The 243,793-nt window shown below is 42.7% G+C and overlaps 3 protein-coding genes and 1 long non-coding RNA gene across 4 annotated transcripts; all 4 read left to right on the forward strand.

Annotated features, from left to right (window-relative positions):
• The first annotated feature begins 29,836 nt into the window (after nt 1–29,836).
• On the forward strand, nt 29,837–55,723 carry BMS1 (BMS1 ribosome biogenesis factor). The gene is made up of 22 exons (XM_033148736.1): nt 29,837–30,053; nt 30,619–30,809; nt 31,490–31,569; nt 32,045–32,233; nt 33,144–33,286; nt 33,398–33,519; nt 34,695–34,891; nt 35,120–35,256; nt 35,887–36,638; nt 37,054–37,155; nt 39,443–39,597; nt 40,838–40,919; nt 41,621–41,697; nt 42,369–42,554; nt 43,003–43,191; nt 45,533–45,713; nt 46,566–46,624; nt 47,371–47,493; nt 51,394–51,541; nt 52,416–52,591; nt 53,784–53,945; nt 55,376–55,723. The coding sequence occupies exons 1-22, from the start codon at nt 29,878–29,880 to the stop codon at nt 55,604–55,606; spliced, it is 3,858 nt and encodes a 1,285-aa protein (XP_033004627.1). The 5' UTR covers nt 29,837–29,877; the 3' UTR covers nt 55,607–55,723.
• A 2,464-nt stretch (nt 55,724–58,187) lies between these two features.
• Nucleotides 58,188–60,696, forward strand: LOC117046291. Its single transcript, XR_004426554.1, has 3 exons — nt 58,188–58,237; nt 58,939–59,033; nt 60,643–60,696. It is a non-coding gene; the product is annotated as an uncharacterized LOC117046291 (long non-coding RNA).
• A 34,580-nt stretch (nt 60,697–95,276) lies between these two features.
• Nucleotides 95,277–165,155, forward strand: LOC117046615 (heparan-alpha-glucosaminide N-acetyltransferase-like). The gene is made up of 5 exons (XM_033148738.1): nt 95,277–95,368; nt 98,365–98,434; nt 100,401–100,455; nt 118,840–118,922; nt 164,604–165,155. Exons 2-5 carry the CDS (start codon nt 98,388–98,390, stop codon nt 164,773–164,775), a joined length of 357 nt encoding a protein of 118 aa, XP_033004629.1. The 5' UTR covers nt 95,277–95,368; nt 98,365–98,387; the 3' UTR covers nt 164,776–165,155.
• A 1,019-nt stretch (nt 165,156–166,174) lies between these two features.
• LOC117046614 (heparan-alpha-glucosaminide N-acetyltransferase-like) lies at nt 166,175–233,718 on the forward strand (the record flags this gene model as incomplete). Its single annotated transcript, XM_033148737.1, has 10 exons — nt 166,175–166,227; nt 169,406–169,566; nt 176,452–176,564; nt 182,559–182,683; nt 187,372–187,498; nt 191,493–191,579; nt 213,169–213,246; nt 228,266–228,336; nt 231,215–231,327; nt 233,443–233,718. Coding segments are annotated over 10 exons (1,110 nt in total), but the record flags the coding sequence as incomplete, so codon positions are not given.
• Nucleotides 233,719–243,793: the final 10,075 nt, after the last annotated feature.

The following is a 243,793-nucleotide window of genomic DNA, read 5'->3' on the forward strand; positions in this document are numbered from 1 at the left end:
AGTCCACATTCTAAAACATTTTTATTCACACCAGTGACTTTGACACGTGTGACCACCCAGAACAGAAATTCTAATCAACATCTGATTTTTTAAATGTGGGGATCTGTCATGGAACAACGCCATTGAAGACGACAACAGTGGTTACCCAGAACTCATTGATAGTTGTGAAGGTGCCCCTAGAACAGCTCAAGCTTCAGGGGCCCCAAAATGTAGGTCTATCTATCACTGCTTGGGAATGATGTTGGGAGAACTCTAATACTGTAGAGTCATCTGTTGCTGGGTTTTAAAATAGCAAACGAGGGGAGGGGAGGGGAGTTGAGATTTAGAACTATTTGTGGTGCTGGGGAAGAAGTGTAAATGCCATGCTATTTTACACATCCAAGTTGCCCACTCAGAACTAGTATTTGCCCAGTAAGAGGAATTGGAAATCATAGACACAATGCAGCAAGAGATTTGCTTCCCTCACTTTAACTAGAACCAAGGATCCAGCAATAAAGAGCGTAGCACAACAGTCATACACTTAGAATACAAGAATTATGAGCCCAGGAATTTGTTTTGAGAATCAGAATGAATGGGAGCTCACAGGCTTTCCACACATAAATCCATTCCTGGTTAACTCAAGTATTCTTCATCTCAGCAGTATAATGTAGAGGGGGAGGGGGATTACTTTGCTGTTATCTATAAACACGGGGAGGTGAGGTCAGCAATCCTTTCTGATCTACTGCAAAACACCCAGCGTTTACACCACTGCCAGGCAAAGGATATAGCAAATTAGAGAGCAATTAGGACTGGAGTGGGAGAGTGGGAAAGGGATTGGTTCCGCCGCCCATTCCACCCTATGCATACAAGCATGTGATGCGTTATCACAGATCTCCAGTTCAGATAAACCAGCAAAGGGCAACCAGAGTGATTAAGTGAATGCAACAATGAGGAAAGGTTGGAGCATTGGGGATTTTATGGTTTAGAGAAAAGTTGAACAAGAGGTGGCACGACAGAAATTAAATAAATTTTGCATTGAATGGAGAAAGTGGATAGAGAAAAATTTCTCTCCCACTAAACTACACTTTTAAAAGCTACAATCCTAAAATCGTTCAACTTCCCCCCCCATGCAGTTTGCCTTTGCTGTTTTATTACAATTTTAATGAATGCTTTTGTTTTGATATATTGATGTAAACCACTTTGTGAGGTTCATTTCAAAAGCAGTACATAAGAAAAGGAAATGGTAGGGATTGAGAGGGAGGTATTTCTGACTAAATGGATTTGTGTTGATTTATAATAAAATAAAAGAGAACAAATTTTTTTTTTTGCAACTTATATGGATGGCATCACACAGCATAAAACACCCAAGCTTCAATAAACAATTTCCAGGAAAACTGTGCAGGTTAAATGACCTAATTTCTTTGACCTTGCATGTGGTGGGCAACTCCCCAAAACTCTCCTCATGCAGATAATGAACATAGTGGTTTTCTGAGATCAACGGACCTAGGTTTTGTGCCAGTCCCCAATGCAGGAGGGCCCCTCTTTTCCAGCATCCTGTTCTCAGAGTGACCAACTCTCTCCCTGATAGACACACACTTTCTGCTTCAAATATTAAAATTATTATACTACTCAAATAAGTCCAGTTTGACTGTGGACAATGTATTATGCCTGCAGATATCAGAAAAACTGTACTTGTGTCTTCACATTTCCTTCAAAAGCTCAATGTATATTTTTAAAGAGCAATCTTTAAATATCCATCTAAACTCTTTAAATACTCATATCTCTTCCATGCATTAAGTTTGCCAAAACATTCTTTTCAAGCTCTGAAATCATACTTCATTGTGAATGCTCTTTGGAACCATCTGTAATTAATTTGTGTGTGTGTGTCCTAATGTGCAGGTTGTTATACAGTAACTTTGTGGTTTCTGAAGTCCATTGTGAATAAGTTGTTTTTCAGAAAGTGTAGCCTTGTTGAAGAAAAGTTTAGTGGTAATTTGATTAAGCAAAAGAGTGCTGGAGCAGAGACCTAGCAGACACACCATTCTTTGAAGGGCTTTATAACCTAGTAGCAGTTTTGAATTAATTAACTGGATCACAGCTCAGTTGATTTTGCTTTTAAAGTTGCCTTATGGCATTTATTTATTTATTTAACAAAATGTATGCACCACTTTGATTGTAAAACAAAAAACCTCAAGGTGGTTTACTAAGAGATAAAATAATAAAATTGAAGGGGGAAACGCAACCATACTGCAAAACATACCTTATTACCTTAATATTACCTTAAATTAGCACAGACACATTGAATGATAACGATGTCCTCGTTTTCGACAGTGCTGTGTAAAAACCCTTACTCTCACCTAAGGGAATCTTAAAAGGAGCCGGTAGATCGTTTATTCCCAGGCATGTGCAGAGTGCTCACCCCTCAGTATTTGGCAAGCGCCCAGGGAATGGTAGTGTGAGGGCTGTCGGGGCTTTCTTTATGGAGGAGGGAGAAAAACACAAGGCGAATTCTCTGAGGGCAGGCTCAGGAAAGAAGGAGGCAAAGATGAAAAAGCGGGCAGAGGCTCAAGGGGGAAATCCTCCCTGGGATTTTCAAGCCCTACCTGGAGATGCCAGGGAGGGAATCTGGGATTTTCATGGATGCAAATTACAAACTCCTCCAGAAGAAATCTCTTTTCCCATCCACATCTCTAGGGGTTGGGGTTGAGCAAAGGAGACAGGAATGACTGCAGACGGTTGGGGAAGAGATAGCAAAATCTGAATAAAAGGAGGTGAGGTTGTCTGGAGCCTACCTCTGCAGCTTTGGAATACTTTATGTGGGTGGGGGGAGTGAGATAATTATGTCCGTATTGTCTCTTCCCTCCCAAAAGATAAGAAAATAGTCCTATCTACTCAGTTCCCATATTCTCTTCCCCCCTGCACCCCTTTCTGGTGCTTTTGTTCTGCAGCAAAATAGGACCGACCAACTACTCTCCCAAAACCTTGCCTATCTTTTGCCTTTTTGCTTGAGCTGTTAGTAAGTGCCCCAATATGAAGACCCCTACCGCTAGCCCCTCCCACCCCCAATGTGTCTCTCGCACCCCCAATGTGAGCCCTCCTTTTTTCAGGGATAATCTTTCCTGGGACAGTACTGATACGTATACTGAGGTTTCCACATCTTTCTGTAACACCCCCAACGTTCACAGAAGCTTTTTTTCAGTAGTTCTGAGTCATCATACGTATGATTAGGGTTCGTAGGGAGGGCCCCTTGTGTTAATTTTCTTATGCAAAAATTACAAAGGGTTTAGCAACAGAGAACCATTATTGATTAACAAACTGCCAGGGTCTGGGAATCTTCGGAGGCAACTATCTTGCCCCGGGTGCAGGGTGGAGCGGGAGGCTTTTGGGATGCCGCAGGTCCCTGAAAGGCAGACGAATATGGCCACGTGAAAGTTGTGGGGACAGAAAGACACAAAGAGAAATAGTTGAAGCGAAAAAGAAAGGGAGCGCCAGCAACGTTCGAAACAAGCTCAGGGAAGGGAAAGCTCACTTTCGCTCAGAACTGAACCCCGTTGCAGTTACAAGCGATAGTGCATTGAGACTGTGTAGATTCAGGATTTGGTTGCGACGTCTATCCGGGGCTTAATACTCCGAGCATCTAACATCAACTGCTTTGGCTTGAAAATACTCCTGACTGCTTGGCAAGGGGAGTTCTTACTCGGGAGAAATTTTCCTTGCCGATTCCCTTTATTTGCAATGGTATCACTCACATTCTCGCCTTAGCAACGTTTTTGCACCGCCTAACCGTAACGAAAACTTCTAAACGGCTTATGATAGCATGAACATTATGGATAAAAGTCAAAGTGGAAAACATGCAAAATGCAATTACAGTTACGCTAAAACCACAGATTAAAAGGCAAAGCAACTATTTGCAGGTAGGTTTGCCTAAAGGAAACGAAGTTTATAACAGGCGGCGAAAAGGGTGCAGTGAAGGCGCATTTGTTTTTGCTGTTGAGTCATTCAGTCGTGTCCGACTCTTCGTGACCCCATGGACCAGATCACGCCAGGCACCCCTATCCTCCACTGCCTCCCGCAGTTTGGCCAAACTCATGATGGTCGCTTGAGAACACTGTCCAACCATCTCATCCTCTGTCGTCCCCTTCTCCTTGTGCCCTCCATCTTTCCCAACATCAGGGTCTTTTCCAGGGAGTCTTCTCTTCTCAAGAGGTGGCCAAAGGCGCCTACTTCATCTCAAAAGGCAGGGGGTTGCAGCATATAGGCTTTTTTATTTTTCTGTTTATTATTTTTAAATAAACCTCAGTTCTGTTTGGCTCTCTCTCTCTCCCTTACCCGTCCTCTCAAATCCCTTCTCTTCAACTGTGAGCACTAACTCTCCAAGCCTATACAGGTGAAGCTCGAAAAATTAGAATATTGTGGAAAGGTTAATTTCTTGACATACAAAGCGAGATATGTCAAGCCTCTATTTGTTATAATTGTGATGATCATGGCTTACAGCTGATGAGAACCCCAAATTCACAATCTCAACTTCGGGGTTTTCATCAGCTGAACGCCAAAATCATCACAATTATAACAAATAAAGGCTTGACATATCTCGCTTTGCATGTCATGAGTCTATCTCATACATTAAACTCCAGTAGCTAATGAAAACAATTGCTTACATAAATGGATTTTTCCACGATATTCTAATTTTTCGAGTTTCACCTGTAGGTCTATTTTATTTATACCTGTAGGTATTTTTATTAAAGATTTCTTGATTTACAAAGTATGTACAACGTGTCTCTCTCTCGTATTTTTTCCATTTATCATGTTTACCTATTTTCAAATATGGGTCTATTTTCAAATTTTGCTAAGGGGTGGTGCTAAAGGAAGGGTGCGCTCCAGCCAATATAGATTGGTCAAGCAGCGCTTGAAAAGTGAATTTGAAACTCCCTCCTCCCCAAAAGCCGCATCCCCATTGGAGCGCTTCTTATCGAAGGAAAACGCGCCGGCCAATTGGCAGCCAGGAGGGGCTAGAAAGGTGCTGAACACCTGAAAAATACCTTGAAGTGCAAGGGTAGCCTACTTCTTGCAAGCAAAAACCAGCTTTGTTGGAAGAGAGAGACGCAGCGCTTTTGCAAGATGAAAACTACCAGCCGAGGTAAGAATTAAGGATTTTTTTTAGTTCACTTGTCTTAAAAAAAAAATATTGCTTAAATGATTGATATAAATTCAGGGTTCCATAAACGGACGGTTTTTATAAATGAAGGTTGTTTCTGTTTCGGGGTCGGGATCAGGATGTAGGGAAGGCTTTCAAAGACCCATTTGTGGGAGCCGGGGAGGGATTACAGGGGCGCTCATACATTTCGCGAGATTGGTTTGCAAATCTTTACTTGTAAGCATGAAGTTTTTACTACTTTTTATTGCATGAAGCATTTACATACACACTTTCTGAATGTTAAATGCCTTTCAAATAAACGGGATTAAATTTCCCAATAAACGTGGTTAGGATCAGTTGCGACAAAGGATTGCAGGCGTAGAAATAAGAGCTAAATTCTTACGCTATGGCTTGTTTTCATTCAAGCCTTGTTCACAGCAACGGGTGGTTTATTTAAAGGTCACAAAGTGCGTGTTTTCTATGCCCGGTACAAAAGCCTTCCTGTAAAAAGCGACGGGCTTGCCCTTCTGCGCTCATCCGGGTGGGTTTCCAGCTAGGCGGTTCTAAGAATTGGCACTGAAGCGTTTGGAACCGGTGGTCGTTTTACGCAGTGTAAACTAAGAGAACTCGGGGAAATTCCAAGTTGGTAGCCGTGTTGGTCTGCCGTAGTCGAAACAAAATAAAAAAACAAAAATAAATTCGCCGGCACTTCCCCTGGACTACAACAACAAAAAATCCTTTCAGTAGCACCTTATAGACCAACCAAGTTGGTTATTGGTATGAGCTTTCGTGGGCATGTGTGCATAGTTGGTCTCTAAGGTGCTATGGGAAAGTATTTTTTTATTTTTTATTTTGTTACGGGGAAGGGCAGCCGATGCAGCCCTGAGCTTTCCACGTCGGGAGGAAAATGCTAATGGAAAATATTTTTTTATTTCGTTTCGGGAGGAAGATCAGCAGCCGTCGCTTCAGTTTAAGCTGAGCGCTTCCTTCAGATTTGCCTCTATTTCCTTTTCCAGGTGGAAGCTACCCCAAAGTCGGTGGAGAAAGAAGAAAAAGGACGGTTTTTAGTCCATCTCACGTCGAGCTTCTAAAAAAATCCTTTGAAGAAAACCCGTACCCGGGATATGAGGCTAGGGAGGCGTTGGCAAGGCGCATCGGGATCGAAGAGGATCGAGTGCACGTAAGAATCGGGATGGAGGGGGCTCCTAGGGCTTCCCTAAACCGCACAAACCGGGGGGCGGGGTGTATCGTGGATGTAAAGGCTTTTTGTAAAGGGTAGGTGGGTTGTGCTCCCTCCATTTCAAATTTAGGAAGAAACTGAGCCCATACTAGTTCAGAAATCATTTCATTTTCCTTCCCAGTAAATTCATGCACAGCACACATTCATTTGCAACATTTGATGCAGATTCTGGGTTTAAATCATAATTGCCATTTATTAAATGTAATTCTCTCTGTTGGATCCAAAATACATATTCATGGTAACAATTTCTTGTATATTCACTGAACATAATGCCTATATGCCTTTCACACAACACAAAACAAGTTAACATAGGTTCTCCCACTGTCGCACAGTAATCTTTGCTTGGTTGTTGTACCGACCAAGTGAAATCACAGCCTACCAATTTGGAAATAATGGGCATTTGGTTCTCTCCTTCTCTTCTGTTCAGGTCTGGTTTCAAAATAGAAGAGCCAGAACACCAAAGAGGATTGGTACCAAGATTAGGATCGGGAACCCTGCTGCAGCTCCTTGTAGCCGCAGTGAGAGAACCAGTGCAAGAAGCAGCTTGGACAGCAGCCCAAGAAGCAGTCCAGGAAGCTGCCAAAATATTCACATGCAACAATATTACCAGCCACAGAACTTTAATTATTCCGAAACCTATAGAGGAGGAGGCTTCTGGCAGAACAACACTCAAATAGGGGAGCACCTCTATGCCCTGCAACAGCAGAGTTCCCAGGGACTGAACCCGGTTCATCATCAGCAAGCTGCCATTGGTGGGACTGGCTGTTTCGAAACTTCGCAGGCAAGCAACTGCCCAGTTCCATATTATGGTGCAGAGATGGTGAGGCAGCCTCCACCCGAATCGGCTGCTAACTTCTCCATTTCATCAAGCAGTTATACTCCCTGGTCTGCAATGGGGAGCAATCCAGCTGCCAATCCTGTACAAATGCAGGATGTTTATGGAAGTGTATCGGGCTCTCAGTTCTTCCCTTTAAGTCAGGTTTTGGAACAAAACAGCCAGACTGCCCAAGAGAATTGGTTTCAGGGCAAAGATTTAGGATGAGAACCTGTAGCATTAATGTTTATGCAACAAAATAAGCTGCCCAGGAGTAATGCTGCTTGAAAAATACCAAAAATAGACACCAAAGAAATCCTTTTCCAGATTAGCACCCCAACTCCTTCCCTGCTATCTGGTACTGTACATATTTTACAAGCTCCCTCTTTTAATGCCTTTTAATGTATTACTTGAATGTTTTGAATAAAGTTTGTTCTTTTAATAGCTTGTCTGGAGTCTTCATTTAACTTTCAATTTACTGAAGCATTCACTTTCCTGTGTGCTAGCATATAAACATGGGCTTAATTTTTCCATAGAAAAAAGTCAGTTGTACTGCACATATGGTTCTAGAGATAAAAGGTCAGGTCTTCTAATGGCTGAATATTCCTGAGACACATTTTAATGTACCAATGGCTTTCTGTCCCTTTCCTTTCCTTTTTAAGTCTCTGTATCTGAGGCTAGAGTAGGTGGCAATTTGCTGTGTTTACTTTGTATGCAAAAGTATATTTGTAGTTCCTGGTATAAGTAGATTTAGTAGCACTTTTCTGTGTTAATAAGTTTGGTTTCCATTATTTAGTCTTCCATTTTCAAAAAACCCGTAGGACAACTAATTTAGAAGTCCCACTGAACTTACTAATACAGTGTTTTTCAACCTTTTTTGGGCAAGGGCACACTTGTTTTATGAAAAAAATCACGAGGCACACCACCATTAGAAAATGTTAAAAAATTTAACTCTGTGCCTATATTGACAATATATAAAGTAATTCTCTTGAATAGGAATCAAATAAACACAATTTTTCCCACGGCACACCAGGCAACATCTAGTGTGCCGCGGAACAGTGGTAGAAAAACACTGTACTAATACACAACCAAACCCAGCAATTTCCACATCAATTGCAAGTTCTAAAATAAAAATACAAAAAACCCAAAAGCAACAACAGCTGCAACATCCTACCCACCCAAAACCCTGAAACAACTGAGCCCAAGAGTAAAAATCTATGCAAGCCTAAGACATCTCCAAATGGTTTTTTCAGGGTTTTTTTTTTTTTTTTTTTTTTTTACAAATATTGCTACATTATTGGTATATCATTATGTTCCCTGTTCATTTGATTAAACATTCAGATCTAAATGGTTCTGCAAATGGGTCAGTGGAAAGTTTGAACAGCAGTGGAGATAGAGGACATCTCTGTTGAGTGCTCCATTGTAAATAAGCTCATTAAAAGCAAAAGTAGCCATGCTTGGCCATTAGTAAACAACAATAACTCCACAATCCACAGTAGGGTAATGTGTTTAGTGACACCAAGAAGAATGCCACAAAAGTATGGCAAGCTGTCCAGAACTCTTCACCAGACAAGGTGTTTCACAAAGCAGTGGTTGAGGGAGATCAGGGTTTCTTTCTTATTTAAGCACAAAAAGATGCTGTAGTCATGAGATGTCATTCATTTGAGGCAGTGGAATCTAGCACAGAATTAGTACCCAATTCAAAATGACTTTTTCAGATTACCATGTCAATCCCTAAGCAATCATTGTAAAATTGGTGCAGGGGGAATCTTTTCAATTCTGCAAAACCAGCAGAAGAGTCTTGTAGCACCTGAAAGATTAACCATTTTATTATGACACACACAATATAATTCACTTCATTGGATGCATAAAGTATTGTCCTGAGTTGCAGGGACACAACCGGTGGGGAGCTTGTAAAAAGAGTTCAGAGGGAAACTAAATGCTGAAATATACAGTGGAGGATAATTACCTTTTTAAGTGTAATGATGCACCAAAAACTGTAGTTGATAACACAGACATCCTTGCAGTGGTAACCCAGTTTTTAGCACATCTCGTGTGATTTTAAAAAACGTAAACCCAACACCTATTGTATGGATTCCATCTGCAAATAATAGCACTTGTGCATTGTAATACAATGGTCTCATGGTTTGAGGTCACGTCATTCAATAATGAACACCTTAAGGTCAGTGACAGCATTCTGAGAAGCTGAAATGTTCCCTCATTGGCTTTTCTATAGTGCCATTTCAGATTGGTGCCCATTCATTCTTTTGCATAGACCGGCTAGGTCACTGTTGGCAACCAATGGCATATGCAGGTATTACTTTGGAAGATGAGTAGGTGAATTAGCCCCTCAGGTTGTACTGACATTATTAGCTCCTGTAATAATTATGTTAAACTAGATATGGGAATAAAGTTGGGATCTGGCTCTGCCACAGCGCCTGGTCCCTCTTGTCCACATATCTGTTATATGGCCTGTTACTCATGAAGAGGTGTTTTTAGGTTAATGGGCAGTGAGGAAAGTGTCACCAATGCATCTCAGATAGACGAGAGTCTCTCAGTTCTGTAGTCACTCTTGTTTTATAACAGATTGAACTAAGTAGGTAATAGACCTGATGTGATCAATACTCTCTTCAGAACAGGTTAACCAAAATTGGATGATTACCAAAGTCTCAGAGCTGTTTGCAGAGTATCAGAAAAGGATAAAATACAACTGAATAAAATAGGCATTCACAGCCACAATTTAAGACTACACAAATTAAGAGCACAATCCTAAACACACTATGGAGTTAAATCCCATTTAATTCAGTGTATTTTATTTCTGTGGCACGCTTATTTATCTATGAGAAGGTGAAGGTACACAGGGGTTTTTTAAACCATATTGTGAGAAAATCCCTTTGTAAAATATGGGAGAAGATATAACGGAATACTAGAACCTAAGACTCCCTGGTGGACCTCACCGACAGAAGCCATGGCAGTAAAAAAGAAAAATATGAAAGGAGAGTGGCCAATGTATAGAATGATATTAGAAGAAAACAATAACAAATTGACACTGAGGAAGTTTGAAGAAATTAGGTTGTACCAGATGGATTGGTTACATATTTTCAATTAAATGAAAGATTAAGTATACATTAAACAAGGACTCCTGGCCGATATTGAGTGACTCTTGTAATATAAAGGTGATAAACAATAGAACTTTTGATAAGATTCTGGAAAACAATAACAATAACACCCTGTGTGATAAGCAACAAAATGAGAAATAGTGCAATGAGAATAATTGGAAGTATACTTTAATTATTTTAAATTTTTATCTTTACCTTTTCTTTATTTTCCTTTCCCCTCTTACTTTGTAATGTAGAATATCATGGTGTTATGACCATTAATCAATTATTACCTTTGTTTCCAAGTTCTTATTTAAAACAGTTATGACACAGGAAGTCCAAGGTTCAATTCCCATGTCTGCTAAAAGCTCACCAATGTCACAATCCTATGCACACACTGCCCTCAGAGTACATTAGAATAGATTGTGGGAAGTGTCATGCATACACTAGCGATGGGAATGCTGTTGAGCCACAGTATATGGTAATGTGTACACAGAGCCAAAGATAAGTCTGGGGTGTAAGCTGTAGGTGGCCTTGAGCAACACCCCCTGCCCCCCTGACCTTTGCAACTGAGATAACGCTGGTGTACCTTGCAGGGTTGTTTAAGGATTACAGAAAGGTATTTTTGCTCAAATGCATTACATTAGAATCTTCATAATCATAACTTGATCAAAATCAGCCTCCTGATGTGACTCCTTGCAGTGTCCACAACTTGTCAAGGTTAAAAAGTGACAACTTTACATTTTAGAAGAGCTTGTACATCAGATTTTAAAACAAAAACCAACTTCTTATCATTGCAACAGTAGAAGTTGGCCTTCTCCCAAGCTGGTGCCCTTCAAATGGAGTACAACAGGTTTGAGGGCTGCAGCTCATGTGAGCTGCAGTCCAAAACATACGGAGGGTTTGCCCCATCTATTTAAGGACTCGAGCAGCCTTGTTCAATTATTTAAAACTCCCAGCGGCGAGATCGATTGGGATAGGACGGTCCCTATGCAGCTGCAAATAAAATGTTTTAAATGTGTTGTAAATTGCAATATACAAATGTGACACTAGATGGTGGTGGTGAGCTATGGGAAATTCAATATATTTTCCCAAAATGTTTATTTAAAAAGCATTTGCAGAGTGCTGTTATGTGTAGATTCCATCCAGGGCAGCCGATAACGCTGCAGTCTTCCCTCATCCACACCAGATGACACACCACCTAGTACCTTTCCTTTTATTAAGATTTAGCAGTATCTCCTGCATAATGATGCCCTCTGTTCTCCACCACTCTTTCCCTCATTCAGAGAGATGGATGTGGGGAAATAAATCCCCCCTCCCACTGCCAGAGAGGCTTGCCTGGCATCACTTTTATGTTTTTGTATGTGTCAGGTGAAGACATTTAGATCTAGTTGCAGCTAGTTGTTCTTATTGCAGGTTTTATCCTCTTATCTTAGCTTTTTGATCTCAGTTGGGAGTTGTTTTAATATTGCCTTTTATCTATTGCATTACATTTATCTATCTCTCCAGAGCTGTTCTAGCATCTAGATTCTGGCATTTTGCCTATGTTATACACAGAGCAGCTTGGAATCAGGGGCAGATCTCCGATGAAACCAATGAATTTTTTGATTCGGGGCCCCTAACATGAGAGGGATTTTGTCCACATTCTAAAACATTTTTATTCACACCAGTGACTTTGACACGTGTGAAAACCCAGATCAGATATTCTAATCAAAATCTGATTTTTTAAATGTGGCGATCTGTCATGGAACAACGCCATTGAGAATCACAACAGTGGTTAGCCAGAACTCACTGCTAGTTGTGAAGGGGCCCCTAGAACAGCTCAAGCTTCAGGGCCCCCAAAATGTAGGTCTATCACTGCTTGGGACTGATGTTGGGAGAACTCTAATACTGTAGAGTCATCTGTTGTTGGGTTTTAAAATAGCAAACGAGGGGAGGGGAGGGGAGTTGAGATTCAGAACTATTTGTGGTGCTGGGGAAGAAGTGTAATTACCAAGCTATTTTGCCCATCCAAGTTGCCCACTCAGAACTAGTATTTGCCCAGTAAGAGGAATTGGAAATCACAGACACAATGCAGCAAGAGATTTGCTTCCCTCACTTTAACTAGAACCAAGGATCCAGCAGTAAAGAGCGTAGTACAACAGTCATACACTTAGAATACAAGAATTATGAGCCCAGGAATTTATTTTGAGAATCAGAATGAATGGGAGCTCACAGACTTTCCACACATAAATCCATTCCTGGTTAACTCAAGTTTTCTTCATCCCAGCAGTATAATGTAGAGGGGGAGAGGGATTATTTTGCTGTTATCTATAAACACGGGGAGGTGAGGTCAGCAATCCTTTATGATCTACTGCAAAACACCCAGCGTTTACACCACTGCCAGGCAAAGGAAATAGCAAATTAGAGAGCAATTAGGACTGGAGTGGGAGAGTGGGAAAGGGATTGGTTCCGCCCCCCATTCCACCCTATGCATACAAGCATGTGATGCGTTATCACAGATCTCCAGTTCAGATAAATCAGGAAAGGGCAACCAGAGGGATTAAGTGGATGCAACAATGAGGAAAGGTTGGAGCATTCGGGATTTTATAGTTTAGAGAAAAATTGAACAAGAGGTGGCATGACAGAAATTAAATAAATTTTGCATTGCATGGAGAAACTAGAAAGAGAAAAATTTCTCTCCCACTAAACTACACTTTTAAAAGCTACAATCCTAAAATCGTTCAACTTCCCCCCCCCCATGCAGTTTGCCTTTGCTGTTTTATTACAATTTTAATGGATGCTTTTGTTTTGATATATTGATGTAAACCACTTTGTGAGGTTCATTTCAAAAGCAGTACATATGTAAAGGAAATGGTAGGGATTGAGAGGGAGGTATATATAAAATAAAAGAGAACAAAATTTTTTTTTTGCAACTTATATGGATGGCATCACACAGCATAAAACACCCAAGCTTTAATAAACAATTTCCAGGAAAACTGTGCAGGTGAAATGACCTAATTTCTTTGACCTTGCATGTGGTGGGCAACTCCCCAAAACTCTCCTCCTGCAGATAGTGGTTTTCTGAGATCAACTGACCTAGGTTTTGTGCCAGTCCCCAATGCAGGAGGGCCCCTCTTTTCCAGCATCCTGTTCTCAGAGTGACCAACTCTCTCCCTGATAGACACACACTTTCTGCTTCAAATATTAAAATTATTATACTACTCAAATAAGTCCAGTTTGACTGTGGACAATGTGTTATGCCAGCAGATATCAGAAAAACTGTACTTGTGTCTTCACATTTCCTTCAAAAGCTCAATGTATATTTTTAAAGAGCAATCTTTAAATATCCATCTAAACTCTTTAAATACCCATATCTCTTCCATGCATTAAGTTTGCCAAAACATTCTTTTCAAGCTCTGAAATCATACTTCATTGTGAATGCTCTTTGGAACCATCTGTAATTAATTTGTGTGTGTGTGTCCTAATGTGCAGGTTGTTATACAGTAACTTTGTGGTTTCTGAAGTCCATTGTGAATAAGTTGTTTTTCAGAAAGTGTAGCCTTGTTGAAGAAAAGTTTAGTGGTAATTTGATTAAGCAAAAGAGTGCTGGAACAGAGACCTAGCAGACACACCATTCTTTGAAGGGCTTTATAACCTAGTTGCAGTTTTGAATTAATTAACTGGATCACAGCTCAGTTGATTTTGCTTTTAACGTTGCCTTATGGCATTTATTTATTTATTTATTTATTTATTTATTTATTTATTTATTTATTTATTTAACAAAATGTATGCACCACTTTGATTGTAAAACAAAAAACCTCAAGGTGGTTTACTAAGAGATAAAATAATAAAATTGAAGGGGAAAACGCAACCATACTGCAAAACATACCTTATTACCTTAATATTAACTTAAATTAGCACAGACACATTGAATGATAACGATGTCCTCGTTTTCGACAGTGCTGTGTAAAAACCCTTACTCTCACCTAAGGGAATCTATCAGGAGCCAGTAGATCGTTTACTCCCAGGCATGTGCAGAGTGCTCACCCCTCAGCATTTGGCAACGGCCCAGGGAATGGTAGTGTGAGGGCTGTCAGGGCTTTCTTTATGGAGGAGGGAGAAAAACACAAGGCGAATTCTCAGAGGGCAGTCTCAGGAAAGAAGGAGGCAAAGATCAAAAAGCGGGCAGAGGCTCAAGGGGGGAATCCTCCCTGGGATTTTCAAGCCCTATCTGGAGATGCCAGGGAGGGAATCTGGGATTTTCATGGATGCAAATTACAAACTCCTCCAGAAGAAATCTCTTTTCCCATCCACATCTCTAGGGGTTGAGGTTGAGCGGTGGAGAAATGGAGATAGGGATGACTGCAGACGGTTGGGGAAGAGATAGCAAAATCTGAATAAAAGGAGGCGAGGTTGTCTGGAGCCTACCTCTGCAGCTTTGGAATCCTTTATGTGGGTGGGGGGAGTGAGATGATTATGTCCGTATTGTCTCTTCCCTCCCAAAAGTACAGACAATAGTCCTACCTACTCTTTTCCCCATATTCTCTTCCCCCCCGCACCCCTTTCTGGTGCTTTTGTTCTGCAGCAAAATAGGACCGACCACTCTCCCAAAACTTTGCCTATCTTTTGCCTTTTTGCTTGAGCTGTTAGTAAGTGCCCCAATATGAAGACCCCTACCGCTAGCCCCTCCCACCCCCAATGTGTCTCTCGCACCCCCAATGTGAGCCCTCCTTTTTTCAGGGATAATCTTTCCTGGGACAGTACTGATACGTATACTGAGGTTTCCACATCTTTCTGTAACACCCCCAACGTTCACAGAAGCTTTTTTTTCACTAGTTCTGAGTCATCATACCTATGATTAGGGTTTGTAGGGAGGGCCCCTTGTGTAAATTTTCTTATGCAAAAATTACAAAGGGTTTAGCAACAGAGAACCATTATTGATTAACAAACTGCCAGGGTCTGGGAATCTTCGGAGGCAACTATCTTGCCCCGGGTGCAGGGTGGAGCGGGAGGCTTTGGGGATGCCGCAGGTCCCTGAAAGGCAGACGAATATGGCCACGTGAAAGTTGTGGGGACAGAAAGACACAAAGAGAAATAGTTGAAGCGAAAAAGAAAGGGAGCGCCAGCAACGTTCGAAACAAGCACAGGGAAGGGAAAGCTCACTTTCGCTCAGAATTGAACCCCGTTGCAGTTACAAGCGATAGTGCATTGAGACTGTGTAGATTCAGGATTTGGTTGCGACGTCTATCCGGGGCTTAATACTCCGAGCATCTAACATCAACTGCTTTGGCTTGAAAATACTCCTGACTTCTTGGCAAGAGGAGTTCTTACTCGGGAGAAATTTTCCTTGCCGATTCCCTTTATTTGCAATGGTATCACTCACATTCTCGCCTTAGCAACGTTTTTGCACCGCCTAACCGTAACGAAAACTTCTAAACGGCTTATGATAGCATGAACATTATGGATAAAAGTCAAAGTGGAAAACATGCAAAATGCAATTACAGTTACGCTAAAACCACAGATTAAAAGGCAAAGCAACTATTTGCAGGTAGGTTTGCCTAAAGGAAACGAAGTTTATAACAGGCGGCGAAAAGGGTGCAGTGAAGGCGCATTTGTTTTTGCTGTTGAGTCGTTCAGTCGTGTCCGACTCTTCGTGACCCCATGGACCAGATCACGCCAGGCACCCCTATCCTCCACTGCCTCCCGCAGTTTGGCCAAACTCATGATGGTCGCTTGAGAACACTGTCCAACCATCTCATCCTCTGTCGTCCCCTTCTCCTTGTGCCCTCCATCTTTCCCAACATCAGGGTCTTTTCCAGGGAGTCTTCTCTTCTCATGAGGTGGCCAAAGGCGCCTACTGCATCTCAAAAGGCAGGGGGTTGCAGCATATAGGCTTTTTTATTTTTCTGTTTATTATTTTTAAATAAACCACAGTTCTGTTTGGCTCTCTCTCTCTCCCTTACCCGTCCTCTCAAATCCCTTCTCTTCAACTGTGAGCACTAACTCTCCAAGCCTATACAGGTGAAGCTCGAAAAATTAGAATATTGTGGAAAGGTTAATTTCTTGACATACAAAGCGAGATATGTCAAGCCTCTATTTGTTATAATTGTGATGATCATGGCTTACAGCTGATGAGAACCCCAAATTCACAATTTCAACTTCGGGGTTTTCATCAGCTGAACGCCAAAATCATCACAATTATAACAAATAAAGGCTTGACATATCTCGCTTTGCATGTCATGAGTCTATCTCATACATTAAACTCCAGTAGCTAATGAAAACAATTGCTTACATAAATGGATTTTTCCACGATATTCTAATTTTTCGAGTTTCACCTGTAGGTCTATTTTATTTATACCTGTAGATTATTTTATTTATACCTGTAGATTATTTTATTTATGCCTGTAGATTATTTTATTTAATAATCTTTTTATTAAAGATTTCTTGATTTACAAAGTATGTACAACGTGTCTCTCTCTCGTATTTTTTCCATTTATCATGTTTACCTATTTTCAAATATGGGTCTATTTTCAAATTTTGCTAAGGGGTGGTGCTAAAGGAAGGGTGCGCTCCAGCCAATATAGATTGGTCAAGCAGCGCTTGAAAAGTGAATTTGAAACTCCCTCCTCCCCAAAAGCCGCATCCCCATTGGAGCGCTTCTTATCGAAGGGAAACGCGCCGGCCAATTGGCAGCCAGGAGGGGCTAGAAAGGTGCTGAACACCTGAAAAATACCTTGAAGTGCAAGGGTAGCCTACTTCTTGGAAGCAAAAAACAGCTTTGTTGGAAGAGAGAGACGCAGCGCTTTTGCAAGATGAAAACTACCAGCCGAGGTAAGAATTAAGGATTTTTTTTAGTTCACTTGTCTTAAAAAAAATATTGCTTAAATGATTGATATAAATTCAGGGTTACATAAACGGACGGTTTTTATAAATGAAGGTTGTTTCTGTTTCTGGGTCAGGATCAGGATGTGGGGAAGGCTTTCAAAGACCCATTTGTGGGAGCCGGGGAGGGATTACAGGGGCGCTCATACATTTCGCGAGATTGGTTTGCACATCTTTACTTCTAAGCATGAAGTATTTACTACTTTTTATTGCATGAAGCAGCTACGTACACACTTTCTGAATGTTAAATGCCTTTCAAATAAACGGGATTAAATTTCCCAATAAACGTGGTTAGGATCAGTTGCGACAAAGGATGGCAGGCGTCGAAATAAGAGCTAAATTTTTACTCTTTGGCTTGTTTTCATTCAAGCCTTGTTCACAGCAACGGGAGGTTTATTTAAAGGTCACAAAGTGCGTGTTTTCTATGCCCGGTACAAAAGCCTTCCTGTAAAAAGCGACGGGCTTGCCCTTCTGCGCTCATCCGGGTGGGTTTCCAGCTAGGCGGTTGTAAGAATTGGCACTGAAGCGTTTGGAACCGGTGGTCGTTTTACGCAGTGTAAACTAAGAGAAGTCGGGGAAGTGACAAGTTGGTAGCCGTGTTGGTCTGCCGTAGTCGAAACAAAATAAAAAAACAAAAATAAATTCGCCGGCACTTCCCCTGGACTACAACAACAAAAAATCCTTCCAGTAGCACCTTATAGACCAACCAGGTTGGTTATTGGTATGAGCTTTCGTGGGCATGTGTGCATAGTTGATCTCTAAGGTGCTATGGGAAAGTATTTTTTTATTTTTTATTTTGTTACGGGGAAGGGCAGCCGATGCAGCCCTGAGCTTTCCACGTCGGGAGGAAAATGCTAATGGAAAATATTTTTTTATTTCGTTACGGGAGGAAGATCAGCAGCCGTCGCTTCAGTTTAAGATGAGCGCTTCCTTCAGATTTGCCTCTATTTCCTTTTCCAGGTGGAAGCTACCCCAAAGTCGGTGGAGAAAGAAGAAAAAGGACGGTTTTTAGTCCATCTCACGTCGAGCTTCTAAAAAAATCCTTTGAAGAAAACCCGTACCCGGGATATGAGGCTAGGGAGGCGTTGGCAAGGCGCATCGGGATCGAAGAGGATCGAGTGCACGTAAGAATCGGGATGGATTAGGGCTTCCCTAAACCGCACATACTGGGGGACGGGGTGTATCGTGGATGTAAAGGCTTTTTGTGAAGGGTAGGTGGGTTGTGCTCCCTCCATTTCAAATTTAGGAAGAAACTGTGCCCATACTTGTTCAGAAATCATTTCATTTTCCTTCCCAGTAAATTCATGCACAGCACACATTCATTTGCAACATTTGATGCAGATTCTGGGTTTTAATCATAATTGCCATTTATTAAATGTAATTCTCTCTGTTGGATCCAAAATACATATTCATGGTAACAATTTCTTCTATATTCACTGAACATAATGCCTATATGCCTTTCACACAACACAAAACAAGTTAACGTAGTTTCTCCCACTGTCATACAGTAATCTTTGCTTGGTTGTTGTACCGACCAAGTGAAATCACAGCCTACCAATTTGGAAATAATGGGCATTTGGTTCTCTCCTTCTCTTCTGTTCAGGTCTGGTTTCAAAATAGAAGAGCCAGAACACCAAAGAGGATTGGTACCAAGATTAGGATCGGGAACCCTGCTGCAGCTCCTTGTAGCCGCAGTGAGAGAACCAGTGCAAGAAGCAGCTTGGACAGCAGCCCAAGAAGCAGTCCAGGAAGCTGCCAAAATATTCACATGCAACAATATTACCAGCCACAGAACTTTAATTATTCCGAAACCTATAGAGGAGGAGGCTTCTGGCAGAACAACACTCAAATAGGGGAGCACCTCTATGCCCTGCAGCAGCAGAGTTCCCAGGGACTGGACCCGGTTCATCATCAGCAAGCTGCCATTGGTGGGACTGGCTGTTTCGAAACTTCGCAGGCAAGCAACTGCCCAGTTCCATATTATAGTGCAGAGATGGTGAGGCAGCCTCCACCCGAATCGGCTGCTAACTTCTCCATTGCATCAAGTAGTTATACACACTGGTCTGCAATGGGGAGCAATCCAGCTGCCAATCCTGTACAAATGCAGGATGTTTATGGAAGTGTATCGGGCTCTCAGTTCTTCTCTTTAAGTCAGGTTTCGGAACAAAACAGCCAGACTGCCCAAGAGAATTGGTTTCAGGGCAAAGATTTAGGATGAGAACCTGTAGCATTAAAGTTTATGCAACAAAATAAGCTGCCCAGGAGTCTTACTCCATCCTATGCAAATGCTGCTTGAAAAATACCAAAAATAGACATCAAAGAAATCCATTTCCAGATTAGCATCCCAACTCCTTCCTTGCTATCTGGTACTGTACATATTTTACAAGCTCCCTCTTTTAATGCCTTTTAATGTATTACTTGAATGTTTTGAATAAAGTTTGTTCTTTTAATAGCTTGTCTGGAGTCTTCATTTAACTTTCAATTTACTGAAGCATTCACTTTCCTGTGTGCTAGCATATAAACATGGGCTTAATTTTTCCATAGAAAAAAGTCAGTTGTACTGCACATATGGTTCTAGAGATAAAAGGTCAGGTCTTCTAATGGCTGAATATTCCTGAGACACATTTTAATGTACCAATGGCTTTCTGTCCCTTTCCTTTCCTTTTTAAGTCTCTGTATCTGAGGCTAGAGTAGGTGGCAATTTGCTGTGTTTACTTTGTATGCAAAAGTATATTTGTAGTTCCTGGTATAAGTAGATTTAGTAGCACTTTTCTGTGTTAATAAGTTTGGTTTCCATTAATGAGTCTTCCATTTTTTAAAAAACGGAAGTTTGAGATGGAGATACAAGGTTTAATTGGTTTTTCTACCATGAGTGTGTTAAGTTGCTCTCCAAAGCTTTAAAGACATATAAGTTTAACTTGTGTGTGTTTTAGCCTGCAACATGGGGGGGGATATTTTGAACACTTTATTTCATTTTCTTGCTTTTAAACCCCCCCCCCCCGTTTGTGCTCTACTGCCTTCAATGAAGCCTTTATAGGAGGGTTTCCTTTGAACTAGATTGTGCCTAATACAAAAAAAAACCCCAAAAGCAACAACAGCTGCAATATGCACCCCAGCAAAAACGCTGAAACAACTGAGCCCAAGAGTAAAAAAATCTACGAAATGGTTTTTTCAAGGGTTTTCACAAATAATGCTACATTATTGGTATATCATTATGTTCCCTGTTCATTTGATTATACATTCAGATCTAAATGGTTCTGCTAATGGGTCAGTGGAAAGTGTGAACAGCAGTGGAGACAGAGGACATCTCTGTTGAGTACCTCTACATAATCTGAATGAGTCTGAATTTACTCCATTCACCAAGATATAGGCTTTAGGGTTGGAATATATTACAAATCCATGCCATAAAACCTCACTTGCCCAGTCCCATTATATTTCTGCACTATGGAATTTAATGGGGCTGGGCACTAGATTTGGCAGATCAAACTGAATCTAGTGGATTTGTCCTACCCTGTCCTACCACATTAGTCCTAACCTGATATATGGCCAGATCTGGGTTGGGTGTGACCTAGGTTGGGATAGGGCTGATCTAGGTTCATACCTTAGTGTTTGTGTGTGTGTGCAAGCACAGCCCTGGAATGATTGTCACAAGATGTGATTACGGCTGCCAACCTAGATGGCTTTCTCAAGAGATTAGGCAAATTCATGAATGCTAAGACTATCAGTGGATGCTAATCGGTATGGATATATGCTATCAGAGGCATATCAATTGCTGGGAAAGAGCAGGGGGAAAGGCTACTCACCTGACCTGTGTTCTGCTTTTGGTATTGCATAGTGATATGCTTGGCCACTGAGTGAAGCAGGATGCTTGGAAAACCTGGCATTTCTTGGGAAACCTGGCATTATCCTAAACAGACCTCATATACAGAAAGGTGGTCACATATGCACAAATTAGATGTGATATGAGAGATGTGTGAATAAAATAGCTACAAGTAGTTCTTTAGTTGCCAACTACCAGATCTTCTTCCAGAATCATTTGGAGTTAAAGAAATAAAAACAAGCATCTAATGCATGCAATTAAAAAACCAACCATATCCTTGCCTTCAGAAGATGCACTCAGTCTATAATGATTCTGTATGTCCCTCATCCCTTAAAAAAAAAAAGCAAGCTGCTTTCTCTCTTGGAGGGGAAGAGTACTCTATCCATTGTTAATAAGCTCATTAAAAGCAAAAGTAGCCATGCTGGGCCATTAGAAAACAACAATAACTCCACAATCCACAGTAGGGTAATGTGTTTATTGACACCAAGAAGAATGACACACAAGTATGCAAGCTCTCTAGAACTCTTCACCAGACAAGGTGTTTCACAAAGCAGGGGGTGAGGGAGACCAGGGTTTCTTTTTTATTTAAGCACAAAAAGATGCTGTAGCCTGTAGTCATGAAATGCCATTCATATGAGGCTGTAACATCTAGGACAGAAGTTAGTACCCAATTCACAATGACTTCTTCAGATTACCATTTCAATCCATAAGCAATCATTGTAAAATTGGTGCAGGGGGAATCTTTTCAATTCTGAAAAACCAGCACAAGTCTTGTAGCACCTGAAAGATTAACCATTTTATTATGACACACGCAATATAATTCACTTCATTGGATGCACAAAGTATTGTCCTGAGTTGCAGGGACACAATTGGTGGGGAGCTTGTAAAAAGAGATCAGGGGGAAACTAAATGCTGAAATATACAGTTGAGGATAATGACCTTTTTAACTGTAATGGTGCACCAAAAACAGTAGTTGATAACACAGACATCCTTGCACTGGTAAGCCAGTTTTTAGCACATCTCGTGTGATTTTAAAAAACGTAAACCCAACATCTATTGTATGGATTCCACCAGCAAATAATAGAACTTGTGCATTGTAATACAATGGTCTCATGGTTTGAGGTCACTTCATTCAATAATGAACACCTTAAGGTCAGTGACAGAGCATTCTGAGAAGCTGAAATGTTCCCTCATTGGCTTTTCTATAGTGCCATTTCATATTTGTGCCCATTCGTTCTTTTGCATAGACCGGCTAGGTCACTGTTGGCAATTGATGGCATATACAGGTATTACTTTAGAAGATGAGTAGGTGAATTAGCCCCTCATGTTGTACTGACATTATTAGCTCCTGTAATAATTATGTTAAACTAGATATGGGAATAAAGTTGGGATCTGGCTCTGCCACAGCGCCTGGTCCCTCTTGTCCACATATCTGTTATATGGCCTGTTACTCATGAGAAGGTGTTTTTAGGTTAATGGGCAGTGAGAGGAAAGTGTCACCAATGCATCACAGATAGAAGAGAGGCTTTTAGTTTTGTAGTCACTCTTGTTTTATAACAGATTGAACTAAGTAGGTAATTGACCTGATGTGATCAATCCTCTCCTCTCAACAGGTTAACCAAAATTGGATGATTACCAAAGTCTCAGAGCTGTTTGGAGAGTATCAGAAAAGGATAAAATACAACTGAATAAAATACGCATTCACAGCCACAACTGCAAGGAAAGCTTTTTTTTTATTTCATTTTTTAAAATTTAGACTACAATCCTAAGCACACTGTGGAGTAAGTCCCATTTAATTCAGTGGATTTTATTTCTGTGGCACGCATATTTAGTCTATGAAAAGGTGAAGGTACACAGGTTTTTTCATAGTGAGAAAGTCCCTTTATAAAATATGGGAGAAAATATAAAGGAATACTAGAACCTAAGACCACCTGGTGGACCTCACCGGCAGAAGCCATGGCAGTAAAAAAGAAAAATATGAAAGGAGACTGGCCAACATATAGAATATTAGAAGAAAACAATAACAAATTGACGCTGAAAAAGTTTGAAGGTAGGTAGGTAGGTAGGTTTATTTCGGCCATGTGGCCCATATCACATCATAAAACACATTCATCATAATACACACAGAGTAAAACAGTTTAACAAACTTAAACAATACAGTACGAAAACAATTTTAAAACAACCCATTTGCACCCTTCCATCTAAATCACACTGAGATCTGAGTAGTCCAACTGAACTAGTTTTTTAAAATTAAAATAAAAATAAAAATCTGTTAAAAATTAATTTATCAGCTATTTTATCGCCCCAATAATAGGTCTTAATTATTTTCTGCATTGTCATAAATCTGAAGAGAACCATTCCTCTTCTTTGTAAATAGCACGTTAGTCAAAAACCTAGCAACCATATGGGTTCTATTTGGTTCCTCATCATTTAATAAGTAGATTAATTTAGCATCCTGAGTTCCATCTTGGGTTTTCTTCAAAAGTGGAACCAAAAATTTGGACCGAGCTGCCGAATGAAATGGACAGCAAAAAAATATATGCTGTAAGGATTCTATGGAACCAGTATTACAGTCGCAAAGGAGGGAGATTTGACCATTGGAAAGTCTATTGCTCAAAACATTTGATGGGAAAACATTAAATCTGGCTTTTAAGAAGGCATACCTATACCTCACAACAGAGAGATTGCTTAAGTAGTGTGGTAGTTTCTTTGGTGGTAATAGGCCTAAGTTAGATGGTGAGCAAGTTCCGTGACTTGTCAGAGAGGTAAGCTGAAAATCAGTCTCCTCTAACTTTTGAGAAAAAGCTCTTTTGGCTGAGACTAAGTCCAGTTCCAGGAGATCGGATGGGGATAACCCAATGTCCACAAGTTTATTATGTATAGCTTTCAACCAAGGACTAGAGAAGCCATCTCTCCAAAGACATTGGATCAGGTGGAGATTAGGAAGTCTATGCCACAATGATAGCCAGTAGCTTAAAATACGTTTCCATAAAATGGTTCCTAGTGATGGTACATTTAATTCTAGTCGTATAGCTGAATTGCTTACGCATCTGGGTAATTTTAACAACCTTCTCAAAAACTGATTTTGGATTGTTTCCAGAAGGGTTAGGTTAACAAAGGGTCCCCATAGAGGAATCGCGTACGCCAATGTTGCAATCACTTTAGCATTGAAAACCTTTAGCGCAGATGGAACGTGGAATGCCCCATCTAAAAAGAAAAAGCGGAGAAGCGCAAAGGCAGAGGCCTTGGCTCTGTTTGATGTATAAGTAACATGTGTTTTCCAGCCCATATTATACTGTAAATAAACACCCAAATACTGAAATTTAAAAACCTGCTCAATGGTTATCCCATCTATTTTCCAATTATATGTTCTTCGGCTATTTGAGAAAATTAGAACTTTAGATTTAACATGGTTTATTGTAAGGGAATTAGACTTACAATATAGACCAAAAATCTTTAGAGCTCTCCTTAAACCAATTCTTGAAAAGGATAAAATCATTTGAAGAAATTAGGTTGTATCTGATGCATTGGTTATTTTCAATTAAATGAAAGATTAAGTATAGATAAAAAAGGACTTGAAAATAAGATTTCAGGTTTGGAAAAAGAACTAATCAAATCCAAAGGAAAGTATATTTCAAAAATGTACAATCTACTTCTTGAGTGGGAGGTAAAAGAAGAAAAAGTGAAAGGGGTTGGGCCCAAGACCTTGGATATAATATTCACATGAACCAGTGGGAGAAATTATGGAAGGTGGACATTAAGTTTACAGCGTGCTATAATCTTAGAGAAAACATCATGAAAATGAAATACTGTACAGATGGCACCTTACCCCGGCCAAATTGGCCAAACTGTATAAAAATAGATCAGAAGTGTGCTGGAGATGCAAAAAAGGTAAAGGTTCGTATATGCATATGTGGTGGGAAGAGGGTTTTGGGACATCATACAGTATAATGAATTAAAGAAGATACTAAAATTCCCATTTACAAAGAGACCAGAAGCCTTCCTATTACAAATAAAGTCAACAGAAATTTAAAAAATAGCAGACCACTCTTCATGTATGCAACAACAGCAGCCAGGATCCTGGTGGCGAAGAAATGGAAAAGTAAAAAGACCCCCACAAAAATCGAATGGCAGATTAAAATGGTAGAATACTTACAATTGGCAAGGATGACAGGGCGTTAGAGGATGCCCGATGCAGAAGATCAATAAAGAATGGGTAGTATTTAAAGAATATTTGAAAAATTATTGTGATAACAAAACCTCGTGGCAGATCTTGAGTGACTCTTGTAATATAAAGGTGATAAACAATATAAATTTTTGATAAGATTTTGGAAGACAGAACAACAATAAGGCACTGTGGGATAAATAACAAAATGAGAAATAGTACAATGAGAATACAGTAATTGGAAGTATATTTTAATTACTCTTAATTTTTTTTATCTTTTCCTTTTTCTTTATTTTCCTTTTCCCTCTTTCTTTGTAACGCAGTTGTAGATTGTAAGGATGTAGTGTGTGATGTAAATATTGTATTGTTGTGTACTGTTATGTAAGTTAATGTTGATTGTTTAATAAAGAGTTAATAATAATAAGGATTGCACTGTAAATTTTAATGATAGGGTTGTCACCTGTTCTTGATTTTTATGGGTTGCTCATATTTTGAGACCACAAGGAAATAATATTACAGAGTTTGTTGTTTGTTTGGTTTATGATTCTTGTTGCGTCCCAACATTCTTCAATTAGTGTGTTTTCAGGAAATGGTTTCTGATGGTAGGGTCTTTTTAAACTACCCATTTGTTGTTTGTAGAAAAACAATAGTATTCTAGCATTGCAGGGGGTTGGAAGAGATGGCTCTCATGGTACCTTCAAACTTCTATGATTCTATAATACCTGCATTATTTTGTCAGACCTACTTTGAAAAGAAAATTGCTGTGAAGAATATCATGGTATGACCATTAATCAATTATTACCTTTGTTTCCAAGTTCTTATTTAAAACAGCTATGACACAGGAAGTCCACGGTTCAATTCTCATGTCTGCTAAAAGCTCACTAATGTCACACTGAGTAAACCCCATAAGACACAGGCTATGTAGATATTAGTGGATTAAAACACATTGAGGTCACCCCCCCCCCATTGCTGTGTTTCACATCATTTTAGCACATTATTGTACAAACCAGATAAGGGTTTGGGATGTCTTCATCTGATGTGAATTACCTGTTTGGTCTTCCCTTGCCTGCAACTCCTATCCACAAAGCTGTCATCTGCTCAAGTGCAACAACTGTCTCAAATGTACACACCTCAGCTTAACTGACGAGTGAATGTGGAGCCACAGTAAATGGTAATGTGTACACAGCCAAAGATAAGACTGGGGTGTAAGCTGTAGGTGGCCTTGAGCAAGACCCCCTGCCCCCCTGCCCTTTGCAACTGAGATAACGTTGATATACCTTGCAGGTTGTTTAAGGATTGCAGAAGGGTATTTTTGCTCAAATGCATTAAATTAGAATCTTCATAATCATAACTTGATCAAAACCAGCCTCCTGATGTGACTCCTTGGCATGTCCACAACTTGTCAAGGTTAAAAAGTGACAACTTTACATTTTAGAAAAGCCTGTACACCAGATTTTAAAACAAAAACCAGCTTCTTATAATTGGCCTTCTCCCAAGCTGGTGCCCTTCAAATGGACTACAACAGGTTTGCGGGCTGCGGCTGATGTGAGCTGCAGTCCAAAACATATGGAGGGCACCAGCTTGGGAAAGACTGAGACAAGTAGTGACTGCCAACAGAAAGTTGTGGTGTTCCTGTTCAGGGCTCCAGTGAACCTTAATTAGGAACCACATAGTGGTCTTTGGAGTGCACAGGAGTACAGGGTGGCAGGGTGCACCTGTACCCTCCACTCTTTGAAATTACTATTATTTATTGCATTTATATTCCACCAAAGCATTGTCCCACAAGTGTCAGTTCCTAGCTTTCAAGGCTTCACCGCCCTGCGGCTCCAGTCAATGCATTTTGCCATAGTTGAAGGACACTGTTGTGGGATCCCACGAGCAGAGGCACATGTGGTGTGTCTGGGGGCTTACCCCTCTACAGTGCCAGCTCACCCATGAAGTGAGGCAACTGCCAGGTGACAGGATACACCGCCTTATTCCTGATGTAAATCTTCCTGGGGGGGGGGAGGTGCCATTTTGGTGTCTGCCTCAGGTGCGAAAATGTCTTGGACTGGCCCTGCCCCACTCTTGCTGGTTTGCCCCATCTATTTGAGGACTCGAGCAGCCTTGTTCAATTATTTAAAACTCCCAGTGGGGAGATCGATTGGGTATTCCAATAACTTGCCCTCCCGGACACCTCTGAAAAATTGGCCTGTTTTGCCAAAGAGCAGCAACTTTGAGGAGAAACGACTGTGGAGACGGCAAGTTACATTCTCCTGGGAAGCAAACAGAATGTCTGGTTTCAATGATTATTTTATCCCCATAACGCATTTTATTCCGTCTTGATTTTGTCTTCTGCGTTTTATCTTTTGTAATGGCTTTGGGCTGACAAAATTAATAAGTGATGAATAACAACAACAACGTAGTCTTTTGTCCCTGTTCTGACAGGGAAAAGTGGTGCTGGGACGTTTGTTGAGACCCTAAGCTACTGAAGGTAATGGGGCCCTTTGTATGTCCAGCTTTGTCAACAACAAATTGTCTCTGTTTTTTTCTGTTGAATATATGCTATATGGTAATTTGTGGACCCAATAGGTATCTAAATCCATTTGCACATAACAAAATATGCTAGAATGTAGGCACCCTATATAAATGAGCAAACCAGTGATATTTTAGGGAGCAGGCTAGCAGGCGGGGCCCATTACTTACATCGTAGAAGCCTACACAACACAAAACACTGTTGCTGTGTGTAGGTTTTTTATTTTATTTGTTTTTTTTATCTTACATTTCGGGAATGTACATCCAGTTTTTTTCTCTTTAATTTTTTGGGGGCCCCGCAAGAGAGTGGGGCCCTAAGCTGTAGCTTGTTTACCTTAAACGTAAATCCGGCACTGACCCACCCTATAGCTGCGTCTGAAATGCTTTCTATTTGCTTAGGGAAGGGCTGAGGCTGGTTTGGACTCCTAACACCAAAAAATCCCTTGTACATAACACCATAGCTGTAAACTTTTCCCTTTTCTTGCGAGGAATCCTATTTGGAATAAGGGAATTTCCCTTTAAAAAAGGGAAAAGTTGACAGCTATGCATAACACTCCTCGGGGGTAACCTGAGCACCAACCGCCGACCCGCTTCAAATATCCCGGCTGCTATAGTTTCCGCCGCCCCCCTCCTCCGGTGCCTCAGGCATTGTCTTCCTTCCCTCTCTCTCCCAGCTCCCCGTCACGCCGGAACAAATGGTCGCGCGCCGTTGTTTCCTGGAGGAGCCGGGAGAAGTGAGCACCGGCAACCGCACGCTGCTTCCGTCTGGGCTGCCTATGAGGAGGAAGGAGCCGTCTGGTAAGCCGAGCTCGGTGTTTTCTGTCCCGGGAGTTAGTGCGGTTGTCCGGGAGATCCTTCTACCCCCCCCCCTCGCGGTAGAAGCGATTTCTCCGAACCATAAGCCGTAAGATAGGCGCTTCCTAGGAATGGTAGGAGAAGTACTTCTTAGGCAGATTATTCAAAATCGCGGATCATATCCGGGATGGCGAGCAAAGCGTCCATCCACGTGTTAGGCTAAGAAAACCATTGCCGCTCCCGAACGGAGCACCTCTTCAGAGGCTTGCGAGTTTCTGGCCTCTTGCTTCCCCGCACTGTTCATTAAATAAAAGTACTGCTGCCCCTATTTTGTCTTCCGGGAAGAGGTGTTGAATCGATGCTGGCTAGAAATCTGAGCTGCGTGGTGCTGCTAGATTTGCCATCCTTCAGGTTTCATCTCCGCTTTCCAGCTGGCAAAAGAGTAGCTGTCAGTGGGGAATGTTTCTTGAGCACATGGGGTTCTGTTTACCTGCGATTGTTCATTATGCTGTTTAATACACACAATCCCTGGTTTATATAAGATGCTTTAACCAAGATATAAGTACTATCCCAAGATTATTATTTTTTAAATTAAAAACATTGTAGTAAAACTTGATAATCTCGGTTACAGGTGGGTAGCCGTGTTGGTCTGCCATAGTCGAAACAAAATAGAAAATTCTTTTCAGTAGCACCTTAGAGACCAACTGTGTTTGTTCTTGGTATGAGCTTTCGTGTGCATGCACACGAAAGCTCATACCAAGAACAAACACAGTTGGTCTCTAAGGTGCTACTGAAAAGAATTTTCTATTTTGTTTTGATAATCTCGGGGACTCTTGCATAAAAAGGTACGGTTTGCAGAGGTTTCTTAAGTCCTGTTTCCCCTTCCCTAATTGCATTTGGGAGGGTGTTCCAGAGGGAGGCTGTCCCTACCCAGAAGGCTTCCTAGATATTATAAAGTGGCAGACCACTGATTGTAGTACAGCTAGCAATGCTGCTTCCTGAAGAACTTAATGATTGGTTGGAAGCACATAAGGGGGGGGGCAATATAAGGGGAAGCAGACTACTTGGCTCAAGTTATGGTTTTATATGGCAGTAGCAAGGCCTTGAACATGGGTTTGGAGCTAACCTCCCCTGATGAGTGCAGTGGGATTTAATTCCAAGTAAACATGGGTAGTGGTGTTTAGACCACACTTAGTGTGGAAGCTAGTATTTTACTAGCCAAAGTGAGCAAACATTCTCCACTTTTATTCCACCCAAGTGGATATACAAAGGGAAAACTGTGTCAGTCGCCAGCTACTGAAGGTTGGGAATAAGGTCAGTTGTTGAAGCACCTTCACTTCTTACCCACTGAATGATGCATATTATATATAGTACATTTGTTTGTTTATCTTAACATTACGTTGGTAAAAACAGGTATTTTGCCCTGAGTGATAGTTTGAACACCAAGAAAAGCGATGGAGGAAAACGATAAGAAACATCACCGCAAGAGACACAGTGGGCCAAAGGCTGGCAAGAAAAAGAAGCGTCATTTGAAAGATTTAGGGCTTGAAGATGAGGAGGATGCCCGGAAAAGAAACCCAAAGGCCTTTGCAGTCCAATCTGCAGTCAAGATGGCCAGAACTTTCCACAGGTATGGAACTGCTAGACTTTGTTAGCATACTGGTTTGCTCCTACCTGTTAGAATGCTTTATTCTTACATTTAGCGTTTTCAGCTTCAGGTTGTGTTCTTCAGCTTAGAATTTGTAACTGTATAACACTCTGAGCTGTCTTCATATATACTCACATGATAGAGCTCTCTCCATTTTGGTATGATGCGGTTTTTCTTAATCTATATCCTGTTCTTTAGGGAAATCAGTTTTTTAGCCTCACAATAATATTATGAGAATGATTACGCTGAGTAACTAGCTGATAACTGTCCACATCTAGGTCCATGAGTTGCAGCCGATGTTTTAGTTCTCATTTCCATGTAATTTTATGAGACTCAATGCAATTCTGATGTGAATGGATGTAACTAGATGGCATGAGATAATTTCCTTGGATTCTAGGCTGTTGTGGTACATGCAGCATGGGGGGAGGAATTTGAGGGTGGGTGAATCTTTGGTCTGAACAACTGGTGTTATTCTTGTTTTTCTGTGTGGAAGGGCACTTGTCCTGTCTACTTTGTAGCTTACAGTAAACATTATTCTTAAAAACAGGACCCAGGATTTGAAGATGAAAAAACATCACATTCCAGTGGTTGACCGCACTCCATTAGAACCTCCTCCTGTGGTTGTGGTTGTGGTTGGCCCTCCAAAAGTTGGAAAGAGCACCTTGATAAAATGTCTTATTAAGAATTTCACCAGGCAGAAGTTAGTTGAAATCCGGGGCCCTGTAACAATTGTGTCAGGTAAGAACTGATCCACATAAACAAAAGCTTATGTACATGTGTGTGTTTGGTTTATGTTTAAAACAATCCTCAGTTCAGACCTACTAACAGTTGGATGTTTTTAAGTACTGTTGATTTTCATGGAAGAAAATGGAAGTGCTTACTGAGTTCTGTTTTGAAATAATTGTGGCTTTAAAGTACATTACTTTGACTGAACCGTACCATACATAAAAAATCTATACTGTAGTTAGAAGCTTGAGAGAATGGTACAGCTTTTATCTAGTGCCTGAAAGATAGACTAGTTGAGTGTTCTTGGGGAGTGTTCACAAATGAGGTGCCACCACAGAGAAGGCCCCATTGGCCCTTTGCCTCATGCTGCATTTTGGATGGGAAGAAGTACTTGGAGCCAGGGCATCCAATGATCATGGATGGACAGGTGGTCCATATTTGTCTGAAAAGCAAGGACATAATTAGAGGAGTATAGTGTGCTGTACATGATCATATGTGCTATAAGAATATTTGAATAAACTAAAATCAGCCAAAATCACTTTAATTTCCCTGCTAGCCTATCTGATTTTGACAGGAAACCATCACATGGTAGTGTGATCTGATGTTCTCAATCAATGAGCTGAAAAGTATTGTTACGCTTTTAATGGTAGTACTAAAATCTGTCATGTTTTGCTCTTCACCTTTGTTTACAGGTAAAAAGCGTAGGCTTACCATAATTGAGTGTGGATGTGATATTAATACAATGATTGATCTAGCTAAAGTTGCCGATCTGGTGAGTTGTATCAGTATATGACAAGCTTTTCTTGTTATAAAACAACATATGCTAATTATAAACTTGGGAAAACATCATACACTAATTACAAGATGGATATAAGTCAAACTGTATATTTCTCCAGAGCTGTGCTCTATAAACAATAGTTATACACTGCAATTCTATGTGTGTGCTTAGAAAAAAGTCCTATTTAGTGAATAAATTGGACTGATATACTGGATTAAGCATATTTTCTTTGAAAGAGGAAAATGTTGTTGTTTACTATGCAACATGCACTTTATTTGATTCAGGTGACCCATTATTGATAGTTGGATCATCACAAATTCTTCTCTATTAAATTCTCAATATATGCTGGTAATATTCTGGGGGGAGGGGGAAGTCAATTGAGAATCTAATTTATACTGAGCATTAACATTTTCCAGCTCATTGCTGATCCACATGTTTCCCCCCTGACAGTTTTCTTTCTATTTCTCAGGTTTTAATGCTCATTGATGCCAGCTTCGGATTTGAAATGGAAACATTTGAATTTTTAAACATTTGCCAGGTACATGGCTTCCCCAAAATTATGGGTGTTCTTACGCACTTGGATACCTTCAAGAATAACAAACAGCTCAAGAAGACTAAAAAGAGATTGAAACACAGATTCTGGACAGAGGTTTATCAGGTATGATATTGCATCAATGGATCAACCTGTGAATTGAATGTAAAACATTTAGAGTTGTAGGCAGTGAAACTAGAAGGCTGCATTATACCTCTTTAGTGTGTTTCTGTTACAATTTCCTTTGGATCCTTCCTGAAAATTTTCCCTTTATTTTGTTCCATATCCACTCATGGTTAAAGTCACAGATTTGGATTTGGATTTTAGTCTGGAAGAGAATATCTACATTGTTGTGTAATGAGCTTTCCACAGTTCAAATGAGTTTTCAAACCCAGTACAGATTTTGGTACTTGTATGACTTCGCTGTAGGTGCACTCTTTGTATAGCATTTTAGTCTTACCAGTAATACAGGATTGCAGTGCACCGAAAAACATGGCAAGATAACTGTTTGCTGCAGTTTGTATGAATTGTGCTTTCCAGAGAGTGGAGGCCAAATGTATGGAGCACAGGTGGGGAAACACACAATGTAGTGATGTCCGGAAACATTATGGGGGTAAGGAGATTGCAATTCAACTTGGGGATGCAGTTTTGTTGGCAATCCTGCTGGTTATAATGCCCATAGGTTAGCATAACATGCTTGATATGCAGTTGGGCTTCTCTTTCTCCTCCTGGGGGACTTCAGAAGTGTATTTTTTTGCTTTAGTTGGCCATTGTTCATCTGGTCATCTGGCATGACAAATTGTCATCTGGCATGACAGACTGTGGCCAATACATAGCTCTCCCTGAAGTTCTCAGGAAGCTGAATTCCGCCGTCAATATACTTGAGCTGCTTTTTCTTCTTATTATGCAAAACTGTATCATGTACACAACTCTGTGTTTATTTTCAGAGGAAATCACGCTCATGCTGGAGAAACAGTAAAGTGTAGTGTGTTGCTTTAGTTGTTCTGTGAATTATTCTCTTAATTTGTCAATTTAGGGTGCCAAATTGTTCTATCTCTCTGGGATGGTACATGGAGAATATCAGAAACAGGAAATCCACAACCTGGGGCGCTTTATTTCCGTAATGAAATTCCGTCCCCTTATGTGGCAGACATCTCATCCTTACGTCCTAGCAGACAGGTAATTCCATACAACACACCCCTCATTTCCCCTGTTACCCTCCTAACACTCCGCAGTGTTGGTAAATGACTTTTTATTTATTTACTGTGGCTCTTTCCTTATATTCTATAGGATGGAAGACTTGACAAACCCAGAAGATATCAGAGTTAATCCAAAGTGTGACAGGAAGGTTTCACTTTATGGTTACTTAAGAGGAACACACTTGAAAAACAAAAGTCAAATACATATGCCAGGTTGGATACCACCACTTCTTATTTTTTAGTTCTTGCTGCACTGTGTCTGGTTGACAAAGGACAGCCTTGTATTAAGAATAATACAATTTGCACATGCATTGTTCCAATGAAGTGTACATGGAGCCCTTTTTAAAAGACTATGTTCCTGCAAATAGCTGTCTTCCAATCAGCAATATTTTAGGGCTTAAACTTTGCCCCCATATTGCAGATTGGAAGGCTGAGGCTATAATCCTGTACACACTTTGCTGGGAATACCTGTTGAACCGGAAGTCAGGCATTTAGTGTTGCCAGTCCATTGCTGTGAAACTCGCCTCCAGAAGAGATTTGGCACGCATCCTTGCTTTTGACTTTCAGGTGTTTCTTGAAGACTTTTTTATGCTTACAGGCCTATGCAGTTGTTTACATTTTTTACTGAGCAGCCTGTTACTTTAATTAATATTCTATATCACATGTAAAGTTGTATTGCAACTTGCTATTTAAGTAAATATAGAAAATACAGAAAAAGTAAAATACAAATATGGGAGATAAATACTTAAAAATTGGGGTTTGTTCATAAATGGCCTCGGTCCTGTATACCTGAAGGAGCGTCTCCACCCCCATCATTCAGCCCGGACACTGAGATCCAGCGCCGAGGGCCTTCTGGCGGTTCCCTCACTGCGAGAAGCAAAGCTACAGGGAACCAGGCAGGGGGCCTTCTCGGTAGTGGCGCCCGCCCTGTGGAACGCCCTCCCATCAGGGGTCAGAGAGATAAACAACTACCTGTCATTTAGAAAATACCTGAAGGCAGCCCTGTTTAGGGAAGTTTTTAATTTGTGACTTTGTATTGTATTTTGGTATTTGTTGGAGGCCGCCCAGAGTGGCTGGGGAGACCCGGCCAGATGGGCGGGGTATAAATAACAAATTATTATTATTATTATTATTATTATTATTATTATTATTATTATTATTATTATTGGCATTTGCCAGCTAGGCTCATTTTGCCAGTTCATGAGATTCCTGTACCTTACCAATAAATAAAAAATGTGGTAGGAAGTCTCATCCATACTGTACTTCATTGACATAAGACCATTAACACAGTGAAATCACTGTGGTCATTTCGCCGCATGCGTGGTTAATTTTTAGCAATTCCTACTTGGACACTGTTTTGATTTTCTTCTGTGCTTCTTCTCACCCAGGCGTTGGGGATTTCACAGTGAGTGATGTCAGTTTCCTGCCAGATCCATGTGCGCTCCCTGAACACCAGAAGAAGCGTTCCTTAAATGAGAAGGAGAAGCTGATTTATGCACCACTGTCAGGTGTTGGGGGCTTAGTTTATGATAAAGATGCGGTTTATATCGACCTTGGAGGAAGTCACACACATAAAGAAGAAGAGGTGAGGGTCCACGCTCCTGGCTTGATTCTTTAGCAGTTGGTAATGTAGTGTTAATTCTTGTGCAGTACTGAAGTCAGTTGTATGTACCCCTGGCAGACTTCTCTCGCCAGCCTGCTTGATGGGGTGTAATCTCTTGGCACAAGTACCACTATGGTCTCAGCTAACTTACGCAAACAGCAAAATAAGTATATTTAGAAAACAGTTGCTAACAGAATTTTGGATTGTCAGGAGGAAGCAAGACCAAACCATGAACTAGTCCAGAGCCTCATCTCTACACACTCCACTATTGATGCCAAAATGGCGTCAAGCAAAGTGTCTCTCTTCATGGATTCCCAACCACTAGAGACTGACATTGACAACCAAGGGTAAGTTGATAACCCTTGATTACCAAGGGGGCAGTTGAGAGAGTATTTCACTTATTACTGTTGGCTATTTTAGTCATCGTAGCAAGCAGATTTTGATGAGTCCAAAAAGGTTTGTTTTTTTTTTTGCGGGGTGGGGTGGGGGGACGACCGTTTACGGCTCCGGAAGCAATATCAAAATCCTTTGTATGGGACCCCCATGTGTAAGAACCGCAGCACAAGGGTATTGGCAGCCCTTTGTTTCGGAAGTCTCCCCCTATTTCTCCTTTCCACCCCGATGCTGGAGGTGGAGAAACGCCATTTGGGAAGTTTTCAAAGAGCAGCATTGGGAGGGAGAAAGGGTTTCCCTTCCTTGTGCAAGGTGCATTCTTAGTGCCCACCAGCTGATGGGTGATTGGGGCATTTCCTTGCTCCAGTGGAGAAACAATCAGGAACTTGATGTTAAGCTCCCAATTGTTCCTTTGAAGCCCCATCCTTACCTGTGCCACCCCCGACAGAGCGGGTGAGTGTGGCTTTCCAAAAACAGCCTCACAAACCAAATTTGACTGATGGCCTGGAAGCTCCCCAAATATTCTCTGCAGTATGTTTGTTTTCGAATGGTTCGTAGTACTTGATTTTTGCTTCTTTTGGAAGTCTGTTTGAGATGCCTAAAGAAGAGAAGGAAACTGACCCACATACTGGGAGGGTACGTCGGAAGGCACTATTTGAAGATGAGGAAAAAGAAGATGGCGGTAGTGATGAGGAGGAAGATGAAGAAATGTCTGAGAGTGGTAGTGACGGTGATGACGAGGATGGGGACGGGCAACAAAGTGATGAAGATTTTCCAGATCAGGAGCTGGCCTTGAGATCTTCCAAGCGTTTTAAAAAAGAACCCAAACAAGGAACCCTAACAGAACTTCCAGCATTTGCCGATAGCGATGACGATCTTGAGATAAGTTCAGGTGAGGAAGAAGAAATGGGCCTTGATGGGGACGGGGAAGATGGAGAAGGAGATGGACAAGGAAGCGAGGAGGAGAGAGTTGCGTATTCTGAATCTACAGCCAGAAACACAGATTTATTGAATAGGTCTGCAGGTGGTGAAATGGACAAAGAGGAGAGAAATAGTAGAAATCTGTGTAGAAAAGTGGCTGCTGCTACAGATTCTGGAAATGGGACAGCAGAAGAAGCATCAGCATCTGAGATGGAAGAATCATCTGAGGAGGACAAAGGAGAATCAATGGAAGATTCTGATACGGAAGAATCTGACGGGGAAGATTCCCAGCCGCAGTGTTCTGGAGTTAAAACACAGGAATCAAAGTCTGACAAAAGCGAGGATGATGTTGAAGGTCTGTTGAAAGAAGAAGAGGAGTATAAAGAAGCATCTGACTTTTCTCTAGATACAGTTGGTATGTACACACTGCTCTTTTGGCATGTTTGGCATTACATTCATGTCTTCTGAGTAGACATGGTTGGGTTTGTGCTGTTAAGTCTCAGTGATCACAATGTGTAGTCTCAATGATCACAATGTGAACTGTGGGCAACTAATTTACATACCTACTTAGTCTAAGTCCTATTGAAGTCAACAAGGCTAACTCCCCGCTAAGTGTAGTTAGGATTGAAGCCTCAGTTTGGATCCAGCCCCATGCATGTGAGATGTGATTAAGAAAAAGTGAACTCAGATAGGAACTGGAGAAAGTAAATAATCTTTTGGAGATTAATGACAGCAGGGACTATTTATATTAGTGGTAGAATGGACAGTTGCGAATCTGAGTGAGCATTGAATCTGCTCAGTTAAAGAAACCATGTTGTCCCCCCCCCCAGGTGCGCTTAAGTGGAAAGAAGGCATTACTCAAAAGGCAGCTGAAGCATTTCTGAGGCAACAACAATCGGCTCCCAATCTTCGCAAACTTATTTATGGAACAGGTATAATAAATACACTGCATTTATACAGTTTAAGAAAAGGGACTAACAGAATGGGTTGTGGAAGGAGAGAAAAAAATAATAACATGTTAATCATTTGTGGTACATTGGCTGCATGAAAGAAGAAAAGTTCCAGCTCTTTCCCAGCTTATGAAAGCTGCTCTGGTTGGTCCCAGAATATTTATTTGCAACCAGGCAACCAAGCGTGGTCCCTGATAGGCTTTCTGGTTTCTAATCTGTGTCCTTCAACACAATTGACCAGCTTCCCAGCAGTTGGCTCGGCCCAAAATCAGATTGTTGGAATCAAGTTGGAACTTCTTAAAAGGTTATTGGCTATTTTGTAGCATATCAACCACGCTGATGATTAAGGGCAGGTTACTTTTTCAGCAAACAATAACACATATTGGAATTATGAAGCTTGGTAAGCTATACAGTGGCACCTTGGGTTACAAACACCTCGGGTTACAAACACCTCGGGTTACAGACTCTGCTAACCTGGAAGTAGTACCTTGGGTTAAGAACTTTACCTCAGGATGACAACAGAAATTGAGGCGCGGCTGCAGCGGGAGGCCCCTTTAGGTAAAGTGGCACCTCAGGTTAAGAATGGTTTCATGTTAAGACCGGACCTCCGGAATGAATTAAGTTCGTAACCAGAGGTACCACTGTAGTTGGAAAAGACAGAAGATAATTCCAGTGAGGTGGATAAACTTAATAACAAAAGCAAGAAGAGCAACTAAGATGACATTATTAAGTGTTGATTATTGTCAGGGAACTGTCCCCGGCCCAGCGCAGGGTGGTGGAAGGGCTCTCGGGATGCTACAGAGAGCCTCAGCCCCACCTGACCAGTAGCACCTCCTCCTCCAGCGGAGGGAGCAGCGATGTCTCCAGTGGGGAGGGGCAGGCAGCTCAGGAGCTGGAGAGCCGAGGCTCTGGGGATGTTGGAGAGACCCTGCACTCCTCTCGCTCAGCGGGCAAGGAGGGAGACATGCTATTTCCATTGCTCTAAGTGCGCAGAGGGATGAAACGAAAAGAGGGGAGGTGGAGATTTCGTATACCAAAACTCTTATGTTGGGGTCAGAACCGGAAGGGGCCACTCCCGGATTCTGCAGATGGTTGATACAGACATGAACTTTTTAGCTCTGCACTGTACACAGTATGCACAATAAAACTACTAAAGAAACGGCTGGAGTTTGCCTGGTTTCTCATGAGCAACCATCCTAGGACCTTACAATTATGATATAATATTGCTATATTTAGAGGAGAAGAGACTTGGAATTTAAAGAATAAGTGTCAAGATCGTTATCATACATTTTGTAATAGTTAAGAGGATACTTGTTTTTCACCGTGCAAAAACAAAACCTGCCTTTTTCTCAAGCTCTCTGGCATATGCAGAGGACTGGAAGAGCAGTGGGGCTGTTTCTGAGTTGTGCAGACATTTTCACTATGCATCCTAAACCACTGGACAAGTGAGTGTTTGGGTGGGTGAGGGGGAATTTATGTCAGTGAACATTCTTCTCACCAGAAGACAAGACCCATTCAGTCCTGGGGAATGGATTTGCGGATGCTTGCTCCTGAATACCGTACTTTTCGCTCCATAAGACACACTGTTTTCCTCCTAAAAGTAAGGGGAAATATCTGTGCATCTTATGGAGCGAATGGTGGTCCCTGGAGCTGAATTGCCCAGGGTCCAAAACCAGATCATGCTTTTTATTTTACAAAGAGAAAAGGGAGTGTTGAAAGGACCCCGCTCAGCAGCTGATCAGCAAGAGATTGGGAGAGAGATAAAAGTCCTGGCTCCCTTTTGCCCCGTCCCCTTGCCCAGGCCTCCATTGTTGAATGTGCTGCAGAGGGAGGTTGTTTGTTTCCCCAGTGACATGTGATTGGCTGATAAGATTATCTGTCTGGAACTGTAGAAATGGCTCCCTTTCCTTAAGATTTTTCAGAAATGTGAGTAGAACCCCTTAAAAACAGGGCTTTTCCTCTTTGCTTTTCCCCCTTTGCAAAAAAAGCTGCAAAACTTTTAGCTGATCCTCAAAAAACAGCTTTTCCCTTTCCAAAAAAGCTGCAAAACTTTTAGCTGATCCTTAAAAAAACCAGGGCTTTTAGAGGAGGAAAACCAGAAAAATATTTTTTTTCTTGTTTCCTCCTCTAAAAACAAGGTCCGGTGCGCCCTATGGAGCAAAAAATATGGTACTTAAGCCTGCACCCTAGTAATGAAATATTACAAGATGCAACATTCCCAGGCCTTCCTTTCAAAGTATAACTGTGAAGCACTTCTATTTTTATTCAGTGGCTGAGGATGAGGGGGAGGAAGATGAAGAAAACAATGAGCTTGGAGGCTTGTTCCGCATCAGCCGTCCCAACGAAGAATCGAAGCGAAAAGCCGATGCCCTTGACTGCTCCAAATTCCCTGTGGAAACCCCACAAGATTGGGACTTAGACGAGGTGCTTCTACTTGAGATTCAGTGCTTACTGTATTCTTAGAGCAGTATGATGGAGGGATGGTCAGTTGGTGTGCACGTCACACAGTCCGAGCTGTTCAAGACATTTAATAGAGGGAGGATTAAGATAAGCAGCTTCTAGATGGCAGATGCACAGGGAGGACTTATTTGCTAGATTTATATCCCAGATACTGTATTCATAATAAGACAGTGCACACGGTATATGCTCACTTGCTGGTGGTATCAGTGGAGGTTGGGAGGAGTAGAAGTGGTGGTGATGGTAGAAACATAATTTACCACTCCCACAAATTTGAAGATTTTTGAGAATTGTGGATTAGACTTGCAAAAAAGAGGAGCTGGAGTTTGGAAAGGAAAAGAAGCAACAAGCAGGAGGGTGGAGATCAGTAGGGAACTAAACTGGCAATGTCTGGGGAGGATGGTTAAGAAGGAGTGGCGGTATTTGAATTGTGCAGGCCTTTTTTTGGTTTATGTTTGTCTACAGGTGAAACTCAAAAAATTAGAATACCGTGGAAAAGTCCATTTATGTAAGCAATTGTTTTCATTTGCTACTGGAGTTTAATATATGATATAGACTCATGACATGCAAAGCGAGATATGTCAAGTCTTTATTTGTTATAATTGTGATGATTATGGCGTACAACTGATGAAAACCCCAAAGTTGAAATTGTTAATATGGGGTTCTCATTAGCTGTAAGCCATAATCATAACAATTATAACAAATAAAGGCTTGACATATCTCGCTTTGCATGTCATGAGTCTATCTCGTATATTAGTTTCACCTTTTAAGTTGAATTACTGAAAGAAATGAACCTTTCCACGATATTCTAATTTTTCGAGTTTCACCTGTATGCTGGTCATATGGAAGGATAGTTTTTAGGGCAGGTAGTCGTTTCTGTGTGGAAGGGTGCATAGACTAAGAAAGCCACTTCAAGGCATGATACTGTAGATAATTTGATGCCTCACGAGTATCCAGTTTTGCTGTACCTGATAGCTCTTTGTTCTTGAAAACACAGTGGCCAGATCTTAACTTTCATGGCTTCCTTGAGAAATGTGTGCGTTGACTGTGTTCAGCAAACAACAATAGATTAGAAATATTCTAAAAAATGTTTTTGTATGGGCGGCTCAGATTGTTGCAACTGGTAAAATAATTGCTGCTACAGTGGGTCAGTTCTAGAATTAAGGTGTGTTTGCAGCAGAAAACAAGTTTGCTACTCTGCCTGCAGGTTATGGACAGTATCAGAGACTGTTTTGTGACTGGAAACTGGGAAGCCGATAAAGATGCTGCTAAACTGTTGAAGGAGGATGGTAAGTTGGAGCCTTTTCCTTTGCTAGTTGTTCTCTTAATAGCTGGAAGGAAAGGTCTGAGCAGCTATGGGTGAACCTGCTTCAGGGCCAGCTTTAGTGGGTAAGGGCTGATGAAAATATGGGTTTCAGTGGGTGGTGGAGTTCTGCATGTGGAGACAATGCTGAGAACTGTCGGGAGGGACACATTATTATTATTATTATTATTATTATTATTATTATTATTATTATTGAAAACTAGTATCTGGGTTTGGGAGATCTGTGGAGCAGGAATGGGCTCTGGAAATGGCTGATTACCTTTATTGGAAGATTTGAGTGCCAGTGCACTCATCTCCTTGTTTTGATGGAAGACTTCATATAGACACTGAATGTATGCACACAGAAGACAGAGTACAAAAAAGCCCATACATTTATGTAGTGTTGTAACTCAAGTCTGATTTTATCAGGAAGGGCAGATAATCAATCCATGTAAATATACCACCTCCCACCTGCCAGTTTTTCATGTTTTATGAAAATATCACAAATGAAGGGACCATGGGGGCTTGGTGTGTGTGTGTGTGTGTGTGTGTGTGTTTGAGTGTGTTTGAATGAAAACATTCAGATGCATGCATAAAATTTATCGATGAACAAGCTGAAAGATTGATTGTATAGGAGAAACTAAGGCAGAAAATATTAATGATTTTTCTGATGTCTACTTTTTATAGAAGAATTATACGGCGATTTTGAAGATCTTGAGACAGGAATTGTACACAAAGGCAAAGCAGCTGATCAAGGAGATGAGGTAGGTCTGAGAGAATTAACTGTGATTCATTTGTTGAACAGGTGTTCAAAGCTAGGAAGTTACAGATTCTCTTGTCAAAGGAGACCCAAATTCTTCAGCAAATAAATGATGCAGATCGTGGGAATTTGAAAATATTCAGCATATTTTTCCTCAGTGTTAGCAGATGTGTATTTGTTCTTTGTTTGCAGTTTACGAGTGTCATTGCATTTCTTCTGGGTGGGACTCATAATTACCTTTGAACTGTTCAGAGCCTAAAACTTTTCCCCTACAACTTTCCCCTTACTTTGTAGGATTTCATCATTTACTAGAGTGCTATGCAGCAACATGTAGCTCATCTCCAGCTCTTGTCAGAACTGCTTAAATTCTCACATAATGGGATTACAGTGGCATTTTTTTTAAGGTTTCACAGACACTATAAACCCAATAATGCTTATCTGTTAATGATGCACAGATTGAGTTTGAACATTTTTTTTTTTTGCCGTTTTGACTCCTTGCTCTCGATGATCACTAGTTAATTACATGAATGGACAAGCCATAAATTTTGATCTTTCTTAGGCCTTAGGTCAGTTGAAAACAAAAAGCTGCAGTATTAAAATGACTTGTAATTTTGTTCCCTGAGGACAAAACAAACACATAGAATAAAGCCCTCTTCCTCCCTCCTTCCCCATTAGGCATCAAGCGAAGAAGAGAAAGAGAATAACAATGGGAAAGATGACAAATCTGGTGAAGAGGAAGAGGAAAAGAAGAAGCGCATGGATAAGAAACGCAAGCTGAAGAGGATGTTTGATGCTGTGTATGACGAAGGAGATGCCACCTACTTTGATGACCTAAAAGGGGAAATGCAGAAACAGGCACAGGTATAAATTTCATACCTGATAGGGAGCTTCTGTGGCTTAGTGGCTAGAACTGCAAGACTGAATTAGATCGGACTTACTTCTGAGTAGACATGGTTAAAAGGTTGAAATACGGTTCGGGGTATCTCTGGTTTGAATTTCCCCCTTCTTCCACAACTCACTAGGTAATCCCTGCATGTCAGCTTCAGCCCTTCTTTATCATAAGAAAAATAACACCATGTATGTGAAATGGTTTGAGCTCTCTAACAAGTGCGCTCCAGCTGCAAGGCACCAAGTATTATACAGCTTGATAGCAATGTTTTATAATTTGAAAAGAATGTGTGCATTTTCCTTAATTCATTAACCTGTACCAGGAGGCTCATAATGTAAATGTTCATTATTACCATTATTGGTTTCCAAGTATTTTTTTTCTGTCAGTTTAACGGATCTCCGAACTGCTTCTGTCGCACAGCTTAACCGGGCTGAATTCGAAGATCAAGACGACGAGACCAGAGTTCAGTATGAGGGATTCCGGCCCGGAATGTATGTACGGATAGAACTGGAGAACGTCCCATGTGAGCTGGTTCTGCATTTTGACCCACACTATCCAATTATCCTGGGTGGCCTGGGAAACACCGAAGGAAATGTCGGATATGTGCAGGTATGCAGTCACAACACTACACTCTCCTCTATGGTGCAGAATTCTTTTGTGTCACAGTTCATCACCTTTTGTGTGACCATATTTCCCCACTCCCATATTTCTGGCTTAGGGTTGCAGCACTTGCTTATCCCACTTTTCATATAATTATTCTCCCGCAATGCAGCTTACCTCAAGGAGAGAGGGATGCCGTGCCATCAGGCTTGCCAGCTAGAAAGGCAATATTTGCAAGGGAAAGTGGGTGGAGGGAAGGTTGAGGGGGGGGGGAGATTCATCCATCAGGTCCAGAACAAAGCATTTATTCCCATTTGGGGCTGGGCTGATCTTTCCTTGCTCGCTTATGCACTGCTGGAGCAACTGAGCTGAGTGTGGAAGAAGCTCTCGTAAAGTGATTATTTGAGCAGTGCTGCTCTTATTACCTCCAGGGAATCATATCCAGCCATTTTTTTCACATGAATGGCATTCCAGTTTGCTGCTACATAAAAATCCTTCATTTTTTGCCATCCTAGATGGCTTTCGGTGTGCCTCCAGATTCCTTGCCTGCATCTCCCTTCTGCCGACCCTTGTCTAAGCTAGAACATAAAAGGCTGCCCTTCCTTGTGTGGAATGTCTCTTCTGCTCACAGAAGGGCTATTTTTCACCTCATGTTAAAGATCTTCGTGAGAGATTACCGTATATACTAGCGCATAAGCCGACTTTTTCAGCCCATTTTTTGGGGCTGAAAAAGTCGCCCTCGGCTTATGCGCAAGTGAGGCGGGCGGTGGGGAAGGAAAAGCAGAGAGAAAGAGCTTCTTTCCGCTTCCCTCTCCCTCCCCCCACCCCACCGGGAAATGTGCAGGACGGGGGCATCTTCTCCAATCCCGTCCTGTATGTTTGCAGCTGTCTGCGAGGTGGTTGGGTAGGAAAAGCAGAGAGAAAGAGTTTCTCTCCGCTTCCCCACCCCCCCACCCCACCAGGAAATGCACAGGATGGAGATCTGAGACGCCTCTTCTCCCGATCCCTCCGGTCCCGCAGGATCCCATCCCGTGCGTTTGCAGCTGTCTGCGAGGTCCTAGCGCCTCCAGACACAAGCTGGAAGGGTAAAGACGCCTCTGCCTCCACTCACCAGCAGAAAGGCACAGAATGGAGGATCGGAGAAGCACTGCACAATGCTTCCCCCTCTGTCAGTTGGGGGGGGGGGAGAGAAGTGGAGAGAAGCTCTTTCCTGCAAAAGGCACAGGACAGGATCAGAGAAGCTGGGGGCACTGGCTTGCCAAGGGTTAAAAAGGATTGAGTGGGATTCCTAGAGAGGTCAGGAAATACCAAGCCCACCTACAAAAGGAGGAGGGGGCCTTTGTCTCTCTCTTCTGCATGTGCTTCATCCCTGGCGCCTCCTGAATCCAGTGAGTCTCTGCTCATCTTGCAAAGGGTCCATTGGGGAGAAGAGGGGGTCCCTGGGATGAAGGGGAGGGTGCAGGGAGGACCCCCAAGTCAAGGAACAGAGGCTCTTGCCCCCCTCCTCTCTGCAAAGCCCAGGAGGAGGCAAGGTCACAGGAGCTCTGCAACTCTTATCTTCCTTTGGATCCATTCACAGCTTGGCTGTTTGGGAAGGGAGGGTTCTTTGGGGAGGGAAGAAAAGGGCCTGAAAATAAACCCCCTCACACTCAGGAATCAGTCCCATTTATTGATAGAGGTTGTAGGGGGATGGAAATATTGGACATAAAATACACCAAAGAAATAAAAAGGAAAGCCTAACTGTTGGAAGAGGGGAGGGGGCAAATAAAAGAAAACGCTTATTCCTGTGGTGCAGAGTCAAGCCTATGGAACTCCTTGCCCCTGTTTTTCTTTGAAATAAATATTCAAAAACATTTAATCTACTGATGTCTCAATTAATGTAATTTTATTTATTTTTATTTTTGAAATTTACCAGTAGTTGCTGCATTTCCCACCCTCGGCTTATGCGCAAGTCAATAAGTTTTCCCAGTTTTTTGTGGTCAAATTAGGTGCCTCGGCTTATATTTGCGTCGGCTTATACTCGCGTATATACGGTATTCACAGCTCACGGCTAGTTCTTAGGCAAGACTTTGTAGAACAGTGGTAACAAGATACTTTCCTTCCACTCAGTGGTCCTTTGTATCAGGCTCTTTGAGGGTGAAAGTTGCGAAATATTCTATGTGTTTCCTTGATCCCTGTTATCATTTTCTGTTTCCAAGCGTTCTCGAAACAGCAAGCACTGAACCACTTAACTGCATTTTATATAGTGCACGGTGGCCTCAGTACTAAGACAGGATAAGGGACTGCTGAGATAATTATTGGCATAAATGTAGGAGTTTGCTTTTGATGAAGCACCCTTGGTTTTCCTCAGATGCGCTTGAAGAAGCATCGTTGGTACAAGAAAATACTCAAGACTCGCGATCCTCTCATTTTCTCATTGGGCTGGAGGAGATTTCAGACGATCCCTATGTACTACATCGAAGACCATAATGGCCGTCACAGGCTACTCAAGTATACACCACAGCATATGCACTGTGGGACAACTTTTTGGGGTAAGAGCAAGCTCTAAAGCAAACTCTGCAACTTCCCAGCCTCAGGAACAGCACTGGTAAAGCCACCTTATGATGAAGATTAATTGTTTGAAACTTTATGTAAGAGCAGCGGTGGAATTAGAGGGGGAAATGCAAAACCCGCACCTCTGCCTCGTTTATAAAATTTGCAGGGATAGAATGAGATGGACTGAGCCACAGTCAGGAAAAAGGGTTTGCTGTTTCAAGATGTGGATTATGTCTTGTTTACCTAGCCTGGGTGTAGGATAAGAAATCATCCCTGGTTCACACAATGGTCAGCCAAGATAAGGGAAACTTGATAAAAAAAACTGAGATAAGTAGATACTGGCAGCCATGCAGGGGGAGCGTGTGAGTCATCGAGCTTTGAGCCAACAACAAATTTAATTCATAATAATAGTGCTAAGCCATGGCTTAGCATGGTTTTTTTTCCAGTCTTGGATCCCTGTATATTGTTGGGCTGTAATTCACATCATCTGCAGCCAGCATCGCCAATGATCAGGGCTGATGGGAGCCAGGATTCCAGCATTATATGCAAACCCAAAGTTGAGGAAGGCTGGTTTAGTGCTACCGGTACATGTGAACCTGGCCATTGTGTTAAGAGCCAGGTCCAAGAAAGCTTCATATTTCTTTACCTTAAATCATGCTCCCTTGATTATTACTTGTGCCAGGGGGTTTATATATTAAGAGCATGACCTCAGTTTTGAAAGGAGGCATTTTGTAGTTGCTTTTAACTCCCTAGTTTACCCTGGGTTTTACTTCTCTCACTAGTTTTTTAAGAGAAGATATTGGCCGCTAAACCATACACTGAAGTTTTGGGTCAATCTTGTTTGTTAGGTCCTATCACGCCACAAGGAGCAGGATGTCTGGCAATCCAATCAGTGAGCGGAGCAACAGTAAGTGTTTACCACGAACGGTGTATAGTTGGCCTAGGGTGCATTGCAGGGGGCTGGACTAGATGACCCTCGGGATCCCTTCCAATTCTATGATTCTGTTGGTGGATTTATTTGTGAAGTGTGCAGGAGGGGCAATATCTATCCGCGCCAAACCCAGAAGTACCAGAACGGGTTACTTCCGGGTTTCGGCACTCGTGCATGTGCAGAAATGCTAAATCGCACTTTGCACATGTGCAGAAGTGCCAAATTGTGACCCGCGCATGCGCCGCTGCGGGTTGCGGATGCTGTGGGTTGCAAACGTGCCCCCTGCACGGATCGCGTTCGCAACCAGAGCGTCCACTGTACTCGGCTTCTGCTTGCTAGGGCAAGTTCCTTGGTGAAATGTTTCCATTAGTCAAGGGAGGGGAAAGAGGGGAGGAGTTTCTCCTGTTGCATTGCTGCGTTTTAGACTAAGCAGAAGCAATGTGAGAGTCTCACTGTTTCTGTATGTCGTGTGAAGCCAAGTGCGATGTGAGAGGCCCATCTCTCCTCCAGCTTCTCTGGTATGCATACACACGCAGTAAGCCAAAGCAAAATTTATAGACCCATGAGCAAAATAAATGAGAACTGGAGATAAGCATCCTGAAACCTGCACTTTCTGATGCATGTGCATGCCCCACCCTGTCTGCCCGCATGTGTGTTCGTACATGCGCACACCTGGATATCGTATAACAAGTACAAGCAAGTTTCTGTGCTTTATATTTCAGCCTGATTTTCGGATAGCTGCCACTGGAGTTGTGCTTGACTTAGATAAGTCCATAAGAGTTGTGAAGAAATTAAAGTTGACCGGTTTCCCATTCAAAATTTTCAAGAATACAGCATTTATCAAGGTATGTGTTTGAGCAGCAGGAATGTTGAGGACCCTCTTGGGTGTTAAGATCAGCAGAGGGGTCCCCCTTTGTAGTTCCACCGCCTTCAGAATTTTGGTGTGTGTGTGTGGATCCCACCACCACCACCAAAAAGCTGCATTTTCTGTGGCAGCCCTTGAATTGTGGAATTTCCTACCTATAGAAGTGCATCTGGCACGACTAATAAGCAGTTTTTGGCAAATGCAGAAGATGTCAACCTTTGCTTGTTGACACCTGAGATGCGTGTTCTCAGGACTTGCCCTATTCCTGCAGCTTTAATTTGTTGTAGCTGTTTTTAAATTATAACCCACCCTGGGAGTTGCTAGTGAAGGGTGGGCAGTACATTTAATTACTGCTGCTGTTATTATTAATTTCCAGGCAGCATACCTCTTAATGCCATTACCTAGGCTGCCAGCAATGGTGATAAACTATGGCCCTGTTTCGGCTGCCCTTAAAACACCTGTCTGGCTTCTGTTGTGCACAGGGTGTTATGGATCCTTGGCATGATCCAGCAAAGCTGTACCTACCAAAAATGGTAGCCAGGATCCTGAATCTTTGTCCCTAACCTTTCCCTACAGCCCTCAACTCTGTTGAAAGTATAGCATCATGTGTCGGGCGACACCCTATGATCTTGGATGCGAAATGGATATTTTAAATAGTAAAATGCCCAATGCATGTTTCTAAAAGCCTTATGCAATTTTCCAATTAAGGCAACATCTCCTGTGTTGCCTCCTTGTGCCTCCGAATAAGGACCGAATAAGAAATGTGTTGGTCATTATAAAATGTGTTTTCCAGGGCCATTTTGAAGTTGCTCCCCCCCCTCTGCCCACCTTTTAAAAACTTCTTTGTGTTTTGTCTTTGGGAAGGAGCCATTTTTATCTTTTTTATCTTTATTTTTATCTGTTATGCTCCATTTTGAACTTGGAACTCCCTATCTTGGAAGTCAGTTGGGTAATTCCTGGGTGCTATGACTCATTCAGTGGCTCCATTCTTTGCTGTTATCTGTCTTAGGCGGAGGCAGTTTGGAACAGGCAGCTCCCACAAAGGCAGTATCTTTCCTTTTTGAAATTCAAAGTCTTCACCTAGCTTCCTTTTGTGATGCAAGTGTCTCTTTTCAGTATGTTCATAGAAGACAAAGAAGAAATCTAGTATGGTTGTTTTTCTGTGCAGGTAGTCATTCCATATCAAGTGATCCCCCCCTTTTTTTTTACATTGTATCTTCCAATTTTCTTAATATTTTGATACGGAATGACCCTACTGTGTGAACTTCAAAATCAATTAGGGCCAATAAACTGGGTTTGAACTCCGTAGGTAAGTGGCTGCTGCAGAGTGTTTGAAATTCAGGTATATAATCTAATCACCAGATGGCGGCTTAAACCTAGACTGTGGTCACCACAATGGAATGTTTAGGTGCCACCCCCCACCCGCCCCCCGATGGGATTTTATTAGTATTAGTACCCATTCCATTACTATATCGTTTTATATTTTAAAGAACAAATCTCAAAGCGGTTTACAACACATTTAAACAAACCGGAATAAAACTAGTTCAAGTTTAAAGGGAAATATTTCAGATCCTCCTCTAAGTGACATTTTGTTCCCCGCAGTTGCCAACCTGGTGTCCAGAGATCTCCATGTGATTGCAATTGGACCCGCACCAGTTACAAAACACACCTGGCGCCTGGCTAATTTTGAGCACTGCTCTTGCGTCAAGAGGATAGGCCAGCAGCCTGTTCTGGACAAGGTTGCATGCCCTCCAAAGGAGTAGATCAGGCATCCCCAACCTGCGGCCCTCTAGATGCTTTGGCCTACAACTTGCATGATCCCTAGCTAACAGGACCAGTGGTCAAGGATGATGGGAATTGTAGTCCAAAACATCTGGAGGGCTGAAGGTTGGGAGTAGATCCATAGTTTGGGGGTACTTCTGCATACATATTTCATAGAATCATAGAGTTGGAAGAGACCACAAGGGCCAGTCCAACCCTCTGCCAAGCAGGAAACACCATCAAAGCATTCCTGACAGATGGCTGTCAAGCCTCTGCTTAAAGACCTCCAAAGAAGGAGACTCCCATCACACTCTTTGGCAGCAAATTCCACTGTCGAACAGCTCTTACTGTCAGGAAGTTCTTCCTAATGTTTAGGTGAAATCTTCTTTCTTGTAGTTTGAATCCATTGCCCCGTGTCCACTTCTCTGGAGCAGCAGAAAACAACCTTTCTCCCTCCTCTATATGACATCCTTTTATATATTTGAACATGGCTATCATATCTTAACCTTCTCTTCTCCAGGCTAAACATACCCAGCTCCCTAAGCCGTTCCTCATAAGGCATTGTTTCCAGGCCTTTGACCATCTTTTATTTGTCATTAGAGGCACAAATGACATATGTGGCTAGGAGTTTCTTTGGGACATAGGAAGCTGCCTTATACCACGTCCATTGGCCCATATTGTTCAGTACGGTCCACAATGATTGGCAGCAGCTCTCCAGAGTTTTAGACATGGAGTTTCTCCCAGCCCTACCTGGAGATGTTGGGGGTTGAACCCAGGAACTCCTTCAGGCAAAGCACTCCCCCTTTTACAAGCTTTGTCTGGTGTGCCAGCTATGACCATATCTGGACTGGGATAACTTGGGCATTGTAGCCCATGGCTTTGTAACATCAAGGCTGGATTACTGCAGTTCGCTCTCCGTAGGGCTGCTCCTCATGCAGAAGCTCCAGCTGGCACAGAACGCAGCAGATAATGGGGGCAACACGCTGTACCTCTTTTTAACCACCTGCATTGGCTGCCCACTTGCTCCTAGGCCAGGTCCAAGGCTCTTTCGTCAGTATACAAAGCCCTGGAACACCTTGGGTACAGGATATCTTAAGGCCCGCGCGAGCCCTTTTATCTCTGCTCAGTCACTGGGTGAGCGCTGTAAGTTGTGGCTTGTCTTACAGAGGCCTTGCTGTGTTAAAGAGCTCACTGCTTGTCCTATGTGCAGTAGAGCACTGTCCCAGCAGAGATTCGGCAGGCATCCTCACTTTTGATTTTCAAGCGTCTCTTTCAAGCAGGCCTTTGCAGCTGTTGAATTTTTGTGATAAGCCAGTCACTAATGGTGGTAATGGTTCTAAATCAAAGCTTTGCAAACTTTTCATGTTGGTGACACACTTTTTAAACGTGCGTCATTTCATGACACGGTAATTCAGTCTTACTATTAAACCAGAGGTTAAACTAACCCCCTTGCAGCCCCGGAAGGAGCACAGGAAGTACCGGGTATTCACACTGCAGCTGGCACACTAACACAGGGGTCCCCAGACTTACCGGACCTTGGGCTGCTTCCTCCAGTGCCGACCGCGCGATGGGCCGGAGGGCGGGGGAGCGCGCGCCCACACGCTATTTCCGGCGCACTTTCGGGTCGACGGAGCACCGGAAATAGCTTGTGCATGTGCACACGGGCCTCCACAGACCTGGAAGTGCACTGGAAATGACACTTGCGCATGCACACAAGGTATTTCTGGTGCTGCGCTGACCCAAAAGTGGGCAGCCGTGCCGGTAAGAGCGGGCAGTGGTAGCGGGCGGCAGGGGTTGCTGGGGGCCAGATAAATGAGCCCCTCAGGACGCATCTAGGCCCATGGGCCATAGTCTGGGGACCCCTGCACTAACATGTCACGACACACAGTTTGGAAAGTTCTGTTCTGAGTGGTGCTTCACGTTTTAATGTTGCACACTGCCCCAATATGATATTGTAGTATAGAAATAATTCTATTAATAAATCAGTAAAGCATACAGGGCTGTCCTCCTCTGTTCCCAAGGCCTCGCAGAAGCCTACACAGCTTTGGTATAGAAGGGTGCTTTTGGTGATGTTGCAATATTAAGCTCAGTATTACTACTTTGTTTCACGTCAACATAGGGGATGTTTAACTCTGTACTGGAAGTGGCCAAGTTTGAAGGCGCAGCCATTCGTACTGTGAGCGGCATCCGAGGTCAGATTAAAAAAGCCCTGCGGACACCCGAGGGTGCCTTCCGAGCCACCTTTGAAGATAAGTTGCTAATGAGCGGTAAGTGGCACCTTCCAGTTGCTTTGCAGGGCGATTCTTTCAGGATCGTTTCCTTTCAGGAATTGCCAAAGGTGAGGTTGCACTCCTGTCATATCTGTGGAATGAATTTCGCAGTCATTTCTGAGAGGGCAGGTTTCTCAAACTCGGCTTTGCCTCCTTTAATGTAAAAAAAAGCTCTGCCCTCTAGTGGTGATCAGTGAAGTTGCCACACCAGGCTGGTATTTCTGATCACAGTTTCAGTGCATCCTCCCACCGCCCCTATAAAAAAGTATTGGTAGCAAGGGGTCAGTTTCAGAGATGCTACATGTGTTCCCTAATTGCAATAGTTGTAACAATACTGTTCTGATTTTTACATTTATAGTAAGAGGCAAACTCAATAAAGCTATGTTTCTGCTTTGTGCTCTGGATTGCTGTCATCTTCATGACTGTCTCAGATATTCCTGTGGTGGCAGTTGGCGTGTTCAGCTTCTGTACAGGGCTACAGTTTTGTATTTTACTGTGTGACAGCAGGACCGGGGTCTTACACATAACAGCAGAGTGAGGTGGTAGAATGGGCTATGCCACCTTCTGCTGGGAAAACCTCTGTGTAAGTAGAAAACTGGTGGTACAGGGTGAAAGTTGAGCCAGAACCTGATGTGCTGGTTTTGTATTGTGTTCTACTTTCACATAAGGGAGATTCAGAAATGACATTCTCCTGCCACTCTTCTCATCTCAGGACTCCGTTGTCTCACTCTGCTTGCAGGTCTAGGAGGGGAACCGCTTGAGATGCAAAGCTGTCGTCCAGATATGTGGACTTGGGGGTTCACCTGCAGTTCTGCAAAGCTTGCCTCCTTAAAACAGTTTTAAAAGCTTAACCATTTTCTTCCCATTCTAGATATTGTTTTCTTGCGGACTTGGTATCCTGTCTCTACCCCAGCCTTCTATAACCCAGTGACTTCCTTGCTAAAGGCTGTGGGTGAAAAAGACTCCTGGGCAGGAATGAAGACAACAGGCCAGCTAAGGCATGAGAAGGGCATCAGACTAAAACAAAACAAAGATTCTCTCTACAAGGTAGGGGGTGCATGTTGTTTGGTGTCAAAATATGCATAGAATTTATATTAAATTGCCTTTGATCAGCAGCACAATAGCAACACTATTAGTGAAATAGTGGAGGCTCTGATAACATACTGAGTGTGCAGTGGCACAGAGAACTGAGCATGGTCCGACTTTGAAAGCGTCCCCAGTCCACCATCTTTCTTCTTGATTCCCACCTCTGTCATCTTCTCACTCTTTCATTGAAAGACTAAATAGGACAACTCTGCTTTCCCATCTCAAAGTGGGGAGGAAAAGCCCTATTGTGTGCCTCTTTCCTTAGTAGTATAACTTCCAGATTCATGAGTTTGTAGAGTAGGTGATTCTCATAGAATCAGTGTTGAAAGGGACCCTGAGGATCATTAGTCCAGCCCCTGCAATGCAGGAATATGCAGCTGTCGCCTATGGGGATCGAACCTGCAACCTTGGCATCGTCAGCACCATGCTCTAACCAGCTGAGTTATCCACCTGGTGATTTTGTGCCTGAGATTCAGGATAACCCTGGTTGAGGACCTAATATGATTTCACAGGCCTATGTAAAGCGGGGTTGGGGGGACATGTGCCCCTTATTCCAGATGAGGTTGAACTACAACTCTTCATCAGCCCCAGCCATTAGCCCTGCTGGCTGGGTCTGATGAGAGCTGGAGTCCCAACATGTTGAAGTGGTAGGCACAATTTCCCCACTTCCGATTAGTAAAGTATTCCAGCTTTCAATTTATAAAATGGCCTTCAGCCCCCTTGCTAGATATGCGGCAGTACGTAGAACAGGATTCTGTCTGTCTGCAACAGTTGTGACATCATTTGATATGTAAAATGATAATGAAGTCTGTTAATGAGACCCTATTTTTGAATTGCGTTTATGCTAAGGGAGCCACTGCAATGCAGTTCCCTCCTGCCTTGCTCAGATAACAAAAATAGAGCTCACCCAGTGACTCTTGCTCTTGTCAGTATACCGGTAAGCCAGATGTTGTCACAGGGAAAAATGACAACATGAACTCCTCCTACATGGCCAAGGATTCAGATATTACATTTCGGTTGGGAAGGAGCTGTGAACATAAGCCAAGAGATTTTATTTGCCCATTTCCCTCATTATAATGCAGAATGTAACGGTTAAGTTAGAAAGCAACATGAATGTTGCTGTTCAATTTACATACACTCTTTTTTATTTTAGCCTGTAATCCGAGAAAAGAAACATTTCAATAAACTGCATATTCCAAAAGCGCTTCAGAAGGCTTTGCCATTTAAAAGCAAACCTAAGCTTCAGGAAGGAAAAGGAAAAGTCACAAAGGACAAGTGGAGACCAGCTGTTATCAGGGAGCCTCATGAAAAGAAGGTAAGTTGTTCCAGGTTTTGTAATCATCCTTTATTGGGTGCAAGAACCACTTAAAAATAGCAAGTTAGGAGTTCTTTCTGATTGCTGACCAATATTGGTGTTTTTAGTCCTCATTATTTTTGCTGTAATTTACAAGGATTACAAGTTATTCACAACCTGTAACACAGATTTCTATTAAACGTCAACGATTCCTTCCCATTAAAATCAACAGATTTGTCAGGAATTTCCATGAGATGTGGATTGCATCTTAAACTTGGACTAGAGTGTTGCACTAGGACAGTGTTTCTCAAAACTTGGGTTTGCAGCTGTTGTTGGACTAGAACATCATGCCTGGCCACTGATCCTGCTAGCTTGAGATGATGGGAATTGTAGTACAACAACAGCTGGAGACCTAAGTTTGAGAAATACTGGACTAGGATCTGGGATTTCAACTCCACACTGAGCCATGCAGCTCGCTGAATGACTTTGTCCTGTCCCTCATCCTAACCTACCTCAGGATAAAATGGAGCGGGTGGGGTGGCCATGTAAGTTGCCTTTTAAGAAAAATCCACCCATCCAAAATTTCTCAGGCAAACGGGCAGCTGTGGTTGTCTTGCATCCATTTCTATGGCAAAGGGAGTTAAGGGACTTCCAATTTGTTGTAGTCCTCCAACGTAAGGCAACTTGACTTGTAGCTTTCAGGATAGTAAACAAATAAAAATGTACCAACTGGTATATGACTGCCATGAATCTTAAAGGCCTGCTTTATGTAGCAAAGTGCTTCTCAAACTTTTTTTTCTCTGGGCCACACTTCCAGAATAAAAAATTGTGGCTCGCACCACACCAGTTTTTGTTATTGATAAGAAATACACTGAGAAACAAAATGAAACAGCTCCTTGATTTATAACACAGAACACAGCTACATTCTAAGTTGATCATGGGACACCCACAAAGTACAATACAATGCAGCTGCATGAGAACATGAATCATTACCACAATATAATATTGGCTGTCCTGGAATCTTTCCACCGAACTGGCCATCCTCTCCTGCCACATCCTTTGAGAACTACTGGTGTAGTGCGTTTGATCCAAGAAACAGTGGCTACAATTATCAAGATACAAATTGTGTTTAATTATCCTAGAGGGAGATGGGTGTGATAAATGGAAAACAACCAACAGCTCTGATTGATATAAGAATCTGTTCGATATGAGAGGGGGATGTTCCTGCTTATGTCATTGCTAAGATTTTGATCTTCCTCCCAGAAGTGCATGTGCTGATTTGCATTGCTGCAGCTCAGTGCTAGTGAGTAGCGTTTTAGTGCTGGATCTCCCTTTCTAACTGTAATTAAATCCTGGGAAATCAGCCCGGTAATTTGCCAGTTCTTGCTCCCATTTGTCAGCCCTAAAGTTCGATATGTACATTTCACACGTTGTTCATTGTTCTTGTTAAGATTGCAGCACTTCTGTCTGCTTTGGGTACGGTACACAGTTACAAGCTGAAGAAAGCCAAGGCGAAACATCGGCAGCAGCTTAAAGAACATCTCAAAGGGAGGCAGAAGGAGGAGGAAGGGAAAATAAAGAGGCAGAAAGAAGCAAAGAAGAAGCTCTTTCGCATTATTGGACAAAGGGAGAAAAAGCGGCAGAAATCAAGCCTGAGAGGAACTGCTGAAAGGGAGAAGTGAGTTTTCAGCAGCCACCTGAAGGAAGTGAGAAGACATTTTACCCTGGAGTGCCCAGTTAAGAGCAAGACCCAAAAATACTGTTAATAATGTTCTGGACTCCAATGAACTTGCCTTGGAGGAGAAAAAACAATCACATTAGTTGTCATTTGAAAACATCAGCATCAGATGTAAATTATGATTTATGGTGTTTACTGCAGCATGCTTCAGAAAGAAGTGAAGGTGTCGCACACTGCATAGTCTCTGAACATTCATTAAAGTATTTTACATGTGATTGTTTGGATGGGATTCATTTATGATCTTGAGATTACTCAAAATAATTTTGTTTGCTGTTATTAAAAAATGGATCGTGCAGTTTGTACATGGTTTTAATACTAATGTTTGAATGAGATAAAAAAAATGGGCAGCCCAAGTTGAATCTGTTTATGAGTTATTTCTTACACATTGAAATATAGTGCATTTCTCTAGGAAAGGCCATGCTTCCTAAGAAATGTGAAAGCAAATCTTTCTGCCAAGTAGCTGAACTTTGATCCAGCAAAATTTGTAGTGCACCTTCTGACTACATTTCATCTGTGGAGAGTGTTTATGTATTATGCAGTTACTTGATAGGTCTTTGCATCATTGCCAAAAGAGAATAATTGACAACTGGTGGGGTATCATTTGACCTACTTGAATCTTGACAAATCCTACACCGATCTCATTTCTGAGGGTGAAACTATGTGTTGTGTTTTATTTATAAAATTGTTATCCTTTCTTTCTGAGGCTTGTACCTCACTCAAGGCAGCTTACATACATAAAAATCACATTCACAAATACAACTTATTAATAAAATACAAAAAGATGGGTGGGACATAACAAACAGTCATCAACACAGAACTGCCACCAAAAATGCTAGCTCAGTGTCAAGGGTTGTATTTACCCAGGCCCTATTTGGAGGAGACCCATTAAAATTAATGAATTTAAGTTAGTCATGGTCATTAATTCAGTGAGTCTATTCTGAGTTACCCACTGTCTTGCAGGACATCATCGGGAGAAAAAAAGGCTACACAAATCTGAATGGAGTGCCTAAGGCAGTTTGATGACACCTTGTAATAATAATAATAATAATAATAATAATAATAATAATAATAATAATAATTTATTTGTACCCCGCCCATCTGGCACTCTGGGCGGCTTCCACCAAACATTAAAATACATTTAAAATATCACAGTTTAAAAACTTCCCTAAACAGGGCTGCCTTCAGGTATTTTCTGAATGTCAGGTAGTTGTTTATTCCCTTGACTTCTGATGGGAGGGCGTTCCACAGGGCGGGCGCCACTACCGAGAAGGCCCTCTGCCTGGTTCCCTGTAGTTTTGCTTCTCGCAGTGAGGGAACCGACAGAAGGCCCTCGGCGCTGGATCTCAGTGTCCGGGCTGAATGATGGGGGTGGAGACGCTCCTTCAGGTATACAGGACCGAGGCCATTTAGGGCTTTAAAGGTCAGCACCAACACTTTGAATTGTGCTCGGAAACGTACTGGGAGCCAATGTAGATCTCTCAGGACCGGTGTATAGCTTTCAGCAACTGCATCCAAGTTGTTGCCAAACGTATTGCTCTGCTTTCCTTTGGACCACATTAGTGAGGCTAAGATGGGGGGGGGGGTCTTGTCATCTGTGAAGTCCAGGACCTCCATACATGCTGCCAGGCTTGTGCCCTGGAGAATTCACTTAGGTGCTGCTAATGCAGCAAAAACAATGTGGGAGGCAGTAGTTTTAGAGCATGGGTAGGCAAACTAAGGCCCCGGGGGCCAGATCCGGCCCAATCACCTAAATCTGGCCCGCGGTCGGTCCGGGAATCGGTGTTTTTACTTGAGTAGAATGTGTCCTTTTATTTAAAATTCATCTCTGGGTTATTTGTGGGGCATAGGTATTCGTTCATTCGCCCCCTCCCCCCCCCAAATAGTCTGGCCTCCCACAAGGTCTGAGGGACAGTGGACTGGCCCACCTGCTGAAAAAGTTTACTGACCCCTGAGTTAGTTACCAGTCTCTGCAGCCACTGGCAGGCGCGGTGAATCTCCAGTGGTTTGACTTCACTCCCAGAGGCGAACTCTGTGGTCTCTCGAGACAGACGGATGCTAACAGCAACTATTCTGAGTAGACAACTGTTGAACCAGGTTTTCTCCCCACCCCATATGTAGTACAGCTGCCTTAGTTTCTTGATGTCACAATGATAGTTTCTTGATGTCACTATGATGTTCCCCTATCAATGGCAGTCATTTGAGGGTGAGTTGTGTGTACAGTATGTTACAGAAGTGGCAGAGTTTGTGGTGACCTGTTAGGCATAGTATGTCCTGCTCTAACATAAAATAAATAAATCAATTTATAAATAAATAAATATGGGAACAGACTCCGTATGTGTAATTTGCATTTGCTGAGTTACCAGCTGATACCTTGACTACAAATTCCTTTGTTGTTTATCTCATATATATACTGTATATATGAAAGTAATAAAGCAATTAAGGACCTCTGATCCTTGTGACCTCTGATCCTTATGCACTGAAGCGCATACAGGTTCGCATAAGAAAATGGCGACAAATGCAAAGGCTGTCCTTTTGCTTTTCTTAGGAATGAGCTTTGTGCAAAACAGCAATTCAGGTAAGAGAACGTGAAATTATGGAAGCCTAATGTTTTTCCAAAAGGTGGCTTACATTTTTTTTTGGCTGTTTGGTTTTATAGATTGTAATTGGTTTTGTTTACAAAGGGCAAACACATTACAATCCAAACATTCCTGTCTGTGTTGCAAATATATGTTAAAATGTATTAAAATTATAACAGCATGATTGCTAGATAATTCACCTGTTCAGTTCTGTATGTCAGGGAGGATATTCCTTAAGAGAGAGTTTTGCATGGAGTCTCTTAGCAAGGTCCCCCCCCCCAATGAATCAGTTAAGGCAGGGAATTGGCCCTCATTATTAGTGGATTATTTATTTCAACAATATTTGGGACATCCAATGTATATCTCTCCCCCGTACATGTTTAGCTCTTTAACAATGTAATCTAGTATAATATATGCAACATGTTAGCAGCGCATAATAATCCCCAAGTTGATAATATATTCTTTATCATATATTGATAATCAAAATTCTGAAAAGTATATATAAAGTCTTATATAAAGTCTATATATAAAAGCCACAAAGACTTTTAACCTGACAAGTCTGAAAACAGTCTTACAGATGTTAAACACAGTCTTTAGATTTCCTTTAGATACCTGAAGATGTCAACAAAGGTAAATTCACTGAGATTTCCAATAATGTGAGGAGTAGGCCTAAACTCAGATTTTCCTTGTGTGAAATTAGATAATGAACTGAAGCTTGACCAGGCCCTGCTCTCTGTCAACAATTACCTCCCTGAACGAATTGTTGCTTTCTATGTCTCTGAAGCCTGCTACAAAGTAAGTAAAAAAAAAAAAAACCACGACATCACTGAGAAAATAAGGGCTGTGCCATCTGTAATAATGTGTGGGGAATCAGCTGAGTTTAGGGAGGGTGAGGGTTGGTGGTACTGCAGAATTTGATAGCTGCTTGATCACAGAGCATCTAGTGTTTCTGTGAAGAACTACAAATAACCACAGGCTTGCAGCCCACAGATCAGGCTAGTTATGTCAAATCAATATGGAATTTCTTAACTCCTCACCAGATAGTATAAGAACATAATAACGACCTTCCTGGATTCAGTTAATGGCTCATTAGCATACCATTTTTCACCTTTTTAAAAGCAAAACACACACAAGGTAATAAGCTAACATTTAGCCAATGTCTAAGGAGGGTGGGAAAAGTTTCCTTACAATAAATAATATTTTTTATTTAAAAACAACAACAACAGATTCCCAGTAGGCAGTTAGTTCTTCTAGCTCCAGAATTTACCCAGCGCTCCCCAAAAGTCAGCACACTTCTGCTATGCATTAAGGACAAATGGATATATTTTCCTCCCTCCTCTTTCCACTTCTAATGCGGGTTAGCTGAACCTGGCAGTTTTTTTGTTTGCCTCCTGTACCAGCAATAGCTTGAAGATATCCATTAAGGAGTTTGAATAGACTTTACTAGGAACTGGATTTGCATACGCTGGCCTTTACACAGTCTGAATCTGAGATGAGGCCAGTATCAGGCTTGTGCTAAAGTCATGCAAGATTTATCATGATGGAATGTTATTTTAAAGTTATGCCAATGATCTACAGAGATAAACCATAGCATAAGATCAGAGTCACACACGTCTGCTCGCAAATTGCCTTGAAACTTGAATAAACATATATAAAAGGCAATTCATAAATTAATTAAAATGATAGTAGCGGGGCTTATTTTTCAGCTGCGAACTTTCCGGAACTCACTTCTGGCACATCTCAGGTGGGCTCCATTGCCATTATAAGAGAACAGCACCTTTTTTTCAATAGAAAAATTGTACTGGATAGTAGTACATAATAAAAATGGAGGAAGGAGAGGAAAAATGGAGGAAGGAGGAGGATATTAGGGTTAGCAGGATGCGTATTAAAAGGTTAAAAAGCCACAAACATCTCCCTGCTTTAGGCAGGAAGACCTCAGGCGAGAGGAAGGAGACCACATTTTTCTCTTTCTCACCCAGAACTGGTTGCAATAAAGTTATCCAGTTTAGGCCTGCCTGCCTGACATCCCTGAAATAAAGTCCTTCAGTATATATATATTCTCTCTCTCTCTCTCTCTCTCTCTCTCTCTCTCTCTCTCTGTGTGTGTGTGTGTTTGTTTGTTTGTTTCAGGAATGTTGGGAAAGACAAATGTGTCTATCTTATTGTGCCAAACTAGTTGGAGCGGAGCCCTGAACACCTGTTAAGGCCTGCTGATACACTGTGACAGTTGTCCTTGTTTTGATAATAAAATAAGAGTTCCTCAGATCCACTCTATTCTAGATAGTTTGCTGGCATTCAGATTAATATCCCATCAGCACAGCCTGCTTCCCCTCAGCTAGATTACTTTCCCCATCGGGGTCTTAAATCATAAAAGACACGTCTGTTTATTCCCTTGTTTCTGTAGTGTCTGCCGCAGCCTCTCCTCACGGTTTCACCGACTTCCATGGGAGCGCCTTCAAACGCAAGCGTGGCGGTTAGTTCTGGCTTTGCTCTCACAGTCACAATGTTTGCAGAAGCAGATGCGGCTGCCCCTGTTTGCAGGTAAATCGTGCTCAGATGCATTTCAGGGGAGCGGTTCTGAGAGAAAATGGTGGGAACTAAAGGCCGCTTCACACACTCAGGGGAATCATGAGGTGAATTTTTTCCTGCACTGTATAATTTCAATGTTACTCAAAATGATACTTCATGGCAAAAACCTTACACCCACAATGATAGCATATCGGGGACAAGCTATTTATGGGCTTCTGTGAGTCTCCCTGAGAGGATTACCGTACCTTTCCTTGTAAAAGACTAGGGTGTTGTTGTTTTTTTACTTAAAAATTATGTGAAAAATGTGGGTTGTCTTATACATGGATAGTGAATGGTGGGGGTTTCTTAAATTGGAGTCCCTAAAAATAGGGTGCATCTTATACATGGGGGTGTGTTATACACGGAAAAATATAGTATATGTTCTCTGCTGCTGAGTATACAGAAAAGGGTGTTTTACTTGTTCCTAAGGCAGGCCTGGGAGAACTTTTGGAATTTGCTTATCTAAAGTCTGGATATAAAATTCTGCTGGGGGTACAACTTGGAAACAGATTGGGTGTTTAGTGGCCATATCTACAGTGCAGAGGTGATTAGACAATCCCTTCAGATTCTTATAGTTTTTCTCAGTTGCAGGCCTCTTTTCTTGTCTGTTACTTAGAGATAAGCAGTTGATTGCATGAATAGGGCCTTTTTGGATTGCAAAAGTCTCTCACACCCCCCCAACCTCCCTTGGCCTATTGTTCCCCATTCTATGATAATATGGCATCCAGCCAGGTGAGGTGAGAAAAGGCTCACCCATTTGTCTTTATGGCAACAGGAGATCAACAGTACTTAACTGGCCAGCTAAGGCTATTACCCTACAAATAAACTGGCTGGTTGATTCAGGGGGCTTCTTCTGCTACATTCTAAATTCCACTGGATGCAGAATTACAGGCCTGGAAGAAACTCATCCAGACGGACCCCCAACAAAATATATATATATATTTAACAGTAAAAGGTAAAGGGACCCCTGACCATTAGGTCTAGTCGTGGCCAACTCTGGGGTTGCGGCGCTCATCTCGCATTACTGGCCAAGGGAGCCGGCATACAGCTTCCGGGTCGTGTGGCCAGCATGACAAAGCTGTTTCTGGCGAACCAGAGCAGTGCACGGAAACGCTGTTTACCTTCCCACTGGATCGGTACCTATTTATCTACTTGCACTTTGACATGCTTTCGAACTGCTAGGTGGGCAGGAGCTGGGACCGAGCAACGGGAGCTCACCCCGTCATGGGAATTCAAACCGCCGACCTTCTGATCAGCAAGCCCTAGGCTCTGTGGTTTAACCCACAGTGCCACCCACATCCCATATATTTAACAGTACATTACCTTTATTTTCCTACTGGCAGCCTCTAATCCTGCCTTAACACTTATACAACTAACACCACACCTGACATGCTAGTGTTTTAATTAATATATCAGAGAGAGAGAGAGAGAGAGAGAGAGAGAGAGAGAGAGAGAGAGAGAGAAATCGGAAATCTGCTTATACACAATATAGACAAACAGAAATACAAAGGCTAAAACATTCATAAGGCTCAGTGCCAAAGTTCCAAAACAAGTGTGTTGATGTTTTGGAATTCGCTCTCTGCTCAAGAGAGTGAATTAGGGCTTCATGGTTCAAAACCTTGCTCAAGAAGGTAATTTTTATGGTATTTTTCGCTCCATAGGGTGCACCTCGTTTTTAGAGGAGGAAACAAGAAAAAAATTATTTTTCTGGTTTTCCTCCTCTAAAAGCCCTGTTTTTTTTGAGGATCAGCTAAAAATTTTGCAGCTTTTTTTTGCAAAGGGAAAAGCTATGGTTTTGTTTTTTTTGAGGATCAGCTAAAAGTTTTGCAGCTTTTTTGCAAAGGGAAAAGCCCTGTCTTTTTGAGGATCAGCTAAAAGTTTTGCAGCTTTTTTTGCAAAGGGGGAAAAGCAAAGCTCCTTTTGCAAAGGGTGAAAAGCAAAGAAGAATAGCCCATTTTTTATGGGGTTGAACCCACATTTCTGAAAAAATCTTAAGGAAAGGGAGCCATTTCTAGTTTCCAGACAGATAATCTAATCAGCCAGTCACATGTCGCTGGGGAAACAAACAACCTCCCTCTGCAGCACATTCAACAAAGGAGGCCTGGGCAAGCGGGTGGGGCAAAAGGGACTCTTATCTCTCTCCCGATCTCTTGCTGATCAGCTGCTGAGCGGTTCCTTTCAACACCCCCTTTTCTCTTTGTAAAAAAAAAAAAGCAAAATCTGCTTTTGGCCCCTGGGCAATTTGGCTCCAGGGATCACCATTCGCTCCATAAAATGCACAGATATTTCCCCTTACTTTTTAGGAGTAAAAAGTGCCTCTTATGGAGCGAAAAATACAGGTAAATGGTCTCTAGAAGCATTAGCTTTTTCTTGCCAGGGATCTCATGTGATTTTAAGAGCAATGTATCATCTCCAAAATCAATGGTAAAATCCTTTTCTCAACCCAAGGAACAATTTTAAAGCAAAAGTCCTCTTAGATCTGATCGCATTACCGTATACTGTATTTTTCTGTGTATAAGACTACTGGTATATTTCCCCCCAAAAAATTAAAGTTTAAAATTGAGGGTCGTCTTATACATGGAATGTTGCGATTAATTATTTCTTAATTTTGGGCTCAAAAAATATGGGCCATCTTATACATGGGAGTGTCTTATACATGGAAAAATACGGCATATCTTTTCATAGTACAGTGGTACCTCGCTAGACGAATGCCTCGCTAGACGAAAAACTCGCTAGATGAAAGGCATTCGCTAGCGAAAGGCTGTCTCGCAAGACGAATTTTCCAATGGGCTTGCCTCGCAAGACGAAAAATTTCCGCGAATTTCCCCCTCCCCCCGTCAAACCGCTCTTCCCCTGTTGGTGCTTCGCAAGACGAAACTTTCGCTAGACGACAGCACTCGCAGAACGAATTAATTTCGTCTTGCAAGGCACCACTGTAATCAGTCAGGCCAAATTCAGATTGAGAAATGAAAGGCAACTAGGGTAGAGTTTCTGCGGTATAATACTTTTGCAGTAAGAAATAATAAATTGGTTAGCCTTTTAAAAGTGCTACAAGACTAACATAGCTATCTCTCTGGAAGATTTTGCAGCATCAAGGACTTGGTACTCCTTAGAGCTAAGCAAAAGCGGTGAACAGGGATTGACAGGATTTTGTTGCAGCCTCCTTCCACAACTCCTTTTTTCACTGGGCCTACTGTGAATGGAACCAACTTTGGCTACAATCTGAAGAATAAATTCTGGGGCTAAAGCCATAGGATTTGGTGTTCAGTCCGGCTCCTCCTTTCTGCTTGAATATGGCATAGTCCCAAAAACTACCATGGTCTTCTATAACCAGTACTATAGTTAGCAGTATCAGGGGGTCAGTTCAGTGTCAAAAGATGGGAAGAAAAATTGAAGCTGACCCTAGTGTGAAAAATGAAGATTGATATTGGTATCGTGACCTCTGGCATTGCATAATAGGACTTTTATCCCTCCACCTTCTCCCTTCCCCCCCCTTGCTTGAATGAACTGGGATGATTTACTGATGCTGTCTTAAAATGGGACAGTAGTACTGAGGAAGAAGCTGAATCTCCCCCGCCCTCATCTGAAAACCACTGCCCTCCCCGTACCCTTTGGCTGTTCCTTGGTTGAACTTCAGTGCTGTGAGTGTAGCGACTGGCAGATGGTTCCTAATTTAAAATGTGCTGCCTGACGTCAGCTCCAAATTTGCGTCGCTGTCAGATTTTTTATGTTCCCTCAAGTTTGTCCTTTCATGTACTTGACTTCCTCCTTGATAAACAAGACAATGCATTTCCTGTCCTTTCTGCTATTCTCATATTTTAGTGAATTATATTAATTTTGATCCATTTCTCTTTGGCTTTTCTCTCTCTTTGCTGCACACCATTCTATTTTCAATAATCTGCAAGGTAGATTTGAATCTTCTCTCTCTTTATACATGCATTTAAGTGTGGGGTGTTTTTTTAAGCCAACAGAAATGTACTTGGGGTTCTTTGATGCTTGAACTTGAGCCTGCAAAAATAGTTTAAGATAAGAAAATATATATTTGTGTGTCCTGTTTCCACAGTATTGTGTTTAAGGTTTTTCAGGAGAAATATGTGAGAAGTAAAAGAGCCAGCAGATGTATCACTGAAATGTCATTGGTTTAAAAATATTTTGAATTGTATATACACATATGTTTTAAGGCTACAATTTGTCCCTTTGGGAATACAATTTCAATAAGGTGTTGTTACAGGTAGGTAGCCGTGTTGGTCTGCCACAGTCAAAACAAAATAAAAAATAGAAAAAATCCTTCCAGTAGCACCTTAGAGACCAACTAAGTTTGTTCTTGGTATGAGCTTTCGTGTATCTGAAGAAGTGTGCATGCACACGAAAGCTCATACCAAGAACAAACTTAGTTGGTCTCTAAGGTGCTACTGGAATGATTTTTATTTTTATTTTGTTTCAATAAGGTGTGTTACAGTAGGCCCTCATCAAATTGTATTTCCCAGGTATTATCTGGGATATCAACTGTTGAGGCCTACACCTCACAAAGGGTACTGTAAAGCTGGAAAAGGTGCAGAAGAGGGGCAAACAAAATAATCAAGGTGCTGGAACAACTCTCCTTTATGGAAATGTTTCAAGATTTGGTCCTTTTTAGTTTAGGAAAAAGGCTATCCATCAATGGCCTCTAGCCATCATGGCTATGTTCAAACTCCACCATTAAAGGCAGTGTATGCCTCTGAATAACAGTTGCTGCCCATTTATTCTTTCTGTTTTGTGCATTTTCGTTTAGTTGGAGAGTATTATATGGAGAACAAGGCCGGTACTTGCTAACTGTCAAGCCCATCAAGAATACAACTGAAGTCTCTTGTACATTAAGTGTGGAGAAAGATCCTGAGAATGGTTACATACGTAAGTATCCAAAAACATTGTTAAATCACTGTGCACAGGGAAGGGACTGATGTGTTACAAATATAAGAGTTTAAATTGATGTGTATTTCAGTGAAAAGTTCATCCGGGTGGGCCTACTGAGCTTCCAAGAGTTTGTTTCAAGTTGTTTTATTCATGTGCTGTAATAGTTCATGTCCTGTGTTTCATTATGAGTCTAAGGCATCTAACAATTTCAAATGAAGTATCAGAGGCAGTTATTTTTGGTTAGATGTCTGTTCCATGATCTTGGCATGCTGACTTTGGGTTGCATTGGAATTTATAGAGGGTTTTGGTGGTGCTTAATGGAAGGTTGTGAACCATCTGAGCTGTAGCTCAGATCACTTTTGTGGACATCAAACACAATGACCTAACAGCGCAGGGCATGAGTCCACACCTCTCTTGTGCTTTGCTGATTGTCAGCCCAGCATGGCTCAGAACAAGTGAGGCACCATCTTTGCTACAATTGGCTATTGTTAGCATCTCTTGGGTGCAGTCTGTCAAACTAGATTTACTGAAGAGGAACATAATGTCGGTGCTGGATGCTGCCCTCACTTTGCCACCCCTTGTTCGTTCTTCATCTGGCACTCTCTCTCATCATCGGAGACTTCTTGTAATGCAAGGCAAGATACCCTAAAGTACTACAAGGCAATCCGTTTCCAGCGTCTTGTCACTGACAGATGCAGTTGTCATTTTCCTGCTGCAGGAAAATCTTTCTTTCCAAACCCATTATTTTGGAAGTGATTGCAGAAAGTTACCAATGTTCCTATCATTCACAGGATTAGAAACATAAGAACTAAAACCAGGTGACCCCCCCCCTGCAATTGAGGAAGTAAGATAATGTATCTTTCCTAAGAGATTTGGGAGTAACAAACCAGTCTTGAGAATGTTTCAGTATGTTTCCAGGTAGTGACTCAATACTGCTTGAAAAACCTCTCTAAATTCTGTTAAGACAAAATATGGTGATTTATGATTGGAAGCAGCATACGGGAAAATTTGCAAAAACCATTTAAATATACTAATGCAAAGCTCAGCGTAGCTGATTTGATTGCATAAAAAGAAAACTTACCGGTAAGTCCTTAAGGGCAAGGTTATACACAGAGAAATGTTTCATGGTGCCATTCTGATGGCCTAAAGCAGGGGTCAGCAAACTATTTCAGCAGGGGGCCAGTCCACTGTCCCTCAGACCTTGTGGGGGGGGCCGCGGCGGACTATATTTTGGAGGGGGGGGGAATGAACGAATTCCTATGCCCCACAAATAACCCAGAGATGCATTTTAAATAAAACACACATTCTATTCATGTAAAAACATGTTGATTCCCGGACCGTCCGCAGGCCGAATTTAGAAGGTGATTGGGCCACTTCCGGCCCCCGGGCCTTAGTTTGCCTACCCATGGCCTAAAGTCAAGAGTTATTGGTGGCGGAATAACCACAGGGATGGTGGATTGAATGCATCCTTGTTGACAGGAGGAGCAACTAATAATGATGATGTTTCTTAAAATATGTAACCCCTTATGCTTTTAATTAGGGTCACAACATAGACTGCAATCCTAATCCCACTTACCTGGAAAATAAGTCCCAGTGAATTCAGTAGAATTTCCTCCTTTTTAAATAATATATTTTAATGATTTTCAAAAAAAACATGGAAAAGTACAAACAGGAAAAATAAAAGGAACATGCAGAGAATAATACCCCCAAAGTAGTCCCTCCCCCCATCCCGCTTTCCTGGAACAACATAGATTATAAAAAGACAAGGAGTTGCCAAAATGTTTTCACTCTAGAATACTGTTCAAAAAAATTAAAATTGACCAGATATTAGAATTTACTCCTGAGTAGACATGGTTTAGGATTACCGTATTTACTCAAGTATAATGTTGTGCCATAAAATCTAATGTGCACCTCAGTTTTCAAAACCTTGAAACCAGAAAAAGAATTTGCTGGCAAATGTAAATGTGCCATCGAGTTTAATGTGCACCTTAATTTTTGCAATGTGCTTTGGCCAAAAAAGTTGAGCATTAAATTTGAGTAAATGCGGTATATGATGATTTAAAAATGGGGCTGTACAACTGTATTGCATGTTAGAAGAAATCCAATAACAATATCCAGTCCTTTCACAGACCTACAATTCAAGGGATATCTTAGTGGGCAGGGGGACAGATAAACCATGGCAGATTAAACTGGCTTTAAACTTTAGGTATGCAATGGAAATATGGTTGTGTTATAAACTTCCCACACATGATACTAAATTGCCAATTTGCACCTGTGAAAACTGAGAACAGGAACTAATTAAAGGCTAACTGAGGGGCAATTTATCCATATTGTTATGACCATTTTAAATAGAAGGAGGAGGCTTCTAATTAAAGACCCAATACCCCTGGCCTGGCTGGCAATAGTGATTTAAGTGAGGGGAAATCACTACATTTGAGGTCCGAAAAAAGGAGTGTGGCATAGGGTTACGGTCAGTGCTTTCCCCCTAGAAAAATAGGGTCCGGTACTCACTGTGAAGGTGTTACACTAAGTGCCACACTTTTTAACAACAACAAAAAAGAGGTGCCAGTAATATATGACTTGAGTACCCCCTGAAAAAAAGCAATGGTTACAATTGCTTAACAATGACAATGTCTGAATTTACTGTAAAAGTGTCCTGCTTTTTTTCTCTTTTCTCTTCATTTTCCTGAACTGTCAGTCAGCATTATTTGCCAACTGAGCATGTTAAATTCTCATTGCGCTGCTGCTGCTGTTTTGTTCTTCCCTTAGGATTCCCCCTCCCCATTTGTTTTGTGCTACTCGGATTCTCCCAAGCCTACTGTGCATGGATAGCATTGTTTTGCTATATAAGGTCCAGTACCCTTTGAGAATTCAGTTTACTGTTAACTGAATTTTATATTTTTTTATATCATGTGTCAGGAACCTTTGGTCCTCCAGGTGTTGCCATCAGCCCCAGCAATCATGGGAGTTGTTGTTTAGCAACATCTGGAGGGCCAAAATTTCCCCACACATGATTTGTATTATTTAGATCAGAGTTTCTCAAACTTGGGTCTCCAGCTGTTTTTGGACTGACTACAACTCTCAGCATCCCTAGCTAGCTGGACCAGTGGTCAGGGATGATGGGAATTGTAGTCCAAAAAGAGCTGGAGACCCACGTTTGGGAAACCCTGATTTAGACAGTCACAAGGACATTCCCCACTTATTTTAATTCAGTAAGTAAATATAGGGTTTTGTGCCTATTCATCAATTAACTTCCCTGGAGATATTACAAAAAATTAAACAGCAATGTGTTGTTTTGAATATTTGGGTACTGATAAGGTGACTTCCTGAAAAATGTATGGGTACAAAAATTTCCTTCCTTCCTTCCTTTATAAAGAACATTCCCAATGAACTTCCAAATCAGCCCTCAAATTCTTTCAAGTTTACTTCTTGCTACCTATGCCTCCCAGTAGAGGGAGCCACACACCTCCAAAAACCAACATGCAGCTCTGGGGAAAGTATTTGCGGACACACGCATGAAACCCTGTCTGTGGTGCCTACCCCTTCCCCAAAGAACAAGGCAAGAGACCAGAGTATGGGTTCAAATTGGCCACAACTTTATTGAGCTTCAGAAGTGGGAAACTTGGCATAGGCCTTGGCAGGCAACCCTCTCAGCCCGTGTGGCTGAGGCTATGCAGGTTGAAGAGGTACAGTGGGAGGGGACTGTAAAGTGCAAACCTACACAGCATGCCCTCCCACTAACCTCGGTCCGGGAGTTTGACCTACATGCCGCCACTCTAGGGCCAGGGACTCCCGGTTTGCCCTTTAACGGGCCCTGCAAGTGCCGCTGCATGAGAAGGGAGCATGAAAGCAACCCCCCCCCCCCAATCTGATGATAGACTAAAGGCTGCCTTGCCAAGGCCTAAAACCGCCACCCGAGGCCCCCAAGGGCCTCACCGCCAAGAGTCCCACAACCGAGGAACCATCACCAGGGGCGTAGCAAGGGGGGGCGTAGGGGACGGGTCGCCCCATTTTCCATAATGGAGGGGGTGACAAATTATCAAGGAACAATTACTGCCCTACTAGGGTGTTTCATAAAAAACTTTTTTTAAAAAAATGCCTGCTCCAAAGGTCTTATCTTTCTATGCTATGGATTATATAGCTATATATGAAATTTCATTCATATTGGTTAATATCTTGACCCTCCTCCACCAAAATAGCTGTTTACTTGGCTGTTTTCCTATGTCGTGAAGGCTGAAATTTCAGTTCAGTGGGGCACTTACTGTTCCCAACCCTAACCCTGTGGAAAGCTATCTAATTAGAGTTTAATTTGATTTTGAGATGTTTTTAGGAGGCAATTTAATTATTGTTTGATTTTATACCAATGTTATGTATCTGATGATAGCCACTCTGAGCCCAACTTTGGCTGGGGAGAGCGGGATATAAATAAAAGTTTTTTTTTTTTATTACTTGTTATTATTCCTTTGTAAGAAAATATGAAATAATGTAAAATCATTTTTTGCAGGGGTGGGGAAATCAATGGGGGGGTGTGACAAGAAATTTTCCACACCGGGTACCACCTGACCTTCCTATGCCTCTGACCATCACCCATACTCTGTCATCAAACCCTGCTGTCTACCCAGTCCATGAGTACCTGTCGCAAGTCGCTCAACCAGAGGTCATTAACAAACAGTGTCAGATGCACCCCACCCACCCTGAATATGTCTGCCATATCTGCCAAATTATCCCTCAAATTCTTTCAGGTTTACAGTGGTACCTCGGGTTACGTACTCAATTCATTCTGGGTCGCTGTATGTAACCCAAAATTTATGTAACCCGAAAAACGCGCTTTGTGCATGCGCAGACCGCGCAGACTGCTTCTGCGCATGCGCAGATTGCGCGCGGGACGGGAAACACTTCCGGATTACGGGAGTTTGTAACCCGAAAAGTACGCAACCCGAAGCGTATGTAACCCAAGGTACGACTGTACTTCTTGCTACCTATGCCTTCCAGTAGAGGGAGCCACACACCTCCAAAAACGGCATGCAGCTCTAGGAAAAGTATCTGTCTTCGGCTGTTGTCCTCTGTGTGCTCCTCACTGCTAAAAGCAGAACTGGGGGAGTTAAAATGGCATTCTTCCTAGCATGCTGATACAGTTTGGGTGAAGAATAGGAGAGAGAATGAATCATGGTGCAAAAGAGTAATAATTTATATAATGCCTCAGAATGTTTAAAAGCAGGGGTTTCAGGCTTGTCAGATTTGCTAGAACCTAAAGATCTACCAACTTCAGGTGCAAAAGACTTACAGGTACAATTAATGAAGTACCCTTGAGCATATTCTGAGTCTAGGATTCCACTCCGCTGCCTCGACCAGTACTGAACATACCGTATTTCCCCCTGTATAACACGCCCCAGTGTATAAGACTTGGGGGACTCAAATTAAGAAAAATGGGGGGAGGTGGTCCAGAGTTGTTGATCTTTTTTGGGGGAGGATTTCCAAAAGTTGTTGAGCTCTCTTTTTTTTGGGGGGGGGTTGTTCAAGGCTGTTGAGCTTTTTTTTTTTGGGGGGGTGCAGAAATTCCCTAACCAGAATGACAGATGCTGACAGTCACTCACATCATGGAAGCCAACAAGCGTCCGTCTGTCCACTCACCAACAGCAGCTGGCAATTGTGCGGCTGCAACCAATCACCAGTCTCCCCTATGCACTATCCATGTATAAGACGCCCCCCCGTTTTTTAAACATTATTTTATAGTTTAAAAAAAAACACCTCGCCTTATACATGGAAAAGTACGGTCGTTTATTAGTCCTTTCACATGTAAGTCCATTGCTGGTTGGCTTTCTTGATTTTAACAGCCTTGTTTAGGTCAAAAAAAGCTGTTTTGTATTGTTTAAACTACTGGGATTCAGAAACCCTTGCTGATTTCCTGCAAATCACCAGAGATCTTTCAGTGGATTCCAATAAACCTGGAACTAACCCCACCCATTATATATTTTATTCCATCTTTCCTCCTCGCTGGACTCCTTTCCTTGCTGGACTCATAAAATAGGTATATTACAAAGGAGGAAAGCAGGTTTATATTTGATACAGAATTTTTGCATTGTGGTTGGTTCAAGGCAACGGCAGATGTATTGTCTCCTTTGTGGAGATGTAAACTTAGCACAGAGACATGAAAAACATTTCCATTCTGGCAGCTGTAACAGGCATGAGTTCTCAGGCCATTTTCTTTGTGAACAAGATTATGTGTCATAAAGCTGTCAGGAGCCGGTTCTAATTTGACAGTTTGTTGGCTCTGGAGGCTGCAAGACGATGCACATTGGAGATAGGGATATCTTACAGATGCCACAATATCTTTGCGGATGGCACTGATAAAAGGCGGGTGAATTTTATGGGCAAGTGAAATTGTCCTGGCAAAGAAATAAAGCTGTTTTCTGTGCTTGTATGTCACCCGACACACTTTGGGGGGCATCAAAGCTGCCTCAGGGTTCAGAGCAGTCTTAATTTCATGTTGGAATCAAGCCATAGTTTGTCAGTTCATCAGTTCTTTCTGAAAATTAGGGTTGTAAATTTAACCATTAGATAATAACATGCAGTCCAGCATTTCAGGTGAAAACATGGTTTCTCTGTTGTGTAACACCCATGCTATCTCACCAAGAAATGTGGCTTGAACCCTCTTCTCTGCCTGTTCTGCAATGGTCATTCCTGAGCTGGTTTCTGAGAGCCAAACTAGTCATGACAAGGGAGATTTGCCACTCAAAAGCAGCTACACCTCCAATCTCTAGTTTGGATTGAGGTTACAGCACTGGTTTATGGATTCTAATTTCTGCCCCATCCCCTGCCCAATATTTTCCCAACTGTAAATCTCCTTCTCTCAGAACTGATATTAGCTACTGGGGCAAAAGATGCGAGGAGAGGACAGAGAAAGGATTCCATATTGAAGCGGTCTTTTTACCTCCATAGCAACTTCTGGGAGGAATTGTGGAAATGGTGGAAGTGAAAGGTTTAACAGTGCCACAGCCTCAATCCAAATCTCTCTCTCTCTCTCTCTCTTTGTGTGTACATACTTCCGGTTGAAGAAGTCATAAGATCTGCCCAAGATCTCTTACGTTGTGTGTTGTTCAGCCCTGTGGGCTTAATATACTGTCCATAGTGCCAAGGAAATTTAAATTTCACAATTCAATGCAATTTGATTTATTTCCGACTCTATCCCATGGGCTCAAAGTAGCTTACAGCAGTTTTCTTTCCTGGATGTAAATTGTTCTGTGCGAAAGGGCCTCACAATCTAAGCAAATCAAGTTGTTGGGGGATAAAAGAGGCCAATTTTTTAAAAAAGAACATTGTAAGCTTAAAATCACATGCTGTAATTTGGCAGCATTTCATATACTGATATGCAGTTATGAGAAAATAGAATAGAAAAAGCAAATAGTATACATTTCTTGTTCATGTGCATGTCTATTGTCAAGATGCATATCCCCTTCAGATTTTACAGACTCTGGGACTGAAATTTGAAGAATGTCAAGTGTAAAAACTCTCACTAGTGTTTTTTGTTTTAATTAAAAAACCAGCTACTGTCCTAAAGGAAATAGAATGACAAAATTTTGGATAGGGTACTTTACTATGGATAGGTACTTAAAAATCATGGATAATCACTGGGGAACCAGGAATATATTGTATTAGTCAACTAAAGCTTTAGTTGACTGATTGGCGAGTGCACATTTTAATCAGCAGGGTTAAAAGTTAGCAGCATGCTCGTTTTGAAGTTATTTTGGTTCTGGTCTGTTACTGTAATAGGGAGTGATAAAAGTATTAAAGATGGTGGTCTAATAGTGAGTGGCAGCTTTTGTTTATTACATTGTGTTGGGCATTTTGCCAATGCAAGAACCAATTTAATGAATCCATATATTGGTTAAAATCCACTAAATTGATGATCAATGACATATTTGAAATTCAATTTATTTAGACGATTATTCATAGTATCATGCTTCACTCTGTTCTGGCTGAGTTGCCTCCTCCCTTTATTTGTAATCTCAGATGAATACAGAATAAGAGGGGTAGTCAGAGCAGCCTTTTCCTGCAGAGGGCAGGCTGACCATATGAGTCTCCAGGCAGTTGCTAACCTAGAAAAGGCAACATGTACATGCAAACTCTCTTAATTTGGCTCAGAACCGCTTGGGTTAGGCTTCATGTTCCATGTAAAATAGAGCTGGGGAGCCTGTGGCACCCCAAAGGTGGAAGGACTACACCTCCCATCACCCCTGACCATTAGCTAGGCTTCCTGGGCTGATGGGATATGGAATTCAAAAACATCTGGAGGGCCACAGGTCCCCCACCCCTGATGTGTACAGTATAAACAGAGAACAGCTGAGAAGTGGGCCCTTGGCTGGTCTTGCAGTCCTGGCAGGTGCCCAGCCTGCCATCCTCTGGAACTGGTCCTGATGTTAGGAGCCAACATGTCCAGGTTTTAACTGAAGGTGGGAGCTGCTTGCCTGCTTGGGGGTGTAAACAGTTCTCCCAGTATTAAAACCACATAACTCTTAGGCTGAGGGAAATGAGTGCAGGGACAAGATGTTTTCTGTTTTTTTCAGGGTAGCTGCCAGTAGTTGGAACCAGCCTATTCTTGTTCTGCCTCCTAAATGATTACATACCCTCCAACATTTCTCTGATGAAGATGACAACAACAACAACAACAACAACAACAATGTAATTATTTATACCTTGTCCATCTTACTGGGTTGCCCCAGCCACTCTGGGCAGCTGCCAACATATATAAAAACATAAGGAAACATTGAACATTAAAAGACTTCCCTATACACGGCTGCCTTCAGATGCCTTGTAAAGGTTGTATAGTTACTTTTCTCCTTGGCTTGGGGGTCGCATAACTCGTTACCCCCCAACATTTCTCCAATGAAAATAGGGACATCCTAAGGAGAAGCAGGACGGTTCTGGGATCAAATCAGAAACTGGGATGGCTTCTGTAAACCTGGGACTGTCCCTGGAAAATAGGGACATTTGGAGGGTTTGCGATTAACTCCAATGTTATTTGTGCAATGGTCAGGCCAATCTGTTCCTCAAGTCAGGAGACTGCCACTGCTCTCTTTCCTTGCAACAATACAGATAAACACTGTGCTCTGAGCTGCACAGAAGTATTAAAGGCACCTAGCTAAGAAAGCAGGAGAATCTTTTCTCTCCATATAAATCCCTTTAAACTATGAATTCTGATGCCATAGTAGAGACCTCTTTGACCCAGTGCCCTGCTTATCACATCTACTGGGTAGCTCAGCTGAGCCCTCCTCCCTTTATGAGAACACTTTAACCCTTATCCATGGAGGTTAACTTAGGTGTCTGCAAGGGGGAGGGGGAGGGAATGTCCATTTATTTAATTATACTTGGCCCATGTGAGGCAACTGGGGTAAGGCGAGTTCATGGCCTTGCTTTGCAGAGGAGTTCATTTTGTTCTCACAACAAGTTTATACTATTAAGCTGGCACATCCGGTCAATATCTAATTTAGCGCAGCAGGCAAAGCTCGCTGACAAGCCTGATGACAAATGTGGTCCTTGCAGGCAAGTAGCAAAAAGAGACAAAAGGCAACAGGGCTGCCAAAGGATTAACTGCTTAAAACCCCATTTGTTTTTTTCCTTGAATATTTGTTCAGCTGGTTGACTTGAAAGATAAGCCAACTTTAAGGTTATACTGCAATAAAAAAAAAGTCTAGTAACCACCTGTTACCAACAGTGTGGCATATGTAATGCCATCTCGGACAGAGTAAAATTCAGAGAGATAATAATAAAGGGAGCATTTGAAACTAAGCAAAAAGTACATACCAGCCATTGATTTCACTGCTTAACTGACTCTCCATAAGAAGATTCCCCACCCACCCAAATTTAATGTTGAAGGTACCAGTTGCAGCATTTTGAGCAATTGCATGAGGTCTTTCATCTGCAAAGCCAGGATCACACAGCACAACAGCAAATCAAAAATTGGCTTGGCAAGTGAGCCCTATCCTTTCCCTTAAGCGTCAGCCAGCTTAGGCACATAACAGTTCTAGTATATTTATCCCCACAGTGCTCCAGAATGAACTACATTGTGCCAAGTTGGAAACAACAATTTGTAATAAGGAGGATAGGCTGCCTCCCCTCTGCACCAGACAATGGCCATCTGCATCTTTTACAATAAGTGTGTAATGTAACATATTTTTCAGCTTAGGAACTCAAAAGGGCTTTACACTTTGGAATGAGGGAGAAAGTTAGGGATGACCTACATTACAGACCTTCCAAGCATCCCTATTTTCCAGGGACAGTCCCAGATTTACAGAAGCCACCCCGGTTTCTGATTTGACCCTGGAATGTCCCGCTTTTCCTTAGGACGTCCCTGTTTTCACCGGAGAAATGTTGGAGGGTATGGAGTTATCCAACCAACCCCTGAGTCATCTGAAGGCAGTCCTGTTTTTAAATGTTTAGCCTTTATTATGTTTTTAATATATGTTGGAAGCTGCCCAGAATGGCTGGGGCAACCCAGTCAGATGGGCAGGGTATAAATAATTATAATTATGGAACAGGACCTTCCTATTTTAATTGGAGAAATGTTGGAAGGTATGTCATTATCATGTTCTAGTTATGTGGTTTTGAGGCTGAGTGTAGGGCTGGAGCAATCAAAGTGTTTTTTGGGGGGAAATTGTTCTGAAAATGTAACGTGTGCCTTTTAAGCATATTCATTCCTTCACAGAATTATGGGAGCTGTTGTTTACCTCTCACAGACATACAACTCCCAGCAACCCTTAAGAAACTCCGGTATCCAGAATTCCTTGGGGGTGTGTATGTGTGGAAATGTGTTTCCCAATATGCTTTAAAGGTATTGTGTGTGCAGCCTGTGTCTACAATTTTTGGATGGGCTTGCTTTCGAACAAATTTGAAAACGCTTCATTTTAACAGAATCTTTTAAAGTAAACAAAAATGGCATCGTCAGTGCTACTACTGGCACAATGGCAAAAAAAAAAGCTTGATTGCTATCTGCTAGTGGGAAAATCTGAAGCTCAAACCATACAGGAAGAAGTTGCAGGCAAGTAGCACACAGCTTACTGGTAAATGTTTGCTTATTTTGCAGCACCTCCAAGGTCCAAAGTGGGGAAATCAAGGCTTGGAATAAACCTGTTCATAAGCCGGTTGCACCATAGTAACTGGCTTTGAAATATTCCTCGTCAAAAATGGCCCATTGTTTGGTTATTCAAGTGTCAGGAACATACGAATGGAAATATAAGGCTGTCAATGACTCATTTTTGAAGAACCGAGTGTGTGGGGGTTGTATTTTGTATGTAAAGAGTGGATGACTCAGGGCTGCTAATCAATGATATTTTGCTATAAGCAGAATTGTGATTGACCAGCCACACTTGGGCCAGGTGGGGCACAGCAATTTTTAAGTGTGTGCCTCTTGCTATGTTCTCTCCACACAACGCATGTGACATAACCATGTGGGCAGTGTTGTCTCCACCCTTTCCCTGATTCTGTGTTTCCACACACAGCAACATTTTGAAGAAAGTGGAGTGAGGGCAGCTCAAACCCCGATGGCTCAGTAGTTAAGGGTTTGGAAAGGGATGTCCCAATCACTTCAGGCCTTCTTCAGCACAATGCTAGAAGGATCAACCATGTAGACGTGCTCTCCTCCTTTCCCTGAGAGTTTTGCTGGGGAGTTCAAGGTGGGGTACATAATTCTCCCCCTCTCAATGTTATCCTCACAACAACCCTGTGAGGTAAGTTAGACTGAGAGTGGCCCAAGGTGAGTTTCATGGGTAAGGCCCCCACCCCCCCCCTCTCTGTGTGTATAGAGCAATAAACCTTGGTGACTAATGCCTTTGGCAACAGTTCACCCTCTCCCTGGCCAAGATGTCAAGACTTCTCAAAACTGCTCCTGGGAGCTTCCTATTTTTTATTTTTTAACTAATGATTAGTTGCGCTATTAGGGATGCGGGTGGCACTGTGGTGCAAACCACTGAGCCTAGGGCTTGCTGATCAGAAGGTCAGCGGTTCAAATCCCCACGATGGGGTGAGCTCTTGTTGCTTGTTACCAGCTCCTCCCAACCTAGCAGTTCGAAAGCACGTCAAAGTGCAAATAGATAAATAGGTACCTCTCTGGCGGGAAGGTAAACGGCGTTTCCGTGTGCTGCTCTGGTTTGAACAGAAGCGGCTTAGTCATGCTGGCCACATGACCTGGAAAATCTGTCTGTGGACAAAAGTTGGCTCCCTTGGCCAGTAAAGTGAGATTAGCACCGCAACCCAGAGTCGTTCGCGACTGGACTTAACTTTCAGGGGTCCTTTACCTTTACCTAGTTGCACTGTGGTGCAACTGCAAAAAAATAAAAATAAAAAATGTGTGGGAATGAAAGTCTTGCAGACATGCAGGCCTGCACGCGTACCACTCTGAGGTAAACTTCATGTTGTAGAAGAATGGAAGACAGGCAGCTTAAGAGAAATCTGCTCAGAAACTCAGGATCTTGCCACCAAATATCTGAAGAGAGGATCCCCCCACCTTTTCTTTTCTTTGGGATGAGGTAGTAAGCAAAGCATGGAGACCTCTTTTATGCCTCAGGCTTCTCAGCTTAGCTAATGAATACTGCCTGATTGATGAGCTGTATCTCTATTTCTTTTCTTATTCATTACAAGCATGAGAAATCAGGGAGGAGGAGGCTTAGTTCCCATCCACAGCCTTCCTCAGAACACAGATATCACCCAGACCCACCCACACAGAGATATGACCTTTGTGTGTGTGGAAGGGAATTGCTCACTGTGGAGACGGCCCAATCTGCTGTCTGGTGTAGGATGGGGAGTAAACAGATAGTAAACCTCTCCTCCCTGCACAGTGGTCTGATTAAAAAAAAAAAGTTGTGGGGGGTGGGGCATAGGGGAGAGTACTTCTGAGCATCCTGCATTTTTCTTGTGTGAAATAGACATTTTGTGCTGCTTGTAATGCATTTTCTCAGATTTCAGAATGTGCACTCAGTCCCCAGAACTTTGGAGACCACTGCTTTAATATGGGGCACAGTTTTTGGGTGAGGGCCTGCTCTTGTAGTTCTCCTTGTGCCTCAGTCAGATTGCTTTCCCCCAAAGAATCTTGGGCACTATAGTTTAGCCCCCACAGAGCTAAAATTCCCAGCACAATGTGGATGTCACCTATGGACTATGCCAGTGGTTTTCAGCCAGTGTGCTGTAGCACCCTGGGGTGCTTTGAAGGATGGTCAGTGGTGCTACAGGCAACACTGGCCTCCATCCCTTTCCCCTTCCTTCCCTCCCTCTGATGCCCTCTTTTGTCTCTGTCTCCCAAAGGCTTGCACAGCTGTTTGTTGCAGCCACCGCTGGTGAATGATATCTCTGGAGCTGGCTAGGGGGTGCTGGTTGCCAGGAGCTGAGGCACCCTTAGAGTGTCTGCCAGCCCTTCCTGTTGGGAATGGATAGATGAGTCCCAGGCCCCCGTGGGGCAGTGTGAGGAGGCACCTCTCTTTGGGGCAGTGGGGGCAGCTCAGAGACCAGAGGACTCCCAAAAAGAGGGGAGAGGAGAGGAGGCTGAGGGAAGACTTCACAAGGGAGGGTGTTTGAAAAAGCATGAGAGGCTGACAGCTCTGCAGGCAAGGGATGTGACATAACTGGGCTCCTGAGCCCCACGGGGTGCTGCAGAAATAATGTGGTTGGTCAAGGGAGCCATGGACTCAAAAAGGTTGAAAACCTCTGGACTATGCATTTATTCCAATGGGAAGTGCTAAGTAGCAGCTCCAAGCAAATACATGCAATTAATAATGATAATAGTAATAATGACATAGCTGTATCTCCTCTAATTAAAGAGCTAATTGAAGTGTGAGGATTGAGGAGGTCTAGTTCCAGCCTTCCAGGAAGTATCAAATTAATTGAAAGCCGGTACTGGAGCTGTTTTAGATCAAGAGAAAGGACCGGAAATGCAGGACAAGCAATTAAGAAAGGAGGGGCAACCCCAAACTGTCACCCACCATCTCTAGGGATGACAACTCTCACTGTTCCCCAACCACGCATTTTCCTATTCACACCTGTAAAATTATTGTTCTACTGTACCTCTCTCTCTCCTCCTTAGTAGATTTTTCTGTAGTATGAAAGAAGACAGATGCAACTGTTTAGTGATTTTCAAACTTTGTGCCAAAGCAGAGGCAGAAGTGTGTATTTTAAACCCAAGCCATAATTTTGGATGCATCCATCAGTATGCCTGCCACACTGGGGAGCCCCCATGCAGTATGGATTCCTAGCCTCAATGGCACTTTCCTGAGGATTTACTAAATTCCTGGGGTTTACTAATACAACTGATCAGGGGGTGTCAACTTGAATAACGTATTGGGGGGGCAGGTAATCCCCTCCTCGCATAATCAATCACATGACAGGGCGCACCCACACCATTTGAATGGCAATGCGCATCAACTTGGGGGTCACCCCCCTCAAATATTTTATTGGGGGGCCTGAATGGACCTCGGCCCCTAGGAGTTGGCTTCTGTGCAACTGATGGTGATGAAGGAAATCCCAGAAGTATTGACATAGACCAGCAGCCGGCACAGAAGGTGTTGCTAAGCGGAGCCTGCCTCGGTTCATGTGATGGTCATGTGAAAATATCTAAGTTGTGTTTTGTTACTGAAACAAAATGCAGTCCGTGCTGAACATTTTGATTTGGAGTACACCTTGCTATTTTCGTGGCTTTCAAACGGCAATTGTGAACCAATGGTTTCATGCTTGGCCTCAATGCTTCGCTCTGCTGCCTTTGGTCTCATTTGCCTCCTATATGAGCTAAATGGGCACAAATGCATTTAAGGCTGTTTTGATGCTGTCCTAAAATACAATATTTACTATCCATGTCGTTATGGGAAGTTTTACTTATTGAATATATATGATGTGTAACTTTTTGGAACTTGTATGTCTGCTATAACGGTATGAGTTGCAGTTTTATGGGCTTTTGTTGTTGTTCAGTCGTTCAGTTGTGTCCGACTCTTCGTGACCCCATGGACCAGAGCACGCCAGGCACGCCTATCCTTCACTGCCTCTCGCAGTTTGGCCAAACTCATGTTAGTAGCTTCGAGAACACTGTCCAACCATCTCATCCTCTGTCATCCCCTTCTCCTTGTGCCCTCCATCTTTCCCAACATCAGGGTCTTTTCAAGGGAGTCTTCTCTTCTCATGAGGTGGCCAAAGTACTGGAGCCTCAACTTCAGGATCTGTCCTTCTAGTGAGCACTCAGGGCTGATTTCTTTGAGCATGGATAGGTTTGATCTTTTTGCAGTCCATGGGACTCTCAAGAGTCTCCTCCAGCACCATAATTCAAAAGCATCAATTCTTCGGCGATCAGCCTTCTTGATGGGCTTTATCATCTTTTAAAAATACTTTTTAAAAATTAATTTGTAATAAAACATGTAAACATAACAGAGGCACCACAGGAGCAACAGTTAATAAACATACAAGCCGTTAAAAGGAATAAAAGGTGATTCTCATTCATGACTGGGTAAGATAAGATAACATCTCTGGTGTGAGGCATAGGTATATATATTTTTTGTATACAAGAATATCCTTAAAAAACAAAAACAAAAACTTGTGTACATATTTAAATGCGTGTTTATAGAGAGCAGTTTCTCTGGGCCCTTTGCTATCTTCTTTTATCATGTAATCTCAGTAAGCAAACTCAAAGCAGACAAATCTCTGCACTTAAGCCCACAGATTCCGGTCATTTGTGGCAAGATTTGCAGCAGGGTATTAAAGATTTCTTCATAAGCTGTGAAGAATCAGATCATCCAAGTTCACTGTGTTCTCTCCACTCCGTTATTAATCCCCTTTTCCCATTACGTGCGTGTCTGTTTACTTTTGCAGAGGCGCTTTATGTATTCTGAAGGACGGGCTTCCCATATCCTACGTAAAACACACCACAGTCTTTCCTGTGACCTTTTCTAAAGGCATTTGTAAAGCTGGGTCCTTTCCCTTAAGAGCAGAGCAAAATCTGCATGCTCTGTGATGCGGTGAAAATAAATGGCTCTGTTTAATAGAAAGTACCGCTTGGAGCTGTTAATTTAGCTTTTGGCAGAGTTGCACAAAATGATCCTATGCTGCAATATATATTCAATCTGGGGGGAGGGTGGGGGAATAGAGAATACTTCATATGGTGATGCCTATATTGGAAAAACAAGGGTGAGTGCATGTGCTGTCATTGTTGTTGTTTAGTCATTTAGTCGTGTCCGACTCTCCGTGACCCCATGGACCAGAGCACGACAGGCACTCCTGTCTTCCACTGCCTCCCGCAGTTTGGTCAGACTCATGTTGGTAGCTTCGAGAACACTGTCCAACCATCTCGTCCTCTGTCACCCCCTTCTCCTTGTGCCCTCAATCTTTCCCAACATCAGGGTCTTTTCCAGGGAGTCATTAAACTGCTGCAAAATAATATTTGCCTGTGACATCACTGGTGGCAAGAGGCACAACTCCTCTCTTGCATGTGTCTTCCTACTGATGGGGCTTGTCAATCTGGAAAGGAAGTCCATCTGAAAGAAGGGAAATTCTGGTCCTAAACCTCTGCTGCCTTGTGGGATATCTTCAGGAGAAGAAAAGGCTAAGGAGTAAACCCTACACAATTCTGGAGTTGGAGTGCTTAAGGTGGTTGGGTGGCACCTTGTATGACTCCTCCTGGCAAGTCCTGCAGCCAAGCTGGTGCCAAATGTATTGCTTTCCTTTCCTTTGGACCACATTAACGAAGCCGAGGGGGGGGGGTCTTGTCGTCTGGGCATCCCAGGACCTCCATACATGCTGCCCAGGTTTGCATCCTGAGGAGATCACTTCAGTGCTGCTAATGCAGCCGTTTGGCTTCAGTAACTTTGTAATGTATATTCATTTTGAATAGCAGCTGCATGGTCCTTATAAAGTTGTGAATCTTGATTTCCTTTCCATTTTCAACAAGAGGAACGAGGGCCAAAATTCATGCTGTTCCTGGGCTGGTGAGTAGAGTGGCCATATGCCCTGCTTTGCAAAGGTGAAGTTGCCTATCAATAGTTAGTACCTGGACAACAAACTGATCAGGCATACCAGCCATCCAGTCACAGTCTTTAATGCTGTACATTAGAAACAGGAATCATGTAAATTCAGCCCATCTTCATTTTAACTCCAGAGGGAGCCATGCCAATAAACTTTTCTACATAACTTTGTATGCAAGTTGGCACTCAGGAGGCCGTTTGAGTGCTCACTTTTTATGCTAATGACAGATTTAGTTCTGAAAATCCATTCCATGTTCATTGCTAGTTTATAGCCAAGAACAAACTATATCAATCTCTCAAATGGTATACGAGACTCTTTTAAAAGCGTTCTTTTTCTGGTGCCAAGGACATGAGGTAAAGGACACTCACAATTTCACAAACATGTGCATCATTGCTTATTTGTTGCTTAGGATCAATGCGTCTTCCATCAAGATGCACTCAAACTGCCATATACTGTTGCTGGGTAAATGTCTTCCTTCCCCAGTTAGTGGGCCTGTCTGGAATGTGATGGTGTGACTGCCCCATGTATACAGACCCTCCAAGTGTCCCTATTTTCAAGGGACACTCCCGGATTTACAGAAGCCATCCCGGTTTCTGATTTGATCCCAGAATGGCCCACTTTTCCTTAGGGCGTCCCTATTTTCATCAGAGATACGTTGGAGGGTATGAAGTTTTGTGACCCCGAGCCAAGGAGATAACTAACTATACAATCTTTAGAAGACATTCGATGGTAGTCCTGTACAGAGAAGTTTTTTTTTAAAAAAATGTTTAATGCTTTATTGTTTCTATATACAGTCATACTCTGGGTTGCGCACACCCCGGGTTGCGGACGTTCAAATTAAGAACGCCCGTAACCCGGAAGCATTTCCGGAGTGCGTGTGACCCCCGGATGCGCAGAACGCTTCTGTGCACTTCACGCATGCGCAGAAGCACTCAAATATGCTACTTCCGGGTTTTCAGGGGTTTTTGGGGGGGCGTTCGAGTTAAGCATGCCCGTGTTACGTAGCGCGATCCGAAATGGATCGTGTGCGTAACACGGGGTACCACTGTATGTTGGAAGTAAAGCCAGTCAGATGGGTGGGGTATAAATAATAAGATTATGATGATGATGAAATAGGACGTCCCTATTTTCATTGGAGAAATGTTGAAGGGTATGTGTATCTGCCTGCATACCAAAATAAGAGGGGGGGGGAAGGTCCCTCTAACTGGGAGGGAGCATCTAAGGTTCTACCAAAAAAAAAATGTTACTTTTTACTTTCGGATTAGAGTGTGTTGAAGTACTCTTGACCTGTTTCTTGTCTGACAAAGCAGAAAGTGGTTTAGAAACATATGCAGGAGTACATTTGGATCTGTGGGCTGCTGGAGGTCACCGGAGAAGCCTAGAAGTTTAGGTCTCTGGGCCAGCAGTTCCTTATCTCTTAACATCATCGACAAATACTATAGGGAGTATTATCATATTAGGCAGGGCTGTGAGGTTGACTGATTGCCTAGCTTGCTCATGGCTGAAGTAAATTGGAACCTGGGAACTCTTAGACCACTGTATTGCACCAGAGAGCCAGTGTGGTGTAGTGGTTAAGAGCGGTAGACTCGTAATCTGGGGAACCGGGTTCGTGTCTCCGCTCCTCCACATGCAGCTGCTGGGTGACCTTGGGCTAGTCACACTTCTTTGAAGTCTCTCAGCCCCACTCACCTCACAGAGTGTTTGTTGTGGGGGAGGAAGGGAAAGGAGAATGTTAGCCACTTTGAGACTCCTTCGGGTAGTGAAAAGCGGGATATCAAACCCAAACTCCTCCTCCTCCTCCTCCTCTTCTTCTTCTTCTTCTTCTTCTTCTTCTTCTTCTTCTTCTTCTTCTTCTTCTTCTTCAAAACTTATTCTTTTTTAATCACATTTATTTGAGAACCACATGACTGCAATTACCTATCTGATAAGCCATTAAAAAAAAAATCTTCTTTCCTCCTTGCCCCATATAAACTACTGTATGGAAGGAAACACAAGGCATAACATGCTGTATAAGAAGATAAAACATGAAGCAATCCTTCTGTTCAATTTCATGCAGTCTTCTCTGTCAGGCAGTGCTTTCAGGCTACATTAATTCTGAACACAATTGAATGGTATCATCTCTGTGTCGTTCCGTTGGAGGGACGTTCTGTGAAAAATAGGGAAGTGTTTAGTTTATAGACTTGGGAGGACAAGGGGATTTTTTTTTATTAAAAAAAATAGAGTTAATAATAGCTCATCCTTCATTTCAACAATATGAGTGAACTAATGGGCAGTGGGTAAAATAATGGCGTTTCTTCATACCTATTCATTGACTTTTGTATGTTGTAGGATCATATATGACAATATGACACGGGCAATTACACAAACTTGTTATCTCTCTGGGCACATCTACTTTGGTTTAATAGTAATTTCTTCTCCTATGCAGAACCTGTGGAACTGTAGTGTGTTGTAGTGGACAGAGTGTTGGACTTAAAGCAGGAAGACCTGAGTTTGAACCCTCCTCTATCATCATGACTCCTAAAGAGCACTGGATTAGCATAGATCAGCTACCAACTGATCTCAGCCTAACCCATCTTGCAGGGCTATTTTAAATATAAAATAGGGAGGAAGAACACAACCATATACAACAACTTGAAAACAAGTTGTATTTAGAAAGTGCATTTCTGAGGGAGGCTTAGGATATCTCAGCACCCTTAGCAAGATGCATTTTCCAGGAGCCATTTGAAAGGTACCAGGTTGGGGAAGGCCGTCACAGATAATACAAGCAACAAACTAGCCATGGAACGCAGTAACATCAAAACACCCTGCCTCCCACACTGTGGAATGAAAACATACACCGTCATGTGATAGACAACAATCCCATGACTGCAAACACGGAGCAAGAATCTAACAGATTGTGCTTTGGGGTATTTTATCTGTCATGTGCAAGTCAATTCAGACATGGAAGCCATTGCTTAATATTGTCGTCCTCAAGCGGCAAGCATGTAGGCATGGACTAGTCCCCAGTTCGAAGAGGAGGTTGTCCCATTTGGACTTCCTTCATTGCCATTTTCCTTTCATGCTGAATGTGGTGACCCTGTTGCTGCTTTGTAAAAATATCCAGCACTGAAAGTACTTGGAGTGTAGTCAAATTTTATTTCTTTTGAAGAAAGCTCATCAAGATTAAATAATGCATGGCACATAAAATTTACTTGGCTTGTTTAAGGCAGTGCACGTTAATTAAGCTAACAGGAGTCAAGAGCAGCCAGAATACATGGCAAACCAGCGAGTGATTTCTAAAAATAAATATAGCATTATTACACATCCTCTAATGTAATAACGCTATAATATGTCGGTGACGTTTCCAGTGTGTGGAGTGATTTGCACCCCAGAACATGTTGATCCAACATTGTAAGACAGAGCCTGTCATGCCTTAGAACTGTGTGGTGGAGAAAGGTGGGTGCTGAACAACCAACACCCCAATCTCTGAGCGGTGTGAGATTCCAGGAGTTCCAGGCGCTTACTCAGTGTCGGTGTTTCCTTTTGGAAATGAGGCACAATGGAAGCCATGGTGTCTTCATGATATATGATTTATTTATTCATATATACAACCTGAGCCTACGATGGAGGGGTTCAAAGCATTAGCGCCCCAAAATGGTCGTGTTTCTCCCATAGCTTGAGCCTTGGATTCAAATGGAAATGAACCAGTGCTCTGCCTTTCTGCCTTTCCAGCTTGCTGCTTTGCTTCTCCATCACACCACATTCCCGTCCCCACTGCCCAATCTATGGTTACCTAGAATTGCACTCATTTGCTCTAGTTCAGTGATCAGCACAGTGATGGATAAAGCTATCTGTGGACACCTGGTGTGTTTTAAAGGGGCCAGATCCAGCATGTGGACCGCCAGTTTTTCACCCTTGATTTACTTCATTCTAGGTTTCTACTAGAAAACTACTTGTCAGCTTTTATGTGGGTAATGTTCTGGCCTCATCAACACACACTAGCCAGCTAAGCTCACATCCAATCCACATTTCCATTTAAACCCATCATCATCTTTATTAATGGCTTGAAATCAATTTTAACAGCAAATAATTTGCAAATGCAGATGACCAGGCTGCAACTCAGTGTGGCAGAGAAGGCCAGAGGCAATCAGTTTTAACCAGGTCTAAACAGGATTAGATAACCTACACAAGAGCAACCAACTGAAGATACTGGATACTGTACTAAGGATTGACCAGATGCTAACAGGGTTGCAGAAGGAATATTGAAACAGTTCTAAATGCATACACTAGGGGGCAATATAACAAACAACACAATAACCACTTGGGGGCAGAACACATAATAAAAAATTAATTTGAGAGCCAGGACGGTGTAGCAACTAGAGTCTGGAGAAGTTCATGTTTAAATCCTCACATACCTTACTGAGTGAGCTTGGACCACTCCCTGTCTCTACCTCACAGAGTTGTTGTAAGGGATAAAGGAAAGGAGAGGGGAACATTGTATACACTATCCATTCCTGAGCTCTTTGGAGAAAGGGTGAGATAAATTGAATGTAGTAATAATGGTATTGATTTGGATGTGCTTTTTAATGCCCCCCCGTTTGCATGATTAAAGGCTACTTCACATATGATGTATGTGTGTGTTTTATAAACAGATCTACATGCATCAGGGAGCCTCTCTGATGTGTGCATGGTTCCCCCCCTACAAGCATACACAGCTTTCAAATCATGCATTTTTTCTCTGCCGTTGGGCTGCATTTCTAAATGACCATAGACTAAGCAGGGGAAGTGCATGCACCAAGTTGGGTCATGTTTTGGAATTTTCCACTGCACGCTGTTGCCCAACAGAAAGGGCAAGGTGTTTTCCTATATGAAAGTGGATGACTGAGCAGTAAAAAAACCAACCACAAAGCAATAGGAGAATCTGTGCACAAAGATTAGCTGGGCATAGGCAGGCTATGTACTGTGAGCAAGCCTGAGTTTTTTTTGCTCTGTCTGTGCGGATTTAAGATTCTGCCGATATACTGAAAGTCAGACACTGGATAAGGCAGTAATTAAAATACTGTGTTACGATATCAAGAGCAGGAGTCTGTTTTTGTAATCAATAAAAGGTGTCAGACAGCCAAATAGCTGGAAGTTACAATTCCCCAAACTCGCATGCGGTGCTATTACACTGCAGCTTCATAGTTAATCAATTGCCTAACATCTGCGAAATGTCTCTTTGGTAAGATGTGGAGAGCTCATCCCCTCCTCTCCATGACCCTAACTAAATTCTGGAATAACAATAAATGCTGTTAACTTCATAGACACGTTGAAAAGAGGCCAATGAAAACTGTTTCTCATACCTAATAGAAACTGGTGCTAACCAAATGACTGTATGTGGAAAGTTTCCTTTTAATTTTTCCCCCCCTGAAGGAGCAGAACCATCCATTTCATTACTGGAAATGACCCAACACCTTTTCCCCCCTCCCAGAGTGGGCAGGGGGAGGGCAGTGGCTATTTCTTCTAGAGTTTTAAAATTAATTGCCAAATGAAAGCACACTTTGTTCCTCAGAACGTTGTGGTAGGCAGAATGTTCATTCTCATTGGCTTAAAATATTCCTCCAGGTTGCTGAAAGATTGGGAAGGGTGGCTGCTTCTTTGTTATATAGTATTTCAAGTGTTTCACGCACAGTGACCATGTTTGGACATAACACTGAACCACAGATTAATACTGCATGAATGAGCTAAACCTCTTTCTGGGCTCCTCTTCCCCTCTCTTTATTCTGCACTGCTTGAAGGATGAATTCAGAATTGCTTACCGGTAGTTTTAAGTAAGCCATGCCTTCCTGAGTCATCTGAACTGAGATTTGTGGTTACCACTAACTATGGTGAGTTTCAAAACAAACTAGCTTAATAAACTGCGGTTTGAAGCTGGCTTCTTTCAAAACGGACTACGGTCAGTGCTAAACCACAGTACCGAGTTCAGCTGGGATAATAATGTGAAAAAAGAATGGAAAAGCAGAAAGCAGTGGCAGCAAAAGGTGAATGCTTTAGTTACAAATTTCTGTACTAGCAGACCGAACAATTTGGGGCAGGTGGTGTGATGTGGCAGCTGCTGCCTGCATTCTTGTTGACACAGATTAATTAGATTCCTTCCAATCTGGAAACAACTGGTTTGAACAGAACCAATAAATGATTAACAAGTTGCTTATAGAATCACAGAATTGTAGAGTGGGAGAGGAACCATGAGGGTCATCTAGTCCAACCCCCTGCAATGCAGGATTTTTTTGCCCAATGTAGAGCTTGAACCCACAACCCTGAGATTTAAGACCCTCATGCTCTACTTACAGAGCTACCCTGGAGTCTAATTCGTCTTAATAATAACATGCTAGTTTGCGAATTCCAACTGTTCCTGACTAATTTGTAAAATTTGAGGTTTCTTCTACCATAATCACTTCCTGTGCCAGGAAGTGACCCACAGTTTGTATGTTATGATAAGCATGTGGAAGCAGCAGTGGCTAGCAGGGTATGATCCTGCTTCCCCATGTGGTTTGTCTATGCACTTTGGTGAACTTGTGCATAACTTCTCTCAGTGTGGCTGAAGCTCTTTGCAATTTCTTGTTGACACAGGGCTTACCTTACTTATAACAAACTGGAGTTAGGATTATGGAATCATTTAGCAGGTGACCAGGACTATAACTTTTAACCCACTAATGTCACCTTTGGCATTAAATAGCAAGCTCCTTTTGCTTAGGATGCATATTGCTAGAACTGGTGGAAGACACAATTCCATCTGCTTTTATGGAAACAAACTGGGGGGAATGGTCCAGCTGTGTTCAGAAAAGGAAACACAATCAGTAGTGGCATCCTTCAAAATCTGATGCTCTTATGGTAAAAATTTGCAGGAATTTGTAAGCAATTGCTTTGTTTGTAGGAAATGGTTTTAAGAGAATGAAACCTAATTTTTCATTTTTTCTGTTACATGTGTCCAGCAACTTTTAACAACTGTAGCAGCTATATCTGATATAAACATGAGCTTGCAAAACCTTAATTCTGTTTCTTTTTTAACCATGGGGGCGGCGGGACGGGTGTGGTGGTTATTCAAGATCAGCAGCACCGAGAGGCAAAAGTGAGTCTGTCCAAAGCAATATTTATGAATGGGCTTTCATCTGCCTCTAATTGAAATTAGCATTGAGTCATTCCCCCCCCCCCACCAGTAACTTTCCAAGGAGACAAATTTAACTTGACAGAGGAATAAAAGGTCTGAACTCGAGCTCTCCAAAAGAGTACAAAATGTGGCCAAGCTCGTAAATCACACCGCTAAATTGTAATGTGTATGCTAATTGGTCTCAAGTTCCATTTTTAACCTTTCCTTTAGCATCATAAGGACAAGAAGGATATTTTAGCATGCAGCAGACGAGAGAGAGAGAGAGAGAGAGAGAGAGAGACAGAGAGAGAGAGAGAGCGAGAGCTTAAAGCAGACTGAGGAAATGGACATTCTGAAGGGCTGCATGGCTCTGCCCAGATCTCCTTCATGCTGGACCAAGTAGCTTAGATGGCTAAAATGAAACCTCTGTTTCAGAGACAGCATAATTCCTGAGTATCAGGTATTGGGAAAAAGCAGCAGAAGAGAGCCATTAGCCTTCATCCTTTGCTTGTGAGCTTCCCAGAGGGATCTAGCAGGCAGCTGCTGGAATCAGAATGCTAGGCTAGATGACCCCTTGGTCTGATCCAGCAAGCTAATGCTTGATTTCTGTCTTTAATGTTTTTATTTTATTTTAAAAATTCAAGTATTAATTTCAAGTAAGGTCTACAGAGCTTAGGAGTTGTACAGAAAAGAAAGAAAAATAACAGCTGATTATTGTAGCAATGAGGCCATTCTTATGATCTCCAAAGAACTGTAGAATCTAGTCAGGTAGGAATTAGAGATGAAATAATTCTCTTTTTTGCCATATCTCAGAATTAATTATTCAAATGGTGAATGGAATAATTTGAAATTTGAAATTCAAATTCTAAAGTAAAAATTTACCTCAGGATTTGCAGCGCAAGGATTTGCTCACCCTCTTGGTGCGGCGGCGTTGTGGGACAGTGAGGGCTCTCCTCAGGCCCTGACGAGGGAATCACAGCATCAGTGTCCCATCTGGATAGGTGGTGTGGGCGTAAACCTGTGCCACCTATCAGGAGCTGGATACTAGCCTGCACCCGGGTTTGGCAAATGGTGCAGGCTTGGGCATGGGCTGGGCCAGGGGTGGGCAGAGCCAATGGAGCAGGAAGGCTTCCCTTGGGTCCACACCTTGGCCATTTAAACAGGCTGCACCTGGGGCCCTACCTGCTTTTCCTTCATCGGGAAAAGTGCTTTGATCTTGTTGGTGCCTTCTCTTGGTTGTTTTGATGGGAAGAGACCAAATATATAACGTTCTTCACTTTGAAATGATACAAAATACCTTTGCAAGCAAACCATCAAATGCTATCCAATATTAAATAGGGGGTAATGTTGAGCATCCTAATACTCAAATATTTAAATAATATCCAATGCTTTGTTGTTTAGTTGTTTAGTCGTGTCCGACTCTTTGTGACCCCATGGATCAGAGCACGCCAGGCACTCCTGTCTTCCACTGCCTCCCGCAGTTTAGTCAGACTCAATATCCAATGCATTTGGCATCAAAATCTGAGCAGAATTTTTGGGCAAAAGTGAATTTCAGTTCCAGAATTCATTCGTTCTTTTCTGTGCACAGGCATATTTCATTAAAAATAATAATAATAACTAGTCGTGATGCATCTCTCTACCCTCTCAGAAAAGCATGTGACAAATGAGACTCAAGCACATATTATTGACTCTGAATTTCTGCCCTGTCTCCCTTAATGGGCATAGCACAAGGAAAGAATATCTGCTTTGTGTGCAGAAGATTCCATATTCAGATTCTGGCATCTCCAGGTATAGCTGGGAGAGACCTTAGTTTATAATCCTGGAAAGTCAATGCCAGTCAGGGCAGACAATACTGAGCTGGATCGACCAATGGACTGATTCGGTATAAGCCAGCGTTCATGTTAGTCTCCGTTGCAGAACACTAGCTTCCAACTGCCAAAAAAGCAACTGTCTGGTGCAAACTTGCACTACTGGAATGTGGCCAATACTGAATACAGTCCATCAAGTAGGATAAAAGTAGTGCACATTCCCATTATATTAGCCACAGCAAAATGTATTGTGACACCTTAAATGCTAACAAAATTATTATGGCATAAAGGGTTCATGGGCTAAAGTCTACTTCATCATCAGCATTGCATTAAGTTATATTCACACCTTTCAAAATTAGTTCCAGCTGCGTTGCATCAGAAAGCCAGGCATGAGCTGGCTGTTTGTTCAACAAGCAAACCTACCCAACTCCACCATTGCCAAATTGCCATCTTGCTTTCTGTTTCAGCATGCCACAACACCAGATTCAAGAGCTTTCTTGGTGGGCCAATCTGTTACTGATTGTGCTAACCTGCAGAGTTCCCCAGAGTCACATCGGTTTCCTGTTTTGAGAAATTGCTTCTGCATGACTTCAGAGGCCAGCTTGGTATCTGGGAGCTCTACCAGCAATTCCATCAGCACTGATACATAACAGCCCACATTTCACCGGCTTGATCCCCATTCTAGCCATTGACTTGTTTGCCTTATTATTGCCCGAGAAGCAAAGACATGGTTAATTGTTTCATATGGACCATGAATTCTAGCGTCTTAAATGAACCGTGACTGCAAGTGAGGCTATGGCTCTTCCAGAACCGATGAACAATTGCTCTCATGTGGTGAGGAACTGACTTGTCTTAACAGGCTGTCATCCAAAAGCTATGTACTGTATTCAAAATGTGGCTTGGAAACTGGCTGGTTTCAATGGATTACTGCAGTCTACTGAGTTCAGGATTCCTGCTTAAGCTGGGGTTAAACTGGGAGGTTAGCATCACACTAGACTTTTTTCTTATCAAGCAAAATCATTTCAAGATGTTTAGCTGTAGAAAAAGTATTACCCCCCCCCCAAAAAAAAACTAACCAAAAGATTGCAGACTCTTTTAACTGCAGGGTTGTTTTGTGCCCAGAGGTATTTTAGGCAACAAAGAGTTGCTTACCAAGAAAGAGGACCTTAGTCGTGCCTCACAGTCACACCTACTGAAATCAGTGTACCTAGTGCAGGTGGCGCTGTGGTCTAAACCCCTGAGCCTCTTGGGTTTGCAGATCATAAGGTCAGCAGTTTGAATCCGTGTAACAGGGTGAGCTCCTGTTGCTTTGTGCCAGCTCCTGCCAACCTAGCAGTTCAAAAGCATACCAGCACGAGTAGATACCTAAATAGGTACTGCTGCAGTGTGAAGGTAAATGGCATTTTTGTGCGCTCTGGCTTCCTTCACAGTGTCCCATTGCGCCAGAAGTGGTTTAGTCATGCTGGCCACATGACTTGCAAAGCTGTCTGCAGACAAACATTGGCTCCCTCGGCCTGAAAGCGGAGCTGAGCACCTCACCCCATAGTTGACTGGGCTTAACCCTCCAGTGGTCCTTTACTTTTACTTTTACCTTTACCTAAGTATATTATTTATTTCAAGTATTTATAGATAGCTTTTTTATCAGAAAAGATCACATAGCAGTTTAAGGACAGCATGGATTGAACCTGGTGACTTTCTGCATGGACATCATGTGCTCTGTCTCTGAGTTTCTTGCCCTTCCCTTTCCCCACGCCCAGCCATGTGGCCAGTGTGTTCTTTGTAAAACAGAAATTTGTCTGGAATCATCTAGAAAGTACAATTCACATGATATGAACTGTAGGCAAGTTTTTAGAAATTAAAGTTTTATGAACTTTAGAAAATATCATAAACAGAATCTGTTAAGCAATCCAGTAATCTGAATTCATGCAAGTAATCATGGTTTGCTGGAGTGTTGGTCTGGGGAACCATGGTACACTTTCACTTACCTGCGTGAGCAGTGAAAGGAAGGAGAAATCTACCTTCTTGTGTCAGGTTAGAACCTTGCCTCATTCTCCCTTGCCTCTCTTGTAGTCTTGGCCGAATGACTTAACTCTCTTCCTTCTTATTCACTGTTTATTGAATGATGTGGAAGCAACTGGCAATAATGAGTTTTACCACTTGGAGGTGCTACTTTACAGATATATAGAACAAAAGGGCACCAACTGTGATGCCTTGTTTCTAGTGAAACTGCTAATTTCGGACTGTGTTATTTTACCTTCTCACCTTCCTCACTGCCACTTTTCTCCTTGTTGTTATTTCTCTTGCGGTTCAAATTGTGACTAACTTCAATGTTCAAAGGTTATGATTCTCAGCATGCTTGCTGGGCAATGAATTGCGATGAAATCAGGGGGACTTGTGTCCAAGTAATATGCATTGTGTTGTGCTGCACAACTAGCTTACCTTTGGAGTACACTAATTAAAACTTTCCAGAAAATTAAGAGGTAGCATTTCTCATCTTGACACTGTGGACCAGAATTGATAAGCAGTTACCCATCCTTTCTTGCTAGATGTGAATGGACCATAGCTGAATAGTAGAGCTCATGCTTTGTGTGTGGAATGTCATAGCTTCAATTCCTGGCTTCTCCTGGCAGGGCTGTAAAGGCTCTCTAGCTGAAACCATGAAGAGCTGCTGCCAGTCAGTGTAGGCACTATTGAGCTAGGTAGATTAATGGTCGGACTTGATATAAGGCAGCTTCCTGTGTTTCTTTTGCTATGTAGTTCTGACTTCTTAATCAATGTTCTGCTTTCAGAGGGTTTTGGTGTACATTTCCCTTTTTTTGCATTTTACTGACTGGAATTAATTTGTATTGTCTGTGATCTCAGTTGAGATAAAATGAACGAGAATTCCATGAGAATGATTGTACTTGTAGGTGTCAAGTATCATGGGGATTTGGCATTTTTGCACAATTTGCTATAGCTATTCATGGTGCTGCTTGGTCTGCAGATAGAGAGCAGTTGATGAACTTTTAAAAAAGCTTACAGCTCTCTATCACATTCACAGCAACTCCCCCCCCCCCAAAACACCCCTAATACAGAAACATCCATATTTCATTGGTGAATTTTGAAAATCATTATTTGGGTCTGAAAACCATGCTGTGTCTTCTTCTTCTTCTTCTTCTTCTTCTTCTTCTTCTTCTTCTTCTTCTTCTTCTTCTTCTTCTTCTTTTCAATCTGTTTTCTCCGAGCATTCAAATATTTTGTTATGTGCAGCAGACATTTTGATGCTGGCTTGGACCAACTGCCAGAAAGAAGGCGCTTGATGAGGCGCTTGGCTTCTAGAAGTCACTGTTGCTGGGGTAACAATATCAACAGAAGGAGGGGATCACTGGGGAGGATAGGGCTGCCGGGGAAAGGAGGCAGAGCCTGGTGGGCTTCTCCAACCCTGCTTAGGAAGTCGCAGCTGGTTCAACTCTCTTAGAATAAATGTAATGTGGTTTGAAGGAGCGCAGCCAGCCAACAGCCTTGCTCCCACATTTTGCAGCAACTGCAGCCTCTAAACCATCCCTCAAGAGCAGCTGTACACAGAGCGCATCACAACAGTCCAGTTGTGAGGTAACCAGTACAGGAGTCAAAGCAGCTAGGCTACCCCTGTCTAGCCTTAGCATCATTGGGCACCTGCCAAGGCAAACTTCCACTGACATTCTCTGGAGACTTTTGGTCCTGTTCTCATCCTCTTGGCTATTGCTGCCTGTGTTTGCCCGCTGTCTCTGAGCATTCAAGCAAAGTCAAAAGTAAGTTCCAGCAGCACCTTCCACCCGCTTTGGGTCTGGGCTTGGAGCAGCCAGCCCAGGCATTCTTAACTGGTTGGTTTACATGGTGGAAAGAAAAGGGTGGTGGAAAGAGTTTGGTAGCCCTTCCTTCCAAGGTGAGGGGGAGTGGCCTAAGCATGGACTTAACACCTCCATGTATTAACGTATTTTTCTGCCATATTTTTCTGTGTATAAGACGCCCCCTACTTTTGGGGACCCCAAATTTAGAAGATGAACATGTGCACTATCCATGTATAAGACGCTCCCAGATTTTTCACTTTATTTTAAAGTAAAAAAACAAACCCTAGTCTTATACACAAAAAAGTACGGTAATTAGAGTTAAACATGTTGGTTATATGAGGCTGATTTATATGTGTTATATTGCCACGCCTAGCCATAAATACATATTGACACCCATGTATCAGGCAGCCAGAAAGACAAAGGGCTTAAATAGAGGAAACAAAAGAATCGAAGGTACCCCAATCAATGTTCAGATTTTTTTAAAAATGGGATATTTTAATGGGCTATGGGGAGGGTGACCCATGTTACTAATTAATACTGAGAGACAGTTCTTGGGCATTGGTTTGATGTCATTACGATGCATAGTGCAGACAGATATAGTTATTGAAGTGTTATAATTCCCCTGTCTGAGAAATACGTATGAAAATTCACTCTGGCTGTTGGATGGATGAATATTTAAGAATCTAAATCCATGGGAAATAATTCTGGGATGAGGCATCTTAGCCTTAGACACACTGGCTAACGAAGTATTCGATTTGTATTATTAGCTCTGCTGGAAATAGTCCAGTAGCATTTTATTTGATTGGGCTTGTATCTTCCATTGTACGCTTGATGAATAGATATTGCTTGCTGGCGGGATTATAAATCCAGTCAGATTTGTCATCAGTTTGCAGTTACAGGAAATAAGTTACATATGGTTTTATAAAGCAGTGGGGGGAAATAGAACCTTCCAGTTAAAAATGAGCAAAGTCTGTGGCATCCACAAACTGAAGCTGAATTTGTCATGTAGTAAAAAAATTCCTTGACTCCATGACTTGAGACTCTGGGGGTGAGATGGAGAGAGCGCCTCTCCATAGAACAACCCCTCTGCCCTAGAAAACTAGAAATCAGAGAGGACAAGTATAGCCTGTTCTGACAAGTTTATTCCTTTTCTGCATGCTGGCATTTTGTTTCTCAGTGGAGTATTCAATTATTTATTCAACTATTTATTTATTAAATTTTTATATAGCTCTTCACTCAAGGCTCACAGGGCAGTTTACAATATCTGACACACACACACCAATTCACAGTCTAGTGGTACAGTCCAATTTTACAATGTAATCTGGTAGTCTAAATTTGGTTTCAGTCCCACTTCTGTTTTTAGATTTGTGGTGTGGGAGCTGCTAAAACGTGGAACTGTGAACTGAGCTGAACGTTCCACAGATCCAGTTAATTTGTTCAAAAGTACAGTAGTGATCTTTGAGAGGGCCAAAAGCTTCCCCTCTCCAGTTAATTCTAGTTATATACTGATAATTTTTTTTTAATTATAATTGTTCACATCCATTTCCTCTTTGCTGCCATACTGAGCACCCATCCATTTTATTCCTCTTCAAGTGACCAGAGATTATCACATAGCAAATTTAGGTACTGGGTGACATAATTAGGGGCAAATGAAGCTCATTTACAATGAGAACAATGCTTCCCAGGAAGGCCACATGGGGGGCAGCATTCCTCAGGATAGAAACTATTTGTGTGAGGGGGCTCCTTGCCTTAGTAAATGCCACCTTGATTTACCTGTGCTGGGCTTGAAACGAGCTTTTGCACCTTAAGTGAAAACCAAGACGATCACAGTGCCAAGCTAGAGACTGTCCTGTGCTTCTGTGGGAAATATAGGTGCTTTGACCCTATAGGTGAGAAAGTGGAGCCCCAACTGAAACAAACAAACAAATCAAAACAATTCATCTTGTGCAACTTTGCCCCAGGGCACAAAGATCTCTGTGGATCTGCCCTAATTGTTTCCAGTCATACGCTGCAGGTACCGCGATTTCTCCTTCCAATTACAGCTCTTTCGAGGACAGAGTGCCACTCAAGGGCAGTGGGGCACTTGGGTGATGTAATGGACTTACAGGAGGCCTGTGTGTGCCCCCTAGACTTACTGGTCTTAACCACCCCCCCGCCATGCTATTACCCTCCAGCAGTCCTCAGAAAACAGGGACATTCTATTCTACATCAGTATCAATGCTAGTTAGTAGTATTTATTGATTTGCCCCCCCCCCGAGCTTCCCTAAATGCAATACATAAATTCCAAGATTTCTGTGCTTTAAAGTACGGTAGTTTTGTGTGTTTCCTCTAATAACTTTTGTACACTTGACCAGGAGGAAATGCTCAAGCAGTAATACTGGCGTAGAACAGAATGTCCCTGTTTTCAGAGGAATGTTGGAGTTATTACGTTCACTTAACTCAGAAGGTAGCCCTGCTGTGTTTGGGGGACTCCTCCTGCTCATTCTTCTGATGTACATCTGCCCCAAAGTCTTGTCCTGGCGGCACCATATTTCTGACACTTGCAAGTGTCTCCTCAGAGGCATTGGGTGACACAATATGAAGACCCAAGGGCAGGTGTGGAGGCTAGAAAGTGGGCCACATATATGATATATGAGCGGATTTGTCAGAAACATTTTTTTGATAATTCCACTGTAGTCAAGAAAAGCAGTTCTTTTAAATGTCTGAATTATTTTCTTTATTAAAAGAATCCATGACTGATCACCCCAACACAATGATTTCTTATCTGCAGCTAGAGGCAGTCATTTTTCTTAATGGGGTGCTTTTTTTTGCAGAATGAAATTGTGAAATTATAGATAAAATATTTAGCATGGCGTTTGCTAATGGTATGTAATGAAAGGATGTGGGGTGGAGTGGCGGGGAGAAAGAGAATCTTGTAACTCAACCACAAGTAACTAAATTGCTATTTTTCTCTTCAGCTTTGTTGGTTGCTTTTGCCAGCATGATTGCCGTGGCCCTCCTGTATTTTCTTGGACTTTATGTCTCCAAGTAAGTCTGTGTAAGTGATATGTGGATATGTGGTATATGTTTTTGTGCTATGTTTTAAATCTGCAAGTTATCATTGAATTATTTATTTTTGCATTTATTTATTTTAAAGTATAGACACATAAAGAATTAGAATAAACAGTAATAGTTTTAGTCCATTTTTATGGGTGTGGACCTTTAACTAGGTGACAGGAGTGGCCATTTTCCATGTACAGGTGAAACTCGAAAAATTAGAATATTGTGGAAAGGTTCATTTCTTTCAGTAATTCAACTTAAAAGGTGAAACTAATATATGAGATAGACTCATGACATGCAAAGCGAGATATGTCAAGCCTTTATTTGTTGTAATTGTGATGATTATGGCGTACAGCTGATGAGAACACCAAATTAACAACTTTGGGGTTTCCACGATATTCTAATTTTTCAAGTTTCACCTGTATGGGGCTGATAAAAACACATTTATGGAGGTATATTGTCAGTCACAAAGTTCAGCTGTGTTCCGTTGACCTGGTTCTTGAATGTATTTTTGTGTGTTCAGACCTTTTAACCTCACCCAAATAAATCAGACAAGACTTAAATTTTGGTTTGGTTTTTGGCAGAATTTAGGCCACAACTTTATTGATTACAGAAAGTGAGTGGTTGCATAGGCTCTGGTTCAACTAGCTCCCTGCTCTGCAGGTAGTGCTGACCCAGGGTTCCAGCATAGGTCAGCCAAGGGTGAACACCTGGATAAGCGGAAAGCCGGGAACATGCTCTCTCCACCACCCAAATGTCCCCCTGAACTCAGGCATGGGCACAGTAGGGTTGACCAAACCATTGAGTCCCTGGATTCCTTTAACAGAATACCCTTCACATAGGGATGGCGAGAGCATTCTCTTCACATAGGGATGGCGAGAGCGTTCTCCCATCCCTATCACCTGAGCCTATCCACAACCTTACAAGTTGTGACGATTTGCTACGCGGCAGGCGAAACCCAAATGGCAACAGCCAATCAGCCAAGTGGGGAAAATTCCTGCCGTGCCCCTATCCCAATGACAGGCGACACAAGACGGCATAGCAAGGTCAAGCACACAAGCCCTAAAAGTAGGGAGAGGTGGGCGGGTGTTTCGATGTACGCATCAAAAGAGGAAGCTCTGGGTCACGTGCATGGGTATTTATAGGTCCCTTGATCCGTTTAGCCTGCGTCCCATTGACCTGATTCAACCCTGCAACAAGGGACCTACCAATTGGGTGTTGTGGCTATCCAACCTTACCCACCCACAACACAGGGTTTGGTTGCCAGGTCTCACCGCAATACGTGCTCTCTTTAAGGGAGGACCCGATTTAAAGATATCTACAAGGAGCTGCATCCATCCAGGACCACCAGTTGTTGCTCATGGCAAGTACGCCCATGCCTAGAAATGGATTTTGGCCTATATCTGTGTGAGATCGTCATACAGGCATCAAATGGCCAATTTCTAACACTTTTAATCTATTGTGTGATTACTCTTGATATTTTTGATTCAGTAAAACTAGATGCACATATGCACCACCAGTGTTTGCAGTTTTCTCTGCAGCCACTGTTGTGGCCACTTCAGTGCAAAATGTGGCTTGCTTCTTTAACAGAACAAGAAGCCACAGTGCAACGTCAAAGAAACCTCAGGCAACATATGTGGGGAGTGCTTTGTTGGATCATGGCATTGGCTTTCCTGGTCTTTATTTCCTACAAATTTGAATAAACTTAAGTTACAGTGTATTGTGAGCTTCTTCATTGTACATAGGGAATTCAGGAACCCACACCGTCTTTTGAAAGTTAGTGGGTAACCTTCTGCACCTAAAATTTCTTCGGTGTTTTTAAGGAGTTTTGTCAATCTATTAAGTTTCAGGAGACAAACTCCTCCTTAAACTGTTACTTATTTTCAGGTTTTCTAATTCTAGGTAACATTCAAGCCATAGATTTATAGACAGGTTACTTTTTGAATTCTTGCAGACTTCACTGTACCCGGGTACACTGCCATTGCCTTCAACACAAACCTACTTCCATTGTAAGTATATGTACCGCTTCACATTCTTTAAACATTTATGGGGGTATTCAACTAAGTTTTACTCACAGTAGATGCATTGAAATGAATAACTCTTGACTAAATTAGGCAAATTAATTTAAACAGGTCTACTCTGACTAAAACTTAATTGAACCACCCTTAATTGTGAAATATGCACGTCTCGTACAGTGGTACCTCGGTTTAAGAACAGCCCTGTTTACGAACTATTCGGTTTACGAACTCCCCAAAACCGGAAGTAGTGTCCCGGTTTGCGAACTTTACGTCAGTCTAAGAACAGAAGCTGAATGGTGGAAGGACACTGGCGGTGGGAGGCCTCATTAGGGAAAGCGCGCCTCGGTTTAAGAACAGTATCGGTTTAAGAACAGACTTCTGGAACGGATTAAGTTCGTAAACCGAGGTTCCACTGTATATGTTTCTAATGCGCATAAATTTCTGCAAATACCTCCTTTCCCCACCTGTTCATGTTTTAAAGAGCGATCCCTGCTGGAGTGGTGGATTCAGTAATTAAGAGTGCTTATTCTTGAGTTTTGAGTGATAGGCATAAAAGCACCCTCCTTTTTATTAAAGAGAGTGCCTTGACCTGTGCAATGTACTATGTTTCAGCTTTCTATTTGTTGTGGAATGATCTTTTACCATTTTGATGTCGTCCCCCGTCTCCCCGAGCAAGTGAGTTGTGTCCAACGCAGCTTGCACTTTTCCACACTGATATGTTCCTGGTTGCCACTGCAAAGCCACCTCTCAAAATCTGGTGATGCTTCCAGGGTGTAAAGGGGGAATATCTGCACACCTCCGATCCAAGTATACGCTGATGTTCTTTTTTGCAGTGTAGTTTGCCCCTAAGTATGCTGCTTAGAAGAAAGTTCCTTCCTTCTGGCCTTTTTAGGCTGCTTCCAGACCACCTGATTACTGAGCATTAATCACGATCTGTTTGTACCAAGTTTGCAGGCATGCTAGATGACACCAGCTCTTTACTAAGCATTCATTCTGATCTCTTTGCAAGTTCAAACAGCATTACATCAACCAGTGTCGTTTTACGCTTTACATTTCCACATCACTTTCCTTATCTCAAAATGTTTGATTTAGGGGAGAAGGTGGTTTGTTGCGCAAGAGCTCTGCATCAAATTTAATTGTGCAACTTGAATTTGCCAGCATGTGATTGAATTTGCCAATCTGTGATACCACCCCAAAACAGCGATAGCCTGGAAGCACCCTTAGAAGACTGTGTGTTCATCTCTGATAGCAACCCTACTAAGCAGATAAAATGCTGTGGGGCTCTTGTTTGTGTCCCTGTCTTGCTCAATAGTGCTTGCTGTCAGACAAGATGCTGGGTGATGTACCTTTTTTTTTGCTTAATGTGGCAGCTAACTTGACAGTAATGAGAGAATGCCACTGCTGGAGATAGATTTGAACTGTTGTCAAGAGCAGTCAGAGTAGATGGAGGTGTTTAAAAATGTACGTGGCAGGTTTGTAGAAGAACCTCATGGTGTATTCTTCTACAGCAAGTGTTTTTAAGTCTGTCTTTCTTTTTTTGCTAGCCTCTGCTTGAGATATTCAGGCTACGAATGGGCACTGTGCTTTGTTAGTGGGCTGTGGCCATATGAGGAACAAGCTCTGGAATGTGTGTATCAAAACTCAAGATCCATGTAGTCAGGGGCTGGCGCCGGAGCTTCAGCTAGCTGACACCTTCATTGTTGACCAGGCAAAGTTAATAGGCCAGACAACTAGTACAAACACACAGAGGCCTCATTCTATTTGCCCATCACAGTGGCTGATATAATGCCCCTTTCCTCCGGGCTTAAAGTAACGCTGCTCCCCACTTCTACCAAGGCACCTCTCCCAGAAGTTGTTAGCCCTCATACAATGCCCTTTTAGAGTTTGAAAAAACTTGTACAAACTGAATGAGACTTCCTGATTTAATACTGATTGCTTGTCCACTGGCATTAGCAGTAAATTTGTTTGCAGGAAATAGGCAAATGTTTGTACCCTAGAGCAACTTGTAATCCATCATAGGTACTCAGAAAATCCTGAGTATGAGACCAGCAGGGATAAGAATGTTCTGCTGGTTTCTTTTTTTTAGGTGGTACAGCTTGTGTGTAGTTCATAAAGTATTTCTCATCCTTCTAAAAGAAAAATGGATCGCAATTATGAGTTGGTTCGGAATGGGCCTCAGTTGGCTAGGTGGATATAATGATATAAACCGGAAATAAAGTAGGTGATGCCATCTATCAAGCAAGGAAAAATTGAGTTTGGAGAGATGCAATCTGGCCTCTAGCTCAGGCTTTTAATCTTGAAGGGCATTTTTTAACATGATGTGATTGCTAATAATGCTTCACAGCAGGTTTTAGGAAATTAACATTTTTAAAGAGAAAAAGAAGCACGCACACACCAATGACTGGAACATACGATTCCAGAATCTAAAATTCCCAGACGACTAGATTTTGGCTTGGTGTTAGACTTTTAAGGACAACCTATTAATTAATTTAAAACAAATTGTGCCCAAATATTTTTAAACAAATATAAAAATGAATTAAGGATACATCCCTCACAATGATCTACTGATGTTTGCTTTTCACTTATTTTTGCTTTATAAGTTGCTTTTAACTTTTTATGATTTCATTGCTTGGTTTTACATTTTTATATTGCCGTAAACTGATGTGATATATATATATATATATATATATATATATAGAGAGAGAGAGAGAGAGAGAGAGAGAGAGTATATCAGTATTTTTACAAAAATAATAAAATAAAAAATAAATTAAAACAGCTAAAATATTACCAGTGTTAAAATTCAGCCTCTTCAAAGTTAATGCTGTGTCCACCCCACTCCAGGCAGAAGTAGCTGGAACATACCTGGCGAAGAAATGTCTAGCTTTTCCTTAGATATTCTAATTTGTTGAGCAGATTGTTGCTCAGCTACTAGCTGTGGTGGTAGTGTTCTGAATGCCACTTGCTGGAAACTGCAGAAGATGAGAGTGCTCTTGTATAGTGGTACCTCAGGTTGCATATGCTTCAGGTTACATACGCTTCAGGTTACAGACTCCGCTAACCCAGAAATAACGCTTCAGGTTAGGAACTTTGCTTCAGGGTAAGAACAGAAATCGTGCTTTGGCGACGCAGCGGCAGCGGGAGGTCCCATTAGCTAAAGTGGTGCTTCAGGTTAAGAACAGTTTCAGGTTAAGAACGGACCTCTGGAACGAATTAAATACTTAAGCAGAGGTACCACTGTACTTGGGCCTTGCTTGCAGGTTTCCCACAGGCATCTGGTTGGACACTGTAAGAACAAGATGCTGGACATAATGGACCATTGGCTTGGTTCTTCATATGTACTTATAACATATAAGAAAAAGAATCAGTCTTGGCATCTGTTCACCTGCTGTTTGTCAGAGGGGAGGACCCTCCACACTGGTGCATTTTGTAACACGTCCTTGACATGTGTGTGTGTGTGTGTGTGTGTGTTGGCATCTATCTGTCTTGGGAGACAATGGAAGAGTGCACCTGCACATTAGTGCTAGATTTATTCTGTCTTGATTTGTTCTGTAATATTTTCCCCAATGCTTTGTTGTTGTTCAGTCGTTCAGTCGTGTCCGACTCTTCGTGACCCCATGGACCAGAGCACGCCAGGCATGCCTATCCTCCACTGCCTCCCGCAGTTTGGCCAAACTCATGCTAGTCGCTTCGAGAACACTGTCCAACCATCTCATCCTCTGCCGTCCCCTTCTCCTTGTGTCCTCCATCTTTCCCAACATCAGGGTCTTTTCCAGGGAGTCTTCTCTTCTCATGAGGTGGCCAAAGTACTGGAGCCTCAACTTCAGGATCTGCCCTTCCAGTGAGCACTCAGGGCTGATTTCTTTAAGGATGGATATGTTTGATCTTTTTGCAGTCCAAGAGTCTCCTCCAGCACCAACAATGCTACTACATTATTGTTATTTTAAATCTGCCCTTCACCCTAAGGTCCTGGGGCAGCTTGGAACAAACCTCTCTTTCCAACAATATGCACTAAATGGAAAGGAAGCACTATGAGTGGTTTATTTAACTACTCTACATTAGCATGCTGAATGTAAAAACTTGCCTTTAGTGGAGAAAGGGAAGTCCCTTGCCTTGGCACCTACTACAGGCACAACAGCTGGAGAATACTTTTAAACATGTTTGCACACCCTGGAGCTCCTGGCAAGAAGAGCTACCCAGCTGTTCTTCACTTACCATGCACTGGCTCATATTCTTCCCCAATCTGGTAGTGACTGCTTCTCCCCACCCCCCACAACCCACCAAATTTATCCTCACCAACAGCTTGCCACAAGCTGTCAGGAAGAGGAAAGTCTTGCTCCCCCATTTGCTTATGGCAGAGTTTTTCAAGCTTTTTGGGTCCACAGCTTCCATGACCAACTACATTCTTTCTGTGGCACCCTTGTGGGGCTCAAGAGTCCAGTTATGTCACCCCTTGCCTGCCGAGCTGGCAGTCCCTCACTCCTTTTCGAACACCTTCCCTTGAGTGTTCCCTCAGCCACCTCTCTTCTCCCCTCTTCTTGGGAGTCTGCTGAGCAGCCGCAGCTGCCACCCCTGGTCTCTGAGCTGCCCCCCCTGCCCTAAAGAGAGTTGCCTCCTCATACTGCCCCACAAGGGCCTGGGAGGCACCCCCTGGCCAGCCCCAGAGGCATCATTTGCCTAGGGAGCTTGTAGCCAGGGCTGCTGCAACAAACAACTCTGCAAGCCTTTGGAGGCAGAGAATAAGTGCACATTGGAGGACGGAGGGAAGGGAAGGGAAGGGAAGGGAAGGGAAGGGAAGGGAAGGGAAGGGAAGGGAAGGAAAGGAAAGGAAAGGAAAGGAAAGGAAGGAAGAAAGGAAGAAAGGAAGAAAGAAAGAAAGGAAGGAAGAGGGACACAGGCCAGTGTTGCCCGTGGCACCCCTGACCATCATTCAAGGCACCCCAGGTGCCACGGCCCACTGGTTGAAAACCACTGGCTTAGGGGAAAGCCTCCATCACCAGAATGAGGTATATTTGGAGAGCAGGCTACTTGTTGTGGATTTAATTGAGCTGTACTGGCAGCGACTGAAATAACTTGCAGTTGCACTGTACAGAATGACAGAAAGATGAGCATGCTTGGAAGTATTCTCCAGCTGCTTCAGCGGCCATTGGTGGAAAATTGCCCGCTGCCTTCTTTCAGAAGCTAATACAGGCACAGGGTGGCTTTGTTACATTGCACCCTTTAATTAAGATAATTGCATGTGAATTGGCTCATAGGAAGGGGAGGAGGTAGATTTTTAGGAATGGCGGGGCCAAGCATTGCATCCAGAAAGACATCTGCTTCTGAGATGTAGAGAATGGAAAACAACTCTGCACTGTGTTCTCTGCTTCCTGAGCTAAGACCAGGAGGAGTCCATATGAATAAGATGTATACTGGGGCCCAAACACAGGATTTGACAACTTCTCTCTTGGAGATCGCTTAAAAAAACCAAACCAAACCTGAGGACTGATTGACGTCACCACATGATTTACCTGTTGATTCCCTGGAAAACCTTAACCATGATCAAATCCTAGAAAATGTCCTGTTATATAGAACTCTTGTCCCAAACAGTGTGAGAATAGTACATTTAAGACTGTGTGCAGTTCCCATTCAAGCCACCCCAACTTTCCTGCATCTGCACTTAGAAGCCTTTCTGTGATAAGGAAACTACGTCACAGCACAAATCACATGACAGACTTCTCCCCCATATCAATAACTTCATGTGGAAAGCTGAATGTGAGGAGAAGGCTTCCAGCTTTTTTCTTTCTTTCTAAACGCATAAAAATTTCCCAGGACACATACTAGCTTTCAACAGGGATTTTGTAAGCAGTGGTATTCAATCATGTGATTCCCCTCCATGTACAGTTAGAGGTGGTTTAATCCAGGAACGTTTTTTTTTTTTTTAAAAAAAATACACGATGCTGCTGGTTTTATATATCAGAACACAGGTATGAGCCAAAAGTTGAGCTCAATATACTTTCCAGACAAGAGAGTAAAAATGTGCCGTAGCTTCCAGTTATTGCTTACAAATACAAAAGCCTAGATGAGGCAGCAATTTACTTAAGGAACCATTTCCATTATCAGTGAATCATCTCTCTTTATTAGATGAGAAAGGCAGGAATGCCAAGTCTTTGGGCACAAAATCATAAGTCAAAATGTCTCACAGGAACCTGTACTTTTCCATGGTTATTTCTTGGCTGATTAGATTATCTCTGCCCCTTGCCCCTTATTTTTGTGTGTGTTTCTTTAGAAATTGATCTGACCCACCCCAAAGGCCCAGAATGGGTAACAGCAGTAGAAAAAAAGACAAAAGATCCACCTAGGCTTCTAACCATTCTAATTTGGGGAGATGCCTTCCCAGTGTTTTGCAGAGCCAAGTATGGAAATAATAGATATAGATAAGTATCCAACCTTTTTTACTTTGTGAACAGAAGGAGCTTCCATTCAAAGAATGAGAGAAGAACACTTCTTCCATTTACAGAAGAAGAACACTGGATTCTACGCACAGTGTTGGACTTGGATGGAGGCATCTGGATTTCAAATAACTCATTTTTTACTCCACAGTGGTCTCCTTAAACAGTGAAGGATAGGCGTGCCTGGCGTGCTCTGGTCCATGGGGTCACGAAGAGTCGGACACGACTGAACGACTGAACAACAACAAAGGTCTCCTTAAAACAACATACCCTCCAACATTTCTCCGGTGGAAATAGGGATGTCCTATTCCATAATAATAATAATAATAATAATAATAATAATAATAATAATAATAATTTTATTTATACCCTGCCCATCTGATTGGTGTGCCCTAGCCACTCTGGGTGGCTTCCAACATATGCAAAAACACAACAAAACATCAAACATTTAAAACTTCCCTATACAGGGCTGCCTTCCTTGGCTCAGGGGTCCATACCCTCCAACATTTATCTGACGAAAATAGGGACGCCCTAAGGAAAAGTGCCTGTTGTTTTTGTGCATGGAGTTTTCTTGGCAGGGATACTGGAGTGACTTGCCGGTTCTTGCTCCAGGTGGATCACATTTAGTCAAAACTCTCCACTATGACCCGTCCGTGTTGGGTGGCCCTGCACGGCATAGCTCATAGTTACAGGTGGGTAGCCGTGTTGGTCTGCCATAGTCGAAACAAAATAGAAAATTCTTTTCAGTAGCACCTTAGAGACCAACTGTGTGTGTTCTTGGTATGAGCTTTCGTGTGCCAAGAACAAACACAGTTGGTCTCTAAGGTGCTACTGAAAAGAATTTTCTATTTTGTTTTGGCATAGCTCATAGCTTCTCTGAGTTATTCAAGCCCCTTCACCACGACAAGGCAGTGATCCATGAAGGATCAGTGAGAGGCAGTGAGAGATTTTACTTTCTTGGGCTCCATGATCACTGCAGATGGTGACAGCAGTCACGAAATTAAAAGAGAGTGAGAGCTGGACCATAAAGAAGGGTGATCACCGAAGAATTGATGCTTTTGAATTATGGTGCTGGAGGAGACTCTTGAGCAAACTAAGGCCCGGGGGTCAGATCCGGCCCAATCACCTTTAAATCCAGCCTGCGGACGGCCCGGGAATCAGCATGTTTCTACAAGAGCAGCATGTGTCCTTTTATTTAAAATGCATCTCTGGGTTATTTGTAGGGCATAGGAATTTGTTCATTTTTTTTCAAAATATAGTCCGCCCGCCCCCCACAAAGTCTGAGGGACAATGGATCAGCCCCTTGCTGAAAAAGTTTGCTGACCCCTGATCTTGAGAGTCCCATGGACTGCAAGAAGATCAAACCTATCCATTCTGAAGGAAATCAGCCCTGAGTGCTCACTGGAAGGACAGATCCTGAAACTGAGGCTCCAATACTTTGGCAACCTCATGAGAAGAGAAGACTCCCTGGAAAAGACCCTGATGTTGGGAAAGATTGAGGGCACAAGGAGAAGGGGAAGAACAGAGGACGAGATAGTTGGACAGTGTTCTCGAAGCTACTACCATGAGTTTGACCAAACTGTGGGAGGCAGTGGAAGACAGGAGTGCCTGGCGTGCTCTGGTCCATGGGGTCACAAAGAGTTGGACACGACTAAACACACACACACACAAAAGGAAAAGTGGGCCATTCTGGGATCAAATCAGAAATAGGGATGGCTTCTGTAAATCTGGGACTCTCCCTGGAAAATAGAGACACTTGGAGGGTTTGAACCAGGGTTGAGGAACCTCAGACCCAGGGTCCAAATGCAGGCCTCTTTATCTGACACACAGAACTCTCTCCAGGCCACACCTCCTCTCCTTAAGCCACACCCCTCACTGGCTCCGCTTCACACCTGAAACTTTTTGCCTGACTAGAATGTGCCCACAAGTTTTGAGGATGCCTCTTACTTGCCTTGATGGAGGACAGAGAGTGGTGTGTGCGAGTGTGTGTAGAAACTAGCTGTCATGTTGCTCAGAAGAGAATGTAGTCATCAGGGTGAAAATGCATCCCCACCACTGCCTTAGAGGAAGGGTGGGGGTGCCTGTTGGCATCTTTCTGTCTTGGGAGACAATGGAGTGTGCCTTTGGGGGTGAAGTCAAACTGTTGGATGGTTACAGCGCCTGCTGTGGCTGTAGAGACTGATATGGGAGAGAGATGTTTTGCTGCAGGTGAGACCAGATGAAGGTGTCCAGTTGTGCTGGTGCAGCTGCACCATGGCATTTCCTCTCTCTGTGTTCCTCCCAGTGGTCATTCCTCCTCTGGTCACTGCAAAGGATGCACAACCTGTCTCCAGGCACTGTGGTTATCTGCAAGGGATTCCCACACAGTGGGGTTGGTGTTTCCAGTCTTCATGTCATGCCTGCAGATATCTTTTTATCGCAAAGTTGGTCTGCCGACGAGCCTGGTGCCTAATTCCAGCTCCCCGCAGAGCACATTCTTGGGGATGCTGACATCTTCCATTCTTTGTTCATGAGCAAGCCAACATAGGTGGGATAAAAGGTAAAGGGACCCCTGACCATTAGTTCCAGTCGTGTCCGACTCTGGGGTTGCGGCGCTCATCTCGCGTGGGATGCTAATGTGATAAATCAATCAATGCTGCTTTCATTAACTGTGAAAGGAATTGTTAAGTTCCTTGGGAGGGAAGCATTGACATAGCAAGATGCTACATTTCTCTTGGAAATCTTGCTTAGCACATGCTCTTTAGTGTTCCGTGACTGCATTACTTTTTCTTTATACTGCTATCCAAGTGGGAGCCCCACCGATGAGACCATACCTGGCCTGGCTCCAGAATATTTTATGTTTTGTTTAGATACTGTACTTTCAACTTGTTATGTTTGGAATATCAGAAGCGTTTGGCATTGTTTCTTTGGAGTCTAGGAATCTCCCAAATGCAATTGCAATCCCTTCTCAAAATAGGAGAGCACTGACTCCAATTTAATTTTCTGGGAAATGCTGAGTTGATTATCGATTTGCTTGACATCCTTGGCTTGGGAGAGGCTCAAAACATCTCCAGTGTGATCTCCAAATCAGTGTCTGCTAAAAGTCTGCTCTGCACTGACACTTTCATTTAAGTTTTGTTTTTCACTATTCTAGCACAAATATTTTCATTTCCTCCAGCATTAGTCCCTGCATGCTGGCACTGCAGGCTCACCCATCTTTGAATCACACCCATACACCTGCAATTATATTTCTGCAGTCCCATAGAAAAGAGGGACACTTTGAAAATGGATGGTCAATTAGTCCAGTTTAGTTACTGATAAAACAATTTAGCAGAAACAAATCAATAAGGTGTCCAGGAAGAGAAGACAGAACAGGATATTTCCAGTGTTGAAAGTGTGATAATACTAAATACTTGGGGGTGCCAAATTTTGGCTTCCTTCAGGGCACAATGTTACCAAAGTCAAAGGTTCCCTGAATGTGCAATTGAAGCCTTTGTGTGTAAAGTCTTACAGACACTGGGTGAGATCCATTTTTAGTCATACTTAGAGTAGACCTATTGAAATAAATGGGTCTAAGTAACTTCTGCTTATTGTTTTCAGTGGGTCTAATCTAAGTATGAGTTAATTTGACGAACAAATATGCATACACACATATAGGATGAATGTCTGAATTACGCTTTTGCTGCTCTCTTCATGTGAATATCAGCAGCAGGGAAAAGTGTCAGCCCAAATATACCTTAAGTTGTAAATGAAGTATTGACTTAATTTAAAGATGCTGGTGTGTTAGGGCTACAACATGCAACAGTGTAATTTATACATTACTCCTAGGCAAGTGGATTGTAGCCATAATTGATTAGTTTATCAGAAGTTTTTAAAATCAATTAATGTAAAAAGACATCATAGTTAATTAGGCAGCAGTTTCGCTTTCATAAATACCGGTAATTTTTTGATGCAAGTAATTATGAAAATTGCAGTTGGCGACACCATGTTAGAAAGGGCATTGCCCATTTTCCTTCAAGAAGGAGGGAATAAATCTTCTTTTTGATATTTGATTAAAAGTTGATTAAGAACACACATAAAAAGGTTTTTTTTGGAAACCACTCTGATATTTTTCATGAATAGTGATAGATAAATATTTTTAATAAATAAATGAGACTAAGAAGTTACGTTTATCTCACAACAACCCTGTAGACAACCTGCAAGAGAGGCTCTTTAAACAAGATAAAGCCAATGGAGGAAGATGAAGAATAAAATATCATAAGGGACTGACATAAACACCCTATAGTTCTTCCATTTGTAAAGTCTTGCAAGAAACAAGATTCCCCATGCAGAGCACCAACAAAGCAACCTTTTAAACCTGCTGTGACATTTGTCTGGATATGAAAACAATTCGTTAGAAATAAACTACCCATTTGTTTTTTTTTCTAGCTCTAGTCTAAACAATCAATGCACAGTAAAAATTAGCATTCAGGCTTCTTTCTGCTCAAGACTTTCTGTGATAAATGATGATTCTCTTTCTTGGCCTCTCAACTGTGGTGCAAAGTAGTTAGCATAATGAATAATTTCCTGACCGATAAAAGCACCTCTGTCTTTAAGAACAATGTTTTAGAGATTGTAACACTATTTTATTTAGTAGTGCTTTTCAAGAAGATTAGAAATGAAATTAATCCCACAGGGACCTCTTTTTTTTCATATGTTGCTCGGTAAAGTATCAACTTCACTGATGATATATAATGAATTTTTGTCCAACTGTGGATCCTTATGATCCTTATCTTGCCAAAATGACACCATTCACATGGAAGAGGCAGGCTTGGACAAACCTCACTGTTTGCTGAAGTACAAAAAAACTTTAGAGGAAAAAAGCCTAAGGGGAAACCTTAAAAACAGACCAGTGAAAACTGAGCATGCTTACTGAGCATGGAATACTAACTTACTGGCTGACTTCTGGAAGACAAAAAATGGAAACCAGAAAAATGAGGAGGGAGAGTGGAATGTTATATTCTGGAATGCACACAGCTGGCTGGAACCCTGAGTAGAAGCACTCCATATGGCAACATTTTCCTGCAGGTCCCGCTTGCAATGAGAGAGGTGCAGACCCAGAGTAAGAGTTTTATATTCCAAGCAAAGCTAGTTATGTTGTTTTAATTTCTAAGTCCTTCTACATCTCTAATCAAGCAGCCATTTTCCAACTGGAGCAGAACATCCTGGACTGAAATACGGTTGGGTGGTCTAATGTACACTAGATCAGGCCGTTGGTTCATCAAGAAGACCAAGTCTGTTCCTCTTTCTAAAGCTCCTTTCCCAGCTGGCAGCAAAGCTGGTTGGCTGAACTCCTCCCCTCTCGCCAACTGGTTGAGAGGTGAGGCATTCTGCAGAGCTTTGCCCACTGGTCCCTCTCTGTCCCTAGAGGCAGGGAAGAAATAAAGCAGCTGGGCAGTGGGGTGCTGTGCTGCTTCATTGCCACCATAGCCTCCCTTATCTGGGTTGCTTCCTTGGCAGTGGTGGGGTGGAGCACTTCTAGGAGTGCCACCTCTTCTGTTTCCTCTGCCTGAGGCAGCTGCTTCACTCCATGTCAAAGTGGGCTGGCTCAGTGGAGAAGACATTTCCATGTGTTACATGCACACCAAACAGAAACAGATGTCCTAGTTTGCAAACAAGCAGCCCAATCCCATACAGATCTGTTCACACAAAGATTTCTAACAATGAGGCCCAAGCGCTTGTTTCTTTCTGCCAGCAAGAAAATAAAAATATCATGTATTTAGCTTTCAGTATCTCTACTGCTACTTTAACTACAGATGGTAACTGGTTTAACCAAAGAAGTAGAGTTTGTTCTGTGGAATAATTAATGGCCTGGCAACTTACGTAGTGCTGTATCGTGGGTTTGTGACCTTCTGGTGAAGATTTGTTGACCTTGCTTGCTGTCAGAAGAGTTGGATTAACTAAAAATAGATGAGACTAAATGAAGTTCTCTCTTAGGAACATTTCTTCCAACCAAAGACATAAAACCATTTTGAAGTGACCCCAGTGTAAGGCACTAGAAAGGTCAGGTGCCCATTAATATCCACAGTTGTGACAGACCCATTATAGTTTGCAGTAACAGAACAGCAAATTCTCCGTGTCCAAAGGTGAAAAATGACTTTGAGAGGCCAGTTTTAGCAGAACTTTTGGAATTCACAAGTTGGTTTTTTAAAAAAATGTTATCTAAAATATTCACTTATTATTATTAATTGCTTAATGAATGCCATTCACTCATTTAATTCTGCCATTCAATATATATTGTCTTCTCACAGTAGCTTGCAACATATAAACACAAAAGACATATAAAAATAAAACAGTGCACCAATAATAATTGCAGTGGTGAAACATTTTACACTAACCCAATTCTGCCAGCCTCATAAAAAAGCAAAGCAAAGACCCCTTGGTAAGCCAGTCATGAATACAAATATTTTTCAGGGTTCAAATGTATTGCTTCACTCTAGGTCATCACATCATAGAATAAAATGGTGCAGGTGTGTGGGGGGGGATAAATACAAGAGCCGTAAGTTATCACACCATAAAATGAGAGGATGGATCTAACAGAACAAATGAGATGAAAAAGTTAAATACAATCAAAAATGAAAATGTTTTTAGAGCCCATTTAAATGAGAACAAAGAGGTGGCTGATTGTATCTCTAGAGAGGGAGTTTCACATTCATGGGACCACCCACATAGAGCCACCATCGCTCATGCCCAGTAGCATAAACCTTCTCCGTGGCAGGCAAAGGAGTAGAATCTCTGTCATGGATCTTAAATCTCTTGCAGGTTTGTTTGGGCACAGGCCATTAAGTATGGAATTATCCATATTGTACCTAAGAACCAAATTTTTTCTCTTTCTTTCTACACCAAGTTTTGGAAAGAGCAGGGGAAAGGTAAATGAGGTTAAGCCCAGAGGTTTCCTTGCTCATAATCTCCCTCACTTCAATATTAAATTTGTGCAGAGCTTGAATGAACTATTAAAGGATTTAGACATCATCATCTGTTTCTCCCTTAGCCAACCTGTTTTTTTTCTTCCCCAGGAATATATCCTGCCATACAGAAATGTATATTTCAGCTGTGTGTTCTCTCTCCTTACTAATTACTAATCTATGCTAATTTGTTTCATGTTGGGGGTTGTGGCATGGAGAAGCTCTGTTCTTAAACCCCAGCCCCACATCCCACCACATCAGTTTGTCACTGAGCTAGGTAGATCAATGGTATGACTTGGTATCAGGCAACTTTCTGTGCTCCTAAACATTGTTGTGTTTCGCATTTATATCTATTTCTCTGGCCAAACAAACCTGAAAAACGTGTTTGATCAGAGGCACTAGTTAAAGAAGAAATTAGGGCCATCTTTGTTAAGGGCATGGTGGCACCAATGCATTCCCTTCAGTTCATAAAAACTTAAACCTGTTTATAACCTACAGAGAACATCTGTATGTATGTATTGACCGAGAACTCCCAGAAGTGCAAGCTGGATTTCGAAAGGGCAGAGGAACCAGAGACCAAATTGCAAACATGCGCTGGATTATGGAGAAAGCTAGAGAGTTCCAGAAAAACATCTACTTCTGCTTCATTGACTACGCAAAAGCATTTGACTGTGTTGACCAAAGCAAACTATGGCAAGTTCTTAAAGAAATGGGAGAGCCGGATCACCTCATTTGTCTCCTGAGAAATCTCTATGTGGGACAAGAAGCTACAGTTAGAACTGGATATGGAACAGCTGATTGGTTCAAAATTGGGAAAGGAGTATGACAAGGCTGTATATTGTCTCCCTGCTTATTTAATTTATATGCAGAATTCATCATGCGAAAGGCTGGACTGGATGAATCCCAAGCTGGAATTAAGATTGCCAGAAGAAATATCAACAACCTCAGATATGCTGATGACACAACCTTGATGGCAGAAAGTGAGGAGGAATTAAAGAACCTTTTAATGAGGGTGAAAGAGGAAAGCGCAAAATATGGTCTGAAGCTCAACATCAAAAAAACTAAGATCATGGCCACTGGTCCCATCACCTCCTGGCAAATAGAAGGGGAAGAAATGGAGGCAGTGAGAGATTTTACTTTCTTGGGCTCCATGATCACTGCAGATGGGTGACAGCACTCACGAAATTAGAAGACTCCTGCTTCTTGGGAGGAAAGCAATGACAAACCTAGACAGCATCTTAAAAAGCAAAGACATCACCTTGCCGACAAAGGTCCGTATAGTTAAAGCTATGGTTTTCCCAGTAGTAATGTATGGAAGTGAGAGCTGGACCATAAAGAAGACTGATCGCTGAAGAATTGATGCTTTTGAATTATGGTGCTGGAGGAGACGCTTGAGAATCCCATGGACTGCAAAAAGATGAAAATTACCCATCCTTAAAGAAATCAGCCCTGAGTGCTCACTGGAAGGGCAGATCCTGAAGTTGAGGCTCCAGTACTTTGGCCACCTCATGAGAAGAGAAGACTCCCTGGAAAAGACCCTTATGTTGGGAAAGATGGAGGGCACAAGGAGAAGGGGACGGCAGAGGATGAGATGGTTGGACAATGTTCTCGAAGCGACTGGCATGAGTTTGGCCGAACTGCGGGAGGCAGTGGAGGATAGGGGTGCCTGGCATGCTTTGGTCCATGGGGTCACGAAAAGTCGGACACGACTGAACGACTGAACAACAACAATTGACAATGGGATGTCACATTAGCACCCAAAGCTGTTGCTGCTGATCCAGCTTGTCCAGTTTAGTTAATCCTAGAAGCAACTTGCTAGAAAATGGGTTGCCATAATTTTTGGAGAAACTGCAGCAATTATTTTACAGCAAGCTAGCAGTCTCTGTGCATATGTTGGGTTACATTAGCGCTTGCTCCTGATAGCCTAGAGCTCTAAAGCACCATTCTTTGCCAAGGAGGAGGCGGCTATCTCCAATCTGGCATCTGAAAATGACAAAGTGATCTATCAAACAGAATTAGGCAGGCAGATCCTTCCTGTTCTGTTTAGCGTTGTAATTCAATATGGCCAAGCCAGAGGCCTAACCACGAGAGAATCGTCCCTTCAAATCTAATGAAGCACGGCTCGCCTTTTGCATCCCACAAGCATTAGCATGTAAGCTTCCTCTATTTTTAAATGGAGAAGGGCATACTGTACATGTCAAGCAGAATTTATCAAGGTATTTTGGAGACAATCTACACTGGGCAATAGTTCAGTGGTAAAAACACACTGTGTAATATCAGTTGTTGACTTCTGGATCCTTTGAAAAGAGTGTTTGGTGCATGTTTGCCCACTTAGGTTTTGATGCATTATTTCCTGTTCTGAGAAATATGGGCAGTGCCACACTGACATCCAGGTCTTAAAATGGGCAAAAATGTGATTGTAAAAGAGCAGCACACAAATCTCTATCCGTGAGAAGCTGTACGTAAGGCAAGGTTCCAGAAACCATTTTAAAATTAATGTTTTTTTAAAAAAATCATCTGTTTAAAAGGAATGTGTTGCTACAATGCTTCCCAACATAGTGCATTCCCAACATAGTGCATCCCCTAAATGTAGATGGGGTGCAGAATTCAGTATACCATCAAACTCAGCTTTCTATTAAAATAAGTTAGGGAAAAGCCAACGACTAGATCATATGGCTGCAAAGATTGGATGGAAAATGCAGGGACAACCTCATGATACCTCAGAAGTGTGGATATATAAGGTGGGAAAACCCTGTTTGGAACACCACCTTCTGAGCAATACAAAAGAGCCATATTCACAACTCACAGAGAAACAGATTGGAATGATGTAAATTGTAAAACACCCAGAGAAACCACATTTGGGTTCTTGCTTTGGACCATAAATGGTATTCTGGAAAAAAGTACCTGGAATGGCAACTTGTGAGCTAGACAAACCAACCAAATTCCTGAGTAATAATAACTGCTAACAAACTGCTTCAATTGTCCATTTAACAGTAATGGAGTAAGGCACTGAAGAGACATACAGCTTCAGTTTGCACCTTCACAATCCCTGAGGCCGAATCTCACCTCTTTTACACAGAATCTGCCTCTGCTAGGATGAGTGCCAGATGAGGTGTGTGACCTTGAGAAGTTATAGGGGATAGCTCGATGAAGATTTTGACCCAGTGTGTGGCAGCTGTGAAAAAAGGAGAATTCCATGTTAGGGATCATTAGGCAGTGCTGAAAATAAAACCGAAACAAGAGGTTTCCCCACCACTCACATCACAATGCCAGAACCTGGGGCATCCATTGAATGAAGCTGAATGTTTATGACTTGGATAAGGACAAACCATAGAAACTTCACACAACACATAATTAAAATATGGAATTTACTGACTGGGATGATTTTTTTTTAAAAAGGTTAAATGAGTTCATAGAGGTTAAGGCTTCCAAGATCTGATGACTGTGTTTTACTTCCACGGTGAGAGGCTGTATGGCACTGGATACCATTAGCTGGGAATACCAAGTGGAGTGACTACTGTTGTACTTGGGTCCCACCCGCTTGTGAGCTTCCCCTAGGGCCTAGGCATCTGGTTTGCCACTGTGAGAATCAGGTGCTGTACTAGATGTACCTTTGGTCCGCTGCAACAGGACTCTTCTTACGTTCTAATGTGTGAATTAGAGTGCTTTGCCTGGCTTGCAAACAGATGTTGCAGCCCATACCCAGTCACATGTCACTGGTGAATTTAGTTAGTTTGGCTGGCTCAGAAGGAGGCATTCTGTGCTGTTTACACAATAAATGGTTTATATCCTGCAATGCGTATTGAAATATGGTGTCTGTAGAGGTTTTGTGGCTTACTTCATTGTGCCCATTGGATCCAATGTGTCATTAATTTGGCTGGCTCTGCTGGCTCAGAACATGGCATTCCAGTTTTTGGAGTAGCTCTTGATGCTTGTAATGAGTATTGGGGCATGGTTTCTGTGGATGAACCGTGGCTCGTTGCATCAATCCAAAATGTTTTTAATGCTTGGAATGGATATTTGACCATGATTTCTGTGGAATTTTTCTTCGGGATTCTTTCTAGTCTAGACTTGTGTGACTGATGAATTTGGTTAACTCAGTTAGCTCAGAAGCTGGCATTTTAGGCCATTTTATGGTGGGGAATACCACTTATGGCCCAGAACTGGTATTGGAATGTGGTTTCTGTGGACATTTTGTGATTTACTCATTCTGATGAATTTGGCTAACTTTGCTCGCTTGGAAGTCTCCATTCTAGGCCATTCAGTTTTGTTCCAGATGGGTTCTGGCTATGAAGAAGTTAATAAGTGTTTGTGTGTGTGTGTTCTCAAGTGTCTCTAACACATTGCACAGTTTTTGACAGCAGTTTTATGCATAAGGGTGTCACTCTGGCCCATTCCGCACCATCTTTGACACATCCTCCAAATTCTTAATGTGGCAAAAAATCTGGTGACTTCTGTTTCAGTGTATCTGAAGAAGTGTGCATGCACACGAAAGCTCATACCAAGAACAAACTCAGTTGGTCTCTAAGGTGCTACTGGAAAGAAAGAGGCCAACATTTGATGCCCCCCACACTGCAGCCCTTGTGCTGTCTTCCCAAAACTGCTTAAGCAAAGCACTAGGTTTTGGGAAGGAGGCACAAAGCTCTGACAGGGTCCTAAAGCCCTCCCTGCCGCCTTCTCAAAGCTGGGAAAGTGCTAACTAGACTTTGGGAAGGAAGCGGGAGGCCTCTAGGAACCTGTCAGTGTCCTCATGCCTCCTTCTCAAATCCCAACACTTTGTTTACCTGGCTTTGGGAAGGCAGTTGGAGGACTGTGGCGGAGGTCAAATATTCCTGGGGGTTGCCAAAAAAGGCCTTGAGGGACTCGTGTTGGACCACTTTGCTCTAAGTAATTAGCAAAACTCTAATCTTACATCGATGCTGACTTCCAGCTTTTTTAGTCTTTGCCATGCTCTGACCCTCCTTGAATGGAGAACTTGACTGTCAACAAAGGTGCATCACTCTTTTCTCCACTTTCCCTTTTAGGAACTTAATTCTGCAGAGAGCCCAAGACCGGTGGAGGAGAAACCCAAACGTCGAAGACTCCTTTCCCTGGACACATTTAGAGGGTAAAGTCCTGCACCATGTTGATTTGCCATAGTCTTTAAAATTCGTTTCTACAATACAGTGGTACCTCGGGTTACAAACACTTCGGGTTACAAACACTTCGGGTTACAGACTCAACTAACCCAGAAGTAGTACCTTGGATTAAGAACTTTGCCCCAGGATGAGAACAGAAATCACATGGTGGTGGCGTGGCGGCAGCGGAAGGCCCCATTAGCTAAATTGGTGCCTCAGGTTAAGAACGGTTTCAGGTTAAGAACGGACCTCCGGAATGAATTAAGTTCATAATCAGAGGTAGATGAATTTATACAGTTTATCATTTAAACTTGGAGCAGTGTTTATAATGTGCCTTCTTACTGGGGAATGGGGGGTGCAGTGGGTTATGCAGTATGCTTAAGCCCCACCTTTTCTGATGGCTGCAAATGCTACTGAGATGTTCATTTTGGGATTTAAGCAGAAACTGCTCACACACCTTCAGACTCATTCACTTAATCAAATGGTATAGAAATTTGGTTTTTAAAAACCAAAATAAAAGAGTTGTTGGCTGGTTGGCACCCATTCCCCACTCCTGTACCTTTCTTTCAATAGAGAAGAAGACTCATTCTCTTTAGTAGAGAAGGGCATTTACTCAGCCCTTGGCTAAAGGCTGTGGTGTTTTTCATACAGCAAGTTTGTTTTGTTTGTGTTCATGTAACTAAATGAGGAAAACAGTTTTCAGAGCAATACCCTAGATACTACTATAATATAAATAGCAAGAGAACAGTAACGTTAATGCCATTTTGAGAAAAATGCTGGATTACCCAGATTCATAAAGACATGAGAGATAAGCAGTTGACCAGATCTTTTCCATGTGCTGCTGCAACTTCATTTTCTTATTAGTTGTTACAATCCCACTGGGAGTAAAAGGTTAACATTGTTACTGCAGTGGATTTTCCCCTACCTACTGCCTGATGAGCTAGTAAGTCTCTCTCTCTCTCTCTCTCTCTCTCTCTCTCTCTCTCTCTCTCTCTCTCCCTGTTCTTTATTAAAATATTTTTCTTAGGTAGCAAAAGTACATACGACTCTGTTTTCAAATCATAGAGTCCTTCCTACAGGTCAGTTACATTCAGAGCAAGACATTACTGTTATAGGCAATATGTAAACAACAACAGGAAATGGAGCCAAGCCAAGAATCAAACCACTGGCATTATAGATCCAGTGATATTGTCCATTGTGTCTATTCTACACTGCCATTTTTAAAGTACAGAGTTAACTTCTAGTAGCTGGCAGAGGGAGCTTGTTAGTACATTAACTACTTAGCTAGTTATACTGTTAAGAAGGTGCAGAGTTCATTAGAGGTACATTGGGTACAGGCAACACGGGTGTGTGTGTATATATTCTGAGGCAATGTGTGTGTCAGTGAAATCACGTATATTTGAAACACCATTGGAAAAGCCCTTTGGTGATGTTTTTGTGACATTTTCAGGTTACTTCCAGGTTCGGCACAATGCATGCATGCGCGATCATGCACATATCGAACGAGCCACTTCCCAGGATTCTTTTGGGGAAGCCATGACTGGTGAAGTGTGGTAAAAGAGTGCTTTAAACATATGGTAGGGTGAGATTACTGTCTGTCTAAGGCAATCAAGGGAGTTCATAGCGAGGCAAGATTTGAACCAAGGACTTCAGGCTCACAGTCCACTCCCTTCACCACCATGCTACCCTACCTCGGTACTAGCAGTGATGGGGATGCAGGTGACACTGTGGTCTACACCACTGAGCCTCTTGGGTTTGGTGATTGGAAGGTTGGCCGTTTGAATCCATGCACATGAGGGGGTGAGCTCCCGTTGCTCTGTCCCAGCTCCTGCCAACCTAGCAGTTTGAAAGCACACCATGAAAGTAGATAAATAGGTACCACTGCGGCGGGAAGGTAAACGGCATTTCCGTGTGCTCTGGCTTCCATCATGGTGTTCCGTTGCACCAGAAGCAGTTTAGTTCTGCTGGCCACATGACCCAGAAAGATGTCTGCACAAAAACGCTGGCTCTCTTGGCCTGAAGCAAGATGAGCGCCACATCCCATAGTTGCCTTTGACTGGACTTAATCGTCCAGGCGTCATTGACCTTTTACCTTTACTAGCAGTGATGTGACATGCTTGTTTTGCTTCTGTTTAGTCTGCATGCATGCATGCAAGCAAATGTACAGTTTCTCCGTAGGTGGTTTCCTACTAAGTAGCTGCTAATAGGGATCCTATATAATGAAAAGGCACAGAGGTCATGAACTGGTTAGGAGGCAATTTGGTTCCCTTCCCGCATGCCTGCTAGGTCACCAAAGATATCAGCCTGCTCTGGCTGAGTAGCTACTACAATGAGCTGCTTGTGGATTCTGAAGGAAAAGCAAGCCAATATAGCCCAGTCTGGCTGCCTGAGCGACACTTAATTGCATTTCATGGCATCTGATGCTGCGTGCTCTTCCAGGGAGGAGATGGTGCAAAGCTAATGCTGTCACCACCATGTATTGTAATTAAGGTGAGAGATAATGTTATGCCATTTGGAAAACAAGATTTAAGCAAACATGTACTCAGGAAAGGAACGAGGCTTTAGGACATATTTTTCCCAAAGGGATAGCAAAAGGGACTTATTAATTTATGTCATTTATATACTGCCCTTTAGCCAAAAAGGCTCTCAGAGCAGCTTGCAGAACTCTGTGCTATGATGGTGCTTGCCCTCCAGCTCGCAATCTAGACATGGCACACAAGGTGAAAGGAATGGGAGGGAAAAAGGAAAAGTAAGCTAAGTTTTTTTTTTAAAAAAAGTTACAGGTCTTATAATGCAGTTATATAGATAGTTTTGCTTATGTAGATTCTGTCTCTACAAGAGCAACAACTCCCTGTCAATGTCAGCAGTGGTTCTGGCTGCCTTGCCATTGATAAAAAGGAGTCTCACCCCAGAAGCAGTCTTTCTCCCAGATCAGCTGCAGGAGTGGAGCTGATGATAATGTCTGCATTATTCTATCAGACTTGATAGAACTATGTTGATGACAGTTAGACGCCTTCCAGTAGGGGTATGGATGGAGTTAACCTTCTCCCTTGCCCATGTCCATGGCAGTTCTTAATAAGGCATAACAGTATGTAAAGCAAAAGCGGTCGTGCTCTTCTTCAGGCAAAGTGAAGCAACTTCCACTGGTGGTGGATTTTGGAAAATGGCAACTTCCTCTGGCAGTGGATTTTGGGTAATGGCAGCCGAGTAGAAGACAAATAGATCTTGCCATGTTGCATAAGTCACCAAGGTCTCTTGCTCAGGCGCCATTGAAATGAACAAAAACATAACAGTTGCATATCAATGAGCCTTGAGCTAGAAGAATTTCTGGAGGACTTAACAGCCCTGTGAATGGATCAGACTGTTGAGATTCCTGTATTGCAGGGACGCTTCCAACTCTACAATTCTATGATTTGGTGATTCCTCTCTAGTTTAGCATCCTGTTACACAAAGTGGCCAACCAGCTGCCTTTTGAAAGATTACAAGCAGGGTAAGAAGGCATTAGACTCATTCTGCTATTGCTCCCCCAGCAAGTGGTATTCAGAGGCATGGTACCTCTGATCGTGTAGGTCATATATTGCCATTGTGACTATGAGTGATCAATAGCCTTATCCTTCATGCGAACATGTCTAATCCCTTTTTTAAACCATCCAAGCTGGCAGCCATCATCACATCCCAGGGTAGGACATTCTAATTTAAAGCTACAGAATGTATGAAGAGTTCACATTGCCTGTTCTGAAGCCCCTGCCATTTTGTCATTTTAGATGACCCCAAGTTCGAATATTTTGAGCAAGGGAGAAATATTTCTCTCTACCCATTTTCTTCACAAAGCATAGTTTTATCAACCTTTTTGTCTTGTACTTCCTTTCCAGTAGATTCTGCTCCATTTCAGTAAGCATCAGGGAGGTCATTTGAATTTTCCACTTCTGGTATCAAAATATCTTGAGCAGGCCCTGATTTAAAAGGATGCAAAAACTGAATGTTCTTTAAGCATTTGCTGCATAACTTTTTCCTCCTTTGGTATATCAGGCTGCCAAATACTCAACTAGTACATTTGGCATCCTAATATACAAAAAATGCCTTTGGTCAAATCTGAAGCCTATAGGGCATTTCATATAATAATATCCAGGTATAGTTCCCATTTGGATTTTAATGTTACAAATGGCAGACTTGACCTGATTCCAACTCATAAAATAGAGCAGTATCACCAAAACCTCATGTAAACACAACTATAAAAAGTAGGCACAATACATATTTTTCTATAATAACCCAGATCCAAAAATATTTGGGGCTATTCAGCCTTAATTCAGGGAAATATTTGATGCTCAGTGTAGCTGCATTTGAATAGCCTTATAGGTACAGGCAGTGAGTCAATGTTGAATCAATTCCTCTGTTGCTTGGTTACAAGGCAGATGATTAATCAACTAAAATTATTTAATTAGTGGGCAACTTTATCAGTCATACAAGACTATGGATTGTACTAGCCTGGTTCTCATTCTGTAACACTTACAAACATATATTTAAAATGCTTTAAATGTGATCCATAAAGATCTTCTTAGGGCAACTGACCTAGTTGAGCACATTGATCAACTAGAGTCTCCCACTCCACTCTATGCATTATGTTGATGAGACAGATGTATAGCTGGCAATCTACAGATATTCCCACTTGCTTAATGAAAATCTGTTTTCTACACTGTCATTGTCTAGGACCGAATATATCTATCATTCTCAACAGGTTCCGGCTTCGTGCTGTACAATGCAGTGATGTGGAACTCTCATGATTGCTAATGCTAAACATGAGTGATGTGTTAATATTCCTTGCTTCACCAAATAATTAGATCTTTCATTTTCTCCCCGAGGCCTTCTTTCCCTCTGGAACCTCTCTCTACTTCTCAACAAATCATTTCCCCTCCCTTTATCTGTTGCCCTTTTTATGGTTCCAAGATTTGTGCGACTGCCATCAGTTCTTTGGCTTGCTTTGCTAAAATGCCAGTAAGTGGCATGCTGCGCACTCTGTGGTGTTGGCTTCCTTAATGAGCTGCAAACACTGTCCAGTAGAAATGTGAGCTTTTCCCTGATCTCCCCACCTTGCTTTTTTTGTGTGTCTGAGGAAACAAAGTTCAGAATAAACCAAGCCACTGGACCTCTGCAAGAGTGAAGGTTCCTACCTTAGAAATGTTGCAGCATCCGAAACCATCTCAGATGGATTAGGATGGGGAACTATCTAAGGACCTAATGGAGACCTAAAGGATAGGTTGTGATCTTTGGGCCTGGCATTGATGCTTTAGTTCCCAACAGTGACCGTGGATGCTAAGAATTGCTGTAGGATCATCAGACATTAGAAATGAACATAGCAGCATTGAAAGGCAGGCATGAAAAGTAGGCAGAATGTCTGCATCTCAGCTGCCTCAAATGTTGCCGCAAACTCCTCAGTTAGTCCTCCATTTTGAATCATGGAGTTGGAAGGGACCTTCCAGCCTACTGTGGAAAGGTAAAATTTGCATTTATTACTATGTCTACTTTTGCCTCTGACCCTGGTCATCTTTGGCATGTGACCCATAGAAGACCACCCAGCTTTTCGGCAGGAATGCAGCTTTTGGGCAGAAAAAGGGTCCCCAGCCCTGAGCTAAATGGTAAATGTCAAACAGTGTTTTCTCAGAGTGGTCAAAGCAGTCTTGATGGGCTGACTGCTGGTGCAGCTTCTGTGGGAGAAAGAGGCTCAGGTGTCTTTGCAAAGAGTACACTGAGACACATTGCACCCCCACCCCAGTCCCTGCACTAAACAAGCCTTCCCTTTGCATGTGCATAGGCTGCTGTTTTGCTAGTGGTGCTGTGCTCATTTATTTCACAAAATGTATACACCGCTTAATTGTAGGGAAAAACTCAAAGCAGTATAATCAGCCTTCTCACTGACTTGGGGAGTTGGCAATCTGTATGCTGACTAGGCAGTTTTAGCCAGATGTGTGCCATCTGTGTAACAAACTCAGGCTGAAAAGGGTAACCTGTACAACTCCTTGCCACTCAGCTCTGATTTAGAGGCTGACTTCCAATGTACTTACAGGTGGGGGTGATTTCATCAACATGAACCCCAGTGGTGAAACAAAAAAAAACCCAAAACCCTGCAGTGCACTGCGTCTATTCAGCCATAGCATATGGTGCTGCTGGAAAGAGGCAGGTAGTGATAAACTGACTTCCAGCACTGGGCTTGAATGACCCTAAGGACTAGATTGCACCGATGTTATTTAAGCTCCCCAGTATATGAATCTTGGGTTGTTGACATGTCATGTGACATACGTGTCATAATTCATTACTACTTTGACTTTTTCAGCATAGGATGCACTTACAAACACGCAGCTGAAATAGTTGTATTAATCTTTCTTTGTGGGTCAGATGTCATCTGTTTGTGACGGGTAATGAATCATGAATCAAGGTCCATGACTTGATGTAATGCTTTTTCATATAGCAAAAAGCAGCACTGTGTGTGTGTGCGCAGCCAGCATGGCATTCTCCTGTGTGCTAGTGTCCTGGCTGTCCTGAATTTTAATACATTCCTCCTCCTGCATCATATAGATGAGGTTAGAGTCCATTGATCTTCTCCTCATTTAATTAACATCTTGATTTTTTCCTACAGGTTCAGGATATGCTTTGATCTCTTTTGATCTTGATCTGCATCTAAATAATTGAGGCTTTGGTAGAAATCTTTTATAAATGAGCTAATCATTGTACATTAAAACCTATTAAGTCAATCTATTTTATTCCCATTGGGGGAGACCAAGTGCAGGAGGAGGTATGGAAGCACACTCAGCTGTGTCAAAAGAATCAACTATAGAGGCCTGAGACCAAGCAGCACTCTTCTGCTACTTTCCTGTAATTCCATTAAACACCCCCCCCCCCGGTTATGCAGTGAGGTGAGAATGTTCAGCTGCTAAAATCGGAGGCTAACAGCCATTCTACCTTTAATTTACTTTTTGAGTGGTACCTATTAAAATTAGGAAAATACATGTAAATATACACAAGCAGCTTTATATATGTAAGAATTATTGGCATTGATTTAAGGAATCAGATACTCTATTCTTCAGTTCCAAGAAAATCAAGAGGGGTTTGCAATTAACAAAACATTAACTCAAACTGCAAAATGCTAAAACGCGACTAAAACAGCGGAATAACCATCTCCGGGCGCTTACTCAGGGTTCATATTTCCTTTGGCATGAGGTCACAGTGGAAATTGTGGTGTCTTTATGATATATGGTTTATTTTACACATATATGCAATCTGAGCCAGTGATGAAGGGGTTCACAGCATTAACACCCCCAAAGGTTCTTGTTTCTCCCATGGATGCAGCCTTGGATTCAAATAGAAATCGAGCATTGTTCTGTCTCTCTGACTTCTCAGCCAGCAGCTTTGCTGCCGGCTTCTAGCTCACATCATTCAACTCTCAGCTCTACCTTTGTCTTTCTAACTGCCCACAAGTTGAAGGAGGGGACCTCACCCATTTCCCACCTTGCACAGAGCCCCTTTCCTTTGTTATCTTTATGGCTATTCCAGGAATTTGAATCCTCGATTAAATTTTAACACTTGCGGGATTAGAAAGGTCTCAGCGTACAGCCTACTCTCCCCACAAACTCATAACAGTGGGGTTTAACCACACACCCCTCCCTAACATGGCTGTGACAAAAATTCTCCTCTCGGAAGCTGATGGTGGAATCCTCCATGGACACTGGCCATCAGGTTAAGTCATTGGGCCAGATCCAGCCCAATCGCCTTCTAAATCTGGCCCGCGGATGGTCCGGGAATCAGTGTGGTTTTACATGAGTAGAATGTGTCCTTTTATTTAAAATGCATCTCTGGGTTATTTGTGGGGCATAGGAATTCGTTTACCCTCCCTCCAAAAAAATATAGTCCACCCCCCTCCAAAGTCTGAGGGACAGTGGACCGGCCCCCTGCTGAAAAAGTTTGCTGGCCCCTGGGTTAAGTCTTCAGAGCATTCCATGCATTCCCATTGAATTGAACAGGGAGGGAAGCAGACTGAACTCCACCACTTTGCTGCTGCAAATTGGGACAGTTTAATCCAGCAGCAAATGTTGGGGAATTGGAGGTGTTAACAAGAGAACTGGCAGAAAAGAAGATCTGAGGTTCATTGCAGTTTGAGCATTAAGACTCCAGTCTTAGGATGTAGTAAGGGAACTTGAGAAGTGGCAAGGTAGAAAGGACCAATCCAGAGACTTTACAGTCTCCATAATTGCTCTTTTGTGCTAATCTGAGGATTGTTGCTAACCAATGTAACAACTGAGGTTTCAGAAATGATGGGTGCAAGACCTCTTCACAAACTACATGCCAACAAACTAGGTTTATAACCAGCTGTTTAGCTGACAGGGAAGGGAGCTGTAGCTAATTCTAACTTATTTATTGAGCATTTGTTCTGATGTTTGTGGGGTGGTTATACAACAACGAACATTCATCCCAATTTGCTTGTGGGGTGTTTAGATGTCTTCCGTTCAATACATTTCCTTGTCACTTTCCAAACTGCAAAAAGTCTGTGGTTTTTTTTTTTAATAAAGTGGATTTGTTGTGCTATGGCAACTGAGGGCTTTAATCCACTTTAAATGCACAAACCTAAAGTTTTGATAAACAATTGAGTCACACCGCAAAATCCTGAAAGTGTGTAGCCACTTGATACATATTTGTGTGTGACTCATTCAAAGTAGGCACACTTTTCCAAAATCCTAAGTTCGGATGTGTGAACTCACAAATGTGTGAACTGTCGATTGAACTAAGGCTAGAACCTCATTCTGGTATAGGCAGTTATCACCTAGTTTTGTCTAGAAGGCAGCTGCTTTGGTTCATGTTCAAAGGCTCCCACTGGGACTGGATAGTGGATATCAATGACAGCTGGCTTGGTTGATATAAGACTTGTTTAACTGAGGGGTAGAATGGGGAGGGGAGGCTTAAAATGATCAATTTTTATGACTAGCGTGCAAGTTGAGTATTGTGCTTATGTCACTGTGTGAAATACACCCGTGTGTTGGCTGAGATGTACTCCTGCTGTGAAACAATAAGGTCTTGACCTTTTAAAGCAATTAACCACCGCATATGTGTTTAAACTTTTAACTCCAGTGGGATTCCTCAGATGTTGAGAGTTAAGTATGTGCTCGGATCAAAGGCTGGCTTTTTTTCAAGTCTTAACGCTGTAATACCAGCTAGTGATTTTTGGTGCCTGCCTTCAAGCACTTTGCTACGTGAAGGTTAGATCCTTTCAAAGGGTTTCAGGTTGAGCATCAAAATATTTAACTGGGAAAGGAAAATGGAAACCCAAGGAGGGGGAAGAGTGAATTGATTTCCTTGCACCTCAACAGGTTATAGTATCCTTGAGCTGGAGGAAGACACAGCTGGTTGGCTGGCTGGCTGGAACATTCCTTTTAGGCTGAAAAAGATTCCCCACCCATGCTCTAAGGGTCACATTCCTTTGTGAGGAGTCTTCTGGGGTGTGGTCAGACTTATACCACTCTCCATCCTCCATCCAGATGAGGAAGGGTATTATCACAGGTCGAGAAGACATTCCAGCCAGGTAAAATTGGTAGACCAAAAGCATGCAGCAGGGTCAGTGAGGGATATAGCCTGTACAGAGTCTTGGCAACCAGATGTAGAGGTCTGGAGGGCTGCATTTGACCCAAAGGAGGACTGACATTCCCCGCTTCTGTGTTAGGGGGTGAGGATATACAGCAACATTTCTTGCAGGCTCCACTTGTACATAAGTTATCGTTAGTCACATAGCCTTTCTGAATGTCTTAAGAAAGGAATATGCTTCAGGACCATAACTTCCATATATAAGAAGCCTACCAACGGGAGGACTTCAGATATGACATCTACTACATTCAACGTATACACAACATTGGAGGTTTCCTACGCTCCTTTTTACTGCTTTCAAACCTGTAGTTGCACAGGAAGGAAATCATTCATTCTTAGCCCATATGTATTTTAACTTATTGGCAACTGCTAATATTTTATAACTGCCGCCACCAAATTTATCCAGGTCAGCTTGGATGTCCAACGTAAACGCAAGCTGTAGGGAGGAACAGTTTTAAGGTCTGAGACCCATCTGTCTGTTACAGCCATAATTTCCGAATCCCTCTTCTCTAATCTGGGCATCCAGCTCTTTCAAAGAAGTGTGTAACCAAACAATCGAAGCAGGATTTTTCATAAATCCTGGGCCCAGACTGATAAAACTGTGACACAAAGAGGAAACAGGCAAAAGACAGCTCAAGACAGCAAAATACAATGTTACTTAGGTGGATTGCCCTTCTTCATTATGTGGCTAGGATAGAATTACTAAGCAGGGCCTCAAAACGTCCAGGTTCCATCCTTTGCCTTAAGCCATTTCCAAATGGATTTGGCTGAATGTTCCCTGGAACAGCTCCAGCACAGCATGTTTCTTTTAAGAAGGTATTGGGAGAGTAAATGTAAAGAGAGAGTTCCCCTTCCCCACCTGATTATGAGCCCACCTCCTTCTTAATACTTAAAATGCTTCACAATTGCACAAAGGTTATCCACCCACCCTGTTGATGTAATCTAGCCATTATTTTACAAGTGAGAGGAGAGGCTGCTAGAGAAATGTTTTTGGATAGCTAGGCTGCAAAGCTTTAACCAGGGCTGGTGGAAACCACAACCTTCAAATTGTTACTGGACTACAGCTGTCTTCATCCCCAACCATTGACTTTGCTGACTGGGGCTGATAGGAGTTGAAGTCCAGAAACATGGGGTGGGGATGGGGGTTCACAGGTTCCCCACCTTGGTTTCAACTGATCTCACATTATCACCTCTGGGCAAATCTGGCCTGGAAGAAAAACCTAGGTAAACCTCATGCACTACAGCTGGATAACATCTGGTGGGTAACATGCTGATTGAGAGCTGATTGAGAGAGTCAAGGAAAGGATAGAATGTCACCCTGACATCTCTGTGGGGGACTCTGAACAGGTGTTTCAGAAATTCTCTAGAGCAGCCCAGGTCGCCCAAATTGAAAGTGGATGGAAAGGGGTGGGGGTGGGGATAAAGGCTTCTGTAGTCTACATAACAGACAAAGGGATCTATCCAATAACTAGAACAGACACAAGTTGCTGACTCTTCCCCACCCTGGAGCTTTGCCCTTTTCATAATGGAAGCTATTATGACAAGCTGGGCAAACATTGGAAACCATGGTAAATATAGGTCAGGTGCATCATAGCCCTATGGACTCTCCTTGCATCTGAGAAGAAACTTCTCTGAACATTGTTGATTGTCTCTTTCTAAACAAAGCAGATATTAGGAAGGCACCATAGGTCTGTAGAACTCTCTCTCATCCAAAGGGAACAAACTCAGTAGCATCTGCTCTGGAACCTCTTGCCATTTGGAATTGAGGAGTGAATAGCATTACATTATTCAGTTATACATGCCCCTGAAGATTTTTTTTTTAAAATCAAAATGCATTAAGCAAGTCATAGGTATTAATAAATCACTATTTTAGAGAACTGTTTTGATATTTGCCTCTCCTTTCCTCCCTGATTTCACTCCCAGGCTCCTGTTCCCTTTGTTCATTTGACTGCCTTTTTTCTTGCTGAGTGCTTGCATCCTGTCCAGCCTCTTCTGGCCACAGTCCCCAGTAGCTTAGACCAGGGATGGAGAACATGTGGCTGTCCAGTTGTTGCTGTTGGACTCGTACTCCCATCAGCTCCATCAGGACCAGTGTTTAGGGAGTTGTGGTCTGGCAACATCTGGAGAGCCACAGGTTCACCATGCCTGGGTTAGACCCTGGCCTGTGGTGGTTTTGGCGTCCAGATTTCCTCCCCTTGCTTTGTGACTCTTTTCTCTCTTGCTCCAGCATTCTGCCCCACTTCCTCTTCCAGACTTGATACTTTCAACAACGTGTGCACAGCTGGCTGTCCAGAGCCCAGCAGATAGGAAAAATAGAATGTGGGGTTCCTTTATAAAATGGGTATTGGAGGCATCATTGTTGGTGGATATGAGAACTAACATTGTTAATATCTTCCATGCCCCCCAACCTGGCACTGAGTGTTATGTGCTATTCGGGTCATTTGGCCTCTGCTCTAATTTATTACCTATTCATTGCTCTGCAGAGATTACAGGGTACTATGTGAAAGACTTTGACTTATTGTATTTGCAAAAGCCATATGCATTAGTGGGAAATGTGTGCCAAATATGTTCCATGTAAGACTTTGAAATAAATTCAAGCAACCATCAGCTCCTGCACAATAGTTTGTGAAGTTGCCGAATGAAAAACTTGCGGTTCCCAGCAAAAACACGGGTATGCAGCCATATTTCCTAGTTTAAACAACCAATAATGCTTCCCTAAGAGTGAAAAAGAACCCGACGCTTTATAGCGCTATGGTCCTGGAAGAAAAAGAATGAGTCTCATAGGAGCCACAAAAAACAAGCTGTCATCTGTACAGTGAGGCTTTGAAGTATGTAGGGCTATTTGTTTTGCATTTACTGCTCCTCGTTGTCCATGTTCATTCTTCTCTGTGAGCTTCAGCTGCTAAGTGAAGAAAGCAGTCTGTACAAGTGAAAGCTAAAGAGCAGTAGCCAAAGTGCACCTTGTGAATGTGAAATCCAACAAGAAAGGACTGGCTTCTTAATTGTATTATCTTTAAAAAACATGACTCGGAGAACACAATGCATATCCCACCTTGACATTGACCTTCGCTCCTCCGTCACTACAGCACTAAGCTGCCTGATGGGATTTTGTCCTGCTCTGCCACTTCCTTCCGGAATACCTGTGCAGTTCACCCTTTCTCTTCCTCTTGAAACAAAGTTGAGTATCCATCTGATCAAACTTAATTTCCTGTTTATTTTTTGCCATTCTGTTTCCTCCCTCCTCTTTCTCTGTGATTTGATATTCTTCCCTCTCCTCCCACACACCTCACTTTAGATTGTAAGCTGCTCAGGGCAGGGGCCTGTCCTCTGTTGTTGTTCCTCAGTAAGTTCTATGAATACTAATGCCACTGCACAAATAGAAATATTTTCACAGAATGGTGCTGGACTATCTTTTCCTGTTTATAAACTTCCCCCTTTCTGTATTTATTAACTAGAGTTTTAGCAAAGCTTGTAGCATGCCTGATGGCTTACAGACTGCAGTCGGCGAGCTGCCAAGTGCTTTGGGCACAACCCAGTAATTTTCTTAAGGGTATGCAGAATTTGTGTATTAGTCCTATTAAGAGTTTCAGACCAGTTGCCTTTGACAAGGGCAAAGAAGGTGGTTTTCATGTTAGCAGGTTTTACAGCCATCGAGAACTGAAACGCATGATCGGCAGGTGTCAGATTTGTGGCTGAAGTGACTCACTCATATAAAGTAGCTGAATTGTGTTGTTGTGCCCAGCTGTGCTGCCCACACCACCAAGGGGATTGTACTGGGTGGGAATGCCCCACACGATTTTGCTAGTCTGTGCATTTGATTATTTATCTCAAGTATTTATTTATTTAATTTACAACATTTATGCGCCACCCAATAACGTAAATCCTTTGGACAGCTTCCAATAAAAATTAAGACAAATATGTATATATGTGATAATTAATACATAACTGCAGTATAAAATCTGACAGCAGAAAACCAGCAATAGAAACCAAAGCAATGAAGCTCATGGCAGCACTCAAATATCATAGATCTTAAAATGCAAGGAACACCTCAAAGATCTGAAACTCACTAAAATGTAAAGCAGGGCTTTTTCCTCAGCCGGAACTCACCCAAACTCTGTTCCAGCAACTCTCTGGTGTGTGCCATTCCTATTATAAGAGAACAAGGCAGGTGTTCATGGTGAGTTCTGGCACCTCTTTTTCTAGAAAACCCCCCACTGTAAGATCAAAAGCTTGGGGAGGGCATTCCAGAGTTAGGGTGCCACCACCTTCCAGAAGCCACCTATTGTACCTCACTGGTATTCCCAGCTTGAGGTGATTTGTGGTATGTTTCAAAGTACATTTAAAAAGAAGAGTTGCAGGGAGGATCAAAAGAGTGTATAAGCCTCCCCCACCCCACCACAATCCTTAGTTGTACCAACTGTCACTCTGCTTTTGAATCCATGGGCCACAGTAGGTCTCAGGGGGAATGACCCCAGCTTTAAAATGGCTGCAGGAGCAGCCAGAGGTGTTACAAGAGTGGTGAAGTCATAGGGAACTGATCACTGCACTGCTTGAGTAATTTGAGATACCTGATTTGAGACTACAGGAGGAAATAGGAGGAAACCTAGGACAACTGGGAGGCTGTATATCCCCTGCTGTCCAAAAATGACAATAAGGCACATGGGAGACCAACCAGGCCTCATCCATCAGCCAAAAACTGAGTTCAGCTCCAACTGCTAGTTCCCTTGAGAAAGCAGGAGCAAAGGTGGGTGGGGGGAGGAGACTCTGGCCCCACCCACATGCCAACGGAACAAGAGCCTCCAACTGCTCTTCAAGCAAGAACGTAGCAAGGGAAGATCAGCCTCACTGCAGTGGAATATAAACACCCACTTGTAGCTGACCACTTTGTTTTGGCCTTGAAGAACTGATCTCCTTCCTCTGCCTCTTTCCTTCCGTTCCCCTTCCCTTCTGCCTCTTGCCTTTTTAGTTTGTAATCTTAATGGCAAGTTACCTCTCTTTTTTATGTGAGCCACTTTGAGAGGGAACAATTGCCTGAAAAGTAGGGTGAAAATACAGCTAGTAAATAAACAATGCTGATTAGAGTGTGTTGAAGAAGGCCGCAGCACAGGAGACGAGAGCAGAAAATGTTTGCTACGACTCTACACCGCATTTCATCAGTCTCGGTTTAATCTGCACAATAGTCTACAGTGGTACCTCAGGTTACAGGCACTTCAGATTACATACGCTTCAGGTTACAGACTCCGCTAACCCAGAAATAACACTTCAGGTTAAGAACTTTGCTTCAGGATGAGAACAGAAATCGTGCTCTGGCGGCACGGCGGCAGCGGGAGGTCCCATTAGCTAAAATGGTGCTTCAGGTTAAAGACCTCCAGAACAAATTAAATTCTTAACCCGGGGTACCACTGTATTCTTATTTGAGTTTGCATTTCACCCTATCCTAGAGGATAGGTTATATAACACATTACCTAAGATGAAAAAAGAAGCAAAAACATGAGACCCATTTCAATGGTGAGAACATTCAGGCAGATGTTCCAGTGTTTCCACAAAACTTCACGTGTTCAGAAGGCTTCCCTGTTTTCTTTTATGAACCACTGAATGTTTTCCATGCACAGTGGTTTGCAGCAAATCCCTTGTATGCGTGGCTTCTTTCTCCAGTCATAGAAGAGAATGTGAGTATTTCTAATTGTACTGTATCAGACCAAGCTAAACTATATAAAATTTTAGAAATCACCTAGAGATTATTGAAAAATGTTTCTCTGACCCTTAGAATTCTGTTGTGGTGAAAGCCTTTGCAGAACAATGTACAGTATATATTTTTCTCTCCCTCTGCTGGACCACTGCATCCAATACACCAGTGAATTTTAATCTTCCTTGGATGAACGAATCCCCAGGTGTCTTGATAATAATTACGACATGTTGCACCATCTGTTGAGATCAAAACTTGCTTAACTCTCCTCATTCTTCTTTAGGACTGTTTAGATTTCTCTGCGATTTGTGTATTGTTTTCTTCTTTTTTGAGAGCTGCTGATGGAAATGTGCTTGACGGATGATCTCTTACTGTTATCTAGCCTGATGCCTGCGCTCTTTGCAAAAGAGAGGGGGAGAATTCCTGTCTAGGAAATGAATCTCGGGATTAATGCAGCCCCATTGCCGAGGATAAGTTTTCTGGAATTCAGCTAGAGGATCTCCATTGTATGGGTAGACAAGATGGATGTGGAGATAGAACTACACATTGTTTTAAAATGGCTGAGGAGAAGTAGCTGGAGACAGGGAAAATGTGATGCCTGTCAGGCTTGTAAGAAGCAAAAGCTTGGGTGTATTAAATGGAATATTATTCTGCAGTGATGGCTTTTTCAAGAACAAATCTGAGGTACAGTAATAGGTGGGTGCGGTCTATGTTAAAGGATGTAGGCATTGTCGGAGAAGTCATAGAAATCAAGGTTCTGCCTCAACTCATTACATCTCATCGCTGTCTCCTGATAAAATGAAAGCACATTTTAGATACAGTAACTTTGGCCTGGGTATTTGTGGCATTGTTGTGCGTGTAATGGTTTTAATAAATTTCATTTGCAGAACCAAACAGAGGCACTCACCGGCAAACTGAATGATGGCTGGAGTGTGTTAACTCTTCGGGAATCAACTCTCTGAAACAAGAAAGAGAGAGACACAGAGTTGTATTAGGATGTGCAGAGTAGAAGTGGTTCCCTCTGCTACCCAGTGTATACTCTGCCTCATATTTGCACAGGATTATGATATGCACAGTGTGCACCGGATAACTGAGTAGTATGTTGGCACTGGGTAACAATATGTTAATCAAAAAAAAAACAAAAAACAAATCCAAGTTGCATTGATTTAAACATTTTCTTGCCCATTCCCTACCTACTTAAAGGCATTTTGAACAAAAAGATCTTACATGAAGTAATGGGGGGAAGTGGGTGTGCAGAAAGAGAAAAGAGGTTGGCTTCACCCATTTGAGCTCTGGCCTTGCCCACTTTTACCTCCACCTCCACCGGCATGCAGTCCCTGACAGATTACCTCACCCATGGTCTAGGCCAGCCTTGTGTATTGTGGTGGGACAATGGGGAGGAGTTTATGCTTTAGGTATGCTGGACTCGAGCCATTTAGTGTTTTATAGACAATCACAAGCACCTTAAATTTTGCCCAGAAAACAATAGGGAGCCAAGAGCCAATAACTGCCCAATCTGTAATTTCCATACTCATATGCCATATGTTATGACGCCAACAAGTTGGCGCGTTGAAGAGCAGCAGTCAGAGTCAGATAGTCCAACAGTACGGATCCAACAGTACGGGGCAGGAGCCAGCCAAAGTCAGGTAACAGTACCAGGGTCAGGATAAGCCAAAGTCAGTAACAGTCCGAGTCAAGGCCAGCTGAGGACAGACAGTCACACAGGGGTCAGGAGTAGCCAAAGTCGGTTCGAGTCAGGAGTCAGGGAAGCCTAAGTCACAGACGAGCCAGGAATCAGGAAGCCGAAGTCACGAACACAGGAACAGAACAAGCAAGAACAACCACACACTCCAGCACAGCAGTTGCAGATGCTGGTGAATGGAGTAGCCGGTCTTCCTTAAGTAGCTGGCTCATAACCACGTCTCTTATGAGCTGCAGCTGCCTCTAATTGTTCCCTGCGTCTCTCAACTCTATGTTCTACAGCTGAGAAGGGAGGAGGGGAGGGGGCCCGCAGGTTCCTCTCCTCACAAGGGCCTGATTCTGGCTCAACTTCTTCCTCCTCCTGTTCTGGTCTTTCCACTTCCCTACCTGATTCTTCCTCTTCTTAGGAGTGCTGCCACCAGTCTTCTCCAGGTATGAATTCCTCCATTTCGGACTTCCGGCGAGGTCGCCACCACGGGCGGTCGCTGGGTTGCCTCGGCAGCGAGGCGACCCAGTCCAGCCCGGGGGTTGGAGCCCCGCCACCGCTACGCGGGGCTCCGGTGAGGCCGGGAAGAGCGTCCCGCGCCTCGGGCTCCCCGGCGGGCCCGCTAGGCTACGCACCCTTCCCTCGCTCCCCCTGTAAAGGGGGAGCGGGGGTGAAGGGAGCGCGGAGCCGGGCCATTAGGGGAAATGCCCCAACCGGGCGGAAAAGCGGCGAGTACTGGCCGTGACGAGCGACGACATTCTCCCTGAGAGATGAAAGGAAAAGAAGCCCGGAGGTCGTGAGTACATGATTGGATTAACTGCTGAGCTTAAAGACTTAACGATCCGGGAGGCTTTAGATAAAGGAAGTCTGCCTGTCCCCCTTCGGAGGCAAGAAAATAACGGACTGTGATACTGTTGCTACTGGATGGCTACATTGTTAAGATTTTTTTATGAGTGAGACTTTATAGATCTCCCTTTGGGGAGGAAGAGGATGGAGAATATTCCATTTGAAAGTTTTGGTCTTTGCGCCCCGGTCTCAGAGAAAATGGCTGCGAAAACTCTGAACCGAAGTGGAAAATTACTGTTATAAGATGGACAATATTGAAATAGAAACTGAAATTTGATACCTATGCCCGGCCTCACCATGTTGGGCTTTGTTTTTGAAATTGTTTTGAACTCTGGACTAACTGATGAAGAAAGGATTGTTATATTGAAACTGGAACTGCTTAATCAGAAATTGAAGGTTTTGAGTGGGGATATGAAGAAAAATCTACTTCCCACAGAGGAGACCTTCCAGATATTCGATACTATGGAAGAAAGCCTTGGCAAAGAGCTGAAGGAGATGATTGAAAAATTGAGAGAGACGGCATGGCGATTCCCGGAAAAAGAAACGTCCTTCGGTGGTGGCAGCCCGGGGACGGCGAGGAATGTTATATCCAGCCCCCGAGGTGTGAGCTCGGGAGCGAAGGGCAAGAAATTAAGATATTTACAAATAGAAGAATGCAGCATTGAATGGGAGAAGCCGAAAGAAGATGAACAGTGTATCCTGATGCTCGATGCAAGGACTGTTGGGGACTGTGTCTGGTTCTGTGGACGTACAAGAAAAGAGGACAATTTGAGGAGTGGTTCCGGTGAAAGATGGAGAAGGACATTGGACAGAGGGGGGATAGGGTGAATTGTGTCAAGTATAGAATACTAATGCTTTGTTATGGTAATCTGAAATCGGAGGGTTAAGACATTAAGTTTTATTTTAATTTTTAACAAGAAAAGGGATATTTTGAAATTTTTTGTTATTAGCAGCAGTTTAAGGGAAAGAAGAATAGTTTAGATTTGATATAAGAATAATTTGTTAAGATTTAAAGAATTGTTACTAAGATTTTTGTTTAAGGTTCGAATTTTTTTAAGTGAATATAATTTTTAGAGAGATGATGTTATTAAAGTAGAATATGGACTTAAAACCGAAGGAGAGAAGGTAGGGGAAGTCAACTGTCAAGATTTGGAACTAGAATATTTTCTTAAGTGTGTAAACAAGAAGAATTGTATTTGTGTTCGTATTTGATTTATATATGTAGGTGTGGGTGTGGGTTTATGTTTTGTTATGAAAATGCCAATAAATTCTTATAAAAAAAAATGAATTCCTCCATTTCCCCAGATTCTTCCGTGGGTGCAGCCGCGCCAGGGGGGACTTGTCACCACTCCTCCTCATCCGGCTCAACCCTGACACCATAATTCAGTGATTTCAGTCTTCCAGCACATAATATGGGGAGGGTCTGGACCCAGCACTAGTCTCCAGAAGTCAAGAGAAAGCAGGCCAGTTGGTTTCAAAGTGTCAGTGAAACAGTGTGTCCCAGAAGGCCTTGTGACATCATAGAGGCTGATGGGTGACACTTCTCAGATGCATGCAAGTGTGTCTGGTCCAAGGGTTAATCCCCATCATCCTTTATGACAGGGATGGGGAACCTGAGGCCCTCCAGATTACAACTCCCATCATCTTGACTATTTGCAATGCTGGCTTGAGTTGATGGGCATTTGAGTCCAGCATCTGGTGAATCATAGGTTCTCCAATCCTACTTCATGACTTGGCAAGGGATTCTGGAAATTAGTTTTTGGTGCTATAGCCATACGAAGAAGCAGAATATTTTGGCCTGGTCCCGCCTGCCTGTTGTCTTCCAAAGGAAGTGAGGGACAATGTGATGAGGCACCCACGGGATCAAATTACTTTCCGAACCGGTAGAGTTGTTTTATTAAAATGGGATCGTTAGAATTTGCATAGCGAGAAGTTTTGATTTTCCTAAAAGGATCAAGTGCTCACTTTAGAGGAGCGGCTGTAATTTTGCAGGAGTTAAATATCTGACCCATAAATTGTTAGCACTGGGTCACAGTTAGTGAACTCCCTTTCAAGAGTTAATTTTATTTCACAGCTCTGGGGAAAAGTACATTTATCTCAGGTTGGTTGGCCTGCTGTGTATCACTGCTTTGTTGCATTTTGCCCTTTGAGGTGAGAATCAAAGTACTTTTGGAATGCTATGCTGTAATTTTGAATCATCCCCCCCTTGGAATAATTGCAGCATTTATAGCTAAAACCCAAGAGATGTGCTGTCGAAAAGGAAATGAACATTATTCTGTAGAAGAAACTGCTTAAAAGAAATCAGTAGACTATTTGCTCACATTCATACCTTGTTGCCTTTGTTCCTCCTCATTATCAAACTTTACTACACTGTCAGTCCTTGGGGCCACAGCCTATCTTTTCCGCACTTACGCATCATGCTAATGGATAGTGCTGCATAAAATCATGAATACCAATAGTCCAAAATAGTATTTCTGCAGCTCATTCTTCCCATTATTGCAGAAGGATTAACTGATATTCATTCATTTATTCACTTTCTATACCACCCTTCACTCAAAGATCACAGGGCAGTTTACAATACAGGTAATGATTTACGCGCGTTAGTTTTGTGTGCGACTGCACACGCATGCATAGCAGTGATCTGGAAGTGGCCAGAAAAGGGGGCAGACTGGGAGTGGGGGCATGGCAGGGGCATAATTTAACCGCTGTGCAAATCAGGGGTTGCCTGTATTAAAAACATAAAAATACATAACACAGAAACAAACAAAAAATAATAACCTACATACACACTGTATTTTATTTCATTTATTTATTTTCAGTCATTTGGTGCCAGTCTAAAAGACTCGATTTACCTTAGTGCTATGTCTGTATTGGTATTAGGTATTAGGTTTGTGCTTGTGTTGGGTGCTATTGAGCCTGATTTGAAAACAGTATTGAGGGAGGCTCTAGGAACAGCTTCTTCCTTAGTCTCCTTCTTACTGCTCTACAACAGTAGCCTGCTATGAATTGCCATTTCCTCTCTCTCCATGTATAGAAGTGAATGAATGTTCTGTTTTGTTCCCTGCTTCCCATTATTCTAATTAATATAAACACTTCCTCTTCCTTGCAGCAGCAGAAGCAGCAGCAGCAATAATCAGGCATCACTTACTTTTTGCAACTCGTTTCTATCCATTTTCTTTATCAGTGGTCCTTGTTCCTTCCATCCCATCTGCTTTTCCTTGACCATCTGTCAAGACTGAACATATGATCCTGCCTTGCACTGGGTCAGAATGTTGGCCTACCTAGCTCTCCAAGGGGAGCTCTCCAAGGTCTCAAGCACAGGTCTTTCCAGGCCTGCTATCCAAAGTCCTTTTACCGGAGGTGATGGGGATTGAAACTAAAACCGTATGCATGCAAAGAATATGCTCTGTTACAGAGCTGCAGACCTTTCCCATGATTCTCTCTTGACACCGTTTTAAAGTGAATCCATATGCCATTTTGGATAGGAATTAAGCTTGGTCTTACATGGATTGCACAAACTGCAGTTCTAAACGAAGCAAAACCGACATCCATAATCAGTATCATACATGAATATAACAAGGGAGAAAGCTGTAATAAGCAAGGAAGAGAGGAGGGGGGAAAGCCTAAAAGATTTCTATATCAAATTACTGTGAATTTTCATGCCAGGATGTGAACTGAGTGCATTCAAAGTGGAGGGGATGTTCAGCTGACCTTTTCAGCTGTTTCGAAATGGACTTCACCAGTGACAGGGAAGTACTGGAAAAATTAGCTGTGGCAAAGAGGCACACTTTGCCTGTGGGCAGGGTTAATAGGCCGGCAAAGCCAGCCTACTGCCTGTCAGAGTAGATTACATATCAAACTGTGGCTCATGGGTTCTATTTACTTCTTTTAAACCATCATTTATAGCATGCATTTTCTTTGCAGTACAACTCAAGAGTGTGATGGTGCTGTCGGCTGTGGAATTTTTCGACATGGGTTTGGTTGTTGCAAGCTAGAGAAAGTTTGAAAAAGTTTTGGTAGGGTCAGGAGGAAAGAGACAATCACGGGAAAGCAAACCAGATCAACTATAGTAGACCTGTGACCGGGGCTAGTTTGTCAAATATTAACACAGTGCATGCACCCAAACTGTGATATGCACACACACTTTAATTTGGTGATCTAATCTGGGAGTAAAGCGCCAAAGATTCAGGGCCATAACTGAGTGCAACCTACTCCTTCCTAAATCAGAACCTGAGACTTTTAGAAATCTCTTCTCCCCTGGAAATCTGTTGCTGCTCAGATTTGTGATGGCTAAGATAGGCCAACAAAATGTGGAATTCACCAAGCTAAATGTAACCCACTATTCACATATAATGTCCCACCAGGAGATGCATGTATCTGCCTGTGACTGAAAAAGCATTTGCTTTTGTTGTGTGCCTAAACACTGATGCAAAAGTGATGGTAATGTGCATATGTAAACATGCCATCAAACTGGCAACATTCAGGTTGCTCTGTCTGCACTTCCAGCTTCTCATTCCGAGCCTCCAGTTTAAAGGCTTTGGCCCTGTATACCTGAAGGAGCATCTCCACCCCCATCATTGAGCCCGGACACTGAGGTCCTGCTCTGAGGGCCTTCTGGCAGTCCCTCATTGCAAGAAGTGAGGTTACAGGGAACCGGGCAGAGGGCCTTCACGCCTGCCCTCTGGAATGCCCTCCTGTCAGATGTCAAGGAAAGAAACAACTACCTGACATTTAGAAGATTTCTGAAGACAGCTCCATATAAGGAAGTTTTAAATGTCTGATCTTTTAATGTGGTTTTATAATTTGTTGGAAGCCACCCAGAGTGGCTGGAGCAGTTCAGTCAGATGGGTGGCACACTAACTAACTAACTAACTAACTAACTAACTAACTAACTAACTAACTAACTAACTAACGTCTCTAGTTCTCTCCCTCCACAACAGCTTCAGTCTTGAACTCCATCTTCCTTTAATATGCTTTTCCCCTGGTGGAGTACACCATGTAACATGCTCCTGCTCCTGAGCGCTGCTGTATTCAAATCCTGCTTGCAGGATTCCCAAAGGCATTCATTTGGCCAATTTTTAAAGAACAGGGTGTTGGACTAGATGGCGCATTGGCCTGATCCAACAGGCACTTCTTAGATATGTAATATGTAGGGGGTTGCTCTAACCACTTACCCTTTTCAGTTTACCAAGATTAGCTTCAGGTAGAGGTGTGCCTGGGCAACTCAATTTTCCTTTTGTAATGTTCTGGTCCTGGTAGATGAATATATATATATATATATATATATATATGTATATATATATATATATATATATATATATATATATATATATAGGCATGTAGAGGTGTGCCTGGGCAACTCAATTTTCCTTTTGTAATGTTCTGGTCCTGGTAGATGAATATATATATATATATATATATATATATATATATATATATAGGCATGTATTAGATTAGTCAGAGGACTGGGTTTGATGGTTGTGTGTGTGCTTCCAGTGTAACATCTGAAGCAAGAACTCATACATCTTTGACAAAATCAGAGGATGCTCACCTCTTTTCACTCCAAGATAATGGAATATGTAAACATCAGTGGGTGTACCTCTCCCTGTGAATTTGCCCCATTTTTTGGGGGGGGGGAATGAAACAAAATCCCTGCATGTCAAAAATACTACCACATGACGGGGAGAGAGAGAGGGGTTTACTGTAGCATTCTCCCCAATTTGCCAGTGTACTTCATCATGGAGCTTTTTATGTGGGGGAGCAAAATATGAACTCCCCTGCTTTCTGCATCCTTAAGTGGTACAGTCTAGGATTCTGCTATCACAGTCTACCACCTCATTCTGAATAATGTATAGATTTGGATCTAAATGTTGATTGGGTAAAGTGTCTCCATAAAAGCCATTTGCGTGTTGTCATAGCACAATTGAGAGCATTTGCCCAAACACTAACATAAATGGTCTGGTGTTACAACTGGCACCTCGTTGTGGTTAAACTTTAGTCCTTGAGAGCGGTTAAGTATTTGGAGTGATATAACTAGGCCTATTAATTTAATGATGCCCCTGTGGTATGCCTTGTACAATCATCATTTATAGCAATCAGGAAATGGGTCACTGTGCAATTAGTGACATATATACAGAGACGAGCATATCTACAAATGAAGCAGAAGTAGTAATTTCCTATCCTGAATAGCTAGGTCTTTTGTTTGACCATTTTCTGTGCAACTGCTGGGCACCTTATTGATATAGGAATCACTCATTGTTAATGAGAGGAAAACATGTAATTTATATTGAATCCCTGAAGAATATAATCATTAATATCTCCCATTTCTATATTATAGCTTTAATAGCAGAGCTAAGGCTGCTGCCCGATTATCCTTTTGTGGATCACTCATGTTTCAGGAGCTTGGTCTAAAATAAATACAAAGTGTATTTTGAGCAGGTGTGGGCATGACAGGCTAGATATAGACACAAGTGGGATTCCACAGGATCTGGATGGATGTCTGAGGGTGGCACACTCAGGAAGGAGCTGCAGGACCCTGGACAGCTCCAAACAGATAATTTGCTTGGTGTAGAGCTGAACTGAGGCCTTTTTATTTCTATCACCCCAAGCTATCCCACAGAAACTTCATCCCCTTCCTGGAGAGCCTTGAAGGTGTAGTCCTCTGGCGCATCTCAGCCAGCTAATACCTTGTGCACTGCCAAGCAGGGAGTGGGGAACTCAAGTCACCTAGTGCAAAGGGAGTGGAGCAGTTTCTCCAAGGAATTTGATTCTGGAGGCCCCAGTTTAGAGGTTTTGGCTCAAGTGGCTCCAGGATGGCAGGTTTGAATTTAGTATTGAGACCTGGTTCTGGGTTCAGCAACTCCACAGCTTACACCGTCGGTCGTCCTGACCAGGCTGTGTCAGAGTCATGACAGCTGCTCAGGGTCAAGAGCATATATATTCAATGGACACAAACTTGTGCATCTGCACAAGCAATCAGCCCAGTCAGTTTTTGCCCAATGTTTGTGTTTTAGGGAAGAAAGAGGGTTTGGGAGGTCATACAAAAGCAGCCACAAACATTGTATTACATATGCGGGCCATTTTATGGACAACTGGGCATTTGGGATGTGTTCGTTAGCTGAAGGGTGTGTGAATCCTGAAAGTTGCCCTGTAGTGTGGGATGGAGTTGCTGTTGTCTAGTTTCACTTTTCTTTCTTGCTGGTCATTTTGGCTTTTCCCTGGCAGGAGCAAGGAGCAGTTCTCCTGGCAAGCAACATACTGTACTGTACTGTACTGTACTGTACTGTACTGTAGTGTCTGCCAATCATTGTCAAAGGCTTCACTGCTGCAAGTGTAGCACAATATAGATGCCCAAGATTATGGTGCTGCTCCCCTAAAAGCTTCAGTTTTCTTTCCCTCAGTCACTGTGATCTCTTAGGTTATCTCTTTGATGATTCCTTCTATGTACCAAGTCTTTCCAGTGCACAGATTCTTAAAAGTCATGTCCACACTGCTTATTACTGGAGATAAGCCCTTACTATGGTTCTGTTGATCTTGGTACAAAAACTATACATTATAAAATGTCATTTAAGGGAGAACACCCCCCCCCCAATTCTATTTAAGATAACCAAATTCTATTTATAGTTGGCTATCATTTGGTATTCCTATCACATGCCTTCCAAGCAATTGCTGTTCCTAGGTCTTACGCAATTGTGCTCTAGAAACACTGTGTGCCAATCAAAAGGTTAATAATTCTGCAAGGAGAGAGCAAGGACCAATCAAGGAAAGGCTCCAGACGTAGACTATTTTAAGTAATTGTGCTGCAACAGAGATGTAATGAGATGGTGATTATAGAGCTGATCATTTGTAATGGTCTGAAGCTGAAGATTTGGCTGGTTGTTTCAGATCAATATGTGAACTCCAGCCTTCCTCATCACTGCAGCTTCTAGCTGTGTGTGAGAACCTCTCCTCTCCAACCATTCTCTCTGCCAGTTTTCCTCCCCCTATCAGAGTCCACCCTCTGGCATTTTCTCCTTTCTGTCATTCATCTGCACCACTTTTTCTGCCAACCCTCCTTTTCTAGGCTCCATTGCGTTCTTCAGACCTCCTTTTTCATGGACCTCTTCCTTCTCTTTTCCTAGTGTAACCAAAGTTGCTTGGCCTATGTTTTACTTGATAAGAAGTCAATGAGATATAACTTTGTATTCCAAAGAGTTAATTATTAAAAGTGCTTTTAAGACTTACTCATTGGAGTTAAACACAAATCAAAAGCTCCCAGTCTATTCAGATGAATAGATCAGGCACTTTTGGTTTGTGTTTTTGGTTTCGTGAGTTTGATGGTTGAACAAGAGTGGATAATTTATTATATAATTTATTATTTCTTAATCACAACATGATCAGCGGATATGGCTGCAACTTAGATTGTGATGAAGCCTATTTGCAACAAAAGACACCTATGTGAATGAGTTAAAGGACAGTATGAAATAAGGACAGGTTATTATTTTGAAGGGATCACGCTCTAGCTGAATTTATTTCATCTTCAATGACAGCCAGTATTTCAGTGTGGAATTTCTATGTACAGTCAAAAGTGTCTGGCCTGGTGTTAATTGTTCTGTCTGAATTAATATGGCCATGTTATTTATTGGAACAGAGCAATCAGACCCAGCTGCTGACTGTAGCATGGGGGGCCCATTTCAATTAACAGGCCTATCCTCCCAAAGGAGCAATTGCATGAAATGAGCAGCAGGCATACAATGAAAACAGAGGGGGCGGGTGTCTGCCTTTTGGAGAACAAAGATAGTGTTTTGTGCAGGATAGAAGATAATCAAATACATCTTTTGCTGCACCAGCTTACCTTTTGTCAAGTGGGATAAATTTTAATTTGAAAACCAAGTGCATTTACTAGCTTCATGGCAAATCTGAAATGTTGATGGGACAAAAGTCATCTTAATTGTCTGAGGTCTGAAATAATTGGCTGGGTAACTAACTAAATTGTGAGCATGCTCAAAAATGGAAAAAAATGCGTAACTTTTGCTGGCTTATGCACTGTGTTTTCTTCTGTAAGGGTCTACCCCGCCCTTTTCTCTGCTGTTTTGTAAATCTGTGTATTTTACATATGCCAGGTTTTGCTGGTGTGGTCACATTGGCATATGCCACTGTACTAGTGCTATACTGGGAGGTATGGATGGCTGACTTATTTAGCACCTGAGGTTGTGCCATTGGACTGATTTAACAGTGCTTGTGTAAGATGAAGTTCAATTTTAGAACACCCCATTTGTCTTGGGGAAATGTCTACAGTCCATTAGAAGTGCTCTTGATTCAAAGAAGCAGGCATTATTCACCCCACTATGCCTTTTGTTGTTACTCTGACATTGAAGATATAAAATTCTCCAGGGAGCTATTAATCCTTCTGCTACTGAAATGTTAGTAAATTTTGGTACATAGGGCATCACCTCCCTGCCTTTTATAGCACTGATAGTTTGTTGTGTCTCATCTCATGGCAGCATATTGCTTTTCTCATTAGGAGCTTCGATGTGGCCAATTTCATTGGCTTTTTCATTTGTGTTTCTTTAAAATCACGTTCTCTGGTGAATTATGAGCCAGTAAAGCACCGGCTCTTTAATCAGAGCACATGTGTCTGGGTGGTTGTTCAAGAATACTGCAATATTATATATTCCAAGCAATACAAGCACACTAGGTGTCAAGGTGTAATTCAAGTTGTGCCTTATCAAAAGCACCGTACAACTTCATCTCTTGTCAGTTTTGTTTTTATTGGGTTAAATAAACGGGGGTTAAAATACTCAACACAGTACAGTCAAACAGGAATAACTAAGCAAAATGGAAGACAGAATGCATTATGAACTTTTTAGTGGTTTCAAATATGATGGCCCTGTCTTCCTTAATAGATAGCGTTATTTGTTAAGTACTCAAAGAGCTTCACATACACGATCCCTACAACTATGATGTAATTAAGACTGGTACAATTATATGTTGGGAAAGATGGAGGGCACAAGGAGAAGGGGACGACAGAGGTTGAGATGGTTGGACAGTGTTCTCGAAGCTACTAACATGAGTTTGGCCAAACTGCGAGAGGTAGTGAAGGATAGGCGTGCCTGGCGTGCTCTGGTCCATGGGGTCACGAAGAGTCGGACACGACTGAACGACTGAACAAACAATTATCTCTACATTAGGGGGTATTTTGTGTTTGCAGGTATGAGAGAGAGGCAGAGAGAGAAAGAGACAGAGAGAATGGCTCGCCTAAAGCTATTTAAACTACAAACTTATACTTGCTTTATTGGGGGTATGTCTTATTGAATAAATGGGACTTACTTCCGAGTACCCATTTATTTATTTCATGCAGTGGAAACTGTTCTACATTCTGAGAACCAACAAGAATTTAAAACTGCAGAAATAAAACAGACTGATTTGGAAGGGCTTGGGGGCAAATAACAGTTTTCAACCAAAAAAACCACCCATGTTGGGCTTGCAGAGAACTGGTGCCACAGTGCTTTCCCAGGGGAACATATGGCACCATCAACAGAACTCAGTGAGCAGGAAGGGATGCAGGGGGAGAGATGACTTCTCAGATATTATCCATAGCCATTTGATTACACTGTTGGTGAATTTGTTGCTGAGATTTGCCATTGTTGCCACTTGCTCAGGTGAAGAGAAACCTCTGCTCTCTTTGGACACTAATATATTGTGTTTCGCATGCCTGATGTTTTGTAGTAGTACACATCCAGTAAAGGGTTGAGGGACACTCTTCTCCCGTGGCTGCTGTGAGCTTGGGGAGGCAGCAACAGCAACAATAGTCTGAGGGAGAGGACTGTTTTTCCTTACTGTTCCCTCAGTGCTTCCAGCAGCCTCCTCCAACAAGCGGTTCAGAAGCCAGGAGCTGCTGATTCCATCTGCTCAATGAGACTTGCAAGACTTTTGAAAGAGTGTAAATGGAGCTGTAATAGAAATTTTAGAATTAAGAGCTTTAAAATGTTGTAATAGTTTAGACAATGTCATGGAACTGAGACAACTTCTGGGGGGGTGGGAGAGGAAACAGGGATGATCCAGCTCACCCTATGTGCGTAGCTAATATACAATTTAAAAATAATCTCTTCCATAAGTTTAAAAAGACACGAGCTGATTCAATCCATTATAAAACGAGGCATTTGTATATTGAGTTGAATGTCTATAGAATCTAAAATGCAAGTGATTCAGTCAAGCAAATAACCAGGATCAGAAGTAGCATTATATTTAATAGCTAAACACACTACTTTTGTGAACAGATTGTGTGGTATTCTCCTAATTATGTCCCTTTTAAAATTTGAGATATCCAAATGGCTTGCAAATACTGTTGATGTGTTGCTCTGAGACTCAGAAAAGCTTTGTAGTTCTGCTTAATTCCCCACCCTGTTGCTTGTAATATGTAACGTATGAAATGGACATACTTTGACACTTTCACTTACATTAAATAATCCAGTGATTATCGTTTGCAGTTAGCTGAGGCATGAAAGCTTTTCTTTAGTGGATGTTTTCTTTATATTTTAATCCAACCCTCTTCTCTGTTTGTCACGTTGTAAAATATCATCAACACAGTAATAGCCCTACACTCAGAGCCATCCCATGATATCTCTATCCCTGATGCAGATAAAATGTGTGACTTCCTGCTCTTCTGTGAAAGGAATCGGGAAGGGGAATCAACTTTGATTCCCTGCCCTTGGTCCTTGCTCCCTCTTCTGTCTTCTTCCAGGCAGATGGGCTGGAGACAGAACAGGAGTCAATCCATGATGGTTATCTGAGGTACAGCAATCACTGACTGCACCACGTTGGGTACCTCTGGTGTCAGAAGTTACGCCAAGCATAAGTTACAGCAAGCATAATCATTTTCTGCCTTCAACTTGCTAATTGGTGGAAATGAAGTCCAACTGATCCTTTCTGAAAATGGTGTGAAATATTTGTCATTTGGAAGCATAAGCTCTTGCATACTTTCACAGAAAACACATCAGTAGTTTTGAAACAATTTTAAGCTGAGATTCCAAGTTGAAATTGGGTCTTGGCAGCAATTAAAATCCTCTTTGTTGAAGGCTACCTTGAAAATGTATTAATTGGCACATGGCATTAACTGATACCTTGACATTAGAATAAAGTGAATAATTAGGGGACAACTGAATTGCTTATGACCTTATTGTTAAATTACCCAGTTGTTTTCTCTCCTCACTGGAGAACTCTTAGTTCACTGTGCATTGAACCATCTCAGTATTGGTATTAAAATTTTATCTTCCCCTTTTCTAACAGAAGTGACCTGCAACAATTAAGCTACTGTGTGCATCTTTGAGGATGGGTCTGATTTAAATATTGTAAATTTGACCAGCTCTGTTTACTTTCTCTGCTGCTACCAGAATGGAAAGGAAGGTGGCAAAAAAACAGGAAGAATTTGGTATAATACCATTATTTGGGATGTACCACTTTTCGAAAATGACTTAACCTCTGCCTCTGTTGCTAGGACAACTAATGGATATAATTGGAAAAATCTATCTTAAAGAGACACAGGGTGTGAATGAGTAGAGGAGCTGAAGAATTTTTGAAGTGTTATGGTATAATGATGAAATTAATGGACTGAAATCCTATATGAGCAAATTGTATTCCCCCAACACTTCATATTTTAACTCCAAAACTTGCATTTCCCCCCTCAAATTGTTCATCCTGTATCTCAAGCTTATTAGTACTCTATGAAAAGTTCCTATAAAAACACAGGTTCATTTAACACACCGTTGTAATGCTTAATAACCTGCAATATAATCTGAAAATTGCAACACATTCTCCTGGGATTAAAAATAATGTCTCTAATGGCATTTTCACATGGATTCATATTGACCCACAAAAGAGTTAAGAATTAGATCATACCATATAACTCTATCGAATTTTTAGACAGGGTCCACGACAAGCATGCTTTCTTTGACTCTCTGTTCATTATGTTTCAAGGTATTTAACTGACCTGAAATCAATGAAGCTGTGTTGGATTTCTTGAAAAGATATAATGGTAAAAAGAGAAAGAAGATCTCAAAAAAGAGTTTTTGGCCTGTTCAGAGGCCTAAGGATCTAGTCCTAGTCATGCCAAAATCTGAAATGTTGACTACTCTTAAATAACGCTTAAGGAAAAGTGTTGCTTCCTGCCCATTTTCACCCCAACATTAAACTAGCCGTGTTTGTCACTTGATAGCAGTACCAGGACATGTTTGTGCGTTTCATTTGGGGATCCTTGGATTACTGATCACACACTTGTGCATTTGTGGAGAAATATTTGTACCTGAGTCCAGTGTGACATGTGAACAAATCTATTAATGATGACCAGGGATATCTTTTTGGCGGTAGTAGCCTTATTTTGCAATGCTTATTCAATTCAATTCAAACTTTATTTGCGTAGCCGACTGGCCATAGCATCTAAAAGACAAACACCAACAAAAATACAACAAATATGGTTACCAATAAAACCTTATAACCTATTAAAACTCAAGGTAATAGCTCCTTGGAACTTAACATAAATAGTAAAATGATAATAATAATGATGATAATAATAAAATCCTATGCTGGGAATCCGGATGACAACACTGTTGTCGTTCAGATAGCAGCTCTCAGTCTCATTGCTCTCTCGATAAATCTGGCAACCTTCTCTGTTATTGAGCTGTTCTGGTCGGCTAGAAGTGAAAACAATTTAGCTTCACAAGAGCGGCCTGGGATGGCAGATAGGAGCGGCGTGATGGTCTCATCCCTCAGGTCTTTATATAGGGGGCAGGACAAGAGTACGTGTGACACAGTCTCTACATGGCCGGATCCACAGGGGCATAGCCGGATCTCGATTGGAATTTTTTGGTATCTGCCGGCAATGCTTATTTATGAGTGCTGGTGCTGGCTAGTAGCTTTGGAGTTTTGCTGCAGACTTTTCCCTCACTATATTTTGCTGCTTCCTCCAGGATTCAGATAAGGAAAATATCACTCTTCTTTCTTTCACCTAGCCTGAGAAATACTTGTATCCGAATGGTTAATAAATCACTTCTTGTACCTGAGCGTTAGCGTGGAAAGATAAGTGGTACAAATATTCTTATGTTTTCTTGGCTAGCAAAGACACGCTCCGTAGAAATACAGCTGATAGCAGTGGATTATATGAGATAGCAGGCTAGCACAAAAAGAGTCCTTTCTAATAAGAATAATAAAAAGCATGTAATGGCTTAGAAAATGAGACAAAAGTGCTAATTTGTTTGCAGAGCAAGCTGAAGCAAAATCCACGAGAGAGAGAGAGAGAAACAATGTGAAAAATTAGAATGTAGGAAAAGTAATATTACAAAGTGTGTCAAAGCACCCACAGATATGGTCAGTACAAATGAATAAAAGAGGAAATGAATGGTTTTCTATGTTTGCAATTGGTAGGCAATATGTTTGGTATGTTGGGTTGTTGCTAGTATGGTTTCTTGCTTTAAATCATGTATTAAATCTTGTAAGAACCATATCCTAAAGCAGTTATACAAATATATGGTGGCATTGCTCTTGGAGCACTGTGTACAGTTCTGGTTGCTGCCCCTCAAAAAGGGTACCAGATAGCTGAATGGTTAAGAAAATGGTTAAGAAATGCTTAAGAAAATGATCATGAGGCTGGAGCAACTCCCTTATAAGGAAAGGCTACATTTTAGTTTAGGGGGGAAATGAGCGAGAGGGAGATGATGATGATGATGATGATGAAGATGATGATGATACTAGCTGGGTTTCCCCAGCCATTCTGGGCGGCTTCCAACAAAATATTAAAATACAATAATTCATCAAATATTAAAAGCTTCCCTAAACAGAGATGTGTAAAATATAGCACAGTGTAGAGACAGTAGTTGGGGAGACATTTTTTCTCCCTCTCTCATAATGCTAGCACTTGGGGTCATCCACTGAAGCTGAATGGTGTTGGGTTCAGGACAGACAGAAGTTTTTTTTCACCCAGTGGGCAGTGATGGCTGCTAACGTGGACAGCTTTAGAGGGGAGTCAGACAGCTTCATGGCAGATCAGGCTGCCAATGGTTGCTAGTCATGATGGCTATGTAATGCTTCTAGTATCAGAGGCAATGTGTTTCTGAATACCAATTGCTGCAGATCATGAGCTAGAAAGGGATACTGCACATGTGTCCAGCTTGAAGGATTTGACTAGGTGCGTCTTGATCCAGCTGGGCTCTTCTTAACAGTTGTGTGCTTTGCCCTTGGAGTAGATGGACGGTTGCCATGTACCAGGCCACTACGGTAAATGAGATGAGCAGTAGCTGGCCCATGGCCTTTCAAAAGGCTAAAAACAGAATAGCTTTTTTATGAGGAAGTGGGTTAGGTAGGATATAACAGAGGAAAGAGGACAAATGTAGGAGGCAAGCAGATGAATGGGTAACAATGGTTCTTAACTGGCCCCACACCCGTGGACTACTGTAAGTGATGAATTAAATTTCTTCACTGCCAGCACCATTATCAAAACCAGGGCTATGTTATGAGCATCACGGTCCCATGGCTACTAAGGCAGGTTCCTTTAACTGATTCATTTTTAGGGAATAGATAGTAGATTGCTGCAGCACTGTGTTATTCTGTTGGATAACCTCAAAACACTTGATCTTCATTGTTAGAAGAAATAACTCGGGTGCAAATCCCAACTGTTCTGTGGACCACAGTTTAAGGAATATTGTACCCGAGAATCTGTGGAAGTGAAATACAGCATACCACTTAAAATGGTAAGCGCCTAAAGACAGGAACCTGTCTTTCGTTTACGTTGCGCAGTAAAGCACCATATATACACTGAAGGTGCAATATAAATAATACTAAATGCTTCTGCAACAACTTGAATGAATGCTCATCTTAATTTCTTCTTGCTGGTATCCTTGACATTTTCAGTTTTCAAAAAAAAAGATGCACCAAATTTAATTTGTATTAATCTGTCCAATGAAGATTTCATGTGAAAGTTTAAACAAGCTTGCGTCAGTGGTGCATTCTGCTATCTGCATAATGGCAACTGCTGATGCTATTTCATGGAGCTAAAGCACACCTGTTGCTCCAGGACTTTTCTTACTAGGTTAAATGGCAGCCATCCCATACTGCCACAATTTACAAGCCACCCCATACACAAAGGGCAGGTAAAATACCACAAAGACCCCAATACTGCCTGCAAAGCACCCAATGAAAGTGCCTATCATTAAGTAATTCAGACTCAGAATAGTCTGGAAAATGAACACCATGTTATAAGAAGCGGCTTGTTACGAGAAGAACAAGTTTTGGCTTAATTCCAGTTCTCAGTATTTGTTGCTTAAGGGTTTCAAGGTTAAATGGGACCAGACAATCAGGAAAACGGTTCCTGAATTTTAATTGGATGGCTACTTCGCTCCATAGAGCCCCTTCCGCCCATAAGAAGGAGGGGGGGTTGCAGGCAGGTAACACGAGCCCTCCACGTGCACAGGGGATGGGGTCATCCCCTGGCACAGATTGGCTGAGCCCTGGGCGCGGTGCCAAGGCCGCCGGCCAACCGGCGCGGCGGCTTTGGGCGTTCCTGCTGCATTTAAGCAGGGCGCTCCCGGGGCTCAGCCTCTTGCTTCCTGCTCCCTTCGTCGCGTTTCTGCGGATCACCAGCTCCTCGGATCAAGATTCAGCTCCTCGGATCAAGATTCAGCTCCTCGGATCAAGATTCAGCTCCTCTAGCTGAGATCACCCAACGGCGTTTTTAAACGCCAGCCTCTTAGCGCCGCCGAGGGGTTTTTTCAGCCGTTTGTTCCTTGCCGGCGCCTGGGCGAAGCTGCTGCAGCTAGCCCATCGCTTGAAATCACTAAAAAGGCGTTTTTAAACGCCAGCTGCTTTCGCCGTATCAAGCCCTCGGATCATCGAAAGAACGCGGCCGGCAGCCAAAGCAAAGATCCTCGGGGGGCCGGCTTGTGCAGCCTTCCCCGCCCAGGCTCCGAGCACCGCTCAGCAGCCCATCGCTAAGAGCCGCTTCTCAGTGGTTCTCGCTGCTAGCGAACGGCCGGAAGCCGAACCCACGTGCGCGGGCCGGCAGCCGCCTCTCACCTGTTTCTGCTGCTGCGCTACCGTCGGGATCATCGGAGATCGCGTTTCGGCATCCTTGTGCCTAGCGCGCCGCCTCCCAGCTGCTTCCGCTGCCGCGCTACCGCCGGAGTCTTCGGCGGTCGTCTTCTACTTCCTCGTGCCTGGCGAGCCGCCTCTCAGCTGCTTCCGCTGCTGCGCTACCGCTTGAATCATCGGCAATTGTTTGCTCGCGTCCTCGTGGCCTTGGCGTCCTAGTTGCCTAGCGATCGGCTGCAAGCCGATTCCACGTGCGCCGGACGGCTGCCGCTTCCCAGAGCCGCGGGGATCGCACTGGGCTTCTGGCTCAGCCGGGTCGCCTACTTACTGGTTCGGCCCAGAAGCTCCTCAGCCCCCTCTGGTTGCTCCCCCCTAAAAGCACCTAAGGGCGTTTTTAAACGCCAGTTTTCGCGGGGCTTTTTTCTTCTTCTTCTTTTCTGTAGTGCGCGTCGTGAGCTGAGGCATCCTTGCGCGGAACGCCGCTTCCCAGCTGATCGGCCACCGGCGCTCAGCAGCCTCCTCGCCTTCCGGCCAGCTCATCGCCTCGGAGTGCTGCTCTGTAGCGCCCATTACTGGCTCCTATTTTGTTTGTTTCTTGTTTGCTAGGCACCTTGGCGCCACATCTTAAAAGCTCTTTCCTGCACCACTCTGCGTCTCTGCACCTCTCAGCGGTTAGCTGGCAGCCTCACAGCGCACCCGGTTTTCTCCCTCCTTGGCAGGAGGCTGCTCCAGGGGCCGTGCAGCGCTAGGAAGCCAGCACGTCCTCCGAGACACAAGACCCTGGTCGGTAAAGTACTACTCTTTTATTGTCAGCAGTGTTGCTTCCTGTTATTGTGTTGTACTTCGTTGGCAGTTACAATAGTTGCCTAGGGGCCGCCATTTTGATTCTACCACGTGGCTCCGCCATTTTGTTTGTTTGAGCTGTCTCTTATTCATTTTGCTCCATTGTCTGAGTGATATCCATAGAGCTTACCAATAATAACTAGAGTTCTATTTTCCTTCCTTCCTCTTTGGCAATAGGTGCAGGGATTTTGTGTCTCTTATTCTTTAGCTGCGTTGTCTGTGTGATATTCATAGAGCTTACCAATATTAATTAGTAAATCGGTTTACTAATTGGCTGCCTGATAATTCCAATAGGTCAGGGACTTATTTAACTCGGTCGTAAGTCACAACTTGAATATATATCATTTAAATTAAAACGCTTATAGGTTAGTTTTGAATAGATTTTGGACAGTGTTTCCTTCCTGCCGTTACTATGGCCCCCAAAAGAAGGCAGCAGGCCGCAGCCACAGCTCCTCCTTCTAAGCGCAAGGCAAAGGGGGGGGGCGCAACCACAAGGGGCCCAGCCTCAAGGGGGGGCTGTCGTCACCATATCCTCCCAAGCATTGGAGAATCTGCTAGCGGGCATCCAAACTATTTGTCAACAGATTAGGCCAAGCGCCAGGCCAAGCGCTTCCATAGTGGAACTCCCATCTCAGGAGTCACCAGATGTCATTCCGGATACGGCCACCAGCTCTCAAGAAGATGCAGGGACCTCTAGTTCCTCCTTAATTAACACTCAGGCAGACATTGAACCAGCAAACGGAGGGACCTCTAGTTCCTCTTTAAATAACGTTCAGGCTAGCATTGAACCAGCAAATCATGTGAGGACTAGGTCCCAATCCTCCGCCGCTTCCACTTCCACCGCACAACGTGCAGGCGAGACCAGCTCATCTCAGGTTAGTGGTTCTACCAGTCAGCTTTCTCCAGGTATTCCCAGTTTCCTCCGGGACACGCAATCCAGCAACAGAAGGAGGGCATCCTCGGAAACCACATCAGAGGAGGAGGTGGGGCCTTCGCAGGCAGCCAGTTCGCAGGAGCCAGGTCCTTCAAACCGGGATACCCCTGGGAACGCGGAACAGGATAAGAAGAAATCTAAGAAGAAGTCGCACAAGAAGAAGAAGGACAAGCCATCGTCCTCCGAGGACGACTCAGGTACTTCCTCCGATTCGGATAGCGATGCCTCGTTAGATGGTTATTGGGGGGAGGGAGAAGAGGTGATGGGCTTGCCTCTTTGGGCTCATGAGCGAAGGGCTAACTCTCATAGGAAGTCCTTCAATGGCACTTTGGAATGGAAGGAGGGGGCCCTGGTCCCAGAGGTGAAAAAGTCCACATACGTCTCTACAGACGTAATTTTGGGCAACCATTTATCAAGCAAAAAGAGAAAGAAAATACTAAACGGGGACTACGTGGACATTTTCACCCTCCTTCCACCCACAAAAGTTGCTGCCAAAGGGGAGAAAAAACGGAGTTATGGAAAACGCAGATATAGGGAGCCTCGGGCGGAGAGGACTTTTGAGAACTGGTTGGACGGGTTCCAGGTCTTTATGGGGGTGGTGGTTGCTGCATATCCAAAAAGAGCCATGCATCTCCTGGCCTATATGGCTCAGATAAGGAAGGCTCAGTCAATGGCGGGGGAGGAAGCCGCCATAACGTATGACGAGGCATTCCGGAGAAACGCATCGCTCCTCTCAACGACTCGTTGGGATCTGACGAACCACACCTATTGGAACGAGCACGTCGCCCCCTATTTGGAGAAGAAACAACCCGAGACCCACAAATCAGGCAAAAAAGAATTCAAGAAAACCAACCACCGCCAGGTATGCTGGGAATTTAACAGCGGGTTATGTAAGAGACCTTACTGTAAATTTGCCCATGACTGCGACAAGTGCGGGGGCAACCACCCAGCTTCAGCATGCTTTAAAGGGAGGCATTCCTTTCGTGGGGGCAGGGGAAATGCCAGTTATAATCCCCGCAGTGCATCAGGACCATCCCCAGCCACAGGGGCAAATCGCCAGTAATCTTTCTTTGGGCTTAGCATTTTCCCCTATCAAATTGGTACCTTTAAAATCTCTCCTTCTGCATTATCCAGATAGGAAGGCTGCAAGCTATCTATGGGAAGGGTTTTCTCAGGGATTTAGGATCCCGGTCTTGGAAATCCCAATTTCAGGGAATCCTCAAAACCAAAAATCAGTTAGAGAACTGCCTGAGATCGCAAAGAAGAAAATTGAAAAAGAATTATTGGCCCGGAGGGTTGCCGGCCCCTTCCCTGAACCTCCCATAGAAAGCTTGCATGTTTCTCCGCTAGGTATCGTTCCAAAAAAGACCCCCGGGGAATATAGACTAATTCACAACTTGTCTCACCCCAGGGGATCCTCTGTCAATGATGGTATTCCTCACGATCTGTGCTCTGTTAAGTATGCTTCCTTTGATCAGGCCATAAAATTAATCCGCGCTTATGGAAAAGGGGCCCTATTGGCCAAATGTGATATAGAATCAGCGTTTCGTTTGCTACCTATTCACCCCCGGGATTTCAAGTGGTTAGGATTCAGATTTCAGGGAGCATACTTCATTGATAAAGCCATGCCAATGGGTTGCTCAGTGGCCTGCTCGGCCTTTGAGACCTTCAGCACCTTTTTGGAATGGGCACTCCGCTTCAGAACAGGCATGGGGGGCGTGACCCATTATCTCGATGACTTTTTGTTCGTGGGCGGGGCTAACAGTCCAGAATGCGCCCGCCTCCTGAGGGCCTTCGGTGCACTAACAAAAGAAATTGGGGTACCTCTGGCAAAGGACAAAACGGAAGGGCCATGCTCCACCATTACCTATTTGGGAATAGAATTGGACACTGTTGCCCAGACATCCCGCCTACCTCGGGAAAAAATTACAGCCCTAAAAGACCTAATCTTGGAGCTCCTCCCACTAAAGAAAGTCACGCTTAAGCAGATTCAGTCTTTGATGGGTCACCTCAACTTCGCCTGCCGGGTGGTATCCCCTGGCCGCCCTTTCTGCGCCAGACTAGCTAGGCTTTCAGCGGGGTTGCGAAAACCCCACCATAGGGTTCGTCTTAGGAAAGGGGTCAAAGCGGACCTACAGGTTTGGGTTAAATTCTTGGAGGAATTTAATGGAGTATCCATATGGCAAGACACTTTGATGCTACGCGCTGACTTCCAGGTCCACTCGGATGCAGCAGGCTCTCTGGGGTTCGGCGTCTACTTTCGAGGGAGGTGGTGCGCCCAGAGATGGCCCTCTTCCTGGCAGGGAACTCCGATTGTACGTGACCTCACCTTCTTAGAATTCTTTCCTTTAGTAGTCGCCGTGCATCTTTGGGCCGAAGATTTCAGGAACCATCACGTGTGCTTTTGGACTGACAACCAGGCTGTGGTAGGGGTATTATCAAGGCGATCCTCCAGATCCCCTCGGGTTGGTGCACTGCTGCGCTCATTCGTATTACGGTGTCTGCAATTAAATATTCGCTTCTCTGCTAAATTTATACCTGGTTTGGATAATGACGTTGCGGATGCTTTATCTCGTTTCCAGACAAGTCGCTTCCGCTCATTGGCACCGGAAGCTCGACAATTGCCGGAACCATTCCCGGACCACCTATGGAACCTTGGGAACGAGACGTCCTGAAGGGAGTATTCGCTTCGGTCGCCCCCTCCACATTTAGATCATATAAAAAAGCGTGGGCGGACTTTATGCATTTTCGCACTAATGGAATTGGGGTGGGGCCATCTTCCCCCCCGAACAGGCGGGAGGTGCTGCAGTATTTGGCCCAGTTGCGGCGGAGGGGGAGGGCCGCCAGGACGCTTAATATCCATTCCGCGGCTATTTCCTTTTTCAGTAAGGCAGTATACTCAGCAGACCCGTGTGGGGATTTCTTGGTACGCAAAGCTCTGGAAGGATGGCGTAGGCTTCAACCTCCCAGCTCGGATGGGAGGAATCCCATCACCTTTGACATCCTGCTTAAAATCCGCAAGCTCCTAAGGCAGATTTGCTGGTCTAAATACGAAGCGCGCCTCTTTTCAGCAGCCTACTCAATCTCTTTCTATGGGGCCTTAAGAATCGGCGAGGTGGTTTGCGAGGGCCAGGCAGATCGGGGAATAAGACTGGAGGACGTGCGTTTGACGGCAACCGAGCTTTCGGTCCTCATTCGCCGGTCAAAAACGGACCAGCAGGGAAGGGGGGCCTGGATGCGCTTACCGGCTACTGGGTGTACTGGCCCTTGCCCAGTCAAGGATGCCAGGCGCTTCCTAGATCTCAGACCAGCGGCAGCTGGCCCCCTATTGATCCATCAGGACGGTTCTCCGATGTCCAGACACCAATTCACTAGAGTATTGCGAAAGGCTATCGCTGCCTGTGGTCTCCCCCCATCAAAATTTGCCGCACATTCTTTCAGAATCGGAGCTGCCACCACGGCCGTGCATTTAGGCTTGTCAACTGAAAGAATAAAGGAATTAGGTCGGTGGAAGTCCAAAGCATACAAAGGTTATCTACGCAATTCCAAATAGTGTGGTTCTCGTTTCTTAGTCCTTCTTCTCATTCCTTCTTTCAGGGGGCCAGCGTGTGCGTATTTGGATGGTGGGCCACAGTATTGTCCACTGGGCCAGGAATCGGGCCTATCACCGCGGGCTTGGTCGCAATTTGGGTTTGCCACCTCGGATTAACATTACTTGGATCACAAGGCGGGGCATGCGGTGGGACGAATTCCTTCCCGCCGTGAACGCTAGGGCAGCCTTGGAGGGTCCTCCTGACGTTTTGGTGGTGCAGCTTGGCGAGAATGACCTGGCCTATCGCAAGGGCGTCGATCTTCAGTGGAAGATCTTTGAGGACTTTGACGAACTGTTGGTTGCCTTCCCTGGTCTGACCATATTTTGGTCCTCCTTGCTGGAAAGACGTGTTTGGCGGGACTGCAGCTGCCCGATTGCTGTGAACCGGGCGAGGAAATTATTGGACAAAGCGGTGGCTCGCAGAGTACTGGCTTTGGGTGGCCAGGTCATCTCACACCCTGCGATAAGGTTTTGCGAGGAAAAGTTATACCGGAACGATGGCGTGCACTTGTCGGACGATGGAAACGATACTTGGCTGGCTGATATAATACTGGGGATTAGGTATTGGTTTCGGGTGTGAGGGTATTGGCGGCGAGCCTTTTCGGCTCGAGTGGCGGTTAGGCATTGGATCTTAGGTTAGGTTGGAATGGTGGGGGGGGAGGACTGGCCATCACCTCCCCCCAAAGGGGCTGAAGGGTACTTCGATAAAGGAGTTCGGTGGGGCGTGACCACTGTCCGGAGCCGTGGAAGGTGAGGGCCCCAGGCACGCCCCAGGCCGGTGATCGCAGGGTGAGTCCCTAGCTGATGTGCAGCAGCAGGGGCTCATCCATCGTGGTTAACCCTTCCCGGACTGCCAGCACTACGTACTGGAGTCTGATATAGTCGGCTGATCCAATGCCTAAGCCAATACCGCTCCAACATCCGTAACCAATAAAGTTGTGGCCATTTATTTCCCATTTGAACCTTACTTATGGTGTACTGTGTCTTATTTCACCGGGGGAGGGATCTGGTCCTTGACATGCAAAGCCCCTTCCGCCCATAAGAAGGAGGGGGGGTTGCAGGCAGGTAACACGAGCCCTCCACGTGCACAGGGGATGGGGTCATCCCCTGGCACAGATTGGCTGAGCCCTGGGCGCGGTGCCAAGGCCGCCGGCCAACCGGCGCGGCGGCTTTGGGCGTTCCTGCTGCATTTAAGCAGGGCGCTCCCGGGGCTCAGCCTCTTGCTTCCTGCTCCCTTCGTCGCGTTTCCCCGGCCCACCCTCCCTTTAGTTTGGATAATAGCCTAGGCAGGATTGACGCTGCTATGGACCACGGTTGGTCGCCGTTGAGGGGCCTGGTAGGAATTTTCCCACTTGGCAAATTGGGTCCGCCTGGTGGTTTTTCGCCTACCACGTAGCAATTCGTCACAACTTTGGTCTGGCGGTTAGGCATTGGATCTTAGGTTAGGTTGGAATGGTGGGGGGGGGGAGGACTGGCCATCACCTCCCCCCAAAGGGGCTGAAGGGTACTTCGATAAAGGAGTTCGGTGGGGCGTGACCACTGTCCGGAGCCGTGGAAGGTGAGGGCCCCAGGCACGCCCCAGGCCGGTGATCGCAGGGTGAGTCCATAGCTGATGTGCAGCAGCAGGGGCTCATCCATCGTGGTTAACCCTTCCCGGACTGCCAGCACTACGTACTGGAGTCTGATATAGTCGGCTGATCCAATGCCTAAGCCAATACCGCTCCAACATCCGTAACCAATAAAGTTGTGGCCATTTATTTCCCATTTGAACCTTACTTATGGTGTACTGTGTCTTATTTCACCGGGGGAGGGATCTGGTCCTTGACATGCAAAGCCCCTTCCGCCCATAAGAAGGAGGGGGGGTTGCAGGCAGGTAACACGAGCCCTCCACGTGCACAGGGGATGGGGTCATCCCCTGGCACAGATTGGCTGAGCCCTGGGCGCGGTGCCAAGGCCGCCGGCCAACCGGCGCGGCGGCTTTGGGCGTTCCTGCTGCATTTAAGCAGGGCGCTCCCGGGGCTCAGCCTCTTGCTTCCTGCTCCCTTCGTCGCGTTTCCCCGGCCCACCCTCCCTTTAGTTTGGATAATAGCCTAGGCAGGATTGACGCTGCTATGGACCACGGTTGGTCGCCGTTGAGGGGCCTGGTAGGAATTTTCCCACTTGGCAAATTGGGTCCGCCTGGTGGTTTTTCGCCTACCACGTAGCAATTCGTCACAACTTTGGTCTGGCGGTTAGGCATTGGATCTTAGGTTAGGTTGGAATGGTGGGGGGGGGGAGGACTGGCCATCACCTCCCCCCAAAGGGGCTGAAGGGTACTTCGATAAAGGAGTTCGGTGGGGCGTGACCACTGTCCGGAGCCGTGGAAGGTGAGGGCCCCAGGCACGCCCCAGGCCGGTGATCGCAGGGTGAGTCCATAGCTGATGTGCAGCAGCAGGGGCTCATCCATCGTGGTTAACCCTTCCCGGACTGCCAGCACTACGTACTGGAGTCTGATATAGTCGGCTGATCCAATGCCTAAGCCAATACCGCTCCAACATCCGTAACCAATAAAGTTGTGGCCATTTATTTCCCATTTGAACCTTACTTATGGTGTACTGTGTCTTATTTCACCGGGGGAGGGATCTGGTCCTTGACATGCAATTGGCCTGCCATCCAAAAGGAAAAAAGAAATGAATAAAATGAACCTAGTAACAGATGTACACATGAGATCTATAAGATCTCTGTATAACTGAAAGATATATGTATTACCATATGTCTTACTGTATATGTATGCACTACTGAATACAAAATGAATTTATTACTAAAAAATAAATAATATGACTACCACTTTCCTTTATTTTGCTTCCCACTAGGTTTTAGTAAAGACTTTTCATAATAAGATTTATATACTCCTCTTGCAAATGGGACAGGACAAACTGTTATGAAGTGTTGGACAAATTTAAACTTTACAAGAAGTCTTGCAGGGTTACTTTCTTTTAAAAATATGAAGCAGCAATGTTTTCACATGAAATCTTACCAATGGGAAAACAGTTTTGTGTAGATATCCAAATCCATTGCTAGGTATTAAGCATTTCCTCTTCTCTTTAAATACATCTACATCTGTATTGAAAATTTAAGAGGATGTCTGAAATTGATGATTTTAGCTGTTATTATCTTTCATTTTATTACGGGAGATTTTATTATTATAGTATACTTTTGATAGTGCAAGCTGCCCTGAGGGCTTAGTTGAGCAATGTGGCAGAGTTCTTTTTAGCAACACACACAGATATGCATAAAGGTATGTGTTGATGCAATTTTTTTTTTTAAAAAAAATTCATATATGATTAATAAACTGCCATATTGGGTCTCCTTTGTTAGGCAAATATAAGAATAAAATTCCAAATGTATCTAACACTAAAAACTGATTTTCTGGATATTTCTGTAAAAACAAGGTCTGGCATATTTTCAAATAACTAAAAAAGCAATTTAAGAGGTGCTCTGTTTTGCAAAATGTTGTGTATTAGGCAGAAAAATAAGAGTATAGGAATGGATGGAATAGTCTAGCCTTCAGGAATCAGCATGTGGTGGCTGCATGAGACATCTCTCATAGCTTTTCTAGCAAGTGCAAGAATTAATTAATGCCATCTATCCTTCTGCTTCTGACCTCAGATTGTCATAGTCCGTTTCCCCACTCATTGATCTGTAATATAACCTTCCATTTCCTGCAAGAGCTGTTAAGTAAAAGAAAATGCATAATGGTTGTGCTCCTGAACCACCGTAACACCTGCACACTGCTGGGGGTGGGGTGGCACATGAGAAGACTGGAAGGAGCACCAGCAACTAGCACAGTTGAAATGATGCACTGTCATATTTTCGGGTACAATTTCAAATTGAGAAAAATGTGGAATATTTAATAACCAGCTTTTTGAATAGTATTTTTCCCATTGTTCAAAACCAACACCAAAAAGAGTGTCCCCTTCTACCTTCTTCTTCTTCTTCTTCTTCTTCTTCTTCTTCTTCTTCTTCTTCTTCTTCTTCTTCTTCTTCATAAAATGCTCTCTCTATTAGCACCTAAGTGCATTGTCATCCCAAGGGCAAGCATGAAAAGTATTCATTAAACTGAAACTAATTAATCTCCTCTGTCTCCTTTAAAAAAAAAAATCTGATGCCAAAAGCAATATATTTTTGTATGGTTAGGCAGACTAAAACAGCTGCTGCTGATGGCTCCCTACAAAACAAAATGAGCAAAATTATCAATTTCCGTAACTCTCCTTATCTAGGACCAGAGGAAGCTGCTGCTCATTATGACCTGAATGTTTTGTTTATACAAATATTTTATGACAACAGCCCTTGGTTGCTGTATGATCTTTGTCTTTTTGAAGGTGCAAGAACCTGAAGCTGGCCATGCAACCTAGTGCAGCACCTTCATGAGAGTAATAACGGGCGTGCATTTTCACAAACTTGAATGAAGCATAGGTGTCTCTCTAGAAAGCCTGGAAGGCACAAGCAGACTGAGCTCCGGAAGTTGGACAACAAGACCCAAACAACACCTTAACCACTACATGGTAGTTTTCCAGAAGAGGGAGCTACTGGCCTCATTATGCGCCTCCACTGCGGATGGCCAAAGGGTGATACTACAATTCAGCAAGGATCTGGGGCCAATAAGGGGCCAATTGCATTCCACCTGGTCTGATAAAGCTACTGATTCTGCCCTGACATTTTAGTCTCAGCAACTTGTGGTTAAGGTGTGGACAGAGGTGTTTTTATAGCTGCTCCAGGTGTCTGGTTTGTTGAGTAATCTTCCTGATTTGTAAGGTGGGCAAATGGTCCATTGCTTAGTTGCAGTTGGGTAGTGAGGTATACACATATTTCTAAGGCAATCTACACATGCAGTGGGTTTATTTATATCCCAGGGAACCTCAGGCAACATACATGTGCTTCCCAGGCACTCACCCATCCAAGCACTGACCAGACCTATAGACCTGCTTAGCTTCAGTAAGGTGGTAACCTCCTGTCAAACAGCAAAATCTTTCCTAGGCTATACCATTTCAGACTGCATTTTAAGGGTTGGACATATGAATGTGCTTCCAACAGAGATATGGGTGGGAGAAGCAACCCTTTCTGCACATAGAAAAATAGCATGCTAAGATTACTTTGTCTTGCCATGGTAAAAATATATATAGATTACCTCTTGTTGTTTTATTTTAATGCATACTAAGAGTCTTTCTTTAATGTAATGTAAGCTTATGTTCAAATTATTTAACGCAAACTTACCCATTTCCAAAGAAGAATGTTAACATTCTAAGTTGTTTAGTCAATCTGATTTTTAGTCTGATTTCCAACCTTTAGGTACAACAGTGTCACTGCCCAAAACCAGAAATTTTTCACCTTGTTTCCTGACCCATTAACCCTTTTCCCCTTTCAGATTTTCTCTCACCATCATGGTTTTTCTGAACTGTGGAGGCGGGGGCTACTGGTTCTTTGAGCACGCTGCGTGGAATGGTAGGGAACAACTTCCCATTGCATTTGCTGCATCCCTAAGCACTTTATACAAATCAGCAAACTCATTATTGATCTCCAAAAGAAACAGGAATTAATATGGCCTACCATATCCTCTGTAGGTAAAGAGTATTTAACAATGAACTCTGCTTAAACTTCATAAAAGCCTCTTCAGCAAATCAGCAGGAAAAAAATATTGATCTTAAAATAAGCATGTGAATGCTAATTGTATTTTGCCTTTCCACTGGAGGACCATTACTTTATTTAGCTGGAGTTCATCCTTTAATTTTATTGTCTCAGTGCATTGTCTATGAGGCCATTTTCTTTAGGTTTAAGCAAGGTCTGTAACAGCTCCGTTTTGCTGACCCTTCCTTTTTTGCAAGGAGTATATTGACTTCTGAGAGCTAGAGAAGCTTTTAAGATCATGTTACAGTCGCCCCAATCTGAGTTACATATTGTGTAACAATGGTTTCCTGTTATTGGGCTCTCGGTTAAATGGATTAGCATGATGCCAAGTACAATAATTGCCTCGCTCTGTATTTTAGCTCAGAAATCAATTGGCGGTACTTCTGAACTGCCATCTTCATAACACAGGCTTTAATTACATGCACAGTTTAATCTGGGAAAACCACACGTCTTTTCCAGTCCTGCTTCAGTCACGAGAGTATTGGTTTGGTGGATCTCCTCTTACAACTTGTCAACACTCAACATATGTTTCTTGAAATATTCCTCTGTCCCTGCCAATTGGCACTGGCCCACTGACTCTGTGAAACAAAGTTAGATATATCTTCATCACTTTTGTGTTGTGAAGTGGAAAAGAGCATACTAAAAATGAAGGGTCATTCATTTCATATTATGTTGTCCGCACTTCCTAACATGTATGTTGACTGTTATATACACTTGCATGGCCATTCACATGTTACATAAAGTCTGACCAGCTGGAGCTTCCAAGCCAGACACAATCTACCAGCCATTCATAGTGGCTTGCCAAGTCCTTGACAACTCTTCTGTTTTTGAGGTCCAGGCAGGCAGCAAAATTAGAGTTATAGGGCTCTGGATTGCTTGCCATACATTGCTAGTGGGCTGTGTTTGACTTGGTGTGCCATAACCTGGGCAGGGTCTGTGCTTTATGACATGGGACCCATCTGCACTATCTGAACTCAGAACAAATGAAAGAAGTAAAGAAAACTTACATAAATATGCTTACTCTGCATAAAAGGTGTGGCATATCTGCCTTATTCAGAAACCAAACATAATTTGTGCAAGAGTCAGAATATTTTTGCAATGATTATTGTGGTAGCAGGAGGCAATAATAAGGACTGGAGGATGTGTAAACTTACGAATGCTGTAGTATTTGCAAACAATTCTAGTATGCTTCCAAATGCATTCATATGGCCATGAGGACTAGCAAGATGCTGTGTCAGACATCAGATCCATTTTCTTGTTCTTATCTACCACATGAATTGGTAAACTGTTAAACTATCAGCATTTTAAAATCATTGTTGTGTTTTCATTATAGGATTGACAGTTGCAGATCTGGTCATGCCCTGGTAAGCTATCAAAAACTGCTCAGCAATATCATTTCTTTCTGCTCTGATAAATTCTTTGAACTGGTTCACACATGCATGGATATCACTTGATTATTTTAACCTTAATGCCTTGTAGTGAAATATATGAATGGATTTAAATAAATAGCAGGTTATGTGAAAAGGCCAACTTTCCTCCCTTCCTGGTTACCTTGAGGGATTTTGCTTTGCTATTTCCTTTAGTCTCACACTCAGGACTTTGCTGAACTGAACAGTAAGCCCATAATTTACCCAGGGATCGTGCCTAAAGCCAAAACCACGTACAATCAAAGCCCATTGGGTTCAGTGACAGGTGGGATTGCCAGTCATTTTCCCTGGAACCCTGCCCTTTTCCCACTCCTTTAAAAAAAAAATGCCACACAAGTAAAACTGAATGCACACAACTTAAATGTGCATAAATTATAGACTTACCGTATTGGCAAAACTATAATTTGACACTTATAATCTGCATAGCCCTGAAAAGTGAGGGAACAGAATCCCTTAACTTCTTCATAACAGCCATTTTCTTGATCAGTAGCCTTTTTCTAACATGAAAGTTCCTTTTCCAAACTATTTTCCCCCCTGTTCAAATCAGCATTCAAACTTAACGCCGAATAAAATGAAGGTATCTTGGTCATGTTTCTTAGGTTAAAGGTCAGTGTAACCTTAAATAATTTTACTTTCTATTACAGCCAGTGATATATGATGGGCAAATTCTTAATACGTCTGAATTCTGTGATTAATAATAACATATAATGTTAGTCTTTGTTCCAAGATGGGTGCATATAGAGCTTTCTCGGCAACACAGATGCAATTAAAAATTCCAAGCGATCCATTCTGTTCCAAGTCAGACTCTCTGTGTCCTAAATCCTAGTAACTACATTCGAGATATTTCAGCTTCCTCTGTGCCATATTTTCCCCATCCGTATCAGTTTGTCAAGGCAAAAGCTATCTAAACAGTCATTCTCTCTAACATCTATATATGACTGTCAAAATGCCCTAACTCAGCAAGCATCCTATCAGCATCATATCCCCTTCCCCATTTTGGTCCAGTCACCAGGGGGGTATTCATTTTTGCTTCAGCAATAAAAAAGAAAACCAAACCCCAACAAATCTAATGGAGTTTATTTAGACCCCCTTGCTTTAAGTAAGCAAGTTTTTAATCTATCGTGTGCATTCCTGTAATGTAAGGTTGATGTTAATGGGTTGTAAAGTGGGTAATAATTTTCTTACTGGCCCCTTCAATCAGATTAGATCATGTTATTGACCATGCTGTTCGTTTTATAACCACAATCATATTGTGGAGGAAGATCTTTGGCAAGTTGCACATTTATAAGTGCCCATTAAGGCAAAGAATGACAGATTTGCACATTTGGCATTTTTTAAAAAAATGTCTTTTCCCTGGAGACTGTTTTCCTCTCCACATCCTGAATTAGCATCTTTACATCCGTCTCAGGTTTTCATGCTGTTCAAACAATAGCTGATTGTTCAGAACACTTATTTTATAAGGCAAAGTTGTTAGTCACATCTTAAAAATATATATCCTCTTTGAGCCATTTTGCTTATGTGCATCTTCTTGCTCTTTATTTCCCCTTTCAGTTGTAATGTGTCTTTTTGTTGTTCAGTCGTTCAGTCGTGTCCGACTCTTCGTGACCCCCTGGACCAGAGCATGCCAGGCACCCCTATCTTTCACTGCCTCCCACAGCTTGGCCAAACTCATGCCAGTCGCTTCAAGAACACTGTCCAACCATCTCATCCTCTGTCGTCCCCTTCTCCATGTGTCTTTACTTTTGTTTAAATAATGTTGCAGTATTTGTTAAAATGTCCTCTTAAGATAGCCTCCCCGGCACCCCAAATTATGCACAATCCTGTTCCCTCTCTGACTTCCCTTTATCATCATATTGAAAATAGTAGTTACCAATTACTTCATTAATTATTTCCATTTCATGTTCACTTCAAAGTAATGGTGTATTTAATTTAATGCTTTCACCCATGTTTCAACCTCTATATTGAGGTTTTAGTTTAAACTCAAATAAATTCTCCAATAATTTGTCTAACCAACTTTTAAAGCTGTGTAAGCAGGTAGTTAACTCCACATCTTGTAGTACTGAATTCTACCAGCTGGTTTATTAGGAATTTTGTGCCTATTAAACTGCCAACTATTTAAAAAAGAACTTTTAGTTGATTAATCTGTGTTTTGACTGAATTAATTGATTAGATGTAAATCAATTTATAGACTATTTACAACATTTCCTCTGGGCAGTTTACAAAACTCAGTAATAAAATAAAAAATGCAAGCAAAACAAATTAAAAAGCAATGAAAAACAATAGTACGTAACCACAACAATGTAAAAATAAACACGAAGCTAGCATAAATCAATATGGCAAAGTTACCATTCATTAGAACTAAATGCAACCTTTGTTCTTTATATGTGCAAACCTGTATTGGTTTTATAACTATTTTACAATAAAACTATTACCATGCACCAAAACCTGTCCCTTTATTCTGGACACATCTGGTGCTCTCATCTATTTGCTTCCACAGCTCTCGAAAACAGGCTTCTTCTCTTTATACATGATTGGTTTAGACCTAGTCTTCTGCCGTCATCTCTGATTTGGCCCTTTGCCATTCCTGATATTAAAAGTAAATTAAAAAGAATGACTCTCCCACTGGTGAATGTTGGGTTACTGGTTGCTGAAATGGATGTACCCAAGGAAGACTAGTTGGAACAGTTCTTTCACTGAATCATTTGCCCTAATACTGACTTTCTCTTGCATAAAGAGCAGGAGGCTGCTAGCATGTTACTATAGCTCCCAAGCTCTAGGAGACAATCTAAGGGCATTTCCACAAGGGCAAGGGACCATTTCCTCTACCACAGCCCTCTTAGCTAACAAGGCAAGCTGCTTTTAAATCCGAGTTGTAGTTTGTCTCATCTACTAGGAAAGTAGATCCCCCCCCAAAATAATTTTATTTACTTCAGGAACACCCATTTTGGAAGTGTGAGATGGAAATATATCCCCAAACAAATGCCCATTCATCCTTACCTTCCTTGTCAATGGAGATTTTACTTAGGCGAATGGAGTCCAATAGATTTGAATCGAAAGGAAAATCAATGAATGTATGGTTTGAGTTGGGTTTCTGACAAATCCTTGATGTTTATAGGTTTGTTTTCATCATTGGCACATCAGTAGCATTGGCTTTCCATGCGATGGTGAAAAGAGGAGTGAGCCGTATCCAGCTCTTGCGTAAATTGACCTGGAGGACTGTGATCTTACTCTTGATGGGACTCTGCTTCCTTAACTATGGACCAAGAGATGGTCCATGTAAGTATAATTGCCTTTCAGTCATTAGTGTTTTTATCATACATTCACGTACAATATCCACACTTATCTTTCCTCTGTGCTTTCCAGGCACGGCCTGTGCTTTAAATCTCTATGGCCAAGTGCCCCCCCCACTTCCCCCCTTTTTTTGCTGTGGAGCTTTGCTGGCCCTAGCCCTAGCCCCAGTGTCTCTGTCCAGTTCTGGTTGCTGCAATTTAAGAAGGATATTGACAAGCCGCAACATGTGCAGAGGAGGGCAACCAAGATGAGAAGAGTCTGGAAACCAAACCTTATAAGGAATGGTTGAGGGAATTGGGTAAGTTTAGCCTGGAAAAGAGGAGACTGAGAGGAGATATCCATCTTCAGATATCTGAAGGACTGATAGATGGAGGATGGTACATGCTTGATTTCTGCTGCTCCGGAGGTTGGGACCTGAACCAATGGCTTCAAGTTACAAGAAAGAAGATTCCGACTAAACACCAGGAAAAACTTTCTGACAGTAGGTGATGTTTTACAGTGGAACGGACTCCCTCAGGAAGTTTTGGAGACTCTGTTTCATTTGAGGTTGTTAAGCAGAGGTTGGATGGTCATGGATGATTTAGTTGAGATTCCTGCATTTCAGGGTGTGTGTGGACTAAATGACCTTTGGGATCCTTTCCAACTCTACAATTCTATGATGCCTGCTGCCTCCCCAATCTTCTTGTGTTTAGAGAGAAGGTCTCTGGGGCCTCGTGAGCTCATATGACCCAGTTCCTGATAGAAAGGAGACTTGTAACATGTTTGCAACCCACTTCAGATCATCCTGCTCAGAAGGGGAAAGTGAAGAGCCTCCATGTGGCCTTTTGAATTCACGAATAGGACTATTATTTTCCCCAATGGTGCATTATTATCTCCATCTGCAGATAGAAGATCTAGGCTTTAAAAATAACAAATGGTTAAAACCATTTATTGAGTGGGGGACCCTAATACTATGCTTTTGAAAAAGGAGTCCCTGGTGATTTGATTTTTTTTTTTTTTGGTCTTTTGAGCAATAGTTGCTATAGTTTTATTTGTTTGTTTTGCTAAATACACAACAGCAAATTACAACTTTGCATTCACCAGCAGAACAGCTAGTTATTGCCTATTAAAGCCCCTGCAGCTGGTGCTGGGCATGTCAACTGTTAACACTTTTCTGCTTTCAGCAAAAATGGCTTGCTAATTTAGTTTGGCAAAACAGAAAGGTACTTTTAGTGACAATAATCTGATCTGGAGACTTTTAGAAACAACAATTACCAGACCAGAGGTGTCTCATTTCTGCTGCCCCCAATGGCAAATCCTGTAAGCACTGGAAGTATTTGGGAAAGGCAGCAACAGTCTTGGTGGCATAACACCCTGTGTGAATCGTTTATTTATCAGAATGCTTTCTCTTCTCTTCTCTTCTCTCTCTCTCTCTCTCTCTCTCTCTCTCTCTCTCTCTCTCCCTATTTTGGCTGTTACATGCAGCATCCATTTTCCAGCAGAAACCAAAGACAGCTCTTTTTATGCAGCCCAAGGGAAAGGAGAGAAATGAGAAGGAACTAAGAACTTGGCACTTAGATTAGATATGTTTGTGATTTTTTTTATTTGCAAATCTCTGCACTTCAGTACTGCAGGATAGCCAGTTCCAAGTGCTGAGTACTTATGGAGCCATTGTGGTATCGGCTTTCAAATCCCGATCTCCACCCCCAAAATGCATTATGTTCTTGACAGTTGCCCTTTTAAATCCACAGTGCAGCGCAGTTGGGGTCGCACGTATTTCTTCCTAACCACGAGTTTCTGCTTTCTTTAAAGGAAGGGCTTAATAATGGAAGCCTTAATAAAGTTCTGCATTTGCAGGATTCTGAAGCTGGAACCAGGATAGATGTATGGTTTCCTCTGTGAAGGACGACACCGTGGGTGGGTGGTAGTCAGATAGATTTTCCTCAGAGTGTTGGCATCCATCTGTCTTGGGAGGAGTGCGCCTCTGTGATATAGCAGGGCAGGATGTAAGAGACAATGGCTGTCTTGAAACCCCCAATCCAACTCAAAATATTCAATTAAATATATTTTCCTTCCAGATTCTAGCATAGACATTTCCTCCTCCTCCTGCTTCATAATCATCATAACCATAACCATCATTATCCTTGTGTTACTTTTACAGCATTTACAGAGCAATCTCAGGCCTGTTTGCTTAGAAGTACTACAGTCATACCTCGGAATACGGCCGCTTCAGGTCGTGCGTTTTCAGGTTGCGCACCGCGCCAAACCCGGAAGTACCGGAACTGGTTACTTCTGTGTTCAGCGCATGCACAGAAACGCCGAATCGCAACCCGCGGGTGTGCAGATGCGGCGATGCAGGTTACGGATGCTGTGGGTTGCGTACGCGCCTCCCGCATGGATTGCGTTCGCAACCTGAGCGTCCACTGTACTGCGTTTCCCAAAGGTGTGCAGAAGACTATAAGGAAAGTCACTCCCATTGCTCTAAAAAGCACCCTACCTCAATAGGATTATCAACACTTGACAGTCCTAAACCTAAAAGAAGCTTTAGTCTACGTGAATAATTTCTGGCAGAACAAACAACGTTGAACATCACCTTAAGTACAGTATAAATGGACTGAATTTTTGAAATGTACAAGTATTTGGGTATACTAGCAGGTTCCGGTGTTAAAAAGAACTCAGCTAACAATGAATTCAGTGTTTGAGAATGATACTTGGGCCACGAATGTTTCGTCTGCTTGCAGTTTTAGCAGAGGACACGAATGGGTTTGAGACAGCATTTAAAAGGGTGTTTGGATGAATACCTTGCCTTATGATTTGTGTTGCCATGGAAATATGGTGTGGAATTGCCTCCATCAGACCCTAGGCCTTATTCCATCTGAATAGGGCCTAGGGTTTGATGCATCCACAGCTCAGTTCCTTACCTGTAAAATTGATGTCATAGTGACTTACCTCAAAGGGATAATGGATTGTACAGCATATCCTCCAAGTGCCCTGATTGTTCAGGCACAGTCCCGAAATTATGAAAGCTGTCCTGGCTTCTGATTTGATCTTGGAATGTCCCTATGTCCCCTGCCACTGCTGCAACTGCTGAGGTCGAGGAAGAGGATGAGCTGGCCCTTGTCCCAAGAAACGGTGGTGATGGCAGTGATGTCTGCTAGGGAGTATTCCATTGCCTCTCCACGGCCACCACTAGCTGGCCTTCTCCCTTGGGCAGTTTGCAGCAATTGCTGGGGAGCAGGCAAGGAGAAAAGGCTGCTGCGACTGAGGCCCAGCTCCGCGTGATACGTCAGCTTTGAGGTGCAGGCAGAGGGCAGGGCTGCCCCAGGTGGGAAGAAAGAGGAGTGGAGTGCAAGGAGTCTTGATTATTATTATTTTTAACGTTTTGTGCGTCCGCGTGTAATCTTGCCCCTTTCTAAAATTTACTTATTGGTGTGTGTTTTTCTTTTTGCAAATCTACCAATGCATAAAATAAAATAAAGGAGTTTTCTCAGGACAATGGAGGGTGTGTGCACTGTCTCTCATTGGTGTAGTTGTGGTGGCACTTGCCCTTCTTCTGATAGGGGAACAATGACCAAAGGGGGGAGAGGTTGATGAAGGCCAGTTGGAGGGGATTGAGAAATGTCCCTATTTTCATCTGAGGAATGTTGGAGGGTATGGTATAGTACTTAAAAGAATTTGAAAGCAGTGAAAACATTAGTAAAGAAAAACATTTAACAGTTAAGAATTTGTAGGATAAGCTTTATTATATATTCCAGATATTGCTATTTATCCTAGGCAACAAGGCATCTACCCCTGCTGTAGCATAATTTGGGGAGAGGCCTTCACCTGAGCCAAATTCAGAATTTTAAGCATGAGCAACAGGAAAATAATCTTAAGTGTAGGAAGTTTCTCTTTTGGAAAGCTTTGCGTCTGAGCCCTACAGGTCTAGAATTATGAATTTTAAGCCTCCAGATTATATTTTATTATCTTCCTGATCCACTGCCTCCCTTCTTCATTGGCTTTTGTGTTCAGATGTGTTTTGTACCGAGACTCCAAAAGAAATCTTGGAAATAATTGAACCAATTCATATGGCTGATTGTCTCTCATATTCAGATATGGAATGAAGAGAGGAAATGTAATAAAAGATTATATTTAATACTGGTACCTTAGTCTATACCTGGCTGACTGGCACGATGCAAATTTTGTCATACCTGACTCTTTCAGGGTTCTGAAAATACAATAACATAATAATTAAATAATTAAATGTGATTGAAAATGAGCGAGATGATACATTGCGAATTTGTGACTTGAGTTTTCAGTATCTGCCAGCTGGCTTTGTAGTTTCCCAAGAGTAATGTGAATGGTTTCTACTATGTATCATATGATCAAAAAACCTAATACTAACCCAATCACACCCCAGTACAATCTAACATTTTTTCGTAATGTGATGGAAAACGGGTAATATTATACCGCACTTTTCCATTTATCTGAATCAGAATGGACTTTCTCAACAACCTATCAGTTCTAGTATTTTTACACTCATCCCATTAGTCAAAGGGTCTTTGGTTGCCCACCCCCATTCATGCCAACATTTGTGTGTTTGAAAGGCAAGACAGGGTTATATATTTAGCAACACAGCGATTTATAAAAAAAATATATATGTCAATGTAATTTCAGTCCTCTCTGAAGTGATTCCATACTAATACCTGTCAGAGCATAAAAGTTAGAAAAAAAATGGTATGTCTGCAACCTAGCTGGCATCGCATGAACATAAGAACACAAGGAAAACTTGCTGGATCAGGCCAATGGCCCATCTGGTCCAGCATCCTGTTCTCACAGTGGCCAACTAGGAGCCTGTGCGAAACCAGCAAGCAGGGTTGGAGCACAAGAGCCCTCTCTTCTTCTGTGGTTTCCAGCAACTGGTATTCAGAGCCATTGCTACCTCCAACTGTGGCAGCAGAGCATAGTCACTGTGGCTAGCAGTCATCAATAGTCGCGTCATAGCTAGTAGCCTTTGAAGGAGGGACATCTTCATATCAAAAAGTCAAAAGTCAGGACTTGATGCTACCTCATTATAAATCTCCTCATTCCAGCACTAGCAAGCCAAGCTACATCCAGGACAAAATGTCAGGACTGTGGGGACTCTGTTATCTTTTCACAATTGAGTAAGGCTTAGCTGCAGGGCTAGGAGGAGCTGCTAGCAATATTTCGCTAAATTTACAGAATGCCAAGATTTGCTAGTATCTTATAGTGAGCTAGCCTATTGGTCTGTCAGTCCCAATATGGTCTATCCTGATTGGCAGTATCTCTCCAGAGTTTCAGGCTCAGAGATGTTTTCCAGCCCTGTTGGGGGCAGCCAATGTAAAGCCCTCCAGAAGTTGTTAGACTGCAGTTCCCATCATCCCCAGCCAGCATCGGTAGCGTTGAGTGATGATGGGTGCCGCAGTCCAGCAACATATGGAAGTCACCACATTGGCAACCCCGATGTAAATAATCAGATAAGTCTCCAGTGCTTACTCACCACAAGGAAAATGGACTGTAAAATGCTGCTCCCTACTCCGAAATATCCTACCACTTGAAATGGAGAGCATAAAACAAAATGATTGCCTTGAACAAATGACATTCCCATAAAATTTGGCTTTAGTTCGTTGTCCTTTTACTCAGAATGGCCAAGTTCCGCCTCCATGAGAGCGAATGAGAAAGCCTCCTCTTCTGTCTTTGTCCCCTTTGTGCTTGCACAACAAAACAGCAGTACATTAAGAATAAATGGCAGTAATGGACTGATGGGAATACTTCCCCTTTAAGTGGACAGCACAGGCTGGATGGAGCCCAGAGCTTTAAAAGTATGAAACCTGCTGATTAATCCTCAGATTCACTATTGTAAATGTAAGCGCTTTAAGTTGCTGGGTGGCTTTGTGAAAAGGACAGTATTTTAGAAGAGAGAACAGAGACATCTTGATTGGGAGAAAGTTGAGACATATCTGAAATTGTCAAAATGTCCGGGCACCTCTAAGGAAACTAACTACCAGTAACTTTCATCTCTCGGTAGTGGTGGGCTGACAGGGAGGCAAAGACGTTGATCTGCAAAGGATGCAATGAAGGTTGCATAGAGGAACTTTCTCCAAATGTTCTGTACTTCATTGAGAGTAAGGCTGTTGGTGTGGACAGCTATACCCAGTTCCAGACCTGAAAGCGTTTGGTGTTTTGCAATCCAGGGGTTCTGCTGTTCTTGGCTGGAGGTGACACTGGGGAGTTGAGTTGAAGCCTGGTGTGCAATAGGCTCAAAGTGCTACTTCAAAGGGTTGGCCAATCAAAGGCAAAATATCAGCTCCTAGGATCTATGGTGAATCTAGAACAGCCTTCACCATCCTAGTGCCCTCTGGAAATTTTAAAATGCCACTCCCACTAACCTCATTCAACACGATAGCTCAGTTGGTGGAGCATGAGACTCTTAATCTCAGGGTCGTGGGTTCGAGCCCACATTGGGCAAGATTCCTGCATTGCAGGGGGTTGGACTAGATGACCCTCGCTGTCCCGTCTAACCCCACAGTTCTATGATTCTATGACTGTGCTGGTTGGGACTGATGCGAGTTGTAGTACAAAACATCTGGAGGGCACCAGGATGGCGTATACTGATCTAGAAGTCTCATACTGCCTGTCAACTGCAAAGGCTATTCTTGCTCCCATATATTCCCTACTATGCATGAAGAGGCTTCTGAACGCACACAATCACTGGACTCCAAGCCTTAGCCCATAAGTTTCTTGGTATTGGAACGAAATCCTTGATGCATCTGATTACTCAGTAATTTTGGGCCAAATGCATATGTAACATGCATAATTGCAAATCATGTACTGGATTCCCCCCCCCCTCAAATTAGGTCTTATATGTAACATTCAGCTTTGTACCTACAGTGTCATGGAGCTGGGCAAGGATTCCAGGTGTTCTGCAGCGTCTTGGATTTACTTACTTCATTTTGGCTTTGATGGAGACCTTCTTTTGCTTAAAAGACCTTGACAGATATCAGGTGAGATGCAATAGGACTGACCTTGGAAAACCATACCCTTGCTCACTTTTGAGTACCCAACAGATCCATTTGGTATAATAATAATAATAATAATAATAATAATAATAATAATAATAATAATTTATACCCCACCCACCCATCTGGCTCGGTTTCCCCTGCCACTCTGGGCGGCTAACAACAGAATGTTAAAATACAATAGTTTATTAAACATTAAAAGCTTCCCTAAACAGGGCTACCTTCAGATGTCTTCTAAAAGTCTGGTAGTTGTTTTTCTCTTTGACATATGGTAGGAGGGCATTCCACAGGGAGGGTGCCACTACCGAGAAGACCCTCTGCCTGGTTCCCTGTAACTTGGCTTCTCACAGCGAGGGAACCACCAGAAGGCCCTCGACACTGGACCTCAGTATCCAGACAGAACGATGGGGAGTGGAGACACTCCTTCAGTACGTGTGTGGTAGTATGTGTGTGGCATCCAGCTAGCCTCATATTATTGATGTCTTCTATTTTACCAGTTTCCAGGACTGCTGACTTTCTTACCTATAATCTCACTCTCTGGCACCAGGGGCGGAGCAAGGCGCTCTGCCGCCCGGGGCAGCAAACTTTAAGGCACCCCTCCCTGGGGGGCGGTGCGCCGCTCCCCAGAGCGTGCGGCCTGATGTCATGACACGTGTGCAGCCTCCTGGGTGGACTGCGCATGTGTGGACATGCGCAGTCCACCCAAGATGGCGGGCGCGATCGGCCCGTGCCCCTTTCGACCGGCACCGGGCCGCGTTGCACCGCGTCTTAAGGCTGCAGCCGGCGAACAGCAGCGCTGCTGTTTGCCCGCTGCAGCCTTAAAACGCCGCGTGGTGTGGTGCCGGTCGGAAGGGGTGTCGGCCGATCGCGCCCGCCAACTTGGGTGGACTGCGCATGTCCACCCAAGATGGCGGGCGTGATCAGCCGACACACCTTCCGTGCGGTGCGGCAACCTTTAAGGCTGCAGCACATGAACAGCAGCACAGGCGCCGTGCTGCTGTTCGCGCGTTGCAGCCTTTTAAAAGTTGCCACACCACCGGTGTTGATCGCAGGGGTGGGGCTTGCCCCCAGAGTGTCACCCTCCCCAGGACGGTACCCGGGGCGGACCACCCCCCCGCCCCCTTGCTCCGCCCCTGTCTGGCACCACTAAATTTCAATCAGAAATAATCTCAATTGTCCCTTTACCTTGGCTACACTGTAACCAATGCCCTTGCTTACTCTCCTTTTGGTAGTGAGGTATATTATGCTCAAAGGTTTCACAAACTGAATCTCCACACAAGTTTTACAAGTTAGATAACTAGGTATTATTTACTATATGACTGTACTGAATATCTTTCCTCTCTGTTGTTAATAATGAAGAACTCACATGCATTTTTATTTGATCTTCCTTATACAAGCAAAAAGATAAAGCTGCAGTGCTGAGGTCAACATTTACAGATGGTAAAGGCAACCCACCCTTTATGTAACTTAGATATTTATTTATTTATGCAGCTTGATTTTGTTAAATACCATTATCATACTAGTGTAAAAACAGGATGTTGTTGTTGTTGTTGTTGTTGTTGTTGTTGTTGTTAAATGTGAGGGGTCAGCAAATAATTACTGCAGCCTTGGTGATGCCCTTGCATTGAGTCAGTCAGCTTTTCAGCAGAGGCAGTACACTGGTAGCACAGTAAGTAAGACACCAGGCCTTGGCTATTGTTGGGTTTCCTGCCCCTTATAAGAGCCCGGTATTTAGTAGGTTTTCAAATTAAATACTTATCTAATTAATATGCACCTATCCACTGCATCAAAAGCAAATGGATAATGCATCAATGGATAATTATCTCAGTGGGATAATTTATGGAATATTAGTATGAAATTTACGGCTTGCACGCGAATAAGGGAAAACATGCTAAAATTAGTATATAGATGGCACTTAACACCTGAAAAATTGGCCAAAATATATAAATTAAAGTCAGATAAGTGTTGGAAATGCCAGGAGAAAGTTGGTAATTACTTTCACTGTTGGTGGACCTGTGTCAAAATTAAAAAGTATTGGAATATGGTATATGAAAAAATGAAAAAGATGTTAAAAATCACCTTTAAAAAAACACCAGAGACAATGCTATTGAGTTTGGTACAGGAGGAAATACAAGAAGATAGAAGAAATGTTTTCCTATATTCGTGTGCAGCTGCTAGAATGTTATTAGCCCAATATTGGAAAGGGGAAGAGGTTCCAACGATACAGGAGTGGCACCTAAAATTAGTAGAGTTCGTGAACTTGGCAAAAATGACAGCAGCAATTAGGAATATTTCAAAACAAAAAATTATAGGAGAATGGAAATATGTGGAGGAATATTTGAAGAAAGAAGGAGTAGAAACAGAATTGGTGATCTGCTTGGAATGACTGGCATACAGGAAAAGGTAATTATGGATAACGAGGGATAAGTATATAAAGATATTTTGTAACAAACTTGATTTATTAAATAAAGCATAGACAAGAACTTTAGTAGGAGACACGAAGACGAACTTTAGGAAGTCATTTCAACTTTTTTTTCTTCTCTTTTTTTCCTTTTTTTGAGTTCTATTTTTACTTGATTGTGTAATTGTATGTAATGATGTGGTTGTGTAATTGTCTTTTGTTATTGTGTAGACTGTGTTTGTATTATTATTTGTATTATCTTAAAGAAATTTCAATAAAAACTTGTTTTTAAAATTAAAAAAAGAAAATAAAAAAAAGAAATTTGGTAGCAGAGGAACAGTAAAGGTATAATTGTGAGAAATGTTGAAAGAGACTTCAAATTAATCCCAACAACACTATAATAGAACTACTGTATATTATTGTTATTATTATATATTCAATTTATATACCACCCTTTATTAATGTTGTAATGTGTACAACATTAAAAACACATTACAGAACATCTGTGATAAAAACATAATAAAAAACATAATGACAGATAGCCCAAGAGTAAAATAATTATCATAGTGACATTCCACTTCCTCACACTTTCACATGCCATAGATTACTGAAGAGCCATAGGCCTGAGTAAAGAGGAATGCTTCTGCTTGGCACCTGTAGGCATGTAGTGATGGCACCAGGTGAGCTTCTCTGGGGAGAGCATTCCACAATCGGGGAGCCACCACAGAAAAGGCCTGTTCTCTTGTATATGACACACACACATACACACACACACCCTACTGAAGCCGTTTTCAAGATTTTATTACATGCACCTTCTATCAGGGTTTTCTTGTGTACATGCTTGGGTTTCACAGGTTGAAGACAGAAGTTACATGTTAAGACGAGTGAGGCCACTTTGAAAGCACTCTCACTATGTTCAGTAGAAACAGACATTTTCTTTCCTGGGACAAGCTCTGCATATTTTCAATGCAGTTCAGTGTGAAGAATTACTAGGAGAAAATATTTCTCTGGAAGGAATGTATTGGCTAGCACCTTCTCCATCAGCAACTCACACAGCCCAATCCAATAGCCGTTTATGCAAATTCTGTTCGATAAAGGTGAATAATGAACATATGACATGAATTCGATTTTAAATATATATATTTAAAATTGAAAGCTTGCCTGGAGACTGAGGGGAGGAGCTAAACCAGTGTTTGACTTTCTGGTATTGTGCTTATGTGTATGTATGCCAAATTAGAAATCTGGAATTGCACTGGGAATGCAGGGCCATTTGTGATGAGTGTTTTATTTCTGTCTTCACCCTCTGAAAAAAGGGGATGCTTCCATTGGCTTCCAGTCTGAGAAGATCAAGAGATAAATTAGAGGGAATGTTACAAATAATATTTCTTCATTGGCAAGCAAGTGAACTGAGTGACCTCATTCCTTCCTCCCCCCCATCCATTTCCTTTTATCTCTGACTTGGACGATCCTGTTTTAAATTTGGTTTAAATGCATATTTATAGACCAGACTCTGGTGTCTTCTCCTAGTGATAATGATCAGCTAATAATGATAAATACTTCGCTGATGAACTAAGTATGTAATTACACAACAGACTGCAGTGACTCAATCGAGCTTTTACAAGCTGCTGGATAACTGTCTTTTAATAACTGCCTACATATATGTTTGCATTAGAGATGGCAATGGGTGTTGTGGCACAGGCCCTGAATTAAAATGATGCATGCATTAACGTGGGGTAGATTTTATCCTTTCTGTTTTATTTGATGCTTCTTGGATCAGACGAGAACCCTCAGGAGCCACCTTTGAAAAGCTGGCACCAAAGGCACATATCTGTGTCAGGAATGAATTTGGGTGACCACACCAAGCATAAAATACTCAGCTAATAAAGTTCCAGTGACAAAGGATGGCATAAAAAATGAACTGAACCATTAGTTGGCTGGAGAACTGTATTGCATAAATTGGAAAAAGTGCAAGTATTGTTTGGTTTGCATCTTCTTAGAAAATGCCAATTAGCTAAGGTCACCTTTAAATGCAAACTGAACTGAATTTCTCCCCCATCTGTACCCATCATCCTCAGGGCTATATTTTCAGGAGCTGGAGTCAGGAGTAGGGTAGCTATAAACAGGGACGCCTTGCCCATAGAGGCAAGTGGCGTGGGGCGCCAGGGTGCCAAGTTCGCACCGAGTTCTGGAGGGCACCTGGGAAGAGGCGGAGGCTGGACGTGGTGCCTCCTGGCATCAGCTCACTGTCCTCGCCTGCCACACAAAAGCAGCGCTGTGCCCAGAGCCTCCGCCTGCTGTGGCCACCGCGGCACGGGTGCCAGGGAAGAGGCGGAGGCCGGGTGTGGCACTGCTGTGCTGAAGCCTCTGCCTCTTCTCCACCCGCCTCCTCCAGCCCCGCAAAGCTGCCGGCAGCACTGTAAAAAGGTCTGCAACTTGGGAAACGGGGACGGGGACGGGACTGGAAGGATCTTTGAACCATGGCGCTGGATAAGCTTAAGACGGCCCTGGCTATAAAACACCTGGCGTCAGTAAAGTCAACTCTTCATTCAAAGAAACCAAAACAGTGCAGGCCTAGTGATCCCAGCAACTCTTCCCAATAGGTCTTTCTTGCCTCTGTGAGGCATCTGTGAGGACTGAAGGTCCCCAACTTCCCACCACTCTCTAAGGCTCCTCCCCTGGTTCCTTCCCTATCAGCCTAAGGCACCTTTGTATTGTTGTCTCATTGCTTTGCCTGCTTCATTCCTCTCTGTGTACTGGGAGACCAGCGAGCAAGGGAGCTGGTCACAGCAGGAGAGGGACACTCTCTGGCTTCTTCAGCAGCCCGCCTCCACTCTGCTTCTTGACCCACCTCTGCTTCTGCTTTTGAGCTGCTCTCTGCCACAGCCTCTTCCTGCTCACTCAACCCTGTTGCCTCTTCATCTTCCAACACCTCCTCCTCCCGGTCTACTCCCTCTTCTCCCTCTGATCACTCATCATCACTCCCCTGGCTCTGAGCCTTTGTCCTTGGGGGGGTTCCTCTGGGGGTTCTCCTGCTGGTGCTTCCCACCACTCGTCTGCATCCAGCCAGTCCATGACACATATAGAGAGCATAATAGATTGCAATGTCTATAGTCTATAGGCTGCACAACATGCTTTCTTCTGGTTAGCACATGGGAAATGAGATGAATAAAGTTCTCTCTTTTTTTGAAGGTATATTGTACACAGCCTGAACACATGCAAAATCACTGACCTAGTAGCTGGGCAACTGATTGATAAATATGGCCTTATGGCTTCTTATGAGCACTCAGCATGTTCGCTCACCCAACCTCCCTAGGTGTGCCTATGATTTGATTTGATGGATTGTCTTCAGGGTTTTTTGCATGTGAATCAAGTGACGGAGACAGGAAGTGGCTAACATTCTAAATGCTGCTTTCACTTTCATGTAGTTAAAAGAGCAATTTCTTATTGATGTATGTGAAGATGGGGGAAAGAAAACTTTTGGGGGTTAAAGAGTGGTTCTGACACACATTCTTCTGGAAGTGGCCATATTTATTTTCTTGACTGTATCTCTGATGATGCGAATTTCCTTCTCTTTGAAGTTTGATAATTGGTGGGCTCCACTAAGGGATATTGTTCTCTACTGGCCGGAGTGGGTAATCATGGTGATCCTGGAGACCCTTTGGCTGTGCCTCACATTCCTGCTACCTGTCCCTGGATGCCCCAGGTAAGCAAGTCTGAATGCACAGTAGAGTAGAATTTTCGTAATGGAAAAAGGACATTCTAATAGTGTATTTGTAAAGGTCTTATTCCTAACAACCTATTGTATGAAGGGTACATAACTCCCAAAAGAGGCCAATGGTTTTACCCATTTCCCCCAAGTGATAGGGTGTTCTCTGTGTACGCTCCAACCCCCACAGGATCTTTTTCTTTGCAGTAAGAGAGAAAGCACTGGAGGCTCATAGCATCTTTGTAACATCTGTTAATTTGCAAGCACACAATTATAACTTATTGAAAACAAGCAGATTCAGAGAGCGGGCAGCAAGTGCCAATCCTGAATCCCAAAGTGTGACATTTGCATCCTATTTCTGCCAACGCCAACCAAAAAAACTCCCATCTTTCCATCTGTCTCAGTTTAAATGGCAACTGCTGTATTTTCTGCCACACACAAACACCACTTGTCAGGTAGATTTTCCATTAAGGAAATATATTCCAGTTATTATCTCTAACTGAGAAAATATCAGCTGATTAGCAAGCCCTGACCACTGGTCAGGTGACAGAAGGGGGCCAATGGAGTTGTTGCAACTGGTGCTCAAAAGCTTTTTAATTCTGAGAAGGCTGCTCAGATTGAGTGCAAACTGCTCCCTGAGTGTCCACCCCCTGACTATCCATGTTCCTCTTTCCAAACCATTTGCTTTCCAGCTTGATTGTTCGGTCAATATCTACTTGAGTTCAGACAGCCAGACCTGGTAGAAACATACCTATGCATTAGACTTGCTTCCATTTACAATCTGTGTTGGAAATAATTGGACCCTAAAGAACCCTCCACTCCCATTCTAAGTGACACCTGCCAGGCAGTCATTTTTAGTGCCTGAGTGTATTATTCCCCAGTACACTGAGCCCTTTCCCCAAGTCCAGTTAAAAAAAACATTTGAGAGCTCGTCTGTCCCAGATTCAAGTCGGAACCTCACCTCTCCCTGTCCTTAGGGTTGTGCTGTCAGTTCTCGTTTCCTTGGACAGAAAATTGAAGGGCAGTGGCGGTGGTGTTAAATTTTAAATCCCAGTTTTGCAAATGAGTGAATTTAGCCCCCTTAAAACTCTATTCTTTGGGAATTGTAGAAGAGGGAACAGGGCTGGCTTGCTGTGACTGATACATACCTAGTAATATACACTGTCGGGTGTTTTTGGCTGTGTTTCTCAAGCTCTTTCATGTACCCCAGGACATGCATCCTTCAAAAAGGCACCGGCAAGGCAAGGCTGTCATATGCTATGTGTCCTGCTGTTTTATCATTTAAAATAATGATCTAGCCATCAGCAGACACAGCTTGAGGTGCATGCAAGGGATTGCAGAAGAGCTGTGTGAAATAGATGTATCAGTTTGTGTTTTAGTATGGGATCATTTGCATGTCTTAGTGAATAAGGCAAAGCTATATTGCTACCTCTTAACAATTCCCCCTCCCGTTACTTAAAACGAAGCAGGATAATTTCCTGCCACCACCCCCTTGCAGATAAATGTTGCTGTTATCTTAAAACAACAGAAGTGAAAAAGAAGCCAATCTTCTCTTTCGTGGCATGTGAAGAGAGAGAAAAAAAACTCTGTCGGAAGATTTATTTATGGGAAACAATAACGTCCCCCTACCCCATTACAGTACTGGTACTATGACAGTAACCTAGATTTTGCATCGGAATCTTACAAGTCCTGCACTGAGGGGAGGTTGAAGGAACGCTGGGTTGTTTCCCTATTTCTTAGTACCATGCAAGTTGACTAGATTATGCTAGAAATAATGCTAGGTCTAAGAAATTTCGCTGTGTTTTTTGGAGGGGTGGGGGTGGGGACAAATTATCTAATAGTTCAGAGGGAAGGATTTTTTTTAAAAGGTCTACCAGAGCACTTGCAATTATGTGGCTTTGAACCTGCCCTTTTACATAATAAAAAGTGAAATGATAATTAAAAATACATGCAAAACTGCTCCAGGCATAGAGGTGGGGGGGGGGGAGAGGAAGAGGAGAAAGGAAACAAAGAACATGTTATACGGTAGGTACCCAGGGGCACTACAGGTGCCTATACTAATCATACCAAGACATACACATACCTACAACAATCCCACTTTTTGCATCTGGCGTTGAGCTTTCTAAGATGCAGCTTGGAACTGAGAATTGTGAAAGACCAAAGTCTGCCCCCAAGAGGGGAGGAAAGCAATGGTGTGCTCTTGAGGAATCTTACACGGGGGCAGGGGAGCTTCCATATGCCTTTCCTAACCATAGGAACAACTGTAATGAAAAGGTTCTTTCTAATATACAGCAAAGGGTCCTGGAGAAATCAGTGTCTGGTTGACCAATCCTCTCCATTTGCACTTTCCCCTATTTCCATGTTTGGAAACTCTTGAGTTAACCACTGCAAACTTGACGATGCTGTAGATTTCAAAATGTTGCCAGATCAACACAGCTCTTTGCCTCCAAATTTGCAAGGAGGCAGGATCACATCCTCACATCGTCTGAACTCCCTGTCTGCACATTATACAAAGTTCCACCCAACTTAACTCATATTTCATCTTTCTCTACACAACCCCATCATCTAGTTACCCCATTAGAAAACGAAGTATTTTGAAGCACATTAGATTCTTCAAAACCTTTCTTCTTCTTCTAGGTAAACTTTGTAGAGTTTCCCTACTGCTTGCACCTGCATGTTAGCAAAGATTTTTATTATGAGATACAGAGAAAGTCAATAGTTATTTGTTTATACATTTCATTGTACACACCATACTTCTGCTGCAGAATTGATTTAAAGCCGGTGGTGATTGGTTGTCTATTAATGGTAGAAAGAATTTTTGCTAAATTGCTTGCAACAGGAAGTTAGCATTCAGGTTCTTCTGATGCACCCAAAGTGCAATAAAAGGGACTTGTGACACCTTGATTTCAGTTGATTGGGAGGAAATGATATGCCACAGAAATACAATAGATAGAAAGAAGTGTTCTTGAAAGTGTAAAAAGATGGATGCAGCTTGTTCCTCCATCTCAGATGGCTCATGACAGAGTGTGATTCTTTAATCTCTTTCACTCTGTGGAAGCTAATATGCAGCCATAAATCACACACATCAACTTCTCAAGGAATAAAATACTCTTTTTCCCAATGAACATTGAACCACGACCCTCAACTATTTAAAAAGAAATGCATGTTTTCATGCACAGAGGTGGAAGCCAGGTTTGACATGGCCACGTTGGCTGTGACCCATTCTTCATTTAAGGCTATGATCCTGACCCATTCTTCATTTTGCATTATTTGTTGAAATGGCGTTCCTGCCGCCTTTTAAAAAGTTAAATTAGGAGAAGCCTAGCTGAATGAATTTTCAGCACCCAGAACTCCTATGTTTTCTACTCTAAGCACTGACAATCTGGTACCAATTTCATGCACATATGTGCAGTTGTATTAGTGGAATTAGCTTAGCATAAAGTGAGTGATGGAATATGCATTCTACACACTCTTAGAAGCTGTGCAGAAACTGCAGCTAGGGAGATGTGTGAAAAACTAGCTCCATGTTTTCAGATTAAGTTTTCTATAGCGCCAGTCATAGGCAAACGGAATTAAGCTGATTTGTTAAATTTGTAAGATTGCAGGGAGGGTGTTCATACTCACAAGCTTGATGAACCACAGTAGCGGTTTATTGGAGCAAGCCTTAAGAAGTGGCTCATCCTCCTGACGACTTTGTGAAATGCACCTGCAGTTTAGACACAACATGCAGAATTTGCAAACATACAAACTACAATGTTTGCTAAGTCTACTGTGTGCCTCACAAGGCAAGGTCCTGCATTTTCCAAGTAATTCCAGAGACAGATTTGAGTAACTGCTGGTTTGAAGTTTGCTAAGGGCAAGTAACCATTGCTTCTTTGCTCTAGTATTCCTTACTGCAACCCAAGATCGTTTTGCCCTAGGCAGGGTCTAATTTAGCTAAGTGAGTGTAAAATCTCCAATGTTCCATTTTAAGAGTGTTAGAAACAGCAGACTAGGCTTCCCCAGTGCATTTTTCTTAACCATTCTTAACCAAACAAGTATTGCCACCCACAGCTATATAGTGCAGTTGCAGCCCTGCCAACAGGTAAACAATACTTGTTTTTCTGCTTAGTAAGCAATATTTGAAATTTGAGGGTTACATTCTGAGTGTATTTCAGTGAATAGAAGCTAAAATTTTGTTTTGTGGAAAAATGCATCTTTGTTGGGGATGAATCCGCACAGTAAATATTGACACAATAGAACTGGTTTTATATTCCAATCATGATACCATCCTCCACTGTTTTCAGAGATGGGAAAAGCAAAGGAACATCAAACATTTGAATTAGTGGAGATGTGTTTTGTAGATATTTTGCGGCAGATGGTACATCTCAATTAGGGAAGCATGTTTTCAGATTGCTGTATTCTAATGCATTTTAAAAATTACATCCCATTCTGGGGGAAGATCAGAGAGGCAACAAAAACAGTGATTGCCAGAATTAACAGAGCTTTTTGGCTTTCAGAGATCAAAAGGATCATTACACGTAATGGTGCATGTGTAGTAAATGCTATTCAGGAGTTGAAAATAAGCTCACTAATTCGTTTTCAAATTCTTGTCATATCAGACTGGTCTTGTGACGAAAAATAAAATCAGTTCCGGTGCTTGGAAAACTGACAGCTGCAATTAATATTGTGTGTTCTCTCTGCAGAGGTTACCTGGGCCCTGGGGGGATAGGAGATGATGGAAAATATCCCAACTGTACTGGCGGTGCAGCAGGGTACATTGATAAGTTGGTGCTTGGAGTGGACCACATATACCACTACCCTACATGTAAGGTAATTGATTATCTGCAGGGCTTGCTTGGTGAAGTGTTTGTAAGTGCTGGGCTTATCTGGCCTTTGGCTTTTATATGATAACATCGCTTAGCCATTCCCTTCCTTCTCCTGTCAGACATTAGCCAGGTGCAGCCAAACAAAAGGAACACTTATTGTGGCACCATTATCATACTGATTTTTTCCCCTCACCCCCAGAGGATGGAAGAAATCTAGTGTGAAAGCAGTGTTAAGGTTTGACAGCCAGGAGTTTCAGAGTCAAGTTCACAAGCAATCTCAGCTCTTTGGGATTTACCTTTGCATATAATACTATAAGAAACACCACAATTTAGCTGGACAAATGCTCTCCGTCTGTCTTGTCTCTAATCCAGATGTTTCAGGAAGTGTTAATACCTCTGTGTATTAAGAACATTTGACAGAGCATTAATTCCTGGTCTCTAGAAACTGATCTCCTTTTAAATATAATTTTCAAGTTGCTGGATATATAGATCAGGCGTTTCTAATTTCTATATCCTTGAAGGGCCACTGTAATCTTCAGAGAGTCACCCAGTGTCTAAAAGTGTATTTTGTTGCACGAAGCAACTTAACCATACTTAACAGCAGTTCTGTGCTCCATAGTAAGAAGCTGGCATCTTCTAGCACCTTCCAGTGTTCAGCGTTTTATATACATTTGCACATGACGTACAAAATCCAAAAGGGAACTGGGACATTGAAAAGTGGAGCATCTCCCTTGCAAACATTTATCTTTTTCTGAAAAGGGAAGTTGTGCACGAGCTTTTTGCTTTCCCCCCTTCAGTGATGTAACATCTGCTTTGCATGCAGAAGGTCCTTGATTGAATCCCCGGCATCTCCAGGTGGTGGTGAGAATGCCCTCTGTCTGAACCCTCGATTGCTGCTGCCATTCAATTTAAACAATGGTGAGCTAGATGGACCCACAGCCTAACTCAGTATAAGACAGTTTCCTATGTCTTGCTTAAAATTTAAGAGGACTGTTAGGGGCCTGTTAAAATCCTCTTGATGGCTGTATGTGGCTAGCAGGCTACCAGCTGGCCATTTTTGAATAGACAGAAGAAGACGAAAGCAAACTAGCTTGTCAAACACAGTGGTGTTTCGATCTTCTGTCATTGGGTGCCTTTTCTACAAACAGAACTCCTGGCACTGGCAATAAAATGCTTTATATCTGATACTTTGGAGGCCCTAGACAGCAACTAGTATTCTTAAGAGGGTCAGGGCGAAGGCTAATGAGTTACCAGTTTCAGGCCCGTCTTACTCGTTGAGGCTAGTGGCGCCAGGTTCTGGAGGGCACCAGGCGAGAGTCCGGGGAACACCGAACGAGCGAGCTGAGTGAGCAAGGGTGCTTGCACTGCTCCCACTGAACGTTGGCTCAGTTTTTTCCCTTTTAGCCTGCAGGTGCCGAATTCTGCGGGACACCAGAAGGCTAAAAGGGAAAAAACTGAGCCAAAGCTTGCTGGGAGTGGTGCACGCGCCCTCGCTCACTCAGCGCAGATCCGCTTGCTCGGTGTGCTGCCTGCCGTGGCCACTGGCACGAAGCGGCTAGCTGAGCCAGGAGGCGCCACATCCAGCCTCCGCCTCTTCCCCGCTGGAGGAGCCGCCCTCCAGCCGCTGCCCGCCTCCTCCAGCCCTTAAAAAAGTTCAACCCTAGGAAAGGGGGGGGGCACCAGAGGGAACCAGGCAGAGGGCCTTCTCGGTAGTGGTGCCTGCCCTGTGGAATGCCCTCCCAACAGATATCAAGGCAATAAGCAGCTATTTTACTTTTTAAAGACAACAGAAGGCGGCCCTGTTTAGGGAAGTTTTTAATGATTGATGCTGTATTGTTTTTAATATTTGGTTGAAAGCCGCCCAGAGTGGCTGGGGAAACCCAGTCAGATGGGTGGGGTATTAATAATAATAATAATAATAGTTGTTGTTGTTATTATCTTTGCACCACGGCGCCGGATATGCTTAAGACCAGTTTTCCCCTAAAGTGGCTGCTATAAGCCCATCCCTTCATCTGCCGTTCTGATGAGGCAGTCAGCTTCTGGAATGCTGAAGGAACACTGTTGCTGCGGTGATGCTAGGAACAGGAGCGGCAGACCAACAGAAGTAAAGACAGTTGTGGGAAGAAAGCAGGCAGTGAAAGGAGGCTGAGTGGCAGCGTGGGACTAAGAGCCTTAGCTGGTGACAATGCTATCCTGGCAAGTTCCACAAACTACATTGGCTGCTCTTTCCATGCCCCCTTTTAACCTCTGCACTGGCAAGTCAGAGAGGCTAGGTTCGGCTCAAGGACAGCTAAGCGATGGTTCTTACTGTCAGAAAATTGTAGATTTTTAGTTCTGTATACATTTTTGCTCGATTGCACCGTGGAATGATTTAGATGGCTATGCACTAAAAGGCAGTGCTAAAAGGCAGTGAAGTACAGTGAAATTTCAGGTATATAAGTATCAGGGAGCAATAGGAAGCTCTGGGAAGTGTATTGAATCTCCGAGTGGGCTGACTTTTCACAACCCTGTATCAGAACAGTGGCCCATCTAGCTCCAAATATTTATTAATCCTGGCTAGCAGTGGGTCCCCAAATTGTCCCCCACGTCTGATATCCTTTAACTGCCAGTGCCAGAGAATTGGCCAAGGACCTAATATGAGGCAAGGATGTGCTCTTGGTGAAAATCAATCAGTATTTTAGTGCAAAAAAAATTCTCTCTTTGCAATTTTGCCCAATATGCAGATTTTTGCAAAGCAATTTCCCCTAATATAGTGCATTTCCCCCCTGTTATTTTCACTAATACATGTATCTTATGCACACTTTTCTGGCATACATGTGTTTCTATACGTGTTACTTGCATATGTGCAATGATTTGAGATCAGTAAAGCTGGAAAGACTTGAGAGCGTACCTCTTTTCCCCCATTCCCTGCTTTTAGTTGACACTTCTCCCCTGCCCCCAAAAAACCCATAACTGGTATTCTTAGTTTGAAATCTTACTGAATTCTGAATATTCATGGCATCTCTACGAGCTGGTGATCTGTAGTGTCCAGCAGTGGCATAAGGCAAATTTTGCTGTGTCCAATAAATTTATAATGAAGTTGGCCTAGTAGAGTATTCCCTCATTATGGATGGATGGATGCTGCAAATTGTCAGCTTCCCATATAGCTGCTGTAAACCTCCCAAGAGTTTTAAAAACACCTTGTGAAAAAAGCTGACTGGTAACCAGCTCATGTCTCAAAACTGTAACTAGCCTGCCATTTTTATGGGCAAATTGTTAGGGCTATTATTATTATTATTATTATTATTATTATTATTATTATTATTATTTTATTCACATAATTTCTATACTGTTTTATATTTTATGTTCTTAACCACAATGCTATATTAGCTGCTATCAGTGTTACAGATTTATGTGATGCCTACTTATTCCTAATGTTATTGTTTTTGTTATTGCTTCAAAATTAATTGGGGGAGGGGGGTGAAATGAAGCAAAAAAATTATATAACATTTGTATTTGTATAATCACTTCAGAGAAAAGATTTGGATCAGCAGCGAACATTGGGGCCTCAAATTTCAGGGGTGCGCTGTGCCACACCCAAATTTCTCACCCCCACCTCTCATACTCCATTTTAAATCATAATTATGGTGTCCCTTGCAGCCCCCCCCCCCCCCGGCTCAGTACGACCGAACTGGTTGTGCTTCCCTAAATCTGCCTCTGTTTGGATGTCTTTGGTATAGAAATGGTAATTTATTTTAAAAAGGGAATTACATTTTTCTGGCACAGGATAAATGAACAAATGAGCCGGCTGCCTCTGAACGTCTTGCATTAATGACTGTGTTTGATGCAATGAATAGATATACATATTTAAGGAAGTGAGACAATTTGGATGTATGCCACATTGTCTTATGTGGCCGACATTTATTTTGTGACCTGTAATATTGCAAATTGAGAGGCTGCCTGCTGTTTTAGATCTTGGGAGTTTTGAGTAACCAAAGCAATGTTTTCTTTCTTGTTAGGAGCTGTACAAAACCACTCAACCTTTTGACCCCGAAGGCATTTTGGGTACAATCAACTCCATTCTGATGGCTTTCTTTGGGCTTCAGGTAATTTGACATGCTAAAAGTGCTGTGGTCAGTGTACACAAGAGGTTCTTTTGGATTCACATGACCAGATTTTCCTCATCTCTCACAATGGCACCCATGGGCAGCTGGGTTGTGAGAAGGTACACTCTACACTGTAGAATGGATGCCTCCCTTAGCTTTGTTGGTGTGTATGATGGGCAAGAGACAGTAATAGGACCAGTTTGCAGAACTATTTGTTTTACACACACACACACACACACACACACACTCATTCATTCATTTTATATATATTCATTAATTTTATAAGAAGTTTGCAGAGCTATTTGAAGCCACCAGCTGGTTATGGAACAATGGAGGAAGGCAGGGCAGGTACATGAAACAATATTGTTCATCAGAGACAAACTGCACATGATGGATGTGCAGTCAGGTGGATGTGACCCTTAGGTTTTTACCATTGCCACTGTAAAAAAGCAGCAGTCTGTTCCAGATGTTCATGCTGAGAGGAAGGGGCTGATTATCCTGTTACCTGTGGGTGTTTGATCTCATTAAAATTATCCTGTCTTGAACTGTCCCGTCCCCCCCGTTTGGATGGATACTCATCTCTTCCCCGCATGGAGCAAAAAGTAATTCAGATGGGGAAAAGAAACAAGTGCCACCATCCTTCTACCCCTCCACACGCATGTACTTCCCACAGCTGCTTCGAGTATTTTTAATTTTTTTAAAAACTCTTGGGGAAAAACATTTACTTGGCTGAGCATCATGTGTAGCTTGACGCTTGAAAAGCATATCCCTCAGTGAAGCGGTGATGGTACACTCTGTTCCCACTATTGCATTCCCTGGGAATGAAATCTGTCTCAATGTTGTGTCAGAACCAGACAAACAGAGGCCAAAGGGATTTATCTATTAGTCTGATGTAGGAAAGTGGTTCTGATAGGGGAACCATGAATTGTCGTCCTCAGGCACACCAGTAGAACTTTATGTGGGGGACAGTTATGAAATAATAATAATAATAATAATAATAATAATAATAATAATAATAATAATAAAAAATACCCTACCCATCTAGCTGGGTTACCCCAGCCACCTTTGGTGGCTTCCAACACATATAAAAACGTCAAACATTAAAAACTTTCTGATACAGATACCTTCAGATGTGTTCTGAAAGTTTTGTAGTTCTTTATCTCCTTGACTTCTGATGGGATGGCAACACTTTTCCTCTATAGGAGTGGTGTTTTTTAATGGACCCTAAATATGTTTCTTTGTTTTTCTTTCGTATCTTTCCTCAAACAAAGAGAGAGCAGTTCCCATGGAATTTCCTAGTAGACCCCCATCTGTATAGCCAGATTCAGACTTGTGGTGTTGAACTTCAACAATGGAATACTGTGTGGTATTCTTTGGGTCCATAAATGTTGATGTTGAAAGAAAGATCTGCAGGCAGGAACCTGCAATTATTTAGTATCCTGCTTTTGAGTCTTTCCTGCGTAATCCTTGTGGATTTTTTTCACTGCAGGGCAACATTTTCCATATGGCAAAAGCAACCAAGAGTCCTGCAGCACTGTAAAGACCAACAAACTGATTGTGGCACAAGCTTTCCTGGACCAGAGTCCATTTCATCAGATGCCACAATTGATTTGTTCATCTCTAAGGATTTGTTCATCTACGGGACGTGAGTGGTGCTGTGGGTTAAACCACAGAGCCTAGGGCTTGCTGATCAGAAGGTTGGTGGTTCGAATCCCCGCAACGGGGTGAGCTCCCGTTGCTCGGTCCCAGCTCCTTCCCACCTAGCAGTTTGAAAGCACGTCAAAGTAGATAAATAGGTACCGCTCCGGCGGGAAGGTAAATGGTGTTTCCGTGCGCTGCTCTGGTTCACCAGAAGCGGCTTTGTCATGCTGGCCACATGACCCGGAAGCTGTACTCCGGCTCCCTCGGCCAGTAACGCGAGATGAGCGCCGCAACCCCAGAGTCGGACACGACTGGACCTAATGGTCAGGGGTCCCTTTACCTTTACCTTAACGTGCTGCAAGACTCTTGGTTGCTTTTGTTACAATGGACTAACACAACTAGTCCCTCTAGAAATATTTTATATGTTCAGTTTTCTATGTAAGAAACGAAGCTGCATCAGAAACAGCTCGTGTGGACCTTTTCACTTTGTGACCCTCCTGTCCCTTAATATTGCCTGTGAAATGACTTTATGAGAAAAAAAGAGGCTCAGCCATTTTGTGTATAAGCCCACAATGGATCAATAACAGAGAGGTGGGTTTTTTGGTTGGTTTTGCTTGTTTTTTTGTTTTTTTAAAAAAGGAGAGCAAGAAATCCTGTTTCTTTTTAAACATTTTTTAAAAAGATATTAATTTGTTTAACAGATGCTGCACATCATGAGAACATGAAATAAACCGAGTAAAAAGCACGGCCTCTTTTGTATGAGATGTTTAAGAAAATTGGGTGTTTCGTAAATACATGGAAAAGCTGCTTTTTAAAGGCGTCTTTTATGGCTCCCTTGGTCAGAGGATAGTTACCCGTAGAATTTTGAAACCCAAAGCTCATTACAACTTTATGGGACTCTTGTTTCCTAATTTTATGAGCACAGTTAATTCTCAGGCTTGTATGAGGTGTCAGATCTGTCAGCTGGGAGAGGCAGAGGGAGGATTACCAAACAAGTCCGAGAGGCTCGTTCCCCCACAATGTTCCTCACTGGCTCTCAGGACCCTTTCAGCGGAGTCCTCCTTCAGGACAGCTGCTGCCTGACATCATGGTGCAGGCTAGAATTCCCTGCAGATGTTTGCTGTGTAATTTGCTGAGAGTGGTTTTTGAAACCAGCCGGGTATTGAGACTTCGGTCTTAACCAATTTTTGCTGTTAAAGGAAGAGCTTTTCAAAGTTGATCAGCTTCCATGAGTCAAGTGAGGGAAAGGTACATATGAGATCTGCTTGAATGAAAAATAGTGACATACACGAGGTGAAACCATTCGTCTGTATATGGCTCTTCATATTTTCTACTCTGACTGGCAGTGGCTCTTCAGAGTCTGAAGCAGAGTCATTCTGTGGTGTCATTCTGAGCCTGGCAAGCTTTTGCCCTGATCCTGCTATTCTTGTGTACAATAGGTTGTGTGCCTGTAGCTCACAGATCATTGTTATGGCGCTGGTCAGCTATTCAGGGTTGTAAGTCACTTTGGGTTGACCAGGGCAAGATAAAGTGACTAACAAATTTAATAAATAATAATAATAAAATAACAATTCAGGGAAGGAGCATGCAGAGTGACAGTAACCAAGCCTCCACTTCCGAACAGCTAATTGGATCTCTCCCCAATTTTCTGATTAGAGTTGGTTCAGGAAAGAAACCTTACATGTAACTGGTTGCATGCTTCTCCTTATCTGCCTACTTCTGTACAACACACGACCTATAGATGTCTCTAGGTCTGCATGACTGATATAGTGCAAATGCTTATTTGGTGCTCCTGAGGAATATGTTTTATCTAATAACGGTGAGATTTTTTTCCCATTTGGTGGTTGTGCTGATTTCTCCTTCTTTCTGAAGGGAATTGGGCCCTTTTTTATTCTGTCTGCACTCAGTTCTCTGACTGTTATGGCTGAACTGTTAAGAATGTGCTCTTGATATTTGCAAATCTTGTAGTGCAGCAAATTTCTGCAATCCCTGTTCAGTGATAAAGATGGTGAGATGTGTTGAAAACTCTCTAATGGATAGCACTCACTCAGCCAATGCTTGTGGGGTGGCTCTGTGGGACATTTTCCTTATTTAGCCATTTAAGTTATCTGGGCAGTATTCCATGCTAACGCTTATATTTTTGTGCTTTGGCTGGGCCTCTGTAAAGCATTGTAAAGTGTTAATGTAGAAAACATGTGCATTAAACATCCCAGTTTAGGTGTTTTATTTTTGTTCTCCTACACGTCATACCTTCTTTCCAATGTTTTAGCTCCTGCTGGAATCAGTAAGGTAAAATAAGCTTCACTTTGACTGCTTAAATCCTCTTATTCCTAAAGAAACAGCTGCACAGTTGGTGATCCTGTCCTGACCTACTGTGGCAGCAAACCTCACTGTTAATGACAGAGACCACCTCCTGGTGATAATCATTACTAGTGCAGCATGGTTATTTGCTCTCTATTCCAGCAGAAGACTGTGGGCAGGCACAGATGTAACATTAAGGCTTTCTTAACAGTTTCCCTGCTGCATTAGAGGGGTGAGATGTGTGCTTTGTATGTTGGTGTTAGTATTCTGTTCCACTAGCCCCCACCCCAACAGTATTCATGTATTGGCGATGCTGTTCTATGGTATCTCCATTGCTACTTGCAGGGTCACCTGCCTCAGCCTCACCTGCTTCAGATGTAATGGAGATATAGAGTTGGGTACCATCTCCATTACATCTGAGGCAGGTGAGGCTGTGCAAGCCTTGGGCCAGAGTCTGGGTGCCATGGTGGGCTGGATGAGGGTGAGTAAATTGAGCTTGAAGGTGACCCGGAAACTGCAATTAATCCAGAATGCGGCAGCTAGACTGTTGACTGGGAGTGGCCGCCGGGACCAGATAACACCGGTCCTGAGAGATCTACATTACTACAGCATGCTAGTAGTAATTTGATACCTTGTTGTTTCCAGAGATATGAAATCTCATTTTTTAGCTAAATCTGCAGCCTTCAAATCCATTTCTTTTCCAAAGAAGCTGTCCTGATGTCAGTAGGAAACATTCTGGAATAATGAATTGAAGTTAGATAAATTTGTTCCTATAGGAAATATTTTTTTTTAAAAAAAAATGTATACCCCCATCAGCTGCAGTCAAGTGGCATGTGTTCTGCCAATATTATTTAGATGGTGGTATAATTTTTCTACAACTAAGCAGGCAGAAACTTTCACTCACACTCCCCAAGCATAAAAATTGGGGTTGTTATAAATGCATATGGAAAATTAGCTTTGGAAAGGAGAATTTTTCCCACACTTCTGAATAGCTGTTGAGTGAAAACTGCTGATTAACAGAACACAGCCTCGTTGCCACTTCAGCTTTGCCAATTGCCATGACTGTAATATTGTCTTCCCACCAACAGTAAAATAAAATTCCCATCAGCTACAGCCAGGGCAATGTTTGGTCCCATATGCTGTGCTCTTCAATAAGCAGAAACCTGCCTTCATAAAAACAATAAGGGAGTCCAAATGCAGACCTGGACTTATTTAACATGCACATTATTCACTCAGGACAAAATAGTCAAATCTAATCAGTTTTGCCTCTGTTACCCAAACTAGCTGAATGATAATTTTCAATTCTATAAATCCTACTGCAAGTTATAAATTGTGGGGAAAGTTTCTACTAGTGAGAAACACACTGGGCTGGACAGTGGCAGAGTAAGTTGCATGGGTGCCCAGAGTGGCGGCTATGCACTGCACCGTGGGGGGGGTGATCTGCTGCACTGTGGCGGTGCAATGGTGCAGGCTTGTGCTGCCATGCCAAGGGGTGGCAGGCGAGCCTCCCATGGGGTGCCTTTTTGTCACCCCCCTAAGAGATGGTACCCAAGCAGACCGCCCCACCACCCCCTTCCTCCGCCAGTGGGGTTTGATGCAGAGGTGCTCATGTGCAACTCCACTTGTACAGCGGGATTTTCCAGACTCCCGACTTCCGTACACACCCTTTCAACACCCCAAAAGCTGCTCCTGAGAGTTGATGCACCTTCTGGGGGAAGCTGTAGTGGGATGGGGGATTCAGTAGAGGTATCTTGCACAAGCAGAAATATCTTTGGATCCACTCATTTGTGGATCCAAGTCATGGGTTATCCACGAAATCTCAGAGCCTATATTGCCTTTCCTTTTTTGTTACAGGAATGATTCAAACAAAGCTCATATATTGGGAAAACAGAATGTGAAGGATAGGTCTATCAATAGCTATACAGAATGTTAGCTAATCTGAGCCTTCGTTTTTCACCTCAGTTTAGTAATGTGTACCAGGTGCTGGGGACAAGCCACGGGTGATAGTCATTGCCTTTATGGCTTGCTTGCAAACTTCAAGGGGCACCTGGCTGCTTTCAGAGTGACCAGGGATTCCCAATCTGCTGTGAGATGTGTTCCTCTTGACTTTGATCAGAATGTTGGACTGGAATATAAGATGTGTGGAACGTGAGGATTAATAAATGGATAGAGAAGGGTGATGGGAGAAGGAAGCGCAAATGAAGGAATGAGTGGTTTGTGTAGTTTAATGAAGGGGGTAGCGGTTTGGTTTGGTTTGGTTTGGTTTGGGGCTCATCCACAGTTGGCCTCATCTCAGCCCACTACTGATATGTGTCCCCCGACAGTTACTGCAGAGGCAATGTGGTCTTTGACATAAAAAGTTTGCCAACCCCCAGACTGGATGGACATTGCTCTCATCCACCAAAACAGTTCCTCTTTTCTTCAGTGACTCTATATCCAGAGGTAAATTGGGGGGGGGGTGTAATGTGGAGCAGTGTGTGGTTGAGATCTTAACAGTTTTGAAAAAAATATAATATTCCTCAGCAGTGGGTTTACTTCATGATACATGATTTAATGTTTATAACATTTTGTTATAATTGGAAATCGGAAATGTAATAACTACAGGGCCCACTCTTAAAACATAAGGGAGAGTTTTCATGTGAGTGGACTGAAACGACTGTGAGGCAATTGGTTTTCAGCTTTGTTTCTTTAAAAAAACAGTCCTTATGTTTATTTCATGTATTATAATCTTTAAAACACATGCATAGTAAACAAAGATGATTATTATTTTTGATTTGATTTTTTTTTTTAAAAAAAGATGTTTATTGAAAGGCAGTGGCTGACAACATCAGTCCTTTTTTCTTTTCTTTTGCAGAACAATAAAACAAATACATTTCCTAAATTGAGATAAAGCCTTGATGAATTGGGAAGTGAAGATGATAAGCTATGCTTCTTGTGGTCTCTTTAATTGTATTCATTCGAAGTTCTCATTGGCAGGAAATTACATCAACCACTAACTCCTTTTACAGAAGGACTATATCTGATAAAACAGGAGGAAGGGGGGGGGGGAATCTGGCAGGCACCTTTGAAAGTAACTTTACTCCTCTTTCAAATGCCTTTCAAATGCACTCTGACGGAAAGATAGGCATGTAATTTTATGAAAGAACATTTAGACAGCTGTGAGCCTGAATGCTCACGTGCTTGTCCTCAGAAAATCAGAGGACTTAGTCATGTCCTAAGAATATTCTTTGAAATGAGGAAGGAATATTGGTAAAGCCAATAGCATTCCTTGGAAAATTGCTTTAGAATTCATTGCCTTTATTAACATAATCACAACATGTTCTTGTTCTTATTCAAATTTCTGGTTGGCAAGTTATTGAGAGACCTGACCTGTTCCAATGGGGTGCAGGCCATGAGGCATACTAGACATGAATGAAAAGATGTCCAGTCAGGGGCGTTATAAGCCCCTTGGCTGCCCAGGGCGGGAAGCTAAGAGGCACCCCTGGGGGCGGGGCATCATGGTGTGTGCGTGCGCTATGATGTCATGATGCAAGCAATGCCCCGCCTCCGGGGGTGCCAGGCGGCGGCTTCGGGAGATTCCTGAAGCCGCCACCCAGCGGTGGAACCCCTTCATGCCGCGGCTGCTCGTGCCTGCGCGAGCAGCCGCTGCACGAAGGTGTGCCAGGTGGCGAATTCGGGAGTCTCTGCGGCTGCAAAGACTCCCGAATCTGGTGCCCAGGCTCCCTTGGCGGAGCGCAAGTCAGGGCAGGGAGAGGGATGGGCCAGCGAGGAGGGGTGTCCCTCCTCGCTGGCCCACCCCTCTCCATGCCCCGGCTCTACAAGCCAGCCAGCAGTGGAGCTCGGCATAGAGGCAAGGGGCAGGCCAGCGAGGGGGGGGGCACCCACCTCGCTGGCCCACCCCTTGTCTCCATGCCGAGCTCCGCCGCTGGAAGGGAGGACTATTTTCGCCGCTACCGGGGCGGAGCCGCAGGGGCGGCCAGCGAGGGGGGGGGTGACACCCTTCCTCGCTGGCCGCCCCTGCGGCTCCACCCCGGCAGTGCTGAAAATAGCCTAAAAAGAAAAATAAAAAATAAAAAGCCCAGGGGCGGGGCTACCGCCTGAAGTGTCACCCTCAGCAGGCCCCACCCACCCCCTTGCTACGCCCCTGTGTCCAGTAGCACGTGGTAGAAATGAATAGCTGGTATTCATAAACAAGGTAGCAGGTTGCAAAGAAGTAAGTGATCACAGCAGTCAGAATCAACAGGACCTGGGACAAAGCGAAGATAGTGGAGATATTGTTCCTATAAGAGGCTAAGTTAATCTGAGCTGTTATATCCTGGCGCAGGCCTCATGACAGCCCATGCCTTGCCTCTTAACTGGGAATGGAAAGGAACTTATAAGGCTTATGCTCTGGCAAAGAGCATTACATGTATTTATTTGTTTTTATTTTCTTGTAACTCGGCATACTTGCACATGTAGAGTAAAGCAGAAGTTAGCATTGTGCACATTCTTCAAAACATTTATGGTATTTAAGTACAGCATTCATCAGTTGCACTTTTTGCCCCTTGGTAAACTTCAGTTGCATCTTTTGGCAGTTCGGGTGGTTGTTTACAGGGATCTCAAGGAGTTCTGAACCAGAAAGCAGTGTTGCCTACCTGAGTAGATTTTCACCTGGGGATTCACATGACAGAATGCTCCTCCACAAACAATTTTCCTGCAGACAGAAAATTAGCATGCCAGCGAGAAGGCTAGGCTTCATTTCTGTACCCTAACATCCTAATTTTCTGTCTACAGGAAATATTGTATTGTGTGTGTGTGTGTGTGTGTGTGTGTGTGTGTGAGAGAGAGAGAGAGAGAGAGAGAGAGAGAGAGAGAGAGAGAGAGAGAGAGAGAGAGAGAGAGAGAGAGCCCAGTGGCTGTTTGAAGCAGGCACGGGTTTCCCCCCACCGTGAGAACTAAGCCATTTTCTGTATGGCTCCCAAAGATCAATTTCTGCTTCAGGGGCAATTAAGGAAAGTCATTTCCAAATTAGTAGGTTTATATGCCGAGGGAGGTGTGTCTGGTGGTCCCCCAAATATGGATAGTGTCAGACTGCAATTCAGGATTTAAAAAATGCAGACAAAGGAATGTGTTGTCCCAAGATAGAATATTTGGGAGCAGTACTTGGACAGTGAAGATATTCTTCCTCTGTCTACCAATTTGCTTAGACCACTTTTCTTCCACCATGAGAATACTAATTTTAAAAATTAAGGTTTGAAAAAATGTGAGGAACATGATGTAGAGCTTGGTTGGAAGAAATTCTTTCCCATTCCTTGTTGGTTGGGCTTATTTATGTATTTATTTTTATAAGTGACATGAAATATTAATTCTGCATTTATGTGTTCAAAACATTCTGCTTTTTCCATCAGAAATTGTGTTTTCTGCTCCCTCCTTTTTAACCTCTCGGTTATGTCTCAGTTAAATACTTATGACCCATATTTTCCATTTGTTTCTAATTTTCCTCCGTCTGGATTTATCCTAACAATGAGAGGTATAAAAATCCATGATGCGATATAAGCTATTTACTTAATAATAACAAACCATGCAAATTCAATTGGGATTTTTTGAGGTTCTCCACTTGTATTTTAAGAAGCCCTATGAGATTATTGTGTTGGTCTTTTTTAAAAAAATAAGGCATTTTATTAGTTTGGACAACAATTTATATATAACAAGCATGTGCAACAGGTCGATCGTGATCCACCGGTCGATCGGAGTGGTGGTGTCTTAGGTCGATTAGCTTTGGGTTCCCCTAAAAAAGCTCAACAACTTTGGTCAATCCTTCCCTAAAAAAAGCTCAACAACTCCTGGCCATGACAATGGGTAGATCACAGCTGTTCTTTTTATACTGTGAGTAGATCACAGCCTCTTGGGAGTTGGGCGTCCCTGATATATAACAATTGTGTAACGCTACTCAGAAGAGGTGGAATCAGAATTGTTGAATATATGTGGCAATTCCAGCATTGTGAGTTCTGAATAACTTTAGACTACAGAGGAGGACTTATGTGACTGAATGCATGTCATGGAGAAAGCCAGCCTTTCACCATGATGTGCTTATTTTCTATGTACAGGAATTTTTTGTATGAAGGATCACAAAATCAAGTGAGCCCAATCACCTGCAGTCTGCAGTGGTGCCACTCAGACACAGGTTTGTCAATTTCGGTTCTCTTAGTTTCTTATTTTCCCAATCTTTAATTCAGTTCTCCACATTTGCAGCAATTCACTTAAAAAAAAGCATCTTGTGAAATTTTATCTGGATTTCCCCTAATGAATTTTTATGTGCACTTTTGACCAAAGTACACATTTCTGCAACCAGTTTTCCAAATATAAATACATTTTAATGTTGTTTTCACTACTATCTTCCTTTTCGATGCACACTTTCCACTAATATATGCATTTTTGTACGCATTGTTTGGGTGGAGAACTGTATCACAGAATTCGGATATGGATTTTTAATAAAGGTGGTGTTTCGGTTCGCATATTGTTGCGGAAAGTGCAAATTTGATAGATTTGACTTTAAATGTAGATTGAATTGCTTGTACAGCGTTACCCTGAATATTGACCTTGGTAGTACTATGGTGAGTACCTAGCAGCCCAGTTAGAAAAACTGCCATATTATTATCCTCCTTTCTCTTGGTCAACAAAATTATGGGCAAGAATTTGGGTCAGAATGGGCAGCATCCTCCAAACCAGGGCACTACAAGGTTGGAAGCCATCCTTGCCAGTACTTGTTGCCCTGTAGGTTTTCTTCTGTAGCGGCCATCCATTTGTTAGACTGAGAAGCAGAAGTGATGACATGTCACTAGGGTGACTCAAGCAGAAGAAAGAAATATTGGAACTCATTCAAAGGCATCTGTTCTCATGAGTTTGATTTCAGATTTGACAGAGAGATGAATTCTGACAAAGCCACAAATGGGAATGATTACTTAGAAATGGAAGTTAGATACTGAATCTCAAAGGGTTACTTTCCCATAAATCTGTGCTCTCTTGCTGAAGTTTTTAGTGGTAAATGTTGACAAGAAGTGAATATGCTTAGGACTTAGCAAACTTAATTCAGGAGTCAGACACATTTTATGATACATTCCCACATGGCTTTAGTTACTTATCTTTTGTTCAGGCAAGAATGCATAGCTGTTCCCATTTTCACCCATATTTGCAGGTGCCACTTTAGGTTTAAGAATATGTTAGTATGCATAGGAAACATTATTTATTTAGAAAAATGTGAAACATGTTTACAATGCTAAACAAGTCATGCCATGACAATCAATTACAATACAAAGTAGAAAACAAGCAAATCGTATTCATTTAGAAAGAAAGAAGAGAAGGAGCTGGAAAGGGGCAAAATAATAAGAAAGAAAAGAGGAAAAAAGAGAGAGAGGGAAAAATGTGTGTGTGTGTGTGTGTGTGTGTGTGTGTACACATTTTCTGCATCATGTTTGGTTTGGAGTGGGATGTAATTGGGAATAATGTTTATATAGCAGAACTTCAGTTTTCAAGCATCTCGGATGCCGAACGATTCGGAACCCAAATGCCAAAAACCTGGAAGTGAATGCTTCCATTTTTGAACATGCCTCAGAAGTTGAACGGCTTCCAAGGCGCATTTCTCTATTTTGTCCATTGAAATTGCTGACCACCCATTGCGTCTCAGTTGTTGAACATTTTGGAAGTCGAACCGTCTTCCAGAACGGATTACATTTGACAACCCAGATTCCACTGTAATATTAATGCCAATAATAATGTTAGGGTTGTAGCCAACAAAATAATCTGGTTGTAGAATGGAAATTCCCCCCATATCTCTTTACATGCCCCCCATCTGCTCTGGAGATTTCAGGGAACCTCTAGAACAGACTTGGGCAGACCAGAGGAAAGGAGAGGTGGGGGAACTTCCATAGCAGAAGCCCTTGACAAAAAGGATGACTTCATTGAATACAACCTTTGATATCTCTTCACAATCAAATCAAATAAAACATACAGCTGTACATTGTCTTGAAACCTTCTGTTCCAATGGTTTATAAATAACCTCTGCCTTTCTGTGAACCTATAAGATGCATAGTAAAAGTATTTTAAGGAGATTATTACCGTCCTTTGGATCTCCACCAGGTGCTTATGGTTCAAAATAGCCAATTGAGGACTATCATTTTAATTATGCAACATTACACTATTCCTAGTCATTTCTTGAACCATATTAATCTCAAGAAACCAATTTTGCTGCTCATACAGCCCTGCCATGAAGCATGATTGGCCGCTGCCTCAGGATATTGGCGTATAAAATGGACTTGGGCACTATACTACGTAGTTTCTCAGGTGCAAGCCCCCCATACTGAAGTGCCCCAGAGTACGTTTCTGAGCACGACTCAAAGTGTTGGTGCTGACCTTTAGAGCCCTAAATGGCCTTGGTGCTGTATACCTGAAGGAGCATCTCCACCCCCATCATTCAGCCCAGACACTGAGGTCCAGCGCCGAGGGCCTTCTGGCGGTTCCCTCACTGCGAGAAGTGAGGTTACAGGGAACTAGGCAGAGGGCCTTCTTGGTAGTGGCGCCTGCCCTGTAGAACACCCTCCCATCAGATGTCAAAGCAATAAGCAACTATCTTACTTTTAAAAGACATCTGAAGGCAGCCCTGTTTAGGGATTTTTAAAATGTTTAATGCTGTATTGTGTTTTTAATATTCGGTTGGGAGCTGCCCAGAGTGGCTGGGGAAACCCAACCAGATGGGTGGGGTAATAATAATAATAATAATAATAATAATAATAATAATAATAATAATAATTTAGTTCTTTCATAGCTTCACTTCAGTCTGACTTGTACAGGAGAACTTCCCAGTGAATGTTTGTTAGTATTGATGAGGGTGTTGTTTGGATTTTCTAATTCAAGCATAAAGGCACTATTTAGTAAGGAAAGCCATCAGATCAGCAATGGTTCACCTTCAGCTGCCCAGCTATTTGTGGCTACTGAGTCACTTCTGGGCAGCCTATGGGACATTATTGGGCCAGTTCACACATGCATGTTCATCACTTGTGACTTAGCATGGAGTGGACTTTGCAGTCGAATGTGCGAACTCCATGTCTCCATGGAAAAATATTGTGTTTTGAACTGACTCTGAGTAATATGAAAATTCTACATGTGGTGACTGGAAAAAGTTGCAATTTATTTGATGGCATAGTCGGTGAGTGACAAACATATACCGGGTAGGTAAGAACTGCTCCTTAGAACCGCAAGACTGCAATCCCAAGCAAATGTAATACATGTAATTTTCACTGAACTAACAGGACCTCCTGTAGTTTGCAGGCCCCTGTAGTTATGTTTAGATAAGTAGGTGGGTTGTGCATCTTTCAATTAGTTTGTGAATTAGGTCAGGATTGTCTGAAACAAAATGTGTAGAGATGAATTCATTTCTAAACTTGAGGACAAATAAGATGCTGTGGAGAACTGACAGACATAAACTTTCACTGTACTTTGTTTGGAAGCAGCGCACCTCTAGAGCAGTAATTTAAGTCTTAGCATCTCTCTGATGTTGAGCTCTTGCTGCGCACTTGTTTAAGCTTCCATCTCTTTCCTGTCACTGCAGGTGTTCCTTGGCTCTGTTAATACAGCTTTATGCATTAACAACATAAAAACCACGGGCCAAATGCCCTCTGGTTAGAGACGGAGTATCATTTCCCCAATTTATAAGAAAGCGAATAGGAATGATCCACAAAACGATGCGCCACTTAGCCTGTTAGACACCTCCCCAAAGCTACAGTATCATGGCATCTCCTTCAAAAATGATCAGACAGGTTACAAAGTAACAGCATTATTCTGAGGAGGACACAGAATCATTGATCAATGTTTTACAACCTTATGTTATGATCTTTTGGGGGGCGGGGAGAGAAATGCAAAGGATGCATGCACAAAACATCATCCACAGTATGGGAAAAATCATGGCTGGCACATGCACAGCCCATGCACCAATGCCTTACACACAGTAAAGTGTAGGAGCAAGTATTGTGCTTATGTGTGCGCACGCTTACACGTGCAGCATTAATGCGCATGCCCAAGTGATGGGTAGAATTCAACACTGCACTATTATAAATGTTCCACCTGTGCAAGCATACCAGATTCCCAGACAGAATAACTCACCTTTCCCTTTGTGCAGTTCTGGGGTTTTTGACCCTCATCACTGAGCCAAATTTGTGCAATTTTCCTCCTCCATGTGTCCATACTTGGAAAAGGAGGTGGGGTAAAGTTGCATGGCATGGGCAGTTCCTAAGAACAGGCACATCATGCATGTGGACTGCATGTCAAATGTTCTGCTTTTTGTGTGCAGGTGTGGATGGAAGTGGAGGAAAGCATGAACTGGATGTTGCCTCAGACTTTGAACTGGCCATTCAGTTGTTATTGTTTCCCAAAACTTCTGGGTCTTTCTTAATTGCTCTGCCCTGCAATTTTGCGTGGCAGCCAAGTGCTAAATGGTACTCCCCCCCGGGGAACAAGTAATCACATTGCTGTGAAGTCCTTTTGGTGTCAGTCTGAGCATCACCTACCAGGTGTTGCCTCAAATTTCTTGGAAGGGCAGGTGGCTAAAATATGTCTCTCAGCACCACTGTATTAAGAAGCCTATTAACAGTGACTCATGGGCGCTCCAGTTTCCTGTTGATGATTTCTTCACAGTCAACAAGGCCTTGCCAAATAGCCGAGACTGTATTTTAAAAAGAAAAGGATAACCTTTAGAAAGATGTGGAGTTGATACATTCACTTGTGCTGCTGAAGCAGGGGAGAGCAAAGCACAAATCTTTTCTTTAAAAACACTCTCAAAGTTGGTAGAAAAAAAATCCTTATACTTTTGGATTTTGCAGTGCAGTGTGTTTCACATAGTAATGATGCAGATGGAATGAGACATCTTTTCATTGCACTCTCACAGCATTGTTGTTGCTGGGGTTCTACCCTTGTGGGACAGCCCCAGCCAATCAGTTCTGAGTGTGGTTGTGGCCGCGGGTGATTTAACTGTGGAGCAGCCAACCAGCACCCTGCTTTAATTCCACGGTGTGTGTGTGACAGCTGAATGTGTGTCTGAGTTGACATTCTGCCCCTGGCGTTTGGTCTGTGATAGCCCATTCACATGTGCAAAGATTCTTCCCTTGAAGCACCCCATAGCATAGAGTTCTGCCATGCTTCAAGGATACGTTCTTTCTTCCATGATCTCCTGTATGCGCCGCTGTGGCTGCTGCCAAAGCTGCCCTTGTAAAAAGAACAGGAAAGAGGAAGGAAAGATTTGCATGGGGCGGGGAGAACACCCTACAAGTTGAGCATAAACAGAGAATGGGAGAAGAACCTTCTGGCATGAGAGCAGAAAGAGAGTCTTTAAACCTCTTTTGTTGACCACCAGCATTACGCTTTCCATTTTTAAGTTGCTTGGGAAGACGATAATCAGGCATAGCCCAGGTCTGTAAAGCTGCTTTCCAGTTGCTTGGAGGGGGTGGTGCAAGGCATCTGGGCGTTGGCAATGGTAGCCAAGCCCTGGCTCCATGGCCCACCTGAACAGAGGGAATTCTTTCCCCGGGCAGCTGGCAGAGACCCTCTTTGCTGGGCATGGGGCTGCCACATACTCTGGCCTCCACAGGAGACACACAGTCCCTCTCTGCGTCTCCATTCCTTTTCGGCCACCGTCAAACGAGGGTGATGGCCACTGGATTACTGATCCCACGCCGAAGAGCTGCCCAACCCAGCTTCAGGTCCCCCACTAAGTGCGCCCTTCCAGAACCCACCGCCCTCAGCTAACTCTCAACTGCTTCCCCCCAACATTCAAACTCCCTTTCCAAGCCTCTGCCAATCTTCTCTCTCCACCAGAATTCCTCTCTCTCCCCCCCCCCCACTTGAATTTCCCTTAGGAATTCTAATAGCATTACCTCAATTAACCTATAGCACACAGTATTTCTCATAGATTTTTTGGGGGGACCCCACTAAACCTTAAAATAAATTAATAGATGATAGGAATTTGGGATTATTTGCTATTGAACTGAAAATGGAACTGGTTCTTTACTCTTCCTCATTTCTTGCTTTCTTCAGTTTCTGTCTCAGCATGTTTCTGTTTCAGCTACGTTTTCCTTCTCCATGTGGCTGCATATTGCTCTGCTCTTTCTTCCCCTTCTGACCTCCTCTTCCCATTGTGTAGGCAATAAATGCCAAAACGCTGCTGCTGCCGCCACCACAGATGGCACTTGCACCCACCATGTTGGGGGTCAGGCAGTTTGGAGTACATTACACCTATTCTGTACCAGTTGCACTGGTTGCAGGTGTATTTCTGGCCCCGGTGATAATGATAAATCACCTGCACCCGCATCAAACATGCCCAGGTGCCTGCCAACAAACACAATTAGGCTGTTGGGCACACAGAAGAAATGTAGAAGTGGCCTGGCAGTGATAGAATGCCATTCTGCTTGAAGTTAGGTAAGCTCCGTGCCTCAGCATCCTTCAAGGGCAGGCATCAGTGAAATAGTGGACCTTCTCTGGATACTGAGGCTGGATCTGGTTATTCTCCCCGGTTAAAGCAGGAGCTGGACCTGACAGACAGTGGCTTGCTTAAGACTACTTACTGAGTTCATAGCTAGGGTGAGATTTGAACTTGGAATGATAAGCTGGGCTTGGGCCAAGGCTTTGATCTGAGCCCCACCTTTTTGAAGAGTGTTTTGGTCTTCCTTTTTGAAGAATACAACCAAATGTTTCTCGCAGAACTGAATTCTTTACAACTTGAATTTTCTGGAACTATATTTACAACCCCTGACATTTAATTCCGAGTTGGTTCTCCGCAGAGTCCTCCCTCTGCACTTGAAAAACAGTATTTTTAAAAATGGAAGGGAGCACAAAGAAGTTAGCCTTCATGGCATGCGTTCAGTTATTAATCACTGTGACAGCCACATTTTCTTTCAGACTGAACGCTACTCACAAATACCAAGGCATGATATTAGCTTGTGCGAAAGAAGACCATATATTGAATAAAGGACTCTCTTTTTCTTATTTCTTAAAATATTGGATTGATGGGACCCAGGCAATCAATACTATTCTTTTTCTCATTAAAGGCTCTTGCAAGTATTTTGCTCCAGAGCCTCAAAGAGCACATTTCAGCATGAAGAAATCTGTCAGTTTCTAGTAATGCTACATTAACAAGTTAAGTAAAAATTATGGATGAAATGTTTAAGCCTGATTATGGAGTGCCATTGGTTTTAATGAGTTTTGATAGGAGGTTCAGAGACTCAAAACCTCGCAGTTTTCCACAAAGACAAAAAACAATACAATAAAACAAATACAACATCAACAAATACAACAGCTAAAACAAAAATAAACAAAGATACAAACCTAAACTGGAATACCAACATTCCTTTTACTAATAAAAAAATCTTATTTCGAATCTACTTGGGGGACTTCCCCCGTTTTCTCTCCTTTGCTTCCAATTCTAATTTACTTTAATAACTTCACATCTCTGAAATTTAAATCTATCACCATCAAAATATCCAGATATAACTTCTTAATATTTATTTTTACTTCATAATACAACATATTACTTCTTAAATCAAATCCTACATCTTATTTTACTTAGACTGCTGCTAATAAATCAATTCCCATATCTCTTCACTAGTTCAAAATCATACATTCTTAACACACTGACTTCAGGGTACCATGATGAGCCGTCCTAATTATATTTTAAGTATTTTCACCCTATCCCCCTTCTAACCATTTTCCTTCGCCATCTCGGGATCGCCCACCAGACATCTCTCCACCTCCCTCCAACATCATTGTCCAGAATGTCCTCTTCTTCTTTATAGCCAAAAGTCAGACCACAATCCATAAACATCCTTGCAGAGAACTCCAGGGAACACAAAGCATCACCTTCCAGCATCTCCATTCCAAAGTTCCGGTCATCTTCAAATTGCAATTTCAAAAGTCGTTTCCCCTTCATTTCTAGGCTCTCACCCCAGAAATCGGATATAAATTGTCTTTCAACCCTGGGTCTCACACCAACAGGATTTTCCATCTTCTTGGAGTTGCATAGTCACTATATTTTGTTCCTCAAATATTTCCTTAAGTTCCCTAGCAAGGTTTTCTTCCAGTTTAACAAAGTTCTCAAGAGTCTTTCCTGTTGCATAAAACTTTTCCTCAACATTCTGCTTCAACAAAATTAGTTTCTGGTTTAGCAGTTCTAACTTCAAAAGAATTATCCTTTGTTCATGGGTCAAGCCCAGATCTAACGCCAGTTTAAAAACGAAACCAAGCATGGTAGAAGTAGGCAGAGGGTATCAAGTTTCAGTACTTTTCCATCTTTAGCCACAAGTTTCAGCCACCATTTCCCCCCGAATCAGGGTGAAAAGATTATAATCCAACAACTTCAAAGAAGAAATATTTCCAACATCTTAGTTCCCCTAACAGGGATTCAGCCGATCTCACTTGTCAAAAAGCTCCGTAGAGACATTGTATCCGCTAATGCAGCAGCAGCTAGAAACATTGTTATTTTCTTCATTCAGCAAAGAAAGGAACGGGCTTCCTTTTTACGTTCCTCCCGGAGTGCCAATTGCAAAATTTTTAGATCCAATTAACTCCGTACTTACGGCTTACGGGGTTCTTCTTTTTTTCCTTCAAATCAGGTAAGAACGACATGCTCATTGCAGGCGGCAGCCACCACTTCGCCTGCCCGGTTGGGGCATAGCCTCCACAGCCCGGCGCCGTTGTCCCTTCACTCCCATGCCCCTTTTACAAGGGGAACGGGAGAAGGGTTCAGCGCCATAGTGGGCCCGCTGGTGAGCCCGTGCCGCGGAACGCTCGACCCGCGGTTCGGCAGAGCCTGCTGTGCGGTAGCGGAGCTCCTACCCCCGGGACAGGCCAGGGTCGTCTCGCTGCCGAAACGACCCTCGACCGCCCGCAATGGCGTCCTCACCGGAAGCCATGATGGTTTTATGTTATGAACTGCTTTGAAAAGCTGCTGGTTAGGCTCTGAAAGATGTTATAAAATTATTTGAATAAATAAATAATATTACACACATTAAAAATGACATCCATACACAAACCAGCTCTAAATGTAGGAACAAGCAAGTGTATAAAAAAATGTATCCTCAGTTTGTGTTTTAGTGGCACATTGATCAACTGAAATTTGCAAAATAAGACTCTACACTAAAAGAGGTCCCCATTACCTCCATTCATTTCTGGAATCTTGCAAGTGTTTTTCCTACCTTTGGAACATGGCGGCATTCTGCATCTCTGGCCTTACAGGGAGGTAAATATTTGATTCATCACTACTTTTGCAGGATCAGGACATTCATACCATTAATTACTAGAAAGAAGCAAGTTTCCTTCACAAATAATGGATATTGATGCCTGCATTGGCTTAAGGTATTGTTTCTTCTAATGGTCCCAGTTGGAAACTTTTCAGCAGGGCTGGCAAAGATTTCTGCTTATCCTCCTGAATGGCTCCCTACTCAAGACGCGTTATGGAAAAATGCCACAGACTCTTTCTGCCTGAGAACTTGATTTCTCTTAAAAAAAATAATCTTCCTCTGCAAACAGACTTCTCACCACACAACTTAGCCCTGAATCAGGTCACAGTTTGGCTCACAAAATCTCTCATAATCTTAGGTGATGACAGTGCAATTTTGACATATGGATGGAGACATTGCCTGATTCAGGAATAGGATCCTGGGAAGAGGTTATAGTGAGAAGAAGTTCAAGAGTTTTTAGATTCCTGCTGCACTTGCACTTTAGAATAAACATATGTCTGGACAAAGAGAGACCCACAGGGACATTGGAGGAATCTGTGAAAATGGACTATCAAGCAAATTTCCTTCCTCCGCCTATTCAACACCTATTGGACTCTAGCCAGGAAAGCTGCTCTTCTTAGTTCTCTACAGCTAACTTTTTAAATGCATGCACACTTTATACATAAACAGATATATAAATTGTTTTGCAATGTGCGTTATTTGCATAGTCGTGGGGGTATACAGCTTCTTCTTTATTTGTTGCTAAAGTGTTGCCAAAGGCAACCTATGTGCTTCCTAACCATGTCTTAAAATGCCCACCCTGATGTTGTTTCCCCCCTCCCCACAGAAACATTTAAATACCATCTCTTTCAGAGTTTGGAGTTCCCTCCCCAGGTCTCATGAGGAAGTGTTTAAAGGTCTAGGGAAGAGACAGCAGCCAGGGCACACTGGTGCAGTGCAGGCATTATATGAATTGTGAATATTCCTGGCTTAGACAGCCTTAAGAACATAAGAGGAGCCCTGCTGGATCAGACTAAAGTTCCAAAGCCCACCACACTTGTTTCCTAAGCCAGGGAATCAGATGCCTACAGAACGCCACAAGCAGGACATGAGTGCAATAGCCTCCCACTGTTGCTCCCCAGCAGCTGGTATGCCATCTTGGAACAAGCATGTAGCCACCATGACTTGTAGCCTGACCAATATGCAGTGGCCATGTTCAGCAGCTCTTCTGAAGAAGTTTGCAGGGAGCAGCGCCTGGCTGAGTTTATGTTTAGTAACGGCTACTGCCAGAGACATGCTTTCCTTTTCATCAGGCCCACACCCAGTCGGTTTCTCTCAGTTCCTCATTCCCCCTTTCATTCCTCTGCTTCCCTTCTCGATCCTGATCCTCCACTTTACCCATCCCTTCTCTGGGCTGAACGCTGGTCAGCATTAGTGCTGTGCTGAAACTTGCCCTCCCAATTCCTTGTAAGTTTTATTCTGTGTTGTACAGAATTTTGAGATTCTTTTTCCTTTAAAATATAAAGCAATATAGAAATGAAATACTACTACTACTAATAATAATAATAATACTTCTGTGTATGGGACAGATCAGTCGGTAGAGCATGAAACTCAATCTCAGGGTAGTGGGTTCAAGTCCCACATTGGGCAAAAGATTCCTGCATTGCAGGGGGTTGGACTGGAAGACTCTTGTGGTCCCTTCCAACTCTACAATTCCTCAAGTCTATGATTCTTCTCTTTCACTCTCAGGGTGCTTTAGAATTTATTCATAATTCTGGTGGGTGCAAGTTTCAACTTAACTTACCATTGTGAGGTGGCTGAGGCTGGTCTGTGTGGTTTTCATGTCATTAATGCCTCTCCAGTACACTGCATCCCCCCAACTCCCCACACCTTATTGTTTTGAAAAGGCCCCATAGGAAGAGTTAGGTCATGATGCCTTCCCATGCCAGCCAGCACAGTGATTATTTATAGAATGAAATGAAGGCGCAATCACAAAACATCTTGACCTACCTCAAAAGGAAGGCAAGCATAAGAAAAATCCTGCACTCTGTCTTGAGGATTTCATTGTGATTTTCTCTTCCCTCTGATAATTTATGAATGCTGTTTCTTCTCTCAGTAATTGATGGGGAATGGTTGGAGGGGGAAATGTGGGAGCATCAGAGAGCCATGTCTGAGGCACAGAAAACTGACGGTCTGACTTCCCTGCCTTTGTTCTCCAAGTTACATTCCTCTCTGCCAGCTTCTGCCTGTGGCAAAATGTATGTGTTCAAGCTGCCCTTTGCCACCACTTTAGAGAGTTAGTTTGCCTCTTTATGTACAAGGTGAAAAATAAACCGTATTAGCTTACTGAAAATAATCACTGCTTCCCTGATTTTTTGTTTGTATTTTCATTATGTTTCTCTGATTTTCAGGCAGGGAAGATTATCCTAATGTACCGTCAGCAACCACTGAGCATTTTAAAGAGATTTCTCATCTGGGCTGTTTTGCTGGTGAGTCGTTGAAGCCTGATGTTTTAAAGATAATAGCATTAGCGGTGCTGCCAGGCCCTCGTTATTTTTAATTACAGTAGTTGCTCACAAGCTGCAGATAATCTAACAAGAAGGGAAATGGTCCAGAGCCCCAAAGTATTGCAGCATTGCCACCTTGTTATCTCCAACTGCTCCTCAAAACATCTAAACTGGAAGTAATCTGGTATAACCCTTGTTCAGCTCTTCCCTCTTCCTTGGTGGGGTCAGGGGCAGTCCATCCTATTTTGCCACCCGAGGCAAAATGGTTAGGTGCCTCATGCCAAAGCCTTGCTTGCCAGGTTCACGCAACTTCAACTTCTGGCAAGATCTTGCAAGACATCTCTGTTAGATCTCTCCAGAAACCAGAAGCCCCAGGCGCTTCTCCTTGCTTCTCTGGCAGGGGCAGTGGTGTGCGAGCAGACAGGGCACCTTGCCCATCATAGGAGAAATGGGGCCAGCGGTGACCTCTCACACAAGGCCCGCAAGATTTTGTGAGACTTCCACGAGATCTCATGAAATCTCGCCAGGAGCTGCTGCCGCCACTTCTCCTCACTTTGGCAGCAGCAGGAGTGAGAGAGGATGGAGTCTCCATAACTCCAAACTGCTTTCTGCAGAAGACATGCTAGTCACTCTAGGGATGAATATGATCTATGGATTCACCTCACTTGCTGTTTCCCTGTTAACTATAGATTTTCAATTGCTATTTTCTCTTTTTGTGTGTAATTTCCCTTTTGTTTTTGCTAATCACCTATTCCAACAAGACTAAAATCAACTTCTGATTTATTTATTTTTTAAAATGCCTCAAAATTCAAAGTTCAGTTCCCATCCCCCCCCCCCATCATTGCTGATTGAATAGTTACCATTAGCCTATTTATCATCATTCTGCTAGCTGGCTTTAATGGAATCCATATTAATTACTGAATATAGAGCGTAGTCTGAAAACAAGACACAGGGCTGTTGATGTCCCTGTAGCTTCCAGAAAGTGCTTATTGACATGATTGTAGCCATTTCTAGGACCACCAGTTCAACTCCTTAGAAAATGATTTTGTGATTTTTATGAATTCATGATTTTGTGATTTTATGAATTCACGATTTTGATGAATTCACGATTTTGTGATTTCTTTTTGAATTCATGATTTATGATATTTTTATGAATTCATGATTTCTGAATTCACAGAATCATGAAATCACAAATTCACGATTTCAAGAAAAGATGCCTTGATTAAGCAAAGAGCCAAATTCAGCAGAGGAACCCTGGAAACAAGTGGGTGGGTTGCCTGGATTCCCACCACCCTCCGTAGCTGTGCACAAGGAACCCTGTCAGAAAACTGGTTTGTGTTTCCTTTTGGGAATGAGGCACAGTGGAGACTGTGGTGTCTTTATGATATAGGGTTTGTTTACATATCCTGGCAACTCCCAATGTGTGTGGGTGTTGTATTCTGGGTCAACGCATGCAATGGTAAAGTGCACCTAAGATAAGACCACTATGCCATATTTTGCCCCCTTTCCGGCCACAGCCGGGTTGCCATGATGCCCGTGTGCACGGTTGCATGTCAGTTGGACGCATGTCAGTTGGAACACACTCAGGATACAGCCTGAGCCTATGGTGGAGGGGTTCACAGCATTAATGCCCCCAAAGGGTCTTGCTTCTCCCATAGTCACAGCCTAGGATTCAAACAGACCTCCAATATTGTTCTCTGACCCTCTCTCCAGCTTGCTGCTTTTTCCCCCTGGGTCACATCACACACACTTTCAAGTCTGAACTTACTATCCACGAGTTGAGGGAGGGGGCCCTACCCCTTTGCTGTCTGGCACAGAGCTCCTTCTCCTTTGCTTTCACAGTGCCCCATCACCTTTCTTTTATTCTCTTAATGGCCCATCACCCAGGTGATCACCTGAACATAGGAAGCTTGCCTGGATCCAGGAATTTACAGGGGTCTGGCACTCCCAAACTCATAAGAATATTGTCCTTTTCCATATAACAGTTTCCCTCCTTTTATAAGTTAATATATTAAGTCACTTTATTGGGGAAAGGAAAACTCTGTTGTCTGAATTCAAAGGCCAGACTGAGGTATTAACCCAGGAAGGATAGAGAACACACAGTACTCCTCCTGTTCCTTCCCTTTCTATTTTTGTTTTCACCTGGCTTGTGGCCCATTGCGGCATTTTATTTTAAAAAAAATATATCAGTTCTCACCATATTTCATTAAAGCACTTAGCTAGAATGCCGAAAATCTCTCCTTCGTGTCCTTTCCCTTCCATTCACCTTCTAACTTATGCACATAATTTTTGAGGCCTGCTTCAGGTCCAAAGGCATGGTTTGCCAAGACACAGACAGGTTTCTATGTGCTCCTCTCAGGAGCTGTTGGCATGCCAAATGTTTAACTTCATTGACCGTGAAACACAGGAAAGTCTCTGCGACAGCCAATACCTTTTGCAACAAGCTAGTGATCCAGTTTCAATACTATGTTTTTAACAATGAAGGGTGTTTTAGGAATGGTGTGTGTGTGTTTTGCTTTCACTTAGATTTTTACCTAAATGGTCACAGTAAAGTCATCTGATGATATCCCTCCAAGTGTTAGGGGTTAAAATTATTGATAATTCAAGAGCTGCCAAGGGGCTGCATCTCCCAAACAACCAGCAACTTCCAAAGTCTGTAGCAGATATATCAACTGATATCAACTGGAACACAAGCAGATACAAGTGTAGATTAAGACATTTCATTATTTAGCAAGAAAAACTGAGAAAATACTCAGAACAATATATATTGCACGTCTGTGGGTAGGACTCTTCAGCCAGAAGAGAAGACACCTGTTTTCAAAACTGATTTAGACCAAGCCTCTATGATACCAAGCTTTAAGACTTCATGACTGGATAATTCCTATTTATCAAGTTATGTACCGGTAAGCCCTCCTTTCATGAATGCCTCCTGGAGTCTGATGCTCTGAAACTAGCTAGCATCTCCTGTTTTCATGCCTTACTGTACCTCCTACCTCCATCTGGTAACGCAAAATAAAATGTTCCATGTCCTGTCCAAAAACCACAGCTTTGAATCATCCCCTTCATGCACCAAATTTCCTGCTAGGCTTTGCATTTACTGGACAATTTCTCAATTCTTACTGAACATCTGTGATAGTAAAATAATACCATAGATGTCAGCTCTTAATAATTCGGGTAATTTTCCATTGTCAGCTTATTTCAGCTAAAACTCATTTGGAGTTCAGTCTTCTCCCTTCCATTTTAAAGCTGCAAACATTTATTTATTTATAAAAATATTTATATACCACTTTTCATTATAAAAAAATTCTGAGTGGTTTTTAACAATTATATGTAACATTATACAATAAAACCCGTATTGAAATGTTAAAATCAGAAATCAACTATTATGGGAAAACGTATTCTTAATTGCCTGCATAAGTCTGACAGAAGGTGTGTGTGCGGGGGGGGGGGGGATTAGCAGGCAAATTGAAACAGAAGATGCCTGCGGAATCTCTGTTGGCGGAGATCATATTGCGCCAATGACCCGAACGGCTCTGATTCTTGTTGCTGTCAGATGAGCCTTGCCAACTTGGGGAATGACCAACAATCCTCCTGCAGTGATTCAGCTTGGATATAAGGGTTCAGGTGGTCCCTGTGGTATGCTGGAACTAAGTTGTTCAGGGCTTTGTAAATTAATACAGGCACTTTGAACATGGCTCAGTAGCAGATGTTTGTAACAATGGAGTCGCATGTTCTCAGCCAGAAGCCCCTTCTCCACCACCAGCAGTCTGACTGCTGCATTCTGCACCAGCTGGAGCTTCCAAACCAGGTTCAAGGGCAGACCCACACAGAGCACATTGCAGTAATCTAGCCTTGAGGTCACCAGCGCATGGACTGCTATAATGAGCACACAACTTAAATCTTTCAGTTAATAAAACCATTCACAAAATTGGTTCCCGTGTCCAAGAAATGGGTCACCTGTCTACCCTGGATGGGGTTGCACCCCCCCCGAAGGAGCAAATTTGCAGCCTGGGGGTGCTTCTGAATCCATCTTTGTCACTGGAGACCCAGGTAGCTTCAGTGACTAGAAGCACCTTTTACCAACTGCAGCGGTTACAACAACTATGACCATTTGTTTGGCTGCCGTAGATCATGCATTGGTTAATTCAAGTTTGGATTACTGCAGTACAATGTACTCTATGTGGGACTTCACTCACACTTGTTCTGGAATCTGTAGTTGGTGCAGAATGCTGCAGCATGATTTCCCAAAGACCTGCGCTTTGCAAATATGGACTTAAAGGACTCAGACCTTTAATGCCTCCGACAGCTAGTCACCTGCTAGTCACTGATGCAGAGAAGAAAATTGCTTCATGCCCTCTGTATGAGCTGCCAAAGACATCTGGTTGACTGCTGTTGCAAACCGTGCAGCACTAATTGTGTTTCCATGCTCAGATGCAACAAGTTTATATCAAATGACTGCTTCAGCATGTTGCCATCTATAACACAGATTTGATTCTCTTCAGGCTTCCCTGGACTGATAGTTTTGTGACTTGACCTTAAAAACCTCTGAAAATCCTAATAAGCCACACTCACCATGTAGTGAACACTGAGATAGAACCACCAGCAATCTTCTGGTTACACACTGCCCATTCAGCAAGCATTTCTCCATTTTCCAAAGCACAGTGATAAAGATCTCTCCCCCCCCCCCCGCATGCTTTTTTGAATGTCAGATCTTGCAGTTCATCTGAACAGGATGATGGTTCACGTCTGTCAAGACTGATTATGCCAATCTCAAAGATCCCCAATCTTGACTCCGAGGTGGGAAGAGTACCTCCCTGGTCACTTACTTGAATGAGGACTTGGATGATTGATGCATCAAATTAAGAAAATCAATGGAATGTTCATTTACAAAAAATTAATCAGTTAGCATAGTTCTCAATGCAGACTTGTTTCCCTCGACATAAAAGGCAAATGCCTGATTAATAGTGACAGCAAATGAGCTAACAAGTGTGGTGAAATGCACTTGGATCAGACATGCTGGAAAAGCTGATCAAGAAGTAAAATAGTTTCTCCTTCTATATCTTTTGGGTTCTGTTTTTTCTCTCCATTGTTCACCAGAAACATTTCAATTATTTGGAGTAGTGGGTTGAATATTTCACATGTGGTAGTTGTTATGTGGTTTGAATTGCTTATTACTGCTCAGCTCCTGGGCTACCAGAACTTGACCTGGTGATAAGGCTGATAGGTCGCCTTAAGCTAATCAGGCCTGGCTCTGTAAACTGCTTTGATGGGAGAACACTTGGGAACTGACTGTAATCTGCTCCAAGCTCCTCAGAGGAAGAGTGGACTATCAATTAAACAAATGCCATCCATTTAGCAGGTATATATACACATATAAGAGAGGCTTGATGGATGTGTGGGAGGCTGAAACACATGTTTAAGGGTGCATGCCTGCTGCAAACTCCCTCTCCACACAATGTTAATACATAAAGTTTGTAGCTGCTGTCAAATCGCAGTTGACTGTAGATGCCCTTTAGATATTCTCCCAGCCACGTGGGAGCAATTTATTGATGAGCAGCTCTTGCACAGCAGGAGGAAAATGTAACTACCCTGACCGTATAGGTGCCAAGGCTGGCCCTACCATTAGGTAGATTAGAACAAGGTGTGTGTCTTGGGGGGGCAGGTGGTGCAGGGCAGGGGGTAGCATTGACATTTCGGAGGGCAGAACTGTGTGTGCTGCCTTGGCTGCCTGGTGCTTTGTAGCTGCCCAGTCACCAATAGCAAAATAAACTTCAACTGCTAGTTCATTGGGCTTCTGAACATGGAACTGAGGGACATCTTGACATTTCACTTCGCAGCAAAACCTCTTAGACTGGTCCTGTTGGGGACCATTATTAAAGGTAATTGAAATAGCACATAAAATTATCTGCTACCATGAACTGTAGTGGATTTGCCTCTGTGATCATTTTGATGGTGGGGAAGGAGTTCGGTATATGGTTATATTAAATTACACAACTGAGTCCAGCCATTGGGTCCGTTTTGTCCAGTGTTGGCATCTGTGACTAGAACAGGTTCTCGTGGGTCTTTTCAAACCATCTCACAAGAAAGCCTTTTAATTGAAAATGGTGGGTCAACTGGGTTATTTTTCTTCAAAAAACTATGTCTTAATCTGTGCAGAATGGGTGGTCCTCTCTCTCTCTCTCTCTCTCTCTCTTTCTCTCTCTCTCTCTGGCTGTCAGCACAAAATGGTAGGGAATAGAAAGAGACCGTTGTAGGTGACAAGTTGGAAATTATGTGTTTGCTCAGCCATAGTATAACAAGCCTGGAAGGCACAATTGACTGCAGCAAGCAGAAATATTTCCAAGCCATTGATCCAGGCTCCACACACCATGCAGGAAACCCAGACTGCAGCTTGTCAGAGGCAGTTAGCAGTGCCTTTTGAAAAGCTGCCTCCTTGAGAATCTGTTCTTGGACTTTGCTCAGCTGGGGGGCCTTGATTTCTAAAGATGAGTACCAGTGTTTGGAAACAGGTTTGCTTCATTGGTTCATATGTTGTTTCACACTTCCTTTAGTCACGTGATTGGATCTTCCCATGCAGTCCTTAATGGGGTTGATTTCTTATGAGTAGAAAGTGCTGAAAATGTAAGGCCTTTCTGTAATCCATTTACAACAGACAAGTTGTGCGGGAGAAAGAAAGAAAGAAAGAAAGAAAGAAAGAAAGAAAGAAAGAAAGAAAGAAAGAAAGAAAGAAAGAAAGAAAGCAGTTGCGCACATAGATGTTATTCATCTTGAAGCAGCATCAGTTCCAAAAGCCACAGCAATATGTTCAAACTGCTTCTTGCCTGTTCGTCTCCAAATCTAAAACTTCCTTTTCACTAGCTAACATTTAAACTTGCTTTTTTTAAAAAAAAATTGGCTCCACCCTCATCCTTGTACCTGGAGTGCAGGTAGATGTGGCCTGCACTCCAGTCATAACAAAGGAGCACAACCCTAACACAGGTTGGGACACAATCCTAACTACTGTCTCACATTAGCACAAGGGTTTCCACGTCTGTAATGGGCCTTTTCCTCCACTCCCACACCCTTCCCAAATCTGCTCCAGGTGGTTGGGGGAACCCCTAGAACAGATTTGGAGCATGTGCTGTGAAAATCACTGCACTGGCAAAACGGTTTCCTTAGCTTTACATTGGATTCCATCTACAGTCCTTGTTAGCCTTGATCTTTGCAACACTGGAAAGTGTTTTGGTTTGCAGAAAAAAAGTATAATTAGGTTGAGCATTGGGTTACCAGTAGGCAGCATTTTATTTACTCACCAGTAACCCTCTCTGTTTCGTTAGGTAGTCAGTATCAAGATCTAAAAAGTCATAAAATGCTCCCAGACTCTGCTTCTCACCCGACAGGTTCCACACCCTCCCTCTGCTGTATCACAATAGACTCCATTTTCAGCTATGGCTCTACCTTTCCTGGCTTACCCCAAAACTGCTAAGGGCGGCAGTATTCTTGAAATTAAAAGCTGGCCACCATAGTTGAACATGGCATTGCCTTGTCCGTGAACTAAAATTTCATGTCAGCGTTATTTCTTATGCCCGATGAATGGAATGATAGAAATTGAAGACGGGCCATATCCATGCAAGATTTAACTCTTAATGGCCAACTCTGAACCACTCTTCTTATTTACACCTCCTCCTCTGTGTTCTTGCCCTTTGTTCTTGGGGGCAAGTGTTCTTGTCAATTGACAAGTGTTCTTGTCAGTCTCAAAGGCTTGACAGAGGCAGCGCACATGACTCATGTCACCTTGAATCTGTCTTTGCATGTGCACTGCAGTATGTCTAGTGTTCATACACAGCACAATCTAGAATGGCTTTTTTAACAGGTCTGATTCTTTCTGGGTGCCAGTTACGTTAGCAGCGCTGCAGTTAGCCTTGCCAAACCTTTCAGCTTGGGCTCCTATTTTGTGATATTCCTGTTACTCAGCATTTAGGAGACCAAAGTGAATGTTTAATTCCACTAGTAACACAGTTCCACAGAAGGAACTCCATTTAGTGAGGAGGATTACTGCCCTATGTTTCATGCCACATTATTCTTTAGAGTCCACCCAACATTTCCACCCAACTCATTAGTTCCACACATCGAATGGCTATTGTTATAAACACGCAGATCCCTTTACTTAACAAAACAGGATAAACTATTTGGTCAGTGTTGGAAACATGTCTGAAATTGCTCTTGAGATTTTTTAAAAAAAGTAACCATAGCCAATGCTCTTAAAACAGGCAGAGTTTCACAATTTAATTGCGCATGTATCCAAATGCAGTTCTTGAAATTTTTGCTCCCCTTAACAAAATATGAAATGGTGCCTCTGGTTCTAGAGAGCACCTAAGTGAAATTCAGCTTCATGTGCGCTGAGTAGCACTTTATTTGCAAAGAGGTCAGAGCCAGCATTGTCTCTTCCTCACATAGCCAGTCAGATTGCGCCTTTGCAATGAATTATGGGTCCGCCACCAGCTATCTGATCTTGCCCTTGCAGACTAGATGGCACTAATGAACATTGCCATGACACAAAATCAAATCTAATTTCATTTTGTGAGGGACAGCTGTGACTTTTGCTGTAAATATGATCCTATTGTGGTTTGGTGTGTGCATGCTCCAGTGATGGATAGCTGCATGTAATGTTAAGAAATGTTGCCATCACTTGTCAGTACAAGCCTACGTGAAATAAGCCCATTTTTTTAAAAAAGGCATTAAAAGAAGCTTGTCATTTTTCTAAGGCTCAAGGTAGGAAGAAACATTTCCTTATGCTAGTGCTATATAACAATTGCAGACATAAAGTATGAATGTAAGGCAAGGATGGGGAGCTTCCATCCCATAACTTCTCTGAGCCTCTCTGTCCTGCCCTGAGGACTATCCCTAGGGCTGCTCCTTCTCTCCTAGGGTGGCCAGTTGAACATTGCCTCCCCCCCCCCGAGAACATGCATCAACAAAAAAGAGAGGACCAAAGGGAATGGGGATTTAAGATTTGCATATGGTCATTTACGTATAGATGCAGATTTAGAAATAATACTGCAATTTAGACAGGAATATAGTGAATCTTGCCAGGGAGGGGAACAAGACTGTGGGCAGGTGAGCTGCTTGCAGTGCAGGTGCTAAGACGAGCAACTTCAAGACTCCTTCTCTCCCTTCTTATCATTCTTTATTTTTAAACTACACTTGGACTGGACAACCCTTCAAGCAGAGGACTCTCCTCTGTTCAGTAGTCCACGTGGCCAGTCTGCCTTCTCTCCAGGCCAGTCTTGCTTTGTCAGACCACTCATCTCCCCGGATCTGCTCTGCACTCTCCTTAAGTGCTTTTGCCTGGCTGGAATGTGTCCTCTTTGGTGCGTTAGAGCTTTTCGAGCAGGAAAAACCAACGTGGTGCCCTCCAGATGTTTTCACCTACAACTCCCATCAGCCCCAGTCATAATGGCCAATGGTCAGGGATAATGGGAATTGTAGTCCAGAGCATTGGAGGGGGTCTACGTTGGCTGCACCTGTATCAGAGAACCACACACACACACACACACACACACACACACACACACACACACTCCATGCCCTTTGGCATTGGTGACACACACAAAATATTTACTGGGGGTATTGGCTGGGTTTTTTTTTCTCACGCTATCCTGTTATTCAGTTCCTGAATATACCATAAGCTAATATTATCAACTAAACAGAGGATCTCTCAAGGTCAGGCGTGCATATGGAGGAGCTATTATTTAAGTGGGACTACTGCAATGTAGTCTTCAAAGTATTTTGAGATACTTCGATATATTGCCCTTTTTTAAAGACAGCCAGTGTACAGTACAGGATCACATGTCCCAGCTAAGCCACTTTTTGTCCAGTGAATAACATTTGTGAAACTGGATAATGTGTGTGTCAATGCACATTGTCCAGTTTTGCATGTGTTATTTGTTGTATACACATGATATTTTTCTTTATTTCTTGGACACAAGCAATGATTGCTGCAGTAAGCACTGATCAACACATCTTAATGCGGTTGTGTATTTACACCTTAAATTCTGCACTTTTAACTGCAGCATGAGGGCTTTTATTATGCATGTTTTTTTGCTCTCTTCTGTTTTCCTCATTGTAAGCCTTTTCAAGGACCACATAGGTTGAAAAGCAGCTCTGCAATAAATAAAATAATGTTTCAGCATTTTTTAATCTACTTTTCTCTGCAGGAGGGATGGGAAGTGAAATTTGCCATTGCAGATTTGTGCAGTTTCTGCAAGACCTTGTAAACTAGAACAGAGAGGGGTATAATCTGGAAACACCAATTCCTCCCCACCCCACCAAAACTTCCTGAATTTCAAACATATTTCAGGATCCAATCATGTTTGGAGCCCATACCCAGATTTGCAACATGAGTACATTTCTAACTGATATATATATATATATATGCTGCTTTTCTTTTCATGCTAATAACACGTCATTTCCTCACTCATCTTTCCACCTAAATTGCAGTGCTCCGTTTTGCTGATTAAAAGCACAGAAACTGAACAAATATAGATTTTTGTGATCTTGAACGAATTCAGTTTTAAATGAGTTTGAGGTGGGCTTGTGCACGTTTGAACACGCCACAGTAATATATCTAATCCTGAGATTCTTCCCAACCTTTTATTACAGGAACAACCCACAAAAGATTTTCAAGGACAGTAGCTCAGTGATATTTGAGTGCTAGTAAAATGCAATCTCCCTGCAAATAGGGTTGCCTCGCCACCTTCATTTACTTACCACTGTGGCTTCAACAGGAATCAGGCATTCAGAAAATAAGCACAGGCAAAATTGTATGTGAAATCTCCTCTCCCTTTACCTTTTTTTGAATTACCAATATTGCGAGTCGATGACCCGCTACCCATGTGGAGTAAATAAAACACACGGACACATGATTTTAGGTTAATGGGCAAAATAAGGCCACAACTTTATTGATTACAGCATGTGAATGGTATTGGCTTAGGCATTGGACAAGAGCGCAACACTAGACTCCACCCCGCGGGGCGGGGAGTCACTTTAGGGTTAACAACCAGTGGGAGGAGCTTGTTGATGTGAATACAACTGGAAGCTTCCCCTGCCGTCACCGGGGGTCGTGCCATGGTCCTAGCCACTAGCAGGGCATCGGACAGGATCCACGACCGCCAGATCCCTTTAAAGGGATACCCCTAGGAGGTAGGTGATGGCCACAACCTGACCTCCAACACACAACACATATTACATCACCTATTGAATATTCCAATGCCTAACCGCCAATACCATAAAGTTGTGACGAATTGCTACGAGGTAGGCGAAAAATCCAAGAGGCCGGTGCCAATTTGCCAAGTGGATAAAAAATTCCTACCAGGCCCCTTGGGCAACCAAGGTGACCAAACGAAGTCCATAGCAAGGTCAAAAGCATAGCAAGAGCTAAAGGGAGGGAGGGCGGGAGCAGGAAGCAGAATAGGAAGATGGCGCTGCCGCGGCTGCTTGACTACAGCCAGACACCGCCCCCCAGCCAGCCGTATTGGCTGGCTATGGGACTTGGCGCAGCAGGAAGGAGGGGCTAAGGCAGGGGGCCGAACACCCCCCCCCTGCAAGTGCGGAAAACGGCTCCCACTTGCAATGAGGAGAGGTCTTAACACAAAACATGCTACCTTTAGTCAGGGTTTGCAAGCAAGCTTCTTGTTCTCATTGCAATGTCTGTTTTGAAGCTAACAGTGATCGTCTTTCACATTGGTGCTAGCACAGTTCATAACCAAGAGGTTTTTCTCTGCAAAGGGAAAGGATAGGAGGAAAGGGAAAGAGGAGGAAGCAGTGTGTGAGCCTGCATGCAGAGCACATTCAAATGCTTAACCCGTGGTGAAGGGAAAACAATATTAAATCTGCACCAGGTCTTTGTTTGGAAAGTCCATAAAAAGTAGTGGACCAACCCTAACTCCCAGCTGAGAGCAGCGGGACTGAACAGAGCATCAGAGCCATTGCCACGTCTGAAGTCTGGTCATTTATGCCAGCCAGAGCAGAAGGAAGCGTGGGTTAAGACTGCTCTGTAAAGGAACTAATTTTCATTTCTGATTATAACCATGCATGAAAGTAGACTGTTTTGCCATTGACTTTTTCAACTGCTCATTATTGGCTGGTGGGGAAACTATCAAAAACAGTTGTGTATGATCATTTTCTAATTACACAGAAAATCTCTCTTTATTTTCATCTCCTCCTGCCTCCCACTGCCCTGATGTTTGATTTCAAAGCATCTCCATTCTTGTGTTACAACATGAAACCCGAAGCATTCGTTAAACCACCTCAAAGCTGATTTAACCACAAATCCATTACACTTTAAGGCAGTTGATGCAGCTTGTAAAATTCCTGAATTTCCCACACCCTACAGATTAAACGTTTGGAACTATATCCTTTAAGCTGTTAGCGTAATACTAATATGCAACAGGGAAACTCTTAAGCTATCTGTGATAAAATAGATGCCTTACCCAAATCTTGAAGATAAATCTTTACATGTCAGGTTGGCAACAGTTGAACAACAAGTATTATTCACATGAATACAATGTGCTTTTTCTCTCTTGAGCCCAAGAGAGGCTTTAGTCTTTGTTTGTTTTCAAAACTCCTTCATAACAGTGCATAAGTTATTAATCCATAGCTTGCTTAATTCTCACAAAAATCCTCCAGACAGGGTCTGCTTGAAGTCACCACACTTCCACACACTCAGTCAAATAATCAACTAAGAAAATCTTTAATAAAAAAAGAACTTTAATAATAATAATAATAATAATCAACTACAGTAACAGAACAACCAGCCAACTGCCACCTCCTTTCCCCAATACCATTTATTCTTTGTGAAACACTTTTACAATGCAAATACAATGCAAATACTAACAGAAACACCCGCTAGATGAGTAATTTATTGACTCCCGGGGTTAACAAAAGAAAATTTCATGTTTCAGCCTATTTACTGAGTCTATGTCCATGCGTGCAGGATTAAAGCAGGAATGGGAACTTTTGGTCATCCGGATATTGCTGGACTCAAATTCTTATATCATATTATACGGGCTGGGACTGCTGTAGCATACGGAGGGTCACAGGTTCCTGTAGTAAAGTATACGAATCAAAGAGACGCAGCTGTTAGGCCACAGTGCTGCACATGGCTGATGGGCGGAGTTTGGTAAGTGGGTCTCATATTGTATAAGGCTTCTCTGGTGGTAGCACTGCAGTCTCAGCTTAAATGTTCATTTCCAATACAGGATGTGGAGGGGAACTTGACCAGTATAGTATAAAGTTCTGTACTTCTCTCTGCTGCTGCTTAAAAAAATAATAATCAGTAATGTCCCCCTTGGTATGAGGGACAGGGATGCACCTCAAAATGGGGACTTCCAAATGTTAACATTCCCTCTCACCTCAAACCAAACCAAACCAAACCGGAGCAGCAAATCATTTTTTCCCCTCCCCGCACCCTGGATCTGACTTGCTGCTCCTACGACCGCTTTGAATTATGACGCACTGTCACATTTATAGGGTGATTTCATCAATTGATTTATTTAATTAATTTAGCGTTTTTAACACCGCACAGAGGGTATGTGACAGAGTGTGGCATTAGCAATTTCCTTCAGCAATAGATTTATTTGAGTTTTGTCTGCCAGGATTTATTTGAAAAAATACTGAAGGCAGCTTTCTGGCCTTGCAGTTTGTAGTGGTGCAAACACCAACAGCTTGGTGTCAGAAAACAAGGCAACCAGGCCAAATACTCCCGAGGCTTAGAGACAGCAAAGCTACTGCAGTGGAGACTTAGCTTGCTTCCTTACCATCTTGTTCAGGATATAGGACTATAGGGATAAAGATGTCCAGGTCTCCATTTCTCATGAACAGGCCAGTAAAGGGCTTCATTTGAGCCATGACTTAATTCTAGAATGTGTCTTCAATACTAAGGTCCAAGAAAGGGCAAGTAACGCTGGCTGGCAGCTCATTTAAGTAGCTTGCAATGAGGGATTCGTGTGAACCAGGCTTTGGCATCTATTTCTGAAGGCAGATTTGTCCCAGGGTCCAGCAGTTGCTGGCCACTATAGCAAAGTTTTATGCTAAGAACTTAGTGTAGGCATGATGTTGGAACACAACAGCCTCATCCAAGATGACGCTTAAAGTAGCTGTCTTAATACAAAGGAATTTCAGAAACAGACTGGAAAGAGAAGTTGCTGAATTGCAACTCATTACCAAACTTAAAACCATGGAGAGACCTGGTCTGAACAAAGACATTGGATTCTTATCTCATTGTACATGACAAAGCTATCTTTAGCCATCTCACCTCTTGCTTTTTCCTGCAAGGCCAACTGCAGTTGTTAACAGTCATCAACAGGTTTTCCACACCCATCAGCCAATCACCCATTCCCACCACCCTTCTGAGTAATACCCCTCCTCACTCTCTCACTATATATAAGGGTCTGGTGACTTCTGTTTCAGTGTATCTGAAGAAGTGTGCATGCACACGAAAGCTCATACCAAGAACAAACTTAGTTGGTCTCTAAGGTGCTACTGGAAGGTTTTTTATTTTTTATTTTGTTTTGACTATGGCAGACCAACACGGCTACCTACCTGTAACTAAAAATATTAAGATTGTCTTCTGTCAAGCTGTCATTGGTCAGTACCCGTGACCAATCTCTCCCACCAAACTGTACAAAATAATGTTACTATTGGGCTCAAACCTCTCTGGCATCCTTGAGGTTCTTTGACTCAGGCTGATCCAATTTCTGGAAAGGGTTTTGTTTTAGGAAACCTCATACAATAAAATAAAAACAATCACACTTTTAAATCAAGGTCTTCTATTCAGTTCAGCGCCTCTCTCTTTGCTCTGCAATGCATCTTTTGATTAGTTAATCAATGGAAACACTTAGAACTTGGCACACAATCTGTTCCTCCCTCTTCCTTTGCCTTCCCTTCCCTCTCTTTTCTGTTTCCCCTGAGTTAGATATGTTATCACTTGCTATTGACCTGTTCTCTTTTCCTTCTTATTAAGGGGATTATCTCTGCCATCCTAACCAAATGTACACAAAATGAAGGATTCATCCCCATCAATAAAAATCTCTGGTAAGTGCTTTCAAATCCACCTTATAAGTCTGATTGATGCAAGTCACGGCAAAATTTCCTCATAGTTTGAACCATGCCAAGAATAAGATGAAAGATGTCAGATACCAGATACCACCCGGTTTGCCCTATTAAGGTGCTTCCATTGTATCGCCCCTGCCTTTGTTGGGTTTACGTTTCCCCCTGGTGTGATGTGGGCTATATTACAAATGCTGATGCTCATCAGCTGATCTCCTGTCATTGAACAATGACTCACTGCCTGAAGATTGGCTCCACTGGAAAGCATTGCTTCAGCGATTGATCTGCATTGGCTCATTCCCACATGCAAGGCTTCATTTGCTGCTACAGGCAACAGCTGATGAGCATGCATGTATGAACCACCCCTCTGAGTGGTCTAACCACACATTGCAAATGCATGTAACAGGTCCCAAGCTGAACTCCTGGCATCACTGCAGGAAGGGCTTCTATCTGCAACCATGGAAAGCTACTGCCTGTCCTTGCTCATGTCCAAAACACAGGCATTTACGAGAATGAAAGGAACAAGTACTTTGGCCACCTCATGAGAAGAGAAGACTCCCTAGAAAAGACCCTGATGTTGGGAAAGATGGAGGGCACAAGGAGAAGGGGATGACAGAGGATGAGATGGTTGGACAGTGTTCTCGAAGCTACGAACATGAGTTTGGCCGAACTGCGAGAGGCAGTGAAGGATAGGCGTGCCTGGCGTGCTCTGGTCCATGGGGTCACGAAGAGTCGGACACCACTGAACGACTGAACAACAACAAAGGAACAAACTTTACTTAATGATGCAGACTCCATGGCTAGCAAAGAGTAGGTTGTAGTCTGGGTCCTCTTGCAAGGCAGAGGAGTAGTAGCAATAAATCTTGTCTGACCCAAGGTTGTGGGTTTGAGCCCTGCATTGGGCAAAAGATTCCTGAATTGCAGGGGGTGGACTAGATGACCCTGGTGGTCCCTTCCAGCATCACTTGGTACAGTATAAAGGCAACTTCCTGTAAGCCTGACATTTGCTGTTCCTCTGGAGAAAAGCCGCTTCAAGGGGGTATTTAGAGCAACACCAGTGGTACATGGGAGTCTGTTTAACCTTTCCCCTGTCTGTCACATCTCCTCTGCAGAGCCCCCTCCCAAAAGGAAAAGCAAGTGTCAGGCATTTGTTAACATGCAATTCTGCTATCAACTGCTGTTTTCATATTTACTGATAGCCATCTGGTTGTGGCATCCATTCAACTGCTAACAATACATGGTTAGAGCTGGTTCTCACTGGGGAAGGTGGGGATAGGATCACAAATGTGCTATATATTCACAAAATCCACCCTGACAATGTAGGCAGACATTGCACTCATTACCAGGAAACACAGGCTGGCGGCAAGTACCATTCTGCTGCCAGCAATTCAGGAAGCTGGCCCAGACCTCAGATGGTAGAATCAGAGCGTTCTCTTTTCTAGTGGGTTAGACTGAAAATTTATGGTACAGTGACGATCCTCTCATGAAAATCCATATAATAATATTTATCTTAAAAACCAATGCTGCAGTGTGACTTGACACCGTAGCTCTCAAATGCTTTGGTTCCCCCCCCCTTTCCTTTTAAATAAGCGCAAGGGAATTGTAGCAAAGACACAGTGCCCGTCTTTCATGTTTTCTAGAAAGCCTGAGAATATGCAGTGACTCCTAATGGAGAGTTAACTAGTTTTGAACACCTACAGGGGTTCAAATGAGTCTGGCCATTATCTCCAGCCCTTTTTATGGTGCTTATCAGAGAGGATGAAACACTTGGATGAAGCATTTGACGGTTTTAAAGGGAAAGTGAAAAATCAATAGCTACTTACAGCCCTTGCAGTATGCAAATGAACAGCCTAGCTGGCTGGGTCTAAGGAAGGGCACGGGGAAAAAAATATCACGTAGGACAATGGACTTTTGAGCCAAGAGGAAAAATATGCTGCAGCAAGTGAACGTATAGCTTTAATGAAGTGAAACTGCTACATCCACTTGCTGTTTTTTGACTACAATGGCAGCAAAATTAAGAGATTTAATGAAACTTGCACAGAAATTGACATGACCTAACTATAAAAAAAAATTTTTAATGTGATGAATGAGTGTTTTCTGTTTCTGAAGATATCCTGGGGTAGATAATGGCAAAGGACTGTTCTTGTTAAAGTGATGTAGCCTAGTGACTAACAAACATAGCCCATGTATGCTTGCTTGGGAGTAAGGCCCACTAAGAATCGGACATGGCTAACCTTTCTGCATCTGTCTCAGGGAGTGATGATGGCTGTTCATGCATTCTTTGCATGTGTTGACGTATTCCAGCGCAGGAGCATTACAAATTGTCTGGGGCAGATTCAACAAAATAGCTGCACTAGGGGGAGCCAGTGCTACGAGTCCTGCTAGTGCAACAGGGCTTTCACCCCTGTAAATCAGCTCAGGGGGATTGGGAGAATCCCCAGAACAGCTCACAAAATGCTTGCACTGATGGAACAATTGTATTAACACAACACTGAATTCCACATTCAGTGTCCCTCAGTATTTTGTGGTTAAAGCTACAAGACTGGTTAAGATAGACCTGCTAACAATGGTGTTATCTCTCACACTTGCTCTTGGATTTCTCTCCCATTTACCGTATATGTGAGTGGGCTCATTAGCTCATGGCTAGAGAAAGGGAGCAATTTTATTTCATTAATTGACTAGCTGAATGAATTTCTAGGCTGCTTTTCAACCAAAGTAGTCTATAACACAGATAAAATTAAGAGCAATTCAAATGGGACCATGATAATCCCTTTTCCTGTGTCTTCTCTAGGTGGGTTTCATAGTCCAGTATAGTGCCACACAGTGAAGTTCTGTCTTTCTGGTTGTTTTCTGTGTTTGCTAGGTCTTTGTCCTTTGTTACCACCCTAAGCTGCTTCTCATTTGTCCTGCTGGGAATCATGTTCTATGTTATCGATGTGAAAAATTGGTGGGGAGGTCAACCTTTCATTTTTCCAGGTAAGATATTGCAATTGTGGCCTATTATAACATTTGATTGGGGCAGTAACACCAAGGTATGTTTCTAACAGCAGCCTAGTGCAGACATTCAATCTACATTGAAAATGACATGGGGTAGGGGGTCAGGGTCACACCCACTGGTCCTGCCCCATCATTGTCCATAGTCTCCATGCATGGAAGAGTCTGTCCCTACAGGGACCTCTCCACATACACTCCTGACATGCAATCTGTGCTTTGTAAAAATGGAGGTTACAGATCTGCACATAAATTCTATCTGTGTGGGCTTATAGCCGAAATAAAGATTTATCTTATCTTTGTCTTATCACATAAAGAGCTTATGAGTTTCGACAAGTCCCAACTCCCCTGCATATATACAGGTCTGCACAGATCAAACATCAGCACAGGACTATTGAGGAACCTTTTTCAGTTAGAGTAGCCAAAAGGACAAAATCCTACTTCCCTCCTCTGCTTCTGACAGCAAGTGAAATGTTTTTCTTTATTATTTCTCTTATTTTCCAGAGCCTTTCCTGGCTACTGATGTTGCTTTGGCTTTTGACCCAGCAGTGTAGTCTCTGTTTTGATTGTGGCTGTTGTGCATTTTAACGTTTTATTGAGAATCTATTTTATAGATTGTTTTTTATGTGGTTGTGGGTTTGCTTTTGTTCTTAACTATTAGATTTTAATAGCTTGTTGAAAGTTGCTTTGCCTGCTTTTTGTAGAAGGGCAGAAAAATGACTAATGTACGAATTAATACTAATGAAGCTTGGTGGTGTTACACATAGACACCCCGCAAACCCTTGCCTGAGAATTGCACAATGTCAATTCCAAAACACGTGAAAAGGCTGCTCTGTGATTCATTTAAGTGCTTATTGACATTAACAAGTGATGCTACTTTGAGAGTGCAGTGACTGTACCTGGTGGAAGCCAAGGATAAATCATTCTGTATTTTGCTCAGTCTTAAGACTTCCTCTGGAGCCACTTGGCAATCCCTACTTAATTATGTGTTTGTTCAGGAATACAGACTAGTAATTTATGAAGCTGTTATGCCAAATGGCTTATGTCTATCATAGGTCATAACTCAAGTCTCTAAGCAGCTAGACTTTTGCTCTCAGCAGTCCCTCTAATGCTGCTTAACTATACATTGCTGATCTCATGCTGGACAATGCAAGTTAGATTCAGGTTCTCCCAGTCAATTTCTCACTGCACATGCCCTCATTAGAGTGTAGGCTGCAGTTTCCCCGATAGCTGTCCTTTGTAAAACAGTGTCCCTGTTTTATTTTCATCTTCCCTTTGGAGGCAATGTCATGCATGCTTTTTATAAAACATCGTTAATGTGAATGGTCAGAGTTGCCGTCTTTCAAGTTACAGCCCTCTATGAAGTAGCATCTCTAGAATCTAGATACTAAGGATTTGTCAACACCAGAATTTAATGTCTGTCTCAGATTTCCGCGGTGCCCTGTGTTATGCCAAAGTTTGGTGCTCCCCGCCTCTCACACGCCATTCTAAATCATATTGCAGCATCCGCTGCTGCAGCACCCCCCTTCTGCCTCTATACGTACACAACATCAGAATACTCTGTTAGGTGCAGCTTAAATGAAGTGTAGCCCATGTTAGTGTTTGTATCCACCACTGCTTCATATAGTGTGAATGATGGTAGTCACAATGACTATGCTTCAATTTATTTTTTATTTATTTTAATCTGCCACTTTTGCAATTGTTATTGACTGTGGTTGTAATGGTTTTGTTTCTTGTAAGCTGTCTAAAGGGCCCAATAAGGTCAAAAGGCAGGTTTAGAAATTTTAAGGCACATAAAATAAAATATCATCTGACCTGGCTGGCGGAAGTAGAAGAATAAAGTGGCTCTGTCACATGATCATGTTGGAGGTGGCAAAATGAATCACCGCTAGCATCCTCACCCTTAAACTTTGGGTAAGGCGAAAAGGCCAATTACAACAATTATTCACACCCCACAAGGAAATGTATGGGCAAAATAACTAGCTATCCTTCAGAGTTGCAGTACAGTGATTTTTAATATACAGATTGTCACACAAAGATTATGCAAGCTACTCTTCAATGGTATATCCTAAACTATGTTTTCTTCCTATGAATTTACAGGGATGAATTCAATTCTCATCTACGTTGCAAGCTCCCTCCTGAGCACATATTTCCCTTTCAGTTGGGAAATGAGGTTTCCGAACTCCCACGCCGAACCCTTGTTTCAGAATCTACTAGGCACGTCACTTTGGGTATTAGTTGCTTATCTTCTGTATAGGAAGAAGTTCTTTTTAAAAATATGATGGCGTGGGATTCAGGAACGTAATTTCCTCCCCGCCCCCAGCTCTTGTAATATGATTATGATAACTGACAATCTCAAAACCTGAATCCTACACAGGATATCATGGACTCCATGTCTCTTCTCCATCTCTTCTTGCAACATGTGACATTAAAAATGTGTGATGCAACAGCACCATCCCTGCATCACAATAATATGAGGCTGGAGTGGGGAGATGCCAATCACAATGCCATCACATCTCACTTTGTTTAAACATTACAAGGCAAAGAGGCAGAATATAGAGAAAGCAGCAGCTCTTTGTCTCATATAGCATCTGGCTCACTCCCAAATCAGTCCCAGGAATCCATTCTCAGCACCAAGCAGCAAGACAGGTAAGGAAGTATTCTGCCAAAACAGTTTTTCATGGACACCCATTGGAATTGACACTGAATCCATTCCAAAGATCGGGGATAGGGAACTTGTGGCCCGGCAGGTGTTACTAAATTCCAACTCCCATCAGTCCCAGCCAACATGGCCAAAGGTCAAGGATGATAGGAGCTGTAGTTCATCAACATCCAGAGTCCACATGTTCCCCACATGATGCAAAATGTTGTATTGGAGCTGGCCCCAAATATCAACAATGGTATGAACTTCTATCATGAACCAAATACGTTGGTACTGAAGTTTAGCTTGTTTCACTGATTCTTTGTGTACTTGTTCCCTTTTATCAAATGTGTGTCTCAAAGGTACAAAATTAATAAACAAGCAGTTTAAACGGTTGATTCAAGATGTCATTTCCCTCATTCACAGATGTACTTTAAAGGCCATATATGTACTTTAAAGGCACTACAACCCCAGAGTCGTCCACAACTGGACCTAATGGTCAGGGGTCCCTTTACCTTTAGCATCACATCACTGCGTTGATCTCCAGCATTGGTGAGAACCTCATTGCGCTGTCCTTCAACCAGTGCTGAAACTGCAGGATCTTAAGTGCCTCGCATAGGTCAAGGTTATGGCACTCCATGGGATGAATTTAATTTAAAAATTTTCAACCATCTTTATTTAATCTGAGGTAGGCAAAATAGTGAGTCACTATGTTTCAACATTGTGAGGCCTCCAGAATGTTGCCACTAACTAAGACTGCAGGGTAATGCTAATATATTTCAAAATAGGGACCTTTCAGTAGACTTGTTAAGTTATATCTTAATATTGTCTTGGGGTGGGCATTAATAATAACAGATAATTAAATGTTATTTTTTAAAAATTATGTGCTTATACTAGTGTTTTCCAAGCTATCCAGGAATATTTTCCTACGAACCTCTCTACTCAAAACCCCCTGGATATCACTGTATATTGTAGAGCAGGCATGTCCAACAGGTAGATTATTGGCTCCCCTCAATGAAGCTCAATAAGTTTGGGTCCCCTAAAAAAAGCTCAACAACTTTGACCTGAACCCCCCGAAAAGGGGGTAGATCACTGCTAGTTTTTAACTCTGTGAGTAGATCACAGTCTCTTGGGAGTTGGGCCACCCCTGTTGTAGAAGATTCGGGGTGTGTGTGTGTGTTATGGAGCAGATATTTGGCCTTGCCTGATGAGCCTCATCTAACATGAACAGAGAATAAGCTAGTGTGATCTCAGAGTGCATTCTATGCCAAATGTTGTCCATGCCTGCACGTTGCAGGGGGAAAATCAGGAGTTACAAGTGAGTTGTATGTCTGCCATTACTGATCTTCAGACTGCCTGATAAGCTTCCAAGGAATACCAGGATTCCCTGAAACACTGGTGGAAGACCACTGGGTTATACCTGTACAGAAGCTCCTTTTCGTGGAAGTTCTTAGCAAGCTTGGCGCCATTACCATGCACAAGGGCTTGCAAGTACCCCATCCTGCTGTGGCCTTAACATTGTGAATGGGATCCTCCCCTAGCCCCTTGTGCTATTTACTGGAGGATGACTAGGAGAGTATCATCTACGGGCATAAAGGCCGCAGCAGAGTCTTTGGCCCTGGATGACTCTTACATGTACATTGTAATGAACACACAATGGAGGAGAACTCCCACGATTAATCTGCCCACTGGACATCTTAAGCAGGATCCTAAAGAAGGAACTGTATGTCAAGTATAACTTTTTCAATTAATGGAAAACTCTTCTTGTTGTTTTTCAAATAAGGGCTTTACCTTTTTATATTCAAATTTATACTGGGTTTCTTTTTTATTTGGAGTCCTAGCTCCAAATCCCAAGAGTCAGCAAGTAGCCAATTTCTGTTTGTATTCCAAAGTCATATGGAGAGTACACTCTGGAAACCCAGCCTGGAAGAGGCAATAATGTGAATATGACAGCTAGGCAATATTTGGTTGGCAATATTAGAGAAGAAGCGTGTAAGTGCCTCTGAAGAGGAAATCAGCCAGACTTGACTGCAGGTAAGTGAGATATCAATAATGTTTCCTAAACCCTCCAGCTGCTGCTGTATGGAAGTTTTTGTTTGTTTAAATTTATACACCACTTTATTGTAACAAAACCATCAAAGTGGTTTACAAAATTGGGATTCTAAATTATATTTTTTTCAATCCCCTTAAGCATTTTTTTTAACTCAGTAAGAGCAAAGGACAGTGAATAGAGAACGCAAATATTTCAAAGACAGCTGGCTAACACTATAGAGATTCCCTGTACTTCTAACATATATCCCCCCGCAACATATCAAAACAGTCAAATAATCAAGGGGAACTTTTTTTTTGAGGGAGGGAATCCTGTAAAATATTGATGGGAGAATTAATATTGAAATGGAAAATTATTTCTGAGAATCTGGCTTGGAAAGGAATTATTTGCGGGGTAGGGATGTCAGAGGAGAATCTGGCAGGGAGATTAAACTGTAAAAGGAGAAGCTGTTTTCTGTATGCTTGGGTGATAATTGTATTTGGCCACTGCATCAAAAGTACACCAAATTCATCTTAGTCCAATAGCAGCGATCCAGATACTTCTGAAAACTCACAAGCAGAGCAGGAAGGTATGCCAGATACTACAAATGTATTTCAATTCTTAATGTGTTGGCTTGCTCTGCAAAATCCTAGCAATCTCTCTCTCAGGGGTGGGGAATCTGTGGGACACCAGAGGTTGTTGGATTCCAGCTCCAGTATGGCCAGTGATTAGGAACTGGAGTCTAAGAACATATCGGGGGTGTCACAGATTTCCCACCACTGACGTAATATTTCTGTTTGAAAACAACAACTGATATTGTGTGTGATGCTCCTTGTGTTACCCACTTATGAAAGACCAGTAGTACACAATCCCCACTCTCTGTAACAGATTATGCTACCTTCACTTAGCCTTATCATTCTGCATACAATTCAGATTTTAATCTGAATTGATATGTTCCTTTTTAATCACAGGGAAGAAGCAATCAAGGGCTGAAAACTAAACATTGATCATTCATAGCACGAAACTGGCACTTATAGCATATTCTGCCTGATTTGCCATTAACTTGCTGTGGTGGTCTGCTTTTTCTGCAACTGTTGGCCCGTGAATGGCCATTGAGTTGTTCAGTTCCTGCACTTTGCTGGCCAGACAAGCCATTGATAAAAAGGGACGTTGTGGTTTGGAATTGCAGACAGACCAATCAATCAGGGGACAAAGGATGAAGACAAGTTATTAAAATTCAAACTGCATCTCAGCTTCCTGTAGAATTTTTAAAATTATTATTACAGCTAACTTCATCAGCAGTCAGAATAGAGATGAACTTGCCGGCAACTGACATTTAAAAACTTCTTTTTGTGATTTACTTCTTATTTTTCTGTGTCATTATCTTTGCCTGAACACCAGGCCAATATGTGTTACAGGAGGTTAAAATTCCCATGTCCCTTCATACTTTGTTGAAATAAAGTTTAAAATAATTTAAAATTCATTAGATTTTTGCAAAGCACCAGAGCAGATTATTGGCAACACAATGTTTTTAAAATTGCACAACCCTGGGGGGAATCTAATATAGACTTGTATAAAAAGTATGTGTGCTTGACCAATGATCGGGGCAGATACATTATCTGGTTGCCACTAGCCTCCTAAAGTGGGAAATGGTTGTGCTGGATAAAAGACATTAAATGTGTTTTCTGGAGTCTGTTTCTCCACAGACCCACAGCCGAGGTCAATGCAGAGCAGAAATTTTCCATCCCCTGGAGCAGCTTGTCATGAACTTGATTATATGATCATAGAATGGTGTATCAGATGTATCTGTAGGTGTTGGATTAATATGCAAATACTGGCAGATTATGTTATACCTCTTTCGGTCCTATTTGCAGGGCTGCCACTTGCTCATTTTACAGTGTTTTTTAAAAGTCGTTTTATTTTAACAGTTACAGGTGGGTAGCTGTGTTGGTCTGCCATAGTCGAAACAAAATAGAAAATTCTTTCCAGTAGCACCTTAGAGACCAACTGAGTTTGTTCTTGGTATGAGCTTTCGTGTCTGAAGGTATCTGAAGAAGTGTGCATGCACACGAAAACTCATACAAAGAACAAACTCAGTTGGTCTCTAAAGTGCTACTGGAAAGAATTTTCTATTTTATTTTAACAGTTCACTGTTTAGAGGTGGGGAAACCGTAAAGGCTATTCCACCTCCCTTTTACAGGCTGAGGCCAGAAAAACACAGAAGAATATCAGAAATACAAATGACAAAGGTAGGAATGAAATCATAAGCCAGTCTTCCCATCACACTCTCAGGGTGCTCGTGATTCTGGGTGGGGAAGTGGCAGAGGGGGAGGCTTCACTTAGGAAAGGCAGCTGCTGACGGATCCAGATTTGGCGGCTGGACAAAGTGCCTGGTGACTTTACAGGGTGACAGGTGACAGAGGTAGTATAGGCATATGCAGTAGCACTGAAGGGAAAGTTGGGTGACTAGCAAGCAAAAGAGGGAACCAACATTTTCATCTCACCTCATTGCTCTCAATGTAGTGTCACAGTGGATTAATGGTGAATTTAAGAGCGGTTTTCAGGCTCCATTCCAGGCAACACCGGAGTTCCTCAGAAGCCAATGAAAAAGGTCAGCAATGGCAGGGTGAGGTATTAGGGCATAGGTGCCAACTTCCTGGTGCCCATCAACTAGACAAGGCTTGGATCTTAAATCAAGGACCACATTTCCTCATGGTCAACCAGGGGCCACATGCCTGTGGTAGGTGGGGCCAGAGGTGAAAGGGGACGGGACAATGGGTATGACTCCTATATTTGCATGGTAGGTTATATATTCCAGCGGAGCTCAAGTTTCTGTAAGCCCAGTTACATTTTCCATACAGACAAGCCAGAGGCATCATCACTGTTCAGTAGCGCATTTCAGCCACACAGAAACACTCAGAGAAGGTTGTGGAGCAGGGCTGGCATGGAAAGTGGGCAAGAGAGAAGGTACAGCCTAGGGAGAGTCCCAAGACCTGATGTTTCCCACCCCTGGACAAGGGTATTGGAACAGGAATAAACAAAGCACTTAGCTTCCTATAAACGCAGCCTACTCTAAGCAGTCAAAATGGTGGTCTTACCAGGTTTCAGCAGTGAGCTTCCAAACTGAACACACAAATGCAAGGGCCTCACTCTTCCAAGTTCTGCATAGGTGGGCTAAGAGAGAGATGCAGAGACAGGTTGAGGGCTGAGGCACAAAACTGGCTGCATCCATTGGATTTGGCGAAGGAGAGGCTCCAGGTGGAAAGAGGACTGTGGCCAACTTTCCATGGACTTAATAGTTGGTGAGTTTCAATGGTTGCTATTTTTGCTTAGTCCACATATTCCTTTATGATTATGCCCCACCTTGATTGATGCAGAACAAAAAGCATACTTTCAAATTCCTGCCTTCAGCAGCAGGAGGCTGATTGTCTTCCAAAACTGTCGTAACAAAAGGAAGGCAATGACTACGTAACCGAGCAATTGCTTTTCACTGGACCCTTGGAAATCTTTGTCATCCACCACCTTGTGCCATAATGAGTGTGCTAGCCTTTAAGGTTCCAGAAGATTATTTTTCAGCAAAAAAAAAAAAAAAGACTAACAAACTTGCCCTTTTGGAACTTATTTGGAGATTATCAGTGAAAGAAACCAATAGGAGAGTCACAGTACTTAAAAGTTGCCTTGGGCACCTTTGGAATTAAGTTGCTAGCTTTTACCATATTTATGTATTTATTACATTAATATCCAGCCTTTCTTTCCATCATAGCACTCAAGGGAGCATATGCTGAGTTTCCCAGACCAGTCCCAGACCTGCTTAGCTTTACCAAGATGGCAGCGTGCGGTTTTTACTCTAGCTGATGAGAAAATATTTTACTATTTCCCAACACTACATATACTGGTGGGTCATTGATTGACAAGAGAACAGTTTAAATAAATATTTAAACTGCAGTTACAATTATACCAAGGCTGCAACCCTGTGCAAGCAGCTTGCCTTCAGGAAGTGCTGCACAACACTTCCATTCCACTTGGTCTCCCCAGGAAAGGCAGGATCATGTGCTGAACCCCTCGGGTTGCATTCTACTCTTGCATAGGATGCTGCTGCGTGCATTTTTTTATTGTACTCCTAGCCAAACTGACCACACCAAACCTCAAATTTCACATGAAAGCATATGCCGTCTTGTGAAATCCTAAAAAGTACCGTATCTTTGCAGTCAAAACCAAGTGCAAATCCCCACTCCATTGTGTATATTCAGTTGAAACAGAATATGTTTTCTGTTAATATATAGGAACCCTCAAACCATGCATCGTTTATTCTACCTAATGTGCTTCTTTCAAATTCAAATAACGCAGAAGCATTTGTTGGAAGCACCCAAGTGTGCTTTCCTTGTTCTCGTATATAAAAGTGCAAATGTTAACCATGAATTTTAAAAAGGTCACTGCAGTTGGTCAATCAGTATAAATTGGATGTAGCTTGTGGGCAGAAATGAATCTAGTCAAGCACTTAGGTCTATTGTTTCCTTGTCTCTTCCATAAACTTCTTCTGAGGCTGTGCTGTCCATCTTCCCGCTTAAAGGTCCAGTTCATAGGAATATGGGAAGCTACCTTATACTGAGTCATTGGTCCATTTAGCTCAGCATTGCCTTTCCAGAGCTTCAAACTGGACTCTCTCCCAGCCTTCCATTGAGATGCTGGGGACTGAACTGGGGACAAAGTAGATGCCCTGCCATTGAGCCATATGGCCCTTCCCCCAATAGATTCTATGGTGGGGCACCACTGAGACTTGTTAGGAGGCCCTTATTCCCCCTGCAGAGCTACAATTCTCAGAGTGGTTTAACAATCGTCCCTCATTCAGGGGAGCTCTGGGAACTGTAGCTCTGTGAGCTCCGCAGCTTGCTCGTGGGGTTTGCTATGGTGCCGCTGCAGAGCGCACATGCACCGGTCTGTATGATGTATACGCGCTCCGCAGTGGCGCCCCGCCCCGCTCCCGGGGGGTGCCCCCAGTTTTGCCGCTCCCGCCACTGGTACCCAGCAATGCCAGGAGCAGACTGGTAAAACGGGGGGGGGGGGGAGTATAGCGTGTGCCTGAAACCAACACCTTTTAAAAACATTTGTCATCTTGTATCATGTTATAAATCTATGCTTGTCTGTGCTCACCAATCCCTACTTCCAGCAGAATAATAACAGTACAAAATTGATGGTCCTTAAAGAAAAGCTTATTCTTTCTGTCATGGATTCCCCTCCACTTCCCCCCCCCCCCAAGTGCATTTATCAATCACGGAACTTTTTTTGTTTTGTTTTTTGTATTGTCAGTATAGATCTTGTCCTCTGTAAACTGTCTGTTTGTGTAATGGATGGATTGGTTCCTGCTTTGTTTCATTCAGATGGAGGGCAAGTTCAGATGCCATATGCCTCAGAGAGAAAGCAAGGCAGAACCAAGGAGGGCAGAGGAGAGCTTTAGAGGACCTCTGGCTGCTCTTTTCAGTTTTATTGTTAGATCCATCCATGGGTGGCAGTTGTATCTGGTGAGGGCGAATTAAAAAACAACACTACCCTAATTTTGTGTTAGCATAATGGAGAATGAAAACATTAATGAAGTGCATGTGTGTTTTGCTACAACAGGCCAAGGCTACTACTGTCACAAAATGGCACAGTTACATAAGCTTTAAATCCTACTGAGATGGATTCATTCATACCTCACTTCACACAGGAACTGGGGAACATTTTCTTTTAACATTGGCTGGTCCAGTCCCTTTGGTTGTCCACGGCTGCAAGTTCCAAAAACTTCCACAGTCGCACTTGGTCATTTGATAATCGGTTTTAGATTAGCCCTTTAAATAAACATCAGAAACTCACTGGTAACTTAAGATCAGGCCTTCCCACTGATTCCCCGGAACCAACTGACCAGTTTGGATCTCTTCTTTCAATAACAGTCTGCCGTTGCCCTGACAACGCTTGGGCCCAGAACTCTGGTTTGCCACTCCAGGTGAAGCTGCTGATGCAGTGAAACAGAGTGTATTAATATGCTCGCGATGTCAGTCATTTCCCCAAATGACTGAACAATTTAGCCATTTTATTAAACCAGTGAGTGAAATAATGATTTTGTGAAGTGATTTAATTTCCGTCATTTCATCAAAAGTATTGGTTTCACAAGGTTACTTTCACGGGGAAGGGCAAAATCCATTCCTCAGTTGTGTGGCCGGCTGCACATGGAGGGAACCTTCCCCACACCCACCATGCACAATGTCCCAAACACCCTTCAGCCCCACCCTCTTTCCAAATGCAAGACGTTGATCCCTGCTTGGGGGGATGTGCGATGCCCTACTCTTCTCACCCAAACTTCATCTATTGAGCATACAGTCCCTGAATGATTAAAATTCACGCCACTTACAATATAAAACTTGAATATAAAATTGTAAGACATGCACTGCAACATTTTTACATGCAAATTTGAAATATGTGAGTAGCCCTCCCCACCAGGGTTTGGGTTGTGGAGATGGCTAATATTTACATGTACCCTTGAACCTGTCTAAACAATCTTGCAGCATTGCTAGTGCGGGCTGAGGATACCTGTAACACTGGTTTTAGTCGTGCCAGGAAGTTTCCTTGACTTTTTAAGATAATGTCATGTTGACACACTGGATCAAATCCTTTCAATGTGTTTTTATGTGATATGGTATGCTGACATTACCCATGCTCCCTTAACTGAGAGCAACTTGTGGGTGTACAATAGGTTTCCGGCCACATAATCTTCTGAGCAAACATAATGCTCCTTCTGCAGGTTAATCTTGGATATATATATATATATATATATATATATATATATATATATATATATATGCAGCACAAATGTCAGTGAATCTGAATAAATTACATGTCGAAGGGAAAAGCCACCTCTTCTCGGTTTTATTAATGTTCTTTTAGCACAGAGGCTTTGAACTTTAACAGATATGCTGCAAAGCTCCAAGTCCCAGCTGCAAACTTGTACAAAATGCAAAAAGTAAATATTAAAATAATTCCTAATTAAGAAAATAAACATGCCCAGTTCATGTGTTTTACAAAAGAAAAGAAGAAGAAATTTTAATCCTCTAATGATCTTTATGTGGGCCTGGGGCCCTTGATGCCAGCTAGATGTTAAGCATGGCCGTACATCTTCTGAGACAGTGTAGGTTGTTGGTGAATTCTTTAACCTTCTGGAAATGATCAAGGGAAAGCTAGTGTAGCATAATGGCCAAGTCTGAACTGTGAGCCAGGCAGTCCTTGGGTAAAATCTCGCCTGACATGTCCTGTAGCAGACCTTACCCTCCATTAATGTGGCAGAATTTTATCACTATTTTTTTGTTTGTGGAGAAATTTTCTACATCAGACCACTGGGTCCCCCCCTAAGGGGTCAGGATTCCACCCCACGTTCATTCAGTGGTCCTGATTCTGTGCTTTTAAATTTAGCACGTGGAGTTTTTCCGCATCGCTCATATCTCCATGCCAAGGAAATAGCAAACCCACTTTGCCCTGTTTAACTTCTGTTAGGTTTCTGTTATAGGTGCAGGGCCAATAAAATGAGGGGGAAGTCAAAATGGGTTGTGCTGCAATCCTGGTGTGGTGTGTCCTCTGAATATAATATAATATAATATAATATAATATAATATAATATAATATAATATAATATAATATAATATAATATAAATGTGTGTGTGTGTAGATAAAGCGATGTATATTGATTTCTCAAGTCCTTGTTTTGTGCAATGTTTTAATAGTATGGGAAACTGTCTTGCTTGCATTACAGTTCA

Source organism: Lacerta agilis, chromosome 5 (assembly GCF_009819535.1).
Source record: "Lacerta agilis isolate rLacAgi1 chromosome 5, rLacAgi1.pri, whole genome shotgun sequence".
NCBI lineage: Eukaryota > Metazoa > Chordata > Lepidosauria > Squamata > Lacertidae > Lacerta > Lacerta agilis.

Coding starts and splice junctions, on each gene's coding strand:
- BMS1 (XM_033148736.1), top strand. CDS start 29,878: ATGGAGGAAAACGATAAGAAACATCACCGCAAGAGACACAGTGGGCCA. Junction 35,257..35,886: donor ACTGACATTGACAACCAAGG/GTAAGTTGATAA, acceptor TTCTTTTGGAAG/TCTGTTTGAGATGCCTAAAG. Junction 52,592..53,783: donor ACAAAGATTCTCTCTACAAG/GTAGGGGGTGCA, acceptor TTTTTATTTTAG/CCTGTAATCCGAGAAAAGAA.
- LOC117046615 (XM_033148738.1), top strand. CDS start 98,388: ATGATTGCCGTGGCCCTCCTGTATTTTCTTGGACTTTATGTCTCCAA. Junction 98,435..100,400: donor CTTGGACTTTATGTCTCCAA/GTAAGTCTGTGT, acceptor GAATTCTTGCAG/ACTTCACTGTACCCGGGTAC. Junction 100,456..118,839: donor AACACAAACCTACTTCCATT/GTAAGTATATGT, acceptor TTTCCCTTTTAG/GAACTTAATTCTGCAGAGAG.